The sequence below is a fragment of the Taudactylus pleione genome, unplaced genomic scaffold, assembly GCF_031769625.1.
Source record: "Taudactylus pleione unplaced genomic scaffold, aTauple2 ptg000105l, whole genome shotgun sequence".
NCBI classification, from domain to species: domain Eukaryota; kingdom Metazoa; phylum Chordata; class Amphibia; order Anura; family Myobatrachidae; genus Taudactylus; species Taudactylus pleione.
In genome coordinates, this window is record NW_028284507.1 from 332,713 (window position 1) to 576,505 (window position 243,793).

Below are 243,793 nucleotides of genomic sequence, written 5' to 3' on the forward strand. Positions count from 1 at the left end.
TCCTCTCTCACTGCTGTAGTAACACATTCCCCCCCTCACCTCTGTAGTAACACATTTCCTTCCCTCACTATTCAAATAGGGGAGCCACACTAACTGCCAGTGATCTTTGGCAGCTCTTGGCACAGTTGGTGTTTGAATATTGAACTCTGCTACAGCCACGATGAGACAGTCAGGCAGGACATTGCACAGGGGGAGGAAACATTTCAGCCCTTTTCACCCCATCAAGAGTTGAACTTCGAAAAATCCCTTGTTAGTGGGAGGCACATATAGAAACCGTTGTAATTCCTACACCGTTCACCTGATTTGGATATAATTACCTTCAAATTAAATCTGAAAGTCTGCAGTTAAAGCACATCTTGTTTGTTTCATTTCAAAGCCATTGTGGTAGTGAATAGAGGCCAAAATCTGAAAATTCTGTCAATGTCCCAATATTTATGCACCTGACTGTATGTATATATAATTATATATATATATATATATATATATATATATATATATATATATATATATATAAAAACAATGTGGATATGGTCCGGCTCTCCCGTTATAAGTATACACTAGGTCGGGTGCCCGCACCAAACCACTCACATACGTCAACAAAGAGGTGCAGCCTCCTGGCTCTTGAATAATGACAAAATACCGCATGTAGTAGGCAACGTTTCCGTGCTCGTTTAATTAGGCACTGTCATCAGGCATAAAAAGTACAAGTAAAACACCCCTTAAATACAATACATACCAACACCACGTGCAAGCTGAATCCAGACACAGGGCTTCTCCCCGGCGCAGTCGCACACAGCTAGTGACGTCATCCCTAGAGACGCATCACTCGTGACTAACCCATCACCATGACAACGCATAAACCAATAATACACATCGCAGCATCACATATATGAACACTACTATACTTATACTGATATAGTAGTTGTAGTACTCATATTATATGATTCTAAAATAGATAATCAAACTTTTTTATTATACACCAGAAAAACTCCGGTTTACACAACATATACCATCAGCTATAATATATACTAGTAGCAATATCAAAAACGGCATATACTTATGGCAATATAACCTTTGTTAGTATAGTATTATCTAAATTACAGTTATAGTATGAGATCACCAGGTACATATACACCACATTCATTGAAAGTATACAAATAAACCGTCAGATTCTGCATTGATGTATGTTAACCTATAAGAGAAACCCAGTATGGGCCCAAAACATATGCATATATACAGTATCATATAAAGTGATGAAGACCTGTTTGTTCATTCAGGCCCTTGGGAACAAGGGTGCCTAATCTATGAATCCATCTACTTTCTGCTTGCAAAATTTTGAGACCACGGTTACCACCATGTATAGCAAGGGTCAGTGAACTTTTTTACCTTTGACTCCAAAATATATTTAGATACGCCGACGTTACCCCCTTGATTTGAAGGGAAGAAAATAATACAGTAGTGCCCCCATATAATGCCCCTGTAGTAGTGCCCCCATAGTTATGCCCCTGTAGTAGTGCCCCTGTAGTTATGCCCCTATATAATGCCCCTGTAGTAGTGCCCCCATATAATGCCCCTGTAGTAGTTCCCCCATAGTTATGCCCCTGTAGTAGTGCCCCCATATAAGGCCCCTATAGTAGTGCCCTCATGTAGTGCCCTCATATAGGGCCCCTGTAGTAGTGCCCTCATATAGGGCCCCTGTAGTAGAGCCCACATATAATGCCCCTGTAGTAGTGCCCCCATATAATGCCCCTGTAGCAGTGCCCCCATATAGTGCCCCTGTAGTAGTGCCCCATATAGTGCCCCTGTAGAAGAGCCCCCATATAATGCCCCTGTAGCAGTCCCCCCATAGTTATGCCCCTGTAGCAGTGCCCCCATATAATGCCCCTGTAGCAGTGCCCCATATAATGCACCTTTAGTAGTGCTCCCATATAGTGCCCCTGCAGTGCCGCTTGTACAAAGAAAAAAAAAAACACTTACCTTAATCCCCGCTCCTGCATCCGCCGCCGTCCTGTCCGCCCAGCTGCTCCTCGGTACTATGGGAGAAACGTCATGACGTCTCTCCCATAGTGCGCATGGGGAGAGCCGGAAGCTGGAGTTCAGAAGAGAACTCCAGCCCCCGGCTAATGCGGCGCTGCATGGAAGGCGCCGGGCGCCCGCTGGTAAAAACATCGGGCGTCCGGCTTAGAGCCTCCCTGCAGCGCCGGGCTGGAGGACACTGGCGCCGCACCCGGCGCCAGTGACCTCCATTCCTGGGGGTAATGGACGGACAGCCGGGCATGCAATGATTTTTATGCATGCCCGGCTGTCCGTCCATTACCCACAGGAATTTCATTTTTACCCCATTTGGGGTAATTTACCCCTGTACCCCGACCAGTGACGTATAGCATTGGGTATGTGGTCTATCATTCTGTAACGTAGTGATGCCAAAGTATGTTTAGCTGTCACAAATTGCCTAACTACAGGCTGATCACTAATCCCACTGTTAGTAGCTGCTCTAATGGCCGATCTGTGGACTGTCATACGTTCCTTAAAGGACCGCTCCGTCTTCCCTATGTATGACAGTCCACAGGGACAAATGATCTGGTAAACAATAATTTTTTGAGGTGCAGGTTAATCTATACCTAATATAGTATTTTTTTACCAGAATGGGGGTGAAAAAATACATCTCCTGAAACCATGAAACTGCAGGTGGTGCAAGAATATTTATGGCAGCCATTTTTGCCCATCAAGAAATTAACTTTATGTTGATCTTTAGCTTTATTAATGTTCGTTTTAACTAAGTAATCTCTGAGGTTACGACCCCTTTTATAGTTTGCCATCAATTTAACTTGTTGTAATCCGAGATCATTGTCAGTTTGTAACATGGGCCATAATTTTTTTGACACTCTGTTGATGGTATCACTATTTGGGTTGTATTGGGTAACCCATGGAAAGATAGCTGGCTTGTTAGTAGTTGTTTTTTTAGCCAATAGTTTATCCCTATCAAGTTTGAGGACTTTGGATTTGGAGCTTTTTATTATACCCTCTGTCCAAGAATTTATTAATCATAGTATACATTTGATCTTCCGCTAACTGGGGATCTGATGTTATTCTCCTAATGCACAACAATTGTGAATACGGAAGTCCTTTTTTAGATGAAACCGGATGGAAACTGTGCATATGTAAAAGGTTGTTGCGATCCATGGGTTTTGTGTATAGGGAGGTTGCTATACATCCATCAAAAATGGATATTTGTACATCTAAGTAGTTGACATATGCATCACTAATGCTATATGTCAATTTTATCGGATGTTCCTTAGAGTTATGCTCTGTCATGAGGGTTTCAAACTGTAATTTGCTACCTTTCCAAAAGATAAGAAGGTCGTCTATGTAACGAGTGTAATAGACTATATGTTCATATATCTTCAGATCAGTAATAAAGATATCCTTTTCAACCTCAATCATGAATATGTTGGCGTACGATGGGGCCACACTGGACCCCATCGCACAGCCAACACATTGCAGATAGAAGGTACCATCCACAAGAAAACATTTTTTGTGAGTATTTCTCTCATCAGTTTCATGACCAACTCAATACATGGACCAGTGTATAAAGGATGACCATTCAAAAATCTAAGCATACTGCCCAAACCCATCTCATGGGGAATTACTGTATACAGATTTGATACATCAATACTGCATAGCCATATCTGTTCATCAAACCTAGGTAACTCTTTAAGCTGTCGCAATACCGTGGTCGTATCTAGTTGGTATCTTGGATGTGACTGTATGCCAGGTTGGAAAAGAGTGTCTAAGTAGACAGCTGTACGTTGGTAAAGTTACTTAGTATATATATATATACAGTCAGGTGCATAAATATTGGGACATTGACAGAATTTTCATATTTTGGCATCTATTCACCACCACAATGGCTTTGAAATGAAACAAATAAGATGTGCTTTAACTGCAGACTTTCAGATTTAATTTGCAACGGTTTCTATATGTGCCTCCCACTGGAATGAAAATCTGGTAAGGTATGGGAGTAATTGATGATCAGCAAATTGCTCCTAAATGCCAGAAAACAGATGAAAATAGTCGTCAGACAAGTTTGTTAAATGTTTGATCCAAACAATTTGTTCAAACAACAGTTTTTGTCCATTTTCCGGCATTTGCGAGCAAATTGCTGATCATCATTTGCTTTCATATGTTACCAGGTTTTCATTCCAACCAATCAACTAGTTGGGTGGTTGGACAGAAAATCTTTACGTGTGTATGCAGCTTTATTCCGTCTTCTATCCTGAAGCCCGAATATAAAACACGAAATGTTGATAGGATCCTTACGTGCTTGGAGTTTTCATTTACAAGTCCGCTAGAGTGCCGCTATTCATATGTCACCATTTTTACTATTGAGTTGTGCACTGCGGCATTTAATTATTGGATATTGGAGTGCCAGCTTTTGGGACATATATATATATATATATATATATGTACTGTAGATACTGTAGATTTATTACATATGTTCTCCACAGGACTGGAACTACTATTGGGTTAACCTAGGCATTTTGCCCAGGGTGCCAATGCTTAGGGGCAGCCTAATACCCTGACATGGATTCTGTCAGCTGCTGCTCCTCCTCCAGGGTCTGAAATGGGATTGGGCTTGGTGCTTGGCTATGATGTAACAGCAAAGTGGTACTGACGAACATAAGCCCTGATTCAGAGCCGGACGCTCTGACCAGAGCGCTCGCTTTGAATCAGGGCCCTCCTCCATTAATATGGAGCGTCCTCCTGGACGCTCGTATAGCTGTGGGTCACCACCAACAGCATATACGAGCGTGCAAAAAGATGGTTGCGATGGTCTTGACCATCGCGACCATCGGACTTGCGAGGGAAACCCTGCGGTCGGGTTTCCCAGCCGCAAGGCCAGGAGTGATTTTGGCTCTATCAGAGCCAAAATCACTCCCATTGACATCACTAGTGATGTCAGTGGGGCCGGCTTCAGATGGTAGGCGTTCCCATGGGAACGCCTCCGTCTGGCAGGCACGCCCCCAGCACGCCCACCAATGGGGGCGTGCTGTCAATCAACATCGACAGCATGCCCCCTTTGGTGCGAGACCCAGAGCGATGGAAAGTCCTTCGCTCGCCGGGTCTCGCGCATGCGCACGACGGAGCTCCCTCCGTCGTGCGCATGTGCAGTGGGGACCATCGACCCACTTGCGAGCGTACTGCCACTCGCGAGTGGATCTGAATGACCCCCATAGTGTGTTAGGAGTCTATTTACTAAGCCTTGGATGAGATAAAGTGAACGGAGATAAAGTCCCAACCAATCAGCTCCTAACTGCCATGTCACAGGCTGTGTTTAAAAAAATGACAGTTAGAAGCTGATCTAATTGGTAGTTTATCTCCGTCCACTTTATGTCCATACAAGGCTCAGTAAACCTTATACTCTCTAAAGTATATATTTAAAGGGCTAGGCCGCTAGGGCAGTCTGCTCTAAAACAAATTCGTACAGGCACCCGATCAGTGATGATCTTTAGGTCATATGAGCAGCAGAGTTTTTAGTGAGTCATAGAATGTAGCTGGAAAATCGCGCATATTCTGACATTCTCAGCCGACCTGCCATTCATCCAGCGCCCATGTGAAGGAGACAGTAGTTCTAGAGTGGTTTACTTCCAGCTACCTAAAAATCTGCAATAGATTGGGGCAATTTCCCAAACCCGAGATGCCGGGATAGAGGCTTCAGAGAAATCCGGCATGTTGGATTTCCCTGATTTACCGTATTTCCAACAAAATATGATTGTGATCAGCAAAATTGGGATTTTTAACATGAAGAATTTCATCGATTCCCTGACTGATTGCCAATTGGCGGTTCTGGTCGCATTGGGGAAATGACCGCCCCATGTATGGGGCCCTTTACACAAATACCTGTGGCATTATTAACACCACTACTTCTTAAAATCTTATCTCTTTAATTCATTTATTTTATTATGCATATATTCTAACTGCAATACACAAAAAAAAGACTTTGCCAATATTTGTATAGAAAAAACAGTGCACAAAAAAATTATTTATACATGGTTAGAACATTATACAATAAGTAAATCTGCATCTAACAGCATGTAAATTGTACTTTATGTTTAAAATAAACCTTTCACATATGGTATATGTATGTATGAACATCTTGATTAGAAATAAAAACTGCATACAGCTCTAGTTAATCTGGATAAATTAGGTGTCTGAAATTCCCCTCCTAGTGACAGCTGAGTCTATAAAGGGCCTGATGGCCAGAAGCTGCCTCTGGTCCTTGCAATATGAGCCTATTACTAATGATCTGTATGCTGGGAGGAGCAGGTACATGTATGTTCTTGGTTTAAATGGTTTATGCTACTGAATATCTGTAATTTTAGTGTGACATAGGGGCCTATTTATCAAGCTTTTTTATTTTTCATAAAGTTATGTCGAAACTGCAGTTCCTGCATAAGTTTATGTACCCCTGCCAAGTACAAATAGTCTAATAAAGGAGATTTTACAGAAATTGCCTGCTAAAGGCTAATTAGTGCTAAAGACCAGTCCCCATTATCACCACTATGTACCAAACTCCAAAAAGTGTAGCAAAAGCCACTTTATGCCTATTAAGGCATTCCTATGTTCCCTCTCCTGCAGCCTCCTATTCGCTCCAGTAACTGAGACCATGCACATGTGCAGTGTCAGAATCTTAGGAGCCGTTTGACACTGACCGATTTCTCTGTGCCCAGGATGTAACTCACAGGGACAGAGGTTATTGCAACTGCTGTACCTGCAAGTTAATTCTAGTACATAGTCTGGATAGTATTGCTGTCCCTGTGAGTTAAATTTAATGCATAGTTGGGATAATATTGATAAAGATGAAAGTCTGTTACGATACGGACTGATGATAATAATTGTGGCACTAATTGATACACATTTTTTTTTTATTCCATTTGAGTTGCAGAATTTAAAGTGTGTGTGTGTAATGTATACTGTATATAATTTTTTTATTTACTTTATTGATACATATTTATAGTGCTGATTTTAAATAAAGTTGGTTTTAACCTATTCCTCTGAGCAGTGGTAGACCATGCTGTATAGTATTTGAATCTATGGCCTCCAATCCTCACTTGTTAATGTGCTTACTAATACCCCTTTTCCACCTAAATTCCGGGTCTGACCCGGATTTGGAACAAAGTTCCTATCCGGATCAGACCCGGAATTTTGCCGGCGCCGACTCGGCATATTCCTGAGTCAGCGCCGCTCACACCGCAGTCGGGTCTGCATAGACCCGGCTTTTGCGTAGTGAAAGTGGTCGCTTGGAGATGACGTCATCTCCAAGCGCCACTGAAGCCGGACCAATCGGCCGGCTAGCAGCGCACTCCAGGTCATCGTGACCCGGAGTGCGCTGTTCTCATAGCAGGGTTTCACGGGCTGCGCCGTGTTAAACCCTGCTAGTTACCTGGGTTGGATTGCCGGGTCACTCGACCCGGCGATCCAACTCTCTCCCCTTTTACACCAGGGAGCTGCCCGGGTTAACCCTTCAAAAACCCGGGTTTTAGCTCCGGTGTAAAAGGGGTATAACTATTCAATAGTGTGTGCGTGTGTGTGTCTGGAGGCCTGCTCACCAAACTATTACAGCTACCAATACCAACTCTATATATTATGGTGCTGCTACTTAATGCATACATACCTACTCTCCCAATTTGGCCAGGAGCCTCCCGAAAATCGGGTGCCAATCCCAGCTCCCCGGATAAGTAGGCAGGCCTCCCGACCTCTCTAGTCCCCCCGCAATGTAGCTCCAAGCCCCCGCAGCGGAGGGGCTGATGATGCGATTTGCGCTGAATCGTGTCATCATGACCCCGCCCTCTGCATTGCAATGCCGGAAATATCGGCATTGTGTAGCGGAGGCGTAGCCTAAATGATGCGATCGTGTTGCTCCGTCCCCAGTCCCGCCCCTAACCGTCTTGTAATGTGTCAGGCCACACCCCTCTATACAGGCCCCGCCCCCTGCTAAGCCGACCTGGCTGCTCCCTCCCGGAGGAAGCAGCCAGGATGTAGGCAAGTATGACTTAGGGGTCTATTTACTAAGCAGTGTTAGGAGACAGAGTGAAAAGTGATAAGGTGCCAGCCAATCAGCTCTCAACTGTCATTTTTCAAACACAGCCTGTGATATGGCAGTTGGTTGATTGGCTGGCACCTTATCACTTTTGTTATCACTTTTCACTCTGTCTCCTAACACTGCTTAGTAAATAGATCCCTGAATGCTGGAATGTGTATGAAATCCCGGAAGTCTGGTCACCTATTGTCGGCATTTCTGTATAATAACTACATCCCTTAATGCGCATGTCCTATGCTCAGAATACAATTACAATATAGTGCATTATAAATGGATGTAATCTTGCAAATAATTGCTGAGTGATTTCAGGCTGAAATTTTCAGCTTGAGGAGAAAATGGGAAAGTAATTTAGTGCAGCGGTTGTCAATCATTTCCCGCCTTGGTACTGCCTGGTAGCCCATCTGCGTTATTTGTACCCCCATTTGCAAAGCAAAACATTTGTACTGGATGTAATTGCTATTAGATAAAAATGTTTATGTGCCGCTCTATATATAAAAGCATTAAATGTGCTGTAAACAAGATTTAAAAAAGAAACTAGAGGGATGAATTGTACTTATTTCTCACATGTTACAATTTCTACAACATTTAAAATTGGCAACAAAACTATAGCCCACATAGGCTTCCTGTAATAGGGCTATACCTTTCCATTTTGTTATCGGATTCCTACTGTGATGCATGGGGGTAGAGATCCCTAGGATGCTGCTTTCCCAGGTGCCGAATTATCACCTGATATCCAGGCCCACCCCACCATTACAGGACATTTTTGGAGCAAACCTATTGAGAACCATTGTACTATATCATTAGCTAATGGTGGTTTCCTGCAACTTTTGCTAAATAAATTGGATCCATTTAATTATTTTGTCCTAGATGATGCAGTCTGACTTTTCCAGCCATGTCTTTAAATGAGCAGTTACAGTGGGTTATTTGCTAACATGGAATATAAAGACCTGGCTGCGAAGCACAGAAGAATGTGTGAAGTTTATATAAAGGAGCCATATTCTCTAATTGGATTCTAGCTGTCAATTTTCTGCTGCTGCTTAGAAAGTGAAAGCAAACGTCTGCCTGCTTTGTACCTCAAAATGCTATTTCTGCTGCTTTAAGGGGCCTATTTATCAAGGCATTTTTTCATTAGCCTATGCAGGTTTTGTATCAATCAGCGCTTTGTACTAATAGCAGGTCCGGATTAAGATTTGTGGGGGCCCCATTATGCACATTATGCCACAGTGCCTAGTATAAACATTATACCAAACACACTCACACAGTCCACACAGTATGCTACACAATCTATTGAAATTATGCCACACACTGTCCATAGTATGTCACACAATGCCCCCAGTATTGATATTATATCCCACAGTGCCACCACTATGACACACAATGCCCCCAGTATTAATATTATGTGAAACCGTGCCCCTCACAATGCCCCAAGTATTATTATGCCCCACAGTGCCCCTCCAGAATAAATACTGACCCCCAGTATTAAATAAGGCCCCACAATGCCTCCAGTATTATGCCCCACACTGCCTTTTCTAGTATTAATATTATGCCCAATATTAAATATTATGCCCCACAGTGCCCCCTCCAGAATTATTATGCTCTGCAGTGCCCCAATATTAAATGTTATGCCTGACAGTGGCCCTTCAGAATATTATACCCAGTAATATTATGCCCCACAATACCCCCAGTATTAGTATAATGTATCAGTGCCCTTTCCAGAAATAATTTCATGCTTCCCAGTAATAAATATTATGCCCCACCCAGAATTAATATTATGCCTCTCAGTAATGCCTACACTATGTCACATAATACCCCCAGCATTATCCCCCCCAAGTACCTAGTATTAATATTATGCCCCACAGTTTTCTCTAATATTATGCCCCCAGTATTAACTCATGCCTTATAGTGCCATCTCCAGAATTAATAATATGCCTCCCAGTATATGCCCACAGTGGCCCCTGCTGTATTACTATTATACCCTCAAGGGACCACAGTGGCCCTTATACCACACCGACATAGCCCCTTACTTACCTTTTGTTGGCGGGCTCTTCTGATGATAGCTGGGCATCCAGGACGGGCTGCCGCTGCTTATGAATGCACAGTGCCTAGGCAGAGCAGCTTCCGAGTACCTTCAGCGTCGCGGACGTGATGTGAAACTTAAGGAACTCGGGAGCCGCTCGGTATGCATTTGCCTTCAGCAGCAGCTTCAAAATCACAGCGCCAGTCTTGTGCGTGACCATCTGAGACCGGCAGCTGCTCTCAGCTATCAGTGGCTCAGACCAATCCCAAGTGGGGGCCCCTTGTGTGTGGGGGACCCCCCGGATGACCGCCTCTGTCGTCCTGCCGTTAATCCAGCCCTGACTTATAGCCTAATGCAGGAGTTTTCACATAAATATTGGTGCAGATCGCAGTCCCCATAATTCATACTTTCCTACCCTCCCGGGACCTGCAGTAGGCTCCTGAATTTTCGGGTAACCCCCCCCCCCCCCCTCCGAGGTAGTCTCACAAATATGAAAGACTCCTCCGATAAGCTGGCGATGTAATGCGCAGGGACAGCGGCAGTGCTTAAAGTGGTCCTAGAGGAGTGGTGGAACTCACACCCCCATGGCGTTTCTTTAATAAAAAGGGACAACGGGGCGTGCCAAGAAAGGGGAGTGGTCACACAATAGTACTCCCAATTCAAATTGCCACACAGTAGCACAATCTTATTCACATTACACTGCACATAGTGCCCCTGATTTACATTACACCACATAGTGTCCCTTATTCATGTTATGATACACAGCAGTGCCCCTTATACACATACTGCCCACAGTGGTGGTGCCCCTTATGCAGTGCCCACAGTGGTAATGCCCCCTGTTGAAGTTTTGCCCCCTGTAATAGTGCAGGCAAACACACAAGAAAACAACATCAAAACAATACTTACCTTGAGCCCCACTCCTGCGTCCGCTGCCGTCCAGTCCGATTGGCTGCTCCTCTGTACTTTGGGAGAGATGTAATGAACTCCAGCCTGGCGCTGCGGGGAAGGAGCCAGGCACCTACTGGTAACAAAATCTCAGAGGGCGCTCAGCAAATGGAACCTCCCTGTGGCACCGGGTTGAGGTGGGCTGGAGGAGGTGGAACTGGTACAGTCTCCAAATAGAAGAGACGTAATGCAGTTCTGGCCCACTTTAACCCCTGGACAGCGGTTATCGCTACTGCTGTCCATGAACTGTAACTTTAGTACATAATGGGGATAATCATGTAAAAAATTATCCCCTTTGTGATGTACATTGAAGAATATCACAGCACTCCTGCGATTCTTTGTACATAGGCCCCTAAGACACTATTTTTATTTACTTTTATAACTCTGCAATTCAGTATAAGGTAATTGTTCAGCTAAATGCTGCACAGTCTCCATTATTCACAATGGGGATTGCAGTCTGGCCAATTTACTAAGCTCTGAAAAGCTTAGCCCTGATACGTAATGCCATCTGAAGATTATGGTCGGGGGACGAAATGTGAAGATTTTCAAATATACCCCTTGGTCACTGAAATTCCTGCCAAACATGATTCAATTACATCTGTCAAATTCACTGATGTCTCCTCTTGACAGCCACGCTGACATTACTGCTAGACATTGGCAACCAGGGCAATTCAGCATTGATACAAGACAATACTGTTTTATTTGCTTTATGAATGAATGGGCCACAGATATGAAGCCCTTGTTTGCCCAGGTGTTTCCATTTATTTATTTTGGCTCACTACCTTTACTGTTAGCACAGCCAGTATTTGATCTGTATCGTGAATGGTGTAACATTTCTAATTATATCGGACTATATACAACTGGGTGGGGTAGTATTAAATTCTGCATTGTAATATTTAGGAATTTGGATTCCATAAGGATCATCTATTTAAACACATTGAAATATGCAGCTCACTCTGGGCATGGAAGCTTTCACATAAATAAGTATTTTGCTATGCAGATCTCTTCCATACTGAAAATATTCAAATCACCAGAATGCCAGTAGATTTGCACGTTTAACTTTAAACATATATCCTGATTTCTATAAATGTTTATCTCCTATTCTCTGGTAAGTCCTAGTTAAATATGCAAGGGTTAACTCTAGGGACGATTAATCTCGTCACTGCATTTTAGGAATACACTGCATGCTTGAGACTTGTATATACACTATTAAGAACCCCCAATACATCAGCGTCTATAAAGGATTAACTTTTACCTCACCATGACCCAGCACATTCAGGGCCCATGCACAACAGCTGCCTATATAAAAGTCTGAGTGCTCCCAAACATCCAGCCTGGCTCCCCCCAACTTAGGGGCCCAGCATTGCAATCAAATTGGGGAATAACATTGACTTCAATATCTGGTCAAATTTGTTGATGGTGGCAATTTTTTTAAAGCTACTGCAGACCTTCAGAGGAGGTGCAGGAAGGACTACTGAAGTGGTCTATGGTCTTCCACACCCCGATGAGGTTTAAGAGTCAGACCACAGAAGCTGCCTCCATTGTGGGCCCCTTTTTAACTAGCAAGGAGAGGGATTGAAATAAATGAGTCCAGTAGAGCCCGGGGCTCCATTGGTGGCGTTATTAATCAGCCATTTTGAAAAAGATGGCGCCCACCATTGTTATAACAGTACAGCCAGCGCTGGATTAAGGCTTGTGGGGGCAACTAAGTTGTGGGGGTCCGTACAAATAAAATTTCCACGGCCCCCCCACAGCCTTTACTGTGCCCCTTACCGAGGGAGGCAGACAGAGGGAGGGATGGCAAAACAGATAGGGAGGGAGAGAGGGAAAAGAGGGAGACAGAGAGAGAGACCACGAGCACACACTACCTGTTTCAGCTTCACTATGTTCCTGACGGGCGGGCATGTCACAGCATTAGGCCCTACCCCCGAGAATTGCAGCATTATCAGAGTGAAGGGGCGGGACTTAGAGATCGTCAGTCATTGCCTGGCTACCCATTGTAGTGTAGAGGCGGAGAAAGCTGTCTCCGTCTTAAAAGACTTAAATCAAAAGTCCCCCAGTGCGTGACACTGTGATGCTGCCAGGAGCCGGAACAGGGAGGGTCCAGAGTGGACCAGTTCAGGACAATGTTTGAGTGTGGGGGCCTCTGGGCGACTGCCCCGCCTATAATCCGTCCCTGGGTACATGGATAAATAGAGTAAGATGAAACCGTGAGATGAAGTATGAAATATCTGTATCCATCATCTGTATCTGAGGACTTTCACAGTGTCAATGATAGGGCTCCAGTGCCCATAAAGTTGAAAAAGTAAATAAATTCCTAAGCAGTGTAGGGCAGTACTCGCTATAATCCAATTACTTTATGTAACTTTAGTTGTACGCCAACCACACAAACTGGGATCAACAATGGCGCAATTCTCTGGCCAGAGGCTGTTCCACGTGTTCGAAGCACAATGTGTAGGTACATAAACTTCACCGATCAATACCATTATTGGTGAAATTGTGTTACGTGTCCACTTACAAAGGTGTAGTGTCATTTCAATACTAGCAGTACATCTACTAGAAATGCATACCAAATTTGATATAAAGCACATTAAAAAATGTGTGCGCTCACAGGCATTAATACCACATTGCCCCTCAGTTTGCGTTGCATTTCTTTTAACTGCCCTTGAAAATAATGCAGCTCAAACATTATAGTTTGAAAGAGATCAAGTTGTGTTGTTTTTTTTTAAAGTGGAATTATTGTTGGTCTTCTTAAAGTGTTCAATTAGTCCAAGTACCCTGAGTGCCCCCTTCTGCATCAGGTGTGATGTTTAGCTAATTTAGGGGCCTATGTATCAAAGCTGGGAGAGAGATAAAATTGTAACAAATAAATCGCCAACCAGTCAGCTCTTAACTATCATTTTTTTTAAACACAGCCTGCAAAATGTACATTGGAAGCTGATTGGTTAGTACTTCCTCTGACAATTTCTCTTCCAGCTTGATACATAGGCCCCAAAGTCATATACAATTGGGGAGAATACAATATATGGGCTTCCTTCTCACAATAATGTATTTCCCACAGTCTGAGATTGTTACATGTGGGCACAATCCTGATTACAAATCCAACAACAATGAAGTCACAACCTTCCCTCCCTTGTCTAGATCACAATGCTGTTGAAATATGGCAAAAGTACTGTATAACATCAGGTTCTTGTCTGGGATAACACCCTTGTTGCCGTATGGGTATGGGATGCCAGCGTTCGGGATCCAGGTGGTGAGAATCCAGACTTCGGCATCCCGACAGGGTTAGAATGCCGACACTTTGTCGGTCGGTATATTAACACAGTCCCTACCCTAACCCCCCCCTAGTGTCTAAACCTAACCTCCCCCTTCCCAGACCCTGAACCTACCCCTCCCCATAGTGCCTAACCCCTAATACTAACTCTCCCCCCTCACCCTGGTATTTACCTTTGGGATATCAGCGCTGGTATTCTGACTAGTGTCGGGATTCCAGCGTCTGCTTTCTGACAACCGGAATCCCTGACCGCATCCCGTATGCATCATGTGCTATGACTTCCCCAATTTACACAATGTATCTGCTTATCTTGTTACATGCTTTATTCATTTATTACTTGCTTGGTGATTGTTTTATTGATTTCTACATTCAAAATGTTTAAAAAAAGTCACTCATCCATTGTTATTAATGCCCCTGCTGCTCCCCTGTGCACAGCGCAGCTTAGTCACTGCGAAGACCCAAATATCTGTCCCTGAAGGAGATGATTTCACATCCCCTCCCAGTTGCTATGGTGAGCAGTAAGATTGCAGGTGCCACTTTTGACCATATGGGGCCTGGGTGGGCATCCCATGGGCTAGTGCCTGGCCCTAAGTATTGGGCTTAATGGGATCAATTCATTTAGGAGCAAGGGGGCGAGTTGCCATTGTAATGGCATGGAAATGACGCTAACAGTACCGCACTTGGCCCCACTCGCTGCCCGGTCTCTCCCTGGATTCATGGATTTTTGTATGCAGCCCTATGGTACTTTAAGTGTGGCATGACTGTCATGTCTAATTGAATTTAAGCCTACATTTGGCTGTACCCCACAGTGTACCTTCATCCTCAATATAGGGATAGAGCCACATAATGATCATGGCTTACAATTACTCTCAGAAGCTCTGTCCCCACTGTATGGGACAGGTGTACAGAGGAGTAGCGTGGAACCATGGCACCTGGAGACAGTGCATGTCATAGCGCCCTCCTCCCTGTACTGAACTGTGCCAGTGGGGGTATTACCAGCCTGCGGGGGAATACCGAAGTGAAGCGAAAAACAGCAAACAGTGGCAGTATTACGCTGGGCGTTGAGGTCCCATTGGGGGAATAGAAAGCTTCGGTGATGCACATCTGACAGTAAGGGGTAGCTCCTTTAGCACTGCTTTATTTATGTGTATAACACCTAGGGTCTGACTTTTATCTCCTATGAATCATTGTTATTAGTCAATAGAGCAGATTGTATTATAATATTCTGATTTAACTTAAACTGACAGCATACATGTGCTAGAGTGAGATTCCACAGGGTGCACAGCTTATTACTGTGAGTACTACTAACCATGTTCTGTCTACCACCATTATTATTATTTCAGGTCTCCTAATATATTTTAAAAGACCTTTCAAATAACTGTGGTCATGCCTGGGAACACCACCAGTATTTATATAGCAAAGCAGTGACTTTTTTTTTTTAAACTTATACCTTATAATTGAAGTTTAGGATTTTACCTCAGATGTGTCACTTTTAAACCCATTGAAGCACAGAATGAGGAGAGAAAGAGGGAGGGGATCAATGAGGAGAGGGGAGAGGAAAGTGCCGATCAGATAGGGAAGATGACAGAGGCGAATAAGATGGGAGAGGGGTGGTGACAGAAACCAATAAGGAAGGAGAGGGCAGGGGCAAAGAGCTGATCAGAGAGAGGAGGGAATTAAAGAGGTGAGAAGTTAATGTAATCAATCTGACGGGTAAGGGGAGGTGACGGAAGATGATAACAGAGGAGAGAAGGCCGGAGGGGAGGTAATCTGGGCAGCTTGAGGAACATGAAATGTAGAAACGGATCTTAGATCCATAACTTATTTAAGATATAGAGCAAACAAGCTGAGCTATAACTAACAGGAGGCTGTCATACTGTGCGGCGCCCCATGAATTCCGGGACCCTGGATGGTGCCCTCTGTCCATTTTGGCACCTGGAGCTCGTCCTGCACTGGACCCACCCTCGCTACTCCCCTGGGTGTACTTGAATAGGTTTGGAAACCATGCATTAACTGTGATCTAGAAAAGAGATCAGTATGAGGACTGGAACTAGAGCAGAAAAGGAATTCGGTAATGGAAATGATGCATTGCTCCAAAACTATGCTCAAAAGTCTAATAAAGTACATATCCTTGTGACTTCATATATTATACATGCTTATATTCAACACATTATATTTTTAGGGGTGTTTGGAAAGTCAATTTCTAATGAGGACCCACCTGTGTCTAGAGTAGAAAATGTAGATGATATTCTGGAAATTAACAGAGGTAAGCATTATTCTGTGGTTCATTAGTGTAATCAAGCAGCCTGGCTTTATACAGTTTTGTGATCTAATATTTTATATTTAGGACTCATTCCAGAACATGATCCAGATAGCAGCTTTCTCATGGAAGGAGACATTATGAAAACTGTGAGTTCTATCTTTAAAAGTCTGTACCCTGTACAGGAAATCTGCCATCCCTGTTATTTATATTTCTTCCATTATCTGCTAAATGGAGGTTTTGCAGTCCTCTATGAATCAGAAGCTGCCATCTGTGTAGAAATGTCTTTAAGCAGAAATCTGCCATTATATACTTCATTGTACCTTTTCTCCACAGAAAAGCTTTAGTATGTTCAGCCCCCGAACTTCACAATGGCCCAAGCTAAATGATGTTGTGACAATACCATACGTCCTATCTGACAGCTATGGCAAGTATAAACATAATGCACCTTTTTTTCTTTTAGAGCATACAAAGGCTGGGATGTACTAAAGGGAAAATGCTGCCAAAAATCCGGAAATTGCCCGCATTCCCCATATCTACCAAGCTCTGGTGTTACTGTCCAGAGCTTGAACCTGGTGGGCAATGCCTAATTGAACCTATGGTCTTTTTGCATTCTGCACAGAAAGGGATCCAAAGGAATCCTCCCAGCATCCCCCATGGAGCGCGCATCATATGACGCATGCGTAATGGACTCCCAGAAGTCCAATCATCGCAAAGGACAGCTTTTTTCGGAAAGTCCTGTCCTTTGTGATTTTAATCTTAATTCTAGGTACATACCGGCGATAATGCTGGAATTTACCTGATAAGTGGCATGATGTATCACATCCAAAATTCAATGCGTAGTACATCCTGCCCGAAGTCTTACATTGAAAGCAAAGTATATATAATACATGACAACTGATAAGGAATTGTACAATAACATAAATAAATAACCTAAATACAATAACTTTCATATGATCTTAAGTACTCAGCTAATTGCTTAGATCATTAACCCAGGAGCAGGGCTTACATTAGGCTAATCAGGGGCACCAGTGGTTGGGGGGCACTTAAAGCAAATCCTGATCTAACCTAGTAACCTTCGCAGTATCCTTCAGAATGCAAGAGAGCAAAGAGTAAGGACAATGTTACTGATGTGGTGCTCATGATGGGGGTGTGACAAATGGCTTATTTTCTGCAGAACCAGATCACATGAAGATCATAAAGGATGCATTTAATGACTTGGAGAGTGAGACCTGCCTTCGTTTTGTGCCCCGCACCGACCAGCGAGATTACATCTCCATTGAGCCAGATTTGGGGTAAGGAGGAGCTTCTTCATATTTGCCTAAATGCCCTTACTTTTACCAGCTGAAAGAACGTGGGTTCAGTGAAATGTGTGTTTGAAAAATGACAGGAACTGATTGATACATTGGAGCAGATGTACTAAGCTCTGGAAAGTGATAAATTGGAGAGTGATAAACTGCCAACCAATCAGCTCCTAACTGTCATTTTTCAAGTCTGTAAGATGACAGACAGAAGCTGAGTGGTAGTTTCACTCTCCAGTTTATCAATCTCCAGAGCTTAGTACACCTCTCTCCCTCTCGATTCCAGCGGGACAGTCCCATTTATTGAGCACTGTCCATCTGTCTCACCTGCAGGCCATAGTGTCCCGCGGTCAGGAGGTTTGAGACACTCGGGCACTGCCGCAGCTCTACTGTGCTAAGCAGAGAGCAGCAGTGCTGTGAAGCGGAGGGTATGCCTCACGCATGCGCGCAGAATCTATTTAGTACAGGGGAAGGGGTGGGGGCAGCCCAGCAGCGAATGGAGTGCTGGGCTCAACCCCAACATGACTTATAATGATAAAACGAAGCGTGACTTGCGGAACCGCCCCCGAAAATGCATCACCCAGGGGCGTCGCCTAGCTGGAGCGAGGTCATGCCCATTTTTGGCCATGTGTAGCTTTGGCGTGCGCAGGGGTCCTGACTTAAGGATCCAAATTATTGGAAGGTATGCATCTACCCCTCAGTCTGATGCAATATCTCAACAAATGTTTTTCAAAAGTTAAACACGTCTCTTGTTACACTCATAGGTGCAGAGGCATCAACCTTGGAGAGCGAGAAAGTGAAAATGTTTCTCACAGCAACCAATCAGCTTGTAATTGTCATTTATCTAACGCAGTCTATTAAATGACAGAAGGTGATTTCTGTATGTACTGTATCTAAGGTTTGATGCATCCCCCCATAATGATGATGTGACCCTTATGTTTTCCAGCTGCTTTTCAGCTGTTGGCCGTACTGGAAAGAAGCAATTGGTGTCTCTGTCCTTTGCGTGCCTAGAGAAGGGGAAAGGAGTAGTTCTACATGAACTGATGCATGTGGCTGGATTTTGGCATGAACACTCTCGAGCAGACCGCGATCTCTACGTCTATATAAACTGGAAAGCCATAATGAGTGGTATGAGCAAAATGAATTCCAGGTTTTTTACTTCTCCTGTCAGTTTTTCCCTCCCCAAAGTCAGAAATACAGTAAACGGGCAGCGCCAATGTGATACGCACATGTGACATATGACTGATGCCAAGGTGCGCTCACCATACTTGTCTAGTTTCAGGGAGAATATAGTTGATGGTAAAATGAGATGTGCTGTTACGGGGGAGCCAGCAGAAGGCTGCCTGTAACTCGCTGCAGCATACACACATAGATGAGGAGACAATGATCACCAGGGCTATTTTTCAGCAGGAACTTTTTTTTTCTTTTCATCTTTCTATAGCTCCACCCACAGTTCCTGAACCTATTTCTCTAGAAAAATAGCCCTGCTGGGGCACCACCAAAGGGACTCATGAGTAAGGACGGCAGAGGCTCCTAAGCAATGACAGCAGTCTGTGACTGCAAAAAAAAAATCACTCAGCGACTCCTTGGTGGTTCCCCTGAAGGTTGAGTTGACCTGCAGTGAAGAATGCGTGACTTATGATTTACAATTTGTGGCAGCAGAAGAAAAGACTGTGATCCAGGAGCAACTATGGCTCTCACCCTGGGGGAGATGTATCAAACCTTCTATAGAGGACAACTGGAGAAATTTTACCTATCATATTATATAACGTAGTAGATAAATGACAGCTAGAAGCGAATTGGTTATGTGCCCTTTAGAAGGTTTGATACCCAGGTGTGGGGTGTTTTATCGACATACATAATGTTCACATGGCTGTAATGTCTACATGCATTAATGTCTACATGTGATGTCTTGGCCACATTGACATTCATAATTACACTGAAATGTCAACATGATTAGAGTGTTGACAAAATGCCCCTGGTGGTATATTGGTGACTTACCTGGTCTGGTGGGTCCAGGGGAGACGTCCTGATGACTTATGGCAGATCCTGCTGCTCTTCTGGAGGTGAGTATGGCTCAGGGGCATATCTATAACGGGTGCAAGGTGTGTGGTGCACACGGGAGGCTTACACAACACACACCCTGCACCCAATTAAATATACTTATTAAGCCCCCCCCATGTGTTAGTGGTGAAAGTGGACGTGGTCATTGAAAAATGGGTGTGTCAACATGACACTTCACCGTTTCTCGTCACTTTGGGAACATTCCTTTCCATTCCATATGCACGTTAATGCCCCCCATACTAGTTGTGCCCCTTATGCAGTGCCCCCTGTTGTTGTGCCCATTATGCACTGCCCACTGTAGTAGTGCCCCTTATGCAGTGCCTTTTACGCATAAAGCAAGCAGATACACAGACAAAATTACACTTGCTTGAAACCCCGCTCCTGCTGCGGTCCACTGCTCCTGTCCTGTTCGGCACTATGGGAGAGACGTCATGACTTCTCTCCCTTTACCCAGTGTGGGAGCCGGAAGGCGGAGCTCATGAGTGAGCTCCAGCCCAGCTCTGGCCCTGGGAGCAGCAGCCAATAAGAGTGAGTCTTATTGGCTGCAGTGCTAAAACACACACCACCGGTATGTTTTAATGTGCAGTGCCGCAGCACCCCCTTGTGCCACCGGGTCAGACGGGGCCCAGGGCATGTGAACATCTAGACCCCCCCGCCCCACGTTACGCCACTGAGTGAAACATGATAACATAGTGGACTTGTATTACTACTTTATTAAGTTTCTCATTATAATTACTTTCCAAACCTAGGGTCTGATTCAGAGATGTATGCAATGGAAATTTTTATGTAGATCGAGCGATTGTTTGACACTGCGCATGCGTGTAAGCTGCACTGCATGTTCAGCGATTGGTTTTCGATTACGCCCGCACAGAGGACCCATTTATCAAAGTGAGTGACAGGTAGTCGGCCTTTGGGGAAGATAACAGGGAGTGGCTAAGTGCGATACCCCTAAAAGTGGTTACTGTCCCATTCATAAATATATGTGCACTAAGAAGATATGACTGCATATTGAGACCCTAATTCATGTATTTACACTGTGTTGAATGAGTTACAAACATGTTGGTTTATAATATATATGTACTGTATGCTCTTTAGAACTGAGGGGTCTATGTACTAAGCAGTGATAAGAGACTAAGAGGGGAATTCAATATGAAACGTAAACTTCGCTGTCGAAGTTTACGTTTCATATCGGAGCTTTTACCTGGGATAAAGTATCGGGCGCGCGCCCGCTTATCCCCATATTCAATAGCGTGCAATCGCTCAGTAATCGGCAACAAATCGTGCACTTATATGTCGGAAACGACCAGCGATGCGCACTCCCGCTGGTCGTTTCCGACATTGTCCATCGCCTGAACATGCAGCACAATCTGACGACCTCGTCAGGTTGCTGCATGTTGGGGAATGGGGGAGAGAGCCCGGCGCTGAACGATATCGTTAATGATATTGTTCAGCGGCTATGCTCAATGTCATGAACGACATTGAGCACAGCCTGCCGGGGACACACTACACGATATCGCTCAGGGAGCATATCGTCTAGTGTGTACGCACCATAAGTGGTACAAGATTCATAGTGACCTTATTGCAAGCCATAGTTGAAAAGATACTGACTACAGCAGAGGGCAGTGTCCCATATAGTAAGTGTCTCCACATGTGACAGGTAATTTCAATCCAGTGCATCTTTGGACTTTGAATCCTGTTAATTAGCTGACAGGAGTTAAACAGAGATTGAGAGCCAGTTTATGTACAGACCTGCCGGAAGAATATACAGTAGGCAGAATAACGAGAGACAGAGAGGTTGCATACATATTACCACAGACCCCCAAAGTGGCAACACAGTCACGATTTACACCATTGACCAAATGTAGCTAAACGGAGAGATGAAGCAGCGTTAGATGTTTGCCCAGATCAGGAGGACTGCAGAACTACTGTACTAAACATAATCGCAACTATCTAAATATTACAAGGGAACTGTGATAGGAATAACTCCGCTGCAGTGTTAGGAGAAAACACGTTGGTACCCTTTCATGAGCTTCACAGCTGTCAGTTTTTGTCAACCTTTGTAATTGATGTATAACCTTATACAAAAAACGGGAGCCAGGACACCGTAACCTCAGCGTTCAGGCAAAGTATACTTTACTCCAGTTTGCAGTACTGTTAAGTCGGAACATTTGTAATACAACTAATAACCCGGGCAGCGTTGAGTACATTGCGCAATCATAAAACAACTTGCATGCAGTAATACTAGGTAATTGACTGTGCATGAAACAAACGTTGAGCAGTGTGGTATATTTGTAACTGATACATTGTGATTATTATTTGACTTGTTGCTTATATGTCCTAATACCTTTTTTGGCAGCTAAAGAAAGAAATGTTCCAGATTAATAAAAGCTTGCAAGGGACAGAGTATTTCTCTATTCCAATGTATGCAGCTTGCTGCAATATTCCTTGAAATGTTGATGTGAAAATTGCCTTTTACCACATAAACTGTTAAATACTTCTGTTAAGTGTATCCTATTGCCTGTATGTAATACCTTTTGGATGAGTTCAAGAACCCAAGGTAATCAGAGAGTGTTATACTTGGTAAGGAAACACCCCAACATACAGTACCACTCTTAGTAGGGACCATATAAATGCCGTTACATGGGCGAGCATAAATTAGCCATTGTGATCTCCTACGCAGCATGAGCGCTCTGTGTCATGAGAGCTGCAGTGTTTGACTGGCCACATATGCTGCATGGCTGCCTGATCTGCCTCGATGTTACCGATGTCTATGCTGTTGCAAGAGAGGAGGGGACCAGTGTGCAGTCTTCGTCACAGGCCCCCTCCTGTCAGTCCGGCGGCCAGCAGCGCATAGACTCTGGGTACTAGAGTGTGCCCAGAGTCTATAGCGCAGTGGTTAGGGAACAGGGGTAAATTACCCCACATGGGGTAAAATTTAAATTCCTGGGGGTAATGGACGGACAGCCAGGCATGCATATGAGAATAATTCATATGCATGCCCGGCTGTGCTGCAGGGAGGCTTTAAGCCGGACGCCCGCTGAGATATTATTACCAGCGGGCGCCCGGCTCCTTCCCTGCAGCGCTGCGTTAGCCGGAGCCTGGAGTTCTCTTCTGAACTCCAGCTTCCTGCTCTCTCTATGTGCACTATGGGAGAGTCATCATGATGTCTCTCCCATAGTGCCGGGGAGCAGCCGGGCGGATGCAGGAGCGAGGATTAAGGTAAGTGTTTTTTTTTTTTTTGTACAAGCTGCACTACAGGGGCATTATATGGGGGCATAACTATGAGGGCACTGCTACAGGGGCATTATATGGGGGCACTACTATATGATTTCCTTCCTTTCAAATCAAGGGGGTAGCATCGGCATATTTAAATATATTTTGGGGCAAAAGGTAAAGTTCCCTGACCCCTGCTATAGCGCATGTGCTGGTCACCAGGAAAATATCCACGGCGGCCATAGTCTCTGTACTGCGCATGCGCAAAACTATCTGAAAATGTCCACGGCGGCCATTTTCCAGGCATTTTTACAGCTCTGATGCCAGTGCCAATGTGGGACTCTGGAGAGGTAAGTATAATATGGGTGCAAGCCCCAGGGGCTGCACCCATTATAAATACACCTCTGCATTAGCATATTTTAGCAACCGCGATCCGTGAGCAAATGCAGTTGCATTACCATCAGTCTCTGAATCAGGCCCACAGTCCATATGCAGTGCATCCAGTGTCTCCACCACCTCAACCCATTTACCTGGTTATCTTCAAGCTTATTACTGTACTGTTTTTATAAATGTTACCATTGTACGTCTTAGTATACTCTGAGTGAGCAAGCGGGTGTCTTGGACTTGAGGCAATTACATTACATTTACAACAAGTGCTTGCATTTAGTGTTCTGGCTTACACCACCCCCAAAGTTGGTATAATAATTCCCCATGTCTAATATCCGTTTTTTTGTTTATTACTCTATCCTCGGTTTCCAGGAACGCAGCCCTGCGCTGTCCCCAAACGGCTGCAGACTGTCACTCACCTGATGCGGAGATGAGGACGCAGGATCTGACCTGCACATAAGCAGTTCAGGTCTTGCGCATGCACAGTTTTCCCACAATCTGAAAACTGCGAGGATATACAATGTCGCCTGGACCTGAATTAGTCCCACTGTCAGTGTATAAGTATATTACAGTGACACACAGATTCTGCTGAAGTATAGGCAGCAGCTATTGCAGTGTGTTCTGGGTGGTGAGAATGCTTTATGTTGTATTAGGTTTGTGACGGACCTTTCAGTCACAGCCAATGGAAAAATATGGGAGAATTTGGGGAATTTTTTCATTTGGGGATGCCTCTGCCACTTCAGTCTATCATGTATTAAAGATGTAATAAAAGGACATATATTCATGTATAATGCGATCGGCCTTGAGCTGTATTTTAAACTGCTCCCCTTTTTTTATTTCAATAATTAATTTTATTTTCCTTTTACAGGTTATGAACGGAACTTCTGCAGATTTGAGACCACAAACATGCTTGTAGATTATGCGTATAACTCCATCCTTCATTACTCCAGGTAGGGCTAGCTACACTCCTGCACTGTAAGAACCGTTTTAATTGAAACTGTATAAAAGGCATACCAGGCTAGCTCTGTAACCTGATAAATGTGCTAAATTATAACGAACGATTTTCATACATTCAGACCTAAAGCTGCATACACACACAACGATTTTATGAACTATTTTCTGTCAGATTATCTGTCAGATTTTTTTAAAGTGTAATGAACGATTTTATTGAACTACAAACGATTTTTGCATATTCCCTTAATGAAAATCGTTCAGTTGGTCAGTCTGACTGAACTACAAACATGAACGCGCATGAACGATAATCGTTCATCGTTTTAACTTAGAAAGTGAACTATTTTTACAACAATTGAATGATAAATGATATCGCTAACGATAATCGTTCAAAAAATCGTTGTGTATGCAGCTTAAATATTTAAGATGCATACACACGATTTTTTTAACATGATCATTAACGATATAATTTATCGTTCAATCGTTTTAAAAATCGTTCACTTTCTAAGTTAAAACTATGAACGATTATTGTTCATGCGCGTTCACGTTAGTAGTTCAGTCAGACTGACCAACTGAACGATTTTCACTAAGGGAATATGCAAAAATCGTTTAGTTCAAAAAAATCCATTACACAACAATCTGACAGAAAATCTGACAGAAAATCGTTGGTAACAAAATCGTGTGTGTGTATGCAGCTTCACATGGGAAATGGAAAATTACACATGGGGGTTGAGAACCTTTGTCCAACAAATGCTTAAATTTTTTTTTAAAGTAACGAGTAGGAAACTGGGTTAAAGGATGGCTTTGTCGGTGAATGTACATTTGTCTAATGGTGTATACACACGGTCAGATTTTTCTTCAGATCTGAACGATAACTATTTAAAAAATCGTTCATATCTGAAGGAAAATCTGACATATCTGTCAGATGAACGATTTGAACAATGCGCGTTCCCGATGGTCAGATAACGATATCTGACATCTGATGTGTTTGCAGTCAGACTTGGACGATTCCATTCATTTTAATGCAGTCAAAAATCGTTCAAGTCGTTCAAATCTTTGGTAAAATCGTTCAAATCTTTCATCTGACAAATCTGACTGTGTGTATGCTCCATAAGGCTGCGTACACACATATAGACATATCTGTCCAATCTGTCTGGTGGGAAGGAAAATCTAGTCTGTTTTCCAGTGTTTGTACGCAGCTTAGGTGTTCTACATGAAGTCATGGCTGTTAAGGGCCTGGCTTGGATGAAAGGGGCGTGGCCTAATCGCAAGAGGCATGGTTACGACCCCTCGGGGAAAAAAAACAAACTGAGCGATGCAGAGAGGGGACATGTGATCCTTTCACCCCGAGCAAATCCGTGTAGGGGGGGGGGGGGCACGATCAGTGCGATCGCTCACCCCCTACAGGCTGAGAAGACTGCTGCAAGTAGCACACTGGGCTGCTGACAGGAAAGAGGAAGGGTGGGTGGTGTTGACCTGGGCCCCTGCCAGGGCCCTCCAGCAGGCCCGGGTAGTTAGTACCCCTTCCCCCCCGCCACCCCTTGGTGCCCCTGCATGAAGTGCAAGTGAGAAATCATGTCGGGTGTGTGCTTGTTTTGTAATTGGGCCAATTAAGTTTTAACTTTTTCTTTCTCTTTTTTTTTTATTTTTTTTATTTTTATAATTTCTGTAAAAGTTAGTCTTTGGGGGAGATGTATCAAATCTTGGAGAGAGATAAAGTACTAACCAATCAGCTTCTAAACACCACTTTACAGGCTGTTTTTGGAAAATGACAAACTGGTTGGTACTTTATCTCTTTCCAAGATTCGATACATCTGTTTTTTCGTACAGACAGATTTGTAGTTTAGTGTTCCATACAAGATTCTTTTAAGGAGACTTTGATAAATTGGGAGAGCAGGTAGCAACGTGGAGTGTAAGGTTCAATTAGAATCAGGGGCATCAGAGCGATTAAGTTGGGGCGCAACATAAAATTGTTCTGTCGCACCCCCCTCCCTCTTAACTGTTGGTGGGCACACAGTGACTGAAGCAGCAGCCACGGTCTGTCTGGTGCTATACTTTATAGCAATAAGCTACACAGCCCCTGCACCACATGGAGGACGAGGTGTAATGCATATTACACCACGTCCTCCATGCAGTGCCGCCCCCTTGCCCCCCCCCCAATTCCGACGCCCATTAGTATAAATGTAAAGTGATGATGTAATTTGTGAGAATATATATTACGTGTATTAACTACTACATTTATGTATATAAAAAAAACTTCAAAAACATTCATGTCAGTTAATGTGTGTGTTGTGTTTTAGATAAATTAAATCGTAAGCAGTGGTGTCACTTGGGTCAGTGACGCCCAGTGCTGCGCGTAAACATCCTGTGCGCCGAAGGCCAAAAAGGGGGCATGGCCTTGTGAGGAAAGGCCAGGCCTCAAGGCACACTCTGGGATTCATCACTTTTAGGGGTGTGTCCAGCACTCCCAAAGATGCCGGGCTGCCCCCAGGAACTCTCCCCGCACTGCAGGCTCCCTCACGGTGACCGGGAGCAGGCGTTGCACAATAAGTGCAGCTCTGCTCGGCTGGGAAACTGAAAGACGGGGACATGCCGCGAGGCCAGGCCCCGTGAAACTTAACCATGCCCCTTTTGTGGCGAAGCAACACACCTTTTGCGGGTGAGCACCAGGGGACTGCCAGGGACAATCTGGAGCCCCAGCTCGTCCCTGATCTCTACCTTAAATGCATACTCTCTAGAGTCCATTTTCTCCTCAACAAATTGACCTGCCAATATGTTTTGGTACTGTGGGAGTAAATCACAGCACCTGGATAGGAGATAAACAGAACATTGGGGAGGACTTTCAAGCTCCCCATAGTGTTATTTGAATTCAAACCTATGGCCCCTGGGATTTAGCACTGTGCTCCCTAATATTAAAAAAAAAATATGTTGGTGCTATATGAAGGTTAATATGCCTGAAGGATGAAGGTTTGACATGGTTATTTGGATTGGGAGACCGTTCTTGTATGTCACATTGGCTGTAATCTACCGCATCCTGTAAAATAAATTTGGTTGCAAATGAGAAGCTAAAGCTGGGTACACAGACGATGTATTGGACGATTTGGATTGGAACTGCACATCGTCAAATATGTACGCTCTATTGCACGCTCCTGCGCGTCATTTGTCACATCTTCAGATCTGCCTGCAATGCAAGCCAATCTGAAGATTCACGGAACGACACAATGCTTGTGGATGCAGCAGGGGAACGACATATAAGGTCGTACACCACATTGTGTACTATAAACAGACCACCCGATATATTGTTTGGTCGAATTGTGCGTCACTGGGTACACAGTCTAATGCAGTGATTCCCAACCTCGATCCTCAAGGCACACTCACAGTCCTGGTTTTAGTGATATCCATAGTTAAGCATGGATAGATGAGTAAAAGTAACTGAGGTACTAATTGTCAGCTGTGCTCAAGTATGGTTATCCTTAAACCCTGGATTGCTAGTGTGCCTCGAGGACTGTGGTTGGGAACCCCTGGTCTAATGTATACTCAGTTTTACTTAGGAGTTCTGTTAAACTTCATTTTCTAGTAGAGTAAAGCAATGACCTGAAATGTATAGGAAGTGGTGGTATCCTGTAAATGGATTATATTTAATTCAACTGCTAGTAGTCACCACTATTTTCATTGCAGCAAAGCTTTCTCCAGCAACGGGAGTGCAACAATCTTGCCCCTAAGTGGCCACACTGCCACAGAGATCGGCCAAAGGGTGAAGCTCAGCATCTCAGACACACTGCGGGTCAACAAATACTATTACTGCCCACAATATACACCCTCACCTGGTAAGAACAATTCTAATCCACAGTTGATCAATTACCTGCAGTACTCTTTATGCGAAGGTTGAGAATACACAACAATTCATGTACTTCTGGACAAAATACATATTTTTGTGATTTATTAAAAAAGGGCTTAATGTACAGTTAGAAACAAAAGCAGCTTAAGAATGAAACAAACATTGCACCTGGCCAACCAATGTTTAGATTTAAGGGTCTCAAATGCAGTTATTTTTGTATGAAAAAAATACTGTACTGCCTGTAGCACACATAATGGGCAGCTTTATAGTTACACAGCCATTTAGCGTTGAGCATGAGTGACTCCGCCCTCTGCGTAACTCAAGTCTGAGCACTTGGGAAAGGAAATAAAGTCTGTTTTGTTTTGCTGTTAACTGCATCTTGAATAAAGGTGTAGAATGGGACTGATCTCTCTCCTAGGGGGACATTAAAATTAAACACAATGGCCCAGCACAAATTAATAACCTCTCTCTGCAATTTGTGCCGACAGATCCTAATCTATCAGAGCAGTTTATCATTACTCCAGTGCAACTGCTCCGATAAACTGCTGACCTGGCGAAAACTAACATCTATACTAGCGGCGAAAGTTTACACTGAATGTTTCCATACACTGTGCGGGATGGGGGAAGTGGAGAGATCCCAATGGACAGTGCCGTAATAGGGCTCAAATGCGCCCTGTGCCAGGCTGCTCCCTGAGCACCTGATGTCATTATGTTGGGCAGGGCTGGCAGCACCAGTGAGTGCAGTGCTGACCAGTGTGTCCTGAGGACTCTGACTGTACAGGCTGCATAGTACCTGTCTGGAGCATCTAATGGACGCTTCAGCGGTACTGGCTGCAGGGAACCGTGCCAGGCACCTTGATAGCCAGATGCTAAGGCCTGTCAGGCAGCATCGGCACCACCCACCGAGCCCTGCACTCTCTGCTGTGGCACTAGTTGCAAACGCCTAGTTACGGCCCTGTCAATGCAACACACTGTAATCCAGACCCTCTTCCTATAGAAAGGGGTGGGATAATGCCATCCGAAGATAGTGTTAGTTCCTGCAGTCACTCATAGTACTTTTGAATGAATGGATAGTTTATTATCCTTTATTTATATGGTTCATCGGTGCTTTACAAAGTGCTTAACTTTTTTTTCTTGTTTGCTCATTTGTTTAATAGTACAAAATAATGCAGGACATGGTTTCTAAATATTGTTACATATAACTGAAATAAGCAGCAGGGCGTCAGCAATCAAGTGTTAGGTGCTGTTGTGGGGAGTTAGAAGTAAATGATAGTGGAAGGAGAAGCACATGAGGGAAGAGGCCCTGCTTGTGAGAGCTTACATTTTAAAGGGGAGGGGCAGGCAGACTGGGATGATACAGGTAGGGTAGATAGTGAAGAGGAGCATGGAGCGGAATGTGGCCGTCTGTTCAAATCCCGACACCGGAAGACCGGCAGCAGTGAGGATCCCGACATGGGGTTTAGGTAAGTAGCACTAACCCTGTCCCCCCCCTCCTAACCCTCCCTTTGGGGTGCCTAACGCTAACCACCCCCCCTTAGGGAATAAAACTGAACCCCCCCCCCCTCTCGTCCCTGTAGCCTAACCCTAATACTCCCACGGGGGTGCCTAACCCTAAGTCCCCCATCCACCACAGAGCCCCTAACCTAACCCACCCCATGGCTGTCCGTGCGCAGCTTACCTACGTTCGGGCGTCTGGATCCCAGTGTAGGGTTAATGATGGGCGTCAGGATTTCGACGCCTATCATTAGACCCCTGCCGGGATTAGACAGTCAGGAAGCCGGCGGTCGGCATTTCAACAGTCTGCTTCCTGACTGCATCCCCATGAAACAATGCTTTAGGATGAGAGCTTTAATAAAGTGGGTCTAGAGAGACAGTTTGAAGATCAGCAGATAGGTGGAGAATCTGGTAGGGAGAGAATTCCAAAGGTAGGGAGCAGCTCGGGCAAAATCTAGGATACAGGAGTAGGAGGAAGTAATCGGTTGGCAGAGGCACAATTTATTGTGGAGCGAAGTGGGTGGATGGCAGCGTGAAAGGAGATGAGGTCAGAGAAGTAAATAGAAGTGGATTGGAACAGTGCTTTGTGAGAAGTTTGAATTGGATTTTGAAAGGGAGCCAGTGTAAGGAGAGTGGAGGCAGATGTAGAATGTTTGGAGTGGAAGATGAGTTGAGCAGGAGCATTGAGGATAGATTGGAGTGGAGAGAGATGTGAGGCAAGGAGGCCAGAAAGTAGGGTTATAGTAATCCAATCTGGAGATGACCAGAGAATGGATGAGGGTCTTTACCTCTGGAGTGAAAGGGTTTGATATTTCTGAGATGGAGACTGCAGGACTTTAAGAGCTACTGAACGTGTGGTTTGAAGGAGAGGGCGTAGTCCAGGATAACTCTAAGACCATGCACTTGTGGGCTAGAGGAGATGGTCCTGCCGTCAATAGATAATGAAATTGTGGGAAGTGAGGTTATTGGGGAGGGTGGGAAGATGATCAGCTCAGTCTTAGACATGTTAAGTTTAAGACAGCGCTGGGACATCCAGGAAGAAATAGACAGAGATAAGAGTGAGGAGAGAGGGGCAGAGGTAGATCTGAGTGTTATCAGCATAGAGACGATATTGGAGGCCAAAAGAGTTGATGAGCTCATCTAAGGAGGACATATAGAGGGAGAAAAGGAGAGGTCAAAGAACAAAATCTTGGGGCACCTACCAGTAGTGGAGGTGGTCATGAGATGAGATGGAGAAAGAATGTCAGAGAGGCAGAGGGACAGCCAGAAGAGGGCAGTATCATGCAGACCGAGAGAGTGAAGGATTTGCAGGAGGAGAGGGTGGTCCAGAGTGTTAAACGCAGCAGGGAGCTTGAGAAGGAGCAGGGAGTAGTGGCCCTTGGCTTTGGTAGTAAGGAGGTTTGCCTTTTTCATGTTAACACTAGTAGACCTGGCAAGTAGGAAGACTTTTCCAGCCCTGGTATATTTGATAGGTGGCAACCCTAGTCACAGGGGCACTCTGGCCACATGCATGTAGACATTGCACCTAGTGGCATCCCTCCCCGCTATTGCACCTGGTGCGGGGAGGCCTTTAGGGAGCACGGCGAAGCCGTGCGTTGAGAGAAAGGCATAGCCTTGCGAAAGGTGGCATGGTCTCACAGGCCAAACCCTGTAACTGGAAAACTCGGGTGGAGGGGGGGTCCCAGAGATGCGGGCTGCACCCAGGGACCACTCTGCGGGCAGTGCTGGCTCCCTTATTGTCAGGAGTCGAGTGCTGCACATAATTTTACAGTGCAGCACCCGACTCCCTTCACTGAGGGGGGAGTCGGCACTTTGGTGTCACCTGGGTGTGGCCCACCCCCCCCTTATGACGCCACTAATTGCAGCCTTTCCTTGGAGTCTCCTTCTTCTATGCAATATTTATTAGTTAGTAGTGGAGCCTCTTGGGTACTACTTTACGGCACCACAAGCCTACACTTGCCAGCTGCTGGACAACATAGCTTCAAAACTGTCAAATCTATTGTTTAAATCTTCTTTACTTGCAATTGCTTCTTCTGATGCTTCAGATTGTGGTGGGCACATATTTCGCACCATATTGACCACATGGAAAGGCTTGTTGCATTTACTTTGCTCATGGACACTAAAAGAAAGTGCTTAAAAGTGGGAAAAGGAGCACAAGGGTGTATGAGGGCTACTAAAGAGGGGAGACCTTTACCTCTGGAAACACAAGTTTACTTTGTGCACAGATCTAAGTTTTGATAATACTATTCGTATCTAACGGACTGGGAAAAGCCAAGCCAGACTATTAGCTAGATTGTCATTTACATATCCGTTCAAACCAGCCTCTTACACTGTTGCTGCAGACTTTGATCAACTACGTTTTCTGGTGTCTGACTAGATTGGAAGTCTGACTACATATCTGTGCCATGCTTGTGATAGCTCATCTCCCTGCCGTTACTTCAGGGCAACACAATGCTTCTTGTTTTGTTTGTCCCATTGAAGGGTGTGAGTAAAATCCGGAAACCATGTAAAGTGTATTGAATAAGAAGCAATAGTAAATGTAATGAAAAAAACCCCGGAAATTATCGTAAATGCATTGAAAAAGCTATAACTCTAGTGTAGATATAGCGTGGTTTTTTTTTTGTGAGTTCAGTGTGTATATATTGAAGTGTGCGTATCTTTATCTGGCTCTTGTGTGTGGCTATTTCAATGCACTTAGTATGATTTCCTGCTTTTTCAATACATTCAAGGGCATATTTATCACAATCCGCATCTCAAGGATGTATGAAATATTGCATGCAGGGACAGAGCTATCTCCGTCTGCAAATCCTCTCCCCCGCACTTCTTGGGTGATCCGATCGGTATGATTTACTGCCAGACACATGTCCGGCGGTTCAAATCCCGATGCCGGAAGACCGGCACCAGTGAAGATCCTGACTGCACTAAAGGTATGTACTAACTAACCTACTCTCCTATAGGGGTGCTATTAGACATAAAGCAGATCACAGGCACTGACTCCCTGCTCTGTCAGAGCAGAGCAGGAGTCATTGAAATGGGGGAAAGACCTGGTAACCCATGGCGGATTTTCCCATGGGTCTACAGCCTCCCTCAGTAAAATCAATCTCCTCAGTGAGCCAGTTGCACCGTGACTGGCAGTGGCTTTCCATTAGTAGGTCTACCTGCCAGTCACGCACAGCAAGCTACAGGGGGAGGTGTTTTCTCCTCCTGTGACTGCCCGTCCAGGCTGCGATTAGTAGAGAGCGGCTTCTGGTGTAAGCTGCTGCTGTGCCATTCGGGCAGCCCTACCTGGCTTCTAGGGGTTGCAGCTGATGCAGTCCCTAGAAGTCAGAATTAGGCGCATGCATGGGGCCACCGCTGCTTGTGTACATGTGCCAATCCCAATGCCTGCCAGATCCATTGCGCAGGTGCTGGGACCTGGCTGGACCAGCAGCAGCGCCCCTCATTCAAGAGGATATGAGCCGCTGCTGTTAATAACGTCATCTCCAGGTGGCGATATCTCAAGACCTCCCTTTTTTTTTTTTTTTTTTTTTTTTAATATAAAATGTATTCAATCTGAGGAAATCTGAAATACAATTAGTTAGGAGACATGTGATCTGCTTACTAAAAAAAAAAATTGATAATTAGGGTTTGAAGGAGAATTTCACAAATTCCCCTACAATTGCCCTAGAGTACATTTAAGTGTGAAAACATCTGCTTTTACAATAATTTAGTAAAAATTGTTAAATATGCCCGTTAATATGGTTTCCGGCAATTTTATTACTTTACATGGTTTATGGCCTTTTCAATACATTTACTAGGTTTCCGGCTTTTCCGCCATTGAAGCACAATTACGTGATTTTCTGACAAGAGGATAGGTGTGATTTTCTAGAAGTCTTGAGCCAATCTCCTCACTATGCTTAGGATAAAAGATGAACGATCACTGCATGGTAGAGGTGTCGGCCATCTTGTCCCAGACCGGCTGCAGGCACACTTCACACAGCTTGCACGTCGTTCATCAAGGAATTGTGAGCACCAAGCAATGCCTGTGTGACCTATTGGTTTCTGGGCATGGGTGTGATGGTTAAAGCAGTTATTCCTGTCAAATATATGACAGCGGCATCACATAGGCCACCACTGAAGCCAGCTTCTTCCCGATAACACTGCATGAGAGAAACTTGCTATTGACGTTGCTGGTTGCTAAACATTTCACTCCTCTAATTACTGATCATGTTAATTGCTACAGTACAGATGTGTCCTCATCTATCTTTTTTTGCGCCTACGGCGTGAGATGTGTGGTGTAACACAGATGCTGCACCACGGATAGCTAGTTGCAGACTTTCACATTTTAGCATCTTCTTTGCAATGCAAATGCGCACCAACAGACTTGTAGTGTACTGGGGACCTAGGATTTGTATTCATCTCGAATCACAGCAGTGTAAATTGTTGCGTAGTGGGATGCATGGAGCTGCTCAGTCACTTTCCTCTGCCTTTGAATTTTTTTAATTTTTTTTCTTGATTAGCGTTTTTTTCACAAGATATAGCGCGCAAATCCATTAGTGGTGTACAGGAACAGGTGCAATGTTTTATCGCATTAGTCATGCAAGAAAAGGCAAACTGAGAAAATTAAGTAATAAGGCAATGGGCGCATCAAGGTTTTCCATGCCACTGCCCAGAGTTCACTTGCTGAGTTACTGCATGGGAGAGTAATGCAGGGAAAACTGCTTGTTACTTGGTTGCAGATCCCTAATCCCAATGCGTCATTTTCACTGCTGTGACGGCACATGGGCAGGACAAACACTGACTAACTTTACACGGCAAAGGATCTGAACTTTGAATTTAATTTTCAATTGGAGTGAGAACCTGTAATTCTGCAGAAAGGTCAATCCAGGTTTTCATTGCCACTGCAGGTCCTAGAGAAGAAAGGTCTGTAATACCCACACATGGATGCATATGGAGAGCCATGTACTTATCTCCTTCTTATAATTGGAGAAATTATGAAGTTGCTGATTGTCGAACAGTTCCAGTCTGACTGGGTCAAACTGAGCGATGATGCAATCAACGCTGTTACTGGCAGTCGTACTGCCAGAGTCAGACAGCCACCACCAAGGTCAGGAGATTACGTGATGTAGAAAGTAAAATCGACCTTGCAAGCAATTGGTAAATTGTTGTGAGCCCAATTTATTGTATTAGATCTGTTTTCAGTTTTGCTTTTTTGGTTAACTCCATCCCTAATAAAGGTGTTGGTTCATATGACTGATCTGTGTGTGCGTGTGTGTGTGTGCGTGTATGTGTTTTGGTGACTACACACAGGGCCGTAACTAGGGTAGTGCAACCAGTGCCATGGCGCAGGGCAGAGGCCGCTGTTTGGGCCTGCCCATTTTCCTGTTTATTATCATTCTCACTTGTAGCTTCCTCTTTTATCCCCAACATCTTCTGGCTGCCCCAGGAGTACCCCTATCTCTTCCCTGGCCCTTCCCCATGAGGCCATGGCCCTCGTTCAGGTGCACTATCATGTCCTTATTTAAAAAATGATGCGGGGGGGTGGCTCCAATGCTCTCTGGCACAGGGCACCAACAAGTCTAGTTACGGCTCTGACTACACAACACTGCTTCCATCAAAGTTTTGCATAACAGATGGAAAATGCTCTAAAAGTAGGTCTTGTTGATTGCTGCACATGTATGTCAGGTCTAAGCACCGTAATAAATAGCAATTACAATATGCAATGATTTGACTGTGCTCTTATCAAATATATGAAACTGTTTTTTATTTTCTGAGTATTAATCTCTTGTAGGTGACCATGAAATATTGACACGTGACTCTCCAGTTGCGTATGACTGTCCCGAAACATCCTTCAATGAAGATGTGAACCTCACAGAGGTGGTGTTTAGCAAAACCACTCCAGCTACCATCCAGCCCTTCACTAATAAATCTGAACCCTCGCCCACCAGTCAACAATCCATGATCAGCCAAGCTGCCACGTTTTCCTACACTGAACTATCCAAGCCCCAAACTACATTGAATGAAGTCTCTGAAAAAGAGACCATGTTTCATGCCGTTTCTGCTCCTGCCTTAAACTCCAATAGCACACCATCAATTTCAGAGACAAGTAGTCCTAACTTAAGCAGTGGGAAGCCCACACCCTGGTCTGCTACAAGCATGGCTATGTCTGTGGAATCTGAGCTTCAATCAAGAGTTGGAGATGTCTGGAATGCGTCACTTGAGGTAGTTACTGGCTTAGCTATACCTGGAGATTTGGAGGAATCTGCACAATTTAGTCGGACTGCTAAATTTGTAATTGGTTGCTCCAATGAACATAGGAAAAAGCATTCTACGACTGCATCTACGGGACTTCAAGGAGGGATTCCTGTTACTGAAGCTACATTGGGTCTTGTCCAAGGAACACCAATGCCTGAATCTAAGAAACTAGAAGAAACCTTTACATCAGCAAACTCTACTGAAGAAATAAAGGAAAGCAATGAAAATGCAATTGTGCAGGGAACCTTATCAGCAATGAAGACATCAGTCATCGCTACAGTGGTGCCAACTATTCTTGCACATTCGTTGACTGATCTATTACAGACCTCTGTTCGAATAGGCACTATGCAAAACCTTGAAATAAAAGACACTTCCACTCAAACTCCTGCAAGCTCCCAAAGCACTCTGACACCAGAGCAGACTACCAGTGAAGACCTATGGAATGGTTCTGCACATATTCAGGTATTTACTTATCCAGAAGATCCAGCTTATACCAACCTAAACAAGAAGCTTCTTGAAACAGTTGGGAAGAGGTCCTTGTCTGAGTCGTTACTTGCTTCAAAATCGGGGAAATCCTATGGCTCTAGAACTGAACGATCTCAAAGATGGAAAAATGCCAATCAACAAACTCATTCACACAGCAACACAAGAAAAGATGTTGTGCTCACACTGGGGAATAAGATTAAGCAAAGTAGAAGTGCCTTACATAACTTGTTTTTCAAAATAACAGCTTCTGAATCTCTGCCAGCATTACGTGAAATTAATTGGCAAATACCATACATGGGAAGAAGTTCAAAGGTGAAGACCAACCCTGAGCTTGTCTGTGGGTTTGAACATGGATTGTGTGGATGGAAAAGTATGAATGATGATTTTGACTGGAATCTTTCTTGGGGAAGTTTGAATCCTCACACTGGCTATTTTAGGCCTGGAGGTAAGTTTCCACATTTCACTTTCATGGTGGTTCAGACTTAAGGAATTAAAAAATTAAAATGTCTTATCTTTTTTTAGGGTTCCATCTGTCCCTAAAGAGCAGTTCTAAGGGCGTATCCACAGAACAGAAAGCTTTACTTCTGAGTTCTATAATACAGCCCTTCAGCTGTATGTCATTCTGGTATGGTTCTGGACACAGTATCATGGGTGAGTTACCTTAGTGTGGATGGACACTTTACAGGGAGACCTGACCATACTGTTCATTTGTTTTAGAGGATTTTCTAGGAGTAAAATACATGTAGAGTATCCCAGAAAAACTAAGACAGTCATCACTATACACATGGGACTTGTCCCCTTTTTTTTATCTTCATTTCCCCCAACTGATACTCTTAATCCTCATTTTTATCCTGTTTTATGCAGGGAAAAACTCCTATTAGAGTGATTTAATGCATCTGTTTGACACTCAAAACAAATGAACCCTGTATTCTGGCCTTCTATAACCTTTGCTTGGTAACCAGTCAGCACCTGACATGAATAGGCATCTGGATAGGATATCTAGTGTGTCTAGATACAGTCTATAGGTCGACAGGGTCAAATGGTCAACACACAAATTTACAGTTTTTCATTATTTTTAGGTTTAGGCACTTACTGAAGGGGTTGGGCACCAGGGGGAGGGTTAGACCAGAGGTTCCCAAAGTCCTCAAGGCATCCTAACAGTCCAGGTTTTAAGGATATGCATGCTTGATTACAGGTGATTTAATTAGTACCTCAGACCACCTGTGCTCAGCCATTGAGATCTCTCATACCTGAACTGTTGGGGTGCTTTGATGATCGTGTTTGGGAACATCTGGGTTAGACACTAGGGAGGGGGTTAGACACTAGGGAGGGTTAGGGTTAAAATAATTGTCTACCATGTCAAACGTTTGACTGTCGACCTTAGTCCATGTAGACCTTTTGACTGACATTTGACCCTGTTGACCTATTGCCTCTCGACATCTGGTGTCGACCTATTGACTATCTTTTGTAACACACCTTCATAAATGTGTCTAAATGTTTTAATTCACTACAAAGCGACCATGAATCGGCATGTTTACTTTTCTATTAAGCAAAAACATATTAAACAGCTGTTCTCAATATAAGTTATAGTGCAAAAAGAAAACCTTCTGTAATGAAACCTATAGGTGACCTTACCCAAATTAACTTAACATTTAAGAGGCAACAAATCAGCAGAGTGGTAGTGTAACTGGCAACTAAAGTGTTTGACTAGGAGGAATGGTTGTTGCTGTATAGGATTATTGAAGCTTTGGAAACTCTTATTAGCTTTTCTCAGGCTAAATATGGTTAAGGATTATAGTGGGTTTTGTAAGATACACCAGTGTAACAATTGTGGGGGTTTCAGGGTGTGGATAAGCTAGGAAACAGCATACACGATGGAAACTGGGATGGTTTAGTCAATGGAATGCCAGTCACAGATTAGTGGATATGGGGTAAAATAATGGTGAGGGTCAGGTATTTGTTTATATCTTGTGTCTTAGGAAAGGAGTGTGTAAGGAGATGTTGGGTAACTCTTGGGGTCATATCCATATAATTTTTAAGTGGATCTTCTGGATCCAGAAAATCTACAAATTCATGTCTGGATCAGTGTGGGGAGTAGGCTTGGAGGACTTTGAGTCCTTTGAAATAAGTTTTCAAAATCGGAGCAGAAATCCAGACCCAGGACACTCCAAAAGGGTAGGAAAGGAGGTAATCTTATACCCCTTTTTACACTAGGTTTTTGCTGGGTCTACCCAGGTTGCACCTCAGTGTAAAAGGGTAACCCAGGTCAAGTGACTCAGCAATCCAACCCAGGTAGCTACCAGGGTCGGATCCAGGATGGACCTGGGTAATGGTGCAGTGTAAATGGCGCAACCCGGGTTATCCGACCTGGGTCATGCCTAAAATGAGCTGATTGTTGTGAAGCAGTCGCCTCCCACTTTTTATGAGCTCACAAGTTTAGCAGGGCAGACCCAGGTTCAGTGTGAATGGGGCTGACCTGAGAATAATCCAGATCGATGGTGCTGTATAAATGGTGTCTGACCTGGGTTTTTGGTGGAAGAGAGGCATAAGTCTATGTCCCAGTCTCTGTGGAGAAAAATATTTTTATGGTACATTAATAAATTGGTCTTGCGGCTATTAAAGGGGGAGATGGTTATCACTGCTATAGACATCCCAAAGTTTTCCTAGAAGGAGGGAAGAGTTGAGCAATTTTGAGGTAGTGGCATATAACATATTTGACTACTTTGTTCTCATTAGGACCGGGATGTACTAAAGGAAAAATGCAGTAAAAAAACAGTTTTACCGCATTTCCATATGTACTAAGCTCTAGCCACCCTTTTATCGGTGCAGAGGGTAACGCCAGAAAAACCTGGTGTTGCCCTATAGAAGCCTATGGGCTTCTTGCCGCACCCCACTCCCGACTCTTCGCCGTTGCCCAGCACTGGCCCCCCACTCGAGTGTCCTGGTTGCCGGCCCGTGCTCCTCCTGGGTAATCTGCCTCCTACTCCTCCTAAATTATCTTCTGGGTGCAGGGAGGAGGAGCCCGGGACTTCCTGCACAAGTCACCAGCAGGAAGTTCCCGAGGCTCAGATGTGGTGGGGTCCCACGGAGACCCAGTCACCTGGCGTCTGCTGCTTAGCAAAGGGCAGCTCTTATCGCAAGAGCTGTCCTTTACGATACTAATCACATATTTGATTAGTAAGGTTGCGGTGACTGGCGGTATGTACCCTAGTACATCCCGTCCTATATGAGAATAGCAGTCATACAAGACTTCCACAGTGTGTAACTCTGGTATCTTCTCTGATGGAGACTAGAAAAAAAGTGGAAATTGCAGTTTTGTGGTCTAAAATTGGGACTTAACAGTAACTGTATCCTTTGGCTTTTCAGGTTTAATGTGAGCATGATTGGCACTTAGGACTGGAGCAGGCCAGAGAATTGGCTACAAATGTAGTAGTTTACTGCAGTGAATAATGCATTATGCCTACAAGACTTCTCCCATGCCAGCAGTACACATCTATGGAACTCCCTTCCACTTGAAGGCTGGGCGACCCACTGTTAACATTTATTTTAATGATCCACTCTTTGTTGGAGAGACTCAGAGCCGTACCTTCTCCTCATGTCAGCACTCCCTTTTTCCTACTAGATTATAAAATCTCTTGCAAGTTGGGCCCTTCCTGCCCTTTGTTTTCCCAGCTGCAGTTAATTATTTGGGCTGCCTTGTATGTGCCTGTACTTATATGAACTGTCTTCACTGTTTGACAGTCAATGACCACAATGCTTATATGGATAGCTGTGACCCTTTGGGGTATATTTACTAAAGTGAGAGTATTTAGAATTGGAGATGTTGGCCATAGCAGATTCTACTTCACACTTAACTAGCACCTTCTAGAAGATAACAGCTAGAATATGGTTGCTATGGTCAACATCACTTCTAAAAACACACTCAGTTTAGTAAATATACCCCTTTTGCATCTTTATATGATTCAATGGCAATCAGTAAATTTACTCTGAGAGTCTATTATATTAAAATATAGATATACAGTTTATTGGCGAATATAAGTGATGTTAACAAAGAAAACTGCATGCGATTTAATAGTATGATTATTTAACAAGAATCAATTCTAAGTTAATACTCGGCTTTAAAAAGTGAGGATCTTTAAATATGTCCTTCATATCTGCAATTCGTCTGAGGGGAATCCATCATCACTACTTTTGATGCTCAGAATCATTGGTCAATCATTGCAGAAACACTAAGCGCAGATACACATCGCAGGGATCTCTGCCTTAGTCGAATTGCATTTAACAGGAAAAGACCCCCTTCATATATACTATAGTGCTGCTTACCAAGCTATATTTTCTGCTGATCTTGTTTTAAATGGTATTTGGCCCATAATGAATGCTTAATGTGCCCACTGTTACAGACAACACCTGTCTTAAGTTCAAGGTCTGTTTGCCATTCTGTTACACAATTAAGGACTATGGGCCTGATTCAGAGGCGCTCGCTCTGAATCAGGGCGTTATTTTTTATAGTTTCGGCCTCCAGGCCGCTCGCAAAGCTGTGGGTGACAACCCACAGCTAGTGTGAGCGGCCCGGCGATGGTCGCGATTATCGCATCCATTGGGTTTGCGTCGAGACCCTGTGGGAGGGTCTCTGCTCCCGCAAGCCCAAGTGGACTTCCTGCTCTAATAGAGCAGGAAGTCCACTACTGACATCACGAGTGATGTCAGTATTGCCGCCCACAAACGGCAGGTGTTCCTAAGGGAATACCTGCGTTTGTGCAGCCACTCCCCCTCCCCGCCTACAAAACGGGGCGAGCTGTCAGCATCGACAGCCGCCCCGTCTTGTAGTGAGCCCCGGAGCGGCCGTTGCTTGCTGGGGCTCGTGCATGCGCACACCAGAGGCAGTGGGGGAAAATCGACCCGCTTGCGAGCGCTGTGTGCTCACGAGCGGGTCTGAATCAGGCCCCATGTATAGACTCTTCAAATCTCCTTTTCACTCTCAGGTACTAAAACTGAAGGCATGTAGAAATCTATTTTTTTTTTTTTTTTTAACCCACTGGCAACAATTGTCCATGTGATCCTGTGAAAAAAAATCTCAAACTGATAAATTGCAAATACTGTATTAGTTTCTGCTACAGTAAGCAATCCACTGAAATAAACTCTGCTCCATCTGTACACCTTCATAGCCTCCTGCGGGAAATAGAGGTGAATACAAATTGCAATGTAACCGTGTCTATTAGAGAAAGGCGCACTACAAATCTGTAACCACTCATTTAAACACTGCACATGACTGAATGATCTGCGCTGCTAGATTTACAAAATGTACTCTGAAAAACACATTAGCATTTAAATGAATGTAAAAAATGTTGTGTTTTTTTTTTTTGGAACAATGAAATCACTTAAATCCATGCGATTTGAATGGTGTATAAAGAGTTTTAAGTGGTAATTGTTTCAAATCTTTTCTTTAGCTAATTAGTAGGATAGATTGGCAGGAGGTATTGCACAGAGAACATTATTATTTCCCCCACTTCCTTTCCATAATGATAAATGGAGCAGTGTTAAGGTTCTATGCAGATAATGGCAGGCAAACCTGTGTTCAGAGGTCTTTGTCAGCTAATTGACAAAGCCTTTCCTATACAAGAGATTCAATTGTAGTACAATGTAATATTAAAACAAAGCTCTGCTGTGCGATGTTCTTATTGGCTCTCATCCCTTTTCTGGTGGATTTATACACTATACAGACAAAACTGTTCGGACACCCCCGTGCAAGTGAAATTCATACCACTGCACACAAGTTCCAAATGGCCACTAATGTGGTGGTTTTGACAAGAACGCTTAGTAGAGAGGCCCATGCACTTGCAGTTCTACAGAAACAACAAATGTTTATATCAGGACGACAATACCACCTGTCATGTTTCCATGGTGACGCTGGACTGGTATACAGAAGATTGGTAACTTGGATGGACCGGCCAGCTCCGAGTACAGATCTTAACCCCATTGAGAACCTTAGGAATGAATTGGAGCGACAGTTGCATTCTAGGCCGACTCGACCTTCAGAGTCACAGTTGGTCACTGTATATAAGGCGGAATGGCAAAACATACCGCCTGTTGTTGTCCAGGAACTTGTGGACAGTTTGCCAAGAAGGGTGTCTGCAGTAATCGCTGCACGTGGTGGGCCTACAAAGTACCGATGTCGGTAAAATCTTTTATCTATTTGCTGTCATTGACCAATCACTTGTCTACATAGTGTATAACTGTTTGGTAAGAGCGCAATCTGCCATATAATTGCCTAGATTTGATGATGCAGGTTACCCTGAATGTGCTCAATGGACCTGATTCAGAGCTGCACGCTAATGCAAATGCATTTGTGAATTTTGCCGCCTAACAATGTTTAAAAAATGCAATGCATCAGCCGGCAGAATTTGTATTGAGATGCCCACCGGAGCACTCACAGCTGCCCGCAACTGTGTACACAAACAGGGAAGCAGATCCTGAAAACATGGACTCCTGGAGTGAGTCTATGGTCACTCAGAATGGCTGAGGTAACGGACGCTGGAGCTTTGTTCTCTGTGTGCTCGATCGCAGACTCTGGCTAGTACACGCCCAGGAAACAGCCTGACACGCTCTAAAAACGGCCCAACGCGCTTGCGTTTTGGCAGGAACTCCCTGTAACCACCCACAAAACTATCTTCCTGTAAATCAACTGCTAGAATATCCTCACATCGAGCTCAATAGCAATTTGCTGTGCGTGCACGATGCGGTAGTGACACATGTGCAGACCACTGATTGCTCAACTGCATAAAAATCGCCATAGAGTTAAACACCGACTTAGGCCCAATGTCAGAAGTAATCTCCCAAATATAAGCAGACACCAGTAGCAATGATGGTCACTTAGACACCTGGTTTCTGATGGCCTCCAACAATGGATGATTACCTTCTCTACACCAAATATCCACAGGTAGGGACCACAGGAAAGACCTAAGGCTCTGTAAAAGTGATCTTGCAAAAGTGTGACCCTTCAGCCCGCATTCTCTCATTGTAATACATGGCCACTTTTCTGCAAGTGCATTTGTTTTTCTGGCAATTCCAGGCTAAAATGTCAGTGTATGAGGCAGGGCAGAAGATTGCACTGGTCAGTGGTATTTGCTTAGGTGAATATAGAGTACTCGTAAAATGTGGATTAGGATTGTGCGATTTAATTTGCACTGAATTGCAAACAAAATTTCATATGTGAGATGAATTTAAATGGGAAGTTGAGCGGGCTGCACTTACAGGGACATACACTGCTTTCTCCTCGCACAAAAGGCTTTCTTATATTCTCCACCACCTCAGAGATCCTCTTATAATGGGACTCCTTACACCTTTCATTTGGACTCCTACAAAAAATTTTCTAGTTTTTTTTTTTTTACATGTTGAATTATGCTTTCAAATCACTAAAGTCTCAAATGTAATCAAACTAATTTTGTGCCCTTATGATTTCAGAGTGGTCTTAGTGGTAGGATAGCATTTAATGTAACCATTTAGTGCTACCCAGGGTGCCATTCTGGATTTATCTGGTAAACTGTAAACCTAAGTGCAGTATTCTACTACAGGGGTGTTTCCATAGAGTGGAACTTGTTTTGTGCACCTTGAAATGTGCTTGGTATGTTTGAAGTCACACTTCGCAAAACCACGCAAGAATATTGCAGGTCTGCAGATTTAGCAGTCGTAGTGACAATTGGTGTCGCTATTAAGGATACTGCCTTTGAACCTCTTTATACCCCTGCCTATACCTTCTAATATCCTTCCTATAAACCTCTAAGGATGACGCTAATTTGCGTACGCAGTCATCCAGTAAATAGACTCCAGACTTAGAACATGTGGTTCCAAAGCACAAAGTATTATTCAAGTAAAAGTACAGCAGTTACATGCTATGATCCTCATATAATCTTAGCGCAAAGAGATTATACAGACCCAAGTACAATTATACATACGCAGCGCTCTCTGGTCCAGATGTTAGGCATCAGCAAGAAACCCCTCGTCAATTAGCATTCAGCACAAAGACTAGGAACCCAGGGTCAGAGCATATTTATACCCCCCAGAAATAAACAGCACAATAGAGAAGTTTGTTGCTAATACCATTGGTCGTAACGCAGAGGGCATATGTTACAAGGCATTTAACAGGTTGATTCAAATACACAACCCAGCCTCTAACAACTGGGGGTCTCTGGTTTCCTGCCTCATGCAACATCCTGGCAGTTGTTCATATAATGTACATTTTGTTGCTTGAAGTCTCTGCGGTCCATAAGTTGAGAATGCATGATGCGATCTCCACACCTATGGTACCAGAATACTGTTGAAAGAGTACGCATCAGTACAATACCAATCACTGCTTACTTATGTATAAAACCTTAGTTACCAAATAATCTTTATTTCACAGCATTTATGCTAAATGAACAAACTTAAATCTTATACTTTAAAGCTTATTAAACCTTTTATGTGAATATGTAATGTGTAAGTATGCGGGTGTGATGTAAAGACGCTAGTTAACTTGGGGCAGACGCGTGCGCATGAAGCTAATAAACAGCGTTTTCATATAGGATCGTATGCATTCGCTAATATGCGATTAGTTACCAGCGCAATTGTGTGTATTAATGTGTGTATGAGAAATGGTGCACTTAAATCTCACTTAAACTAAGTGAACACCTAGCAGTGTGGAATGCTGAGCCTTATAGTTCCACCCGCCCCCCTCTCTCAGCAGCCCCCACCCTTCCCAGGCTCAAAAGTACAGTCCTTTGTTCTCCCAGGTTCTTGTGTAAATGCAAATTAGCACAGCTACAAGACCCAAACCTCAGATAACACTCTTGGCTTTGAAGGTATTTTATTGTAGGAAGCCTGATAATGTAAGGTGCTACAAACAACCCTCTTGCTGTATTCGAGCAGGGCCACCTGGAGTGAGAGCAGACGTTATGTCCAGGAAGCTTGTCTACACAGGCTAGTTGTCACGTGGCCATTTGCTCTGGTCAGCTAATGCAATCGAATTTTGACATCCTGTACAGCCATTTCTGAAATATATCCTTTAGGGGAATTATAATAATATACACTTTATCCAGGGCAGCAACTAGGGGGGGGCTGGAGGTGCACGTGTACCGGGTGCGCCGCTGCACCTGGTGCCAGTGACCTCCAGCCCGGTGCTGCAGAGCGGCTCCAAGCCGGACGTCCGCTGGTAATATTTATTACCACCGGGCGCCCGGCTCCTTCTCTGCAGCGACGCGGTGTAGCCGGAGCCAGAGGCTGGAGTTCTCTCCCGAACTCCAGCTTCCGGCTCTCCCCACGGGCACTATGGGAGAGACGTAATGATGTCTCCCCCATAGTTCCGAGGAGCAGCCAGCAGACCGGACGCGATGCTGGATGCAGGAGCAGGGTTCAAGGTAAGTTTTTTTTTTTTTTTTTTTTTTTTTTTTTTTTTTTTTTTTTTTTTTGTTTTGTTTTGTTTTGTTTTGTTTTGTTTTGTTTTTTAGCTGCACTACAGGGGCATTATTATGGGGACATGGACATTACCACAGGGGCATTACTATGGGGGCATGGGCAATAAGGGGCATTACTAATGGGGCATGAGCGCTACAGGGGCATTACTATTGGGGCATGGGCTCTACAGAGGCATTACCACAAGGGCATTACTGTGGGGGCATGAGCACTACAGGGGCATTACTGTATGGGCACTACAGGGATATTACTATGGGGCATGGGCACTACAGATGTATTACTATGAGAGCATGGGCACTACAGAGGCATTACCACAAGGGCATTAATATGGGAGCATGGGCACTACAGGGGCATTACTGTATGGTGGGCACTATAGGGGCATTACTTTGGGGGTATTAACATATGGGCATTACTATGAGGGCATTACAATATGGGCACTACTACATGGGTATTACTATATGGGCACTAGTACAGGGGCATTGCTATGGGGGCACTACTACAGGGGCATTACTATATGGGCATTACCTCAGGGGCCATTACTATAGGGGCACTGCTGCAGGGGGAATTACCAGGGGGGGCACCAAATTACTGTCTTGCCCCTGGTGACAAAAATCCTGGTTTCGGCCCTGCTTTATCCAGAGCACCCAAACTACGTAAAGTCATGAAATGGGCTTTTGGTGAATCGCCTTAACTTATGGCGATGGTCACAGATGCAATCGCATGATGCTAATAGTAATATCGCCACATGTACTAAAGTGTGAGTTTATCTAAAATTGCGCTTAGGCGGCCATTCGCAAAATGGCGTCTTGCTATCTCAGTTCCAAGATGGCGTCTTGCGGCCAATCGCAAGATTGTGTCACTGCGATTCAATTTTAAACTGATCTTGTCTCAGCCAATAATCCAGCTTCGACACTATAAAATGTTCACCATTACAACCATGCAGTTTGGGGAATAAGGCTGGCTGAGGATACATTATAAAAGAGCTAAACACATACTAGTCCAGCTCCAGGAGTGTGGTTCATGGTGGGGTATGGGTAATAGGATAGCATAGCTTACAAATAGATTGAAGCTCCATTTTTGGTGCATGCACCATGTCTGGAGGATGTTGGGAAGAGCCCAGACCCACCGTCCTTTGTGCAAAAGACCCCTTAAGAACAGGATGTAGTCAGGATACTGGCGGCCGCTATCCGGCATTATATACAGATTCCTTTTAAGAACTGACCCTGGCTGACAGAGTACTGTCTGTTCTCAAAGTGCCCACCCTTTTTTTTTTTTTTTTAAAGCTAATTTAATCCCAGTAGTAGTGTCTGTGCCCTCCCGTTGGGTTAGTGAAGAAAACTAAATTTGGGGCATTCTATAGTGCAATTCAGAGCACAAATATATGAACTGATTGGAGCTGCACTAGTAGCTGGTCTAAGATGAAGAAAATCCCTTGACCTGGTAACATCTTGTATCCCCGTCCCCTGATCTCTTCTCAGCTTAGACCCCTATAGATAGTGCTTGTCCAAATCTACATGTGATGTTTGAAAACCTCAATCCTCCGGTGCCACCCTGCAAAGACGCAAGTCATGCACTGGTGTAACGGTGGAGGTATAGACCAGTGTTTTAGACACCTCTGCTTGATGTTTGCCTATTTGGGCACCCTAAGACAGATGTCTGTTGACTTTTGACTAATTTTGTATTGGCTTTAGGTGAAATTTAATGGTATAAACGAAGTTCCTCCTGAATCTAGTATTGGACACATAGGGGTCAATCCAATTAGGTGCGAAGGGTGCGTTATGCCGTTGCAATGGTGTTTAAGCAACTGCACCGCATCTCGCACCCTTCGCTACCCAACCCGAACCTCGATCTACAAAAAATTTGCTCGTAGCCCTATGGGGCATGCGAGCAATATTAGGCGAATCCAGGCTGCCATAAAGTGCGGCCATTGCTGTGATGACTCGCACATGCGAGATCGCACCGAATGGGATTGGCCCAATATAATATCCCTAATGGGGGCATGTTTATGCACATAAGAGAATAGGGAATAGTTTTCTAAAGGTATAGTAAATTAATTAAAATTGACATCTGGCATTATATTAATCGCTCACCATTCATATTGCTGTGAACACCATCTGCGCTGAGACCCACAACTGCCCCTGAATCCCTAGATGGATGCCTGTAATACCCAAGGCTGATTCAGTTCCAACCGGAAGGGCTTCATAAACTAGATCATCGGGCTTTAGTGTGTGTATTGGGAGCCCTCCTGCTCCAGAGAATATTTCCTATTTGGTAACTGTTACCTACAGATGAGGGCAGGTATGTAAATGTGTAGTAGGGGCTTCCGTCAGTACTGCAACAAGAGGACTCAACGCTGCTTTTCCACTGAGGACCAATAAGTAATCACAAAGTTATTGAAGCTGATGTTTGTTTGTTTGTTATAACCAAAGTGTTTTCTTATGATCATTTAGCCACAAACCATTTACAGACAAGGCTACATCTGTGGCTTATGCTGGGCATACACCATACATTTCTGTCCTTTCTGGCTGGTTGGAATGAAAACCTGGTAATGTATTGGAGCCCATGTCGTCCATTTGCTCACAAACACTGGAAAATAGACAAAAATGGTCGTTCAGACAAATTGGTTAAAATTTAAAACACACAAATTTAACCAATTAGAATTTTTATTGTCTGTTTTCCAGTGTTTAAAACCATATGATGGACTGTCATTTGCTCCCATACATTACCAGATTTTCATTCCAACCAGCCAGATTGGACAGATATCGGACAGATAATTGTATAGTGTATTCCCAGCAGATGCTGCAGGGGGATATCCTTCAGATATTTTTTTTTATGGGGTGATAGCTATTGGTATGCCCCAATTTCACTTATGGACTAAGACCATGACATTCTCTTCTAACAAGATAGCTGTTCATACATTATACATGGCATATTACCCATGTTGTTTTTCAGATTAGAATACTGCAGATTAGTCTATGGGGTATTGTATGGTCATTATGGACATGTATCAATGATATCCTGTCTCTTATCTGTTTACACATTATAAAATGTTCCTAATGTAATGATTCTGAAATCAAATGTAAGGTTACTACTAATCAGAATCTTTAAAATATTGCTTAAAGCAGGCACTGAAAACTCACCTGCTCATAAAAGCTTATCCGTCCACCACTTAAGCTGGGCATCCACTATACAATTTTCTGTTAGAAATCTGGCTGGTAGGAATGAAAACCTGGTAATGTATGGGAGCAAATGACAATTGTCCATTTGCCTACAAACACTGGAAAACAGACAAAAATTGTCGTTCAGACACATAGGTTAAATTCGTGTGTGTTTTAACCAATTTGAACAATTTGTTTTTTGTCTGTTTTTCAGTGTTTAAAACCATATGATGGATTGTCACTTGCTCCCATACATTACCAGGTTTTTATTCCAACCAGCCAGATTGGACAAATATCTGACAGATAATTGTATAGTGGATGCCCAGCATTAATCATGTAACTATGTAGTCTACTGGGCTCTGTACGGGGTTCCCGGTTGCCAGTGGTTAGAATACAGACAATAGCATCCCAACATTCAGAATCCCAATGCCTGAAGGTAAGTAGCCTAACCCTCCCCACAGCCTAACCCTAAAACTTACCATCTGGATGTAGGCGGTTGGAATTCTGGAGTCGGGATTCCGGCATTCTGAACGCTGGCATCCCGACCGCCTGGATGGTGATTACATCCCTAGTATACCTCACTTGTACTCTCTAATTCTCACTCCTGCCTTTAGCTTCCCTTACACTGGCTCACTCCTTTATGTCTTCTTTTTGTCTCTCCCTTCCCTTTAAACTGTAAGCTCCATGAGCAGGGCCACCCTCTCTCCTGTTCTCATTACCTACTTTTCTTGCACACCAGCTATTCTACATTACCTCCTTGGGCTCTCTGCCCCCGGAATCCACTCCTATGAACTAGAACCCAGGGACGTGCTGTCAGGGTAGACAGAGCCTGCCTTGTCATACTTTTGAGAGATGATATAAAAATGATTAGAGTAAAACAAAGAAAATATTTATAACTTGTAAACATCTTTGTTTGTTGTAATCATTTCTATAGTTGACACTCACCAGCTTTGTGGAGCTCCCTGGGACTGCAGGGAGATGAGAGATGAGGCAGCAACAGCTCAGACTCGCTTATGTATAGTCACACTGCTTGCAGAGCTGGGGGTGGGTCCAGACCTCAGGTGGTAAGCTGCACAGAAAGAGAGCTAATAGAGGCATGCCTCTGAGTATAGGGGTGTGTGTGCATTGAGCACTGATGGATACCTTGGATGTCATGTGACCAGGAAGTTTAGAGATTGGATCTCGGTCAGCAGCAGCAAGGAAAGACAGTGATGCAGGTAGGAGAATCAATGGTCACCTGAAGCTTAGTGTAGTTGAGGGGAGAGTTACAGTGAGTAGGGGGTGAGATGGGCTCCCAGCACTCAGACCCATCTCCATGTCTGCCTCCCCAGCCATTGACCTTACAGCACGTCACTGCCAGAACTGTAATCTGCGCCCACGCGAATAGCTACAGGTTTCAGCCTATGATTAATATTTCCATTGTACCCCCTGTATCAGTAGCTGTGTTGTTTTGTAGTGCTATTTGTTACTTGTCTACTGTATTGTACTGTTTTACACTGTATTGGTTTTTCCCTCTGTACGGTGCTGTGGACCATTTGTGACACTCTATAAAGACAGTTTGATAAGTGTTGAGAGCTATCTTTACCTACTATGGCACGCTCAATCTGATGCCATTCCTTTTCCTTTACAGGCAGACTAAATGTCTATATCTTATCTTCCACTGGGGAAAAGACACTTTTGTGGTCAACTGGAGGACAAGACTATGTTAGGTGGACTAAAGCCCAGCTGAAATTACCACCACATCCTCACCCCCATGATCTGCGGGTAAGTAATCTGTTATAGAGAATAAACATATACTGCAGTGCTGTCCAATGTAGAAATTGAGCTGCAAATAAATCAATTTATAATATGAATGTGCTGTCAATAGATTAGACTGGAAATTATAATACATCAGAGATAGATGCTGATGCTTCAAGCGTTAAAATTAAATTACTTTAATGTTATATCCCAAACTGAACCTTGGGTATGTGCAATATTTCACTTATTTTATTTGTTTTATTTTAATTCTCTGTCCATCTAGGTGGTTGTTGAAGGAAAGAGAAGTCCGTCAAGTGAAAGTAACGTTGTCATTGATAACCTGTTTGTTGGGAAGTGCAGGTAACACAGAGTTGCTGTTTGTATGTGCTCCCTTCCATTTACTAGTGTAATAAACACTTAACCGGATTTGCATGTGGTCCTGGGTGGTTTATTTTTTTTAGTCATTTTTTTTTAAATAAGGTAATATTTCGTCATCTAGCCAGTAGAGGGAGCTGATGATGTAAAGTTACCTGAGCTATCCTTGGTGCTGAATTTCCAGCCAGGACGCTATAGGGGTTAAAGCTCAGTGCTTACCATTAACATGTCTTCCAAGCACACATTCTTCAACTGTTCAACTTTTTCAACACAGCAGTGCAAATTATTTTGTATATGTTGCACCAGTACGACACTTTCTAGATGTGTTATTAGCTATGACAGGTGGTATGTAGTTTGTACAGCCTCTTCAACCCAAAAGGAAGCAATTTTTTTTTTCAGATTTTCTCTGTATATATCTTGGAAGTGATTGCATTATTCTCTTTGCGGTCTATCTGGAGCACCATATTCTATTATCTAAACGCTGATGGAATGAGTCTGGTAAGTAATATGCAGTCACTTCACTCTCTTCTAACAAATAAACAGCAGGAAGAAAAGCTATGCGTAGCTGAATCAGGGATTCTGTGTAGCGAAGAGGATTTAGTGTGTGTGTGTGTGTGTGACTCCCTCCCACCTTTCCAGAAAATGGGCTGTGCTGTGGAGTGTCTGACATCACTCAATGGGGCTGGGGAAGCAAAACATTCAGTACTTTAAAAGCACAGAAAATCTGCATTTCTCACCTCAGTGAGAGAAGTGTGATCAAGACCTCTTTTACTTCATAGCCGATAACAAGGGGAAGAGATTTTCTACAGCTCTTGGATGCAACTCTACATGAACATGACTGTATGGAATCTCAGCCTGGGTGACTGAACTTTTTATGAAGTTCTAAAGTTTTTACCAACATCCTAAGAAGGCATGATGGAGCCTGAAACTGTCGGTGACATATTATCATAGCCTAGACATTTACTGTCCTGGAAGCCCTACCTACTACTGTGGTCAGTGAGAAATGGCGTCCCCCCTCTCCTACTCCATACAAGCTACTGCGGTTATAGCAGCAATTATCACCTTCCTCATCCTTTTCACAATCTTCGGTAATGTCTTGGTGATAATAGCCGTTCTGACGAGTCGATCGCTGAAAGCTCCACAAAATCTGTTTTTGGTGTCTCTGGCTGCAGCAGATATCCTCGTGGCCACTCTCATTATTCCCTTCTCCTTGGCAAATGAGCTGATGGGATACTGGTACTTTGGGAATACTTGGTGTGAGATGTACTTGGCACTTGATGTTCTCTTCTGCACATCATCCATAGTGCACCTATGTGCCATAAGCTTGGATAGGTACTGGTCGGTCAGCCAAGCCATTGAGTATAACTCCAAGAGGACTCCTAGGAGGATAAAGTGCATTATCCTAATAGTCTGGACTCTAGCAGCCTTAATTTCCTTGCCTCCATTGATTTACAAGGGCAAGAAGGAAGACCAGAGAAATGACAAACCCCAGTGTAAGTTGAATGAGGAACCGTGGTACATCCTTTCCTCCAGTATCTGCTCCTTCTTTGCACCCTGCCTGATCATGATTCTAGTATACCTCAGAATTTATCTCATTGCCAAACGCCGGAGCAAGAAAAACACTAGACCTACAGACAAGACTTGTAAATTAACTGGAAACAGCACTAAAAACCATGTGGAAAAGTCACAAGGGGACGTTACGCCACAGAAGCCAGATACTGATCTCCCATGTGTTAGAGTATCTCTGTCTGCACCCAAGGAGAACCATGACCACGCATCGAACAATAGCAGCACAAGAGACCCTAATGGCCATGGGCCTCCTGTTATGGACACCGTTATCACCACCAGAGGCATTATACTGCTGCCTAAAAAGTCCAAAGACTCCGACATGACCAAGAAGAAAAGCCACATCAACAGAGAGAAGAGGTTTACCTTTGTCCTAGCTGTGGTCATTGGGGTATTTGTTTTGTGCTGGTTTCCTTTCTTTTTCACCTACAGCCTTGGGGCCATCTGCCCTGAACTTTGTTACATCCCGCCAAGTGTCTTTCAGTTTTTTTTCTGGATAGGATATTGCAACAGCTCACTCAATCCAGTTATATATACAATATTCAACCAGGACTTCAGAAAGGCTTTCCGTCGTATTCTGTGCAGTCACTGGACACACTCCGTTTGGTGACCAGTAAAGCATGGGGTCCTGACCCCTGTATTTATTAGACTTATGAGAAAAGGAGCTACAGAAGATGTATACAGAGCTATATGTTATATTCTATGAAACCAAATCGATCACTGTTGACTCTTTACTCATGTTTGCTCATGACTGGAAATGTCTGCTCCACATACTATTTCCATCCCAAGCTGAGCTTGGTTAAATAAAGCTGTTTGTGAGATTCATCTGGTGTTGCAAATGCTTATTAAAGTGTTGTGCTTTCACTTTCTGTGGCTTACAGTTCTCTTAGCATTCAGACCAGCGTCCTAGTATAGGGGCATCTGTACTGTTTTTTTTTTTTTTTTTTTTTTTTGTTTCACGTCTGGCAAGCAAAGTTGGTTTTAAACTATGTAATCTTAGATGCACATGTGACCTAATGTTATAGATGCTAAAACAGAAGTTTTTTTTTTTTTTTTGTTTCAATCTTCTTAGACATCTGGTATATTAAATGAAATGCATTCTACATACAAATATCATGACATATGGTTCTGTGTACACGGGCAGATTAACTGGTGGCAATAATGGGTTATTGGCTGCTCCTATTTGGATATACTGTAATCTGGAATTCATATCTTTCTAAACGTGCGTACACACGGAACGATTGAATTGGACGATATGAACGATAATGATATCTATCATATAGTTATCGTTCATATCAATTTTAATAGTTCCAACGACCTGCAATGCATGGGTACGTATGGTCGATATCGATAATCTCCCGTGCATACAGGCCAACCTGGTTGATATCGACCAGGTTACTATAGGGACCCACGATCAACGTTATAGTCGTTGGTGAGTAGGTGGTGTGCTGGATTATCGATCGTCCAGCACACCTGGGAGATTGAACAAGGTTATCTATCGTCCCGGCTGTACGCACCATAAGACTTCTTTTTTTTTTTATAGAATGCTGGAACGCTACAAGTAAGCTTCAGTTCACTCAGGATGGGGATATTTCCTTTAAAGACCTGTCCTGCTGTGTGATTGTACTTTTAATTCACCCACCTCTCCTCCCCTTAGTTTGTACTGCACATGTGCCAATAAACAAACTAGATGTACTTGTTTTCTCAGAAGTCTGTGACCTTCCTGCTCTTAGACCTATAAGCCAGATAAATAGTGAACACTTTAGAATGTTTGCAGCTACCATTGTGACAGAGCAAATCAGACTTTATATGACTGTATAATGAAACCATTATCTGCCTACATATATCAAGTGTCTCTTTATTTTCTAACCATTAAGTGTCCTACTATTTTATTTTCTCTGGTGGTCTCCCACCCCTTTCTTTTTCTGGATCTCTGTATGAGAGTAATTGAATTTCTTGTCTTGTCCATAATAGGTCAAAGGGAGAAGGCTCTCAGCCACAGATCATAAGAACTCTTCTCTGTCTAGTACAGAGATTTACAAACATGTAGTGGTTGGAATGATGAGCCTCCATCACATACCTGTTTGCTCTTCAATGGAAGTGTATAGTACAGCTGTAGCTGTGAGCACTGATAGAGCACATTCTTTTAGCATGTATCGCTATGTACTGTAAGTATGCTATACTCTAGTAATCCTATGTTTCTGCATACATCCTTGTGTTACATCACTGTAGGAAAGCATCAGCACATGACCCAGTGGGGGGTACCTGAAGACCAGAGATCAGAAAATCTGTAGCTGGAGCCATTACTGATAGTTGTGTGGCTGAATTTATTTGTGGTCTACTATCTGATATAATAAGCCTTCTAACGAGTGTAGAAGTTGCCCTTAGAAACCAATCTGCTTCGCAGTAGCAATTATCAATCCTTTTTGCCGACTGGCTAACCTCTCTGGGAGGGGACAGCCAGGTCAGCTCTGAGGGGGGGGGGCATGGTGTAGCATAGTGGGCAGTGTGGGGTGTAATTTCATAATCATGGTCCTGTCCCGCTATGCAATGTGCGCATCATGTCTTCAGATGCCGGTACTGCTCACAAAGGGTGTGGATCATTAGGACTACAGTAAAAATGTAGATAATGGAAGTTAGACAGGCAATAGGTCAACTAGATAGAAGGTCGACAGGGTCATTAGGTTGACACGATTGATTTGTTTTCTAGCCCTAATCTTCACCCTAACACTTCCCTTGGTGCCTAACTGTCCCTCCTGGTTGCCTAACACAAACAAAACACATGTCGATCATTTGTATGTCGACCTAATGACCCTGTCAACCTTCTGTACCTGTCGACCTTACTAGTTGACCTTTAGTGTGTCGACCTTCAGACCCTGTTGACCTATTGCCTGTCTAACTTCCATTGTCTACCCAAACATTGTCTCCCTTTTTACTGTAGACCTAATGACTGGATACCCTTGGAAAGTGGGTGGCCATGGGTAGCTCTGGGAGACTTGGCCACTCTTCTGGGCATCCAGGAGACCCACCTGAGATTCGGCGGCCTCCTGGATATTACGGTAGAGTAGGAAAGTATGTATAAAATACATTCTATGAAATTGTCAGTCAGCTACTACCTATGTGCAACTTCTCCACTTAAACCACTACAAGAAGGGCAAACTGTTTGTTTGTGTTGCAACATTTCTATGCTGCGTGAATCTAATTACATCATAATCACAAATAACTGCATTATTCAGTGTTTACGGTAAAGGCTATAATTAGATGTTTAGTACAGTACATACTGTAGTTTATACGCACAAAAACAAGTCTCTGGGGCCTCAGCCAGTCCCAATCTGCCATCTAATACTGTGTTAATCTTACTGCATCTCCCTTTCACATGATGTTGAATTTGATTTGTTTTTCCAGCAAAGTCCAGTGTGGTGTAAGGATCCTGGACACATTCCAAATATATTTATTTTCTTTGACTCATGCTTAGGGCCATATTCAATTAGTTTTGTGTATGCGATAATGTTTCGCATGCTGGACTTTTTGCCTACATTGTGTATTTCAGCCGTAAGAACTTATGCGCGTACCCTCTATTCGCCCTATTCAATTCCAAAAGATGCGAAAACGCCAACACAAAGTCAGAACAGGGGAAATCAGCCTGAACCCCCTCAAAAATGCAGAAACCTTGGATCCATGTAGTAGTGCCCAATTTATCCCTATTAAAACTATTTGGGGTACTTAAGTTCGCACAAATGCCACTAGTTAATGCCTTTGCACAAGTGGTGAAGAATGGCATAAAGCAGAATTTTGTGGGGAAAATAAGTAGTCCTGTCAAATTTGGGGTAACTGAAAATGGGTGCTAGCATATTTTAATGTGTGTACACTACTGTTTTAATGCAAATTTCCACCCTCATAAAAGCACCTGCAATTCCAAAAACACTTCACCCCTTCTTAGTGCACCCCTATAACCTTATTTTGCAAACTTGTCCCCCCACTTTGCATTTTCGCCCCCAAATTCAAAGTACCTTTTTGGGATGTTAAGTTTTTTTAAAGCAATTTTTAGACAGTTCTCCATTGGGGGGCTGTCCCAAGGGTTCTGAGTGTTTTCCCCACCTTTGCACCCCAAAACTAAAATTTTGCACTTATTTTCTCTTGCTATTCAGAGGCAAATCTTTTTTGCCTATTACATTGTATTGACTTTCCGCATACGCAAAAAAGCGGATGGAATTGAATACAGAAATAAATTTCCGACAGGCGAAAAGTCGCAGTCGACGATACTTTTTTGCTTATCTCGGCTTTTCGCTTCTAATTGAGTGTGTTTTGGTTTTTTTCCTTTTTGTTTTTATACAAGAAATAAATACTCTAAAATATGAAATGTAAATGGTTGTCACTGGCTCCTGCTCAGTGCTAGTACAGCACATTAAAATGGAGACTTGATGGAAAGGTTGATAAATATTTGACAATTACAAGAAAGTGTTTAATTGCTGATTGATAACTGATGACCACTCCATCAGGCCAAGTACAAGACTTTCTGTGCTTGTCCCTGGTGCTTTATTTATAAAAAAAATATATATATTTTAGTAACAAACTAGGCAGCAACAGTTCCATGTTCAGGCCCAAATGATCGTGACCCAAGAAAAATGTTATCATACTTTTCAAGAGTATGTATATAATAAGCCAAAGGCAGAGGTTTTCCTGAGGTCAGTGTGATCAGATGAAGAACATGACCTAGGAATGGGCATCGGTATTCGATGGCTTACAACCATAGACTATTCCTGATGCCAGTGGTTTTTCAATTCAATGGCGGCTTTTCTGTGTTTACTGCCATCGAATGGTGTGGAAGCAATGGCCTCCCAATGTTAGACTATTGTAGTCTTCATCTGAGCTGCTCAGCTGTGGGCACAACCACTGGATCTTTTGTATGAATCATGTATAACCATCATGATGCTTCACACCTAGGCAAAAAACAGGAATGGTTTTGATGCAGCACATTGCTTGATTGGATGTTGGGAGCCCTCCCATCATTTTAAGGCTGGATTCTGAGTTATGGGGTCTGGGTATGTTGGGCCAAATTGGAGAAAACATCTACGGCTTGGAGCTATAGTTCAAACAACCTGATCTGCCTCTTTGGTGCCGCCTTAAGGGCTTGTTCAGACCAGAGATGGGGGTGGGGTTAGTACTGATTTTCTTTCTCACACAGTATTTTGAGGATGGAACACTGGCTTCTCCCACTGTTTGTCTGAGCAGCAGAGCCATGCAGGCACTGGCATCAAGGATCCTGATGGAAAGTGTACTTGGCTAAGTGGTTTGCTCACAATGTGGTCAGTTCAGGTAAAACTGGGTGAGCAAATTCTGACTACACGGCCACCTCAACCAGCTGGTGTTAGTTCAAGTAGAAAGAAAAATGTAAAATCTAGGATTAAAAAACAAACAAAAATGGACTTAATATAGTTCAAAACCTAAAGGAGCACATTCTTCTATCTACACTATAATACTAGTCTCCTGAACTTCTTACTTGTTACTATTGATGTTGCCTGTGCAGAATTGATTGGTTTGATATGATGTTTAAAAAAAAAAAAAAAAAAAAAATGAATGAATGAATTCTGCACTGTAGCTAAAAGTAAAATAGGGTGAAGTTCAGGAGCGGATCATTGTTACTGCTTGATTGGTGTCACGTTAGAGGGTCTAGGACACTGCTTTATTAGCAGCTCTATTAATTATACAGTACATTGGTTTTGTTAAAACCTAGAGATGTTTGGGTCTGGTTCCCAGAGAACCGACAACAGCCGGCAGCGGCAGCCCGACTGAGGAGGAAATCCCGATTGTCCCCAGGTATGTATAAACTAACCTAATTTTACCCCCTAACCCTCACTTAGGGGTGCCTAACCCTAACCTCTACCCCCCCCCCGTGCCTAACCCTAATCCCTCCCTTCCGCACCGCCTAAATCTAAGTCCCCTGGGGGGGGTGCCTAACCCTCCCTCCTTCCCCGCGGCTGTCCGTGCCCGACCACCCTTCGTTCGGGAGGCCGGGCGTCGGTCTCCCGGCGTCTGTAAAATGACAGGCGTCTAAATCTAGATGTCTGTCTTTTAAACCCTCGCCAGGATTTAGAAGTCTAGAACCGCCGGCTTCATAAACTTATACTGTATCTTTCAGGGGTTCAGAGTTGAACAGATTTCTGAATCCCTTTGGGGTACAGAGTCCTGGCTCTGTTTCGCAGTCAGCTTGGAACAGTGTTTTAAAAACCGAACTCAGGTTTTGGATTGCATGTAAACAGCAGGTCCAAATTACATATTAGCTGTTTTTTTTTTTGTATTAATAAAGATTCAAAACACGGGGGTCCGCGCAAATCTCTAGTTAACGGTTATTAACGATCACTGTTAATTCTCCTGCGTGAGAGAGCCAAATAATGCATAATTTTCCCTATGCCATGTTCTTGCCCTTTAAGCCTTATCTTGGTTCTGCTGTGTTTGTCGCCTGCTTCCTGTTGTGAAGTATTAAACAGATGGGGGGAAAATAATGTGAACATTAGAGATTTGCGATGTGTTTGTATCTGGTTCAACTTGAAACTGACCTGCAGACTTGTCAAATAGAAAATAAAATAATGCTAATATAGTTAACAAATAAAAGGCTGTAATACTGTGATGGCCCTTTACTGTATATAACTTGCCAGTCTATATTGCTGTGTGGGCTTTGATTTTACCATTGTATAACCTCTGCTTACTAAATATAGCAGCTGATTTTTATAATACACAAATGTACTAATGTATAATCTCCTGTAAATAATAAAATCTGTATAAATGGTCGTTGTCACTTCAGTGGTCAGTAGGAACCCTTGTGTGAGGCATAGTATAACTGTAACTTATTACACCTATGATTTCCTCAGCCTGTATAAAAGCTCTTCTCTTATGGCCATTATAAAACCCTTCTATATGGCATAATGCAACTTCTAATCTAAATTGGATCTGCTCTTTATTAATAATGTCATCACAGAGGATTCCTGCAAACCTGTTCCTGATCCTGGCTTGTTTCTGACCTGCTTCTGCCTAATCCCTGGTACTGCATTTGGTTATCTGGCTCTGACCTTGGCTATCCTCTGTGACCTGCATACGTCTGCTCCCTGGCCCCATTTGTCCGTTTGGCTTTGACCCTGCCTGTTGATTACGCTGAGAATCTTCTTCATTACATCCAGAGTACACCAGCACCTGTATAGGGGAACCTAATCTGAGTGTGTCTGATGCAGCCAAACCCATACCCTTTTGCGAGGGTCCCTGGTGAACACCGCCGGCACATTAGACTCCACGCCTCAGAAATAGGTCACGCCAATCCCCAAATACGGGTTGCGTCCATTTGCCCACCGAGAGTTGTGACACTCCTTATCCCCACCATATAATAAAGTTATATTGCAAGAGATCCCTGTAAAATCTAAGCATTTCTAGGATGTACCAAGGAGGAGACTCCACCCACAAATGCAGCCTCCATAGGTTTCTATACTGTTGGCATTAACTGCTGGTGCTTGGTAAACCCATCTAAATATGGCGGTAGCCACAGAAGTCTCTGGGCTACTCTATCGCTTTTTGTTTTCATTACTGCAGTGCGAGTCTGGGTGTAATCATCTCTTCTCAACTGCATTAAAAATACGATTGGTGATAAATTCACCCCATAGACTCAATAATTGAATAACCTAGCTGTCCTCTCAATAACCTGTACCGTTCTCCATCTTTATAATGCCAGCCTCACCAATAGGTGTCTTCTCTACACAAGAGTACACTACGTGTATTCATTTAATTATATATTGTTGTCTTCTGATGCCTGTTTTTACCTGTGTGTTAAGTATGAGGTATGAAGAGTGAGCACTATCATTTGCCAGCTGCTTTCATAACTATTCATCGCTTCATGTCGGCATCTCTCTATTACATAATTAATACTATTTCACCCATCTGTTTTTCCTGCAATAGCCTTAACTTCCCTGTTACTGCTGATCTACTATTTCTTTTCTCAGCTTTCACATTTTATGGTTCTTCTAATTCAGTGTTTCCCAACCTCGGTCCTCCAAGCACACTGAGGGGTATATTTGCTAAAGATCGATTTTGATGGATTCAAAAATTGATCAACACCGATGTTGTGTTTCTGAGGCTAAAGCCCATATTTACTAATACTTAACAAATTATAGTTTTTGGGGTTTTTTTTGTGTGAGAATGCCACAGAAATTTCAAATCAATTAAAATCGACCTTTAGTGTACATACCCCTAAAAGTCCAGGTTTTAAGGATCATCTACTTACTGAGTCTGTATTGGCCAGAGGACCTCCCATTGTTTTCAGCCAGGGTGGGCCTGTCTGGCCTGCACAGCAGGTGATGGCTGCCTGGAGGATGAAGACAGCGTGGTTAAAATGAGTGCATACCTGTGTCGCAGGGGGTGGGATAAGTCAGAAACAAGTAGTGCAATCGCAGCCATAAATAGCTGTGCACTGCCTCTGTATTTCTAGGACTAACACTGCTCAGCCCACAAACTTGCTGGACCAAATCATTTAATTTGGTACACTAGACCAACTTTCATCCAACCAGCTCCTGTATTTGGGTGGAATGAAAGTCAGCTAATGTATGACAATCAGCAATTTGCTCCCAAACCATGGAACATGAACAAAAACTTTTCAGACAAGTTGTTTACATCAAACGGATTTAACCAACAGGTCTGACCCTCAGTTTTTTTTTTTTTGTCCGTTTTCATTACAACCAACTAGCTGGAGGGTGGGATGAAAGTTGGTCTAGTATATGGCCGGCTTACGGGATAGTTTATCACTTTATATTATACCTACTATATAATTGTATAACAAACTTTCATTATAAAGAGACCTGAATTAAATATAATACATACATCCATATCTGATGAGTATTCAATGCAGACCCTATTGTAGTGACTGACAGAATACATAGAACATTCTGGAGATGAATGTCTAATGCAGTGAGAATTCTACTGATCAGTAAAGCATCCTGAGACCATTCATGTGTGGGGTTGTTTCTCAGCCAAGGGAGTGGGATCACTCACAATTTTACCTAAGAACACAGCCATGAATAAAGAATGGTACCAAAACAGCCTCCAAGAGCAACTTCTCCCAACCATCCAAGAACAGTTTGGCGACGAACAATGCCTTTTCCAGCATGATAAGGCAAAAGTGATAACTAAGTGGCTTGGGGAACCAGTGGCGTAAGTTCATCCCAGATGCAAGTTGTAATTTGGTACACCCCCCCCCCCTAAAACAAAACAAGGAAAAATAAATATATCTATCTATACATCTGCACAAAAACACTACTGCCAACTGCTTCACATGCCCGGGAAGTTGCTCCAGCAAAAGATTTGCCCCCAGATTCAGTCACTGGTGCCCCAGGCCCCCGCCTTCCATACCCTCCTACCCGCAGCTAGTCTGGTGCATCCTTGTTGACATCCAGCTACTGGAAGATCTGCAGCCACCCTTATGCAGGGGCCCACCGCACAGGTTCGCAGCTAGAACTTCCACCAGGGAGGAGTAAGATGGGGATTTGTGGGTGAGGGGGGATGCCTTAGTCACACTGGCATGAGAAGCTGCTGAGGAGCAGCGACATTAATGAGTGGGGATAGGCTATAGATAGATGGAAGTGGCATCTGATGGTCTGACATGGAGCCCTCCACTAGTATATGGTTATGGTAGCTTCTCAGGCGCCGGGAAGAGGTGGCATGTATTGGGTAGCCGTGACAGTACACTCCAGGTAAATATATACAGCCTTAAGCGGGGTTAATATATTGTGGGCAATGGAGGAGGTGCCCCTTCAGTGCTGGCGGCAGGTGCCTCCATTGTCTCCTATAGTTCTGCCCCTGCAGGGAATAAAACATCAAAATTTTGAGTCTATGGCCAGGAAACTCCCCAGACCTTAATCCCATTGAGAACTTGTGGTCAATCCTCAAGAGGTAGGTGGACAAACAAAAACCCACAAATTCTGACAAACTCCAAGCATTGATTAGGCAAGAATGGGCGGCCATCAGTCAGTATGTGGCCCAGAAGTTGATTGACAGCATGCCAGGGCGAATTGCAGAGGTCTTGAAAAAGAAGGGTCAACGCTGCAAATATTGACTCTTTGCATAAACTTAATGTAATTATTACTATGTATACTGAAGTAAAATGACAAGCATTTCATAAGTGTCAAAGCAGCAGACTTTGTGAAAACCAATACTTGTCATTCTCACAACTTTTGGCAATGGCTGTACACCCTGGGCGGTAGATTTACTAAAGCTTATAAAACACACAAGTGGTGGTATTGCCCATAGCAACCAATCAGAATGTCTATCATTTTCTAGAATGCAATAGATAAATTATAGCTAACATCTGATTGGTTGCTATGGGTAACACTTCCAGTTGTCTGTTTTAGAAGCTTTAGTAAATCTACTCCTAGTAGTCCGCCCCATGCACTGTTATAAGTAATTGCTGCAGCACATTCAGCAGTAGAGGGCCAGAGGCTGTCTCTATGCTGCTCGTCAGGACACCTCCAGCATTTTCCCTGGCAATGAGTATTGCAGCCGCTTTTTCGTATTGAGGCTGTAACAAAAGCTCCTTAATCCTCTCAATAACGGGTTTGATTTAAACAACTTTCTTCTCAGCAAGTGATTTGCTTTCCTCCTCTATAACTGATCCTATTGTGTCATTAATCATTTACATATAATTACCACAAAATGTAATCACTGCCAATCTCATTTTAATTGATATAAAATGTCAACTACACCTTCTGCCTGCTGGGTAACCCTGATATGTTTATTACTTTTTATCCAGCGCTTTGTACCTGCGCTTTTACAGTTGTATGGACGCAATGCCGATGTTTATGCAGATTGAGCGATTGTTTGCCAATGCACATGCTTGTAAGCCGCACTGTGCATAGGCAGCGATTGCATTGTGATTACGCTCACACAGAGGACTCACTGGCCAAGTGACAGACAGGTAGTCAGCGTATGGGAGGTAACGGGGTGGTTAGGAAAACGCAGGCAAGTCAGACCATTTAGAAACTGTTTTCTGGGCGCGCATAAATTAGTTACAGCGTCCTTGCTCGCAGCAGGAGAGCTTTCTGAGTGTCTAGAGACCTGCTGTGTCTGCAGCATGTTAGACTTATTCAGAAGGGTGATGGTCCCCTTATCTGTGCTCAGTGTTTCCGATTTTGTGTGTGAGCGGCGGATGTGAGATGTTTTCAGTGGGCGTATTTAAACCCTGGACGGCGAGTGAATCATTAGCATATTCCCGCAACTGCGAGAGATCGCAGCCGCAATGGCATTTGTGTCCATCTCTGAATCAGACCTTATGTCTTCTCTCTCTATAGGAGCTTATTCCCGGTCTCGCTCCTCAATGCACACTGACAGTCCTGGCTTTAGTGATATCCATGCTAAAGCACAGATGGTTAAATCAAAATAACGGAGGTACTAATTAAGCCACCTGTGCTCAAGTATAGCTATCCTAAAAACCTGGCCTGTTAGTGTGCCTTGAGGACCGTGGTTGGGAACCCCTGCTCTATAGCATTTCATGTTGTTGTTTTTGTTTTGAACGTCTCTATGTAAACTCCAGTTCCTCTCTGGCAGCTCTCCTAGAATTTCCTGCAATGTTTTGGTTGTGTCACCCTTTGCACTGTGGGCGAATCCTGAATTTCCTTACTGCGTGTGTTACCTGGAATATTCATTAATGCAATTTAAACGTTAACCGTTCAAACCAAATTGAATTTGTCTTGAGGAGATGAGCCGGTGTATGAGGGTAATCAAACGTCTTACACACCGTGGGATTGGATTTGGTGCTAATGAATTGCCACACAAGCTGCTTGCAGTCTGTGGTTGTCCTCCTTCAAACTCTTTAGGAGCTCTGGGCGCCTCTGGGCACATAGCTTAATTGTATTACACAGGATGTCATACACAGGAGCTCAGCATACAGAGATATTCAAAGGCCAGAGTGACACAACATATACAGCAGGTAACAGGGGCTTAGGACTGCCATGCAGGAAGCCAGAAGCGCATATAGAAAAAAAATATAAGTATATATGACCCTGCTACTGACCACAGAAATCCAGTATAGATCTCTAGCGTCTAATTATGTTACCAAGGCACAAGTGTAACAAGAAAGGGGAAGCAGTCTGGAAGGCGTCGGATGTAATCCCGACCGCCGGCTTCCCGACTGTCTAATCCCGGCAAGGCACTAATGACAGGCGTCGATATCCCGACGCCTGTCAGACCTACACCGGGGGCCCGACACCTGGCATACCGATCGAAGGTAAGCCGGGCACGGACAGCCACGTGGGGGGGGAGGTAGAGGGTTAGGTTAGGGGCTCCCGGGGGGAGTTAGGGTTAGGCCCCCCTCCCAGGTTAGGTTTAGGCTAGGGGAAGGGGGGTTAGGCACGCCCCGGGGGACTTAGGTTTAGGCTGCGGGGGAAGGGGGGGGGTTAGGTTTAGGCACTTAGGGGGGGTTAGGGTTAGACACCCCTAAGGGAGGGTGTGGGGGGGGGGGGGAATTAGGTTAGTTATACTTACCCTAAGGATGATCGGGATTTCCTCCTCTGTTGGGATGCCGCTGTCGGGATTAGAAGCGCCGGCCATGTGGCCGGCGGTAAATCATACTGAATCCCAGTAAAATAACAGATTTGTTTCTTCATGTACTGTGATCAAGCGGATATGTTCAAGAACATAACAGAATATGTAATGATGTTGTATGTTCTATTCCCTATGGTACTAGTGAACCTTGGTGGTACCTTATAAATAAAAATAACAAGAATCTTAATAAAGGGCCTGATGCAGAGCTGTACACTGATGCCACCGATGCTGCGAATTTGTACGCAGCAGCTTTGCACATATTTGCAAATGTCGCAGCCGCCGGCGGCTTTGCAAATCTAAGCGAGTGCGTACAAAAACGCAGCATCGGTTGTGGATCAGTCGATTGAGAGTTCTGAGTAACCCTGTGGTCGCGCGGAATGGCCCCTGGATATGAAACGCCGGAGCCATTATTACTGCATATGGGATGGCAGACTCAGGCTGAACATGCCCTGAAAACTGTTGCGTCACGTCTGTATTTTAGTCGCCACCCCGCGTTGTTGCCCACAAACAGTCCCTGTCTGTCAATCACTTTGGGAATAAATCCTTACTGCGACTGCGAGTGACAGTGGTAATGAAATTTGACGTATGCGCAGTGCGGCTCTGATGTATAAGCAGATCACCGATAACCACTCCTGCGTAAAAATAAGCATTGTGTTCATCTATGAATTAGGCCCATGGTTACCATTGTAAATCTGTTTATATCCTGCACAATAAAATAGGAGATGATGGTTCATTTTTTTTTTTTTTTTAGCCACAACATTCAACATTATCATAAAAAAGTAGATCTGTACCTTCATCTTCATAGCAAAGCTGTATGTGTCAAAGGTTTATTAATCAGACTCTTAAGGTGCCCATACACGGTGCGATTTTTGTTTTGTTTTTTTAACACGATTTAGCCATTTTTGATTCGTAACAACCAATCGTGTAAAAAGTGGAATATTCCAGTATGATTACGATGGCGATGCGCATCCCCCAGCGTTGTGATCGGCTTTGCAAAGCGACCGAACCTGCAGTAAGATTTCGACCTATCATGTAGGATTTGACACACATCGTACGGTGTTTTGTTTGATGTACGATTGCGATGTGTGATTTATGATGTCCCAGGCCACTCACCTCCTCCATTTTGTGACAGACGACGGGAGAACTGAGAAACAGCAGCATGATATCTTGCAGAGGTTTGCATATAAAAAGTGAGTAATCGCCTGTATTTTACTATGTACACCCCGAACCACAGAAATGACCAGTGCAAGAGAGTGTCAATTTGTCACTGGTTTTCTCGAGCGCTATGTTGCCCACGAATGTCTGTGGCGCATAAAGGGGTGAAAACTAAAATCCAGAATTTACATACTGTGTACGTCAAAGGAAATAAACAGCAGGAGTCGCGGGCATCTGGAGCCGGGGCAGATGAGGTAGACATCAGTACCTTGTGGTACTTCGACCTCCTCAAGTTCCTGCAGGAGCCGCAGAGAGCTTCACAAGCGCGTCAAGAGTGTCCCGGAGGAGCAGCAGGAGGACCCTGCTGAAACAGAACAACAGTCCTCTATGGATGTGGTAAGTACAGACATAGGGCCTGCTTCAGCAAGGAGCGCAGTAGCAAACATGCACGCAATCAGGCCATTAATTTGTATTGCGTATGCATCACAGTGCGCGAACTAGCAATTGCGATGGGAAATGCATTTGCAGAGGCTACGCAGACCCCCAGCACATTGATTGACAGGAAGTGCCATTTGTGGGTGGTGATGGGGGGGTGGTCGGGCGAACGCAGGCGTGCATAAATTATCCACTGCAATACCATATGTAGCATGAGGCCTCATAGCGTGTGCTGAAGTTAGCAATTCCTGAGTGAGGTCTGACCTGCCTTAACTGTTGCGTATGGGTCCGATGTTACCGATTATTTTGCTATGTTGCCCAAGTATACGGATGTGAGTAAGGGGAAGTGGGCGTCCTTGCATTTCACCACTAATATTAGCAACTGCGGTGCGTGCGTTCTAGCAGAATAGGGATCCTTGCTGAATCAGGCCTATAGGGAATACACACCATGCCAAATGTTTTTGGAAAGTTCACTAGTCCACAATTGTCCACATCACACTAGCGGATACTGTCCTCCTGCCATGGTACTTCCCCCACTCCATTAAAGTAGGCCAGGTATTGCTCCCTGACCTAATTAGCCCGGCAGTACCTGTTCACGCCACAACTGCAGATGGGGCCACAGAGGGCATTTGCAATGTCTCCTGTGGATGGTCCGGATCATCTGCCATAGCTGGGTCTAATGTCCTCTGTTGTATAGACAAAGTTTTGCTTAGGAAATTGTGGAGGATACAGCAGGCCAAGACGACTGAATCTATTTTGTCCACACAAAGATTTATAGCTATATGGAAAATTCTGAATCAGTTGCAGAGGATGCCAAAGGTGTTTTCCACTATCCTCCGTGCCCTGGATAGCCGGTAGTTAAAGATGCGCTTTTCATTCATCAGACCCGTTTGCGCATATGGTTTCAGCAAGTGTTCATGGACAGCAAACGCTTCATCAGCCACAAAAACGTAGTTTAGGCTGTGCTTCGTTTCCGCTGTAGTTGGCAAATTCAGATGGTTGGTGTTAAGTCTCTCATAGAAGAGATTGTTTAAATGACCCTCCATCAGAAACGTGGCCATTTTTGCCCACATCAAAAAAAATGAACTCTTAATTGGCGTTCACCACCGCCATGAGCACTATACTAAAATACACACTTATAATTGTAAAAAAAAGGATCCGCTGTGGGCAGGTGTTTTAATGCGGCAATGTTTGCCATCAATGGCTCCATCGCAGTTGGAGAAATTCCACCTACGTTCAAATTCCTCAGCCATGGTCTGCCACTCCTTCACCGTTGTTGGGAACTAGAATAAAGAAAGAAAAAAAATATTACAAAACATGTTATTAACATTATTCTTTTCTCTCTCCTCCAACAGTCTACAACACCAGACCTCAACCTCACCACTAGTCCGCAAATGGCCACCTGAAGCAAGAGCGAGGCCGAATTTACTCAGCCTGCTGCAAGATGGCATAATTACCAGCGCAAAACCCAGACGCAGCCAGATTTGCTGCTTGAACAGGTTGAGCAGGCCCTACAAAAGCCTCCGGACATGTTCGACCACCTGGGCACTCATATAGCCAGTAGTCTCCGGGAAATGGATGACACACAACAAATCCACTCCCCAAAGGATATCTACGACACAGGAGGAGATCTGGGGAAGATTGAAGCAGCTGGGCACCACAACAAGGCTGACCGGTGAGCCTCGGCCCCTGACGATGCAGCCACACTATGGGTCATCCTCATCCCATTCCTACCCTCCACCAAGCTACCAAGCCACACAACTGGGGCCAACCCCATTCCATCCTACACCCCATCCCACATATCTTACTCCCGAACCCGCCAACTCCTCCACATCCTCCTCAGAGGTTTTTAACAAAGCCATGTTGGCGGAGGATGAGGAGCCACCCAAATTTTTAATTTTTGAAAATTCCAATTTAAAATATCAGCAAGTTTTATCTCTCCCAATAGCTACTGCATGGTATACGGTGCGGATGAAGCGGATTGGACAGGGTCACTAAACGCAGGACAGATTGGGGAATGCCGGGGCCTCATTTTTCATTAAACAAGAAAAAAATTATTTAGCAAAATAAACATTCAAATTCTAAAAACAGTTTTCACACCAAACATTGTTATATAGCGAGTGAAATTTTCATGTTTTTATTTTTTGGGAAGTGCAATTTTTTAAAAGGTCTTTATTTTATGCATTCTTCCTGCCATGGAAACTGCCCCCGCTCCATTGAAATAGGCCAGGTACTCCTCCCTGACCTGTTTAGCACGTCCAGAGGCCACTTCTGTAACCCCTGCTCCACCCACAGAAGTCCACCTATCAATGTTCTCTATGTGGTCTGTAGGTTCTGGCAGTGATGTACTTGGTGGCCTTTGTTGCGTGTTCTTACATCTCAGGAACTTATGCAGGGCATAGCATGCCAATACAACCTACTCTATCTTGTCCGCACGTAGGTTGATGTCTGTGTGGAATATCCTGAAGTGACTGCTGAGGATGCCAAACGCGTTCTCCACAGTACGACGTACCCTAGAAAGCCGATAGTTAAAGATCCTCTTCTCCTTGGTCATTCCCCTTTGTGCATATGGCTTCATGATGTGCTCATGCAGTGCAAATGCCTCATCAGCAACATACATGACATTGAGTCCATACTTGCATTGCGAAGGAGGAGGTACATTGAGCGTTTTTAGACATGAGCCTCTCATAAAACACGGTCTCCATGAAGGACCCACCATCCGACGCACGTCCATTCTTGCCAACGTCCACAAACAGAAATTCATATGATGATGGCCATCATGAAAATACTAAAGTATCCCTTGGAATTGTAGTAGAAGGATCCACTGTTGGCAGGCAGGTGAGTTATCCTCACATGCTTCCCATCAATGGCTCCACCACAGTTTGGGAAGTTCCACTGTGACTCAAACTCCTGAGCAATACTTTGCCATTCCTCCACAGATGAAGGGAACTAGGATGAAAAAATACAAAAAATGGTTAAGACATGGATTTTACCTTTAACTCCAGATCTGGCCAGCAGCATAAACCATGAAGGGTGCAGCAAATAACACTTGGTGGGCATACAGTGGTGTCCAGCAGCATATACCATAAGGGGGGCAGCAAATAATACTTGGGGGGCATACAGTGGTAGGCAGCAGCATATAGCATTGTGGGGCATAAAAACATGTTCTCACCGTGAAGTACTGCTGCTTGAGGACAGTGAATATACCTATGCAGTTGTCCGGGATGATGAGGCACAAAACTTGCGTGAGATGAGGGAGCCAAACTTGAGGTCGGCCAGTTGCCAGGAAGTGCAGGGTAGTGATCAGCCTCTACACAGTCTGGTATCCTTCCTCCGGATGTAGGGCGTCACCAGACTCAGCAATTCCTAGAGGGTGACTTTATCCACCCGCAGGAAGTTGCGGTAGTCATCAGGATTATTTTTACAGATCTCCATAAGCAGTGGCATGTGAGAGAGAGAATCCCTCTGCATCAGCCACTCCTCCGTCCAGCATGAGCGAATCTTTCTCTGATTTTTGGACCTCTCCCTATCAGCTAGCAGCACAACTCCAGCATATGCTGTCATCAGGCGATAGCGAAAGGGATCCATCACAAGAGAAAGTAGAAACACTTTGTTAAGGCACGCCCAAAACAAAGCAAAGCAATCTAGCAATGTAACAGCGTTCAGCAGGTATAAAAAGCCGGTATATACCTCACCAAACTAGCCACAGAGCATAAATGCGAAGAGATAAAATGGCTGCAATCTATCTCCTCCTGAAGTCCTGCCCAGTATTCAAATTAGCTGAAAAACCCTAGTGTCAAACGATTCCTGCATATCGTTCGGTTGTTTGTGAAATCGCTCAGTGTGTACGCACAATTTAGATTGTCCGGGACTCCGGTAAGTTCAAGGGAAATCGTTTAAGGATATCGCTCATAGAGCATATCGTCCAGTGTGTACCCGGCTTAAAGCTAAAAACAACAAACAAATTTTTTTTAAAAAAGAACAGCAGCAAAACTTCTAAACTTATTAAAGAGCTCAATAAAGTCCAGGGTAGAAATATAATTGAGGCTGAGAGACATACAGTGCTGGAACCAGGAGTCATGCCAGATTTAGGAATGTGGCAAGTTTAAGGAGAAAAGATGGAAAAAATTAACTGGATTAAAGGATATAAGGGGTAGTACATCCAAGAATGTAAACATGACATTAGACTCCACAGGGCACTGTGGATACACAAAGGCAGTGGCCTGCATACACATACATAAACAGACACACAGCATCCCATCTGTCCTCTGACCCAACTCTAAGCTCTGTGTCCCAACAGAGGCTTGAGAGGAAGAGGCCAGTCCTTAGAGTACATAGGGCGTGTGAAATTAAACAGGCATGCCATAGGGAGCAGAGGCTGGGGGAAAGGGACATCCTGTCCTGCTGACTGGTTGCACGGACAGTGATCAGAAATAAATCAGGGGAATGAGATCTATTCTATATTACAGTAAAAAAAAATACCAAAAAGATTTGATATATTCCACTAAGAAACGATAAGTAAGACTGCTGTAATTTACCTGTCCTCGCACAGCATAATGGCTGTTTAGCATTAGATCAGGAACACAGTATTCCAGCATGTTTATCTCTCTGACTAATTATGGTCTCACAATTACAGTGCAGACAAAGAGCAGAAAGAGAACAGTGTGTTGCACAACATCCACCTCTCTGGCGGCTGACTAACCGTCTGTATCACAACACAAGATGCAGCACTCTGTCTACAGCTTCCACAGTGTTTCCCCATCCTTCCGCCAGTTACTTCATTACACAGAGGGAATGGGAAGCTTTCTATACCCATAGGCAACTTTACAAGTATAGGACATTGGGGCTGATTTAGAGGTGAACGCTAGGGTGATATTTACGCAGTTGGTCCGTTTTTTTTTAAACTGCGGAGTACTGGGGCTCCGGTCATTTGGATGCAGGGGCGACAGGCTGCGTGCTCGAAAAACGGGGTGTCAGTGATGGACTGTTCTACCTCTGAGCTATACAGATGGGTATCTATAAAGGGTACAGCACATTACACTTCATTTAATGCACTATGCAAAAGTGACTTAATGATGAAAATAATAAATTCCAGGTCCATCGACATTGAGGCTTTCAGTCATTACAGTTTCTCTAACTATGATTCAAATACACTTTTTTCAAAAGTTTTATTTTCTTCCCTTGTACTTTTAGCTTGACCTTCTCATACATAGTATATATAACTTGTGAATGTAAAGAGATGTCAGGACTGCCTTTATTTCAAGTTTCACAGCTTTTCCATTTGTCCTTCTAAATACATTAGTATTGTGCATGGAAAGGTTTTCCAATACATTAGAGGATAATAATCCAAACCAACTATGAGGTGAGATAAACATGTGGTCATTTCGTAGTGCTCCATAAGGTAGTCCAGCTACATTGGCAATACCTTCAAGCACTGTGTAAGCAATATCCACCACTTTCATCTTTCCAATTCACAAACCAACATGCAGAGCCACCACGTGTTCCAGGAGCTGAGTGTGATGATTGTGTGGGAGACAATGACCTATCCCAGTTGTTCCCAAACTAGGTGCTGTGCCACCCTAGGGTGCCTCAGGGCACTTTCAGGGGTGTCACTGGTTTGTGGTCCTGGACTAAATTATTTATGTGCAACTTTATAGGCAAAACCAGTGATAGTGACTGTCAATCATAAGTTATGTGGACAAACAGTAGTGCACCCTGTCCACCACAACTGAACCTAAGAATTATAGGAAAGCACAATTTACTTAATATAATATTTTTTTCTGAATTTCTCAAACTTTTGGCCTAGGGGTGCCGTGAAAAGAATTCTGATGCTCTAGGGCACCGTGATTTAAGAAAGTTTTGGAACCACTGACCTATCCCATAAGCTTTCCACACATATAGGGAAATTGCAGCTGGTATCTGGCAATTAATCTAACATGGCTCATGTGGCTCCAAAACAATTGCAATGCCCGATCATGGTCCTAAACTACATCTTCATTCCTGAGAAGGCAAGCAAGCATGGTCAGTTGAAGGAACCGGTGGAAGGGAGAGGGCGGAAGAGTCAGTGGTTGGTGGAGAGCAGCAATACAAGTGCAATAAGAAGTGTGTAAATGCTGCATAGAGGAGGGATGTCCACTGACCATTGATGGTTTACCACCGATGGTTGATAATTTTTGTCCTCAATGATGGAGACCCAATGAATCTTGGCCACGGATTGCTTCCTGTCAGCAAATTTTATTTTTCCTGACACAGGGGGCACAGCGCTTAGCCCCACCCCACAATCGATAAACCTCACCCCGAATCTGATTCTGTGCTCCTCAGCAGGGGTGACCATCGATGGTTCGCCATTGACAGTTTAATACCATTAATGTTAATAACAGATGGAACAATCAATGGATAACCCACCAATGGCCATCCCTAGGATAGAGCGGAGCAGATCCTGCCTGTGAGAACAGCCTTGGGCACCGGAAGGGGAGAGTGGCAGGTCCAAAGTACATGGGCCTCTCTGGGACACCTCACCTTACAGGGTAGGCATAACAACGTCCCTAAGGATGGCAGGACCACTCCCCATCAATTCGTGGTGGCAAATAACTAATTCATATGGCATATGATGGGACATTTCCAAGGCCCCCCTAGCAGCGGGGCTCGCAAAGGAATAATGCCTGGGGATTTGCTCAGCACTGAAGGTGGAGGGAGGAGCGGTCGCCCAATAGAAAAAGAGTACCTTCTCAGGTGCAGCAGCCAAAGATAGAGAGAGAGTATGGAGTAGGTGCAAGTGCTGCAATTTGGTTAGCCACATGTGTGACTATATAGAACAGTGAAGAAGTCGCTCGATTCTAAGGCCATGTGGCAGCATTGTAGAGTGTTGCCAGTATTAATAAGGGTAAGGTTTAAAGCAGGGATAGCCAACCTCGGAGCTACTAACAGTTCACATTTTCCAGACCACCTAGCTGGTGCACAGGTGTATTCATTACTCACTAATACATTTGAAAAGATCCACAGGTGGAGCTAATTATTTCACCTGTGATTCTGTGAGGAGACCTGGAAAACATGCACTGTTGGTAACTCTCGAGGACCAGGGTTGGCTACCCCTGGCTTAAAGTGACAGACATGGTGTCATAATGTGAGGAGGGGAGTAGAAAAAAGAAAAAATCCACAGACTGAGCGTTAGATAGTGGAAGAAACAGAGGCCCTGATTCAGAGCTGGTCGCTCTGACAGAGCGCTCGCTCTGAATCAGGGCCGGGTTTTTTTTTTTTTTTTTAAAACGGCCTCCTGGCCGCTCACATAGCCTTGGGTGACCAACCACAGCTAGAGCGAGTGGCCAGGAAAATGGTCGCGATGGTCAAGACCATCGCGACCATCGGGCTTGCAACGAGACCCTTGTGGTAGGGTCTAGTTGCAGCAAGCCCCAGAGAGATTTCAGCTGTAACAGAGCCAGAATCTCTCCACTGACATCACTTGTGATGTCAGTGGGGCCAGCCCCAGACGGTAGGTGTTCACATGGGAACGCCTCTGTTTGGGCAGCCACCCCCCCGGCCCTCCCACCAAAGGGGACGTGCTGTCACTCAACATTGACAGCACGCCCCCTTTGGTGCGAGACCCGGAGCGACGCATTGCCAGTCGCTATCCGGGTCTCGTGCATGCGCACGACTGAGCCGGGTCCGTTGTGCGCATGCGCTCTGGGTCACCATCTACCCGGTTGTGAGCGCTCAGCGCTTGCAACCGGGTCTGAATCAGGCCCTGACTTCCCAAAAAGCACAAATTCGTTTTACTGGTTTTATATTCCTTCCTGCAAAAGGAACTGTTTTGCGTATAATTTACCACACAATTGTAGATATTCCATAATCCTAACTACACATTTTCTCTTCCTTCATTTGAGCCATGTGCTACTGAAAAACAAAAACAGGTGTTATAGGAAATAATCAAGTTTATGATGCATTGCTCCAAGTTTTATCAGTGTGAATAACCCCTATATATTCCTTCCTGACTCCTTAGTCTATATAAATGTTCCAGCTCCTGAAATAACAGCTCCTGTCGTTTAATGTCAGCTTTGTGTGCATTTAAATATAGTGTTATCATGATGTTAGGGGGCTCAAAATTGATCAGATGAAGTTCTTTAAAATGGAGATTAAAAAATAGCTTTATTGTCTATTCACGTGAAATAAAAGACTTGTGTCAATGCGGAAAAAAGCAAATTTTCCCATCATGCATTGCTATAAACAGGATACTTGGTACAATTGCCTGTCACTAAGCCTTTTTAGTAATTAGTAAAGAAGCTTACTTTTTTTTTTCTTTTTAAATAAATAAGGTTTGGCGTTGGCACTGTCATATTTAACAAGAGAACAATGTGTGTGCAAATGAGACAGCCACTCAGGAACATTTCCAGCTTGACATAATGGCTTTCAAAATGTATTATTATAGTTTTTTTTTTTTTTTAGATATAGTATATAAAATTAGCTGAAAATGGTTATATTATTACCATAACTCCCCTTATTGTTACTCTTTTTCCCACTGTATCGAAGTCCTTGCTACTTCCTAGGCTTTCTTTTGTGCCAGATTGGGCAGGCTCCCTGTGCCAGAGACATTGCCAGTATAGCAAGAGATCCCATGTCATATCCTGAAAGTAACACCATGGGGGTAGCGTTACCTATAATTGATGCTATGCCTTCAAGCACATAATGCTACCACTTCCCAGAACTGCAAGTACCTGCTCTTTGTTGTACCCTCTAACACTACTATGCCTCAATAAATATACTGTACAAGGTTAGTCCTTTAGTGCCTCACGGTACTACCTGCACTCGATACTATTCACTGACACACCCTGTCTCAGACACGCTGTAATGTTACCATGATATAACGTCAGCATCCCGACAGTCAGAATGCCAGCGGTAACAATCCCGACAGCGGCATCCCGACTGTCAGAATCTCAGGAGGAGACTTAGGGTTAGGGGGACGGGTAGAGTTAGGCACTAGGAGGAGAGGAGGTTAGGCTGTGGGAGAGGAGAGTTAGGCTGCAGGATGAGAGGGTTAGGTTGTTGGATGGGAGGGTTAGGGTTAGGCTGCGTCGATAGGGGGGTGACACTATCCGAGGGATTGACATCAAAATAGCAGAGCTGCTCTGCTATTTTGGTGTCAACCCCTCGGATGGTGTCACCGAGCAGCCATACTGCAGAGAGAGGCAGGGGAGAGGCCATGTTTACTCTTCGGAGCAGTAGCTTCTTGGTAGCCCGGGCCCCAGCCTCTCCCCTGCCTCTAAGCCCATTGAGTCAGTGCAGAGAACGGGGGGGCGTGACATGCGGTCACGCCCCCAAGTGGCAATCATGAGTGGGTGTGGCCATGCCCCTTCATATGCACGCGAGAGGATAACTGTCAGCCATACCGGGTGTCACTAAGGTTAGTGACACTGCTGGGTTGCAGGAGGGGTGGGTTAGGGAGAGGGATAGGGTTATAATACTTACAAAAATCTGTAAGGATTCTGACTGTCGGGAACCCATACCCAACCCATATAAAGTTCATCTTCTCTGTGGGTCTGATTCAGAGCTGTACTCTATTTGCTTCGCTGCTGTGTCTTTGGACGCAGAAATTATGCAATAATATGGTAATGCAGCAAAATGACATTTGGGACATTGACCTGATTCCTCCACAATCATATGTCGCCTCTGGGCTTGCGAGATATAGATACGGTGCAAAATCTTCACGAGTAATGAGGCGGAGTAGAGGTAGCGGAGCGTTGTATCACAATATTTAATAAGGGGTTCATTGGGCACGATTCTATTCAGCGCGATGTAAATAGCGCCGGGAGTGAGCTCCTGGAGCTATTCAATACACGGCGCTGCCAAGTCCGACTAATGATTTCTTCTCTCATCCCTCCGGGGATGAGAGAAGAAATCCGACAAAAGTCCCAGTGCGAGGCTGTTTTCTGCCCTTCGCGCCTGGAAAACAGCCTCGCGCCGGGAAGTTAGGTCGGGGAATGCCGGTTATCGCGCCTAAAAACCCTGTTTAAGGTGCGAGAACGAGCCTTCCCCGACCTAACATTGCGATGAATTGAATAGCTCCGGGAGCTATCTCCCGGCGCTATTTACATCGCGTAGAATTGAATCGTGCCCATTGTCTTCTAAGGAGGGTATTAAATGATTCCAGCTATTTACCATAGATGACCAAAAAGATGGTGAATAGTGTTGTAACAATAGGGAGGTAAGGCACCTGGTTCTATAAGTCGGACTTGTAAATACATCTAAAATTGTCTATTAGGAATGGAATGGGTATGATATCCCGGCTGTCGGGATGCCGCTGGTCATAATACCGATAGCGGCATCCCAACAGCCAGAATCCGGACACCCATAGCAAGTGACGGTGAGTAATTTCCCCACCCTAACCCTCCCTCCCCGGTGCCTAAATCCAACCCCCCTTCCTAGTGCCTAAACCTAACCTCCCCCCCCCTAGTGCCTAAACCTAACCTCCCCCCTCCCGGTACCCTAATCCTAACCATACCTCCCGGTGCCTAACCCTCCCCCTAATACCTAAACCTAACCCTGCTACCCTCCCCCTGTAACTCGATACTTACCCTTCGGGATGCCGGCGGGCGGGATACTGGTGCTGGGATCCTGACCTGTCTGGATTTCGGCGCCGGTATTTAGATCGTCGGCATCCTGCACACCGGGATGCCGATTACATCCCAGTAGGAATACCATATTTCTCTTTGAGATGTTGAAAATAAAGCAAAGTACCACCTGGGTCAAAAATATCTCGAACAGCAGCAATACGTTTGTAGCGCCATTGCAAAAATGTGGCGTTATCAAGTCCAGGAGCGTTGGGGCTTACGGTGTAATTATGATGAACAGCTAGCCACGAAAAATCTCTCTAAAAAGGATATTATCTAACATACCAGGCGGGAGTGACGATCCATGGGTGTGTGTGCAGACACTTCTTTTTTATACAAACTGTTTTTATTGAAAGAGGACCAAGCAATTCCAAATGAACTACAAATAGATAAAGTGTATACACATATAAACAATTGCTTATTCCATTCTGAGTAATACAAAAAATTATCAATATAAAAAGTCACTTAAAAAATACAGAATATATCAATCAATAACCCAAAAGATAGTAGAAGAGAAATAAAAGAATAAACAAGAACAAGGAAGGGAAGATAAGGGGAGGATAGTCCGAAGGGAAGAAGGGATTGAGCGGGAGACAAACAGGGGGGTATTAGAGGGGACAATTTATCGTTGTCTGGTCTAGAATTAATGTATATATTTGTGAGTGGTCCCAGACTATAACAAATAGAAGTTAGGACGCTACAAAAACGGATGTAGTAATTACACCATTGAGATTCTTATATAATGTGGAGTCTTTAAACATCAACCATGGGAGCCAAAAGGCAGTAAAGTCGGTAGGTCTACCTTTAGAAAAAGATACAATGTCCTCCATATCCATGTAATAATCTATTCTCTTAAACCAGTGTTTAATGGAGGGAGAAGTAGATTTCCATAAAACAGGAATGACTGCTTTAGCCGCGTTGTTTAGATGCCGTAATAGGGAATTCTTATATGAAGCCGTGGAAGAGGAGGTTATGTTCAAAAGCCAAAATCCAGGGTCTCTGAGGACCTCCCCTCCAAGAATTGATTTAGAGCATTCAAACACATTCCTCCAAAATGGGACTAGGAAAGGACAGTCCCACCATATATGTAGAAGGCTACCCGGGGCAGAATTACATCTCCAGCAATTCTATGAAACCTGCAGAAACATTTTATTTAGAAGGACAGGGTATCTATACTAGCGTGGTATAACTTTGTAAAGAGTTTCAAAAGTAGCTATACAGGATGAACTAGCAAATGTATTATTAAATACAACCTCCCAGTCAATATCCTGAAATGTATCTTGAAGTTCTTTTTCCCATGTTTTTGTGAATAATGGGAGCAGTTTAAACAAATTTCCAATAATTACTGAGTATAATGTAGATCTAGTATGAGACGGAGTTTGAAAGGCTAAACATAAAGATTCAAATAAAGTGCGGGACCTATTGAGATCAGAAAGTTTGCACGAGGAGGTAATAAAATGTCATACTTGAAGATATTTCCAAAATTCGGACTGGGGAAAGTCCTAAGACCCCGATGAACATCTGACCCATTCGATAGAGGCCTTTAGTCAACCAGTTTTTAAAGGAAAGTATGTGTAGTCCCGGGGAAAAGTCATGGTTGCCTAGAAAGGATGTGAGAGGGGAAACGTTGGACGAAATATGGGGGAGACGACGAAGTTTCTTCCAACATCGCAAAGTGGGTGTAATGGTAGGGTGTGTAATGGTTGGGAGTCTGGGGAGCCAACGGACAATTTCTGTAGCCTGACCCAGACTGCTTTCCTCCATCATAATCCACTGCTTGGAACATTTTGCTCTAGACCACTCCAGAACACGGTTAAACATGATAGCGTGATAATAGCTAGTAATGTGAGGAAGCTGCAAACCACCTTCACGTTTACGGCGGTATAGGATAGCATGCTTAAAGCGTGGTGTGGAACTGTTCCAAACAAACCTACAGATGAGACGCTCCACTTCCGCAAACCAAGATGGGGGAATATGAATTGGAAGGGTTTGCATAAGATATAGAATTTTGGGTAAGGAGTTCATTTTTATCACGTAGGACAAATAAAAGAGGGGAGAGTTGACACCCCTGCCTCGTGACATTTGATCTGTTAAACGAATCAGAGAGGGACCCGTTTACTCTGATTCTCGCTGAGGGGGCATCGTACAGAGCCAAAATTCTATACAAACAGGCCAACCCTAAACCCAAGTGGCGCAGAAGGCCCGACATAAACTCCCAGTCAACCCTGTTGAAAGCCTTCTCTGCATCAGTTGATAATATAATATACTGTGAGGAGGAATGAGAGGCATGGTGTATTAAATTAATAACTTTAGTGGTGTTGTCTCTAGCCTCGCGGCCTAGGACAAAACCCACCTGGTCATCGTGAATCAATTTGGGCAGAAGAAGTTTCAACCGGTTGTCTAAGAGATTAGCAAAAATCTTTACAGTAAGTCGATGTTGAGGAGTAAGATAGGCCTGTAACTAGGGCATAAGGTGGGGTCCTTACCTTCTTTAGGCAGGACAGTGATGTGCCTCAAGCGATTGTTTAGAGAAATGAGTCCTATCTGAAATTGAGTTAAAAGCACGAGTTAGGATGAGAGTCAGTCTATCCTTAAAAGCCTTATAGTAGGCTGAAGAGAATCCATCTGGTGCAGACACTTCTAAACACACACAACACACTTTACCAAGTTTGAGAACTTGTTGGGAGTCACAACATCTAAATGCAGTGTTGGGTAACATTGTAAATATGAAGAGCCAATCTGTGCAAGGAGTATGACAACAAGATATCTCAGGCCAACATCTTAAGTCATCATAGTCACTGTCCTACAGGCAAACAGTTCATGCAGTAACATAAGCTCTTAACAAGTCTGTTGAGAAACAGCTGGTGTGTGTATATATGTAACTATCATATATATATATATATATATATATATATATATACACATACACACTTAGTGGATCCAGGCACAGCTGGGCTATTTGCTACGCAGGATCTGAGACTGTAAATGCTGCTCACAAACATCCTGAATGTCCCTAGAATTATAGATTACCTGGTTTGAGGTAGCCTCTGAGATCTGCAAAACGCAACGCTTCACTTATTACACGTCTGCGCTTTCAAATTATTCTAATTAGCAGCTGCTCGTTCTCTGCCGTCAGAGCAGCACAACAGATTTATGGCTGTTTGTCAATGTCTAAGTTCACAGATAGGTGTTGAAAGTTGCACTTCGGGGGATAAAAGTTCAGCTTTCCCTTTACTCCTAACTTAGCATCCGCACAGGGATCAACAAATGCATTCATAGCCCGTCAGGCATCTGGTTTCTAAAAAGTCTGTCTCGTTAGCATAGGAATGAGATAATCAGTGCCCTGTCAATCAAACAAACAAAATACAGTCTGACAGTTTCTGGAAGAACCTACTCCTTCCACTATTCTTCTTATCATTTATTTTCATGGTTCCACAAGGGTTCCGTAGCGCCTCGCAATGAGCAAAACAAGAAAACGGTGACTTACAGTACAAAACACTGCATGACATGGACGTGGTTTATAAACATTATTGCATCCTCCTCATAACACTCAAATAAGAAGCAGGGCAGCAGCAACCAAAGGTTAGGTGCTGTTGTAGGAAGAATAAGATAGTGTAAGTAAGGGAAAGGCATATAAAGGAAGAGGGCCCTGCTCATGAGTGGAGTGGCAGACAGACAAGGGTGACACAGATGGGGTAGACAGTGAGGAAGGAGAATGGAGCAGTGGGTTAGGATGAGACCAGGATGGCTTTGATGAAGAAGTGAGTTTTTAAGCCCTTTGAAGGTTATAAGAGAGGTGGATAGTCTGATAGGGAGAGAATTGCAGAGGTACAGTAGGGAGCAGCACGGGCAAAACCTTGGAGACGAGCATGGGAAGAAGTAATCACTTGGCAAAAGAGGTGGCATGTATTTGTGGAGCGAAGTGGGCGGGCAGGAGTATGAAGGGAGATAAGGTTAGAGCATACATGGGCAGCACAGACGGTGTAACGGTTAACTTTACTGCCTCACAGCACTGAGGTCATGGGTTCAATTCCCACCACGGCCCTACCTGTGCGGAGTTTGTATATTCTCCCTGTGCTTGCGTGGGTTTCCTCCGGGTACTCCGGTTTCCTCCCACACTCCAAAAATATACTGGTAGGTTAATTGGCTCCCCTCAAAATTGACCATAGTGTGTATGTTTGTGAGCATGTGGTAGAAAATATAGAGTGTAAGCTCCACTGGGGCAGGGACAGATGTGATTGGTAAGATATTCTCTGTAAAGCGCTGCGGAATATGTGTGCGCTATATAAATAACTGGTAATAAAAAATAAATAAAATACATGCCAACTCTCTCAAAAGTTGCGGTTCCTAGTGAAGTGGGCAGGATGGGGAGAATTTACAGGTCCGTGGTTAGGGGACGGGGCTGAAATTACGCAAATTGCGTCAACTTGCAGCATGTAAACCCCGCCCATTAATCGCAGACCCGGGAATAGCGGCCTTTTCCTGTAATGGGACGGGGCTTAATGATGTATACAGTCTGGAAGATTTATAGCGTCGGCAAGCACGATTCAGAAATGTAAATGGGAGAGGATTGGGTGAGGGTTCTGTGAGTGTGAGAAGCTTGAATTGGATTCTGAAAGGGAACGAGAACCAGTGTAGGGCTGGCAGGAGAGGCGAGGCAGCAGCACTAATGACTGATTGGAGGGGAGAGAGGTGAGGGTGAGGGAGGCCTCTAACTTTTAGTCTGTTGCTTCCTGCTTGCCTCTTTTCTCCTCACATCATCAGTGACATTGAACCATGTATCACAAACTCAATCACACAAATGGACAGATCACTTCCAGTGTTTCCATTTATGTTTTTATTGTTTTCCTGGTTTGCAGCAGTGTTTCCACTATTGGGTTTGCTTTCCCTGTTTATTGTTTTTGGCAGCAGCCTGTTTGCTGGAAATCTATAATATTAAGTTATAGGGGTAAATTTACTGAAGTGCTGCGGAATGTGTGTGCGCTATATAAATAACTGGTAATAAATAATAATAAAGTGCGGGTGAGAACATAGCAACCAATCAGATTCTAGTTATTATGTGCAACATCTCCACTTCTAAAAACACGCACTTTAGTAAATACACCCCATAGTGTTTGCACTTTTGGAATTCTTTTATTGGTTGGATACAATTTCCTTTCAGTTTTGAATTTTTGTTGTCTGTAGTTAGTTTTGTTAGATCTTCTAATATTTAAATACCACATAATTTTAAGCATACTTGCCGACATCCAGCTACAGCATTCCGGAAGGGGGCAGCCAGGCAATGGCATTGTAAAGCAGTGGGCGGGGTCACAATGACGCGATTCAGCGCAGATCACGCCATCTGCCCCTCATGCTGCGGGGGGCATGTATGGGATGCAGGGGAGTTCCGGGGCATTATTGCCCACTTTAGTGACACATCTTAATGAGGCTGGGATCTCTTCACCTCACCCCCACCTAATGGCACTAAACACTGAAGTTTTACACTTGCTTACTGGTTATCATGATTAGGGGCCCATCCATTCACTGAGTACCCACAAATAATTATACTGGTGTGGCTATAACAAATGGTGATAATAAGGATTTTGGGCAGAAGGGTGTTGTATACACTGTACTGGAACAGTAAATAATTAGTGTGTTAGAGAGGAGTGCACTCATAGTTGCCTACCAGCTCCCGGATCACTGTCTATTCTCCTGTTGGCATGGATTGTAAATCATAAATCCCGGATTCTTCACTGCAGGTCAACTCGACCTGCCAGGGACCACCAAGAAGTTGCTAAGCAAAGTCAGTGATTTTCTACAGTCACTGTGACTGCTGTCCTTGCTCATGAGCCCCTTGGCAGTCCAGTGCTCACAATGAAATAGCATCTAATACACCAAAAAACATACTTAGCAGCATCTTCTCAGTCAACCCAGCAAGATATACATGCTTAGGGTTGAATTCATACAAGGTCAAATTGCATTTTGGAATTTATTGCATAAGCATCACATGTATATTGTGCCGAATGAGAAGAAAAGAAATGCCACAGTGAATAGTTGCAAACAAGAAATTGAGTATTACAGGCAGCAATGTTATTATCAATAATAATTTTCAAAAATATATTGTTACTAATGTTAAATAGGAATATCTCGAAACAAGCAAATTCCTATGTTAAATAAGCCTAGATATGCATATAGGTGGATCTAGACACGCCCTTTGGGCAGAGCTAGACACGCCCCCTCAATGGCGCTGCGAAAACTATAATTTCCCTGAAACTAGTTTTCAAAAGTAGGCAAGTATGCTCCTGCTCCTACATTGAAGTTAACTAGCATACTTTACCAAGATGGCTGCCGGGACAGCTGCCGAGCATGTGCAATTCCGTGCCATCTTGTTTTTTTCTACATGTGTATGTGTCTTAGAGTGTACTGCACGGACGTACAGCACATGTTCCTCCGGGCAAGTAGTGAGACAGTTACTAGTATTACAATTAACATTATCACTACCGCTCTCTCTGGTAAAAGGGACGGCAACAGAAATATTGGGGTTCGGTACACCGATATCTTTGGGGGCCTCCTTGAACACTGGGCTGCCTGGCAGTGGAGCAGTTTCTTTATGTTCCCTGCTCAACTGCAGTGCCCCACCTCCTCTTTGATTTACCGGGCAGCGACAGCAGGTAAGGGGCCGGCCCCCGACTCCGCAACATGCGCAATTACGTTGCGTGTTGCGACGATATTCTTATAATGCCTAGTACCAGAATGGACCGGGCCAACTGATGGGGGTCCGCTGGTGTTGGGGAAGCTTAATTTTTTTTTTGCCTACTTGCGCCTTGCGGCAGCTGCGCCATTTAGTTTATAAATAAATATTAGGTGCAAGGGCCCCATTTTGTGCCCCTAAACCTTGGGGCCCCTCTGAACCTTGGGCCCGGGACGGATGTACCCTTTGTACCCCCGTCGCTGGGCCTGCTCTGTAGTACATTCTGTTACCGCTGTTACTGCTGACATCCGCTGTTATCCTGATTAAATAGCCAAACTGACTGGACTAAGGGCCTAATTCAGAGGCGCACGCTATTTGGGTGCGCTCGCTCTGAATCAGGGCGTTTTTTTTTTTTTCGCCCTCCAGGCCGCTCGCACATCTGTGGGTGAACACCCACAACTTGTGCGAGCGGCCTGGCGGTGGTCACGATTATCGCGACCATTGGGCTTGCGGTGAGACCCTGCGGGAGGGTCTCGGCTCCTGCAAGCCCAAGTGGACTTCCTGTTCTAATAGAGCAGGAAGTCCACTACTGACATCACGAGTGATATCAGTAGGGCCGCCCACAAATGGCAGGCGTTTGTGCAGCCACCCCCCTCCCCGCCTACAAAACGGGTAGAGCTGTCAATCAACATCGACAGTTGCCTCGTCTTGTAGTGACCCCCAGAGTGACGGAGCTGCCGTCGCTCGCCGGGGCTCGCGCATGCATACGCCGGAGGCAGCGCATGTGCAGGGGCCAAACATTGACCCGCTTGCGAGCGCTATGCTCTCGTGAGCGGGTCTGAATCAGGTCCTAAGCTCCTTTTCACATTCCGCTGGTCCTTAGTGTTATATAATAGGACATCTATACATAGTAATGTTTTTCCTTCTAGGAAAATACCCCAGAAAGGATTAAAGCACTGTTTCCCGGCTCTTTTTTTTTTCTCTCTCTCTAAAACCACTCGTCTGTGCAGTGCAAAAGCAGCTTTGAATGTGCTATGGCCCTTATTCAGACCCACTCGCGAGCGGCTGTCCGCTCGCAAGTGGGTCGATGGTCTGCACTGCGCATGCGCACGACGGAGGGAGCTCCGTCGTGCGCATGCGCAAGACGCGACGAGCGAAAGACTTTCCTTCGCACGTAGTGTCTGATCAAAGGGGGCGTGCTGTCGATGTTGATTGACAGCACGCCCCCTTTGGTGGGCATGCCGGGGCGTGCCTGCCAGACGGAGGCGTTCCCAAGGGAACGCCTACCGTCAGAAGCCGGCCCCACTGACATCACTAGTGATGTCAGTGGGAGTGATTTTGGCTCTGATAGAGCCAAAATCACTCCTGGCCTTGCGGTTGAGAAACTCAACCGCAGGCTTCTGCTCGCAGTGGCGATGGTCGCGATGGTCAAGACCATCGCGACCATCATCCTGCACGCTCGTATATGCTGTGGGTGGTGACCCACAGCTATACGAGCGTCCAGGAGGACGCTCCATATTTATGGAGGTGGGCCCTGATTCAGAGCGAGCGCTCTGGTCAGAGCGTCCGGCTCTGAATCAGGGCCTAGGTGTCTAGTTTCAAGTGAGTCACACAGGTTTACAGAGCAAGCTGGTGGCATTTGCAGAAGAGCCTCCCAACAATCCCGATTGCAGCAGTACTGTCCCAATTGGAGGGCTTTCTGGGCCTGATTCAGAGCCGCACACTATTTGCGCTCGCTCGGTCAGAAAAAGGGGCCAGCTATTTAAATTGAGCGCTCGCTCTTTGCGGTCTGTTGACGCCTCTATGTCTGAGCGAGCGAACGAAACATGCGCTCGCTATTTTGTAAAGACGCCCCCTGGCCGCTCGCATCCTACGTCATCTCCGCTATTTATTTGATTAATCGAGTACATCGAAAGGCGTCTGAACTGCTCGCAGTGCTTGTGGTAGGTTTATCCTACCGCAATCATGCGAACAGTTCAGGCTAAGAAACAACCAAGTGACGTGGTCGATGACGCTGCTTTGTTAATTATGTACACCCTTAAAATGCCCGTTTTGACCGTTTGGCACGCCTGCGTTCGGATCTCCACTCCCCGTTTTCAAGCACCTTCCCCTGTTACCACCCACAAACACCTCATCCTGTCACTCAAATTAGCAGGCACTCGCTATTTTGCGAGCGCTCGATTTCCGATCGCACTGACTGGTTGGCGCATGCGCATTACGACCCATACGCATGCGCAGTTGTGCGAACATCGCTCGGAGCGAACGAGCGGCCGCTTACGAGAGGCTCTGAATCAGGCCCTCTGTCTCACCTAGCTTTCATAGTAATGATCGGCGTGGCAGTTTGGAAGGTATATTGGCCCTCATTCAGAGGCGCTCGCAAGAAGCGAGCGCTCATTCTGAATGAGGGCGGACGCTTCTATTTTTAAGTGCGGACTCCTGGTCGCTAGCTAAGCTGTAGGTTACCACCCACAGCTTAGCGACCGACCAGGGTGATGGTTGCGATGGTCAAAACCATTTTAGTCTTGCGACGAGACCCTAAGGTTGGCGCAGACCCGGTCGCTCAGCGCTTGTGACCGGGTCTGAATGAGACCCATTGTGCTCACTGCTAGTGATGGCTGTTGATCATCGATGATTCATAATGATCGATTGTTTATGGCCGATGTCGAATGTTTTCCCATCGATGGGGGAAAACCAGATGTCTAAGCATAACCAAAACGTATTTTATTTTTTTATTTACAAAGTGCCTGGACACGGAGCATACCTCCGCCTCCTGACACCCACGAAGCCATGTCCCCTGGTTCTGATTGGCCCATGGGCCAGTCAGTCATAGAACAGGGATGACCATCGGTTGGTGAAACCATAAATGGTCATCCATTGCATAGTTGGTAACCATCAATGGTCACTTGCTATTTTGCCATCGATGGTAACCATACCAATGGCCATCTGTACACACTGCTGCTCTGCATAATATGTAGCATTCTAAAGGAAGGGAACTGCCTGTGATGCAGCATGACCACACCCCAGTGATGCATAGCCACACCCACTTACTATGTGCAATTCCCATGGGGAAAATGTTCTGCGTAAGAGTTCCATTTGCAGCATGACATCACTGTAATGATATTAGCAGTTGGATTGGCACTTTTTAGGCATGTTTCTTGCTGCGTGCATGGGCATATCCATCCTACAAAAGTACATGATTTTTTAGAAAATTTAAGATTGGAGTTTCCTTTTTTTAAAACTTCTAGTAATGTGATTAATATGACATTATAATATGTCTGATCAAATCAGTGTGCAAAGGTTTTTGTGTAGGAATGGAGACTTAAGGCAGTCTGGGCGGGACATATCTACATTCATTGCTCCACATTTTTGGGAGTGTAAGTACGTGTGCTCTGATCGCACTGCCTCTTCTGTAGCTCTCTATGTTTATCTGCCCCCTAACCTTGCAGCAAGAACATTTGCATTAATACCACTGCAGAACAACATGTGTTACGAATCTACGATAAACACAGTATATTTAGATTACAGTCAGGAGACTGCGGTCTGTGTCTCATCACTGGGGAAATAAACTGTTTTAAAAGTCAGAAGTTCTCTAGTGGCTGATGCCTCCCCTCCCCCTGTACATTACACAAATAGACATTTGTATGGGCGAAAAGGTGACATTATGTAGTAAAGCATAGAATAATATGAATGGTGGGAAAATAAATGCATGGTAATGTGCCAGATCCTTCCACATTTAGATGTTGGAGGCTTCTATCTCTAAGTATATGCCTTCAAGAACTTGCTTATCCCTTCCTTGGCATTGAGCAGCCCCCCTCCCATGTGAGTGAGTATCCTGTGCGATTCTATTGCACAGCATAGCTTTTAAAACTATTTTTGTTATTGAAGCATCAAGTGTCAAATGAACAAATGCCATAATGTAAGAGTAAGTGTCCATAGTAGAAAGAATGAATGATAATTACAAATAATACAGAGTATTTATACATCATCCAGACAGAAGGGAGGCGCCAGTAGGCTCCATCACATATACATTTAGAACAGTAAAAAGTAAAGTTATATAACAAATTTGAAGACAAAATAGCAGAAAAACTAGGTAGCTCGCAATCTCCCCCAGCCCCACACACAGATTACTAAAGGCCGGTAATCGTTAGCGACGGACCCGGCAGGGTGCCGGCATTGGCAAGTGCATACACACTTGCTTATGCCAGCAGCATCGGCAAGTGTGTAACAATGCTAACAATGTCACCTGTCGGACCTGATGTTGCTGATGACGCGTGGGTGCGCGCATCGTTAGCGACATAGTGGGTACACACTGGCCGATTTCCCTGATATGTCGCTCTGATCGGACGACACATCACTTAGTGTGTACCCGGCATAAGAATACATGCCAAAAGATATATTTTGACAGTTAGTTCACAATTAACTAAATCCCACTTTATAATCATATCGGAGGATCATTCGCTGCTAGTTGTAAAAGATACCAAGACAAGTTCTGTAAACTATGGTGAATTTGGCAACGCATAGGGGTAGAAAGCGTATCTACATAACTTTCCAACATTTTAAGATCCTTATCCAAGGTGACCTCAACCTAACTCATTCTGAAAAAATAATGTAGCTTAGCTTTGAAAAGCGGGTCTGCAGGATAGCTTTAAAAGCCGCTGCACCAATTGCCAGTAAGAGGCGTCTACCACCTTGAGGAGCCCGGATATGGGGGGGGGGTATTCTAAACAAGGCCCACTCTGGTGTAAAAGGAACATAATTTTATAAAATAGCAATAGAGTAGGCACGAATGTGGAGCCAAACACCACGAATCATGGGACATGCCCAAAGGCAATGGTACAGGTCTGTCAGCTGAGCTCCACACTTGTAACAATTTGAATTTGACGAGGACCCTATCAAGAACCTTCTATGTGGAAATAAGTAGGCCCTATGCAGTATATTCAAAAACATTGTGGTGTAGAAGGAATAAGGTAGTAGTGTGCAGGCTTTATCATGGGATCGAAGTCAATCATCCACTGATAAATTAGGAAATCTGGAAAGCCAAGGGGCAAGGTTCTTTAGTGAATTATCAGGTAGGAATGTTGGTCGAAGACAAGTCTATATTATAGTAATAGCTTTTGCGGTCATGGATAAGGTTCGTATAAGAACATCCAATGAGTTGTCCCAATCCCCAAGGCCGAAAAAACCTGCACAACTGAACTAATATAGTGTTGGGCTTGTAAAAATGCAAGAGGGTATGCTGTTAAAATGGGATAACGCTCCCTAGCCTCCTGGAACATGACGGGCCTCTTAGTTGACTTATCAACAAGCAATCCTATATTATCTACACCTCGAGTACGCCATATGTTAAATGGGTATGAAGCACCTTCGTACTGGAATTCAGGGTTAGAAAGAAATAGGAGGTTCAAAGACTTATAAGCATTTACCCCAAATATGTGCCGAAGAATGTGTCACATTTTCCTAGTATGACAAAGTAATGGGTTGTCTCGCAACACTGAAGGGACTTCCTGATCATGAGTGTGAAGGAAGCTAATGAGATCACCACCTCCTAGGAATTTCCTTTCAAGGGAAGTATTGGCATACAGGTCTCCTTCGCATAATCAATCCTTAAGATATCGGAAGTGGGCAGCATAGGAATACAATTGTACGCTGGGAAAATTGATTCCCCCACAGGACCTGAGCTGTTGTAGTTTGTTTAACTTTAAACCAATTCATGGGTGTTTCCCTTTTCAAATTAATTTCCCAAAAGTGTACTTAACTAGCTGCACATCCTTATTAGAAAGAGGGAAACAAACATAGAAACATAGAATTTGACGGCAGATAAGAACCACTTGGCCCATCTAGTCTCCCCCATTTTTAAACATATTGTTACCTCAACCTTATTGATCCTTACTTCTTCTGAAGGATATCCTTATGTCTATCGCATGCATGTTTAACTTTAAATTGCTCTACTGTCTTAGCCTCTACCACATCTGATGGGAGGCTATTCCACTTGTCCACTACCCTTCCTGTGAAGTAATATTTCCCCAAATTTCCCCTGAACCTACCACCCTCCAGTTTCAGAACATGTCTTCTTGTTCTAATACTTCTTTCTTTGAAGAATGTCTCCTTCCTTTACCTTGTTAAAACCCTTTATATATTTGAACATTTCTATCATGTCCCCCATATCCCTTCTCTGCTCCAAACTATACATATTAAGATCTATTAAGGGGAGAACCTGGATAGGGTACATTAGTTTAGGGAATTATATCACTTTTATTAGGTTGCTCTGCCCAAGTAGGAAATAGAATGTTTTTCCAACCCTCCAGCTCGACTAAAATAGACCGAATTACAGAGGAAAAGTTTATGTCATATAGAAGATGTGGGTTACATGAAATTCGAACTCCCAGGTATGTGAAACTTTGCATAGCCCACATAACGGGTATACTGGAAAAAAAAGGGGTACGATAAGAGGACCGGCCCAAGCGAAGCGCCACCAACTTAGCTATATTGACCATGAATCATTATAGGGAGCCAAAATCAACCAAAGCAGCAAAGGTGCAGTCCAGGGGACACCAAAGGATCTGATATGTACAGCAGAATGTCATCTGCAAAAGCAGTTAGTTTGATTTCCTTGCTTCCAATCTTGATACCATGAAATAAAATCACCGGCCTGCAAGACTCTGGGCAAGGGGTCAAGCGCAAGGTTAAAAAGAAGGGGAGAAAGGGGCCACCCCTGTCGAGTACCTACGAACATGGTAATGGGATGACTACAACAACCATTGATCAATAAAGAAGTAGGCTGGAATAAAGATACTTTATAAAATCAATAAAGGAAGGATTAAAGTGTCTCAATTGAAGTACCACAAATAAATGTGGCCAAAGGACCATATCAGAGGCTTTTGTTGTATCTAGACTAAGGAGCACGTTTTGTGAGGGATCTTCTCCATGTGACACTACTATTGCTGCTACAACCATTCTAATTCCTTTTACAGGTTGTTTATTTCTGACAAATCCAAGCTGAAGCTCCGTAAGTAGATGAGGCTTCAATTACTGAAGCCTATCAGCCATGATTTGGGTAAGTATCTTAATATCCATATTAAGCAAAGTTATGGGTCTCTAAGGGGTATATTTACGAAAGTGCTTCTTTTTAGAAGTGGGCGATGATGCCCATAGCAACAACCAAATTCTACTTATCATTTATGTAGCAACTTCTAGATGACAATACTGTAGCTAGAATCTGATTGGTTGCTATGGGCAACATCTCCACTTCTAAAAACCTGCACTTTAGTACATATACCCCAAAGAGTTGGGATCTCGGTGTGGCTTAGGGATCAGTACTGTGTAGGCATCATTAAAGTGTGGGGAGACTGTGTTGTTATGAAGAAAATCGCTAAATAATTCAAGTAAAGCAGGAGCAATGTGTCCTTGCAGTACCCTATAATATTCATTAGAGAGTCCGTCACGATCCGGGGATTGGTGTAATTTTAAATTAGAAATTAGTCCAATGTGATTTCCTGCTGAAGAGTTTCACTATCTGAGAGGGACAACGGGGGAAGGGCCGCTTCAGATATAAGACGGTTGTGAAGATTCTGGTCAAACCCAATGGGTGCCATATAAATTGGAACAGTAAGCCTCAAAATGTTGAAGAATGTGAGGGGTTGAGGTATCGACAGAGGTGGAATTTATTGCTGTGATCAGCTTCCTCTGAGTCCCTGACTTGGTGGCCAGTAACTGACCTGTTTTATTGCCCAAGCAAAACTATAAAAATTTTGAGAAAGTCAAGTCACGCCTCGTCTGCGCCAGCAAGACATCGTCTAGTGATTTCCTTTCATGAGTCAAAAGTATGCAACCTGAGGTATTGAAAATAAAGTTTCTTCTTTTCCTTAGAGACATAATCGCCTCCAAGACTTTGCCCGTGCTGCTCCTCACCTTTGGAACTCCCTCCCTCTCCCTATCAGACTCTGCACCTCTCTACCATCTTTCAAACGAGCTCTTAAGACCCACTACTTAATTAAAGCCTTCCAGCTCTCATCCTAACTTGCTGCTACATCTTCCTTTCTCCTAGCCAGCCCCATTCTATGTCACTCCTGTTTGTCTTCCCCTCCCTTAAAGAATGTAAGCTCTTTCGAGCAGGGCCCTCTACCCTCTTGTGCTTCTCCCTACTGTAATTTAATTTATCTCTTACTAGCCACTAGGGCAACTAACACTTTGCTGCTTATGCGGGCGTTAATGTCACTAATATAGCAATGTTTATCCATGTCCTGTATTGTATTGTATTGTATTGTAAGTCAATGGTTACTTTTTTGTCTATGTACTTTGTAAGGCGCTGCGGAACACTTGTGGCGCCATATAAATAAATGATAATAATAATAATAATAATATGTCCTCTCATTATGGCCTTAGAGGCACCCCAAAAAGTGGTAGGCTTATCCCAAAAATCAATATTGTCATCAAAATAGGTCATAAAACTATGAATGAGAAATTTGCAGAAATCATCTGAGGTATAAAGATAAGATGGGAAGTGCCATGGGCGAAACCCTCCTGTAAAAGTTGGTTTGGTGAGAATAAGTGAGACAGGAGCATGGTCGGGGATGATAATATTATGTATATCGGTTTGGTGTGTGTGTGTGTGAAAACAACGCGTCACCTATCAGAAACAGATCAATGCGTGACCAAGAGCCATGTAACGCAGAGTAAAAAGTGAAAGAACAGTCGGAAGGGATGTGTCAGAGTTCAGCCGGGGATCGACCGTCCCTTACCGTCCCGCCGTCTTCCTATGACTTCCCGGGCAGTCGGGCGGCTGGCGCGGCGACGTGGGAGGAGCTGAGCATTCACTCTGTAGCTGTGGTGTCAGGCGACCCAGTGAGCGGGGATCGCAGTTTCCATCATGGGCGCCGCCATGACACTTTCCCTATGTCAGTACTTCCTTCCCTGAGTGGCCCGGCTGGTCAGCTGACGCTGTGGGCCTATTAGCAGGCGTCCAGGGGTATATATCCGGCTCCTGTGCTCCAGGTAGTTGCCTGAACAATCATTGTCGCCGCTAGTGTAACTAGAGGAGTCTCGTTCCAGGTTCCCGTGCTTCCAGTGTGTTTCTTCCAGAGCTTCTGAGTTATCTCATCACAGTGCCTTTACTATCAGCAGCCTGTGTGAAAGCTAACCTCCATCTCACCACAGTGCCTTTACTAATCAACAACCTGTGTGCAAGTTTAACCTCCATCTCACCACAGTGCCTTTACTAATCAACAGCCTGTGTGCAAGTTTAACCTCCATCTCACCACAGTGCCTTTACTGATGAACAGCCTGTGTGCAAGTTAACCCTCAATCTCACCACAGTGCTTTTACCATCACTGCCTGTGTGCAAGTTAACCCTTCATCTCACCGCAGTGCTTTTACCATCACAGCCTGTGTGCAAGTTAACCCTTCATCTCATCGCAGTGCTTTTACCATCACAGCCTGTGTGCAAGTTAACCCTTCATCTCATCGCAGAGCCTTTACCATCACAGCCTGTTTACAAGTTAACCCTTCATCTCATCGCCGTGCTTTCACCATCACAGCCTGTGTGCAGGTTAACCCTTCGTCTCATCGCAGAGCTTTTACCATCACAGCCTGTTTGCAAGTTAACCCTTCATCTCATCACAGTGCTTTCACCATCACAGCCTGTGTGCAGGTTAACCCTTCGTCTCATTGCACCCTAGTGCATGATCTCTGGCCAGCAATCCGGTATATACTTCGTGGGATATCCAGCTGTTACCTCAGCCTACCAATAAATCTCCACACCTCTCTAGCCAGCACCTCAAGTACCTTTCTCCAGCCAGGAGTTCTATCCCACTCCCCACGTGCCTATTCCAGGCATTACTCTTGGGCCACGGGTGTTTTTGATTCTCTTCTCCCTGCAGGCCTTGGTCACCAAGTCAAAGGACTGCGACCTGCTTACAGGGAGCCGCACAAGCCCATATCCCGCTTGGAGGGGTCACTGGCGAACACCTCCTTGTGAGTTAGACTCCGCACCATTGACTAGGTCTAGCCAACGACCAAGACTTGTGGATGCGGAGATCATACGTCCAGGCCCCTCGCCTTCGCCTTCTCCCGCAGCCTCAGACCTCGGCTTTCAAAAACCTGCCTCCCAGCGTGACAGGAAGGTGCCAGATATCAGTAAGCTGGAGGGTCGTTTTGAGAAACTGCATCTGTCTATCAAAAAGGCAACGTGGGGTGTCTGGAGGGAGGTTGTTTATCCAAGGATGGATTGTCGACCGAGTTAAAATCACCACCAATGATCAGGTAGCCACAGTGGTGTCAGAAGGGGGGTGCAGCCCGCACCGGGTGTCACCCTTCAAGGGGGTGACACCAAAAAGGGCAGCATACAGACCCGCAGGCCGCACCTGCTGTCAGCACACCCCCTTCCTATGCACCACCGACGACCCCAAGGCCCTGCACGCCGACGCCGGAGGTCACTTGGTTCTCTCACCACGGCCGGCGTCCAGAGCCCCACACAGACACAGAGCATCTCTATGTGCCTGTGTGTTGCTCTGGACGCCGGCCGCGGTGATGTCATCACGCACGCGGCATGCCGGAGGAAGCAAAAGGGTGCACATCCGGAACCCTCCTGGTGGAAGAAAGCCTGGACATCCTGAAGATAGGCAAATAGTATTGCATAGGGGAGGGGGCACAGCATAAGGGGCATTACTGGGGGTGTTCTGGGGCCACTGCATAGGGGCACTACTGGGGGTACTGTATAGGGGCATTACACAGGGCACAGCATATGGGGCACTTGTCTGGGGCACTGCATAAGGGGAGCTCCTGGGGGTACTGTATAAGGGCACTGTAAAAGGGGTGCTACTGGGGGTACTTTATAAGGGCACTACTGGGGTACTGTATAAGGGGCGCTACTGGGGTACTGTATAAGAGCACTATAGGGGGCACTGCATAAGGGGCGCTACTGGGGACACTCCATAAGGGGAGCTACTGGGGGCACAGCATAAGGGGCTCTAATACAGGAGGCATTGCATAATGGGCTTTAATATAGGAGGCATTGCATAATGGGTTCTAATACAGGAAGCATTGCATATTGGGCACAACTACAGGGGGCATTGCATAATGGGTTCTAATATAGGAAGCATTGCATATTGGGCACAACTACAGGGGGCATTGCATAAAGGGGTATTACTAAAGGAGGAACTGCATAATGGGCACTACTACTGGGGGCATTGAATAAAGGGCACTACTACTGTGGGCACTGTGTATGTGTCAATCATGTGGTCATTGTGTAAAAACAAGAGATATGGTAAGAACTTACCTTTGTTATCTCTGTTTCTACGAAGTCCATAGGGTCCACAGGGTTGACCTTGGGGGTATAGGTTGGGAACCAAATCCGGGCACCACGCAGTTAAAGCTTTTAGCTCCCAGGATGCACTTGGGTCCACTCTCCCTATAACCCCACCCCCCAGCCAGAGGCACCTCAGTTTGTAAGTAGCCAAAGGCCGGAGGAGGAGAGAAAAAGAGAGAGAAAACTGGAACACTCTAGAACCATACTCACAGAAAAGGAGACGGGAAACCGGTGACCAGTAACACAGCCCATATGAAGCCAGGTGCGTCAGGGTGGGCGCCCTGTGGACCCTATGGACTTCGTAGAAACAGAGATAACAAAGGTAAGTTCTTACCATATCTCTTGTTTTCTACTTCAGGGTCCATAGGGGGTCCACAGAGTTGACCTTGGGGATGTCCCAAAGCAGTTCAACCAAGGGTGGGGACTCTCCTGTGCTGAGAGGAGAATCCGTTGCCAAAAAGGAAGCATCCTGAGAGGTACAGGAAACCAATGCCTAGAACCTTAAAAAGGTATGGACAGAAGACCACGTGATCACCTAGTAAGGCAAAACAGCCGAGGCGCCACAACGAGCCGCCCACGAGGGTTACATGGGCCGAGAAAAAACAAGCCTCAACGACAGAAATGCCTACCCATGGGTAGGCCCCTGAGGAAGACATACGAGGCCATCCAGCCAACATTTCATTATAGGCCGGCCATCGTTTCCTGTGAAAACCAGAAACCGCAGACCACCAATAAGGAGTCCGATTACCATAAGGAACTTGAACGGATCATATAAAGCCAAAGAGGCCGGACCACAGTCAATGAGGCCACACCAGCCGAGAAGACTGGGGACTGAATGGCCGTACCATAAGTTCCAGAATAATATGGAACCTAAAAACCACTCTAAGAAGAAATACAGGGCGAGAGCAACTCACACCCTGACATGATGCCCTCCAGAAGAGGGAGCCACATGAGAAGCTCCCAATTCAGACACTCTCCTGGTTGATTTAAACACCCTGAGAGAGAGAGAGCTTAAACAATAGACCATGTAATGGCTATCACAACCAGCGGTTCCATTGACTGTCCCCGGAGGGAACAAAGAACCACTACTAACTCCCCAGGAGTCCCTAGGGAGGACAAGTGGAGGCATAATCCAGAAAACACTCCAAAGGATGAACTGGATACCAGAGCGGAGCAATTCCATATCTTAACCATACCGACAGTGTAGAGATCCGCACTGTCAGGAAGGCCAGGCCAAGGGTGAAACCCAAGCCAGCCGGAAGGAATGCCAGAATATCTGAAAATCCTGAACACCGGAGGATCGTATCGACAGGTACGATACCATAAGAATTATGTATGCCACAGTCCGTGGCAGATCCCAGCAAAGTCTGGCCTATCTGCTCTAAACATCTCAATGAAGACAGAGCCAGGGAAGCCCTAGGACCACAGTAGGGGCGCAGTCAAAGACAAACGATCCAGGTCCAGGGAAAAACAAGGACCCTGAGACAACAGGTCCAGATAGTGAAGCAGTAGGAACGGAGTATCGATGAGGAGACTCCGAAAATCTTAGTACCAGTGATGTCTGGGACGAACTGGAGCCCCCAGAAGGAAAGCCCCTCCGTCTCGAATTAAACTTCCGAAGACCTCGAGGAAGAAGGGAGACCGGAGGACACAGGTACACAAAGTGGAAGGACCACTTCACTGACAAAGAGTCACTGAAGGTAGCTTCAGTACTCCTGGAGCTGGACTGTAACACCGGTAATGTGTGATCAAGTCAGAAGGCCATGAGGATCAATCCCCTCAGGGAGGCCCCCTCTGCTCACCAGGAGTTGAAACCTCTCTTGGAGAAGAGACTAGTCCCCGGGAAGCACGTCGCGATGGCTGAGGAAGCCCGCTTCCCAATGGAGAGCTCCGGGAATAAACACTGCAGAGTTGGCCAGGAGAAGACCCTTGGACTATGTCAGAATGGATGACATACCTGACATTGCCACCCAACTACCAGTGTTGCCTAGATGGAAGTCACTGTTGTGACACTGTCGGACTGAACCTATTCAGGTTTACCGTGACATATGGGTTAGGTCAGAGTGAAGGTCCAAGACAGCCTAAAGTATCAACAAGTTAAGTGGCAGGGCAGAAACGACAGACGTCCAACTGCCCCGAAACGAATGCGGACCAGACACTGTCTGTAGCAAAGAACACCCTGGACGAGATGGCCATAGCCACCCGGACAGAGACCAACTCGCCTCCGGAGAAAGTATCATCGTTCGAACAGCGATCCGATGGGAAAAACTCGATCCATCTGGAGGGGAGTCAATTATGGCAAGGCCTGGAATGGAACTGAGCACATTCCACCCTACCAAAAGGTAGACACTCTGGTAGACCGCGCATCACAAAGAGTAATGACATATGTCGAATGCGTAGATATCCGCACACTCCAAGTTGAAGAGTGGAGATCTTGTCTTACGCCAGAAAAATTCTCAGAGTCTGAGAATCCAGCAGTGCTCCCAGATGAAGAAAACCCTGTGAGGGATGTAGGGAGGACTTTTTCTCCGTTGACTAATTATCTGTGCAGAGAAGAAGCCACGGTTATCCTGACCTGGCGGTAAAGTACCTTGGTGATACTGCTAAAAGCAGGAGACCGTCCAGAGAAAGGAGCATTCGGATACCCTGAACAGGTGAACTGTCAGAAAATCCATAAGGCTGGTAAACCCCGGTGGAGTTGAGGACAGTCCCAAAAGGCAGAGCCCGAAACTTACAAGTGTTGCTGTGGCACAGCAAACCTGAACCCATGCTGATGAGAGGGCTCTGTACGTACCCGTAGGTACGTATCCTGAATACTCAGATATACCCTAAAATCCCCAGGTTCCAAACGTCGGATGATGGAGCATGGACGATTCCACCTGAGTCCAGGCACCGTTGGAATCTGATTCAGGGATTTGAGACAGAGTATAGGCAAATGAGGACCAGTCGGTCACCGCCCCAGAAAGAAAGTAGAACAACCAGTCCCTCACTGAGATAGTGAGGTTGGCCGAAATAGCTCTGCTTACCACAAAGACTGTATAGCTTTCTGGGATTGTAAGGCCCTGATCAGGTCTGAAGAAGGGCCCGTGTAACAATGCCTGTGAGGAGGCCGCCTGAGCAATGAGAGGCCGTTGAGAATCAGTACCTCACTCTGGAAATTCCCCAGATGTAGACCTGTCCCGTCAGGCTGAGGGTATATCCTCAGGTGTAGAAACAGGGTCGTCCGGAAGTCCAGGACTGCTCGGTACTGGATATGGTGGCCCCCATGGAGGCCGACAGCCTAGGAAAAAACAGGCCTTTAGGCTGACCCTGAGGACAAAAAGACTTAACAGAGTTAGTCCGAATGTAGTGGGAGTATCTAAAGACGGTATCTCCCCATTAGTGATACTGCCAATGATGCAACGATCTTGTCAGGACCAAACAAGATCTTCCCCATGGAAGGAGTGTGCACCTCTGCTTTCCCATAACGCAGCCATAGGGTACTGCGGCGGATACAGACGCCGCCGAAACCCTGAAAGTTAGAAGACCGGCATCCCATAAGGTAATCCCACATATGACCACTGCATATTTTATGTGAGCGGCAAAAGATATTTGAACCTCAGACGTGTTGGAGGGGAAAAACATCACAAAAGCATCACCATGCGATGGCCATGGTAGGACGGGCAACAGGCCCTGAAAACGAGTACATTGATTTCAGGCAAAGTTACCACCTACGGATCCGTAAAATCCGTCCAGGCCGGGATGGGAGGCGTATTAATGCCTGTAACCCGATGATTAACATACAAATCCATCCCAGAAGGGGATTTCCATTACTTGTGAGGACCCTCAGGGAATGGGAAACAGGAGGCCTTTGTGACTCCTCGTATCTGGCGACAGCCAGACTCCCGCTATGAGATCCACCCGCTGGGCAGAAAACGGGAGATGTATGATACAGGTGCAGGATCGACATTCTCTATATCCAGAATGAACCTGGCTACCAGCCCCAAAGCAGGGATAATAATACTTGAAATCGGCTCCCCCCATGTGAGAGGGAAAGAGCCGAATATACCATCCAGTTCACGGCAGAGCCACTGGTCAGTAACCACAGGGCGTATATCACGCCAATTAGTATTTCGTATAAAACGACATCCACCAGGGTGGCCGTTGTGGTAATCCCTGCAAGGGGAATGACAGACCGATGTGGTATCGGAGGTAATTCATGTACTGTGAAAAACCCCGGCGGGGAGCGACAGTCTGTTGCACAGGGGTAAATTGCAAGAAATTGCGAGATACCCACGAGTTCAAAAGGGCAGTATGGTGAAGTAACTCCAAGCGAGTGACGACAATGGGGCCCGCCCGGCGATCCTCAAAGGAGAGGATCCTGACAAATAAACCGCCCTTTAAGGGGGTCGTGCAAGGGGCTCCGCACCAGATGGTGCCGCATACATAAACCTTTCTGAGTTACAATCCTCCGCACTAATTCCTGCAGGCTATGACTTGCAGGATAGCAATAATGGGTGCAGTATCGTGTGCAATCTCCTGGTCAGATATATCTGACTATCTTGACGGAAATATTAAGCAGCGCCATACCGGTCCTGACTGACGCTAAGATTAGCTGCAGGGACCCATTATCAGCGTATGCAACTAACAGTTCCATCTAAAATATGGCAACGTGCAGCACGCAACAGTATGTGACAAACCTCACAGATATTAACAAATATATATATGTGAGGTCTCAGAACCACCCCAGGTACACCTGTATTAGGGCAGATAAAGAAAAGGGATAGATATACACTGACAGGTGAGAGAAAAAGCAGACAGTCAGCACTAGCATAAGTCACATACAATGCAGAAAAATATATATACATACATTTGCATGACATATAATATACTGCACAATGTCGCTACATTCAACTGCCCAGATTCAGTGTCTGGGAAGGCTATAGCGCTGTGTACACTCACCCAAAATGGCCAGGTACGCAGGGGGACTGGGCTCACTGACATCCTAAGAGTTCTGCAGCACCACAGAGAGAAAATGGCCACTGGAGACCTCAGAAGAAGCGCGGCCCGCGGAGGAAGCAGCTCAGCGACGCCAGACTGTATTATTGAAAGGCGCGCTGAGCTGAGGGGAGGAGCCGCTAGACAGGGAAGGCTTCCTCCCCTGGCTAGCAATTAACCCCCCGGGATGCCGGCTCCCGCTGCCGCTATAATCCCTGGTGGGCTGTGGACACGCGGGGTATGCCTCCATGGAGGGGGAGCCCGCCGCCACCGCTAGCGCCTCCGGTCTGTCCCCAGAGACCGGAGGCATAAGGCTGCATATTCACACGTGGATCACCGCAAGCGGTGACCACGCGACTTACCTGTCCCCGTCGATCCGGCAGCAGCCCAGGGATTCCTCCAGAGCCCGGCTAGTACAGACTCTGGGGTCCCGCTGCGATCCCCAGATCTGTACTGGCGTCGCAGCGCCGGCTGGGTGTAGGAGCGGCAGCTCAGACGTCCATTGGACAGTCTGATGCTGCCGCTCTGAAGAGTAGTAAAAAATAATAAAATAAAACTCTTTTAAGCTTAGGGGCTGCTAAGCAGCCCCCCTGCAGTAACGGTGACCCAACTCCGGCCGGGCACCAACTTAAACTGAGGTGCCTCTGGCTGGGGGGTGGGGTTATAGGGAGAGTGGACCCAAGTGCATCCTGGGAGCTAAAAGCTTTAACTGCGTGGTGCCCGGATTTGGTTCCCAACCTATACCCCCAAGATCAACCCTGTGGACCCCCTATGGACCCTGAAGTAGAAATGGGCACTGCTGTGTGTCAGAACATATATAAGGGGCACTACTTTATGGTGTAATGTGAATCTCTAGCACTATGTGCAGTGTAATGTGGATAAGATTGTGCTACTGTGTAGCGTTATTTGAATTGGGGATAGTATTGTATGACCATGTCCCTTTCTTTCAAGATCACGCCCCTTTTTTGCACTACACGCCTAAGGCGCACGCTGTCCTTTTATTGATAAATTGCGGGGGGAGGGGGTCGTTCCACCACATCTCTAGGACCACTTTAAGCACTGCTACCCAGAATATCGGGCGTGACATCGTCACGCCCGCCGGGTGCGCCTGGCATTCTGTGAGGAACACAGTATGACTGCTGGACTGGTAAGGAAGAAGAGTTCGCAGAGCTGCGCACCTTGGTCCTGATTTTTTATTTTTTTTGGTGTGTGTGTGTCACCGCGCATTATAGCACCGGGTGACACCAACCCTAGTGACGCCTCTGGGTAGCCATTCAATTGCTGAGCCAGAATTTGCGTGATGGCATGTAGAAATTCAGAAGTGGACACATTAGATGCATATATGTTTACCAGAGTGTACCTTGTATCCCAGATTGTCACATCCAATATCAAATAGCGCCCTTCAGGGTCCGGAACAGTGGCAGTAATAGAACATTGAACATCTTTATAGAAATAAAATGGAAACTCCCCTTATCTTTCTCCGGAATGTGGAAGAAATGCATTCACCCAACCAGGGAGCCCGCAACGCAGAGTCACCACCCGCCTCCCCGTGAGTCTCCTGTAAAAATATAACCTCTGGGTGAAACTTCTACAAATGAGTGACTACCCGCTTTCTTTTGACAGGGGAATTAAGGCCCTCATTCAGAGGCAGTCGCTCAGGAGCAATCGGTCGCACCCAAAGTGATCGAGAATATGCAAAATGAGCGCTCAATCGCAATGCACATCGTAAGCGCGGAAACACCCACAACAATGAAAGCACACCTCCTATCTCTACGGCCTAATTCAGAGTCGGTCGCAGGCAGCAACCTACGTCAGCACGATTAACACTTGTTACATTGTTAATTGCCTACAGACATCGGTTGAGGCAGAAACCATCGCCTGCACTCGCAATGCTTAAGGTAGACCCTGGGCTACCTTTAGCACTGCGAGCAGTAGAATCGTTATTGCAACGAGATGACGTGTGTGATGACTCACTCAGTAATATATGCAAGCCCTTAAAACGCTCTTTTTTAAGGTCAACCACCCCTGCGTTCACACCACCACACCCCCGTTCACAAGCACCTTCCCCTGTAACCACCCACAAACGGCACGAAATGTTAATCACAGCTACGACCTCGTAGTGACTAATGAGCAAGAGGATTGCGGTCGGAAAGACAGGCTTGCGCATGTGCACTGCCATGTGTATGCATGCGCAGTTGAAAAAAACATCGCTCGCTACGTCCAATCGCTCCGTGCGACCGCCTCTGAATGAGGTCCCAAGTCCCCCCCACATTCCAGGAAAACAGTTTAAAAAGGAGCGAAGCACTGGAGAGAGGGAAAATACTAGAGCCTGATGCCATTCAACCTATACCCAACTTGGGAAAGTTAGCAACCAAGAAGTAGAACCACAAGTAAATGGCCCTTCCGTCCCAGCCAGCAGAAGGGGTCAACAAGTAGCAGCAAAAAAAAATAAACCGGGGGGAGAAAGGGGGCAGAATTGAGCACCAACAGTATATGATCACTAGACATACAATGCCTCAAAGTACATTTTCGAAATTTTCCAGAACTAAACAAATCTAAGGCGAATATCATGGTCAGCAAAAAACACCCAGGAGCAAAAAAACAAACAAACAAAATTATATTGTAATGAGTGAATAATCATAACGTGAGTAGCCTAACAAAATCAACGGTGTGACAACTTTGCCAATACAGGACAGGGCCTAGAGCCCATTCAATATGTGGTAAAAGAGGAACCACCTAAGATCTGTAATTCCCTAGGCAGGGCAGTCATGAGGAATTGTTACGCCTATGGTGGTTTTCCAGGTCATTGACCTGGCCTGGAGAGATTGTATGAAGGTAGCCTGAGTATCAACCAAATTTTGTAAGAAATTAGTGCGGCCCTCGGAATCACTAGTACTCTGCTCTAAGGAGGTGATCTGGGATGTACTGGTGTCAATTTTAATTAATGCAACATCAAATGTGGACTGTAATGCCTCAAGCTTCTTGTCAAGCACAGCTTTACTTTGACAAAATGTCCAATTACCTAGACTTCTATGGGTCTGGATCAATTTGGAAATTTACATATTAGCGATTGAATAACACTCATATGACTGACAATGTCACAGTCATAAAAGAGTGAGCGAATGAATGTCACATCGTTAAGTGTTTACCTACCATAACACTCAAAGCAGAGTGAGCAACTGAACTACACCCTCCCACTTGAGCAGAGTAGGCGAAGGAATGACACCCTCACACTTAAGCAGAGTGAGCAGGCCCGGATTTCCCACAAGGCAACCTAGGCGCTCGCCTAGGGCCCCGCGAGTCCCAAGGGGCCCGTGGATGGGCCCCTTTTGACTCGCGGGGCCCTAGAAGAGCCCCTTTTCCCCAAGCAATCTGGCAGGTCAAAATGCTCCCAGAGGAGCACTGTACGAGTACCGCGTGACATCATGATTAGGGTTGGTGTATCAGTTTGGGTTAGGGTATTAGGGTTGGGTTAGGTGTTTGAGTTGGGGTATTAGGGATGGTGTAGGGTTTAGCAGTTAGGGTATTAGGGTTAGAGGCTATGGTTATGGTTAGGGTCAGGTTATGGTTAGGATCAGGTCAGGATTAGGGTAGGGATGCTTTGCATGAATCAGGAACGTAAATAAAGTGCCGTGGATTTTTTGAGGGGGGGGGACCCCAAACATGATATCTTGCCTAGGGCCCCGTGAGGTCTAAATCCGGCTCTGAGTGTGAGTAAATAACACTCTCCGACTTGAGCAGAGCGAGGAATTGAATGACACTCTCCCACTTGAGCATAGTGAGTGACTGAATGACACTCGCACTTCAGCAGAGAGCAACTGAATGACACACACACTACAGCAGAGTGAGTGAAACACACTCTCATACTTGCATAGTGGGGGGAGAATGAATGTCACTTTCACACTTGAGTAGAGGGATTGATTTACTGACACAATCACACTTCAGCGCAGTGAGCAACTGATAAGGTCACGCTGAAGCAAAGTGAGCGATTAAATGGCGCGATCACTTGAGCAGAGTGGGTGATTTACTGACACAATCACATTGGAGCAGAATAAGCCAAAGAATGACACAGTCACACTGGGGCAGAGGGAGCGATGTACTGATACATTAATACTGGAAATGAGAAAGCAGTTAAATCAGGTATGACAAGACTTATTTATTTATATAGCACACACAAATTGCACAGCACTTTACCGAGAATTATTTAGTCATTCACATCAGTCTCTGCACCATACTTACCGACTTCTCACGACTCAATTCCAGGAGCAGCCAGGGAGGAGCTGCTGCTCTCAGCTTAGGAAGGCGGGGCCAAACTATAGTCATCATTAGGCCCCGCCCTCTTTACAAGAAAAGCCTGCGATTCGCGGGTCCGTGAGGAGGGGGCTAAATGACGCGATTCCCACCATTTCTAGTCCCGCCCCCTCTTTACGGACCCGCAAATTACACGGAAAATCTCCCCATCCTGTCCTCTTCACTAGGGAGTGGACGGTATGCGAGAGATCTGCCTACTTGTTGGGGGGTGCAGAAGGGGGGGGGGAAGTGACCTAAATAATCACGAGCCTCCTGGGAGACCAGGCAAGTATGCTCTGCCCCAATGGAGCTTACAATCTAAATTCCCTAAAACATATATACACATATACATTTTTTCTCTGTCAGAGTCCAGTTAACATACCAGTACTGCATTGTATTTTGGGATTGAAACCCATGCAAACACGGGGAGAACTTATAAACAACACACTGATAGGGACTTAGTAGGAATTGGACCCAAGACCTCAGTGCTGTGTGATTCAGTAATGCTAACCACTACACCAACTGTGGCATTGGATCTGCTTTTTGTTCACTCACTATGGTTGTGCAATGCATGTCGTGCCAACCCTAAAAAAAACACACACACACACACACAACAGGATATTGGTTAAACCAGCCGCAGTTTTCATGAGAAAATATTCCAACATATAAATCAGCATTAATCAATAGGTACCAATTCCACAGGAGAAAAGATGGAGTGTGTCCAGACTCCAGACTAGATGAAAGTCCTCCACACATCATAGGATACAGACATCAAATATTAATTACTACATGCACAACTACTATATGCAATTTAAAAAGATAACCCATTGCCAAACCAAAGTTAATAGATGGGGCGTGTATAACTTCATGGAAACAAAACAAAACAAAGGAAGTCCCTAATGTAATTTATAATTCAGCCCCACAAACACAAAATGTACAAAAAAGAGATGCAATTAAACCAAATAATGAATGTACAGTACCTGCTTTTGTAAAGGCATGAACAGCTTCTGGGCATTACCTCTCGTGCCCCAGAAAGTGTGCGAAAGAGAGACCTATCCCTAATTGGCACACACTGCTCAGACTTTTGGTGCCATTCTGAACTTTTTCTGTGGCTTGATAAAAATAAAGTGTTATGACATTAATAAACATATGAACAAGAAAAAGTATCAGAAGTTAGCGAGGTCCTGAAACCTACCCGTGGATGTTCCGCAATCTACCGGAAGACTGTTTAGCGACCGCTTTGGCTGCATCTGAGTAAAATGATAAACAATCAATACTGGAGCAGAGGAAGCAGCTAAGTCAGACCGTAAACACAGGAGCAATGTGAGTGACTAATTGGCTCAATCAGTAGGAGAGCAGGGTGAGGAAAGCAATGTCTGTGCTTACCAAGAGAAACACGTCATCATTTATTGATATGACATGCCAAAAATGCAGATGTACATACAAAACATGCTAATGTCTGCTACTTTGAAACATGTATCACTTCTACTTCAGGAGTTACGTTCACTGCCTACGCAGATACAGATGAAGTGTTCAAGAGAACAAGTGGTACTTCAGTAAATGGCAACCCTTTTACTTCCAAAACTGAATATACTGTAATTATAACCCTTTCTATGCCATTACACTGCTGGAATAATGCAACACCACACTGATGTTTTACCAATCCAGATAGGATGTGTCAAAGTGGGGAACATCTGTTCCCTGTTTTACATTATGTCATTGTATTTGTAGTCCTGTGGCATATATTACTACGCGGTTCAGACTATGGCAGATATATAAGAAATCACCCAATACTATCACATCATCTGAGGTTGTGCAAGATACACATGAAGACCACATAATACCCTAGGCAAGATCCTGGACAGTTCCCCAAAGTCAGGCAGTTGGCAGACTGCTGCTCTCCTACCTGTTGTTGGAGCTTTGACTACCCACTGCTGCTAATTATTACATTCTGTTACTGCTTGGTCAGAATCTGGAATGTTGGGACCCTGTGTGGAAAAGGGATAGGGCTATGAGTTCTAATTCCCAATGAGTCCCATTAAAATGATTGCATTTATGTTTAATAAATAGACCTCCCTCCCCTCAACTAGTGCCAACATTAAGTTATTAGCATCCCCAATTATAAAATAGGACAATTATTCCCTAATCATCCCTAATATCAAATTAGTAGTATTCAAGTTGAATTAATAGGCCTATATCTCCCAGTGAGCCTCAACATTAGTCATGGGCAGAGGGATTCATTGTACTGAGTTGAGCCACATGGCTCAGCTCAGTGGAGTGTCTCAGAACACAGCTCTTTTAGATTCTTCAGACTGCAGAGCATAGCAAGCCGACTCTGGCCCCGCACTGCTGATCATCCATCTGCACTGACAGTGCACACACCCCAGGCCCCAGCAGTAGCGGCGCGACTGAGTGAGTTGACAGCTCCGCACCCTCAGCCCCCGACTGCTGATCATCCGTCTGCACTGACTCTCCCGAGTCAGTGCACACACCCTGAGCCCAGGTGGTAGCGGCGTGAATGACACACTAACCTCTCCCTCGGCTCCCTCTGACTGTGACTGACTGAGAGAGGCTAGAGAGGTGGCTGTCTCGACACACCAAACCTTGAGTGACTCGAATCATTCAAACATCTAAATGATTCCAGTCATTCACTCAGTAGCCATCTCTACTCAGCATTAAATATCCCATATACAGTAATTAATAGATTCTACAATGCATGAATAGCCCCTACAATCAGGGGCATAGCTAGAACTTTGAGGGCCCCTAGCAACATTTTAAAGGGGCCCCCACCCTAATGCTTCTAGAGAGACACCTCTATCCACAGCAGTTGTTCATTGTACGCCACCACAGAAAGCGACCTAGTTCATATTATGCCCACATCAGGCCCTAGTTTATTTTGTACCCCATAATAGTGCCATAGTTCACATTATACCCCATACAGTGGCCCCAGTTCATTTTTATTTCACATTGTAGTGCCTCCAGTTCACAATATACCACATTGTAGTGAGTGCTGCCAGTAGACAAATGCCACACAGTGTCACCAATTCATATTATGCCACATTGTAGTGCCCCCAGCAGGGGCTGGCTGGCAACTTTTAGCCTGGGGGGCAAATGCATGCAGGCGACCCTGGCAGAGGAGTAGCGTGTAGCCAGGGTGCCCGAAAGAACGTGTGTGCTACGGCACCCCCCCCCCCCTCAGGAGAGGACACCCTTATGCAGGCCTCGAGTAGTGCCCCCAGTAGTGATCCCACCTATGCAGTGCCCCCAGTAGTAAGCCCCTTATATAGTGCCCCCAGTAGTGGTAACCCTAATGCAGTGCCCCTTAAATAGTGGCCCCAGTTGTAGTCTTCCCCCTATGCAGTACCCCCACTGTTGCCCTTTATATAGAGTCCCCAGCAGTGGTCCCTCGATGCAGTGCCCCCAGTGGTAGTCCCCTCCCCCCTATGTAGTGCCCCTAGTAGTAGTCCCCTCCCCCCTATGCAATGCCCCTAGTAGTAGTCCCCTTGTAGTGCCCCTAGTAGTAGTCCCCCCCTTGTAGTGCCCCCAGTAGTAGTAGTCCCCCCCTTGTAGTGCCCCCAGTAGTAATCCACCCCCCTGGTAGTGCCCCCAGTAGTAATCCCCCCCTGGTAGTGCCCCCATAGTAATCCCCCCCCTGGTAGTGCCCCCATAGTAGTCCCCCCCCCCCCCAGTAGAGAGAGACTTAATTAAAAAAAAAAAAATCACTTACCTGAAACTCCCGCTCCTGGTCCCGCCGCTAACAGCTCCTCCGGCCGCTTTGCATGGGAGAGACGTCATTACTCATGACGTCTCTCCCATTACCCACTGCGGGAGCCGGAAGATGGCTCCCGCAGTGGGAACAGAAGCAGCCGATGAGAGTCTGACAGACTCTCAGCGGCTGCTAAAGCAAACACACAGCTGCCGGCTTCGGCGGCTGTGTGTTTGTGCTGTGTAGCGCTGACCGAACTCCGTCCGGTCAGCGCTACACACGCGGTGCAGTCTGTGTCACAGTGACACAGACTGCACCGGGCCGCGGCCCAAATGACGCTGCGGCCCGGGGGGCACATGGCACCCTGCCCCCCCGGCCCAGCCCGCCACTTGCCCCCACTACATATTATGCCAAATTATAGTGCTACCAGTTCATATTATGCCACATAACTGTGCCCCCAATTCAGATTATGCACACACATTATAGTGCCCCTGTACAATAGAACATCCACTACACACGCCCTGCCTAACATTATAACATCCATTATGTTAGCAGAGTAGTATGGTGACAACAGATAGTAGTAGCAGAGTAGTATGGTGACAGCAGATATTAGTAGCAGAGTAGTATAGTGACAGCAGATAGTAGTAGCAGAGTAGTATGGTGACAACAGATAGTAGTAGCAGAGTAGTATGGTGACAACAGATTGTAGTAGCAGAGTAGTATGTTGACAGCAGATAGTAGTAGCAGAGTAGTATGGTGACAGCAGATAGTAGTAGCAGAGTAGTATGGTGACAACAGATAGTAGTAGCAGAGTAGTATGGTGACAGCAGATAGTGGTAGCAGAGTAATATGGTGACAGCAGATAGTAGTAGCAGAGAAGTATGGTGACAGCAGATAGTGGTAGGAGAGTAGTATGGTGACAACAGATAGTAGTAGCAGAGTAGTATGGTGACAGCAGATAGTAGTAGCAGAGTAGTATGGTAACAACAGATAGTAGTAGCAAAGTAGTATGGTGACAGCAGATAGTGGTAGGAGAGTAATATGGTGACAGCAGATAGTAGTAGCAGAGTAGTATGGTGACAGCAGATAGTAGTAGCAGAGTAGTATGGTGACAGCAGATAGTAGTAGCAGAGTAGTATGGTGACAACAGATTGTAGTAGCAGAGTAGTATGGTGACAGCAGATAGTAGTAGCAGAGTAGTATGGTGACAGCAGATAGTAGTAGCAGAGTAGTATGGTGACAGCAGATAAAAGCAGAGTATAACTGTCACAGATATGCATAGCAGAATGTGTTTAGCGCAGTAGTCCTCCATATAAGAAGATAAACCCAGGTACACATGTATTGGCTTAGGTACTGATGGTACTGTGTGTGTAATGCAGGTGTTTGTGGTTAGTCCACATGTAGTAATCTTAACTAGTTCCTAGATTTATTGTAATCTGGTAGAACACCAGGGCCCCCATTCATTAATAATCGCATTTGCACTGCGATCTGGGTATGTCAGTACTGCCCATGATCACATTGCAAGATGCGATCACAGCGCCCAGATGTATCATCTGGCACATGCAGGGAGAGGGGCTCTGAAAAGGAGCCCGTCCGTGCGCAGTCCCACTGACTGCACATTGTTGGGGGAGGGTTTCTGAAGGAACCCTCTGCCGGCTAATTATGCGGTGTGTAGCCCATAGGCTACAGCGGCTAACACCATCTTCAGATGTCGTTAGCTTCGGGGGCCAATATTGGGAATGCATCGCATTCCCGATATTGATAAATCTGGCAGCATCGCTTCTCCCATAGAAACCTATGGGGGAAGCAACTGCCTGCGGGAAATGAGGGATCGTAGCAGGTATTGGAGATACCTGCTCCGGTCCCTCCTTAATACATCTTGGGCATACTAAAAATGTTCGGGTGTTTTCGGGGACATAGTCGCAAATATAGGATGATAAATGGGCCCCCAAGTAATAAATGACACTGGGAGATCACAAATGTAACAGCGGTAGGCAATCTGTGTGGAATATAGCAGCCTGGAGCTTAGGGCAATGCTGTGCATTGTAGTGCGTCATGCGAGAGGTGTGCAAATGTACTACGGATGCTAGCCCTGATATCCTACTATATATAGGTGGTGGTATAGGATACTTACAGTTATGTTTGGGTGCTGAAATGGCTCTGGCTCTGGTGAGAGTCTCAGGGGTATATTTACTATGAATCGTATCTGTCAGAGGGCCTAATTCAGACCCGCTCGCAAGCGGGTCAATGTTAGCCCAGTGCGCACAACGGAGGCGGCTCCGTCGTGCGCATGCGTGAGACCCGGATAGCAACAGGCAAGCCGTTGCTATGGGTCTCGCTACAAAGGGGGCGTGCTGTCGATAGTGAGTGACAGCACGCCCTCTTTGGTGGGTGTGCCGTGGGCATGGCTGGCCAGACGGAGGCGTTCCCATGGGAACGCCTACCGTCTGGGGCCGGCCCCACTGATGTCAGTGGGAGTGCTTTCGGCTCTGATAGAGCCAAAAGCACTCCAGGGCTTGCGGCAACAAGACCCTACCACAAGGGTCTCGTCACAAGCCCGATGGTCTTGACCATCGCGAACATCTTCCTGGCCGCTCGCTATAGCTGTGGGTGGTCACCCACAGCTATACGAGCGGCCAGGAGGAAGCTCTAAAAATTCAGAGCAAGCACTCTGTCAGAGCGTCCGGCTCTGAATCAGGGCCAGAGATTGCATTTATGTTAATAATACTATAGGAGCAAAATACGGTCAGAGTTACATGATTTCAGCTTTTTTCTTACATTTTTAAAGAAATCCAAAATCAAACCTGAACCAAAACACTTAAGTGTGGTTTTGCCAAAACCAAAACATGACAATGATTTTGAACTAAAACCAAAACACGGGGGGTCTGCACACATCTCTAATGTAAATCAGTATAAAATTTGTGCTAGTATGCAAACTATACATCCTTTTGTATAAGTATATGAACTTGGAAGAGCTCTTACTGTTCTTCAATTATTTAGTGTTACCATATTACGCGTATTACACAGTGCCTTACAGAGAATATTTAACCATTCTGATCCTTCCCTAGTAGAGCTTTAAACTATATTCCCTACCACAGTAAGTGGTCATGAAGTGTTGTGTCAGACCAATCAGTAAAGTTGATAATAGCTATATGTTGCCCAATACATTATACCCAGTGAACTGAGTGAAGGAACCCGGCGGTGAGAGCCTTTGTCTTACTGCAACTGCGGACACCACATTGGTGTGCAGTCCACACTAGAGGCCCGATTACGAGATGGATGGAATTGCAGAGACGCACACAAGCAGCTGCGCAGGTCCATTCATCTAAAATGCTAATGCAGCAGGAGGTGTTTGTAAGAAGCAGATACCTCCATGCTGCATCTGCGATCCCAACGCTGCGACCATGGTCGTTGCCTGGGATCACCATCGCATCCATCAGTCGTGGTGGTTGTTCCTTTGGCCACGCTGCAGAAGCCGAAGCTTACTGCAGCCTGGCCGGGTCCTGCTCACGTGCAAGGCCAAGGAATCTGCATTCACTGACGCAAACCCTGGCAATTGCCCCTCCTGGAAAATGGGGGTGATACGCCCCTGTTGCTGGGAACAGTGGCCAGCCACACCATAGCTCTGCTCCCCAGACGCCACAGCAGGTCAATCATGCTGCGGCTTGGGGGTGGGAGGGGTCTGCGAGCGAGATAGCGGCCGTTTTGTACATGCGCAGAACAGGTCCTGCGCATGTGCACACCCCAAAACATTGGAGATACATGCCTGAATCAGGCCCTAGGAGAGTTAGCTGAATAGGCCATAGCTGAAACATCCTTCAGGCAAATTATACTCTTGCCTAGGCCATAGTGTGCACTGAGGGAGACAGATTACCCTACTGTTTATTAAGTTGCTTAAGTAGGCCCAAAACAGCAAGTTACCTAATGTCACCTCATAATCCAGGCCTGCGCTCGGCCAATGTGGTGGAGGTTAAAGTAGTCGGTGACACCTAGTTGCTTATATCCAGCGAAACGGCATAAAGCACTGCTAGCAAAGTACAAATAGCAAGCACAATTATGGGTCTTCAATAAAGATTAAAAATCCAACCTAACACAAAAAACAACCGCTTTCCTGGCCTTGAAGTCACACAAGCTGAGCCGTAAAATTCAGAGTTTCCCCAGAGTGGCACACGGGTTAAAAAAGCAGTCGGTATGGATTATGAGGTAATCTCAACCTGTATTTTACCTAATTAGCGATATAAAGGAGGAATGAACGTTTTAGTTTAACCCTACGAATGACGCTGACACAGACCTCACAGAGGCTAATGTGTAATTAGGGAGCAGGTCGATGCTTTGATGTGACAGCGGATTGTATAAACACATTATCACTACCAGGAAGGGGAACAGACACAGCAGCTACATCACTGCGCTCCAGACCTCACTATTCTCTGGTTTGAGGGCAGTCTCGCAAATTATTTTTTTTGTTAGCAACACTTGCACCCACCTTACATGCTAGGATTCTAGGATTTGTTCCCAGACCTCAAATATCACATATGCCAATAAGCAATGTATTGCAGATTTAAGGGGTTTATTTTCCTCTCTCTTTACTTTCTGCTAGAGCACAACTCTTCTATGTGATTGGATTTATTTATTTTCTAATACAAACCTATTACTATGTTTACAGATGGGTGGAAAGAAAGCAATCCTATCCTGAAAATAAAATAAATATAACATATATTAAAACAATAAAGTACAAATAAATAAAAAAAAAAAAAAAAAAAAAAATATATATATATATATATATATATATATATATATATATATAAAAAAAAAACATCCATCCAGGAGATCCAATCATGGGCTCATGTATAGATTAGACCAGCACTCCATTAATTATAAATATTTACAATTAATGGAGTGCTGGTCTAATCTATACATGAGCCCATGATTGGATCTCCTGGATGGATGTTTTTTCTATATTTACCATGAGGACCTTGCACCAATTATATTGACTATATTAAGTGCAGTGCGGCTTTTACACTGTGACTATATATAATATTAAATTTGTTGACAAGTGCATGGCCAAGGCTAGGTGAATATGTATTACTATTTATAAACCACAACACTTGCTTTCATTGTGAAGCTAGTCAGATAAAAGCTAACTACACGTATTAATGCAGTATTAATAAATAGTGTGCAAGCTACTGACGAAGTTCCTATTAGTATCATTGCAATGCTCAGAGCTGGTAAAGTTAAATGTAAAATCATTTCATAGTTCATACGTAAGTGCCAGAGACCAGAGACTGAGAGACAGAGGGGAGGCCTCAGACCAGCCCATTACTAGTGAGGCTCCTCCTGGGAGAGGCCCGGTGTTACCCGCCCCATGGACCCTTACTCTACCCCCCACCCCCGGGCGGTAAGACCATATCGGTGTAACAGCAGCGGCCCGGTACGATAGTAGTCAGCGGTATGTACTATGTAGTGTACGCGGTATAAGGGAAGAAAACTTAATTACTGTGATAGGGCTGCACCCGAGAATGCATGATGTGGTTGCCGTGATGCTGCGGGACTACAAGTCTCAGGATGGCATGTACTTCCTCCGGTTGCCAACTTGCCTAGGCATGGTTTAGAGACCCCGTAGGACGGTGATGGTACACGTGTGTTCGGGTTACCTGTGTAATGTGCACCAGCTGAGACCCATTTTTGTGCAAGGCCAGCTCAGCCTGCAGGGACAGGGAGTGCGTCAGGGTCCTGTAGCTGATCTGGCCGCAGCAGTGCCGGTGTATCATGATCAGGGGATAGGGCGTCTGTAATGGTCATGGAGATGGAGTAATTGGGGTTGCATGCATTGCAAATTATTTTTTTTTTTTATCAATGTAGGTGATATTTAAAACAAGTTTGTGAATTAGGTGCCATTTAGCCGTGTCCTTCCTAACAAGGAGGGGGCTCCTATTATATTCCTTACTACAACAACCTCTTACCCCAAATGGGAGCCCCCCGTAGTAGGCTCAAATCTTGACAGGGCACAGTAAAAACCCTCCCCTGCACCCTGGAAGAGGTTAGGGTTAAGGGACATAACAGAAGTCGAATAATGGTGCGTACACACGGTACGATTAAAATGGACAATATGAAAGATAACAATATCGATCATATCGTTATCGTTCATATCGTGCATTTATCGGTGCTCAATGACCTGCGATGAGCGGGCATGAATGGACGATAACAATATCATCCATCGCCCGTGCATGCAGGCTAACCTGGTCGATATCGACAAGGTTACTATACAGACCCGCGATCGTTGTCCATCGTTGGTGGGTTCATGGTATGCTGGATTTAGTATTTCAATATAGTAGTTTATTTTTTACTGTAAAAATATGTGATCTGAGATTATAATATTGTAGTCCAGCTGGAAGCAGAGTGCAATGCTGGTGTGCTACAGTGGAACTTGTATAATTAGTACATATCTTTTTTTTTTTTTTTCTAAATGTATAAAATGAATGTAAATATTACTACATTTGAAAAAAAAAGTTTTATAGCTACAATAAATATTTTCTTAATGCTATTAACAGAAGAGTGAATATTGTCTTGATACTTGATAAATAGGAAGCGAAAATATGGGTTATTGCTGACCATAATAATATATAGACTGAATACATTCTTTTGCTGGAAAAGACACCTGTCCGTAAATTAATCCCTGTGTTCTTTGGCTAAAACCATAAGTTAAGTATGGGCCAGGTTAATTTTGCCAGCTAGCCCCTGTTTATGGACCTCATGCAAGCCTGTGTGAATTAGATGCTTGTATGGGAAAGCAGAAAGCCAAAAAAATTGATTCACTACCTATCGCAACTGCTAATATGCACGCAATCGGTCGATTGTTGCGTTCTGCACGTGCGTGAACCGGCCACTGCGATCGGGACTGTGATCTCAGTATGTAGACCCATCGCAGAGTGATTGACAGGAAGTGCCGTTTGTGGGTGGTGACGGGGGGTAGTCGGCGAAACGCAAGCGTGCCTGTGCGTTTGAACGTCATTGTGTGGGCGCAAGGCTGCGATGGTACTCGATTGTACCGATGATTTGGCAGTCTTGCTAAACATTATAGATGTGTGTAAGGTAAAGTGGGCGTCCTTATGTTGTGCTGCGATGGCATAGCGATCACAGTGGATTAGCATACTATCGCAGTGAGACTGCATGCATAATGGCGATTGCAGTTGAGATCGGTAGTGAATCAGGCCCTAAGACCACCTAGATGCTTTAATATCAATTGAATAAACTTTTCAGTTCTCTATCTAAAATACCAGTTGGTTTAGCCTTTTTTGTTGGCTTAAATAAATCATATGTGAAGGGAAATATGAACAGTACATAAAACGTGTCTGAACCTTTACAATTTTTATATGTATTTTTTTTTTTTTTTGTAATAGTAGTCAAAGTCCTCCTATTAATGTGCTTCTTAGCTGAGGTACAACTGGGAAGTGCAAAATGTTCACCATTAAGATTTAGGATGAACTTTTCAACACGATCCAGGGTATAGTGCAGCAATTAAAAATCTTTTTTTTATGAAATGGTAATCATCATACACTTCTTAAAAATACACACTCAATAATCTCCCCCCTCACTGTGTTACAAAAGAGTTAGTTGATGTATCTGTTTCATGCGTATGGAATATCAACTCCTCCCAATGGCTGGTGTCGAGTGTGCTCCCCCCCCCTGCAAACTCATGCATTTTGGTGGAAATCCAAAGTTAATAGCCACACAGCAAGGTTTTACCTCCAAGCCTCAGATATTTTGCACTTCAGAAATTAGACCATGTTTGTGCTCTGTTTTAGCGAGAGTTCCTTCACATGGACATGTTATTTTTTTGGATTAGGACGCCATGTACTTTCCTCATGCCACGTCTAGGAGCATGGAAATTGTGGCAGCTCTTATTTAAGACACGTGTAATTAGATTGTCTTAAAATAACAAACAAAAAACATAGGTCACACTGAGGGACTGCATGAGGTGGCAGGCAAGTAGTGTGCAATTATCCAGTACTAATATTGGATTAAATTCTCAGTTATTTCTTTTTAACTAGCATGGGAAGTTAAAACTGTTCTAAGTATTTGAGTGTTGAGATTCAATATAATGTAACTTTGATTATGTCCAGTGGTGATGTTTATGTAATGTCTTATACCTGTAAAGTGATGATATTAAAATGAACCTCTATATACCCCTGCCTGTACCTTCTAAAACCCTTCCTATAAACCTCTAAGGATGACGCTAATTTGCGTACGCAGTCATCCAGTAAATAAAGACTTAGACCTGGAATCTGTGGTTCCAAAGCACAAGTGTTATTCAAGTAAAAGTTCAGACAGTTACACACAATTGATCCAGACACAATTTAGGCGCAAAAGAAATTATACGGACCCAAGTACAGTATACATACGCATTGCTTCCGGACCCGAAGATAGGCATCAGCAAGAGACCCCTCGTCATACAGCATTCAGCACGAAGACTAAGAACCCAGCATTTGAGCACACATATTTATACCCCCCCAGAGTAAACAGGACAATAGAGAAGTTTGTTGCTGATGTCATTGGTCCCCAGGGGAGAAGCATCTGTTACAGGGCATTTAACAGGCTGGTTCCAATAGACTCTCCCTGCCTCTAACAGCTGGGGATCTTTCCCTTCCTGCCCCCTGCAACATCCTAACAGTTGTTCATGAAATATACATTTTGTTGCTTGTAGGCTCTGCGATCTATAACTCGAGAATGCATGATCTCCCCACCGATAACACCGGAATACTGTAAAAAGAGTACGCATCAGTACAAAACCAAACACGACTTGTTTAGCATGTATAATACCTTAGTTATCAAATATCTTTATTTCTCAGCATTTAAACTAACTGAACCAACTTAAATCATACACTTTAAAGCTTATTAAACCTTATGTGTGAATATGTAATGTGTGAGTATTCGGGGTTTGATATAAAGACGTATTAATGTGTGTATGAGGAAGGGTGCCCTTAACTCTCACTAAGTGAACATCTTACCAGTGTGACATGCTGAGCCAGATAGTTCCACATGCCCACTCTGCCAGCAGTCCCCCCCCACCTGTCCCAGGCTTCAAAAGAAAAACTCTTTATTCTCCCAGTCTCTTGTGTGAAATGCAAATAGCCCAGCTACAAGAGACAGACCTAAGATGACACTCTAGTCTTTGAAGTCATGTCATTGCAGGAAGCTTGCTAATGTAGGTGTGTATTCTAGCCAGACCACCTGTAGTGAGGGCAGACACTGTCCAGGAAGCTTATCTACACAAGCTAGTTGTCACGTAGTCATTTGCTTTATTCAGCTAATGCAATCAATTTTGGCATACTGTAAAGTAATTTCTGAAATATATCCTTTATAATACGTAAAGTCATGAAATAGGCTTCTGGTGAATCGCCGTAACTTGCTAATAGTATTATCGCCACATGTACTAAAGTGTGAGTTTATCTAAAATGGCGCTTAGGCGGCCATCTCGCAAAATGGCGTCTTGCGGCCAGTCGCAAGATGGTGTCACTGCGATTCAATTTTAAACTGATCTTGTCTCAGCCAATAATCTAGTTTCGACAAAAGAGTGATCATGTCCATGGGTCATGTCATGCTTGGAGGTGTAATGTCCTGTGTCTGTATAGAGTGTAATCAAATTTTAGCGTGATCAAGTACAGTGGTCAAGTCATATTGGGATTTGTAGTGCACTATATCTGTACAGACTATAATAGTATTGTCTTATGGTCACGTCCACTGGTCCGGACATGTGGGAGGAGCAGTGGACTATCTCTTTTGTAGTGTGTATGACAAAACTCAAAAATTCACATTTGTATAAACTTCTTTGTGTAATAGATTTTATTATATAATCTGTTAAAATGTATACTGCACCCACCCCCCTCACTCTGAGCTCCCACTGCCACCAATCAAGGTCCACATCCTGGAGATATTAATAGCCATGGCCAGATACCAACTCACTACCACAAATTCCCTTACCCAGGGTTTTTTGTCCATTGTCATTTTGCAGCATATTGCCTGCTTCCCTTTCCCTGATGGCTGCAAGTGCACATGCTGACCTTTAAACACGTGTCTTTCACTGGGAATGGGATTGAAATCAAGGAGCGGACGGACATGGGGCCTGATTTAGAGATGTACGCTAACCACATAGTTAATGTACATCTCTGATGTTTCCAGGTCTGCTGCGTCGTTTAGGGGGGTGGTGGCTAGTCACCGTTCCCGGAAACGGGGCTTTTCAGCGAGGGATGTGGCCAGGGTCTCCGTTGGCGTATACATATTCCTGGCCTCTGAAGTGACCAGGACCCGGCCATGCTGCAGGAAGCATTAGCAGCCTGACCATCGCGACCATCAGTGTTGATCCCAGGCTGCGACCACAAATGCCTCAAGGAAGTGTCTGACTACTGCTGCTGCATTTGCATTTTAGAGGGACGGAATTGCACAGCAACTTGTGTGCGGCCCTGCAATTCCATCCATCTCTGAATCATTTTCTGAAGCTCCTCCGCAATACACATTAAAACAGAGTGAGAACTGATACAGAAGATGGTGGAGGCCAGCAATGGAATAGCTGTGTAAAAAAAAAAAATGACAACAGGGAAAAGTTGTGGAAGCAGAGGGATGAAGAAGGATCTTCCTAAATATTTCACATTTTATTTTGATTTAAAGCTTCGTTTGGTACCACTGTGCTGCAATAACTGTTTGACAGGTTCCTCACATCACTACTCTACTGACTGCCTACATGTTGGCCTAACCCTTTCCATTTCAAAACTGCCCACACAGTGATATGCAGGAGTTGGCCCAGTTTAAATACTTAGTGCTGCTGTTACCTTTTTAATGATCGCCCTGGCTACAATTCTAGTCACACCCACTTCATCTCCTGATCAACACAGGGTGCCCAATAGGAAAGCCAATCCCGCATTTTTGGACTCCGCTCCACTTATATGCTCCCAGCCTATAAGTGACATAGGACCTCATTCAGAGCCGCTCGCTATTTGCGGTCGTTCGTTTAAAAAAAAGGGGTGGCTATTCAAATGAACCATTCGCACTTTGCAGTCTGTTCACGCCTCTAAGTCTGAAGGAGCGAGCAAAACTTGCGGTCGAAATTTTGAAAAATACGCCCCCTGGCCGCTCGCATCATACGTCATGTCCGCTATTTATTAGATTAATCGAGTACATCGAACAGCGTATGAACTGCTCGCTATTCTTGTGGTTGTTTTTTTTTCAACCGCTATTTTGCGAGTAGTTCTGACTAAAAAAAAACCAAGTGACGTGGTCGCTGACGCTGCTGTATTAATTATGCACACCCATAAAACGCCCGTTTTGACCTTTAATCACGCCTGCGTTCTGAATTCCACTCCCCGTTTTCAAGCACATTCCCCTGTTACCACCCACATACGCCTCCTCCTGTCACTCAAAATAGCAGACATTCGCTATTTTGCGAACAAACGATTTTCGGCCGCACTGACTGGTTCGCGCATGCGTATTACAATCTGTACGCATGCGCAGTTGTGCGAACATCGCTCAGTGCGAACGAGCGGCCGCTTACGAGCGGCTCTGAATCAGGCCCTTAGAGCAACTACATCATGGACTTCATCTATTCTACGGGTAGCTGGGAGAGCCTGAGAGGATTGGATAATGCGTCCAGAACCGAGAAGGCAAGGTTTATCCCTCTGTCCCCTGCCTGATCCACAGTGACTTTTGAATCCTGTAATACCCAGGATTTAATTACTATAATCCCAGGTATTTATGGGAGTCAGAAACATCCTGAATTGGTTTCCCTAGTGCCCTAAGTTTTGAGAAAGAGTGTAAAGCTCTGAGCATAGAGAAATTCCTAAAAAGTCAATATCTCATTGGACCCTAGTAATCTTAAGTAAAAAAAATCAGATTGTATTGTCTCTGTAAAATTCTATTTAAAAAAACAAAAGCAACAGAAATAAACTTTTAAATGTTTTAGTGTATTGCTGTAATTGTGGAGAACACAGCCTCAGCCTGCCAACATTGGGTGTGATTTGTGAATTTACAGTTTGACACTCCCATGACAGCAGTAGTCACTACATAAACCCTTAGAACATTTCACAAAATACATTTTGGTTGATTTGTATTTGTTTTAATAAATATTTCCGTAAAAAAAATAATTCTGTTCAAAATATTTTGCACACAGAAATTGGGCAGTGTTTTCATACAGCTGGTGTGTTAAAAAGCAAAATACTGTATTACTGTAGCCTTTATTTTATATCCGTTTTGTGTGATCTGTGTCTGTTGTTCCCAGCTGCCTGATTTTGTGGCTTCACAGAAACCACAGGATGGGATCAGAATCGATACAGCAGCAACACCCCACTAATGGCAAGATCATGGTGAGTTCTCAATAAAGTTTTGCACCTGAAAAGGTTGTTCTGCGTACTGAATAGTTAAATGCCTTTTCCACCATCAGGTGACAGTTCAGTACTGGCTCGTTTAAGTCCTTCTGCAATGGTCCTATTAATATTCAGTAATACATCACTTTGCCTTGTGTAATTTCTAAGTAGGTATTTTTTGGGTATGATTTTTCCCACTTGGTATACAGCCCAAGCTGCTCTGTTACTCTGACTTCAGTAGCGGGGTGTAGTCAGGATGCCGGCGGCTGGAATACGACCGCGAGAATCCCAGCACTGAAAGCCCGGCATGGGACTAAAGCTAGTCTTCTAAATACTGACGCCTATCATTAGCCTCACGCCGAAATCCCGACGCCCGGCATACCGAACATAGGTAAGCCTGGCATCGAGAGCTGTTAATCGCAAGGGGGGGGGTTTGGGGTTAGGTTTAGCCACCCCCGGCGGGACTTAAGGTTAGGCCTCCCCCCGGGAGGGTTAGGGCTAGGGGAAGTGGGGTTAGGCACCGCGGGGGGACTTAGGGTTAGGTACCACCCCCGGAGTCTTAGGGTTAGGCACCCCCAAGGGAGGGTTAGGGAGGGGGGAGGGTTAACTATACTTATCATCCGGTGTTGGGATTTTATGCTGTCGGGATTTGAACTGGCGTTTTTTAAGTTGCTGGTATTTCATACCCAACCCTTCAGTAGCATCTATTGAAGATTTTCCCAAAGTAGTAAATGGAAACACTGCCTGTTGTTAGGAGCAAGCTAAGAAGATGGCGATGCCCATATCAACTAATCAGATGTGTGTTTTCATTGCATTGCTTAAACGTCACTTGAAAAATTAACACAATCTGGTTGGTTGCTACGGTCTTTTCACTTGCAGCTGTACATGAAAATGTTCCCCAGTGTACTTAGTAAAAGTTGCTGGAGGGTATTTAGAGTCAAAAAACTTTCAGGTAGAAACTCTGCGCCTGATTCAGAGCCGGACGCTATTTGTGGACGGTCGTTCCAAAAAAGGGGCCGGCTATTTAAATTGAGCGCTCGCTCATTGCGGTTTGTTGACGCCTCTATGTCTGAGCGAGCGAACGAAAAATGCTCTCGCTATTTTGTAAAGACGCCCCTTTGCCGTTCGCATCACACGTCATCTCCGGTATTTATTTGATTAATCGGGCACATCGAAAGGCATCTGAACTGCTCGCAGTGCTTGTGGTAGGTTTTTCCTACCGCAATCACTGCAGGGCAGTTCAGGCTAAAAGACAACCAAGTGACGTGGTCGATGACTCTCCTTTACTAATTATGCACTCCCATTAAACGCCCTTTTTTCCGTTTGGCACGCCTGCGTTCGGATATCCACTCCCCCGTTTTCAAGCACCTTCCCCTGTTACCACTCACAAACGTTACATTCTGCCAATCAAATTAGGAGCCCCTCGCTGTTTTGCGAGCGCACGATTTCCGACCGCAATGACTGGTTTGCGCATGCGCATTACGTCCCATACGCATGTGCAGTTGTGCTAACATCGCTCATAGCGAACGAGCGGCCACTTACGAGCGGCTCTGAATCAGGCCCTCTGTGCAATTATTTGCCATACAACCTTAAAAAAAAACAAAATCTTTTTTTCTACTTCAGGGTCTATAGGGGGTCCACAGGGTTGACCTTGGGGTATAGGTTGGGAACCAAATCCGGGCACCACGCAGTTAAAGCTTTTAGCTCCCAGGATGCACTTGGGTCCACTCTCCCTATAACCCCGCCCCCCAGCCAGAGGCACCTCAGTGTAAGTTGGTGCCCGGCCGGAGTCGGGTCACCGTTTAGTGCAGTGGGGAGCTGATTAACAGCCCCTAAGCTTTATATTTTTTTGTAAGAACAGTTTTTTAATTTTTACTTTGGACTTTTAGAGCGGCAGCGTCGGACTGTCCATAGGACGTCTAAGCTGCCGCTCCGTCACCCCGCCGGCGCTGAGACGCCAGTACAGATCTGGGGATCTCAGCGGGACCCCAGAGTCTGTACTAGCCGGACTCTGCAGGCGCCCAGGACTGCTGCCGGATCCACGGGGAGCAGGTAAGGTCGCGCATTTAATATGCAGTCCTGTGCCTCCGGTCTCTGGGGACAGACCGGAGGCGCCAGCTGTGGCGGCGGGCCCCCCCATACCCCGTGTGTCCACTAGAGCACCAGGGACTTACTGATCGGCGCTGGGAGCCGGCGTCCCGGGAGGTTAATAGCCGGCCAGGGGAGGAAGCTTTCCCTGTTACAGCGGCTCCTCCCCTCAGCTCAGCGCGCCTTTCAGTATGTATAGTCTGGTGTTGCTGAGCTGCTTCCTCCGCGGGCCACACTTCTTCTGAGGTCTCCAGCGGCCATTTTCTTGTGGTGCAGCAGAAATCTCCGGAGATGGCAGTTGGTCCTATCCCCCTGCGTACCTCACCATCAGGTCAGTGTACACAGCGCTGTAGCCTTCCCAGACACTGAATCTGGGTAAGTTGAGTGCAGTGACATAATGCAGTATATTGTATGTCCTGCTTATGTGTGTATATATCTATATATATCTGCATTGTATGTGACTTATGCTAGTGCTGACTGTCTGTACTTAATTCTTTCACCTGTCAGTATATATCTATCCCTTTTCTTTATCTGCCCTAATACAGCTGTACTTAGGGTGGTTCTGAGACCTCACATTTATATACTCGTTAATATTTGTGAGGTTTGTCACATACTGTTGCGTGCTGCACGTTGCCACATTTTAGATGGAACTGTGTGTTGCATACGCTGAAAATGGGTCCCTGCGGCTAATTTTGGCATCAGTCAGGACCAGTATAGAGCTGCTTGATATTTCCGCAAGATTGGTCAGATATGTTTGACCAGGAGATAGAGCATTATACTACACCCATTTTTTACTATCCTGCAAGTCATGTGCTGCAGGTGTTAGTGCGGAGGATTTGTTTCATAAAGGGTTCTGTGTGTGGCGTCATCTGGTGCCGGCCCCTTTCACGACCCCCTTGGGCGGTTTGTTTTCTCGGGATCCTCTCAATTGCGGATCGCCGGGCGGGCCCCATTGTTGTACCTCAGTTGGAGTTACTTCACCATGCTGCCCTTTTTCATCTCAGGGTATCTCGCAGTTCTTGCACTCTTCCCCTGTGACACAGACTACCGCTCCCGGCAGGGTTTTTTTGGAATTCCCCCTGGTGCCACCATAGTCTGTCATTCCCCTTACAGGGATTACCACAGCCACACTGGGTGGATGTCGTTTTCTACGACACGCAAAGTGGCGTGGTGGACACCCTGTGGTTACTTCCCAGTTGGGCTCTTTCCCTCTTACACGGGGGGGAAGCCTATTTCAGGTATTATTATCCCTGCTTTGGGGCTGGTAGCAGGTCCATTCTGGTTAGAGTGAATGTTGACCTGCACCTGTATCATACACCCTCAGTCTTACGTGCCTTCGGGTTCTCTGTTGCTGACTGGCGGGTGGATCGCATGGCGGGACTCTGGCTGTTGCCAGATACGAGGTATTGCAAAGTGTTTGGCCTCCTGTCCCAATTTCCCTGAGGGTCATCACGAGTCCCTCCTGGGGTGGATGGGCGTGTTACTCGTCTGATTACAGACGTTGACGCCTCACATTCCTGCGTGGTCGGATTCTTCGGATCCGTAGGGGGTAACTCTGCCTGAAATCAGTATACTTGCTTTCGGGGCTTGTTACCCATCCTACCATGGTTATAGCATGGTTGGTTAATACTATTGCATACTGAGCTGTTGCATTTGTAATGTTTTTCCCCTCCAACACGTCTGGGGTTCAAATGTATTTGGTCGCTCACGTAATATATGCAGTTGTCATAGGTGGAAATGCCTATATTGGATATCAGTCTCCTAACTTTCAGAGTTACGGCTGCGACTGTATTCTCCGTAATACCCTATGGCTGTGCTCTGGGAATGCAGAGGTGCAGATACCATCTATAGGGTAGATCTTGTTCGGTCCTGACCTTGACAGGATTGTAGTAACATTGGCAGTACAAGTTTACCGCCTTCAGCTATGCCCACTACAAGGCCTCAGACTAAGTCAGTTAAGTATTTTTGTCCTCTGGGTCAGCCTAAAGGTCTGTTTCTTCATTGACTGTCGGCCTCTACGAGGGCCGACATATCCAGTACCGAGCAGGCATGGACTGCTAGCTGATACTGCTTCTGAGCCTTCGGATATATCTTCAGCCTGACGAGACAGGCCTACCACTGGGAGATGGCGATTTTCTCAGTTCGCCCGGTACTAGTGTCAAGTTGCCGCGGCTAGGTGGGTAGGAGGGTACGCCCTCTCTTTGCTCAGGCGGCCTCTTTCCAGATGATGGTACGCAGGCCCTTATTCAGACCCGATCAGGGCCAAACAAATCCAGAAAGCTATACAGTTGTTGCGGTAAGCGGAGCTCATTAGGCCATCCCCACTTTCTCAGCGAGGGACTGGTTGTTCTGCTTTCTTTCTGGTGCGGTGGCTGAATGGTCCTCTTTGGCCTATTCTCTGTCTCAATTCCCTGAACCAGTTCCTAAAGCTACCTGGGCTCAGGAGGCAATCCCTATGCTCCATCATACTATGTTTGGAACCTGGGGACTTGATGGTATCACTGGATATACAGGACGCGTGCCTACGGGTACTTACAGAGACCTTGCCTCAGCATGGACTGAGGTTTGCTGTATCACAGCACTTACAAATTTTCGGGCTCTGCCTGTTGGGGCTGCCCTCAGCCCCACAGGGGTTTACCAGCGTTTTGGATTTTCTGACAGTTCTGTTCATTATCTCCCAATGCTCCTATACTTGGACGGCCTCCTGCTCTTAGCAGGATCGCCGGGGTACTTTACAGCCAGGTCAGGATGACTGTGGCTTCTTCAGGGTGCAGACGTTTAATCAATGGGGAAAAAGTCCTCCCTGCATCCCTCTCTGGGTATTCTTCACCTATGAGCCCTGCTGGATTCTCAGAATCTGAGAATTCTTCTGGCGTAAGATGGCATCTCCACTCTTCCATTAGGAGTACATGGATGTCTACGCAGTCGACATATGTCTTTACACTCTGGGATGCATGGTCCACTATTCAGTGTCTGCCTTTGGAAGGGTGGAATTGGCTCAGTACCATTCCAGGCCTTTCCATAATTGGCTTATCTCCAGATGGAACAAGTTTCTACTTCAGGGTCCATAGGGTATCCACAGGATACCTTGGGGTATAGGCGATGGCGGCAGACATCCAGGCACCACAGAGTTAAATTTTCAGCCTCCCAGGATGCACTGGGGTCCCTCTCCTATACCCCGCCCCCGAGCCTCAGGCCACTCAGTTTTCGTAGGTGCCTGGCCGGACCAGTCATAGGACAGTCAGTATTGACGTCCATGCTATCACTCCTACACCCCGCCGGTACCAGAATGCCGGTACCGATCCGGGGATGCTGGTAGGTAGGTAGCTGGGGTCACAGCTAGCGGTGATCCCCGGCTACCTGGACTGTGGCCGGATGCACGGGGAACAAGGTAAGCGGCGGGGTCCCGCGGTGGGCACCCGCCAGTAACACAGTCCTGTTTGGTCCCCAGGCAGGGGGCTCCCTGGGGACCGGCTGCGCGTGGGGCCAGGTACTGATCCTGCGCCTTCCACTAGACCACCAGGGACAGCGGGCCGCAGCATGTGCGGTACAGCGCGGCGTCCCAGGGGTTAATAGCACGCCAGGGGAGAACGCCTTCCCTGTCTCACAGCCGGCGTCTCCCCCGCTGCCCAGTGCCATTCCACAGCGGTCTGAGCGGGCTGTGTCAGCGCTCCTCCCCCGGGCCCTGCCATCTCTCTGCTCCTCGGTGGCCATTTTCTCACTACTTGTGCTGGGGATGGCAAACGCTGCTGGAAGCTGATACAGATGCCATTGCGGTCCGGGTCCCCCGCATACCTCTCCTTCAATTAAGGTCAGTGTATGCAGCACTGTTTCCTACCAGGCTCTGGTCTGTGTAGTTGATCGCAGTGCTTGTAATGCAGGATGTTATCTGTGCATTGTATGTGACTTAAATGCTAGCGCTGTTTGCCTGTACTTTCATTTCTGACTGTCAGCCTTTTCCTATCCCTGTTCTTCTGCTACAGCCCTTGCGGTGCGGTGTTGCAGGGTGTTTATTACCTCACAGTAAACGTGGTTTTTCTGTGTGGGAGGTCACATACGCTCCGTTCACACTCCTCATGTCGGAAAGTGAACGAGGATATCCCCTTCCAGCTATAATGTACTGATATCATGTGCAGTTAGCGGAGGGATATGTAGACGCTGAGGGTTTATGGAGGGCATGTTGTATTATATATCACGCCCCATTTCTGTCACTGTGCCTGCACAAAAAAGGGGACCGCCCTCGGCTGGCTAAGATGCTTACAGCCTTTGTGGGCAACGCCCCCTGCGTTTCCCCATAGGGGTTATCGCAGCCTGTGGTGGTCTCATCACATGCAGGGGTCCCTGGACAGTTGATGGTACCCCAGTCTATCCTGTTTTTCGCCCCCCCAGGTCTCACAGGAGCCTGTGTGGGTGAATTTATTGTCCAAATGGTATAGCACCTGATGGACGTTTTACAGGGGGAGTCACCATTTCGGCCTTCTAAACGGCCTTTCGGGTCTCAGACGGGTAAAGACATGACGTCTGATGACGGTGACATTATTGACTTTTTCAGACACGAGCCCCTTAGTGCAAGGGAGGCGTAGTCTGGGTCTAAAGTCTATATACCTGGCCTTCTACGGGCAGTCCGTGCGGCTTTGGTTATTACATATCCCCCGTGGCTAAATCCAAATATGTCTTCTTTAAGGATAAGGGTGTTGCCACTGTAATTCCTCTATCTGGTCAGGTGGATCATTTAGAGGAGGCGTGGAAAATCCGGGTAAGCGGTTCCAGCCTCAAAAACGGTTGACCTTTTGCATACCCCTTTTGCGGATAATTACATTTCCGAATGGGAGTTACCTTTACGGGTAGATTCTCATGTTACACGCCTAGTGAGGAGTGCTACGTTGCCCATGCCCTCCAGGTCCTCTTTGAAGGAGGTTCCAGATTGCAAGGTGCAAATATATCTAAAATCCAATATTCCCTTGCTGGAGGGGCTTCCAGGCCGGCTATGGCCGTGTGCTGGGGGGCCAGAGCCATGGAACACTGAGTAGGTAACTGGATCTCTGCACACTGACTCTCCAGCAGAGCAGGTGGATAGTGGCAAATTCTCAGAGACTTTGCCACGTTCATAATGAGACGGTCTTACATATAGCCTACTCCTTTCCAGAATCTCCTCGGCAGCAGTAGCGGCTTGCCGCTCCCTGTGGTTGCGCTCTTGGAAAGCGGACGCAGATTCCATTTGGAATGCTTTGCCTTTTACGGGACAAGTCCTGTTTGGCCCTCGTCTGGACGCAATTGTGGCCCTGCAGGTAGCAGCTACGTCTGCGTGTCTGCCATCGGCTACAGTCCCATCAGGGTCTGGGGCTTTGTCTTTTCGGCCCTGTGAGGCCAGGGTAAGTCTAAAATACAGCTTTCCAAGACAGTCAGTAGCCAGGAAATCTGCTCAGCCATAAGAACAGGCTTGGATAACAAGACGTCCTACTCCCAAGTTGGACTATAAGCCTTCAGCCTCACGGGACGGGCCTCCTCTCGGGAGCCCCCAGAGTTGGAGGCCGGCTTCTCCAGTTCGCCCAGTGCTGGTGTCTGACCACCACGGACACTGGGGTAAGAGAAGTATTTTCTTGAAGGTATGTCCTCTCCTCCCGGTAAAAGCCTCCCAGACGGTTTTTCGTTACAGGTCTTCTGTCAATTCAGGACAAGGCCCTGTAATTTTTGAGGGTGTTACACTCTATGCTCCAGGCAGGAGTTATAGTACCTATTCCGTTGCCCCAAAGGGGAACGAGGTATTACTCCATCCTCTTTCTGGTACAGACACCCAATGGGTCTTACCAGGACTTTCTCAACCTCGAATCCTTCAACAAATTCTTAAGGGTTCCTCGGTTCGGGAGGGGGACCCTGCATTCCATCATTCAATGGAGCCTGGGAATTTTGTGGTGTCGTTGGATATATTCAGGGTGACTACCTGAATATCCCTCTTTTCTTAGCACACCAGTGTTTTCCTCAGGTTTGCAGTGGTCGATAAGCATTTCCAGTTTCTGGCATTGCCCCTTGGTCTGGCCTCCGCGCCTCACGGTTTACCATGGTCATGGTAGTTATGGCAGCCCACCTGCGGATGCAGGGGGTCCGCTTGTTACCCTATCCAAGTGACCTCCTGTTGTTACCACGGTCTCCAGAGATACTTCAGTGCCATATGCAACGGACAATATCTGTGTTGCTACGTTAGGGCTGACTGATGAACTGGAAATGGTCCTCTCTGATTCTTCACAGAGGATGCTCCATATCCCAACATCTGAGGATCTTTGTGATTGAGGAAAAGATCTCTGCATTACAGGCAAAGGTACGCAGTTGCCTGCAGAGTCGCCGAGTGTCTATTCACTTGGCAATGTGGTTCCTGGGTTCCAGGGTGTCGCTGTTCGACATGGTGGAGAGTACCCAGCTTCACTCTAAACCTCTAAAGAACTTGATCCTCTCCGGATGGGATGGGTTGCCCCATAGGATAAAGTCAATAGGCTTTCCCCGGAGGTTTGTCTCTCTCTGGCCTGGTGGCTGCAGAAAGCTCACCTAAACAAGGGGCACCCCCTTTGGGATTGCGGACAGGGTCCTTCTGACGACGGACGCCAGTATCCGTGGCTGGGAAGCAGTGACGGGTCCACACTTGTTCCAGGGCAGGTGGACACCAGTAGTTTTTGCGCTTCCCATAAACATCTGAGAACTCTGAGCAGTATTCAAGGTTCTCCAGCATGCAGGACAGGTCCTCCACGGAAATACCGTGCAGGTACAGTCTGACAACGCCATCATGATGGCTTATGTAAACCACCTAGGAGGTTCCCGAAGTCAGGTGACACTAACAGTGGTGTCCCGAATTCTGGCTTGGGTGGAAGGCTATATCCCTGCCGTCATCGGCAGTGTTCATTCAGGAATCCTCAGATGGAAAGCAGGCTTTCTCAGCCGTCAAGACGTGCATTCAGGGAAATGTCCTCTTTATCAGGAGGTGTTCAATCTTCTGGTGAACAAGTGGAGCCTTTCAGAGATGAGACTCTTCTGATAGACGTAGGTAGGTCCAGTGGACCTTCCAAGTTGTGTACCTCGTCCCTCCGTTATCCCTTCTTCCTCCAGTAATAGCAAGAAGGAGGCACGCTCCTGCTGATAGCTCCAGCGTAGGCCAGATGGCACTATTACTCAGATCTTCGGAGCCTCTCAGTTACCACTCCGAAGCTGTTGCCTCTACGCCCGGATCTGTTGTCTCAGGATCCTGGCTGATACCCAGACCTGGGTTGTCTGTCCTTGACGGTGTGGCGGTGGAGACTGCCCTCTTAAGGTCTAGGGGTTTTCCAGCTCTATAGTTAACAGGGGCGCTGTCCATGCTAAGAGCTCGGAAGTTTTTATCTGCAAGAATTTACCATTAGGTATGGTATACTTTCTTTCAGTTGTGTCGCCCTAGAGGCTAGGCTCCTCGGGTATTCCGGATATCCAGAGGTTGGCTTTCCTACAGGTGGGCTTAGATAACGGTCTTCGCCTTGCTTACCTGAAGGTGCAGGTTTCTGCCCTGTTAGTATGGTATCAGTGTAGGATTGCTACTCTTCCTGATGTCCGCACCTTTGTGCAGGGTGTACGTTATATTCAGCATCCCTTTGGCTCCTTGGGATTTGGCTGTGGTCCTTACGGCTCTCTGAGGACCGCCATTTGATCCACTGGGCTCAGTGGATTTCAAATGGCTTACGGCTAGGACTGTATTCCTTCTGGCTCTTAATTTGGCCAGTAGGATCTCAGAATGGGAGGCTCTGTCATGTAGACCTCCCTTTTTCTCATCTTTCCTAGGAACAGGGCAGTGCTTGCCTTTACTTCCCCAGTCCTGTCTGCTGGTGAGGCCTATTTGGCTGTGGTACGGGCGCTAAGAATTTAAGTTGACCGTACCTGTCTATTTAGGAAATCAGACTCTCGGTTTTGTCCTTTCTGGTTTCCATAAAAAGGGTTGGCCTGCCACTACGCTAACTTTGGCAGGATGGATTCACAGGTCTTCCTGTTCCATCCTCTATTAAAGCTCTTCCACTAGGTCTGTGGGTCCTTCGTGGGCAGCTCGACGTGGCGCCTCAGCGGTGATTGGCAGCCACGTGGTCATCTGTCCATATTTTTGTAAGGTATTATGCTTTTGATACCTTCGCCTCTCAGGATGCTTCCTTTCGGCGGCGGATTCTCCTTACAGCACAGGAGCGTCCCCACCCTTAAAGGATACTGCTTTGGGACATCCCCAAGGTATCCTGTGGATACCCTATGGACCCTGAAGTAGAAATATGAGATATGGTAAGAACTTACCCTTGTTATCTCTATTTCTACGAAGTCCATAGGGTTCCACAGGACTCCCGCCCTGTCGCACCTGTACTGCAGATGGGCTTTGATCTGGTCACCGGTTTCTCCGTCTCCTTCTGGTGAGAATGTGATTCTTGTGTGTTCCAGACTGTCTTCTCTCTCTTTTTTGCTCCTGCTCCGGCCTATGGCTTGTTACGAAACTGAGTGGCCTGAGGCTTGGGGGTGGGGTATAGGAGAGGGACCCCAGTGCATCCTGGGAGGCTGAAAATTTAACTCTGTGGTGCCTGGATGTCTGCCGCCATCGCCTATACCCCAAGGTATCCTGTGGAACCCTATGGACTTCTTAGAAATAGAGATAACAAGGGTAAGTTCTTACCATATCTCATTTTTTTTTTTCTGTCGGATCACTGTTCAAACGATGATGCTCTCTCCGGAGGCAAGTCGGTCCCTTTCCGGGTGGCTATGGTCATCTCGTCCAGGGTATTCTTTGATAATTACAGTGTCTGGTTCGCATCCATTTCAGTGCAGTTGGACGTCTGTCGATTCCACCCTGTCAATTAACTTGTTGGAACTTTAGCCTGTCTCTGGCATAACTCTTATTTCCCGGTGAACCTGAAAAAGTTCAGTCCAACAGGGTCAGGGCAGTGGCTTTCTTCTTTTTTTTTTTTTAGCAACACTGTTCGTTGGGTGGCAATGACAGGTATGTCACACATTCGGACATAGTCCGAGGGTCTCCTCCCGACCATCTCGGCAGCGTTCATTTCAAGTCCTCAGCCGTCACGACGTGCATCCCGGGGACTAGTCTCTTCCCCAAGAGAGGTTTCATCTCCTGGTGAGCAGGGGGGACCCCTGAGGTGACCCTCCTGGCCTTCTGACTTTATCACACTAAGGTGTTACACTCCAACTCTGGGGATTCTGAAGCAACCTTCAGTGACTCTTTGTCGGTGAAGTGGTCCTTCCAATTTGAGTACCTGTGTTCTCCGGTCTCTCTTCTTCTTCGAGGGAAGTGTTTCAATCGTGACGGAGATGCTTTCCTGCTGGTGGCTCCTGATTGCCCCAGATGTCAGGGGTACTTGGATTTTCGGAGTCTCTCCATCGATACTCCATTCCTGATGCTTCACTGCCCGGACCTGTTATCTCAGGGTCCTTGGTTTTGCCTTGGACCTGGGTCGTTTGTCTTTGACTGCGTCCCTATAGTGGTCTTACGGCTTCCCTGGCTTTGTCATCGTTGGAATGATTAGAGCACATGGATCAGCTTTTGCTGGGACCTACCACAAACTGTGGCAGCCATAATTTTTATGGTATTGAACCTGTCGATACAATCCTCCGGTGTCCAGGATTTCCTGATATTCTGGCATTCCTTCCGGCTGGCTTGGGTTGCTCCCTCGGCCTGGCCTTCCTGACAGTGCGGATCTCTACACTGTCAGTATGATTAAGATATGGAATTGCTCCGCTCTGGTATCCAGTTCATCCTTTGGGGTGTTTTCTGGATTATGCCTCCATTTGTCCTCCCTAGGGACTCCTTGGGAGTTAGTAGTGGTTCTTCGTTCCCTCCGGGGACAGTCCATGGAACCGCTGGTTGTGATAGCCATTACATGGTCTATTGCTTTGGCGCTCTCTCTTTCTCTCAGAGTGTCGGAATTGGGAGCGTTCTCATGTGGCTCCCTCTTCTGGAGGGCATCATGTCAGGGTGTGAGTTGCTCTCACCCTGTGTTTCTTCTTAGTGATTTTTAGGTTCCATATTATTCTGAAACTTATGGTACGGCCATTCAGTCCCCAGTCCTCTCGACTGGTGTGGCCTCATTGATTGTAGTCCGGCCTCTGTGGATTTATGTGATCCGTTCAGGTTCCTTACGGAAATCGGACTCCTTATTGGTGGTCTGAGATTTCTGGTTTTAACAGGAAAGGATGGCCGGCCTATAGCCAGATGTTGGCTGGATTGCCTCGTATGTCTTCTTCAGGGGCCTACCCAGGGGTAGGCCTTTCTGTTATTGATGCTTGTTTTTTCTCGGGCCATGTAACCCTCGTGGGCGGCTCGCTGTGGCGCCTTGGCTGTGTTGCCTTACTAGGCGGCCACGTGGTCTTCTGTCCACACCTTTTTAAGGTTCAAGGCATTGGTTTCCTTTGCCTCTCAGGATGCTTCCTTTTTGGCGACGGATTCTCCTCTCAGCACAGGAGCGTCCCCACCCTTAGTTGAACTGCTTTGGGACATCCCCAAGGTCAACCCTGTGGACCCCCTATGGACCCTGAAGTAGAAAACAAGAGATATGGTAAGAACTTACCTTTGTTATCTGTGTTTCTACGAAGTCCATAGGGTCCACAGGGCGCCCGCCCTGACGCACCTGGCTTCATATGGGCTGTGTTACTGGTCACCGGTTTCCCGTCTCCTTTTCTGTGAGTATGGTTCTAGAGTGTTCCAGTTTTCTCTCTCTTTTTCTCTCCTCCTCCGGCCTTTGGCTACTTACAAACTGAGGTGCCTCTGGCTGGGGGGCGGGGTTATAGGGAGAGTGGACCCAAGTGCATCCTGGGAGCTAAAAGCTTTAACTGCGTGGTGCCCGGATTTGGTTCCCAACCTATACCCTAAGGTCAACCCTGTGGACCCTATGGACTTCGTAGAAACAGAGATAACAAAGGTAAGTTCTTACCATATCTCTTGTTTTTTCCTTCTCTCTCTGTGTTGTTCTTGTCCCCTCAACTATGGTTTTATAGAGCCGAATATGTCCCTTTAGCTTTGGGCTGAAGATGGATACAATATTTCCTTTCCAAGGGCAATATCGCCCATTTGTGGGGCAGCCTTGTCAATCATGCAGTCCCAAAAGTATGGTAAGTGTTGATATTTAAATCCTGAATTCTGACTGCTTGAGTGTGTTATAAATTATAATTACTTTTCTGCTCGGTCTTCAATTTTACTTGCAGGAAACTTTCTTCTACAAGAGGAACACACATCTTGGATTTCGCAATGCTCTTCACATAACGGAGGAGGACACTCGGTACGGTATTGATTATTATGCATCTTATAGTAACAATGCGGAGTTAACGTGAAGTAACGTGGAATAGGCAGACTGACTTATCAGGGCGTAGAGATGTCTTGCTACTTGAACAGTGGGACACACATGTCATATTTCTTTAATATTGCTCAACACTTCCATTTGATGCCATGAGCCTTCACTCTAAACACTATGATGTCACGCATACACAATTTCAGACCCACTCTTGTGTGTTCTACTACCAGCTTTATGCTTTTGCTGTTGCGTGGATAACCCTCATTATCAGCCAGGCATCCCAAAATCATTTTGTAATCCCGGGATTTCTGGGATCACAGGTTACATTTTGGGATTAATGGAAAAAAGGGTAATAAATGCACTAGTGTTCTGCTAGGCTGTTTTAGCGGGGCACTGTGCCCTGCCCAATTTGAAAGTGCTAAAATGTGCCCTGCCCAATTTGAAAGCGCTAAAATGTGCCCTGCCTGAAACCGCCGTCCCCGCCCACGAGCTGCAGTTTTCCACAGGGAAAAAATTCAGGTTAAACAATCACCAGCGAGTGAATAGATGCCGTATCCATGTGCACGGCATGTATTCACACTGCGGGGTGAGCTTAGGGGCAGCCCAGCACCAGCATCACTGTGAGTATAGGCACGCCCCCTACAGTGATAAAGAGGAATGTGTCTTGCGCCCACGCCAGTTTTTCTGAGTGACCACCTGAAGTGCTTTTTTTCTGACAGGCGCCCTGTCTCCTGTCTGCCATAATGTGAACACTATGCACTATATTTTTATTTCTTCTCCCCTTTCCTGTCCTCACCTCTATCCATCCTCCACTCCTGTCCGCTCTGCCATTATCTCTCTTCTCCTGTCCGCCATGCTATCCTGCCCACCTGTGTGCCACCTCATATCCTTACATCCCTCCCCCTACATTCCTTCTTCCTCGTCGCCCCCTCTACCCTTTCACTTACCTTATTCACATAGTGGCGCTCAGAAGGGGCATCTCTTGTTGGCAGGCGTGTTGTCCGGTCCTCTTCCAGGCCCAGCCTGCAAAGTGATGTCACCGTGTGGTGCGCTCCCAGCTTTTCAGTGACTGAGAGCAACTGCATCATGGCACTCCATCTCTTCTATGGACAGCTGGGAGAACCTGAGAGAACCAGATAATGTCAATTTCTCCTTCATCCACCAGGGGACACTGGAGCTCAAGACACTGGGGTGTAGACGGGTGGATTGTAGCTGGCACTTTAAATTTATTAGTGTGAGTTACTCCTCCCTCTCTATCCCCCAGGAGCCCCAGTTTTAGAATTGTGCCCGAGAGAGCCGGTCACTTGGGGCTGAGCTACAGCCCATACTTAGTAATTTACTTTTATTTTTTCTTTTATCATTATCATCGCATCTGGCGTTCTTATGTGATCTGGTGTGAAGAACGGGGGTTTTCCCACCACTGTTTTCCGTTATCCCGTCTCTTTTTCTTCTTCATTGGGACCTGGATGCTGGATTACGACTTGTTTCTCTCAAGGGTTAGGTCTCGGCATTGTCGATTTTTTTTTTTTTTTTTTTTTCAGCACCGCCTGGCCTTTTTTTTCCCTCCAGAGTCAATCTTTTCTTCAGGAAGTGCTCCTACTACAGTCTCAGTTGTCCTGCCTATATTTCCACTTGACCTTATGCTAGTTCTGCTGCTTCTCCAGTTTTCTCTGTTCGAGACTTGAAGGACGTTCATGCAACTGAAACTCCGCTCTTGGAAGACGGTCCTCCTATTGTCTTTGGCTTCAGGTAGGCAGATCTCTGAGTTGGGGAGCTCTCTGGTTGGCCTCCTATAATTTTCATGATATCCGTGCGGAACTCTGTTCCAGATCGTTTTCCTATTTGGGTGTTTTCAGCCTTCCACATCAACCAGCCCATTGGGATTCTGCTATCGTATAGCTATCGGTCTTCCCTCACCGTGATTTTGTGTGTGCTCTTCGGATTTTGGTGGCCCGTACTACAGCGTTGCCGCAGCTAGATTCCTGGTTTGTCCTTTTTGCTGCTGCTAAAATGTGCTTGGTCTGCTTCTATGCAGATGTTACCACATGGATCCCGGGGGAGTAATATCTGCCCATCCGACAGGTGTATGTTGCTAGTATCCGGCCTTCACCGTTTTTGTATTCTGTGCTCAGCGGTGGGTCTTCTTGGGCTGCCCATCATGGCACCTCAGCAATTTCGTTTTTCCGTGCGGGTCCGTGGTCCAGGGTCTGCATTATCTGTAATTTTGTTACCCTTGTGACCTCAGAATCTACTTTTCGTCGCAGGGTTTTGCAAGTTACTCAGGGCTCTCCCCCCCCCCCCCCCCTGGGGGAGTAAAACTTTGGGACGTCCCCAGTGTCCCCTGGTGAGAAAATATGATTTAGGTACTTCCCAGTAAAATCCCTTTCTGCGATTCCACATGGGTCACTGGACGCCCTCCCAGCACCTCTCTACCTGCTATTGTGTTCTGTTCTGTTACACGTGTTGTATACATTCTGTTGTTATGTATGTTGTTATTTGGCTTTTGCCGTCCTTGTTTGATTCCTTCTCCTCAGTCTTCTGATTCTGTTACGTCTCCTCGGGCTGCAATTCTTTAACTGGGGCTTCTGGGGGTTAGAGGGGGAGGAGTCACTCACACTTATACATTTAAAGTGCCAGCTCCACTCATCCACCCGTCTATACCCCAGTGTCTTGAGCTCCAGTGTCCTCTGTGGAATCAGAGAAAGGGATTTCGCTGGTAAGTACCAAATTATATTTTCATACCACTGCCCCGAACCCAATCCACAGTGTGTTTTGAATACTGTAATACCCAGAATGTAATAATTATAATACCAGGTATTTTTGGGACTCAAAAATGTCCAGTGTTCCAGAAATGGAATCCCTACATGCATGGCACGGAGGTAACTCCAATTTGTCATCTGGACATTCCGCTGGCACCTCCTTCTTGTCTGGAGTCTCAATGTTCCCACAACCTACAGATATAAGGCAAGTGACATGGAGGCGGTGTAATTGCCATTGACTGTAAGTTTCCTGGGCACTCCACACTCTTGATGCAGAATGAGTCTAGCGGAAGTAATAACAACGATCACTTGTGCAGTTAACTTTCGTGGGTCAAGGAGTGGATTCTTTGGATCCATGCTTAAGGGCCAGAAGATTGGTTTGCTGCCATCCATCTTAGATGTTGGTGGCAAGTTAAAGAGAAGATATTAAGAGGGAAGACTGCCCTTGCATTTGGTATTGAAGGGTTTGTTGCAAGATGGAGTGTCTCCCGCTATCTCACACACTTCCATGCTTATCACTTTCTTTCTCTTTCTGCAGGTATCGTGGCTGGTTAGTGAGAAGACTATGTTATGTCCTCTTTATGTGGGAGCATCCAGCAGACAAAGCCACCTCCTCTGATATGACAAGAAATATCTACAACCATCCCAGGTCATCATCAGATGCTCCCCTTTAGGCGTGTTAGAATTTGAAGTTGATGTAGAATTGAGTGTATGTCCGTTTGCGTAGCATGAATTTGCTCTGCACATTCTTAGAAAGCGACCGTGCTTATATGCGGCTGTGCAGACCGGCATTTACCAATCCTTAAAATTGGAGAGGCTGAAAGGGAGTTCTCAGCTAGGCAGAGTTCAGTAAGGACATGTGCACACACATGCGCCCTATACAGACTGGCACGTACATCCTATACGCCTGTTAGTATCTTATGCACTGCTACAGGGCAGGAGTAAATACATATTCATGTTGATTACTTGTAGTAAACAAGATAGAGAGGCATACACATCTTGTTGTGTGTACAGCATCGCATACAGTATATGCTTCATTTATTCATATTTTATTTCCTAAGGCATGTGTCTTATATCTCATTTGTGAAAAATTTGCGACTCATTTAATTCTTTAATTTTCTGGAAATGTGCTCATTTGTCCTCATACTTTATACAAAGGTGCGAGATAGTTATTTTGTTATGTGTTTTGGGGACTGAGGGGGATTTGTACTTTGCCTACATTTGTGAATCCAGATGGAAATGCATAAGGTGGAATAAATTAAGTGGTAATATAATCTTTCTCCTGCGTAGAAGGGTATTTTAAAACCACAGTATAATAATTAAACTGTTTTATTGGGCAATCCTTAGTCAATAATGAGCTGTTTGTGAATGAGAGAATGTTCATGCCATATAGGTATCATAAAGTACCAAATGGTTTGATTAAAATAATACATTTATATCACAATGTCCTGGAGATATATTAACTCATATGGTGGACACGCAGTAAATTCAATTTGCTTCACAATCTACAGAAAGAGAATTATGGCATAATATACAATCATGAAAATAGAATAGATGTGTATATATAAAATGGACAGAAACAGGCAATTTAAATAAAGCATAGAATACATTTTTCTTTTTTTAATTTACATTGTGAAGTTATTGAAACGCGTTTCGCAGTCCGGTCTGCTTCCTCAGGCAGAATCAAATGTCACTTTAAAGTCCTACCGTGTACCAGTTTAAGACCACTCCCCTCATTGTCAGCTTTTTCTTTCGTAAAAGTTCCTGTGATGAGTTTTATATCTGCTGTACTTTACATTTAGTGTCCAGCCAGCAATAAGTGAAGAACTTCATCTAGAAACAGATGTTAAACATGTGCATTATACAAGTACGACTACCAGTAATAAAGGTCACAAGGAGGTGCTAAGAATTTTGGGAAGCATTCAGAAGTCTCTCTCCCCTTTTCTTATAAGGTAATGGTTAAACCTTCAGTGAAAATGATCATTTATAAGTTTCTGGAATAAGTTGATATGTCTTCTGAACAAATTTTGTATTTGTATATCACACCAGACCCCTTAGCAATTACTTGTGTGGTAATTTTTTCATCCTGGAATTTAGATCCTTTACAACAACACCTGTCCTGGCCATCGTAGTCACCTTAGTGACGATATTAAAATTGAACCTCTATATACCCCTGCCTGTACCTTCTAAAATCCTACCTATAAACCTCTAAGGATGACGCCAATTTGCGTACGCAGTCATACAATAAATAAAAGACTCCAGACTTGGAACGTGTGGTTCCGAAGCATAAAGTATTATTCAAGTAAAAAGTACAGTCAGTTACACGCTATTGATCCATACACAATTAGACGCAAAGGAATTATACAGACCCCAAGTACAGTATACATACGCATGCACTCTGGACCAGATCCCGGCATTCAGAAAGAAAACCTCCGTCAATCAGCATTCAGCAAGAAGACTAAAGACCCAGTGTTTGAGCACACATGTTTATACCCCCCCCAGAATAGACGGGACAATAGAGAAGTTTCTTGCTTATGCCATTGGTTCCCATGGGGGAACCATCTGTTACAGAGCGTTTAACAGGCTGATTCAAATAGACTGAACCCAGCCTCCAACAACTGGGGGTCTCTGCCCACCCGCCCCCTAAAAGTCATCCTAGCAGTTGTTCATAAAATATACATTTTGTTGCTTGTAGTTTCTGCGGTCCATAAGTTGAGAATGCATGATGCGATCTCCACACCGATAGTACCGGAATTCTGTTGAAAGAGTACGCATCAGAACGAAAACAAACACTGCTTTCTTAGCATGTATAAAACCTTAGTTATCAAATATCTTTATTTCACAGCATTTAACTTAACTGAACCAACTTAAATCTTATACTTTAAAGCTCATTAAACCTTTTATGTGGATATGTAATGTGTGAGTATGCGGGGTGTGATGTAAAGACTCTAGTTAACTTGGGGCAGATGCGTGCACATGAAGCTAACAACCAGCGTTTTCATACAGGATCTCAAGCATAATGTGTGTATGTGAAATGGTGAAAGATGCAATCGCATGATGCTAATAAACAGCATTCGCATGCAGGATATTGTGCATTCGCTACTGGGCGTCATGTTAGCAGCTCAATTGTGCGTAATGTGCGGTGTTTATGCATGAGATTCCATCTATGATGGACTTTAACATATTTATATATATTTACATGTACATACATACACACACACATATCATTCCTCACTCACAGTTTCAGACTGCAATTCAAATGTGTTACCTCCAGCTGTGAAGCTGGGGCCATTCTGTCTGGGTGTGGGGCTAAAACCTGTTTAGGATTCAGACAAATCCAATTGTGTAGATCAATGCCTGGATTATATTACAATTGCCACAACTATACTTTGTCTGCATACAGGGATTCCCAATTTGTATGTAAAACGCTCACAGTTTCTGGTGCATTGTCTATTCTATTTACTTTTTCGCATGAGGCTGTTCTCTAGTTGCCCTTGGTAGATTATCAAAAACATTGCCATCTGTTCTTAGCTCGTGAGTTGTAACTTAAAGTGACGCTGGTCGCAAAATGACGTCTTGCAGATTCTTGTTTCTAAAATGGAGTCTAGCTGCCATTCGCAAGATGGCGTCGCGCACGCTTCAATTTTAAACTGATCTTGTCTCAGCCAATTATCCAGCTTTGACATTAGCAAAGAAATTGGCTAGATGACTTCGTCACGCTCTTAAAGTGGACAGTGAAATCCTTTCCCCTCTTGGAAATTGTAAAAGTCTTGCTTTTGAAAACGATATAGTTAGACCTCTTTACCTGATATAAAAAAAGGAGTTGTAAGGTTTTATAAGAAGTAGGGTGTCTATATAGATACCCTGAATTCTGTGATCCAATATCAAATCTTATGAATTTTTGAAAATATATATTAGTTTTTATATCACTGTTTAATTGCATATCCTTAAATGGATATTGCGCTGAGGTTTGGCCTGTAGATATCAGTTAGTGATGTAGCACTGGTAACTAATAGGTTGCCTAGTTTTTTGACTCTCATTACCCTCCTCCTCCTTCTGTTCCTTTGTGTCTTTGTCTTAATTTTCGCCTAACAACATTATATGTTTTGGTTCTACATATAAGGACCATTACAGGGATTGGATAATGGTCATCCCATATCACCCAACACCTAGTAGATTGTTCTATGCTTTCTGATTGTATGAACTGTGTGATGTCGTCTTCTATGCTTATAAAATATTGCAATTTCTAATGTTGCCTTACTTACCGTAGGTTCTTTCTTTTATGTGTAAAAACGTCAATACATTCTCCAGTAAAATTATCACTTATTATTAAATAGTGAACATCGATCGCACGCTGCTGTGTCATGTAGCTTGTAATGTCCTACATTAAAATATGGCCTACATGTGTCCACACACAACTATCCTGAAATAGTGCCGTTACGCACCCCACAGATTTTGCAACAGGGCCGTATTCAATAGCGGCGAAAAGCCGTTTGCGGCGAAAAAGTTTCGCCAATGACGTAATTTCGCTAGCGGAAACTTATCTCCGGATTCAATTGTAGCGACTTTTCGCCGTGCGAAAACGCAATGCAATGTACCCGGCAAAAAAGTTTTGCCTTTGAATAGCTGTCGGAAAAAAGTGCAGAATTGCGGTTTTGGGGTGCAAAGGTGGGGAAACCACCCTGCACCCTTAGAACAGGTCCCCAAACTGCATAAAAAAAATCCTAAAAAAAACACAAAAAAAGAAAAACACCCCTAAAAAAGACTTTGAAAAAGGAGGCGAAAAAGTTCAAAGTTGGGGTACAAACTTAAAAACTAGCGAAATAGACTTTGGAGGGGTCTGCAAGTATGGGGGAGGAGTATATTTGATTGTAGATGCACGTTGAAGGTGCGTTTTTAATGCTTTTTAAGACTTCACTTTTGCGATTTTTAACCATGCTTGCACTAATTTTCATGTACCCCAAATTTGCTGGGACTAGTTATTTTCACCAAAAAAACCTGCTAAATGCTATTCTTCACCACTTGTGCAAAGATGCTAATTAGCAGCTAATGAGAGCATTTAAGTACCCCAAATAGCTTCAGCAGGGCTATTCAGGGGCAACTACCATGATCCCTAATGTTAGTGCATCTTTTGGGGTTGTCAGGCTGATTTTCCCAAATCTGACAGTACTTTTCACTTGTTTGAGTTTTGCCAGGACACGTTTTCACATCCTTTGGAATTGAATATGGGTATAAGTGGGGACAAGCGTGATTCTTTTTTCGCATGCAAAGCCAGCGATGTCGGCGAAAAGTCCGGCATGTGAAAAGTACGGGACTTTTCGTGGCTAATTGAATTTTCCCCTAAGTTGCACTACACATCTCGCCACAGACTTTTGTGCAAATATGTGTCTTATACACGTCACTAATGTGACAATAGTACAATGTACGGGTACTTCTAACACTGATGCTGGTATCCCAAAAAGTTAGTGTCTACCACTTAGGCATATGGGTAAAAAGTGCAAAAGACTGAGAACCGATACAAGTGAGCTGAGCCATGAATCGCGACATGCATCGCTGTGCTTAATCTGCAACTTTATACCAAATTACTATCCATAAGTACCCAGGACACTAAAGGCAACTTTGGATGCAGCTACGATGAGACTAAGGGCCTGATTCAGAGCCGCTCGTAAGCGGCCGCTCGTTCCCTCCGAGCGATGTTCGCACAACTGCGGGTCGTAATGCGCATGCACCAACCAGTCAGTGCGGTCGGAAATCGAGCGCTCGCAAAATAGCGAGTGCCTGCTAATTTGAGTGACAGGATGAGGCGTTTGTGGGTGGTAACAGGGGAAGGTGCTTGAAAACGGGGAATGGTGATCCGAACGCAGGCGTGCCAAACGGTCAAAACGGGCGTTTTAAGGGTGTGCATAATTAACAAGGCAGCGTCATCCACCACGTCACTTGGTTGTTTCTTAGCCTGAACTGTTCGCATGATTGCGGTAGGATAAACCTACAACAAGCACTGCGAGCAGTTCAGACGCCTTTCGATGTACTCGATTAATCTAATAAATAGCGGAGATGACGTAGGATGCGAGCGGCAAAGGGGCGTCTTTACAATATAGTGAGCGCATGTTTCGTTCGCTCGCTCAGACATAGAGGCGTCAACAAACCGCAAAGAGCGAGCGCTCAATTTAAATAGCCGGCTCCTTTTTCTGAACGACCGTTTGCAAATAGCGTCCGGCTCTGAATCAGGCCCTAAGTCACTAAATCTGAAAAAAGTACGAAAGTCCAGGAATCTTTACCTGTGGCGGAGCATCTAAGTTCTGCCATATGGCTCAGAACATAGAAATGTAATGTGCTTCCTTAACAAGATACAAGAGTGGGATTTTCTTCAGTGGATGGGACTGGTAAAGCTTCTAGGTAGTCCTAGGGAGAGAATGTCTCGGGGGGGCATTTAGCTTTTAGAGAAGATCGTCTTTCTTCCATCTATGCCGTTATAGAAGTGATTAGCCTTGTACAGAAAAAGAAATAATCAATGCCAATATTTTTTTCATATATAATTTGCTGATTGGGAGTTTCCATTACGGATGCCTAGTGGTGTATAGCTCTCCAGTTACACCTCATGCATCAACTAATTGAAACCAGCAATATCAAAACGATTAGCCAGGAGAACATACTATAATGTGAAAGTATATTTAAATGATCAAAATTGTAGCTGGGGAAATCAAATGCAAGTTGCTTTGTGTAATGGTGCAACTGACAATATTCAAAAACTGTTTTATTTGATAAAGTCCCTGCACACAATTATTGCTATAACATGTGTTACTTTGTTATTACTTGTTTCAAATTCAGTGTAGACTCCCTTTCTGTGGTTAGATACGTATGCGTGTATGTGTATGCATGTACATACATCTAGTGTGCATGGAGCATGTGTATATACAGTATTAGGGTTACCTAACTGCCTTATTTCAACAAATCACAACATTTCTCACTTAACCAGGATCTGTTATAATGAGTGTGTATCTCTGACCCTTGCCCATTATTCCTCCTAGATTTACACGCTGGATACTCGTAAAGATGCTTAACTGCCTGTATCTGAATCTTCAGCTTCATTGTGGGCAAGTGGCTACAATCAAGGATGTCTCTGAGGCGGTGAGCTGGGTACACACCTAACAGATATATCTGCAGACGATGGTTGTTCATACACACTGAACAATCATCATCTGGCCGTGGGTCCCGCTATCCGGGGGGCGTGTTGTACCCCCCTCCCCGTGGCCTCTGCTGCAAGTGTACGTACACACGGCACAATTCCACAATATACCTGCATATATATTGGGCATTGGCTCTGCAGTACAGCCGATGCGATATGTCTGTGAACTACGTCATTCACAGACATATGACTGGTACACACTGGCAAATGCGCACAAGATATATTGGTCGATCAATTGATAGGCCAGTATATCTGCCAGTGTGTACCCAGCATTACACAGATCTGCACTTTCTAGTCATGTAGTTTGTAACCCTGACATGTGTAAGTATATAATGAGGTCTCTTTTGGAGTTGTAGGTAACGGAGTATATAAAGAAAAAAAAAAAAATTGTACTTTTTAAATACATGCATTGCCCAGTTGTAGGCTTCCTTGCACTAGGCTGAAGAATGGCAGTGCCCTGGCAGTGGAGATGAGGCAGAATTTGGTCCAACTCTCATTGCTCCGCATGTCCTTAAGCAGACCGGAAGTGATTAGGCTTGGCAATACCATAGAGTGTATGAGCACACTGCAGTGGCCAGCCTCTGATACTGGTCAGGGCAAGCTTCAGCTGCTCCGAATACACTACCGTTTTGCTCAGCAAACCCATGGTGGAAATTTAGATGCACCTGGACAAATCAAGGCACCCAACACCGCCACTAAGGATTTAATGCTGCTCCTTGGTCATTTTACTTTTAGCATGAGTCTGAGTTTGTTTTTTTTACCTTTTAATGTGTATGTATTGATTATTTGCCATTTGGCTATACTAACGGATAGGATAAAGAGTAAATGGGATAGCTGTGGTCACATGGCAACATTCAGTAGTTGCTCAGGGAAATCTTCACAGCACGTAGGACATTTCAGTTGTGGTAGGGTCTGATTTGTCACTAGCAGGCCACCTTTATAAGATCTAGATGCCTGTAAAATACCCACCCGTAAGTTAGCAGATGTGATATCACCCAAACTTTCTTTTCCATGGGAAGTTGTGATGTAAAATATGTACTCTGCACCCGGAGAAATTCAGAGGTGACATCAGATGCGAACAGCTTGTGAGGAACCGCATAGATATGCCGAAGGGATGGGCGGAATCGGGATAGTGACACCATTGGCACAGTTGTTAGAAAAGTGGCAGTGGGAATTTAGGATATGAACACTATGAATTTGAAGGTTCTGGGAACCTGTCACATCATACAGGAGAAGATATAAGGACTCAACTAGAGGTAAATCCATCCTTGAGGACTTACAACAGGCTCATGTAAACACCACAACCTCTCTGAACCATTTAAAGATGCAGTAAGTTAGTTGTTATCCTAATAGAAGAAGACGATAGTGCTTGTACACAAGATCAAAGTGAACTCTCAGAATATGTAAAACACAGGTCACTATCCCTTCAGCCTTGGGCAGAGGTACTGCTTCTTATATAGCACCCGTTTATGGTAAGGAAAGACAGGTGTGAACTTGTTTATTCCCATGTCTGAAGGTACAATACTATGTCCGTGTCTTCAATTTGATATTTTAACATGAAAGTTCATACCCATATCTGATACAGATGACTGTAGGAAACATTTCATTGCACAGTGGTAGACTACTTGAGGAGCGGTGTCAGATAATGTGTGGTACTAGAGTAATATAGAGCCCGGTCAAACAAAGGATTTGCATGGGTAGCTCCTATTTGGGATTCATTTTGCATAACAACTTGGACTCTGGCCCTGATTCAGAGCCGGACGCTCTGACAGAGCGCTCGCTCTGAATCAAGGCTGTCCTTCCTGATTTTTAGAGCGGCCTCCTGGCCGCTCGTATAGCTGTGGGTGACCACCCACAGCTATAGCGAGCGGCCAGGAAGATGGTCGCGATGGTCAAGACCATCGCGACCATCGGGCTTGCGACGAGACCCTTGTGATAGGGTCTCGTTGCCGCAAGCCCTAGAGTGCTTTCGGCTCAATCAGAGCCAAAAGCACTCCCGCTGACATCACTTGTGATGTAACACTATGGATTTGAAGGTTCTGGGAACCTGTCACATCATACAGGAGAAGATATAAGGACTCAACTAGAGGTAAATCTATCCTTGAGGACTTACAACAGGCTCATATAAACACCACAACCTCTCTCAGCCATTTAAAGATGCAGTAAGTTAGTTGTTATCGTAATAGAAGAAGACGATAGTGCTTGTACACAAGATCAAAGTGAACTCTTAGAAAATGAAAATGGGAATGCCTCTGTCTGGGCAGCCACGCCCCCGGCACGCCCACCAAAGGGGGCGTGCTGTCACTCAACACCGACCGCACGCCCCCTTTGTTACGAGACCGGAGCGACGGTTTGCCCGTCGCTATCCGGGTCTTGCGCATGTGCACGACGGAGCCGGCTCCGTCGCCCGCATGCGCACTGGGCCAACATCGACCCGCTTGCGAGGGTTCAGCGCTCGCGAGCGGGTCTGAATCAGGCCCTCTGTCTATGGTTGTAGTGGTAAAAGGGCTGAATAAAAAGATACCACTGCAGAGCAGACTTTTGTGACGAAAATAGTAAAAGATGCGAATTGTAATATTCAACTCATCAATTGGGTTATAACAATTGGATAGCACACACATTTCCTGCTATACTGTAGATGAAAGATATAGGCAAAACTAGACATTTGTTAATGGGTGGTCGCAGTTCCGACTCATGGTCAGAACTTATGTTACCTTGGAAGTTTGACACTGTATTTTGTGATAATTATTTAGGCAGCAAAGCTTTATAACTTTATCCCTATTGGTGTTCACGCCACACCGGGGGCAGGACAGGTCACAGAGGTACGGACTGGGCATTTCTGCGTGCGCCGTAGGGGAGCGTGCTCCTGCAAACTTAGAGGGGGCATGTTCTTGTGACACGTCCCCAGTTTGTCACTTTTGAGGGTAGGGAAACCAAGGTGAAGTTACAAGGAGGATGAAGGCAGAGACACTGAGATGTAGTTACAGGTACGGTGAGAGCAGGAACACTAAGAGAGTTACAGGGAGGGTGAGGGCAGGGACACTGAGGGAGAGTTACAGGTACGGTGAGAGCAGGAACACTGAGAGAGTTACAGGTACGGTGAGAACAGGAACACTAAGGGAGAGCGAGGGCAGGGACACTGAGGGAGAGTTACAGGGAGAGTAAGGGCAGGGACACTGAGGGGGGGTGGTTGAGAGCAGGAACACTGTGGGGGGAGTTAAAGGAAGGGTGAAGGAAGTGACACTAGGGGTAGTTACAGGGAGGGTGAAGGCAGGGACACTGAGGTGAAGGTAGGATCACTGAGAGAGTTACAGGTAGGGCGAGGGCAGAGACACTGAGGGGAAGTTACACGGTGGTTGAGAGCAGAGACACTGAGGGGAATCCTACATGTGATATAAGTACATAAAGAACATTAGTGCCCCCGTCCACAATTGAAGCAGGGAGAGTGTGCCTGCCGATAAAAACAGGTGTGGTCTCACTGGGAAGAAGCATGACTGCACAGTAGTACCCACAGTTCAAATTATGCCACACAGTAATGTCTCTTACGTTACGTCCTTATACACTTATACGTTACTCCCTATACAAATTATGCTACACAGCAGTAGTAATGCCCCTTACACATTATGCCACGCAGTAATGCCCTTTACACATTATTCTATGCAATAATGCCCTTTACACATTATGCCACGCAATGATGCCCTTTACACATTATGCAACGGAGTAAAGCCCCTCATAACATTATGCCAAGCAGTAATGCCTTCATAACATTATGCCACGCAGTAATGCACCTTACACATTATGCAACACACAGTAATGCTCCTTACACATTATGCCCCCCCCCCCCCCTCCCCTCCTGTCCACCCAGCAGCCTCTAAGGAGTAAGCAAAATAATAACATGGATTGGTTAATAAAAAAATAAACTCAAGTTGACCCTTTTATGATAGTGAGAAAAGCTAGTAATACAATATTTTTTTTAAAAATAGGGGTTCTTGCCATTAAAGGCTACCTATAAAGCACCCCCTCCCCTACAAGCTGCTGGCAAAGAAAAAAAAAAAAAAAGCTTTACCTAGGAAAAGCAAAGCAATATAAGTTGCTTTAATCAAGCTCCCTGACATCTGCCCCCCTTTCCTCTTCTGCTACAGACAGCTTTCAGACTGTCACTGACATACACTGTGAATCAGTGGTGTGGTGGGTGGCTGGGAGAGGTACCCTGTACTCCTGCCCCGGGTATTGCTGGCGCTGCACAGCTCCTCAGCTCCTCTTTACAGCAACGCCTATGATGAAAGATTATTGATGGTTATAAGTGTAATGTGGTCATTTGCTAATCTCCTCTCCTTTCTTTTAGTGTCCTAGGACTCCGCTGGTCTACCTGTCCACTCATCCTTCATGGCTGGATGGCTTCATTGTGCCTTTCCTCCTGTTTTCCCAAAATATCAAAGTGCCCCGTGTAGCCTGGGACAGGACTGACTGCTCACCATTACTCAGGTAACCAGGTAACACCAGTTTCTTATACCTTAGTAATAACATTAATACTTTAGGTCAGAGACAGATTAAGGTGGGGGGGGGGGGGGCAGCATGGTGCCCCAGGACCCCTCTCTCAGGACGCCCCTCTGGCCAGAGCAAACTGCTGCAGTCTGCAGTGTTAGAGGCTGTTACCGCCCAGCAGCTGCCAGGCACTAGGACCCAGCAGCTCTCCACAAAGGTGCGACCTCCGACATGCTCCTTTTGCGTATGTGCGGCACCACCAAATCAACCTATTTTCTTTCTATGTGACACAAACAAGCATGTATGTAAAAGTTTCCATAGCTGAACAAACGTTAAAGAAAGTTCCAGGACCTCTAGTGGGTGCCGGACACTGTGCCAGAACTGAGCTCTGATCTGCCACATCATCTGTCATTGAAAATACTTTAAACAGGCTACACAGTAAGTTAGCCAGAAGGCTGGATTTGTTCCTGAAAGGTGCAAACTTTATTATTTTGATGAGCATCAGATTCCTAGAGCCTGAGGACAACTGTGTCATGTTGCCCACAGGTCAGCATGGGGAGGGAAGCCTAAATACTTAGGGCCTGATTCAGCTTGGATGGCAGTTGCACATATGCACTGCGATCGGGACTGCGCAGACCCATTGCAGAGTGATTGACTGGAAGTACCGTTTGTGAGTGGTGATGGGGTGGGGGGTGGCCGGCGAAACGTAGGTGTGCAAGGGCGTTTGAACGCCATTGCAGAGGCATGAATAAAGTATCCACTGCGATGCCCTAGGCAGCGTGAGGCCTGATAGCGTGCGCTGAAGTTAGCAATTTCTGAGTAAGGCCTGACCTTGTGTTAGTGTGCCTTTTTAGGCTCCGATTGTACTTGATGTTACCGATGGTTTTGCAGTCTTGCTAAACATTACGGATGTGAGTAAGGTAAAGTGGGCGTCCTTATGTAGTGCTGCGGTGGCATAGTGATCGCAATGAATTAGCATACTTTCTACTTCAGGATCCATAGAAGGTCCACGGGGTGACCTTGGGGTATAGGTGATGCAGAGTCATCCGGGCACCTTACGCAGTAAATTCTTCTCCCAGAATGCAACGGGTCTCCCTTTATACCCCGCCCCCGGACCGGAGGTACTGATCCAGGGATCTCGGTGGGCCTCTGGGGTCTTGGCTAGCAGAGACCCCGGATGATCCCTAGACTTCTGTCGGACTGTACGGGGACACAGGTAAGCGACATGCACCGCGGTGGTGCGTGCTGTGTCGCAGTCTTTTTCCTCCAGGACTGGGGGACACCCTGGGGATGACAGCAGGTGTGGCCAGGCACTGAGTCCTGCATCCACACTAAGCCACCTGGGACTGGAGTTCTGGAACACTCCAGCGTCCCAGGGGTTAAACGCTGGCCAGGGGAGGCAGCCTTCCCTGTCTAACAGCCGGCTCCTCACCGCTGCTCAGCGCGCCTTTCCACTGCGGTCTGGCGCTGCTGTGACAGCTTCCTTCTTTCGGCTCCTCCCCCCATGAGTTCTTCAACGGTCATTCTCCTGTATGTGTGTCGCGGATCTCGTTTGGCGGTGCGGAGTACGGGTCCCCCTACATACCTCTCCTTTGGATGGTGGTCAGTGTATGTAGCACTTTTGCCCTACTAGACGCTAAGTCTCTGTAGTTGACCTGATAAGTGCCATTAAGTGCAGGTATTGTTGTTTTCTTCTTCAGTGTCAGTAGGGGGTCCACAGGGTTGACCTTGGGGTATAGCGGGATCTTGAACCACGGGCACCACGCAGTTAGAGCTTTAGCTCCCAGGATGCACTGGGTCCATCCTCCTCTATACCCCGCCCCCAAGCCACAGGCACCTCAGTTTTATTTGGTGCCCGGCTGGAGTCGGGTCACCTTTATGTGCAGGGGGGCTGATTAACAGCCCCTAAGCTTTTATTTATTTGAGATTACTAAATTTTTATTTTATTTTGGAACTCTTCAGAGCGGCAGCGTCGGACTGTCGGCAGCGTCGGACTGTCCATCAGGCGTCCAATCTGCCGGTATACAGCACTATAGCCCTCCCAGACTCTGAATCTGGGCAGGTTGATTGTAATGTAAAGGTGCAGTGAGTGTGACTTTTGCTAGCGCTGACTGTGTCTTTTTTCTAATAACTGTCAGTCTTTGTCTGTCCCTTTCTCTTTCCTACAGCAGTAACAGGTGTGTGTGGGAAGGGTTGTTCTGTAACCTCACTTATATAGATTAAAGTATTTGTGAGGCTTGTCACATACGGTTGCGTCGGATTGCTCCTCTTGCTGATGTCCGCACCTTTATGCAAGGGGTCTTCAGCATACAGCCTACCTTTGTCCCTCCGGTGGCTTACAGTTGAACACAATGGGCGGTGTTCAGTTGTTATAGCGCGCCCGATTTCCCGTCTAAAATGACCAGAGAAGGGGGGGCGCTATTCAATTGTTGCTGATTTTCACGCTGATCGTCCCCATAGTGGTCGGGTTTAGCTGCGTAAAATGGCTACCCCAGAGCCATAGTGCTGGGCACTATCGCCAAAAGTGCTGTTTGGTCGACCAAACAGGTCAGTTTTAGCCATTTTCAGCTCGCACCCCCCTGGGACTGGAGGGTTCTGCTTTTAACCTCTTACCTGTGAAATCTGGAGTGTCCAGATGATGCTGACCTGCAGTTTTCTCACCCATAGATGAAGACCCCCGTTAGGAGGTAGAGGCCTTGGTGCATACAGTTTAGCTGGTTCAGGAGCTTTAAATGCTAGAGTCGTTCAGACTATCACTTGGTGCTCAGGGCGCTGTCCAATTCTTTGTTCAGGGATCGGTTTGTTTTGACAAGATAGGCCATGAGGTTTTACTCAGGCAGTGTATGCTGTGGAATATCTGAACTGCAAGGGGGGAACTAAGAGTGCCTAGGCCATGAGGGAAACCGGATGGCTCATTAAGTCGGTGTACGGATTATAACAGCTATTGCAGCAATGTTCATATCCCAGTTTTCGACAAATGGGAAGCATGGGGGTATCCAATTAGCAGGGCTAAAGTAGCGCTGCTACTGTACGCCGGCACTTATCGTGGGTTTTTAATAATACACAAAAAGTTACGTTTTTTTCAACCCTGCAATGGCAAAAACACATCACAGATCCTGGGGCTGGATGCGATCCCGCCACTGTTCGCATGCATGCTGACGTTGGTAACGCTGGTATACATGACGGACACCGGAAAGGACCGCTCTCTCTCGGTAAGACAGGCCCATTTGCGACAGAGGAATTTCCAGGTCTATGACCCAGGAGCCCCTTCTGCGCATTGTTTTTCGTTCCAAAATAATAGGATATGAAGAAAAAAAATCTGTGAAAAATCCCTGTTTTTCACCACCCCAAAAAAATATTGGGGCTAATTAGATACCCCCCCATACTCTGCAGGCAAGACCTATACCCCGTGGAATGGTACCTCTATCCAGAGGTTTTCTAGCAGTTGGTGGATCTGTGATCAGAAGGACATCGACATGATGATGTCCCGGCTGAAGCCAAAGTGGAGAAGTATTGCTCCAGGACCATAATGCAAAAATTAGACAGAGAACCCTCCCAGGATTAAAGGACTGTTGGAAGTTGTGGAAGCAGAGTCCAACATCTGATCCAGGAAGGATGAGAACTGCTCAGACTGAAGCGGACTCTGAGATCATACTGGCTAATTGGCTGCAACTGGGGAGAGGCCTGGCAGTCACTGTTCCTGGACCAGAGGAGGGTAGGGTCCTCTGAGAGAGGACAAAGGAAAGAGAATCCCTACTAGCGGCAGGTCAGATAAAGGCTCTAGCATAGGCCTGCCCAACCTGTGGCTCACCAGCTGTTGTGGAACTACAAATCCCAGCATGCTTTACCAGCAGTTTGGTTTGAGGGTATGCTGGGACTTGTAGTTTCACAACAGCTGGAGAGCCACAGGTTGGCCAGGCCTGACTAGCAGAAGCGGGCTCTGTTGCATCTGTTTGGTAATCCACAGACACACAGGGCCTCTGGTCCTAATGTTTTGCATATGAAGTTTATAAGCTCTTGCTGTCATCTCCAAGCTAAAGAATAGGCAAACTTTACAGAGTATATAAACAAATACTTCCAGCTGGAATATTAGAGAGAAGTGAGTGTAAATGGTTAAAAAGTATCATGGGAATAGTGAACTGCTTGTCATTTACTTTCCTGTTTACATGAGATTAGTGGCTTTACAGCCATCCTAGTTTCATGGGGTCTGTGCTCTAACAAGTTATGTAAATTGTTTTACAAACCACTATATATGTATTATGCAGGCCTGGTAACCGTCCTGTAAGATGGTTTTTACTAGTTCAATTAAAAAATGTATTATCTTTATACTAGGAATACACTTTACTGTTCTTTTCGATTCCCTAATGTATATTTAAACATCCCTGTTCCATAACAAGAGTTAAGATGTTTGACATTGTACTGTCTTATTGTACTTTGTTAGTAATTTTGGGCACCAGAAAGTCCTTTGCAGTGTTCTTTTAATTGGCTTATTGACCGTAATGGTACTCGTACAGTGAACAATTTCATTGTCAAATTTGGCCTTTTTAGTACAGATGTTCTCTTGGTGTATCCAGACAGGGGGTGGTGATCCTGAGTCGGATAGTGTATGCAGGACGCACGCAGGTCACGCTGGTTGTTTGCTCTCTCCATTGTTCGAATGTGCCTGCACTCCATACTGATGCAGTGCTACTGAATGCAGTATGCCTATCCCCAGTGGCATAACTAGGGGGGGTCGAGCAGGGCTTGTGCCCTGGGCTCCATGGGACCGGAGGCACGGGGACCGTCGCTGGCCACAGTCCGTTACCTGCTGCGATCCCTCCATTGCAGCCGGCAGCCGCCTCCCCTATAGGTTTCTATGGGGGATGCGATGCTGCCAAATGTATCAATATCGGGAATGTGAAGCATTCCCAATATTGGCCCCAGATCCCTCCGCTGGCAATGGGCGCTGCTAATGTGCAGTCCGCGGGACTGCGCATGCGCAGCAGCCCCGCATGCACTCCGGCCACATCGCAGGGACGGGCTCCTTTCGGAGCCAGTCTCCCTGCATGTGCCGGTACATACATTCAGCCGATATGATCGCATTTTGTAATGCGATCATGGGCGGTACTGGATGCCCTGATCGCATTACAAAATGCGATCATTAATAAATGGGCCCCTATAAGGGGATATATTATATGTCAGTCTTCATGTCCACAGAAGACGTGTCAGCTGCCAAATTGTTTAACTGCCTGTCCGTAATCACATTCATAAATTGTCTGTAGTATTGTCATATATTCCTTTTATCTTTATATTGTTTGTTTATAGTTGCACCACTGTGTTCTGTCTTATTTAGTGACGTTTATCGCTGTGTTTGACTGGTAAAATTCTCTCTCTTAAACCCATTTTTACGATATAACCTTGGTTTATATTAACTTAGGTTTAACTCTGAGACAGTGGTTGCCATACATACATCAATGATTCTCTATACAGTGTACACTGATTACAATCACATAAGTATTGGCTGATGATTATCCATGCAGCCTGCACAGTATTCGCTGAAGGAAATGTCATGATATTTTATCTATGTTCTTGTTCCCACATGAATAATTTTTCAGTATGTACTGAGTTTTCAAGATGTAACAAATGTAATTTAAAGGGCTAACGTATATGTTTAATACACAATCCGTTCGCTCGCTCCTAAATGGGTGCTCTGCTCATTTGTCTGTGTTTATGTAGAAAGATGCTACTAATCCGTTCAGTGGATAATACGGAGTTTCCCAGTTAGAGGTTTTTACTAGTCAGTGCAGAGACATATACTCTACCTGAGGCTAATATCGACACCATGGGGCTCACTCAGAGTTGCATGCAAGTCATCCCCACTGCTTGCATGCAAATAAATATGGATCCTCACCTGTATGCAGATCTCCTTCCAAACGTGGATGCAACTTGCATAGGCTCAGCTCCGCTTAATCCCTGCAATTCCACCTACACACCCAGGATATGCCCTCAGACCATTAAGCTTCTAAATACGAATGACCCATTGCTACAAGTTGAGATGCGCACTACTTTGAATTGCCCGCAGTTGCGTACAACACTGAATCAGACCCCATATTTCTATTCCTGTCTTGATCTCCTGCTCAATATGATATTATCTGGATATTAATGAAGGAGCATTACTTATAAGGAGAAATATTCACGTATTCTTATATGTTGCGGTATCTCCCAAAGCCTTTCTGCGGTTACTTTTTTTTTTTATTGAAGCGTCATGTATAATAGATCTTCCATATACAGAAAGTACAATACAAATACAATAATCTAAACAATAAAATGATACAAATATACATCTCTATATATTAAGATGACATTATAAGATTCATTGTGACAGTGTATCTTTTGTAAATATATTCAACAGATATATTATCATTTATATAAATAATATATAACAAATTAAATGAAATAAAAATTAAAAAAACTCTCTCATTAGTCTCAACCGGCCTGTCTAGTCAGGATCCGCATCTAGAATGATAGGTGGGTCATTGTCGACCATTCACAGTAAGTACCATGAAGTAGTATGGAGACTTTGTTGTATTTGACGTCTCATATCTATGGACAGCGTAGATATGTAGCTTTCCCACATATCGAAAAATCTCTCCGTTTTGTATTCTTTCTTCAAAATAACCTCTACCCATTCCATTCGAAATAGGTGAAATATTGTAGATCTAAATAATAAGGATGGAGTAAGTGTTGATATCCATTCTTGTAAAATAGTTTTGCGGCCTGCCGCACTTATAGCCATTAGTAGTCTTTTCCCTCCCTTACTTATATTAATATTTGGTGGCAGAATGCCCAATACAGCCCATTCTGCTGTAAGTGGTAAATTTGTTTATTAAATTGGTTTCTGCATACTGTTTTATTTGAAGCCAGAATATTCTGACCAATGGGCAAAGCCAAAAGCAGTGAAATAAATTTGCGTTCTCCTCTCCACATCGACAGCAAGAATGTGAACGGCCCATTTTAAAGCTTCTCTTTGGGGACAGATACGCTTGATAGGAAATATTTAAAAACATCTCCACATACATGGCTGATGGAAACCGTTTACAGGAAGTTTCAAGTGCCCTCAGTAAGTCATTGATAGTTAATGAAGGGAAATGAGAGAGCCTTTTAACCATACCTGTAGTTGAAACAGAATGCTCCATATTATCCGTTAAGGCAGTATAGTAGTGGGAAATAGCTTTCCCAGTAACAGGAGAGTGCATAAAAAGTGTATCTACCGAATTTTCCCAATCATTATCTGTAAAATTACTGACCACTGAGTTAATATAGTGCTTTGTTTGAAGAAAGGCTATGGGAAAAGAAAAGCTATGGGCTATTTGCTATGGTCAGATATCTATCCACTGCATCTGAGAACGATAATAGTTGTTTTGTGTTTCTATTGACCAAGCAGCCTATGTTATTAATCCCTCCAACTTTCCCTAATGTGAATGGATATGTAGCGTGGCCTTCTTGAAAGTTTAGGTTATGTAACAGTGGAAGAAATAGCGTGTTGTAAGAGTTTAACTTGGCTTTATGTCTAATCGTATGCCAAAGCTTGCTGGTGTTCCATAGCAATGGGTTATTTCTTAAGTCTGGAGGTATTTTTCGGTCTTGGAGATGTAAGAAAGCAGTTAGACTTTTGTTAGGTAAGAATTCTCTTTCTAATGAGGTATTTGCATAAATATTGCAATCGTGGAGCCAAACAGACAAATATCTGCACATAGCTGCCCAGTTATATTGTTTTATGTCTGGGAATCCCATTCCCCCGTTATTTCTGGTTTGTTGTAATCTAAGTAAACTGATTTTTGGCCTTTTACCATTCCAAATAAATCGTCTGAACATCTTATTAATATCTTGTAAATCTTTGACGGTTAAGAATAAAGGGAGAGCTTGAAGGAAATAAAGGAGTCTTGGAAAGGATACCATTTTAATTAAGTGCACTCTACCCAAATATGATAGGGGGATATTTTTCCAACCTTCCAGCTCCTCTGAGATCTTTTTTATAATTTGTGTATAATTTAAAGAGTAAAGATTATTAATACTTCGGGGTAAACATACCCCCTAAATATTTAAAATGATCTTTAGTTTGATGTAGACGGGTGTTTCCCATTGTCAGCGGTTGTATGGGTCCTGAGCCTAAGTAGAGTGCCACTGATTTTTCGCATTTACTGCGAATCCTGACAGTTTTTCAAATTTATATAATATTTGGAAAATAGGATTTAAAGAAATAGATGGATCAGCCAAATATAATAATACATCATCAGCAAATGCTGTCATTTTGATTTCCCTGGATCCAACATAAATTCCCCTAAATTCTACACACTTTTCCAATATGCGAAATAAAGGGTCTATCGCCAAATTGAATAAAAGAGGGGAAAGGGGGCAGCCCTGTCTGGTTCCTCTATACAGCTCTATAGAGCAACTGCAATGTGCATTTATTATTAATGTTGTGGATGGTGAAGTGTACAGGTATCTTACCATATCCATAAATACAGGACCAAATTCTCTTTCTTTGAGTATATTAAAAAGGTGTGGCCACAAAACTGAGTCAAATGCTTTCAATGTGTCAAGACTCAATAGTATACTTTTGTTGGTGTGTACTTTTGACGATTCTGTAATTGCTGCTATGGCTGCTCTTATTCCTCGAACGGAATGCCGGCCTTTCACAAATCCCAGCTGGTGGGGAGTTAATAAATCGGGAAGAATCAATTGTAGGCGATTTGCCATAATCTTAGCAAAAAGTTTTGTCTGTATTTAATAGACTAATTGGTCTGTATGAGTCCATAGAGGTAGGATCTTTTGCTGTTTGGGGAGTAATATAGTATTTGTGTCTGTAAAATGTGGGAACCAAGTGTGTCGGGTAAGTAGATCATTAAACAGTTCGACCAAGGCTGGCGCTACTTGTTGTTTTAATAGTTTCAAATATTCGTTGGATAGGCCATCCGGACCGGGGGATTTGCCCAAGTGTAAATTTGAAATAACGAATAGAATTTCATCTGTTGACCTGTCTTTAGTAAGCATCTCTTTTTGGTCCAGAGTCAGCTTAGGCAATGTAGCCTCCAGCAGCATTTGACAATGTGCATCAGGATCAAATGGTTGATCTTTATATAAGGCTGAATAATAGTTTTCAAATAGTGTAACTATTTCTTCATTACAATTTACAATCAAATTTGTGGAGGGGTTATATATGTTCTTTTTTGTCCTGGTTTAGATATTAGGGCCAACAATTTACCAGCCTTATTTCCCCATCTAAAAAAAATTTCTTTAGAAAATAGAATGTGTTTTTTTGCCTGAGACAGGAGATAACTGTCTAGTGCTTGTTTAGCATGTTTATATCCATCACTTAATGTAGCACTGGGATTATTAATATAATCTTTTAGTGCAGATGTCATTGAATTATAAAGGGCATTATAAGTTGTCTTTGCTTCCCTGCTCTGCCCCAAAATATATTCTATGATGTGGCCCCATAACACTGCCTTAGATGCCCCCCAGAAGATTGTTGGATTCTCCCAGGCATTTAAGTTATCGTCTTGAAAATTCATCCATTGGGTGAGTAAAAAGTTCTTAAAAGTATCAGAGTTATAGAGATGGGCCGGGAAACGCCAAAAACCCGGACCCCTAGTTGTGCGTCCCAATTTCAGGATTATGGATACTGGGGCGATGCAGTTACTTTTTAAACGAATACATTTAGGATGCGATCCCACAATAGATTAGTTGTGCTGACGCGTTTTGCTACAAAAGTGATCAGGCAAGATACTGACGGTGAACATATCTAGATATGTAAGCCCCTGGTAGCAGGTCATTATATAACTCCTATTTGACGCTTATCTCTCCAATAAAGTTTTAAATATTTTTAATATATTGAGTCTCAGAGATATATTTATCGATCGCTACCTAAGCACCCATTCTAGAAATGGATTCTGCTAGTGTGATTTCTTCCCAAAGGCACCAATATTCATATGAGAGATTACCATGCTGACATCAAAAATCAATTGATTTCAATTCCACAAGGAATAAAAAAAAAATAAATAAATATATATATATATATATATATATATTTAATTTTTTTTTATTATTATTATTTTTTTCATTAAATTTGGGTGGATCAGTAGCCAGTTATATATTTGAGCACCTTCAGAATATCAGTAGTCTATAGTTTTTATCACTAGGTTGCTTTCAGCTCTACTAACTCTGTGACATTGTGATCTTAGGTATTTCCTGCAGAAGTTGGGAGCCGTCTTTCTTCCGCAAGATGTTTGGTCCAAGTGTCTCAGCGGACCAGTCCTTTCTGCGGTGAGAGAGAGATGGAGAGTACAGTGCTTGCCAACTTGTCCTTCTGTCTCGTGCTGTAGCATGAATCTTTCACTCTGTACATCTCTGTGTGAAGTCTTTTCATGATCCAGTCATTATTTGTGTTTCTGTTCTGTTCCCTGGTAACATTTCTTATCGCCTTCAGCTGCCTCTTTGTCCTGTTCTCCCATCTCTCTCCCACTGTCTTGCTCTCATGTCCAGCTCTCCAACTGACACTACAGTTCCCCTGGACCTTCTCTCTGACAGTATACCAGGACACTGCTGGCCGACGGACAGTCGTTGCTGGTGTTTCTGGAGTCCTCGTCTTCCCCATGCTGCCACACCTGGTCGCCCATTGGCTGTGAGTGGGTTCGGCAGATAATGGAAGCTATGCAGTCCAGAGTGGTGTCAGACATTCTTATTGTTCCAGTTGGGATTTCCTATGACACTATCCCAGAATGTACCCGCGCAGGAAGAGAGGTACATTTGTACTAATGTATTGTATGTGCAGCCCCTATACCCCTCCCCCCCTAACCTCTGACTTATTCCCGTAGCCAACTTCGTTTTTAGGAGTGTGGTACTTCCTCATGTCGGCTCTCTGTCCCTGGTCCCGCAATCTGGGCTGTGCACGTGTGGATTTCGCTCAGCCTTTTTCCTTACAGGTACGGTCATTTCACCCTTCTTTATATATTATTCAATGTATGCATTATCTTGTGCATCTGTGTGATGCTGAATTACAAATTATTTCTGAGAATCAAGTGAACATATAGGCGAGTGATCTGCCAGTAGATTAAGTTGATGATTATGCATTTGGATTTGGTGGCAGCTGTTCTGCAGCCCTTTTGTCTGAACGTTACCATCCTGCTTTCACCTGGACACTGGCTTCCACTGCAGCGTTAGGACTATCTTCTATACGAGAGAAGCTTTACAGCATGAAAAGCAAGACCTGTGTACTAGACCACCCTGTGTGCCACTGCGGAATGGCAACACAGGAACAGCAACTCGTTTTTGTGATCTTTTATTTTCTGCCTATATTATAACAAAAAGATACTGTATGTTCATTAAATAGGTTACCCATACTGTATAGCAGCCATATATACCTTTGTGATAATTCTAGTCGCACCCCAGAAGTCCAACAGGCACTGATTGGGAGCTCCAGGTCTGTACTCCATATATGTTTCCACTATATGATATACATATTTGTATGTGCTGCTATTACGTACATACTTAGTGACACAGTGGGCAATGAGCATCAAACAGAATTGGATACAATTGACATTTTTTAATTTAATTTTTTTAAACAATAATTTTTATTGAATTTTTGTTCTTTTTTTTTTATTTTTTTTAAATAAAAAAGAAGGGGTACAGAAAAAAGAGAATGGAAAGAAAAAACATGGGGGGGGGGATACAGGCAAGTATCAGTCAAAATAACCAAAACATCACATTATACCAGAAAACAAATCAAAATTCCCGTATGACATACACAAATAGTAAAGAACACTCCACAACTTCAAAAGACAAACCAAAATACAGAAAATATCTAAACCTTGAAAAATCAATGTGTGGTTATTGGAAGGAATGGACCCAAGTGGAATGAACAATGATTGGATCCTGTCTGTAATTCTGTAATCACAATATGTTAATGATATTCTTGCTCTTAACCTCCAATTATCATGTTTTCAAACTAGCTTTGAGTAAGTGTTTCACTTTTATATTTTAATGTAAGTGTATTTTATTCATACTAGGCCTGTATCTTGGTCCCCATGGCAACAATTTGTCCTGCTAGAAAATTTTGATTGTAGAACTGAACCCTCTTTTAACTGCCGCAGTTTGATGCAACAATACCTTCTTTTTTTAATTTTTTTTTTTTTTACAGTTTTTGACTCTTTTCGTCTTGTTTACTTGTTGCCCAACTACCATCGTTCATAGGGTCTAGGCCGTCAGGGCAGTAACAATGTGACGTTGCAAACCCCCCCCCCCCAAAAAAAAATAGCTTTTTGTATCTTTATCATCAGTAGTATTTAGTTTTACAGAGAAAAGGGTTCAGAAGAGGAAACTTGGGGAAGGGATACAAGAAAAGTCCAATCTGCACAGCGCAATACAACGAGTAGTAAAATGAAGGAGTAGTAACACAGACAAACCATAATCATACAGTAAAAATGACAATTCAAGAAGAATCGGCCTTGTTTAAACTAAATGACAATGGGTCTGACAGACGGTTTAAATATAAATTGAGTCACGTATTCATGTCATTCACTTCATAAGCAGAGAGGATGCTGAGGAGGAGTATGGCACAAAAGCTGTTTCCATTGTAAAGTGAAGGTGGACCATATGCAATACTTTAAGCAGGGGAACGGAAGGGGCTGTTTCCAACCCTGTGCTAAAGCGGCTCGCGCCCCTATGCAGATATGACCTAACACATACCTCTGATGGGGTTGCTCTAGCGCAGGATAAAGATGTGGAAGTGCCAGAGATGGGGAAGGGGTGAAAGTGAGACCCAGCACTTTATGAATCAGTGAGAAAACCTCATCCTAAAAATTACGAAGAAGAGGACATGCCCAAAAAAATGGAAAAGTCGGCCAACTTCTCCGCAATTTCACCAACAAATGGTGTGTAATCTCTCAGGAGCAAGTTATAGTCTATTTAACAATCTGATATGCATTTCTGAATGGCTCAGACATGGAGACATACGATAGGAGGTTACATGAATCCCCTCCGATTGAGCATCAGAAATGGAGTGACCAAGTCAGGCATCCAGCGAGACTGAGCGGACGACTTAACCCTTATAGAAAATTATACCAAAAGGAAATATTACCCCTAATTTCACCAGAGGTAGATTGAGACATTAAATCACCCCAGGGAGCACACACAAGGACCCAGTGGAACAAGCTACACTCTGAAACCAGTGACGGATGTGGTAATACTGAACTATCTCTATAGAAGGGATGGAACAACAGCCGACATCACTGCTGGAATCGCGCCCCGGAACGGCGTTCTGGAGCACACGCACCGAGGATCACAGTGTGAGGAGGCTATTTAGTACCCCTCCCCCAGCACTATTTGGCTGATCTCTGCAAGTGCTGCAGCAGGGAGGACTGATCATCAGTTCTCGCTGACACAGATTTCGCTGCACTCTGCATGTGTAGGAGGTGGGAGTGGAGGGGGGAGCCATATCTGTCTGGGCGGGGGAGGGGTAAAATAAAGCATAATGACATACTGTATAGCGCTACTATGCACGGCTGGTTGGGTTGCGGTTTGTTATTTTCTTACCCAAGGATGCCTCCTGGAGAAGGGGTCAGATCTTCGTCTGGGATATCTACTGGGCAAGGGTACCGACCGGCGCCAGGGACAAGAACTATGTGGTGTGAGTGAGTGCTTGTGTAATAAAATAATAAAACATTTGGTGTGTTTGTACTGTTGTGATTTTAATATTTATTTTACCGGGGCCGTTAATGCCCTGCATGCTGGTACTTGTGGTTCTCCAAGTACCGGCAGGTTTGATGGAACCTCTAGTCCTAATGTGAAAGACAATATTAGGTTAAATCTATTCATTACACCTATCAATCCTGCACCTACCGCCCAGGGGCGTGGGGGGATAGCCCCAGGCTTCAGCCCCAGTCTGGGGTACCCTGGACAGGGGGTACTCCTATATTGGGGGGGTTCCCACTTCCCCTGGTTTCCCCGACCTGGGCTGACTAGTTGGGGGGTGAATGCTTTGGCCGGAGAACCCGTCAATTGTGTCCCCTGGCTGTGGCATTACCTCCACCCTTCGCTAGTTGGAGCCAGGTGCTGGTGCCTCTACGCTAATTTTTTTCTCAGTATTTTTTTAAACAGGGCCGGATCCAAGAGCCCGGTGCTGGTTCATTTAATACGGGAGACACCTACACATTTTTCACCCGTATTTTTTTTTTTTTTTTTTTTTAACCAGGGCCGGCTTAAACTATTTTTTTTTTTTTTAAATTGACCCTTTAATGCATTTTTTGCACTTAGAAGCATGCACGGATCTCTCCGATCTGTAAATGCTTGTGCTAAACACGCTGCAGGGATTTTTTAATTCATGTATTGCAAGCTTGCAAGCAGGGCCCTCTTACCTCTATGTCTGTCTGTTATTACCCTGTTTTGTTCTATCAATGTTTCCAATTGTAAAGCGCAACGGAATATGCTGCGCTATATAAGAAACTGTTAATAAATAAATGTGCGATTATGGGTCAATACAAGTGAACTCGCACATGCCAAAACATGGTGAGTATCACCATTGAATGCCAATAGTCAGCCAAACATGCTTCTTAGTAAATTTGTGATTTACTGTGGAAAACATTTTGGCGAAGAGCTGCTATTAGGGGCCGCACACCAACACGGTTCTTTTTAAATTTCCCCCTTAGAGAGAGATAAAGTGGAGAAGTTGCCCAAAGCAGCCAATCGGCTTCTGTCCTTTATCTAGCACTGTCTATGAGATGACAGAAGCTGATTGAATGCTTTGAGCAAGTTCTCCACTTTATAGGCACCCATACACGGCACGATATATGTGCCGATCCGGCGGATGGGCACGATATAGGTGCTGTATCGTGCCGTGTATGGGCACGATATCGTATCTGATATTGTGCTGCGTTCTCCTGCGGGGTCGTACATCGCATCTCCAGATCTTCCTGAAAAACCATCTGATCTGGGATGCGATGTATGATCCCATTCAGATGAAGGAGGGGGAAGCCGGCATATCGTGCGGTCTGTGAGGACCGCACGATTGCAGGTGGTGAAAGCATGATTCGTCAGCCGACGGATCGGCAGTCGCCCTACACGGTGCATCGCACCGTGTATGGGCACCTTATCTCTCACTAAGGTTTGATACATCACCCACTTAGTGAGTTTCCGATGTTCCCATTCATGCATATTTCCCGTAAGCATCTTATCCAAGTGGTGAGTTGGCGGTCTGGTCTAATTACTGAGGAATTCCCGGGATTCGCTCCTGCTTTTTGTGTGATTTCACCAAGAGTGGACTGTTTATTTATATACATACTATGTTACGGTATGTTGGGTGCCTAACCCTAAGTCCCCCCCCCCCCGGGAGCCCTAAACCTAAAACACCAAGCGGGTGTCTGCTGCCGCGCCCGGCATCCGCTCGATCAGGATGCCGGGCGCCGGCCTCCAGACGTCAGGCAAATTACAGGCGTCTACATTTAGACGCCTGTCATTTGTCCCTAGTCGGGATAAGCAGTCTGGAAGCCGGTGGTCGGCATTTATACCGTCGGGTTCCAGACTACATCCCATTTTATTCTTTATTTTCATTATCATTGAATTTGATTGGATGTAAGGATACATGGCATCTGGGAGAGGACCCAGAGATATATATTATCATTTTACTATTGGTATGTAATCACACATTGTATGTATATATTTTTGAATGGATGTGTATTGTATGCACATTAGTAACATTGTAGCTGAATATGGATATCTTTGTACTCTTCTAGGACAAGTTTTATTCTATTTTTTAGGTGTGCCTATTCAATTTGGGATTAGTATGTTGTATAATGGGTTATTAGCAGATGTATTTTATACTCTGTAATGTAAACAAGCGTAGTATACACTAAACAGCTGTACTGAATACCAGATACTGACCATGTGAGAGGGTGACACTGTTTTATATACTGGACAATGAGTACTGTATACAAGCGCTTGATTCTATTTTTATGTTACTGTATATTAGTCAGTCCGGGGTCTGTTTACATTAAAGGTCAGTGATAAATAGTGGACAGTGTGGGTGGTGTGTACATTGAAGGGCAATACTAATTATTGGACAGTGGGGGGGTGGGATATTCTAGATACTGGAGGACATTTAAAGCTATCTGTTTTGTGTACCAGATATTGTTGGCCTAGTTTACATTTGTATTATTTGGGCTATATTATATGCTGGTTGCCTTTACTTAAGTCTTCTTCAACTTTTGCCATCTCTTAATATACTATCCCCACTTACCCTGTATGACCAATATGGTCAGTATGGAGTATTCTCATTACCTGAGAGCCGTCCCATGCTGATGGTGTGCTCTATTTAGCTATACTACTTTTTATGATGCTCAATCAAGAGGAACACTCTTTTGGAGAGCTATGATCAGCTTGTAGCACTAATTTAGGATTCAGGATAACCTAAAGAACCTGAGAGATGGAGCTGCACGATTTTTCCACCGAAGGCTTCACAATATGACCAGCCTGCCAAAATGCATGAGTGTATTAGATGTTAGTACTCTATAGTAACTCATGGTTAAAGAAAAAATAAAGTACACTTTTATCCTCAACCATAAATCATTCAGCAACATAAATCTATACGTATATTTTTTTTCTTTTTCAGGAATACATAAATAGCTACACATGGAGGTACATGGAACCTGCCCCTTGCCTACGTGAGACCCTACAGCCCTATATTCTGGGTGCAAGGTAGTGAAAGTTAAATTACAAAAACAAAGCACATAATTAGAATTTGCTATAATACGGTTGAATTCAGTGTAACTGGGGCTTAGTAAATGATTATAATTGGGCTCCGATTACTAAATGCCTAAGTAATCTGAGGACAAAGGCGTACATTCAGTATTAAGTTTAACTATAATATGTGTAAACTGATCTCAGTCTAGGAATTGATCTGTAAAGTCTAGGGCCGGGATGTGTACTAAAGCTGAAAATGCGCTAAAACCCCAGAAACGGGGGTTTTACCGCATGTTCCATATGTACTAATTCCCGGATGCATTGCTTCATACCGGGGTGGTAATGTTACCATCAGGTTACCCAATAGAAGCCTATGGGCTTCTTACCGGGCCGGGAAGTTCTAAGCATTGCATCCACGGTTGATTACCGTGGTATGTACCTAGAAATGCGATTTACCCTTGTAAAAGACAGCTCTCCCGAGCTGTCCTTTGTGATGCCCCAGACAGAGGGACTTCCGGGGTTAACATCCGACCGGATCCCACTCAGGGTAAGCATCCTGGTAACTGGTAAGAAGCCCATAGTCTTCTATTCGGTAATCCCACCCATCACGACAAAGCTTAGGGCCTGATTCAGAGCCGGTCGCGATTTGCGGTCGTTCGTTAAAAAAAAAGGGGTGGCTATTCAAATGAACCGTTCGCTCTTTGCGGTCTGTTCACGCCTCTAGGTCTGAACGAGCGAACAAAACTTGCGGTCGTTTTTTTGGGAAACTACGCCCCCTGGCCGCTCGCATCCTACGTCATGTCCGCTATTTATTAGATTAATCGAGGACATCGACCAGGGTATGAACTGCTCGCTATTCTTGTGGTTGGTTTTTGCTACCACAATTTTGCGAGCAGTTCTGACTATAAAATAACCCAGTGACGTGGTCAATGACGCTGCTGTTTTAATTATGCACACCCATAAAACGCCCGTTTTGACCTTTAAGCACGCCTGCGATTGGATCTCCACTCCCCGTTTTCAAGCACCTTCCCCTGTTACCACCCACATACGCCTCTTTCTGTCACTCAAATTATCCGGCATTCGCTATTTTGCGAGCACATGAATTTCGACCGCACTGACTGGTTCGCACATGCGTATAACGATCCGTACGCATGCGCAGTTGGGCAAACATCGCTCTGAATCAGGCCCTTAGTTCATATGGAAAATGCTTTAAAACCCCTGTTTCCAGGGTTTTACTGCATTTTCAGCTTTATTACATCACTGCGAGGGATCCCTCGCATGCAGAAGGATACCAGAGGGACTTCTAGGTGATTAACCCTCTGTCCAGGGGCATTGCAAAGGACAGCTGTATCTGGAGAGCTGTCCTTTGCAATGTAAATCGCATGTCTAGGTACATACTGTACTGCGGCAATCAACCGCGGTATGTACCCGAAGAGAGGCGGGATGTACCCCATCGCGGATGCTTAGTGCATCGCGCCCTAGTACTAGTATTGGGAATAGATGATGGCACATTCATTTTTTCTGGTCTTTGTGGTGGCATAGTAATGTAACACGCAATCACCTTTCCCAGGCATAATAAATAGGCATTGTGTCAAAAACAAACCTGCACTGCCTCACCTGTAAACGGGCAATATAGCCACACTTGATTTGGGGAGTTTGTATCATTCCCGCATTTTGGAGGAAGATTACAGAATTTATGCCCACCTTCATTATTTTACATTTTAGTACATGTGGATGGCCCACTTTCTGCCAAGCTGAGAATTCCTCTCTCTTTTTTCATGAATGATGTTTCATGTACACATTGTACATATACTGTATATGCACTTTTCATGTACCTATTGTATATTGCAACATAAATGGCACAATAGAGATCATTAATCCCTGGGGCGAATAGGGCAACAATGCACATGAACGTTAATATTGAATGCGGTATATATTATGCATACAGCATGCATCGTTTTGTTTATGCTATGTCCTGAGTTAGTATGTATATTTTGGCGTGAGTGATCCCATTTGCGAGACTTGTTTATACTACCTTTATACTGTGCAGATCTGTAGCAGCTGCCATAGGCAGATAGGAAGTTCCCATATGTAAGTGGCCTGAATCTGTCCTTTTCTGTGAGAGCTGATATAGGCAAACGCAGGGGGGGGGTTTCCATCTGCCTGGAAACCCCCCTCCCCAGCCCATACCATGACAACAATAGAAATAGTAATATAATAGAATTTTACTAGTGCTGCATGTTCTTCTCAGTATCACAAATGAAATAATTAGCACCACCAGTGGATCTTTTAACATATGTCAGCCAGTAATAAATACACCTGTGCACCAACTAGGAGATCTGGAAAACATTCACTGTTAGAGATGTGCTGCTATAGAGCCCAATATGTACATATATGTCCAGGGCAGTGCTAGGTACTGCTCCCCCAGACTCCCGGACTTGCTCCCATGCTCTGTAATGGTGCCCACATCTAAAATAAAAACATTCAGCTCAGGCAGGATGGCCATACTGCCGCATTTAATGGCTTACGGTGATCGCTGATCCTGTATATACTGGAATTATGACACACAATATACTTTGCATGGTTCATATTAAAGCTGGTTAAGTGCTAATTCTACCCTACTTATGGACTGACCACACACACTCTAAAATCAGGCATTTGGAAACCCCCTTCTAGAAATCCTGCGTTTGCCACTGCCTGCGTACATCAGCTCTCACAGAATAGGACAGATTCAGGCCACTTACTGTAGTGCAACTTGAAGTGATCATTTCAGTCTGCCTACATGAATGGAGACCAGAGAGAGAGAATCTGTAGAGTGTCCTTGATGCTCCTTAGCGGTGATGTAGAATTGCCAGCACAGTGTTAGTGAGAGGATCTGTCATTCACAGCTCTTGACGTCTGTGTGTGGAATGAATCGGCATGTTACTTTTTTTTTTTTTTTTTTTTACCTACAAAAATCATGTTGCTGACTATAGAAAACAGTGTTCAGCACTCCTATTATGGTGAGGAAGAAAGTGTGTGTATGTGTGTACAAGCAGGTCTGTGTCTACTCATGAAGCAATAAAACTATTCATGTTGGTAGGATAAAAGGACATAGGACCTCATTCAGACCCGCTCGCAAGCGCTGAGCGCTCGCAAGTGGGTCGATGTTTAGGCCCTGCGCATGCGCAGCGGCCTCACTGTGCGTGCGCAAGCCCCGGAGCGAGAGAGAAATTCTCTCGCTCTGGGGCTCGCTACCAACGGGGCAGCTGTCGATGTTGATCGACAGCTTGCCCCGTTTAGTAGGCGGGGAGGGGGGGTGGTTTCACAAACGGAGGTGTTTCTTAAGGAACGCATGCCGTTTTGTGGGCGGCCGCACTGACATCAGCAGTGATGTCAGTGGGGAGCTTCCTGCTCAATCAGAGCAAGCTCCCTGGGGCTTGCGGTTGCCAAGCCCAACCTCAAGGGTCTCGTCGCAAGCCCCGGTGGTCTTGACCATCGCAACCATCAACCTGGTCGGTCGCTAAAGCTGTGGGTGATAACCCACAGCTTTATTAGCGACCAGGAGGCCGCACTTCAAAAGACAAGCGGCCACCCACATTCAGAGCGACCCCTCGCATTTTGCGAGCGCCTCTGAATGAGGGCCATAGTATTTCAGATGTCAGCAGGAAAACCATTCATCCAATCCTTTTACAGGAACATATACATCCCCAATAAGGATTGTACATTTGCACAATCTGCCATGGATGAAATGGAGAGGAAAGTATTACATAGCTGTTTCCCTGCAATCTCCAAGCCTTTCAGTGCTGCTACTCTACAATCATGAGGCATAGTTCTAAGCACTAGTGCACCACGGCAATGGTCTCTTCTCCAACCAGGGCACCACTAGCTGTGGCTTTTGCATGTTATCCCAGTGTAGTGCGGGTATACTACGGGAGCTCTGGCTCCCTCCTGCAGTACAAAAGCAAACTGGTTAATGTATATATGTGTGAGCTGTAAATTATTTAGACTGGAAGCTATACTGCTTTAGGGACAGGTTAAACCTGCACTGTAATATGGTGCACACTATGTCAGGGCTAAGTAAAGCTTGGCTTTATTATATAGTGTTTCTTTTTTTTAAGGTGCTTAATTTGTTGGCTGCTATTACTGGGTAAAATTGCTGAGCTTTTAGTGGAGAATGGAGCAATATGGGATAATAATTATAATAATTTGGATGCTGTCAGCACAGCATTTATACACGGTCTGTACGGGGCTGTGTGGATTCACAGACCTTTAATTAAAGGAGCCAGATATGGACGTGAGCAGTTCATTCTAGCAGTACTTAAACTGTTTTTTTCTATTTCAGGGTCCATAGGGTATCCACAGGATACCTTGGGGTATAGGCGATGGCGGCAGACATCGGACACCTCAGAGTTAAAGTTTTTAGCCTCCCAGGATGCACTGGGGTCCCTCTCCTATATCCCGCCCCCGAGCCAAGGCATCTCAGTTTCGTAGGTGCCTGGCTCTGAGTCGGATCACCATTTTCAGAGGGGGGCTGTTAAAAGCCCCTGAAGTTATTTTAAGGCAGCTTTGCTACACAAGATGAGCTGCACAGCATAGATAGTCAGCCAGACGTCTATGCTGTCGCTCCTTCACCCCGCCGGACCAGAACGCCGGTACTGATCCGGGGATGCTGGTGGGTGTCTGGGGTCACAGCTAGCGCTGACCCAGGAATATGGGTCGGGGTCCTGCGGAGGGTACCCGCTGATCCACAGTCATTTGGTCCTCAGGCAGGGGGCTCCCTGGGGACAGGCTGCGCGTGGAGCCAGGTACTGATCCTGCGATTTCCACTAGACCACCAGGGACAGCGGGCTGCAGCAGTGTGGAAATGCTGCATAGTCCCAGGGGTTAATGGCATGCCAGGGGAGCGCGCCATCCCTGTCTCACAGCCGGCGCCTCCCCCGCTGCACAGTGCCTGTCCACAGCGGCCTGATTATGTAGGGCATGTTATCTCATATAACGCCTGATTTCTGTCACTGCGTCTGTGCAGGAACTGCCCTGGGCTTGTTTTGCTGAGGCACTTACAACCCTTGTGGTCCAGATGGCGACGCCCCCTACATTTCTCCAGATGGGGTTATCGCAGCAGGCGGTAGTCTCATCACCCATGCAGGGGTTCCCTAGGCAGTTGATGGTACCTCAGTGTCTCCCGGTTTCGCCCCCTCAGTTCTCACAGGAGCCTGTGTGGGTGAATTCACTGTCCAATACAGTACAGCACCTGATGGACGTTTTACAAGGGAAGTTACCATTGCGGCCTTCTGATGACGGTGAGATTATTGACTTTTCAGACCAAGTGCCCCTTCATGCTAAGGAGGCTGAGTCTAGGTCTAAAGTCTATATACCTGGCCTTATACGGGCAGTCCGTGCGGCCTTGGTTATTGAGGATGAGGACCCTCCCGTGGCCAAATCCAAATATGCCTTCTTTAAGGATATTAAGGGATATGCCACTGTATTTCCTCTATCTGGTCAGTTAGTGGATCATTTAGAGGAGGCTTGGAAAAATCCGGGTAAGCGGTTCCAGCCTCAAAAACACTTGGTCTTTGCATACCCATTTGCGGATAATTATTTTTCCAAATGGGAAACCCCTCCACAGGTGGATTCTCATGTCTCACGGCTAGTGAGGAGGGCAACATTGCCCATGCCCTCCTTAAAGGATGTTACGGATCGCAAGGTGGAAATATGCCTAAAATCCATTTATTCCCTTGCTGGGGGGGCTTCCAGACCGGCTATGGCCGTGTGCTGGTGGCCAGAGCCATGGAGTGCTGGGCAGATAACTTGGAGGCGTCTCTGGACACTGACTCTTCAGCTGAGCAGGTGGAGTTAGTGGGCAATCTCGGAGACTCAGCCACGTACATTAAGGAGGCAGCCCTAGATATAGGTCTCCTCACTTCCAGAATCTCCTCGGCAGCAGTAGCGACTCGCCGCTCCCTGTGGTTGCACTCTTGTAAAGCAGATTCCAAGAAGGGATTGGAATGTTTTCCCTTTAATGGACAGGTCCTGTTTGGTCCTGATCTAGACAAAATTGTGGCCACGCTAGCATAAGCTAAATTTGCATGTTTGCCATCGGCTGCAGTCCCATCAGGGTCTGGTACTTCGTCCCTTCGGCCCTATAGGGCCTAGGGTAAATCCAAGATACAGTCTTTTCCAAGACAATCAGCGATCAGGAAATCTGCCAAGCCAAAGAAGCAGGCTTGGAGTACAAGACGTCCTACTCCCAAGTCAGACGATAAGCTTTCAGCCTGACGGGATGAGCCTCCCCTTGGGGGACCCCAATGGGGAGGCCGACTTCTTCAGTTCGCCCAGTGCTGGCACCTGACTACCGCCGACACTTGGGTAAGAGAAGTGGTCTCTCGGGGCTATGCCCTCTCCTTCCGACAAAGGCCTCCCAGACAGTTTTTCACAACAGGCCCGGAAACTCCAGAAAGTGTTGCACTCTATGCTCCAGGCTGGAGTTATAGTGCTTGTTCCGTTACCCCAGAGGGGCGCGGATTCTATTCCAATCTCTTTCTGGTACAGAAACCCAATGGGTCTTACCGGCCCATCCTCAGCCTCAAATCCCTCAACAAGTCCTTGAGGGTTCCTCTGTTCAGGATGGAGACTCTGCATTCCATTATATTGGCAATGGAGCCTGGGGATTTCATGGTGTCGTTGGACATTCAGGACGTCTACCTGCTTGTCCCTATTATCTTAGCACACCAACAATTCCTCAGGTTTGCGGTGCTAAACCATAATTTCCAGTTCCAGGCACTGCCCTTTGGTCTGGCCACTGCGCCTTGAGTATTTACCAAAGTCATGGCAGCCCACCTGCGGATGCAGGGGGTTCGCTTGTTGCCCTATCTGGACGACTTTTTGTTATTAGCAGGGTCTCCAGAGATCCTCCAGCTCCATCTGCAGCTGACAATCTCTATGTTGCAGAATCACGGCTGGTTAATAAACTGGAAGAAATCCACCCTGGTTTCCACTCAGAGATGAAGTTACTGGGCTCCATGGTGTCAATGTTCGACATGGTGAAATATGCCCAGTTTCACTCCAGATCTCTGCAGAAGTTGATCTTCTCCAGATGGATTGGGTTGCCCCATCGGATAAAGACACAGACCATGGTGCTTTCTCCGGAGGTGCGGTTGTCTCTGGCCTGGTGGCTACAGATGGCTCACCTGAACAGGGGATGCCCCTTTTGGGTGGCGAACTGGGTCCTTCTGACAACAGACACCAGTCTTCGAGGCTGGGGAGCTGTGACAGGTCTACACTTGTTCCAGGGCAGGTGGACACCAGCAGAATCTTGCCTTCCAGTAAACTTCTTGGAACTTCGGTCAAAGCTCTCAAGCAAGCAGGACCTGTTCTTCACGGAAAACCCGTGCAGGTACAGTCCGACAACGCCACCACGGTGGCTTACATAAACCGCCAAGGAGGAACCAGAAGTCAGGCGGAACTGACAGAGGTATCCCGCATTCTGGTTTGGGTGGAGGACAATCTCCCTCCGATCTCGGCAGTGTTCATACCAGGAGTCCTCAACTGGGAAGCAGACTTTCTCAGCCATCAAGACGTGCATCCATGGGATTGGTCTCTTCACCAGGAGGTGTTTCAACTACTGGTGAACAAGTGGGGCCCTCCAGAGATAGACCTCATGGCCTCCTGATACAACAACAAGCTGCCTGTGTACGGGTCAAGAAAAAGAAACGCGGAGGCTCTTCTGGTAGACGCTCTGTTCGTCCGGTGGACCTTCAGGTTTGCATACCTATTCCCTCCGTTCTCCCTTCTTCCTTGAGTAATTCGAAAATTCAAGCAAGAAGGAGGCACGCTCCTGTTGATAGCTCCAGCGTGGCCCAGACGTCACTGGTACTCAGATCTTCGGAGTCTCTCCATAGACATTCCGATGCTGTTGCCTCAACGTCCGGACCTGTTGTCTCAAGTTCCTTGCCATTACCTGGACCTAAGTCGTCTGTCTTTGATGGCGTGGCTGTTGAGACAGCCCTCTTAAGGTCCAGGGGTTTTTCCAGCTCTGTAGTTAACACCATGCTCAGAGCTCGGAAGCCTGCTTCTGCAAGAATTTACCACAGAGGGTGGCATAGTTTCTTTGAATGGTGTCGCCCTAGAGGCTATGATCCTCAGGTGTTTAGGATATCTAGGGTTTTGGCTTTCCTACAGGCGGGCTTAGATCACGGTCTTCACCTTGCTTCACTGAAGGTGCAGGTTTCTGCCTTATCAGGGTAGTTTCAGCGTAGGATTGCTACTCTTCCAGAAGTCCGCACCTTTATGCAAGGTGTGCTTCGCATTCAGCCTCCCTTTGTTCCACCAGTGGCTCCTTGGGATTTGGCTGTGGTCCTGAGGGCTCTCCAAGGACCGCCATTTGAACTACTGGGCTCAGTGGATTTAAAATGGCTTACAGCTAAGACTGTGTTTCTTCTGGCCATTGCTTCGGCCAGAAGGGTGTCAGACTTGGGGGCTCTCTCATGTCGCCCTCCCTTTCTGATTTTTCATAGGGACAGGGCAGTGCTTCGCACTCGCCCTGGTTTCCTACCCAAGGTGGTATCTAGTTTTCACATCAATGAGGAAATTATAGTACCGCCCTTTGATTTCCCAGACCTCTCTGCTGGTGAGGCCTCCTTGGATGTGGTACGTGCTTTAAGGATTTATGTTGACCGTACCAATTCATTTCGGAAGTCGGACTTCTTGTGTGTCCTTTATGGTTTCCGTAAGAAGGGTTGGCCTGCCACTAAGCAGTCTTTGGCAGGATGGATTCGCATGGCGATTTTTATGAGGCTTACATTCATGAGGGCCTTCCTGTACCATCCTCTGTTAAGGCTCATTCTACTCTCTGTGGGTCCTGCGTGGGCAGCTCGCCATGGTGCCTCTGCTGTTCAGCTTTGCAAGGCAGCCACGCGGTCTTCTGTCCATACCTTTGTAAGGTATTATGCATTTGATACCTTCGCCTCTCAGGATGCTCATTCGGGTGGCGGATACTCCTTTCAGCACAGGAGCGTCCCCACCCTTAAAGGATACTGCTTTGGGACATCCCCAAGGTATCTTGTGGATACCCTATGGACCCTGAAGTAGAAAATATGAGATATGGTAAGAACTTTAACCTTGTTATCTCTAAATCTACGAAGTCCATAGGGTTCCACAGGACTCCCGCGCTTTTGCACCTGTACTGCAGATGGGCTTTGAGCTGGCCACCGGTTTTTCCATCTCCTTCTGGTGAGAATGTGATTCTTGTGTGTTCCAGACTTTCTTCTCTCTCTTTCTTCTCCTTCTACGGCCTATGGCTTGTTACATAACTGAGATGCCTTGGCTCGGGGGCGGGGTATAGGAGAGGGACCCCAGTGCATCCTGGGAGGCTGAAAACTTTAACTCTGAGGTGCCAGATGTCTGCCGCCATCGCCTATACCCCAAGGTATCCTGTGGAACCCTATGGACTTCGTAGAAATAGAGATAACAATGGTAAGTTCTTACCATATCTCATATTTTTTGTCCAGTTCACTCACCTGGTCCAGGTAAACCATACAGGATAGAGACAGCAACGCACTGAGCTGATGAACCTGAGCTGACAACCATTAACATATCTTTACCAATACAACGATGCTGGCATCTCCAGGGACATGCTCCATCAACCTGTGTTCATCCAGCCATCGCTAAACGACAAGCCCTTTAGTGCTCTGCTGGCTAGTGAGAAGCTAGGAATGATTGTTGGGGTAGAGGTTGCCTCAGATAGTGAGGTCTATGAAGTATTGCCAATAAAATAACCATGTGTAGCTCATTTTGTTATTTCTCCTGTTTAGGAAAACGATATATGATGACGCAGCACTGGTGGGGGGAGGTCCAGACGCAGCTGCTGTCCCAGAGGAAACTTTAGTAAATGGCTTCATACTGCATTCTCTGAGAGGTAAAGTGATTTATAGTTGGACAACCTGTAATAAAACTGCAAATACTAATTTAGAAAAACAAAGCTAGCTTTATGTTTCCTTGCTGAGTAAATTAGGGACAGCAGATTAGATTTACTAATTCTTAACACCTCCATTAGCAGCAATAACTTCAAATTATTATTTCCTCTTCATGAGCTCCACAGATCGGCCTGGAAATACAGTATGTGGGTGATATTTTTGGGGCAGTCTTGCAGGAACTGCTTACTTTATAGCATTGGGGGTAATTTGCTAATACTCCTCTGCAGCGTGCTTCATCTTGTGCAAATGTATTTTAAAGATGAAATCTCCTGGCCCAGACTTGCCCGGAGAGGGGACTGTGGCCCTCATTCAGAGCCGGACGCTCTGACAGAGCGCTCGCTCTGAATCAGGGCCGTCTCTGCTCCTTTTTGGAGCGGCCTCCTGGCCGCTCGCATAGCTGTGGGTGACCACCCACAGCTATAGCGAGCGTCCAGAATGATGGTCGCGATGGTCAAGACCATCGCGACCATCGGGCTTGCAACGAGACCCTTGCGGCAGGGTCTCGCTGCCAGAAGCCCTAGAGTGCTTTTGGCTCTATCAGAGCCAAAAGCATTCCCACTGACATTACTAGTGATGTCAGTGGGGCCGGCCCCAGACAGTAGGCGTTCCCATAGGAACACCTCCGTCTGGGCAGCCTCACCCCCGGCACGCCCACCAAAGGGGGCGTGCTGTCACTCACCATCGACAGCACGCCCCCTTTGGTGCGAGACCCATAACGACGGCTTGGCTGTCGTTATTCGGGTCTCGGGCATGCGCATGACGGAGCCGCCTCCGTCGTACGCATGCGCACTTGGGCAACATCGACCCGCTCGCGAGTGGGTCTGAATTAGGTCCTGTGCTCCCCCAGTCTCTGGAAACTATGTAGAGTTAAAAGTACAAGCCCAACTGATTTTGTGCGATAGATTAGGGCATGAGTTAGGAAATAGTAGCGTAGTTGCACTTCTCGAAACCTGGTGTGTGTGATGGTGTTGTAGTGTGCAGGTGGGGGTGTGTAGGGGTACCCAAGCTCTACAAGTGAGTAAGATGAACAGGGGAAGGTCTCTGGCGCTCACCCTGTGATGGGAAGATGTGAGAGCCGTATCAGTGTAGTGATCACGGGTGGTCATTGGTGGTGGATATGTGTGTGTTGAGGAAGGAGAAGGTGAAATAGGGTGGGTGGGTAGGAACCGGGAATGATGGATGTGTGCAAGGTTAGTATGTCGTGGTCCGGTGTCCGCGGTATGAGCTTAGGGGGGGGTGGTCCGTCAGTGAGGTGAGCGATTGTTTGTCTTGGTAGTGTTGTGTGTGTAGGTGGGAGTCATGGAAAAGACCTGATAGGACATAAATATAGGTTGGAATGCTGTATGAGTGTCATTATTTACACTTAGGAGTGTTAAGACCGCTGACACCTGTATTGCAGGTGACCCATTTTCCACTAAGTGGGATGCCGGTTCTTCATTCCCAGGACTTCAGGTGTCGGGTAATGGTAGTGGATAATCAAGTTTCAGGGGACTCTTGTCTCCATAGATCTAGGTTGCAGGTGTTTGGTATAGTTGTGTCCTGTGCCTCTGGCTGGCGCTCGTGGTTTGTGTAGGCGAGGCTGTAGGCAACCGAGGATGGCACTGCTGGTATATGGGTCTAACGCTTTTCCGCTCTAGTTAAGCCTTAGAAACTAATGGGGACTGCTCTGCCAAACTTAAATAGAGGGAAACCAGCAGATGTGGATCCCTGTTCATATATAGAGAGAAACAGAGAAAACTTGACTGATGTGGAAATCCACTGAAAACTGCAGTTTTCGGAGGATTAGTCACAAAGCTATGATACAGATCGGCCCCTCTGACTGTTATCTATCATTGGATAAGGGACCGAGGATTGAGTTTTGTTACACTGATGGAGTTAACCTTTGTTTAACGTTCAAGTAGTCGCTGAGCTGCTGCGCCCCAAACCCCCCTGCAGTTCGCTCCTCCCCACGCCATGTCGTAGGCGAGCAGCAGATGGATTTATTCTCATTTCCTTTCTCTTCATTAATGTAAATTGTTCCATCTCTCAATCTTTTGTCTAGAAGCCTTTTGAACACTTTGATACCTTGGTGATTTGCGTATACAGCTGAAGTTATCCTTTGTCGGATCACAGCGGCTCAGAACAATAAAAGAGGGGAGGGGGCTGTGACAATGTTTGCTAGGGTGGTACCTTTCCTGGGGGGGGTATGTGACCTTGTGCCTGTTAACACTGCTGATCTATTGCATGTCTCCCAGTAACCCAGGTGTTCAGAGGTTAAACACAAGCCCTCTCTGCATCTATGTTGATTGAAAATAGACAAACATGCAGTAATGACTATCACAAACACCCCAGTAGAAGAGCGAAAACCCGTATGAATAATATATTTGATGAGATACCTGAGTGGACCTTTCTTCAAAAAATAATCTTTTTGTTAATTAATCATACAGTAAATAACCTCAGCTCCAATATGGTACAGACCATGTTTCATTCTATACTACTAGACCATATCTGCTACATATTTTATGTATAAGGAAGACTTAAGCAAAACCATACCTCCCCGTGTGTTACAGCTTTCCTGTTACCCACAGCTGCTGTGGAACTCCAAGTCCTAGCATGCCCTAGCAACCAAAGGCCCCGTCTACCTGTTCTCATGTCTGGTCAATCTGTTTTTGTGTCCGTCCCATCTTTTCAAAGTCAGGAGGCATTGGGACTTGTGGTTCCACAACAGCTGTAGATCGATAACTTGTTTAACTGGTATAGGATATGCTCTCAATGGTAAAAGTTGCCTAAGGATATTAGATTAAAGCTGAGTACACACTAGACGATATTTTGAACGATTTGGGCGATTCCGACGCATCGGAACGACAAATCGGTAAAATAGTCTGGTATGTACGCACTATCACGATGCCGATGCACACTACCGCGGGTTGTCCATCGCGTCCTCAGATCTTTTGTACATGCAAAAATATCTGAGGATGTCGCTAGCGACACCACCCAGCCGTTGCTCCGTCGCTACCTGCATCGGCAAGTGTGTATGCACTTGCCGATGCCTGGTCCGTCGCGAACGATGTCGTGCTGGGTACATATCGTTTAATGTGACCCAGCATTGGATGTACCTTTGTGAGATCATTAGATTTAAAAAGTGATTGCCGAGCAAGCGTTGGGCTCTAACAAGCACATATTTTTGTTTACATGCTGTGATACCTTCCCTGTTATTGCTCCTTTTTGGTATCACCAAGTTACATGCCTAATAGTAGTATGTGAAGGATTCATTGAGAAGTAAGGAGTGACCTTTAACCCGCTACTGCCTGCCGCTATTTTTTCTTACAGCTGCAGTGTCCTGTTCGGCTGTCATGTCTTCCCACATAGTGTCCGCACTTCTCCTCCACAAATACAGAGCTGTGAGTATATAGATCCTTAGAGAATCAGGTATTTTATACAGAATTTATGCTAGAGGTTCGGACATTTAATATTTTCATATTTATAAATATATGTACAAATAAAAAGTGTCTGTAATATATTTTACAGTTAATGGATAAGCAGAATTTTGACAATAAACTGCTTTTATTTAAGAGAATTCCTAATATTGAAGTTGTTTCTATATTCTGTATTACAGATGTGTCCTTATAGATCTTTCCTGCATTCGCGCTAAAAAGCCCCTCGCGGCGTGCCAGGTCCCGTGAGACTGTGCTAGCGCCAGGCATCTTAGTTACGTATTCTTTTTGCTGGATATACGACTCAGTGCGATTAGAACACACCAGCAGATTGTGCTGATTAATTCGATATGTGACACTTGTATATCTGTGTGCGCCCGAGTCCCTGAATCTGTATATGAAGTGCTACAATGTAGCGGCCGCAGCTTTTTTCATTCCAATTTCTGTTGTGGTTCATATACAGCCTCAGGTACACAGATATACAAGTGTCATATAGCAAATGCGTCCTAGTTGCATCGCACTGCGACTTGGACAGATTTTTGGCAAAAAAAGACGCCCAACGCTAGCAGAGTAGCACGGTACCTGGTACGGGATCTCACTTACTCATGCAGCGTGGCGTATTGAGGCTAGATGTATGAGGACACATCTGTACGTAACACTCTGAATATATCTCCTATCCCTTTGGAATAAAGGTACACCCATGCGTTAGAGCACTTGCTTGTGTGGCAGAAGTGCTGTGATGTAGAACTTGGCTCCAACATCCTATACAAGCAGGGGTGGTGTGAGGGAAATATATTTTTATATACATTGTATAGTATATTATAAGTCATCTCTATCTCCCTCCTACTCCCTCTCTGCTCACTGGACCACCTGAACTGTTCCCCAAAAGTGTCTGTATCTATAGTATATTGTATATATTTTATTTATAAATAGCCTTCCTTTTTTTTTTGCCAAGTGCTGCTGGTGCATAACACAGTGGAGGAACGGAGGTGGTCTATAGAGAACAATAACCAGCATTTCAAAAGTTAAAAACCACAAAAGCACATGATATATAAAACAAAGTTCCAAGTTGGAGCAAAAACTACTGAACCAATTTTCATGAAAACTGCATCATTTGTAGTGGAAACTCCTAGAAATATCCTGCACTTTGTGTCATCTTGATCCCTCAAGTTAAAACTGAGCAATACCAAAAACAAAATGTGCGCATTGTCGATAAGGGGTGGGGGGAGAGGTGATTTTAGGCCCGCGTACACTTGAATAGGATAGGCTACATAGTAGTCTGTGCACAGGGCACACAGTGACATTGGTGTGAGTGGTGGGTGAATAGGATAGGCTACATAGCAGTCTGTGCACAGGGCACACAGTGACATTGGTGTGAGTGGTGGGTGAATAGGACAGGCTACATAGCAGTCTGTGCACAGGGCACACAGTGACATTGGTGTGAGTGGTGGGTGAATAGGATAGGCTACATAGCAGTCTGTGCACAGGGCGCACAGTGACATTGGTGTGAGTGGTGGGTGAATAGGAGAGGTTACATAGCAGTCTGTGCACAGGGCACACAGTGACATTGGTGTGAGTGGTGGGTGAATAGGAGAGGTTACATAGCAGTCTGTGCACAGGGCACACAGTGACATTGGTGTGAGTGGTGGGTGAATAGGAGAGGTTACATAGCAGTCTGTGCACAGGGCACACAGTGACATTGGTGTGAGTGGTGGGTGAATAGGAAAGGCTACATAGCAGTCTGTGCACAGGGCACACAGTGACATTGGTGTGAGTGGTGGGTGTATAGGATAGGCTACATAGCAGTCTGTGCACAGGGCACACAGTGACATTGGTGTGAGTGGTGGGTGAATAGGATAGTCTATATAGCAGTCTGTGCACAGGGCACACAGTGACATTGGTGTGAGTGGTGGGTGAATAGGATAGTCTATATAGCAGTCTGTGCACAGGGCACACAGTGACATTGGTGTAGAGTGGTGGGTGAATAGGATAGTCTACATAGCAGTCTGCACAGGGCACACAGTGACATTGGTGTGAGTGGTGGGTGTATAGGAGAGGTTACATAGCAGTCTGTGCACAGGGCACACAGTGACATTGGTGTGAGTGAAGGCGCTGCTACCATCAGTCTGTATAGCGCTGCTCTTTGGGCTATACTCCCGCAGCAGGGAGCAAAGCAATACAACTAGAACACCTCAACTGAATTGTTTTTTTTTTTTTTTTTGGCAGAAGCGATTTCGTTGTGGGCAAAGCCACGGGTAACAGCTAGTAGCAATGCAGTAACATCAGAAAGCGTCTGAATTAGAGTTGGGCATGGCTCCATTTGTACCGCGCAAAAATGCGTCTTGCATAGAATGTTGCGCTGCACACAACATCGGCCTTATTAAAAGTGTCTGAGATGATGATGATGATGGATGCATGTTTCACTATGTATATTGTTTCTACTGTACATTTAAAGTTGGATAACCGTTGCAGAAACAGAAGTGCATGGATGCAGTTTTTCCATGTACGCAAAAGTCACAATTTTACATATTAACTCTAAATCAGGCCGAAATGGTCTGACATAGGTATAAAAAGTACTCTGCATTACATAAAGCATGTGTGCATTATACACAAGAAACAAAGGCATGTTCATTATTCAACAGTACATACACAAAAGCTAGTCGTGTGTTAAATATTAACACCTCGTACTTGGAAACCAAATGGAAAGTATTGTATTTCACAAGTTATATATACACAAGCAAAATAAAGATACCTGCAACATGTTTAACACGTATGTACTTAGTACATAAGCTGCTAAATGGCACATATTATGTGCATGTACGTAAACATACCATGGAATGTACAGGGTTTGCATAGCACAGTCCTTCTCAACCAATGCAAAGTACTCAGGGGTACATGGTACAAAAGCCATATTCATGAAATGTGTGTAGTAGCACAGAGGGACAAATTATAAGGTAGTCAGAAGCATATGGTACTGTATCGGAACGGGAGGCAGTCAGGATGCCTATAGTCTAAATGCCGACCGTCGGCATCCCGCCGGTTTCATCCCAGCAAGTGTCTAATGACCGGCAACGCAATCCCGACGCCGGTCATTAGACCTACACCGGGAGCCCGGCACCCGGCTTACCGTTCGAAGGTAAGCTGGACACGGACAGCTGCGGGGGGGGGGGGGGGTTAGGTTAGGGGCTCCTGGGGGGAGACTTAGGCTTAGGCACCCCCTAGGGAAGTTAGGGTTAGGCTAGGGGAGGGGGGTTTAGGGTTAGGCGGTGGGGAATGGGGGATTAGAGTTAGGCACTTGAGGGGGGGAGGTTAGAGTTAGGCACCCCTAAGGGAGGGTTAGGGTTAGAGGGGGGAATTAGATTAGTTGTACTTACCTGAAGGACGATTGGGATTTCCTCCTGTGTCGGGATGCCGCTGTCGGGATTAGTATGTATTCCATCTGAACACATATAGCACATAGCATACCAAACCAAATGCCAAGTATAATAACGTGTGTGCATTTACTACCTAACCAACAACAAAATAAATAATATGCATGTGATCCAATAGTCAAAGCTTTAGGGCTCTATTTATTAACATTATTTTAACTAAAATAAAGTGAAAAAGGGTGTTTTCACACCCTTTTCACATTATTTTAGTATCACCTATAGTTATTACAGGGCAATTGGAGTAGAATTCGTAAAATTCTACTCCAACCCCTAAAGGTGCCCACACACATACTGATGTCCTCACGATTCGATTTTATGGCCAATTTCCTCATGAACTTTCACGGGAGCTCCCTTGCTGTCGTGATCACGATTTGGAGTTAAAAATGTCCAATCTGACTAAAGATCTATCTTGCAGCCAATGCATTGTATCCCAGATTGGCTAATCTGCCCTACAGCACGGCAGATCAGAAGATGCGATGTACGATGAGCGGGGACGCGCATCGGCATCGTGCTCGTGAGTATAAACCCACGATCAGTACTTTTTTTACCCGATTCGTCGTCACGATTCGTCGAAATGGGCCAAATCGTGTAAAATGTCGCTATGTGTGTGGACGCCTTTAGTATCACTTATTTTTAGTAAGCAGATCGCATTTCCCATATTTGTAATGGGAAATGTGTTCCAACCAGAGTTACCAAAATAAAATGTGAAAAAAATACCTAGGGAGGCCCTGTGATAATAACGTCATCTGGAGGTGGCGTTATCCAGGGTCTCCCCCAGTTACTGGGCTCCTACTCTGCTCGAAACGGCAGAGCAGAGCCCAGAGCCGGTCCCAGTGATCAGCTGTGTGGTCTAAACAGACCGCAAGCTGATCTCTGCTAAAAATAGAAAAACAAGTAAAAAAAAAAAAATTTACTTACCCGACTCCATGGACCGGTGGTCGGGGCTCTGGTGATGTTCTCCCTCCGGTCAGCTGGTCTCCCATGGTGCACTATGGCCCGGTGATCGGGTCCCAGTGCAGTATGGGATATCAGCTGACCGGAGGCATGGAAGCCATCACCGGAGCACCGAGGACTGCAGGTAAGTGCTATTAAGGGAGTGGGGGGTCCGCGATTGCGGGGGGCGGGGCTTAGTGCCGGGGGGGGGTAGCAGCGGCGGCCGGTCGGCGCATGCGCGGGCACTTTGTTATGGTATTTTTTGCGAAAATACCGTGACTAGTGTGCGGAGGGGATTAGCAGGGATAGAGCTTTCTCGCAAGCTCTGTCCCTGCAAGGGATTTATAGTAAATCCTTGTGACATTGCCTGAATTCGCAATGCGAATTCAGTCGATAATATCACACTACAATCTGCATTACAAATGCGGATTGTAGTAAATAGAGCCCTTAGACTTGTAAGTTATACACATAACTATGAAGAAAAGATGGAGAGACTCACCGCAACCAATCCTAAATTTGCTTTAATTTTCTAATCTTCACTAGAAAAATATTAGTTATAATCTGATTGCCTGCTATTTGCAACACCTACTTTCCTTCGCAGTACCTGTGTCAGAAGGGCCGAATATCAAAATCTGTAGACAGGAGAACTGGCCATTAGAATGCCACAGAGGGGCTGATTGCCTCCCAAATGGCATGAGTCCTGAGCATCGGCCCCCTGACAGCTGAGCATACGGGGTATGCTAGTAAGGTAGTTCTGTGGGTGGACATCTGTTTCAAGAGAATGTCAACAATGACCACATCCACATTCATCATGTAGACACCGATTAAATGTCGACCTGCTAGAATGTTGACATATCATCCCTGGTGGCCCACCAGTGACTTACCTGCTCATGACAGTTGCAGAAGCTCTAGCCTCCCCCACGCAGCCTAACCCTAATGTTGACATTCTAAAAAAATCTACATAATGACTGTTGACATTGTACATGTGGAGCTAGTGGCTCTTTGGTTTCTGTTTGAATGATCTGCTCTAAGCACAATGGGCCTGATTCAGAGTTGGGAATAGAGAGAGATATCTCTCTCAACTGATCATCTTGGTGAAACCATGCTGCACTGCAGGTGGGGCAGATATAAATGTGCAGAGAGATTTGGGAGGGAGGTATCCAAACTAACATCTAAATTGTAGAGTAATAATAAAGCTGTGGAGTATTTGTGGGCTACATGCAAAATCAGCCAGTGTTTACCCTACATGCAATTTTTTTTTAATGTATTTACACCCCTTGCATTGCAACATGGTTTGTCCAGGTACACAGTTAAGTGCTGTCTCTCTATTCCCAACTCTGAATCAGGCCCCATGACTCTGCTGAACCCCACATCCATATGCCCCCTGCTCTGTCTTCCTTACTACAGTCTTTCTTTCAGGGGGTTTCACTGTCCAGACTCCTTTCTGAATTCTCATTGATGACGGAGGATATTCTCCTCCATGGGTTTGATGTGGGATTCTCCGGTCAGCGATGGGACGTGCTCTGTCACAGCCTATACAACCTCCGCCATTGTGTCTCCATGTACTCTGTCTCCACAAATGACATATATGTGCTCTGTCGAGACTCCGAAGCCAGTATCGGAGAAGCGGGACAAAAGAGTGCCGCCCTGCTGCCCGTCTTCCTGTACGAAGCTATAGGAGGTGAGACTTCATAACATCAGCTACACATATATACAGAACATTATAATAGCCTACTATGACGCAAAATAAATAACATTATCAGTGTAACAATCACAATATATGATCTTAATGCTTTAGATTAAGGATATAAGGTTTTATACAGGACATACATGTAGATCAATCAGTATTTCAATACTATCACCGATTCCTTATTTTAAAGTGCAAACACCTAATAAGCTCGCCCACCCCTAGCTATGGCCCTGCATTTTGCAGCATAACCCTTCCTTCCGGCAGCCTAACCCACCCCCTAACCCTCTCATCACGCAGCCTAACCCTTCCCTCCCGCAGCCTACCCCCCCCCAGTGCCTATCCATCGCCCTAACTCTCAGCCTCCCACTGACCCTAACACTTACCTCCGCAATCTGTCGGTATTCTGACAGTCGGAATGCCGATACCGGTATTGTGACCGCCGGCATCCTGACTGTTGGGATGCTGACTACATCCCGTCTGTATAGTAGATTATTAAGGTTAGAAATCACCATAAGAAAAATAAGAGCTAATGATGTTAGAACCACTCCTTGTTCTGGGTGTGTATTATTAAATCAAGAAGCAGATTTTCCTAAAAGCCTCTCCCATCTATGTCCCATCATAATGCTGGTGATAGATTGCACAACTGCCAGTGAATGCTAAATGCATCTCCTATACATGTGAAGAGTTTGCGTTCCTGGTAGAAAGCCACTAAAATATTTTCAATTTGTACTTAGTTTAAGGGATAATGTAGAGCTGAATACAAATGGGATGTAATTGCTCCTGCGCTGTGTGCACAGAACCAAATGCGGACATTCGCCCGTGTGCCGAGTTGCGCGCATCTCTGCGGCCGGTCTGTTCCCATCGTAAGCCTGGTCTTATAGCTGCGGTTGTTATTAGGGTGAACTTTCAAAAGAACCCGGCATAATTACACGGATGCACATCTTTGCGTAGCCTGAAATTCCGTGGACATGCCCTCACTGAATATAGACTACATGTGAATTCCCTGTTACCACCCATTTACACCCCTTCAGCTACAAGTGGATATATATACGATGGAATTGTGTACGACTTAGCATTGCCGGTAGTTGGCTCTGAGGCATGCGCAAACCCAACTTACATTTAACTTTGTATCAGCCCCTAAGCATCTGCAATAGATCAGATTACTTGAGTATTATGTTCAGCCCAGTTCGTCTCCCTGCTTTGTCTCTTGACCAGTGTGATCAACAAATCGGCCCAATAAAAGTGCACCTGTGACTCCAAAACTTTGTTGCCCAAAAATGATGCAATATAAATTGATCTGCTCAGCATGTGTGTGTGTGTGTGCGGCCATCTGCTGATTGCACTCACTGGCTCCATTGGTGATCCAGATGCTCGGCCTGAGCACTGCAATGCCTGGATCTGTTTTTATTTGCTCACCTCCCTGTGTACTGGATCATGATGTAACACTTACACCTGGCCCCGGTTTTTATCATACGCTGTCCTGCCCTTACCACTTTTTCCTTTGTTGCTACTACAACTTGTCTTCCTTGCAGCCTGCGCTGTGCATGCGCTTCTGGCCCAGCTGCCTACTCTCTGTCTGGTGGAGATTTTGTTTACCCAAGATGAGCTGATTGAAATGATGGTGTGTCTCTGCTCCCTGCTACCGAACAATATTCTGCTCAAGCCGGTACAAGTATACTTATGGAAGAAAAATAAAGCCGTGTTATTTCTGTGTGTGTGTGTGAGAGGCTCTGCCGTCACTGTCTCTTCCCCATTCTTTTCCAGCCCTGTCGGTCTATGTATGATTTGTGCCAGGACATCATGGACAAGCTGATTCACTGTGGTCTTCTCTCCATGTATGAGGTGAGCTTATAGCAGGTTATGGTGGTGACATGAAGACCAGCAGACCGGTGACACATCTCCTTGACCTCCACAGGACCCCAGTGCATCCCCAGCCTGTGATACAGGGAGACGACGTTTCGTGGACAGACTAACGTGGAAATCCATGGATGACATGTCTGGTAGTGACACCGACTGCATGGAAGAAAATACCAAGCGTCATTACAAAGTAACTGGTTCATTTTTTTGGATTAATAATTTCTCTGGTTTTTATTTATTTTACATTAATGCAATAAGCACTTGTCTTTTGGGAGTAGGTGGGCTATGAGGGTTACATACAATATAACTAAATATAAGGGATGGGGGTTGAGTAAGGGAAGGACCGTCTTGAGAACAATTGTTAAATGCATCATATTTGTTGCCTAAGGTGAACCTTGGTCCATCCTACCTCCTATATTACCAGTATGTCCTTCTTAATGATGAGCAGCAGTAAGGGTTACTTGTGCAGTATAGGGGGGGCAATTAAATTCAGGGCGATGGGTGGCAATGTGTCCCCAATAATTATGGTAGCCCAACATCGCTAATGTTGTACCAGTGATGAGCTTAATTAGTGCCATGTGTCAGCCAATAGCAAATGTTGTTTCACAATTACATTTTACATGTTGCAATCAAACCTCATATCTCTCCCAATCCAAAAATCCGAGCTGCCTCTTTCCTACCTTCAACCTCCACCTCTGCCCCATTAGTTCTCCCCTACCCTCCTCCTGTCTCTGCCTTTGATTTTGACAGTCATTTTACTACCAAAATCAAAGCAATGCTAACACCATCTCCTCTCTTCAGATTTTTCCTATCCCACCACAACCCTCCCACCCTTTCTGCCTTGTCCCTCACTACTGATTACAAAGTCTTATTTCCATCTCTCATCTTTTCTCCTTCATCCACCAGGAGACACTGGAGGTTAAGAGACTGGATTCCGCAGAGAGAGAGAGCCAAGTTGGGCAAGAGACCTAGCCCGTTCTGTGGAGGGCTTGGCTTAATGCATGAGTAGTTCTGCTTCGTCTTCTAGGGTCAGTGCGACTGCTCGACCATCTAAGAAGAGGAGGTTTCTCCTAGCGGTCCCCCAGTCGAACGACTCTGATGCAGAGCCTCTTTCACAGGAAGAGGAGGAAGGTGAGTTGGAAGCTTTGTCAGACAGTGACGACCTTCACCAACAGACCTCTGATTCGGGTGCCCAGGGAGTGGAAGCCCTTATCCTGGCGGTCCGACATGTCTTGAAGATTCCAGACAAGGAGTACACGGAATCCTTATGCATCATTATTTGGAACAAGACAAAGGTCTACTATTTTCTTTCCTTTTTCACAGGAATTAAATACACAGTTGTCTACAGCCTGGCAGCATCCTGACAAGAAATTTCAGATGCCCAAACGGTTTTTGTCCATTTGCCCGTTTCCAAAATCGGTCACGGAATAATGGGAAGCTCCTCCTCCAGTAGACTCGTCAGTCTCATGACTTTCTAAGAAAACCACGTTGCCTGTCCCTGCAGCCACATCCCTTAAGGACAGTTCCGACCGTAAGCTGGAAACCTCCTTAAAATCCATATACTCAGCAGCAGGGGTGTTGCTTAGCCCGGCTTTGGTTGGTTCTTGGGTCAACAAAGCTTTGGAAAGATGGGCGGAGGAATTGGTCAGTGGATTTGAATCAGGAGTTTCAAGATCTGAACTTTATCGTTTTAGCTGAACACATTTGTGAATCTGCTGTGTACCTTGGAGAAGCGTCTAAGGACATTGGTCATGTCGGTTCCAGGATCTCAGTGTCAGCCATAGCGGCTCGAAAAGCTCTCTAGTTAAGGTCTTGGCAAGTGGATGCGGACTCTAAAAGAGTTGTGGAGGTCCTTCCTTGTACGGGGGATACCCTTTTTGGACCTGAATTGGATAAATGGATTTCCCAGGCTACAAGTCTACCTTTCTGTCATCCAATGCTCCAGCTCCGCGTCGTGCTCCGGCTGGTCCTTCCTTTCTGACCCCTCATTCCTTTTGAGGACGTTCAGGTGTTATCTCCTCAGCTACCCGTGGAGGCAGAGTCAGAGGTCGACAGTCTGGTTCGAACTGTCGTCTTGATCCCAAACCTGCCGAAAAACCTTCCACATGATGTGCTCCAGGCCCACCTGGGAGACTCCAGGGTGGGGCTCACCTTTTGCGATTCAAGGATGTCTGGTTTCAAACCAGTTCATCAGTTTGGATTCACAATCTGGTGTCTCTGTGGTACAAACTAGAATTTGCAGAACCCCCCTCCACATCGGTTTTTCACCACAGGTCTTCCCGTCTCCCAACAGAAACTGAGAGTAGTTTTGCAAGCAATACAGAAGCTTGTCGATTCCGAGGTTCTGATACCTGTTCCAGTCCAACAGTGTTGTCTGGGTTTCTACTCCAATCTCTTTGTAGTTCTGAAACCAGACTGCTCTGTCAGGCCTATTTTGAATCTGAAATCGTTATATCTTTATCTGGCGTTTTATCGATACAAGATGGAATCTCTTCACTCGGTGATTGCAGGTTTGGAACAGGGGGAGTTCCTAGCATCCATGAACATCAAAGCTGCTTATCTTCATGTCCCAATTTGGAAGCCACATCAGGCTTTTCTTCAATTTGCTGTCAGGGAGGAACATTTTCAGTTTCAAGCTCTGCCATTCGGTCTGACGTCGACACCTCAGATCTTTACCAAGATTCTGTCGGTGGTGATCGCTCATCTCAGACTGTTGGGGGTCACTATTGTTCCGTATCTAGACGATCTCTTAATCAAAGCTCCATCTGTTCAGATTCTCAGCGAACATGTAGCTTTAACACACCAGGTCCTAATCCATCACGGATGGATAATCAACTTTCAGAAGTCCAGTCTGATTCCATCTCAACGCCTCCAATTTCTAGGAATGATCATGGATATGGCGGTTTTAAGGATCTTCCTTCCGGTGGACAAGGCTCAGGCTATTCGTCAGCTTGTCCTCCTGTTTCTCAAGCCGAAGCAGGTGTCCATTCATCTTTGCATTTGTCTCTTAGGGAAGATGGTGGCAGCTTTCGAGGCTCTTCAGTTCGGAAGATTTCATTCTCCTCCTTTTCAATTGAATCTCCTGACCCAATGGTCCGGATCACACCCCAGACACGAATCTCTCTTCTCTGGTAGATTCAACACGACTACCTAACTGCAGGTCGCCGGTTTGGCCTTTGGAACTGGATAATTCTGACAACGGATGCCAGCCTCGGGTTGGGGAGCCATTGGTCTAGACAGGAGTCGAGTCTACCGATCAATGTTCTGGAACTCCGGGGGCGATTTTCAAGGCCTTCTGGAAGCGTTTTCTCTGCTAGCAGGTCAGCCAGTTCATGTCCAATCAGACAACGCGACAGCTGTTGCATACATAAAACGACAAGCCGGGACGCGCAATCGCATGGCCATGTGCGAGGTAAATCGCATACTTCGATGGGCAGAAAGCCATGTGGTGGCGATCTCCGCAGTGTTCATTCCGGGAGTGGACAATTGGGAGGCCAGGACATTCATCCCGGACGTTTTCCGACAACTAGTACGGAAATAGGGAATGCCAGAAATAGATCACATGGCTTCCAGGCACAATCATCAGGTACCCCGATAATGTTCCAGAACTCAAGACCCAGATGCGGAGGTGATGGATGCTCTGACGGTTCCTTGGATTTACAATCTTGTGTACCTCTTCCCTCCTTTTCTTCTGCTTCCACGTGTTCTCAAGCGGTTCAAGAAGGAAGTGGCAACCGTCATCCTAGTGTCTCCGAACTGGCCACAGAGGACTTGGTTCTCGGATCTTCAGCAGCTCCTCGTCAGGGATCCTTGGCCATTGCCTCTTCGACCAGATCTTCTACTTCAAGGTCCTTACTTTTACCCAGACTTACAGCGAATGCATTGAACGGCGTGGCTGTTCAGTCCGCTCTCTTAAGACGTAGTGGTGTTTCAGACTCTGTAATACCTACTATGCTCCAGGCTTGTAAGCCAATCACTTCGGCTCAATATCACCGTATCTGGTGTGCTTATGTAGCCTGGTGTGAAGAACGGAGGTTTCACACTACTGCCTTTCGGATCTCCCGTCTCCTTCTTTTCCTCCAGTCAGGTATGGATGCGGGTTTGCGCCTTGGTTCTTTGAAGGTTCAGGTATCGGCATTGTCTGTCTTTTTCAGCACAGTCTTGCCTTGATCCCGCAGGTTCAGACCTTTTTTCAGGGGGTTATTCGGATACAATATCCGTTTATACCGCCTACAGCACCGTGGGACTTTAACTTGGTGTTGACTTTTCTCCAATCTTCACTGTCAGAACCCTTGGAAGACGTAGATCTTAGGCTTCTCACTTGGAAGACTGTCCTGCTTTGGCTTCGGCTTGGAGAGCTTCTGAATTAGGAGCTCTTTCTTGTCGACCTCCTAATCTGATTTTTCACGATGATCAAGCGGAACTCCGTACTAAGGCATACTTCTTACAAAAGGTGGTTTCTGCTTTTCACATCAATCAGCCTATTGTGGTTCCGGTGTTGTTGAATACTTCTCTGTCTTCACCCTAGATCTTATTCGGGCTTTTAGGATTTATGTGGCCCGTACCGCTACCTTGCGGAAGTCTGATGCCTTGTTTGTTCTTTATGATTCTTCCAAACAGGGGTTGGCCTGCTTCTAAGCAGTCTTTGGCCAGATGGATTTGTCTGGTCATTCGACAGTCCTATACTTCTGGTGGCCGGGTTCCGCCGGTCTCTATTTCTGCCCATTTCCCATGCACCACTTGGTCCACGATCAATACCTTTGTTAGATTTTATCAGTTTGATACCTTTGCGCTCTCCGAATCTAGTTTCGGTTGCAGGGTTTTGCAGGTTTCTCAGAGCTCTCCCGCTCGGGGAGAAAATTTTGGGACATCCTTAGTGTCTTAACCTCCAGTGTCCCCTGGTGGATGAAGGAGAAAATAGGATTTTGGTACTTACCAGTAAAATCTCTTTCTCCGATTCCACAGGGGACACTTGGCGCCCTCCCAGCACTGCTCTACCTGTCATTGTGTTATATTTTACACACATTGAATGTTTTCTCTTGTTATGTGTGTGTATTCTGTTTCCGTCTCCTTGGGCTCCAATTCTCTAACTGGGGCTTCTGGAGGATAGAGGGGAAGGTGTCACTCGCACTTCTAAATTTAAAATGCCAGCTCCACTCATCCACCCGTCTATACCCCAGTGTCTTAACCTCTAGTGTCCCCTGTGGAATCGGAGAACGAGATTTTACTGGTAAGTACCAAAATCCTATATTTAACACTGTCCCTTCTTCCTTCAAACAAGCCATTGTCTAATGGTTGTGAGCCTGGTACAGTATTTCCCATTAGGTGTTGCGTGTCACTGAATGAACTGAATCAAAGCGTGTTGAACCGGATTGTTATTAGTGTAATGGTAACACTACTTCCTGGTAAACAATAGAGTGTAAATATTTATGCACTGTTTAGTCATATGGTGATTAGGCAGTGTTTAAATAAATGCATTTGTATATACAAAGGTTACAAATCATACATTATATATCATATTTGAGGTTATGTATAGCCAATCAGCACATTTTAGTGTAAATTTTACTAATTTATGGTGTATGCTTCACTTTCTCCTGCTCCAACAGTTGGGCCGCTCGGATCATCACGCCGATTTATTCGTCTTCCTTTGTCACCTCTTGAGTCCAGTGCTGAAGACCTATGAGAGGACTGCATTGTTCCTGCAGGAGCATGGGTTATGTGGACATGGTATGTGGAGTGTAGGAGGCAGGTAATATGGTAATGTTTTGGACTGCAATAAATGATAGCAGAACATGTGACTTCACTAGAAGAAGTTTGTGAAAACTGCTCCTGTAGATGTTGTTGAGCTGTAGTTTTCCACCATCTTAAATGGTGCTCCAACCAATCAGCTCCTAACTGTCATTTTTCAAACATATGACAGAAGCTGATTGGTTGGAGCACCATTTAAGATTAGTAACGAGTGATGACAAGAATATCACTCGTTGATAAATGAGGCCCAAAGTCTTGGACAAGGACAAAGAAACTTGCGACATTTGTTCCGTGGGGAAAGTGAGCTGTATGAAAGCAGTCAGATATTTTCTTTACCCACAGACACTGAATCGGACTGTGTTAACCGGCTGCACTCTTACCTGCTGCAGAAAGCTGAAGAGGACGGATCCTACGGTGAGTTCTTAATTCAGTTACTGTACTTCCTTGCTGCTATGTAGAACAAGGGCTGATAACAACATACATATTTGGTAAACAATTAATTCGCAATATAAAGGAGAAATTGAATTCATTTTTTTTCTCTTTATTTCCAAAAAGCAAAGCGTATTCTCAGGGTGTTTTGGCATATTGCTCACACATGTACTCAGACTGTAAAATATTTGTATGTGGGCCTGATGAAGATTTGTAAATAATCGGGATTGTGTTGCTACCAAACTCTGTGCTAGATGGGTACAATTCCCCTCTATGCTGAATAGTACATATCTTGCAAAGCACCCGCCCCCTACATGTATGATTGGTTGTTATTATTATTGTGCTCTTTCATCTACACTATGCGAGGTGTGAAAGATACGGCAGGCATATTTCAACCCTGCACAGCTCGCAGGACCATTGATACATCCTCACTGCACTTTGCTTATATGGGAATGTCCTGTTACAGCCCAGATAATCCCCTTCTAAATGGAGATGCAACTGAAATATGTACAAGGCTATATATTGCCTGTACTCGCATACACTCAGTTGCAGAGCATTTATAGTCTGAAAATGGACAAGATACGTTCTGCAAACAGGTAGGTGTACGTTCAGTGCTGCATCCTCCCCTGTGTGTGAGAAGTCTCCATTTATTATCTGTGCTTAGTGATCGTTGTCGTCATCAGGAACATTTATTTGTTATTAGGAATAATATATCTTCTGCTGTAAATGAAATACATATGTGAAGTGATCTCCAGGGACGTATTTCTGTACATGGCCTTAGTGAGTAATTTAGTATGGGATGGGGTAGTACATTTTCCCATGCATATAATACAGTGTGACCATTGACACCATGTAGGAGATGGAATTGGGATCGCTTTATTCATGTGGCAAAGAGCAGATCCAGTTTTCTTCTAGCGCATAGTTTCTCAGCAATCTCCCTTCACTCCATCATGACTATTGCTGCTGTCTCTGCTTCCTTTCTGATCGCTGTGTCAGCCTCCCCCTCTGCAACCTGCTTCACTGGTTCCCCATGCTCCTGAGAATCCCGTTCAAACTCCTGACCTTCACCTACAAAGCACTTAATTACTGCCCCTCCTACATCTCCAATATAATTCTGTCCACACTCACTCAGACTCCATCTTCCTCCAATTGCTGCCTCTATTCCATCCAGGTTTTCCAGCTCTCATACCCGCCTCCAAGATACCTCTCTCTCCGTCCCCTCACTCTGGAACTCACTCCGTTACCAATTCCGACTTTCTACCAGTGCAAGCATGTGCTCATATCTCCACTACGCAGTGTCTTGCAGCTTGTGGTCCATGGCAAATCTGCATCTCAGGAAAAGCAAGACCATTACCTGATAGGAACCCTCCACCTCACTAACTGAAGCTTTTACTTTGCTTGACTCTCACTTACACCTTAAATAACCAACAGGACATCAGACTTACCTTTCAGATGTCACCATTTTTCTTTCGGGGGGTGGGGGAGATATATCAAGCCTTGGAAAAGAAATGGCGAAGTTGCCAAAAGCAACCAATACGCTTCTGTCATTTACCTAGCACAGTCTATGAAATAGCAGTTACAAACTGATTGGTTGCTTTGGGCAACTTCACCACTGTATCTCTCTCCAAGGCTTGATATATCTCCCCTTATATTTCTTCTGTGTGCTTCACATGTAGCTAGATGGAGCAAAAGGCATATCATTGACATTAGTGGCTGAGACCATATTAATGCTCTTTCCACACCTAACATATGCTGCCGGCATCTGCTATAAGGGAACAACTTTTCAGTGCTTATTCTTCATTTCTTGGGCTTCTTTATGCTTTTCTGTTTTACAAAACAAAATAATATCTGCATTTGTATACAGTAAGAGGGGCATTATTGTGGCCAACCTGTATGTCCTGATATCCCCATTAGTGCCTAACTTGTTATAGGCTCCCCTCACAGTCATCGCCATTGTAACACGCAGACCCACAAACACGTCTGTAAGCGCAAGTAACACAGAAATTGCTTTTGCACTCCATCTCTACAGTTTTTTCTCAGTTGTTGGACTCAGAGAAAATGAATGTAAGTATCCGGCAGGCCAAAAATTCACGAGAATACAGCCAGGTACACACTGGAGCGATGTCGGCATGATATGCTGTTTACGACCGACTCGGAACGACATGTCGGCTGCAGCCAACGCTGTACACTTGCGACATCCGCGCTGCATGTCCAACCAGATGATATCGCCAGCGGCCCCGTTGTAGGTAATGGACGGAACAAGGTATCGTCGTTCATTACCTCTTTCTAATGTGTACCCAGGATCTGATATGTCGGACTAACATATTGGCTGGGTACACATTGCTCAGTGTGTACCCAGCTTAATTGATACTCTGTAGGGAATACACTGAACGGTTTTTCAACTGTATTGTATTTCTATGAAGAATGCACTTATAGTAACTGTGCTAAATGTGGGCATGTGCAAGATGAGTATTACTGGGAGAAAAAGCTGACTCGCATATCAGTCAAATCTAGGAGCAAAGTGGCTCTTTTAGATACCAGGGAGGATGTGGCTCAATTGACATAAAAAGAAATTACTTGTAATAAGTAGGTGCCAGCAGTCATTTATAGGTTTATTGGCTCCCTGGCACATCGGAATTGACCAACCTTATAAAGAACTGCCCGATGTCTGACTGGCCCAGCGGGGGCTGGTGTAATCCCTGGTGCACCCCACTGACTCAGTGCCCCACCCTCTACCATGAGAGGGCGGGGCCTAGACACCACTGACCTTCTGTCTGACGCACATACTTACAGAGCTGGCCGCCAGGCACACTGTGCTGTGCGGTTGGCCTACTTAAACCTCTGCTGGCTGTCACTGAGTAAAGCTGGCCACACACTAGACCAACTTACATCCAACCAGCCAACTAGTTGATTGGTTGGAATGAAAATCTGGTAAGGTATGAAAGCAAATGACAATCAGCAAGTTGCTCCCAAACGCCGGAAAATGGACAAAAACTGTTGTTAGACAAGTTTGTTAAATGTTTGATCTAAACAATTTGTTCAGACGTCCATTTTCATCTGTTTAGGTGTAATTAATGTCGGAGTGTTAGAAAGTGAAAGCGGATACACTTTTACAGTTAGCTAAGTATTTGCCGAATTTTGTCTGACTGGATTTCCTTATTCATTGCACTTATGGTATTGGTCACGAGAATGTTTTTTATGAAGTCTGTGTTCTCCTTTACTAAAGTCACCAATATCCTTTTCACTGCCAATGGCAAAAGTCACATCTCTTTTCTCAAATATTCTCCACCACATCCTCCTTTTTTGTCTGCATCACCTCCTACCCCTTCCCATATTTATCAAAGTCCCCCAAGGATCCGTCCTTACAAAATTCTTCGGCTCTTTTGGTCTCCAAGTCAACCTCTACGCTGATGACTCAAGTTTACCTTCACTCAACTTACCCTCAGCCCTCACTAGTGTCTTGTCCTGCTTCTCCAGAACAGAACTTGCTGTCTTCCCTCTCCAAACAATTTGTTCAGACGTCCATTTTCATCTGTTTTCTGGCATTTAGGAGCAAATTGCTGATCATCATTTACTCCCATACGTTACCAGATTTTCATTCCAACCAATCAACTAGTTGGATGGTTGGATGAAAGTTGGTCTAGTGTGTGGCCAGCTTCATTCAGTCTTCAGATCGGGGCGGACATCAATGACTGATGTCGCGTCCACTCGGCGTCAGTGGGTGGGACACACACTTTGTGGAGGAACAACTTGTTAAGAAGATACAAGTACTGGAGTGGATGGATCTTCAACTGCATCATCGTATCCTATCTGCTGCTGTAGGCTCTCAAGAACAGCCAGTATTGTTGAATTATTCTACAACTAAGTACAGTGACTCACCTGCTCCCTCTGTTTACATCATACTGGTGAGTGGTGAGACTCAATACTGTGACAATGTCTTTGTGGTTTTTGTTCTTTTATTCTAGCTACAGTAAATACCCAGGGACATTGCTATTATGTTCCATACTACATTGTCTCTCACTATTTATTACATTTGATCCATTAACAACTGCAATGTACTGTTTCAGAATAATTTAATGTTACATTTTTTCAATGTTACTACATATTGATATTTTATCTGCTGTCATATTGTGTTTTTTTACGTATCTATATTCTGCTTTACATTGTTATATTGATCTTTTAGTACTAAACCTTATTAATCTATATAGCTTCCATCAACTTGATAATGTTTATATTTTGCAATCCACACAGCACTACATTATATTTCTTTGTATGTAACTCCTGGCTGTGGTGTGCTGATTACAAAGGACTGGGAGGAGTTCAGGGATTAAATCAGGGCTGGGAGAGGTGCAGGGAATATTTTGGGCTGGGAGGGATGTGGGGATTAGACCAGGCTGAGAGGGGTGTTGGAATAACAGGACTGGGAGGAGTTCAGAGTTTAAATCAGGTTGGGATAACACAGGGATGGGAGGGATTAAATCAGGCTGGGAGGGGTGGTGGGGATTATTTTGGATGGGAGAGATTACATCAGGCTGGGAGAGGTGTTGGGATAACAGGGCTGGGAGGGATGTAGAAATTTCACTGGGCTGGGGGTGTGTGGAGGGTCAGGAAGTAACAGTGGGGTAAACACGATTGGGCTATTAGTGGGCTTGGTAGGGGTGGGGATATTTTTGTAGAATGGGAAGGGTATGGATATCACAATGGGATGTGAGCAGTGTAGGGAGCGGCATACAGTAGATAGGGAAGAGGTGGGTGAGGATATAACAATGGTCTAGGAGCAGTGGAAACATTGTATTTGACTAGGAGATGAGGAGACATATTACAGTGGTCTGGAGGGAGTGAAGCAATAGGGTGGGATGGGAGTAGTGTAGGGAAGGGCGCATATTACAGTGGCCATTGCAAGAACTTTTGTGGGGTATAATATAACCCACTTTACACCTCTGCTTGTGGAGGGAGACCAGCGTGCTCCTAGCAGTAGTGCACACAGCATTGACTGAATATTTGAACTATATGTGAAGGGGTTGGAAAGAGGACTCACATTGGCTAAAATGACAGCCATGCCACTGGCACTATACCAGACGTACAGAAGAATCACAGGTGAGGTGATGATAGCAGTTACTCTTCTTTACTCCCACACTACTGGTGGCTGGCCACACCCCCTCAGACGGCAGGCCATGTCCTTTCATTGGTGCACTGTCTACCACTCAGAGGGCCATACCCTGATGGGCCCTTCATGCCCCAGTACAATACTGAATCCGCCACTAGTACACTACATGACCAAAAGTATGTAGACGATCCTTTTGGTCACACCCATTGCTAAAAGCTGCAATAGACAAAGTACGCTGAATGGGTGGGTATCCCCGAAGCCATGTTCCAGACTATAGTGGAAATTTAGAAAGTGGAGGTTGTTATACTGTAGTCTCAAAGGGGGAATAAACTCCCTATTTATTTTTGCAAAGAGATGTTCAGCGAGCACATATGGGTGTGATGCAGGGGAGTTTTAAGAGGTGGGGACCTGTGCGCAGCCTCCGTGTGGGCCCTCTACTCTCTGGCACCGCAGTAGATTCTGTCTTAGCCACTTAACTGACGATTTTTTCAGCAAATCCGGTCATAAATTACGGGTCCGCAGGAAAGTCCAAGGAGTCAGAGGATATCCATTCTGCACATGTGTAGAACACATTTCCTCTTCAAAAATACAGCGCGGGGGTGCGGTCATACCTTATCAGCTGAAGCACAGCCGGTTGTGTTTGCATCCCATACGACCATGTCAGTTAAGTGGTTAATGCCAGAATCTACTGCGCATGCGCGGGTCTCCGGGAAAATGGCACTCGTGCCTTATTGCTGGAGACATCTTTACTGTGCATTCGCAAGTCATTGGGAAAATGGGCGCCGCCATTTTCCGTGATTATTTTTGTTTGCTGTTCTGCAGCGCTTCAGAGCAGCACTCTGGAGATTGTGGAGAGGTAAGTATAACTATATAGATATACTTATGGATGCAGGGTGTGTGGTGTGAGTCACCCAGGGGTCCGTGTACACCGCATTATGGATACGCCATTGGTGTGATGTTCATGTGTCACCAAACTTCTGGCCATGTAGTATATTTAGGATACACATGGCAATAAAAACAATTACAGGGGACTGGCCATTTCCAACACACTTCCAAAACCACAGACCTATTTCTGTCAAGTCCAGAACACAATTATGATTAATATCTGTACCGTGTTCTGTGCAAGTTGTGGATACTTAGGGCTGTATTCAATTAGTTTCACACCCCTGATACTTTTTCGCATTCCGGAATTTTCGCCTATATCGCGTATTTTAGCTGTGGAAACTAATAGCGCGCGTCCCCGCGATTCGCCGTATTCAATTCCACAAGACGCGAAAACACAACCCGGCAAATGCAAAACAGGCAAAAAGTGCTGTCAGAATTGGGGAAATCAGCCTGATGCACTAACATTGGGGATCAATGCACATGCCCCCTATTTGGAGTACTAAAGGTGTGTCAATTTCTTCTAATTAGCGTCTTTGCACAGGTGGTGAAGAATAGCATTAAGCAGTTTTTTTTGGGGGGGGGGGGGGGGGAATAAGTATTCCTGTCAAATTTGGGGTACTTGAATATGGGTGCGAGCATGTTTTAAAGTCTCTAAAGTATAAAAAAAGAGAAAAAAAAAAAAAAAAACGCACCTGAAGCAGGCACCTGCAATCAAAAAAACCTCACCCATACTTGCAGACCCCCCCAGTTTATTTAGCTACTTTAAGTTTGCACCCCTACTTTGCATTTTTTCGCCCCCTTTTTCAAAGTGTTTTTTTGGGGTGTTCAATTTATTATTATTTTTTTTTAATGTAGTTATCCTTTGGGGGGCTATCCCAAGGGTGCTGAGTGGTTTCCCACCTTTGCACCCCAAAATAACGATCTTGCACTTATTCAGAGGCAAATCTTTTTCGCCTGTTACATTGCGTTTTCGCGTACGCGAAAAAGTGTTTGCAATTGAATACGGAGATAAGTTTCCGCTTGGCGAAAAGTCACAATCGGCGATACTTTTTCTCAGATTCTGACTTTTCGCAGCTAGTTGAATACGGGCCTTAATCTGAAAGGAACATTATTATACCTTTTCTCTTTCAGAGTGTGCTGAGCATTCCCTGGCTGCCTGTGCTGTTAGAAAGTTCATAGATCTCGGGGTATGTATCCAGATCATGGTTACAGCAGAAGATATTATGTACAGTATTCTCAATCCATACTTGTTCTTTTGGATTATTACATCTTTTTATTGGTTGTTTATCCACAACTTCAGGCATACATGGCTGGCGAGGTGGGACTTGCCTAAGCCTAAAGTGTACTGACACCAGGGTAGCGCTTTAAGACCCCACTCACTATAAATGACTTAATCATTATTTGTGTGACACTCTGTGCGTTTCCTGAGATTGCAATGTTAGTAAAGCTTTTGTTTTATAATCATGATTCCAACATAATCTGCTATATGTAAACCTTGGTTGACCTTTTGTTTCTCTGAGTGAAAACTACCTCCTGTCTATAACAATGTACATCTCTCATACCCTTTTTGTCCATTACTCCTAAATGTCTCTTTAGTACCTTCAGCTATCTCCATTACCCAACAGTTCAGTCACCAACATGGATCTTGCTACTCACTACTTTGCCTGTTACTGCAGTTTACAAATCATCACCACCCAGCAGTAGATTCTATCACACTCTCCAATAAACACTTTCCCACATTCCCCGGATACACACTCATGTGCATACTATATTTACTAAAGTGCAGGTTTTTAGAAGTGGAGGTGTTGCCCATAGCAACCAATTAGCTACTATCTTCTAGAATGTGCTAGATAAATAAGTAGAATCTGATTGGTTGCTATGGGCAACATCTCCACTTCTAAAAAACCCCACTTTAGTAAATATGCTCCCCCATATGTGTATGATCTTGTTCCCTCACACTGTTACAAGATATGAAATCCTTATAGTGCATTATTTGCTCCCCTAGAAGGCAGGGAATTGGGGGAAAAAACATAATGCTTCCCCCTTGCCTTCTTCAGTTAGCTTCCCAGTGCACTGCATAAAGAAGTGGACATATTGTAGGGCCCTTGTCCTTTATTATCACATTTTTATTTTCCTGGCATTTGTGGAGGGGCAAATAGGGTGTTCCTTACCCCCTCTTCACTTCCTCTTGCATTGTAGGAGCCCCGCGCCTGCACCTCTGTGCTTCCTCTGCCAAAGTGCAAGTCCCTCCTCTGCATCTATGCACTTGGCCTCAGGGACAGGAAAGAGGAGACTTACCTGTTAGGTCTTTTTCTTCCACTCCATAGGGGGCATAGGAATTACACTGGGGTATATGTGGAACCAGAAACAGGAGTATGCCGCACAGAACCAAAACTGATACCAACAATATTACATCCAATAATTATACCTCATCAAAATCGTTGGTGGTGCTCCCGGAGCCCATATGTAACATAGAACACAAAGAAGAGAAAAAAGAAGGGCTTGTTGCTGGGGCACTCTTAAAGTAGATATTCACATAGAGTTGACAAGTGTAAAACATAACCTTTACCAAATATGTGGAAAATTAATAAATACCCCCATGTTGAGCAAAACTGTATATGTGTCAAAATAGGACTACATATATGTCCAAATGTGGAGTAGGGCGAAAATTTTAAACGAAGGGTAAATGGTCCCCCACGTCATCATAATGGTGCTGTAGCAATTATACGTGGGGGGGACAAGTACCCTAATAACCCTGGTCATATGTCAGATAATAAATGCTATCCCAACAAATTAGTGAATATATGAAAATGTAATATATAAGTGCTGTGCTGAATTACCACTCTGCTGTGTTACCAATCCGTCCCAATCCACCTCCAATGTTAATAACCTACAGCACCTGGTATTCCCATATGGTCTCCCATCCAGGTACTGGCCAGGCCCATTACTGCATAGCTTCCAAGATCAGGCGAGATTGGGCATATCCAGTATGGTATGGTTGTAGGTATGTCTACCCAAGTGGGTGAGTATGAATGCCCGGGTATACACACAATGTAGGAGTGTATGTAGGAATAACTCGTGTGAGGAGTCCACTTTATTACATAATGCACAATATCAACAAAAGTACTTTAAATTGTTTCAAAAAGCAAATTACCACATATTTCTATTCATATATTGTGATCCAGCACAAGTGTACGTATTTTTTAGCTGGTTACAAAGGTGGATCATATTATTATAGTGTTCACAATCAGCATTTACAGTATGTCTGGCTAATTGTATACCGGGCTGTTTGCATGCCACTTTCTTCATCTGGTTCACAACTTATTAGGTTGTACATACGTCAAACATGTTGTCCGACTCAAACCTGGCTAAAAAACCCTTTGCCGCATGTGTCAGGTGTGTCAAAATTAAATATCAGACATTGAACATTAGACAGATTGAGTATACAACCTACATAGTGCCAATCTGCACCAATCATACAACAATAATGTGGGCTCAGTATCGCCATAAAACTGCACCGCAGGTCTCTCTATGAATCTATATATAGAGAAGCACTGTCCCATATTGGTTCTGCTGGGAAAGCCTGTACAATGAAGATACATATCCAATCGAAAAAAATGTAAGTGTTGCAGGTAGAATATAAATGGGATAATGCACACTAGAATGGTGTTAATGCAAACTCGTTTTATAGGCAGGGTAAACTAGATGGGGAAGAAAAGCAGAAGTGGAAATAGATAAAAGCATTTCATTTATGCTGTTGTTGGGATATCATTTATTATCTGACACATGACCAGGGTTATTAGGGTACTTGTCCCCCCCACGTATAATTGCTACAGCACCATTATGATGACGTGGGGACCATTTACCCTTCAATTAAAATTTCCACCCTACACCACATTTGGACATAGATGTAGTCCTATTTTGCATATCATACAATTTTGCTCAACATGTGGGTATTTATTAATTTGCACTTGTCAACTCTATGTGAATATCTCCTTTAAGAGTGCCCCAGCAACAAGCCCATCTTTTTTTTCTCTTCTGTGTGTTCTACACTGGGGTATAGCCTGGAGATAAGAGTCTGGGCACCAAATAGTTAATGAAATTATCCACAAGCCCAAGCTCCTCTCCTCTATACCCCAGCCACAGGCCATCAGTTGAGTTTGCAAGCCCACGGTAGGAGCGAGGTAGAGGAGAAGAGAAAGAAGGCCGGCATACATACAGAACCATGCATACCATGGAAAGTACAGCCGGCCAGGTCACCAAGGAAACACCCCCTGGCAGACAGGTGTGTCAGGGAGGGAGATTCCTATGGAGTCGTAGAAAAAGACTTAACAGGTAAGAACATAAATCTCCTTTTCTTCCTCCACTAGGGGGCACAGGGTTGACACCGGGATGTCCCAAAGCAGTTCCCTATGGACGGGAACGCTCCTGAGCTGCATTGAGCACAGAACGCCTGAAGGCAGTGTCTGAGGACGCAAAAATATCAAAGGCATAAAACCTGATTAAGGTATGAGCAGACGACCATGTGGCAGCATTACTGAGCTATTCTGCAGAAGCCCCACAGAGTGCTGCCCAAGAAGTCCCCACTGACTGGGTGGAATGGGCCGTCACCATGGCAGGGGTAGGAAGGTTCGCCAAGGAGCAAGCTTGGAGAGTGGTAAAGTGGAGGCAGCGGGCCAAGGTCTGCTTAGTAGCCGGCCCCTCTTTATGAATGTCATATAAGATGAACAGAGAATATGACTTGCAAATCTCCCTGGTCCTTCTGGCGTAAAGCCAGAGTGCCTTACCACATCCAAGAAAGTGGAAACACCTTGGGTTAAGACCCTTAGTCGAACACCAAGAAAAATAGGTACACCAAACCCGGTAACAAACATGTGCCGAAGAAGGCTTCCTAGACCGAACGAACCTTCTGGAAAATTATTTTGCTCTTCGGATGGATGTTTCAAGAGCCACCCCGTCAAAGCGAGACAGGCCAGTTCCGGGTGGAGACATGGGCCCAGGGACAGAAGATCCGGCCGCAGGGGAAGACACAGTGGGGCCCACAAGATCTGCGTGTACCACACATGCCGAGGACAATCCGGTGCTGCCAGGATCAAAGTGCCTCCCTCCACCTTGAACTTGCGGAGAACCCAAGGAATCAATGAAAATCTGAGGAAAGACACAAATCAGAGGGAAGGTCCAAGAGACTGATGGGGCATCCACCAGGAGAGCTTCCGGAACCCTGGTGTGGGAGCAGTATCGCGGTAGCTGATGATTGTGACGAGATGCCACCAGTAGCTTTAATATTTGTGGATGTTGCGCCCACTCACCTGCATGAACGTCCTGACGACTTAGGAAGTCTGCTTCCCAATTCTAAACTCCCGGGATGAAGACCACGGGCAGTGCTGGAAGGTGATCCACCTAGCGAAGAATGCGGCAGACTTCCTGCATGGCTCCCTAACTGCGAGTGCCGTCCTGGTGGGTGATGTAGGCCACCGCTGTGGCATTGTCCAACTGTACCTTTTACCGGATGTCCCTGCAGGAGGTGTGGTGCCTGACATAGGACCCTGTATACTGCACAAAGTTCCAGGATGTTGATGGAAAGCTGGCTTTTCCGACGCGTCCAACGGCCCTGAAAGGTTAGGTGACAAGTTACCGCCCCCCAAGGCTTGTATTGGTGGTAAGAAGGCCTCAGTCCTAGATCCAAAAGGAACGGCCTTTGTCCAGATGGGAGCGTTGGAGCCACCACAGATGGGATAGACGCACCTCCTGGGGAAGAATGAGAGCTTGAGGCTGGGGCGAGACTTGACCCGTCGCTGTAGAATGACCCTTTGGAGAGGTCGGTACTCCACAATGTCGAATGTTGAGAACAAGGACCACAGAATCTGCATGCATGAGTGTATAGACACCCGACGCTGACTGAGAAAGGAGCGTATTCTGGTTTATAGGGTCTAGATTCTGTCCTGAGGGAGGAAGACTCTGAGCTCTGGAAACCAACAAGGCTCCCAGGTGGAGCATCTCCTGGCATGGAGATAGTTTGGATTTCTTCCAATTTATTATCCAGCCGTGTTTCTGTAGAAGCTCTACTGTCACATGGATGTGATCTCTGAGAATTGTGCCAGGAGAAGCAAGTTGTCTAGGTACAGTAAAATTCTGATGCCTTTGTGGCGCAGATGTGCTGCCATTACCACCCATGACCTTTGTGAACACGTGAGGGGTAGTGGACAGACCAAAGGGTAACCCCTGAAACTGATAGTGGTTGGTTTGTATAACAAATCTGATGAAATGTTGGTAATTGACGCATATATATGGATATGCAAATAGGCATCTTGTATATCCAACAATGCCATAAAGTCTCCCGGTTCCAATGCTAGAATGATGGACTGAAGGGTTTCCGAAGAAATTCATTCAGGTGTTTCAAATTAAGAATGGGTTGAAAGGAGCTGCAAGGCTTTTACACCAATCAATTTCTGGTTCAGAAGCCGAACCATCTCTGGGACGGAGCAGGAATATCGACCCCTGAGGCCATGAGAGAGCGAATAGACTCCTCGAGAGCTTCTGCCTTTTCTGTAGGCAGGTCGGTGGAAAAGAACCAGGAAGGCAGACGCTGTCGAAATTGCGAGCTTAGCCCTGAGACACGACGTCTGACCCAAGCGTCTGTTGTGGTCTGCATCTATACTTCCAAAAAGCGAAGAAGCTGACCTCCCACTCTGAAGTCCCCTGGGAGAAGGCTCACCCCATCAGGCGGTAGGCTTGTCCGCTGGCCGTCTAGTGGACCAGGGTTGCTTACCTCTGGGCTTGGAGCTTTTAGTGGCCGAACCCTAGCTCCTGGAAAATGGTTGACCTCTGGCTTTGACCTGTGGCCAAAAGGTGCTCAAGTCCTAATTCTTGGGTTGGCAACAGATGGCAAGAAAGTAGATTTAGATGCTGCCAACGTAGTCACTATCTTGTCCAACGCTGGACTGAACAGAACATCACCCAAATAGGGAAGGGCTTCCAGCGCAGCCAGAGTGCTCTTCTGGCTGCAACTGCTGAAGCTAAAATTCCTGAATCTATAGCTGCTTTGGACAGTTAAGAAGCTGCCTCTCTAACATGTGTAACCATAGTGACCAAGGCACCTCTGTGCACACCAGAGGCAAGGTGTCTGCCCAGCAGCCGACAGCTTTAGCGAGCCAAGCCAATGCATTCACAATATCTGTGGTACAGCGAAAGGGCAGGCAGCACTGGAACGGTCATACGGTCTACAAACTGTGACATTACCTGAGTCAGCCGTGACGCCTAGACTGATTCTTGACGAGGAATGTGGGCTAAAGCAGCTCAACAATCCAGCTTAAGTAGCAGGAAGCAGCAATTTATCTAGCGCAGCTGCTGGGAGCTGGCTATGAGAGGAGACCGGAGACCAGCTTCTCACCAACACTGAAGCATGCAATGCTGTAAAATGGCCACTCAGCGTCTAGGGGCAGGAGAGAAGGGAGGATCTGCCTGGGGCTTACTGGCTGTGGAGGGAAAGCACATCCCAGGGTTGGGGGAGGGGCTAACAGGGAAGTGCTCGCCTCCCCCCTCTGGCATAACCCCAGGAAACTTGGCCACCGCTGCTGTTAAGCAGCCCCTGCTCCATATATTAATCCCTGATGGTCTAGTGGGAAGCGCAGTAGACCGGGAGCCCCCACTGCCAGCACCACCGGAGGTCTCCTGCTCCGGCAGTGAAAGCCACGAACCCGCAGCTCCCTGCATGCAGGGAGCCATCTTACCTTGTCCCCTGTGAGCGCCGGCTGTGGCTTGCGGCTCTGGATGTGTAGGAATCCACGTCCAAAGACACTGACCCAGTCGCCTTACACTGCCCACTCAGTAAAAACTACAGTAAAATAAACTGCAGGGTACCACCTAAATCAGCCCTCCTATAAACTGGTGCCCAGCTCCTGCTGGCACCAACCTCAAACGGATGACCAGTGGCTGGGGGCAAGGTATAGATGAGAGGAGCCTGCTTGTTGCTAATGTCATTAACCATTTGGTGCCCACTCTCCCCTCCAGGCTATACCCCAGTGTCATCCCTGTGCCCCCTAGTGGAGGAAGAAGAATGTGGTACCTTGGCTTCCTGAGGTGAGGAGAGGCTGGGACTTATGCCGCATATCCGCTAGTAGACATGGAAACGACAGCACAATTACGACATTGTAATCGTGCGGTCGTTTCCATGTCTAGTGATGTGCCTACACTGAACGTTCAGTCTAGGCACATCCATCATCCCCGCACATACTGAAACTGACGTGATAGTCAGATTGATCAGCATGTACAGGCGATGATAGATGTCGGAAACTACCAGCGGGCACGTGCATCGCTGGTCGTTTCTGACCGAAACATGCACAATGCATGCGCGATTTGCAAGCGACTGCACGATAACGACACAGTTATCGTGCAATCGCTTGGTCAAAATCGCTAAGTGGATACCCTCCTTTACCCACCATCTTTGAAATTAATGAGATGAGCACTAAAAGATAAAATACTTCAGAAAGGATTTTAGATTCATGGTATCTTTAGGTTTTTATCTGAAATTGAATGCCCAGGAGATTCACTAATTTTGAGGCATCCTACTAGAAGAGCTGGTGCTCTCCTAACTACTATCCTGCTAAAGAGGGCATGGGCTGACGCAAATTGCAGTGAATTGTGGTCCAATGTAGGTAGGGAGTGCTCAAGGCCGGCCTTCATTGACAGGTGGTGACTGCAGGAGTGTGAGTGTTTATAGGTCCTGTACATGTGATCCATGCAACATGTTTTACAGGATCATAAGCCTGCTACAAGCCGTCTCTAGTACACCATAGCAGCCTGTATAACTACCACTCATAGGTTTTACACAATTGCAATTTAGCCAACAAGCTCCTTCAGAACATCATCTATATAACGGGTGACAAGTAAGACTCTTAGGGGCATATGTATCAAAGCTTGGTGTGAGAAAATTGTGAAATATATATCACCAACTAATCAGCTCCAAACTATCATTTCTTAAACACAGTCTGCAAAATGTAAGTTGGAAGCTGTTTAGTTGGTGATCTATATCTCACAATTTGATCTCACATCAAGCTTTGATACATATGCCCTTTACTCATTGTAGAGAGTGATTTTGATGCATCCTTTTTCCTTCTAGGGTGTAAATATGTTTAATTCTCAAGAATCCATGTCCAAAAGAGTGGTGTTAACCTTAGTGGCCCACAACTATGCCTCTCCCTCTAGACCTCGTACCTTGGCAACCTCATCAATCTCCTTCGGCCTTTAATCTAATCTATACACTGACGACACTCAACTCTACCTCTCCTTCCTTGACCTCTCTCCAGCTATCCGCACCTGTGTCTCCAACTGCCTGCCTGTCTCATCTCCTCCTGGTTGTCTCAGTGCTTCCTGCAACTCAACATGGACCAGACCGAACACAATGTCTTTCTACTTCAGGGTCCATAGGGTATCCACAGGATACCTTGGGGTATAGGTGTGACGTCAGTCGCAGGGCACCAAAGAGTTAAGCTTTCAGCCTCCCAGGATGCACTAGGTCCCCCTCCTATACCCCGCCCCCGGGCCAAGGCACCTCAGTTTAGTTTGGTGCCCGGCCGGAGCCGGGTGCACCTGTTGGAGTGGGGGCTAGAAGAGCCCCTGAAGCTTTTTCTTCATGCAGCGGTGGCTGCACATCTGGATGAACAGCATGGACAGTCAGTCCTGACGTCCATGCTGTCTTCCCTACACCCCGCCGGTACCAGAACGCCGGTACTGATCCGGGGATGCTGGTGGGCGTCTGGGGTCACAGCTAGCGGTGACCCCAGATGCTCCGGACCATGGCCGGATTCAAGGGGGACAGAGGTAAGCAGCGGGGTCCCGCGGTGGGTCCCCGCTGATCACATGGTCCTAAGTCCCCAGGCAGGGGGCTCCCTGGGGACTGGCTGCAGCGTGGAGCCAGGCGACCAACCTGCGCTTCCACTACCCCCTGGGACAGCGGACCGCAGCAGAGCGGTAGCGCTGCGGCGTCCCAGGGGTTAAATGCATGCCAGGGGAGCGCGCCTTCCCTGTCTCACAGCCGGCGCCTCCCCCGCTGCACACAGCCCTCTCTGCACTGTGCTGACTGGTCCTGTGTCAGCGCTCCTCCCCCAGGCCAGCTTCTCTCTGCTCCTCGGCGGCCATCTTCTCTGCAACGCATGGTGAACGCTGCTGGAAGTCTGGAAGGAAGCATCGTGGTCTGGGTCCCCCCGCATACCTCTCCTCCGCTGTGGCTCAGGTCTGTGTATGCAGCGCTGTGTCCTACCAGGCCCTGTGTCTGTGTAGTTGAGTGATCAGCACTGTTAGTGCAGGAATTGTTATTTCTCTGCATTGTATGTGACTGTGCTAGCGCTGCCTGTAACTTTTCTTCTCTAAACTGTCAGCTTTATTACTGTCCCTGTTCTTTCTGCTAAAGCCCTTGCAGTGCGGTGCTGCAGGGTGGTCTCTCGCCTATTTAATACTTAATTGGTGAGAGAGGTCACATACGTGGTGCCATCATGTCTGAAAGTGATTTTCCCCTCCGGCTACAGTGTACCACGTGCAAAGTACCGTTAGCGGAGGGGGAGGGTAGCGCGGAGGGCCTTTGTCGGCAGTGTGTGTCCATGGCGCGGCCTTTTACGGTTACAGCACCGGTACAGGAGCCGCCCTGGGCTTGTTTCGCTCAGGCGTTAACAGCTTTAGTGGGCCAGTTAGCTCCGCAGCCCGCGTTTACTCCGATGGGTTTGTCCCAGCAGTCTGTGGTGTCGTCACCCATGCAGGGGTTCCCACGACAATTGGTGGTACCCCACAGTCTCCCTATTTCCCCGCTCCCGGGTTCTCAGGAGCCAGCGTGGGTTAACTCCCTGACGAGTTCTGTACAGCACTTGTCGGATGTGTTGCAAGGGGAGTCTGTGATGCGGCCTCATAAAAGGCCGGTGGCGTCTCTGTGCGCTCCTTATGAGGATGACGAAGGGACGTCTGATGATGGGGAGATTCTGGATCCTTACGATCAGGAACCTTTCCATACTAAGGACGCTGATGCTAAGTCCAAAGTATATATTCCTGGACTTATTCGGGCGGTCCGCACAGCCTTGGTGATTGAGGACGAAGTTCCCCCAGCGGCTAAATCTAAGTATGCCTTTTTCAAAGATGTGAAGGGCGATGCCACAGTCTTTCCTCTTTCGGGTCAGTTGGTGGACCATTTAGAGGAGGCGTGGAAACATCCTGGCAAAAGATACCAGCCGCAGAGACGCCTGGCGGTGGCTTATCCGTTCGCGGATAATTATTTTGCTAAGTGTGAATCCCCTCCACAGGTGGATTCTCACGTGACCCGTCTTGTCCGTAGTGCCACATTGCCGATGCCATCCATGTCCTCCCTTAAGGATGCTACAGACCGCAAGGTAGAAATCTGCCTGAAGTCCGCTTATTCCCTTGCAGGGGGGGCAGCACGGCCGGCTATGGCCATTTGCTGGGTTGCCAGAGCGATGGAGCGCTGGGCGGATTCATTAGAGGCTTCTTTTGAATCCGACTGTCCGGCCGAACAGGCGGAGTTGATTGGCAATCTCCGTGATTCGGCCACCTACATCAACGAGGCGGCTCTAGACATTAGTACTCTGGTGTCTAGAATTTCTTCAGCAGCGGTAGCTGCTCGTCGCACCTTGTGGCTGCGATCCTGGAAGGCGGACGCAGATCCAAGGAAGGTCTGGAAGCGTTGCCGTTTACCGGAGAAGTTCTCTTCGGTCTGGATCTGGATAAGATTGTGGCCACGCTGGCGGCAGCCAAATCTGCTTGTCTCCCGTCGGCCGCTGCTCCTTCTGGTTCTGGACCATCGTCCTTTCGGTCATCTAGGGCCCAGGGCAGGCCCAAACCACAGTCGTTTCCTCGACAGGCTGGCCCTAAGAAATCGGTCAAGCCCCGGAAACAGGCATGGAGTACCAGACGTCCGGCCCCCAAGCCAGATGACAAGCCTGCGGCCTGACGGTCCGGGTCTCCCCTTGGGGGATCCCAGGGTGGGAGGCCGCCTGCTGCAGTTCTCCCGGTGTTGGTCGTTCACTACGACAGACACTTGGGTTCTCGAGGTGGTCTCCCACGGGTACGCCCTCTCCTTCCGGCACAGACCCCCGGCTCGATTCTTCACCACGGGTCTACCATCAGACCGGAACAAGGCTACGGAGCTGCGGAAGGTATTGCACACTATGCTCCAGGCTGGAGTTATAGTGCCTGTTCCATTCTCCCAGAGGGGCCAGGGTTTCTATTCAAATCTATTTTTGGTACAGAAACCCAATGGGTCATATCGTCCGATTCTCAACCTCAAAGCACTCAACAAGTCTTTGCGGGTCCCGAAGTTTCGGATGGAGACCCTACGGTCCATCATTCTGGCGCTGGAACCTGGGGACTACATGGTGTCATTGGACATACAGGACGCTATGGCGGTCATGGCGGCTTCTCTGCGGCTGCAAGGAGTCCGCATGTTGCCGTACTTGGACGACCTGTTATTGGTGGCAGGATCTCCAGAGCTCCTGTTACACCACTTGGACCTGACCATTGCACTGCTGCAACGGCACGGCTGGCTAATCAACTGGCAGAAGTCCACTCTAATCCCGTCTCGGAGGATTCTGCATCTTGGAGCCTTATTGGACTCGGGACAGCAAAGGATCTTCGTGACGGAGGACAAGATCTCTGCTTTACAGTCAAGGGTGCGCAGTTGTCTGCACAGCCGCCGGGTGTCCTTACACTCGGCGATGAGGTTACTGGGCTCCATGGTGTCGGTGTTCGACATGGTGGAATACGCCCAGTTTCACTCCAGACCTCTGCAGCACCTGATCCTGTCCAAGTGGAACGGGCTGCCTCAGTCTCTGAAGTTCCAGACGATTGTGCTCACCCCGGAGGTTCGCCTGTCCTTTGCCTGGTGGTTAAAGACGACCCACCTCAACAAGGGACGTCCGTTCTGGGTTCCAAATTGGGTCCTGTTGACAACGGACGCCAGTCTTCGGGGCTGGGGAGCAGTTTCGGGTCCACACTTGTTCCAGGGCAGGTGGACACCGACAGAAGCGGAGCTTCCAATAAATATCTTGGAACTCCGTGCGGTCTTCAATGCTCTCCTGCAGGCACAGCGGTTTCTCCAGGGTCACCCGGTGCAGGTCCAGTCGGACAATGCTACCACCGTGGCCTACATAAACAGGCAAGGAGGAACTCGCAGTCGGGCGGCTCTCGTAGAGGTCTCTCGGATCCTGGTTTGGGCGGAGCGCAATCTTCCGGCCATATCAGCGGTCTTCATCCCGGGAGTGCTAAATTGGGAGGCGGACTTTCTAAGTCGCCAGGACGTTCATCCAGGGGAATGGTCCCTGCACCCGGACGTTTTTCAACTACTGGTGGACAGGTGGGGTCTTCCAGAAATCGACCTCATGGCGTCCCGGCACAACAACAAGTTGCTGGTGTACGGGTCTCGCACAAGAGACGAAGGGGCGTCTCTGGTGGATGCTCTGTCCGTCCGGTGGACGTTCAGGTTCGCATACCTGTTCCCTCCGGTCTCCCTTCTTCCACGGGTAATCCGGAAATTCAAACAGGAAGGAGGGACGCTCCTGTTGATAGCTCCCGCGTGGCCCAGACGGCACTGGTTCTCAGACCTTCAGGGTCTGTCCGTGGACAGTCCTCTGCGGTTGCCGCTACGACCGGACCTTCTGTCTCAGGGTCCTTGTCTTCACCCGGACCTGACTCGGCTGTCTTTGGCGGCGTGGCTGTTGAGACGGCCATGCTGAGGTCCTGGGGGTTTTCCAGCTCTGTGGTGCGTACCATGTTACGAGCTCGGAAACCGTCTTCCGCGAGGATATACCATCGCGTGTGGCATACGTTCTTCCAGTGGTGTCGACCGAGAGGTTATGCACCGCGGGAGTTTCGTCTGTCTCGGATTCTCGCCTTCCTGCAAGCGGGACTAGATCATGGGCTTCGCCTTGCTTCTTTGAAGGTACAGGTTTCGGCCCTATCTGTCTGGTTTCACCGTAGGATTGCTACAATCCCGGATGTGCGCACCTTTATGCAAGGTGTTCTCCGTATTCACCCGCCCTTTGTTCCACCTGTGGCGCCTTGGGATTTGGCTGTGGTCCTGAGGGCTCTCCAAGGACCGCCGTTTGAACCACTGGGCTCAGTGGATATTAAATGGCTAACAGCTAAGACTGTTTTCCTTCTGGCCGTTGCTTCAGCCAGACGTGTTTCTGAGTTAGGGGCTCTTTCTTGTAGACCCCCTTTCTTGGTTTTTCATGGGAACAGGGCAGTGCTCCGCACTCGGCCCGAGTTTCTTCCCAAAGTTGTTTCCCAGTTTCATGTTAACGAGGAAATAGTTGTTCCGGCCTTTAACTCACCGGGTCTTTCCGTGGGTGAGGCCTCTTTGGATGTTGTGCGGGCCTTAAGGACTTATGTTGACCGCACTTCTTTGTTTTGGAAGTCGGACGCTTTGTTGTCCTCTATGGCTTCTGTAAAAAGGGTTGGCCTGCTTCAAAGCAAACTTTGGCAGCCTGGATCCGTATGGCTATTTCTGAAGCTTATCTTCATGAAGGCCTACCGGTCCCTCCTTCTCTGAAGGCTCATTCCACTAGGTCTGTGGGTCCTTCGTGGGCAGCTCGACGTGGTGCCTCGGCAGTTCAGATCTGCAAGGCTGCTACGTGGTCTTCTGTCCATACCTTCGTGAGGTATTACAGGTTTGACACCTTCGCCTCTCAGGATGCTTCCTTCGGGCGGCGGATTCTCCTTTCTGCACAGGAGCGTCCCCACCCTTAAAGGATACTGCTTTGGGACATCCCCAAGGTATCCTGTGGATACCCTATGGACCCTGAAGTAGAAAATATGAGATATGGTAAGAACTTACCCTTGTTATCTCTATTTCTACGAAGTCCATAGGGTTCCACAGGACTCCCGCCCTGTCGCACCTGTGCTGCAGATGGGCTTTGCTCTGGTCACCGGTTTTCCGTCTCCCTCTGGTGAGAATGTGATTCTTGTATGTGTCCAGATCTTTGTTCTCTCTCTTCCTTCTCCTCCTCCGGCCTATGGCTTGGTAACTAACTGAGGTGCCTTGGCCCGGGGGCGGGGTATAGGAGGGGGACCTAGTGCATCCTGGGAGGCTGAAAGCTTAACTCTTTGGTGCCCTGCGACTGACGTCACACCTATACCCCAAGGTATCCTGTGGAACCCTATGGACTTCGTAGAAATAGAGATAACAAGGGTAAGTTCTTACCATATCTCATATTTTTTTTATTTCCCCCCCTTCCAGAGTATCACTTCCTCTCCCCCCGTTGATATCATCCTCTTTTCTGTCCCCCAAGTCTACTGCCTTGGTGTCATACTTGACTCCGCTGTCTCCTTCACCCCCACATTTAGACCATCTCTAGAATCCAGCACTCCTGATGCTACCAAAATTCCAAGTTTCTCACATGCACATCTTTTAAGCATTGATTACTCTGACTATAAAGCTGATAGTACTGCCCTATCTTCTCTCATCTCTGCTTGCATATAAACTAGCTGAGTGACCAGTTTATACTGTGATTATACAGTTACAATAAGTGACTATTTCTTCATCTGCTATAGATTGTAAGCTCTCGCAGCCTTCTCACTGTTTTGGGGTTACTTTACAGACTTTTAGTCATTGTTTTCCCCCATGATTGTATAGTGTTGCATAATGTTTTATATAAATAACTCCTAATAAACTAACATCACTGTACAAATCTGTCTGTCTGCAGGTCTTTGAGTGTTCTCAGACTTGTCCTGGGCCAATAGTTCACCTTTCCGAGTCCTTTCTCCAGAAGGAAAACTGCAAGAAACTGGGATCATTCATCCAGCAATTCATATACAAAGGCTGAATAGTATTAATGTGAAATGTGTAAATAGTATCTGTTACAACATTGTTCAGGTGTAGAATGGTTTGTATTGTGTTAAAGTTTAATTTTTCTTATACACTTTAAAGTTTAAATTAGATTTTCTTTTTTATTTCCCTGCAATGGGTCCAACCTGGCAGCAGTTGATTTAATATAGAAAATTACTGAAATGTAGAGATTTGTTTTTCTTCTTGAAAATGTCTATTCGTAAATCCCTCTCACACAGGATCGTGGATGGGTGGACTTTAAGGCTTTCATGTCGCCGCAGGAAACAGTCTGTTCTGCTTATAGAATGTGATTTGTTCATAATTAAACCTGTTCTTCAGCTCTGTTTCCGTCCCTCCGTTGTCCAGATCTTCACACCACCTCGTTACGCATCACCCCCAGCTCATCAATCTCGCTCTCAATCATATCTCCTGGCTGCAAATCAGAGCAACAGCTATGAGATGTTCAGGTGCAGCAGGTAGGGTTCAACCCTGCAACATGTCTCTAAATTAAGACAGTAACACACCAGCAAACCTGTCCAAAAGGCCATACAGCCAGATGAGTCAGGTTTGGCCACACATGTAACCCAGACAAGGGCCTTTTAGCAGTCGGGTGATGACTTCAACTACTATTCTGATCCCACCACATTTAGCAGCTGCCCGGCCACCATCTGAACAATCCCAATACATGTTGCTTTGGATCAGTAAGCTTTATGGGTCTACATCAGTGTTTCCCAAATCCAGTCCTAACTGCATGTTTTACAGATCTCTTAGTTGGTGCACAGTTGTGTTTATTACTGTCAGATCCACTGGTGGAGCTAATTATTTCACTTGTGATGCTGAGGAGATCTGTAAAACATTCACTGTCAGGGGTCCCTGAGGACTGGAGTTAGGAAACGCTGGTCTACACTCGTGGTTGTCAACTTCTATCTTGAAATTTCCCCCAGCAGGTCATGATCTGGGGATTTCTGTCTGTAGAAGCAGATGGGATAAGAACTGACCCAGCAACATAAAATCACCCATGCTGTGCATGATTAAAGAGATCCACAAAACCTGACCCATTAGGCATAATTGAGAACCTCTGGTCTACAACCATTTGCCTTGTAGAACAAATTGGAATATGAACACAGGTGAGGTGGCATAAAAAACGAGATATAACAAAGGTAAGTTCTTACCATCTCTGTTTCTATGAGGTCCTTAGGGTCCACAGGGCCTTCACCTTGGGGTATAGGTAGGCTGGGCAACCAGACCGGGCACCACATAGTTAAATTCCTTGAGCCTCCCACGATGCAGCAGGCTCCCCTCCTATACCCTGGCCAAGGCACAGTCAGTTATATTGCCAAGCCAGAGGCCGGAGGAGGAGAAAATAGAAAGGAGCAAGTCTGGCACACACAAGAATGCCATACTCACAGAAAAGAGACAGAAAACTGGCGAAGAGAACAAGACCCTTCTGAAGCACAGGGCGTCAGGGCGGGTGCCTTGTGGACCCTAAGGAACTCGTAGAAACAGATAACAAAAAGGTAAGTTCTTACCATATCTTTTGTTTTCTACTTTAGGGTCCACAGGGCATTCACCTTGGGGGATGTCCCAAAGCAGTACCCTCAAAGGGCGGGGACGCTCCTGTGCAGAAAGGAGAATCCGCCGCCCAAAAGGAAGCATCTGAAAGGCGAAGGTATCGAAAGCATAATACCTCACAAAGGTCTGAACCGTAGACCATGTGGCCGCCTTACATAGCTGAACAGCCGAGCTGCCCGCGAAGGACCGACGGACCTCGTAGAATGACCAGTGACCGAGGGCGGAACAGGAATGCACTCACGAACATAGGCTGTGGAAATCGACAAACAAATCCAACGGGCCAAAGTTTGCTCATTGACCGGCCAACCTTTTTTGCGAAAACCATACAACACAAACAATCCGAATTCCGGAAAGAACAGGTGCGCTGTACAGAAATGCCAAGAGCGCAAACCACATCCAACGTGGCCTCACCCGCCGACAAACCAGGAGAGTGAAAGGCCGGAACAATGATGTCCTCATTATTGTGGAAACTGGTACCACCTTAGGGAGAAGAACCCTAAGTCCTAAGAACTGCCCTATATTGATGAAAAATCAAATAAGGGGGACGACAAGAAAGAGCCCCCAAATCCGACACTCTTCTGGCAGATGCAATAGCCAAAAGAAAAACGACTTTAGCCGTAAGCCATTTGAGGTCCACTGAGCCCAGTGGTTCAAATGGGGGACCCTGAAGAGCCTTCAGCACCACCGCCAAGGCCCATGGTGCCACCGGAGGGACAAAGGGGGGCTGAATGCGAAGAACCCCTTGCATAAAGGTGCGGACATCAGCCAAAGGAGCAATTCGACGCTGAATCCACACCGACAAGGCAGATACCTGCACCTTCAAAAGGAGCAAAGCGCAGACCCTTATACAAGCCTGCCTGAAGGAAGGCGAGGACTCTAGAAACACGAAACAAAAAGGATCGTATTTCTGAGGTCGGCACCACACAAAATAGGCGTGCCAGACCCTGTGGTAAATCCTGGCCGAAGCATGGTGGTTACCACAGAGCTTGAAAAAACCTTTTGACCTCAAGAGGGATGTTTCAAGAGCCATGCCGTCAAAGACAGCCGACCCAGATCCAGGTAAAGACATGGATCCTGAGACAACGGGTCAGGACGCTGAGAGAGTAGCCACGGAGTACCTCCGTCCTGCTTGAACTTTCGCAACACGCGAGGAAGCAGGGAGAACGGAGGAAATAGGTACGTGAACTGAAAGGTCCATCGTACCGACAGAGCGTCTACAAGGAGAGCTTCTGCGTCTCTTGTTTGGGAGCCGTAAACCCGCAGTTTGCGATTGTGTCTGGATGCCATGAGGTGAAGAGAACATTCCCCTGGATGCACGTCGTGACGGCTGTCGAAGTCCGCTTCTCAGTTGAGTACTCCCGGAATAAACACTGCCGAGAGGGCCGGTAGGTTGTTTTCCGATCAAGTCAGAATGCGAGACACCTCTCAGAGCTGCCTGACTTAGAGTTCCTCCCTGATTTATACAAGCCACAGTCGTGGCGTTGTCTGACTGTTTCTACAGGGTCGTCCTGTACAGATTCGTCTCGCTTGTTGTAAGCCCCTGAAAAACTGCCCGAAGTTCTAAGATGTTGATCAGAAGAGCAGACTCCGCCGAGGTCCACTGGCCCTGAAACACATGTGGACCCGACATAGCACCCCACCCCCTGAGACAGACATCAGTCGCCAGGAGAGTCCAATCCGATATCCAGAAGGGGCGTCTCATGAGGAGATGAGACTTCTGAAGCCACCAGGTCAATGATAGACGTACCTCTGGAGACAGCACCAGCGTCTGAACCTTTAGCTGAAGAGGTATCCTGTCCCATTTGGATAGGATCAGTTTCTGTAGAGGTCTCGAGTGAAACTTGGCATATTCCACCATGTCGAACGCCGACCCCAGTAACCTCATTGCTGAATGGATCGAGATTCTGCGATCCCGCAGGCAAGTGCGAATCCTTGCCTGTAACACAGATCTTTTCCTCAGTCAGAAAGATCCGCTGTTGCTGAGTGTTCCAGCAGAGCTCCGAGATGAAGCATCCTCTGAGATAGCGTTAGGGACGACTTCTTCCAATTTATCAGCCATCCGTGATTCTGTAACACTTGTATAGTCAGGTGCTGGTGAAGTACCTCTGGAGATCCTAACAGAAGTAGCAGATCGTCCAGGTAAGGTAGGAGGCGTACTCCCTGCAGGCGCAGGTGTGCCGCCATTACCTTGAACCGAGGCGCCCTCAAATATTTGTTTAGAGCCTTCAAGTTGAGGATAGGCCTGTATGAGCCATTCGGTTTTTGCACCAGGAAGAGATTGGAGTAATAACCCATCCCCCTCTGGGGTAGCGGGACTGGCACAATAACCCCCTCCTGGAGCATGGATCGTACAATCTTGTGAATTTCCCGAGCCTTCTCTGGATTTGAATGAAGATCCGTGGAAAAGAATTGATGAGGAGGTCTTTTCCGAAAGGAGCAGGCATACCCGTGAGACCACTTCCCTAACCCAAGTGTCCGAGGTGGTCTGACACCAACACTGGGCGAACTGAAGAAGTCGGCCTCCCACCGTGGGGTCCACCAAGAGGAGACCTGCCCCGTCAGGCTGTGGGCTTGTCGTCAGGCTTGGTAGTCGGACGTCTGGTGCTCCAAAGCCTGTTTCCTAGGCTTAGAGGGCTTCTTGTTTCTGGATGATTCTCGGGAAGGACTGGGCCTTTGACTTACCCGGTTGGACGAAAGGACGACGTCCTTGACCCGGAGGTGGACGGACCCAAAGGCAAACATGCAGATTTTGCCGCTGCCAGCATGTCCACAATCTTATCCTGAGCCAGTTCAAACAGTACCTGTCCATTGTACGGAAGACATTCCAGGCCCCTCTTGGAATCCGCATCTGCTCTCCAATATCTGAGCCACAAGGATCGACGTGCAGACACAGTTGCCGTAGAAATCCTGGAAGTAAACTTGCATCCAATGCTGCCTCATTTACATAGGCAACCTCAGGGATTCGGCTACTTATCAGAATGATCTACTCGCTGGTAGCCCAGGAAGACAGCGAGGCTTCCAAGGTATCGGCCCATTTTTCCATGGCCCTAGCCACCCAGCACACTGCCATTGCAGGTCTGGCGACCCCTCCAGCGAGAGAATAAGTAGATACCTCCACCCTTGCGGTCCGTAGGGAGACTCCCTTTTAGAAAAATAATTGTCCGCAAAAGGGTATGCAGAAACGTTTTGCGGCTGAAACCTTTTACCAGGAGCCTTCCACGCTACCTCTAGGTTATGAACTAACTGACCAGATAAAGGAAACACTGCATTAGTGTTCTTAACACTCTTGAAAAAAGCATGCGTAAGCTCGGTATCTGCAGACGTCTTGTCCTCAATCACCATGATCTCCCGGACCGTACGACCTAGCTTCCGTCTCCTTGGCGGGAGCTTCAGTGTCAGACAAATCTAGGATTTCCCCATCATCTGAGATAACATCATCCTAGTCATACTGAGGCTGGGATGACAATAATGGCCTCTTCCCGAGCCTGAGCGGGGATTCCTCCGTAAGGAAATTAACCGCCTTAGGAAAGTAGTCAGCCCAACTAGGGGTAGGGGACACCGGAGGCGCAGGTAACGGCTGGCTCTGTGCCACCACCATCTGACCTGGGCTCCCCTGAGAAGGGCCCGGTACCATCGGCTGCTGTGTGAACCCCATAGAGGAGTACACAAGCAGAGCCGATAGCCGTCCTGCCAGGATGGACATAGCCTGAGCCAGGCTTTTCGCCCAAGGAGGCGCTTGCGGCAAGCAGGCGGCCTGAGAAGGGCTAGGTAGCGTACATGTAGTACATAGGCCCCCTCTCTCTGCTTCTTCCTCCCCAATACCTTACATCTAATGCAGGAATACAGGGCAGGTTCTTCATCCCGACATGATAACGGTAAATAGACACAATGTATGTGACACCAAACACAGACTATAAGGGTCAATTTTCTGGGAGAAAAAAAACAGGGATAGAAAAGACAGACACATGCAGCAGTACTCAGCAGAAACAGTGTCTATCAGCGCTTCCAGTCAACTATCCAGACACTGGACCTGGTAGGATCGTGCTGTGATCTGCACCTCTCAGATCCAGAGGGAGAGGTATGCAGGAGGTGGACCTGTCTCCACCGCTGTCTGAAGCTCCTGTTCTTAAAATGGCCACCGTAGCTCAAACAGAAGGCAGAGCCCAGCAAAGAGCGCGCTTCTGGCACTCAGCAGCGGGGGAGGAGCCGGCTGTAAACAGGGACGGCATCCCCCCCCCCCCCCGCCCTGCAATTAACCCCAGGGAAGCCAGAGCGGTACCGCTACTGTTCCTGGAGATTAGGTGGAGCGCAGGACTCAGTGCCTGGCTCCACCAGCAGACCTGCACCCCGGGAGCCCCCAGCCCTGGGTGTAAATCAGACTGTGATGGTGGACGCCCCCCGCAGATGTCCGCCGTTACTTACCCATCCCCCGTAAATCTGGCCACAGTCACGGATCCTCCGCGGTCCCTATCAGCAGAAATAATACCCGGAGGCCCGCAGAGATCCCCAGATCAGTAATGGGGTCTCGGCGCCAGCGGGGCGGTGATGCAGACGTCTGTTGGACTGTCCACATTACCGCTCATAGAAATCTTCAGAGGCTGCGAACAGCACCCCTTGCTTGTGGAACACCCGACTCTGGCCGAGCACCGACGAAACGGCCTTGGCCGGGGTGCGGGGTATAGGAGGAGCCTGCTGCGTCCTGGGAGGCTCAAGAAATTTAACTATGTGGTGCCCAGACTGGTTTCCCAGCCTACCTATACCCCAAGGTGAAGGCCCTGTGCACCCTAAGGACCCTGAAGTAGAAATATATTGTAATATTATGAACTGAGCACTAAAGTGGACCTGTCATGTACTAATAGTACAAGCTGAATAAAAGCCTAATTGTAATGTACATTTATTAACTTAGACTTGGCGCCTACAAACAATTGCACATTAAACATATGTCTGAATATAATTTTACAGATTGTATGCAAAATCACGTGCACTACTTAGATATCCCACATATTGCCAAGCTCATTGTTACACTGGCCTCCAGACAATAGGCGTATGATGCCACAATAGGAGGAAGGATCTGTGTTGTGGACTCACCATTTTCTATGTTCTTAATGGGGTGTACTGTTATATTGGATGGATGGATGGATGGATGATTAGTACTGTTGAAAGTGGTGCCCTCTGTGTTACAATGGGAAATACCATAATCCTTGTAACCTGCATCACTCACCTTAAGGAATACCGGTGGCTTCTTGAATACACCGACTCCAGGCGGCGTCCCAGTCAGAAATACATCGCCTGGATTTAATGTAACAAACCTGATGGGAGTAGAGATTGTCATTAAAGGTTATATAAAAACTGTAGGCTGTGTGGAGATGCTGAATGTGCACGTGTGACTACATATCCACAATAACGCAATGCAAAGTGCACGCCCATATATTCGGAATTTGGAAAAACCTTAGCAAATACATTCTGCAGGGAGGTGGAGAAACCTGAAAAAGTGGAAACCTCCTACCACTGTAGGTGCGCCCCATTTACTCATTTGTGCAATTCTAACTCCTAACACACAACATTAAGTTATGGCTTAAATGAATGGGGAGGTTGTCAGGACTATTTTTATTACATGTGACACATTATAATGTCAAGCGTGTCCCATTAAAAAGGTATAGGGAGGGGCCCCAATCGCCAACACCTCTCGAGGTTGAGAATTCAAAGCTGGGAACACGCATCGTGCCCCCATTCTATCTATTCCTTATATATTTTAATGCAGAATTTCCCAAACCCCGTCATTATAGTCCAGTTTTAAAGCTACAGTATCCATGCTTCAGTCCAGATGGTTAAATCAAATTGACTGAGGTACGAAATAAGTCACCTGTGCTCAAGCATGGATATTTGTAAAACCTGGACTGTTTTAGCTTTAGTGGAAAAGGTGGTTTGTGCACAGAGGGAATAGTGGAAAGCACAGATGTGTCCACATACATCTATCCTCCGTGCGCTACAAGTCGCTCCACACAACGCAGGAGCTCCATGTGACTCGGAAGCGCAGAGCGTCTTCTTTGCACTGTGATGGCACAAGCAGCTTCTGCTGAATAAAATGATATGCAGCATGCCCATGTTCTGTGTGTGACTGCGGGTGTATCAGCATGCACAAGGCTACGTTACAGTGTTACAGCCGCTGACACGAATGTAGCGTTTCGTATGCAGATACACCCACACTCGCTCACAGAACATGGGCATGCTGCATATCATTTTAATCAGCAGAAGCTGCTTGTGTCATCACAGTGCAAATAAGACATTTGGAGGTAAAAAAAAAAAAAAAAAGCACAAAATGACGCTCAGTGCTACAGAGTCACACCAGGGCATGGCATGACTAGTAGGGCTGTTTAACGCACTAGGAGGCTAGATGTATGTGGACCCATCTGTAGGCGCACTAGTGTGTGACAGAGAGCATTGCGTAGCAATTTGTGACTCCAAATGACCTTTGCTGTCACAGATATGACCAATAAGCTCATGAAATAAATGCCTAATAATAAAACTTGCCATTCTCATTCCCATAGTAATCAAAACAGTGTAACATTGCTGAAACGCTTCCCATATTGGTACTGTAGAACTTAGTTTATCCCAGTAGTACAGTAAAAACCTTCCCACAAGGAATAAAACCCCTCCATAACTGCGAGAGCTATTCCCACACAAAACCCAGGCTGATTCCAGCACCTAGGGATTGTGGGGAGAGAGACAGGAAAGTCCGTATTTAGCCTCAGTGCAGACGGTGTACATTGCTTTCTGCATAGATACAAGGCAACAGCACAGAGTCATCAACTTGGCCACTGATGGTTTTACCTGGTTTTGTAAGGAAGGTTTTACTGTATTCTATACCTTGAACTTTTGCTATATTGCCCATACTCTATTTGTGAATCCTCACTTGGAAACCCAGGCTATGAGAGCTTCCGTCTTGAAGACCATCTGGTTTGTGTTACTACTTTGGGCGTGGGTCCCATTCACATAGCAGCGGATTCCAAGGCTGTGGGGATCTGTGGAGGACAAGGAGTTTTGTTAATCATACAGTGCACTAAAAAGTCAAACATGCTAACTACCGCCTCGCTGATGTTTAAAGGCAAACTATTAACACATTGTGTGCCAGCCATGCTGTAAAACAAATCTACTATTCTATTTATGTCTATTTTATATTTGCATTGCATAGTGTTAATACCATCTCCCATAATAAAGGTTAATGGCATCAACTTTTCTTTACCCATCAAATTATTTGAATGGCTGTATAGACATTGGTGAGCAGATGACTTGAGCTGGCTGGGCAGTGCTCAGCAATATACTGGTGCATGTCATTAAGTGGGGGGAAAAAAAATATCTTAAAACCAAACAAATGTGCGGGAGTGCAAAAGACAGCTACAGGAAACTCGCATTGCGCAACAAGTACATAGCGACACGCAACCGTATTGGGAGTTTTCCAGATAGACTGATGGACTTTCCCCCTGTAAAGTAATATCTGAATAGGAAACATTTTGCCATGAAAAACTGCTAAAACTCTATAGGGGTAAATTGACTAAAGTGAGTTTTAGAAGAGATGTTGCCCATAGCAACCAGATTCTAGCTATTATCTTAAAGAAGGTGCTAGTTACATGTTAAGTAGAATCTGATTGGTTGCTATGGGCAACATCTCTTGTAAAACTCACTTCTAAAAACTCACTTTAGTAAATTTACCCCTAAGAGCGCAGTGAACCAAAATAGTTTGGGAACCACTTCCTAAGTTATAAGCTGGACTGTGGTTTACAAGGGAGAAACTTGTAGTTCTCCACCAGCTGTTAAAACTAAACTTCCCATGATACTGTGTAAAACTAGCAAACTAGACTTTGGGGAGCCCCCACCGTGCTGGACATAAACCATATGCCCCTACAGATGGGGAGACCACCCAAGCCTTGCTCAGGATGGGAAGGACTGGAAAATTAGCCTTGCACATATTGCAAATGAATACACAATGCAAACAAGCTTTGTAATGTTTATGTATATAGTGAAGAGATATTCACTTCAGTACCCGATATAGAATCTTTAGTAACCAGTGCTGGCCCCATCGGACAAAAAGTGTCAAATGTTTTTCCCAGCAGCCACTGCTTGCTATTCTTCTGCATCTGCCAGTCACGGGCGCTTATATCCTGAGCAATAGTATAACCCACCACGTGCTCCATTGCATCCTCCTCCTGTGAAAAGAATAACAGTGTCTGCATGATGGGAATGGGTCACATCTGTCCTACATCTTGCAGACAGACACGGGACATCAGGGACCTTGGCCTCACCACAGGCACCCTGTGTACACACTATATATCACGTAAGGGGTTTTGCTACAGTGTGGCCCCAATGCTACGGGCACGCAGACCTCCAGGGAAGGGGCCACCACAGTATAAAGAGGGTTTTCCCACAACCCCTCATGTCACTTTTAAAGGCAGAGTTTCTGCAGATAGCCATGGGACCATGTCACATACATAGGATTCCCTTGTTAATCTGGAGCTATATTTGATATGTGCACTAATTCACGCAGCTTCATGTGACTATATAACAGAACAGCGTTCTCTACTTGTCTGTATTTCTGAGTAGATACAGTAGAATTGTTGCTTTACCTTAATGTTTTTTCCCTTTTTCCCTATCACAAAGGCGAGTTCAACTTCCCAATCCACTTCCTGCAAACAGAAGAGACAGTATACTGACATCCTATGTATAGAATATGAACCTGTTAGTCCTCTATATAAGCATGTATCATGTTGCTGTTCAGTATACACTCTTATTATGTCATTTAATCATTGGGGGGGGAGAGACAAAGAAAAAAGGTGCACTAAAATATGACCCAGTCTGGTCCATGCTGTGCAAATTGGATGGAAAGAAACTTAGTGATCAATTCAATGATACGCAAAGTTACTGTTGTGACGGCCCCACACAACTCGCTCCCCCCCTATAAGACGTCAAACAAATATCTGTGGGTCTGGCAGCACCCCATTGTGTTTCTTACACCTCTTGGAATGAGAATTGTGGAGCAGATACCTTACTATATAGAAAGCTCAGAGTCAGACCTCCCATGTGGTGCCACAGTCTGGCACTTCCACGCATTGGTTGTGTAGTCAGATTCCATCATGAAACCCTAACAAGGTCTTTATGAGGCCAGCTGTCCAGTGATGCGGAAGAGCCCAAAAGTCACTGACTGTGTACTACAGGGGAAGGAGGATCAATTTCCACATATCCCGCAGAGAATGGTGCACAGCAGTAAAAGCTCCACATGGACAGGCTAAACACCTGGTCTGGGCAGGTTCAACAATTTCAGGGGAACACCCCACAGGTGAGTGTCGTTGCTGGACCGCTGCCTCATATACTGTGCAAAAATGTCAGAACTTGATTTCCACTAGAGCGACACCTGGAGCAGGTAAAAGACAAAATAATCCTTGGACATATTCCCCTTACTGGATATAATAGCGGTGTCTAACTTTTGGCAGGTTTTACTTCATGAGAGCCCTATCAAGAAAAAGGTGCTAGATAGGGATTGCACCTCCCCCAGGGCCCAGCAGTAAGATGACCACAGTCCATCTCCTGCCCAGTGTGTGGATGCCTGGACAGGAAGCCCCCACCTGAGTACAAAGGACACTGCACCTATTTCTCCATTACAGGCCCTAGTGTTGGGGGAAGGTGGGCCCAACAGAGCTCACAACAGTGACCAGGTACAACTCCAGAGGCAATCCCACGTGGGAGCATGCAGACGAAGATACCGAAAACGCTACCTCTACTGCCGACTTCATGCGTCCCCCAATCACCATGGGTATCAGTCAGAGTGACGGACAGTGTAAAAATAAATACAGTTTAAAGAATTGCGGCCATTAGAACGCCCAGCTGTTTTTAATGCAATAATGGGGTAGAGGGTGCGGAGGGTGTAATGCTGGAGTAATAGTGTGTTGTGGTCTTTTGTGTTCGATGTTGTTTGTGGAGTGATGGGGGTGTAGGGAGGGAAGAGGGTCTAATGGACTGGAGGTGGTGGGTGAGGAAATGAAGACAGAGGCAGAAATGGGGGCCAAAGGGTTTATTGGAAAAAAACAGTACTAATCCTGTTTGGTCCCAGGCACCCAGGTGGGGTGAGCGATCCATTTGGGGGTGTGTGTGGGTGGAGACTGGGGAGGCGAGTGGACCCTTTTAGGGGGCTCCTTTCCGTGCAGTTCAATAGACCGGCACGTTACCCCTGCTGGACCTTTGGTCAACAGTCTTAGGATGTCTCGGGGGGAGGGGAGTGGTGGGTTGGCAGCGGGTCTGGCGGTTGTGGATGTACATCCTGGCGGCGTCCCCGCGCAGGGGTATAAGTCTCAGAGTCACTTACCTACCGGTAGGATTTGTTGGTGAAAAAGGCTTGGGCTGCTGGTAGCTGGTGTTAGTTTCCTTTTGCAGATGCGGTGTTGGATGGCTGTTGCGGTGTCAGCGGTTGGAGGAAGCTCTGTGTGTGGTAGTGGCTTGCTGGTGCACTGTGGGGCTTGGTGCACCGCGTTCCTGGCGTTCTGTTCCCGCTGCCTGGTGGGTGCCTGCTGGTGTGGATCACTTAGGGATTGCTGCTGGACGAAGAGCTGTGAGTGGAGCTGGTGTTGGTTGCTCCCAGGGGGCGGTGCGTGGTCGCCTGGGTCTAGCAGGTGGAGTGGTGATCAAGAGGGGTGCGAAGGGCTTTGCTAGGTGTGATGCCCAGCGCGGCCCTGCGGGTGGTGGGTAGAGAGGGTTCTGGAAGCAGCAAGGCTCGACCGAGTTCTCCGCAGGAATGAAGAGCTCTGGTGTAAGCTGGCTGTGGTGTCAGAATGTAGGGGGTCTCCAACGCGTTTCGGCAGGGGCTCTGCCTTCTTCAAGGAGGTAAAGGGACGCCGCCAGGGTGTACATCCACAACCGCCAGACCCGCTGCCAACCCACCACTCCCCTCCCCCCAAGACATCCTAAGACTGTTGACCAAAGGTCCAGCAAGGGTAACGTGCCGGTCTATTGAACTGCACGGAAAGGAGCCCCCTAAAAGGGTCCACTCGCCTCCCCAGTCTCCACCCACACACACCCCCAAATGGATCGCTCACCCCACCTGGGTGCCTGGGACCAAACAGGATTAGTACTGTTTTTTTCCAATAAACCCTTTGGCCCCCATTTCTGCCTCTGTCTTCATTTCCTCACCCACCACCTCCAGTCCATTAGACCCCCTTCCCTCCCTACACCCCATCACTCCACAAACAACATCGAACACAAAATACCACAACACACTATTACTCCAGCATTACACCCATAGGGCGAGAGCACCCTCCGCACCCTCTACCCCATTATATCGTTACACAGGACCCGGTACTCCTGCTTTTAGGAAGGTGCAGCACCCCGACACAAACAATACATCTCACATCCCATCTGCCCATACAGCAGAGCGCAGTTCTAACCCATCATTTGCAGTTTTCTTGTTTTTAATGCAAGTCTATCCTGAACCCTTATTGCGATTATCGACATTTCATATGGATAAAAGAGAAACCTATTGTTCTTCAGTGACAAAATACTGCCATCATATAAAGCAGAGGTTCCCAAACTCCCCCTTTACAGTCCAGGTTTTAAGGATATCCATGATTGAGTACAGGTGACTTAATTAGTATCTCAGTCAATTTGATTTAGCCATCTGGACTCAAGCTTAAAACTGGACTGTAATGGTGGAGTTTGTGAAACACTGATATAAAATGTAACCATGCCATCTAGTGGAAAACACTGGAAGTTACATTCATGTGTGAAACTGGATGCATGAGATCCTTACACAAGGCATGTGAACAATTACATGTATGCTGCTGTTACGTGTTATACCCATTTCAGACATACGACCCCGGGAAATTTCCTGCTCAGGCCCCGGAATTTCTCCTGTGCAAATTCCCGGGTATTTGGTCGAGACCCCCCTTTCACACTACAGAGTCTACCCAGGAAATTCCCAGGTAGACCCCTTTCAGACATAAACAGGGTTTTTTAGTTTTTAATATTACCTGCCTCTCCTCTGCCCTTCCTAGCCTATCCCATCTCCGGCTGCTGCTGTTGATGTCATCATCATGCAGCAGGCAGCCGACCAATCACTACAGGCATTTTATTTTATTATTATTAAATGATATAAATGTGCCCTGGTGGTCCAGCGGGAGTGTGGGCGGCCCGCTGTGGCAGAGACCCGCTGGCGGGTATCCCCGGCGTCCGGCACTGGGGGTGGTGAGCAGCAGCGCTGAGCATCCTATAGGACGCTCTGCGCTGCCAAATCAATGTAAAAGCTGCTTGGTGCAGCCCGGGAGTAGTAAATTCCAGGGTAGCACCATTCAAACATAAGCAGGGTAATTTCCCCGGGACTTAAGTCCCGGGAAATTCCCTGGTCGATTGAAGGGTCGGTACCTTTCAGACACACGCGACAACCCAGGAATTTGGCTGAGGCAGGCCAATTTCCCGGGATTCTCGGCATGTCTGAAAGGGGTATTACTGAGATAATTTCAGCTTTGCTCATAAAATAGCATGTATAAATCTTGCTAGAAGACTGGAGACAGGTGGCAGTCAGGGAAGGAAGACATAACCTTACATTAGTTGCCAAAAACACCCTATAAGTCTTACCGCATACCTAGTAGATGCCCCCTGTGGGCAAACAGTAGTCCTCATTCCATCAAGTTTTATATTTGATAAATGACAGTGTGTATTCTACATTTCCCACTTCTACTACTCCTTCTACCCTATGATATGATGGTACTGTAACACGGATCATTGCTCCCCCCTCATAATACTTAGTTCTGCACCACAGGCACCTGGCTTTCTGCCGGAAGGACGACCGACTCAAAAGGACCAATGATGGAGCTCGGGAACTTGCTGAAGATGATGGGCTCTGTGGGAACAGGAACGTTCTGCTCCCGGCAGTGATCCACATAGTTCATCCCAACACAAATAACCTTCTCTGGGTTGGTGATGGGAGCTATGATTGAGATATCGGAGCGGCTCACTATGTTCACACTAGATTCCAGGGCCCTACAAAACAATAAGGTGCTATAAATAGGATGATTGCGCCTCCCTGTGGTCCTGTATTTAATGGTACATTTCAGTTTTTCGAATTGCAATAAAAAGCATGTGTTACCAGGGTGGGGGTTACATCTTCTGATAAATGGGGGCACGACCTTTCATTTTGGGATTTCATCCTCCAGACAGTATGTACAAGGGAGCTCCAGTACGTATTACACACCCAGAGTTAGGTTGCTGGAAGGGAGGACCCAGCAAAACAGGGTACTGGGATTTAATGGAATTGATTATGGTCCTGCCCATCCTAAAATAATGAGGTGGGTTTTGCCCCCTTAAGTGATAAAGAACACATTTAATTGCGCAACTAAAAGTTCCTAAAACACAGTTACAATAGTTTCACAAGTTAGTCTGTACGCTAGTACCCTGGCTGTACGAAGCAGTGACTATTGGGGGGATTATCTGATGTGCGGAACAGAAGCCAATCAGCTTTTATAAGCCAGCATAATTCAATGCCATGAGTTTCAGCAAGCGTATAACCTGAACTCATTTATTAAAAACACCTTAGAAATAAAATCCACTTAAGTGTACAATTTAATTTACACTATATGTATTTTTTTTTAATGAAGCAAAGAAGAAGAATAAAAAAGCACAAACAATAGCAATAAAGAAACATGAAACATTGGCAATAACACAGTTTGTACATTCATTGACACTGCCATACACTGCTAATACATAGGAAGGCAATACACTACATACCAGATATGAGGGGGAAAAGGCTGCTCTACAGGATCAGGACCTAAACATGTATTCCAACCACAACTACATTTTACAATTTGGGTGAATTTATTATACCCCTGGCATTAGTAGCGCCTATCAGATGTGGGATTTTACCTCTTAGCAATCTGTAAAAATTCTTCGCCACCTTCTAAGAACTCCTTCATCTTACACGGAAGCGATGGATTAAAGGCATTGAGGTCAATGATCACTTGTCTGTCCAGCTCCACTCCAATCCTCTGACCCAGATCTTTAAACACTCGGTCCTGGAACTGGACTAGCCTCATCCTGAGCGGTGGAAGCTGGGAGATACCACGCCGGGGCAATAAGCTGACAGTCTTCTCCTGGACTCCTCGCAGGAAACCTCGGGCACAGCCCCACATCAGCGCTACAGGGGTGAGACAGAAGCCATTACAAAATGTGAACGAACAGCAGCTGGGAGTAACAGAAAATATTAGTTTAGATTTTCTCTCTTTTGATTTATTAAAATGGCATATCCACAAATTCACAGGTCCCTTACACTACGCTTGGCTTTCCAATCCTGCCTTATATTTAGTAGCTGTGCACTGTTTGTGTAAAGCAGCATGCATTATGTAATAATAATACTTTCATAATATATGAATACTATAACGGGTTGCCATAGATAGTTTTCCTACATCATTCTGTAGTAAATAATATACAGAAGAATAATTAAAGACACATAATTAGGTGCAAAAGAAGAGAGGTGTTATCATACATAGATAATGGCTCAGTGAAGGAAATCATAACAAAAAACAAACAATATGGGCTATAAAGTCACATGACAGCAGGTCAGAGGGTGGCCATTTTGTGCAGCGACTATCTTCCCAACTAGAACCTTTCTGCTAAGGTAAAATAAACATCAGGAAGAGTACAGATGACAATCAAACAATTAAGTAATTTCTCAAAATCGGCATCCTGAGACCATTCATGTGTGTAGTTGCTTCTCAGCCAAGGGAGTGGGATCACTCACAATTTTGCCTAAGAAGACAGCCATGAATAAAGAATGGTACCAAAACATCCTCCAAGAGTAACTTCTACAAACCATCCAAGAACAGTTTGGTGATGAACAGTGCCTTTTCCAGCATGATGGTGCACCTTGGCATAAGGCAAAAGTAATAACTAAGTGGTTTGGGGAACAAAACACCGAAATTTGGGTCCATGGCCAGGAAACTCCCCAGATCTTAATCCCATTGAGAACTTGTGGTCAATCCTCAAGAGGCTGGTGGACAAACAAAACCCACAATTCTGACAAACTCCAAGCATTGATTAGGTAAGAATGGGCGGCCATCAGTCAGTATGTGACCCAGAAGTTGATTGGCAGCATGCCAGGGTGAATTGCAGAGGTCATGAAAAAGAAGGGTCAACACTGCAAATATTTGCTCTTTGCATAAACTTAATGTAATTGTCAATAACAGTCCTTGACACTTATGAAATGCTTGTAATGTTACTTCAGTATACCATAGTAACATCTGACAAAAAGGTCTAAAAACACTGAAGCAGAAAACTTTGGGAAAACCAATACTTGTGTCATTCTCAAAACTTTCGCCTATAACTGTAGCCACCTTATATCAGTACAGGACATGGTAAAAAGGAACAATTAGGATCCTCTTCATGACACGGTTTAAAACTAGTAGTGTATTAACTTTTAAGGACTTGACTCTCTGCTAGAAGTATAATTTGTTTGTTAAAAAATAATCTAGGTACTTAAACTCTTGTACAAAAATAGTAAGAGCCTAGTACTGTAGTCTTTGCAGTGATAAGAATTGTGAAGACCCATGATCAGTCACATAGGAGCACAGTTTTTGTTTTTTCACTTGAAGTCCGTCCTGCCTCCTAAGGTCCACAAGCTGAAGCCGCTATTTCACCACCTCCAATCCACGGACATCCAGTGAGATCAAACATTCTCCAGGATAATATGCTTAGAAATAATATGAAGTACAGAGTGGATTAAAACATTTAAAATATTTCCTGGAACACTTTGCTGCTGAGCCAGTACATGCACACAGGGTACACACAATACTGTCTTGGTGTCCCATGGAGCTCTGCATTCACTGACATACTGATAAATACAAACATATAGTATGGATTGTTTATAGGCTGAAATACTGGAGCAGCTTCAGTGTTAGAACCATAGCGAGAGGGGTCTCAGCCCTGGAACTTTATCAAGGACCTCGAGCAACAGTGCACAGACTTCGAGCTCCACTAGAAATGCACTTATCATCCACCAGCATCGGATACCCGCACTAGGGATACTGAATTGGGAACACTGGAAGGAGACAGCTAACTAGGGAGACTGCACACTGCTAGATGAGAGCGATTCTGAGTAGGTGTCAGTGTACGCACATTGCCAGCCAGCTCCAGATTGACAGCTTGCTCTCACATGGAAAGTTCTTGCAGAGAGACTCTCTCAGGGGTCCAGGAGATCACTTACTACTTTGGGAGTCTCCCAGACATTCATGACAGTCAGCTTGTACGCACAGGACAGATGGTGAGGACAGGGTGCCCCGTTCCTAGACTTCCCTCCATGCACAGACACCCTGTCACCGACAAATCATCCCCCACAGTTTCCACCACTCTAGTACCCAACCTTGCACACACTTCTAAATTGAACCTATCCCAAGATACATAGTAATACCAGGGGCAGCTCTATCCATGTGAATCTACAACAAAAGTAGTAACAAGATTTGATTACCATTTCCCCACTTTAATGCTGCCAACATTGGGTTTTTTCTGAATATTTGTTTATTGAACGGTTTGAAAGAGAAAATGCAGTACATAGAAGCTGTCAGTACAATCAGAATGCAGTACATAGAAGCTGCCAGTACAATCAGAATGCAGTACATAGAAGCGGTCAGTACAATCAGAATGCAGAACATAGAAGCTGTCAGTACAATCAGAATGCAGAACATAGAAGCTGTCAGTACAATCAGAATGCAGTATATAGAAGCTGTCAGTACAATCAGAATGCAGTATATAGAAACTGTCAGTACAATCAGAATGCAGTACATAGAAGCTGCCAGTACAATCAGAATGCAGTACATAGAAGCGGTCAGTACAATCAGAATGCAGTACATAGAAGCGGTCAGTACAATCAGAATGCAGTACATAGAAGCGGTCAGTACAATCAGAATGCAGAACATAGAAGCTGTCAGTACAATCAGAATGCAGAACATAGAAGCTGTCAGTACAATCAGAATGCAGTACATAGAAGCTGCCAGTACAATCAGAATACAGTACATAGAAGCTGTCAGTACAATCAGAATGCAGTACATAGAAGCTGTCAGTACAATCAGAATGCAGTACATAGAAGCTGTCAGTACAATCAGAATGCAGTACATAGAAGCTGTCAGTACAATACGAAAGCAGTAAAATAACAAGGAAGTGGGGTCGGTCCATGGTAAGCTATAACGCAATAGAGATACATAACAATAGCCAAAGGAGAAACCGCAAATAACTGTGCAAAAAGTGTACCAGAATATCAGAATGGAGGGGGGGGGTGTCAGGTGTTAACAAAGTTACAATATTTGTTAACATCAAGTAGTCAAGTCAGAGCGTAGGGATTCCTATGGGCTGAAATATTGAGATTATACCAGGATGTTAAATTAATCAATGCCCGAAGGGTAAAACTGATCTGAAGTGATAGGTTGAGGACATAGGGGAGCCATATGATAAAGAATGTATCAGCCCTGTCTTTCTTATCTGGAGACATTTCTGTCCAATCCATGTGAAATATGTGATAAACGAGGCAAAAGGAGAGAAGGCTGGGGACATCCGTACATCTGGGGAGACCCATTGGGAGACAATGGTCTTTGTGTGCAGCTGCCGTTATGCTACCTTAGAAAGTAGATTATTTCCATTGGCTAAGGCAGAGGTTCCCAAACCATGGATATCTCTAAAACCTGAACTGTTGGGGAGCCTTGAGGACAGTGATTGGGAACCTCTGGGCTAAGGAATGAAGTGAGGATTGGTATAACTTCCCTAGTGCCCATGCATTTGTTATGATAAAAGGAATACCCAAGTCACACCGGATGTAGTCCTGGACAGTCAGTCAGAACCTCTGTGCCACCGCTTGTGAGTAACCCAATCGTTCTGTTACCAGTGAACACATGGTGCAAATATACTGTTATTCTCTGGGCAGAACATGTGGTGCCACATACCGCATCACACATTTCTCCATTCTCTTTGCATATACTTTAGTATTTCAGCGTCCACTCTCTGGGCCGTATTCAATTAAAGGCGAAAAGCCTTTTGACAGTTTTTTTTGCGAAAATATCGCCTAAAAACTTTTCGCCTAATTCAATTCCATGATAATTTTGAATAAGCGGAAACTCGATGCATTTAATTAGACAAAAAATATTCTCCATTGAATAGGTGAAAAATCTTTATTTTGGGGTGCAAACGTGGGGAAATGCTTGGGACAGCCCCCCGAAGGACAAATCTGCAAAAAAAAAACCCAAAAACCTAAGAACACCCCAAAAAATATGTCATTTTTTGGGGTCAAAATGTAAAAAGTGGGGGGACGAGCAGAAAAACTAGCGAAATAGGCTTCTTGGGGGGCTGCAAGGATGGGTCAGGTGTTTTTGGGATTGCAGGTGCATGTAGCAGGTGGATTTTTCACGTTTTTAAATAGTTCACTTTAGAGACATAAAAATATGCTAGCGCCCATTTTCAAGTACCCCAAATATGACAGGACTACTTATTTTCACCCAAAAATACTGCTTAATGCCATTCTTCACCACTTTTACAAGGACGCCAATAACAAGGATTTTAAACAAATCCAGCACCCCAAATAGTTTTATTAGGGCTATTGGAACACTATTACATTGATCCCCAATGTTAGTACAATATTTTTTGGGGGGTTCAGACGGATTTCCCCAATTCTGACAGTACTTTGTGCCTGTGCCGCATTCAACGCTTTTCGTTTTCGCCTGTTTTGCAATTGAATTAGGCGAAAAGCGGGGACGTGCCCTCTGAAACAGGCAAATGAGGCAGAAAGTCAGACAGATAAAAACGTTCCGACTTTTCGCCTGTAATTGAATACGATTCTATGTCCTCCAATACATTTCTGAGGTGCACTTGTAATTTTCTTCTTACCCAGATAGCCTGCTTTTACGGGGAACAACCACTGTCACTTCATTTGTGACATGGGCAACTTTATACATATATTTGATGTTAATAAAATCTGCCTGATACATTGGAAGTTACTTTTGTCTTCTCTGTTCAGCCCCCTCCATTCTGATTACCTAAATTATCCTGAACAACAACTTGCTTGAAAACAATAATTGCTGCCATTTTAATCTGTCCTCCTCCTGTACACGTTCTTTCCTCCCCTGCCAAAAACTTTGCACTTAGTAGTTATAATAAGATATTAAGAAACAAACCTTCAACAAAACTGTGTAAATATAGTTGAACATGTATAAAGAAAACTTGGCAAACAAGAAAACGTCAGTATAAAAGGGTAAATTAAACTGCACTTGAATAAAATGACAGCAACCTTCTACAAAGAAATGGGGGTTGGGAGATGGCCTTTAGAGGACGTTAGTTCCTTGTGTTATGCATGGGATGTAGTCTGCATCCCGGCGGTCAGAATCCCGGCTCCAGAATTTGCCATCCTGGCAGTGAGTATTAGGGTAACACTGCAGGAGTGGAGCATTAGGCTGGTCAGTATACTTACAAAATAATGTCAGGATTCTGACTGTCGGGATCCTGTACCCAAGCAGTTATGTATATAGTGTTCATTATAGCACCCTGCACCTGTCACAACCTGTGCAGTTCCTCTTTCCTGCCTGGGGTGTCGCTCTCTGCTCTGGTGCTTCTAGCACACTCATCTGATGCAACAAACTGCTGAGATACAGACCAGAGAGTGTGTTAGAAGCACCAAAGCAAAGAGCAACTCCCCAGGCAGATAAGAGGAACTGCACGGGTGCATGGTTCTAGAATGAACACTATGCACAGTACAGAGATGCTTGGGATTATGAACCTTCTTTTTCTCCTTAAGGGCCGGATTCAATTAGAGGCGCAAAGTGACGTTTGGAGATTAGATTTCGCGGATTCGGACTTTCCGTCTGTTTTCAAAGTATCTCCATATTTAATTCCAGGACGATTTCGCCTAAGCGGAAACTCAATGCATTGTAATAGGCGGAAAAGTATCTCCTATGAATAGCAGGTGAAAAAAAGTGCAAAATTGTTACTTTGGGGTGCAAACGTGGGGAAACGACTCAGAAGCCTTGGGACGCCCCCCAAATGGCAAATAAACAAAAAAATTACCTCGGAACACCCCCAAAAAAGTACTTTCGTTTTGGGGCAAAAAAGTAAAAGGTGTGGGGACAAGCATAAAATTAGCAAAATAGACTTCTTGGGGGTCTGCAAGGATGTGTCGTGTTTTTGGGATTGCAGGTGCGTTTTTTGCCCGTTTTTTTAAAAGTGCATTTTAGAAACATTAAAATATACTAACTAGCCCCCATTTTCAAGTACCCCAAATTTGACTGGACTACTTATTTTCACCAAAAAATACTGCTTTATGCCATTTTTCACCACCTTTGCAAAGACGCTAATAAGAAGCAATTTAAACTACTTAAGTACCCCAAACACTTTTATTAGGGCTATTAGTACACATCTACATTGCTTCCCTATGTTAGTGCATCATTTTTTTTGCGTACAGACCGATTTCCCCAATTCTGACAATACTTTCTGCCTGTTCCGCATTCTCCACTTTCCGTTTTCGACTGTTTAGGAATTGAATAGGGAGAAAAGCAAGGACGCGCGCGTAAAGTTTCCGCCTCTGAAACAGGCGAAGGAGGCGGAAAGTCGGACAGGCGAAACTTTTCCGACTTTTCATCTCTAATTGAATACGAGCCTAGTTGGAGTTCTTATAGCCTGGAGAAGGAGCAGTTGTGACATGGAGGTAAGAGACAGGACAAACAGGTCAGATGGGGTCTCTGGAACGTGGGGTTTGGGAAGCAGAACATGATGATCGGCAGGAAGGCTGCCAAGCCTAGGCAACTAAACCAGGGGGCTGAATACACTTCCCAGACTACCCGTAATGTAAGGTGAGGTAGGCAGCCCTCGGCTGAGCCCTGAGAAGATTACAGTCATTACACAGAATTCCAGTATAACACAGAAATGGAGTTGAAAAGACTCCCTTAGGAGCATGGGAACCAAAACCGGCAACATTTTGGTGGCAAGCCCCTTCCTCAGGTGAAATAGGGACCACTTCTCCAAAGTTACAATTGTGTTTTGACTTTAATGCTCGTGGATTAAACCAACGCTAAGGGAGACTTTATCTCATTATCTGTGGTTGCAGATCCTCAATTTTGTGTCATTGCTGTATTTGGACATATGGAGGTGGTCTGTTCAGAGCACACTTTAGAGCAAATGTAGAATTAAGAGCACTTTGGACATTTTATTTTTAATCTGTCCTCTCCTGGAAACATTCTAACCTCAGGCGGAAAGACTAGGGGAAATGTAACACCTCCTGGCCAGGTGAGACAGGCGTGCCATGCCGTTACAGTCTGGTCTGGGGCCATAGGGCTGATTAATATAAGCAGTGGTGACCGGTCAAAGGCTGAGGTGAGGCAGGTGGTTCAATGGTGGAACACACAGGTCATAATTTGAGGGAGAGAGACAGTAGGAGATTACACTGGTGGTCAGGTCATGCTGTCTTGTAGCAGCAGCAGAGCTTGAGGAGGAGAGAAGGAAGTTGCCAGTGAAGAAAGAAGGTAAGTTGGGCTGAACAGAAAAGAACCAGATAATAGAGAAGGTCACGCAAAATTACAAATAATAATAGCACAACTCCCAGCCAGCAATCTGAAAGAAGACTGTGATACATCTACACACTAGACATGCACAGAAGGGGAATGCACACATTCTCTGTATAATAATACAGGGGAATCTGTACGATTCCCGGCAGGGGTGAAGATCCCGACTCCTAATTCAGGTAAGTACCGCTAACCTAATTCCCTAACCCTCCTTTAGGTGTGCCTAACCTCTCCCCCCCCCCTCCAAGTGTCTAACCCTAACCTTCTAAGTGCCTAAACCATACCCCCCCTTCCCCTAGCCTAACCCTAAGTCCCCCCCAGGAGCCCCTAACCTAACCCTCACCCCCCTTCGGATGTTCGCGCCTGGCTTACCTCTGATCGGGATGCCGGGCTCCCGGCATAGATAAAATAACAGGCGTCGGGATTTTGACGCCTGTCAGACCGTTGCTAGGATTAGACAGTCGGGATGCCGACGGTCAGCATTTAGACCGTTGTCATCCCGACTGCATACCAATACAGGGTGATGTATTTGTGCAGTTCTTTGTCCCACCTCCTCTGCTGCAGCCCTCCCATCCTACAATTGGATTCTTTTGAAACAGGCAGCCCCTTCAGTGTGTTTAGTGAAATGATATATAATTTAATTACTGAATCTCTCTGGGTGGAATCTGTACCCACTGTCCCTTAAAATAGGTACAGTTGGCTATTATATGTGCCAGCAGGTGGAGACCTACATGAAATGTACTTGCTGCCAGCTTACAAAGTAGTACCGGAAGGTGCCTGTGTATTTAAACTGGTTCATTTGCAGTAGTGTACTAACATACCTCTCACATGTAATCTTTCGGCGTAAAAAGGCTACTCAGCCCAAATGAGAAGTTGCAGAACTTGTCCGAATTGGATACCAAGTCGTTTTGCTAAACTGACTGAAGACGGTCAGATCGGTGTGTGGCCCCCCGTAAGTCGACTAAATTGTCAGCGAATGGCTCTGGCTGTATGCATCATTACTTATATTTACCCAGGGATCCCCTGTCTATAAGCCCAATGAAGGAAACATCCCTACATGACCACTTTTAAAAAGCGTACACTCTTTATTTTCACTCATAATAAAAGTTGCTGAATTAAAGGGATTTTACCAACTCTCCCTCTGTTAAAGTTAATAATTTCTGTTGAAAAGCTGCACCTTGAGAACAGGGGTCATTTGCCGACCTCTACTGCTAAGAGCAGGGATCAGCATTATTAGAGAGGGAGGAGGGGGACTTTCCCCTTTAAGCATGTTTTAATGTTAACAGAGAACAGAGAAAATGGGGGAGACTGACCATAAATAAACTTATTCAGAACATAGGATTACACTAATTTAATATTAGTAAACTACTACTTAGGAATACCCCTTTCTCACTGCCATCAAGTAAGGTTTATTGCACATGAAAGCGCAGCAACCCGGGTTACTGTGCAGTGTGAAAGGGCCCAGTTTAGATATCCCGGTCGGCATTTCAACCTGGGAAACGAGCGGGGTTGAACACAAGTTCAATCTGGATCGTGGTGCGGTGTGTACAGATAACTCAGGTCGAGGTGACCCAGGTCCTGTTCACTGCATAGGGAGAGTCGGCGCTTGGAGATGAGATAATCTCCAAGTGCCGGATCAGCAGTGATGGCGGTGACATCATAGACCCAGCATTATTGCCGGGTCGGGTCGCCAGTCTGAAAGGGGTCTCAGGCGGGTCGCACCCGGGATGGACTCATGCACAAATTCCGGGTACGACCCACCATTTGCAATCTGAAAGGGGTAGAATTTAAAACTTTTCAGAATTCTCTAATTCAATGTAGCATAAGTAAACTACTTACTAATGTAACACTTTAGTACACTACTACTTATACCACTTTCAGACAGAAGCCAGGGCTCCTACCCTGCTTTTCCCGGGCTACTGAACATGGGTTAGACCCAGGCCACAGCTCCAAACCCCTCTCACACTGCATCTTGGTCCCAGATTATTCCTGGGTCGACCCCTTTCACACAGAACCCACATCAGCCCTGCCAAATGTGTGAGTCAATAGAAGTGGACATTTTGTTACAGGCTCACAATAATGGTCCTGAAAAGTGGGTGCAGCGCTCCTCAGCCGCCAATGAGATACTTTTACTGTAACCCAGGTTGAATAGCCCCAGTCACACCCTTTCATACTTCAGACTAGCAGCAAAATCCCATTTTATTCCACGTAAACGTGCAGCAACCCAGGATTTTGCTTAGTCTGAAAGGGTCCTTAATAAAAAACCTGGCTTGAGTGACCCGGATTTCAACCCGGATAGATAAAAGGGTTGAACCCAGGATCTACCCGGGTCGCGGTGCAGTGTAAATGGGTAACCCAGGTCATTCAACCTGGGACCCATAATGCAGTGGAACTGTTCTGCCAGTGCATGGAGATGACATCATCTCCAAGCGCCGGGAAATCCACAACTCCCCATGCTTTTATACAGGACCCTGGTTACCCATTTACACTGCAGGGTTACACGGGTCGTTCCAGTGTTAAACCCTACAAGCTACCCGGGTTGGATTGCCGGGTCACTCAACCCGGGAATCCAACCTTGGCCTCTTTTACACCCAGGTTTTAGCTGCGGTGTGAAAGGGGTATTACTAATGTAACACTTTTCAGTCTCCTCACTATCTGGAGGATACATCTGGGCAATGTGAGGAAACTGGCAAACTTCTGGGCCCCGGTGGACGTCCTATGTCTTTTGTGCACATGTACTCTGCCAGGCACACATCAAGTGCTCTCACACATCATTTTAAATTTAAGACTTCCATGCTGCTATTCCCTGACTGACTGGACCGAGACCACCCCCAGGGATTTTCCTTTCCACTCACCGAACACAGCTGAGCCAGAGCTGAATCAGTGTACTACTAATACTGCGCTGACAGCCCACCCGGCCGGAGAGGAGCTGCAGAGAGAGATGGTCCATGTCATGCCGTGTAGGTGGCCACTGGGGTGTTTGCTGGCTGTATTGCATTAGCACCGGCAGAGGTGCTGCCAGTGAGGACGATGGGGTCAGGATCTGGCTTTTTGGCATGACCGGGGCACTTGCACCAGCCGGCTGTTTGCATTAGCGGAGCGCTGGTGGGCGCTGCTACAGACAAGAGGTGCTGTCCGCGACGAGGAGGAGGAAGGGACCAGGAGTGACGGAGGGGACCAGCATCACCGCTGCCACTTTGTAAGTCAGTGTGCCCCATGTTCTGTACTTTAACCGGGCAATTCAATGAATCACAAGTGGGAGCATTACAATGTATCCTGGGTGGAAAGGACCATTTGGGATCAAATGTAAATAGAACAGAATATCCAGCATGACATGTTCCATAGTAGTATGGAAGCTGCGTCCAGATGTTTTAAGCAATCTAAAAGTATGAGGAGGGGAACTAGTTACTATTGATCTCTCCTATCAGGACTATATCTATCTATCTATCTATACATACATACATACATATACACACATGCATTACACACTCTGTGGCTGGAGAAGTGCTTGTCCTCTAATTCCACGTGTTGCCGCTGAGCATAGGGACAGGAGTGTCAGACATGCTAGCTAGTAGTCACTAGTCTGCTGCACACAAGATGTGCCGGTACCTCATGCAACGCCCGGTGCAGAGAACGTGTAACCCTATCACGTGACAGCCCGTCGGTAACCTGTATCCAAGGTGACAGTAGAAGAAGAATCCGAGCGTCTTCCGGTGTCGGAGAAGAGACTGACTGCACACAGAGGAACTGAGCTTCTCCTCCTCCTCCTCATCAGGCAGAGCGAGTCCTACAACGCGTGATCAGACGGAGAACTACATCTCCCGGCATTCACTGCGCATCGGAGGCGTAAATAAACTTTATTTAACTGTAACAAAATAAACAAATAATTGAATTAGGGCCGGGGCGAAGAAGGACATTTTGCCTTGTTTCACTGCACACGACCCCCGAGTGTACATGGAATATCTAAAAACTACTGATCTCACTCAGAGCATGTTTCATTTATTTTGTTTTTCTTTTTAATGAACAACTGACCAATATAATTTTCATTTTGATATTTTGTTTTCATGCTGTCTCAGTTCTCAGCATATTATTATTACCAGTTATTTATATAGCGCACACATATTACGCAGCGCTTTACAGAGAGTATTTAGCCATACATATCAGTCCCTGCCCTGGTGGAGCTTACACTCTATGGGCCTGATTCAGACCCACTCGCGAGCGGCTGTCCGCTCGCAAGTGGGTCGATGTTCTGGACTGAGCATGCGCACGACAGAGGGAGCTCCGTCGTGCGCATGCGCCAGACGCGACGAGCGTAGGAAAGTCCTTCGCTCGTTGTGTCTGATCAAAGGGGGCGTGCTGTCGATGTTGATTGACAGCACGCCCCCTTTGGTAGGCGTGCCGGGGGCGTGCCTCCCTGACGGGGGCGTTCCCACGGGAACGCCTCCCGTCAGAAGCCGGCCCACTGACATCACTAGTGATGTCAGTGGGAGTGATTTTGGCTCTGATAGAGCCAAAATCACTCCGGAGCTTGCGGTTGAAAACCTCAACTGCAGGCTCCGGCTCGCAGTTTCGATGGTCACGACCATCGCGGCCATCAAAATGCTCGCTCGTATAGCCTGTGGGTGGTGACCCACAGCTATACGAGCGTCCAGGAGGACGCTCCATTTTCATGGAGGCCGGCCCTCATTCAGAGCGTGCGCTCTGCTCAGAGCGTACGGCTCTGAATGAGGGCCTATATTCCCTATCACCATACCCTCCAACATTTTAGTGTATGAACCCGGTACATGGGGGCGTGGCCACAGATAAAGGGGCGTGTCCACGGGGCTGGAGGCATCGGCGCTGGCTGGTTTAAAACTTGCAGTATAAGTGTTATACTGCAAGCTCTATATACAGGCGCTAGCGACGGTCAGGGCAAACTTTAGAGGAGGAAGGAGGACTGAGAATAGCCGGCTGTCACTCAGCAGCGCTGCGGGAGTCCTGTGTCCCAGCAGCGCTGCTTAAGAAATCGGGTGATTGTACCAACCCGGTACAAAACGGTACAGCCCCTGTTGCCGGTACAGACCATTAAAAAACGGTACTGTACCGGCTGAAACGGTATAGTTGGAGGGTATGTATCACATGCACACACACATACACAGTAGGGTTAATTTTTTGTGTTAGGAGACAATTAACCTACCAGTATATTTGATACAACAAGTACAAAATACTGGATAAGCATATGTGCTTATCCAGTATTTTGTACTTGTTGTATCATATATTTATAATGAGCATTTCTTCTTCAGGGTCCATAGGCTCCACATGGAGACCTTGGTGTTTAGTCAAAGTCTAAATCCCCTTCACGGAGAAGACCCTGACGTCAGCAGCCAGTGTCCAGCGTCATTCCCTGCCATCCAAGTGGGCATAGAGGGGGAATATAACCATGTACCGAGCCACCGTGCCAGAAGCGTGGCGAGCGCAGCACAGACTTGTTTAAGTGGGGACAAAGTACTTCTGTAGCTGGCTGTCATGGGAAGGAACTGCACTTCCGCCCTCACTCGCGTCACTTCCAGGTCTCTAGCACGAAGGGGAAATACAGCCAACCTTGGGGTTTAGGTTGGATCTGGATCCCGGGCACCACGCAGTTAAAGCTTTGCTCTCAGGATGCACTGGTCCATCCTCCCTATACCCCACCCTCGGGCCTAGAGGCATCTCAGTTTACGTTGGTGCCCCGCCGGAGTTGGGTCATTGAAACCGCATGGGGCTGTTTAGCAGCCCCAAAGCTAATTTTATGTTTATGATTTTTTTTTTTCTCTATCAGAGCACGCAGCAGCAGACTGTCCATAAGACGTCAGCGCTGCTGCTCCGTCACCCCGCCAGCGCCGCGATGCCAGTACAGATCTGGGAATCTCGACGAGACCCCAGGGTCTGTGCTAGCCGGGCCCTGTGGGATATCCTGGACTGCGGCCGGAAGTACAGGGACAGGTAAGAGCGCG

At 45.7% G+C, this 243,793-nt stretch overlaps 4 protein-coding genes and 1 pseudogene across 7 annotated transcripts; 3 read left to right on the plus strand and 2 right to left on the minus strand.

Moving 5' to 3' along the window:
- The first annotated feature begins 6,241 nt into the window (after window positions 1–6,241).
- On the plus strand, window positions 6,242–51,330 carry ASTL (astacin like metalloendopeptidase). Of its 2 annotated transcripts, none has more exons than XM_088470858.1 (12): window positions 6,242–6,333; window positions 16,520–16,603; window positions 16,685–16,746; window positions 16,934–17,024; window positions 17,775–17,892; window positions 18,845–19,026; window positions 24,431–24,512; window positions 28,192–28,340; window positions 35,616–37,010; window positions 37,088–37,216; window positions 50,798–50,931; window positions 51,188–51,330. In XM_088470858.1, exons 1-12 carry the CDS (start codon window positions 6,288–6,290, stop codon window positions 51,266–51,268), a joined length of 2,553 nt encoding a protein of 850 aa, XP_088326984.1. In that variant the 5' UTR covers window positions 6,242–6,287; the 3' UTR covers window positions 51,269–51,330. The 2 variants fall into 2 exon arrangements, with proteins under 2 accessions (XP_088326984.1, XP_088326985.1); XM_088470859.1 differs by having other exon boundaries at window positions 6,242–6,327.
- Window positions 51,331–51,644: 314 nt separating this feature from the next.
- On the plus strand, window positions 51,645–53,670 carry ADRA2B (adrenoceptor alpha 2B). The gene is made up of 2 exons (XM_088470860.1): window positions 51,645–51,777; window positions 52,059–53,670. Exon 2 carries the CDS (start codon window positions 52,283–52,285, stop codon window positions 53,453–53,455), a length of 1,173 nt encoding a protein of 390 aa, XP_088326986.1. The 5' UTR covers window positions 51,645–51,777; window positions 52,059–52,282; the 3' UTR covers window positions 53,456–53,670.
- Window positions 53,671–113,854: 60,184 nt separating this feature from the next.
- Window positions 113,855–215,086, plus strand: GPAT2 (glycerol-3-phosphate acyltransferase 2, mitochondrial). Its single transcript, XM_088470795.1, has 22 exons — window positions 113,855–114,000; window positions 120,820–120,904; window positions 133,988–134,101; window positions 134,195–134,268; window positions 137,578–137,688; window positions 138,842–138,991; window positions 144,068–144,167; window positions 148,571–148,710; window positions 158,934–159,015; window positions 159,280–159,492; window positions 159,567–159,674; window positions 165,353–165,438; window positions 175,215–175,318; window positions 178,686–178,756; window positions 184,570–184,831; window positions 186,373–186,506; window positions 186,605–186,682; window positions 186,756–186,887; window positions 192,304–192,424; window positions 192,788–192,859; window positions 199,998–200,053; window positions 214,568–215,086. The coding sequence occupies exons 2-22, from the start codon at window positions 120,854–120,856 to the stop codon at window positions 214,685–214,687; spliced, it is 2,379 nt and encodes a 792-aa protein (XP_088326921.1). The 5' UTR covers window positions 113,855–114,000; window positions 120,820–120,853; the 3' UTR covers window positions 214,688–215,086.
- LOC148525513 (5S ribosomal RNA) lies at window positions 201,754–201,872 on the minus strand (annotated as a pseudogene).
- On the minus strand, window positions 214,749–241,640 carry LOC148525514 (oxaloacetate tautomerase fahd2, mitochondrial). 3 transcript variants are annotated; one of them, XM_088470796.1, is made up of 8 exons: window positions 241,491–241,640; window positions 230,161–230,431; window positions 229,065–229,281; window positions 224,883–224,942; window positions 224,303–224,465; window positions 223,175–223,283; window positions 221,483–221,570; window positions 214,749–215,122 (listed from the first exon to the last, which is right to left on the minus strand). In XM_088470796.1, exons 1-8 carry the CDS (start codon window positions 241,591–241,593, stop codon window positions 215,060–215,062), a joined length of 1,074 nt encoding a protein of 357 aa, XP_088326922.1. In that variant the 5' UTR covers window positions 241,594–241,640; the 3' UTR covers window positions 214,749–215,059. The 3 variants fall into 3 exon arrangements, with proteins under 3 accessions (XP_088326922.1, XP_088326923.1, XP_088326924.1); XM_088470797.1 differs by having other exon boundaries at window positions 241,431–241,582; XM_088470798.1 differs by lacking the exon at window positions 241,491–241,640 and adding an exon at window positions 241,311–241,419.
- Between the last annotated feature and the right edge of the window lie 2,153 nt (window positions 241,641–243,793).

Excerpts from the sequence above, each read along its gene's own strand:
- ASTL (XM_088470858.1), top strand. The coding sequence starts at position 6,288 with ATGAGCCTATTACTAATGATCTGTATGCTGGGAGGAGCAGGTACAT. Across the intron at positions 16,747-16,933 it reads AAGGAGACATTATGAAAACT|AAAAGCTTTAGTATGTTCAG; the intron begins GTGAGTTCTATC and ends TTTTCTCCACAG. Across the intron at positions 17,893-18,844 it reads TCCATTGAGCCAGATTTGGG|CTGCTTTTCAGCTGTTGGCC; the intron begins GTAAGGAGGAGC and ends TATGTTTTCCAG.
- ADRA2B (XM_088470860.1), top strand. The coding sequence starts at position 52,283 with ATGGCGTCCCCCCTCTCCTACTCCATACAAGCTACTGCGGTTATAGCA.
- GPAT2 (XM_088470795.1), top strand. The coding sequence starts at position 120,854 with ATGGGATCAGAATCGATACAGCAGCAACACCCCACTAATGGCAAGATC. Across the intron at positions 134,269-137,577 it reads ATAACGGAGGAGGACACTCG|GTATCGTGGCTGGTTAGTGA; the intron begins GTACGGTATTGA and ends CTCTTTCTGCAG. Across the intron at positions 144,168-148,570 it reads TCAAGGATGTCTCTGAGGCG|TGTCCTAGGACTCCGCTGGT; the intron begins GTGAGCTGGGTA and ends CCTTTCTTTTAG.
- LOC148525514 (XM_088470796.1), bottom strand. The coding sequence starts at position 241,593 with ATGAGGAGGAGGAGGAGAAGCTCAGTTCCTCTGTGTGCAGTCAGTCTC. Across the intron at positions 224,466-224,882 it reads AAAAGGGAAAAAACATTAAG|GAGGAGGATGCAATGGAGCA; the intron begins GTAAAGCAACAA and ends TTCTTTTCACAG. Across the intron at positions 221,571-223,174 it reads CTCATAGCCTGGGTTTCCAA|GTTTGTTACATTAAATCCAG; the intron begins GTGAGGATTCAC and ends TACTCCCATCAG.